Below are 288,358 nucleotides of genomic sequence, written 5' to 3'. Positions count from 1 at the left end.
AATAAAAACTCTACTCATGAAACATCACATGGCTTAGATAGCTTCACTACTTTTCATTCATGCAACATCTTCAACAGTTTGCACATATTATACAAGCTACAATATTGATATCACTTCTCTAGCAAAAGAATGTACATCATAAAAGAAAGGTTTATACTGGATTTAAGTTTGAAATGTCAGAAGAGCTTTCACAAGTAATGAGAAAACAAATTGGAATTACTTGGGTGCTGCTAGATTCATATGCTGGTCTTAAATCAAAACAGAATGCGAAGGTAAAGAACAAAAATAGCACAACAATTATATACTGCAGTCATATGTTCACTAATGGTGCAAGTAACAACAGCAATAGAAAAATGATACTAAGCTATTGGTCTAGCAATATGTTAATGGAGAATGTTTTACTATTGACCAGGATGGATGCACTATGAAAATAGGGCAGGTGTGAAAGGTCAAACAATATACAACTTTTTAGATGAAGACGAGAAAGAAGAATTAAATGCACAGAAGCTTAGTACTTCATCTCAATTTGATACATTTGGATTCATAACTGCAGAGATGGCTCAAAAAATAGTTGAAAAGGAATACTAGACAAGACCCTCTACTATCCCTGGTCCCATTCCAGATGAATTAATTGTTCCTGCTGCAGAATCTATTGGTATGAAATTCCATGGTCAGCTTGGTTATGGAAAATGCATTTATAGAGACAATATATGAATATGGTAAGCCCAATGTATGAAATCAAAGACATCAGAGATAGACAAAGACATTGATAATCATTTGAGTGTGACAGGCTCTCCTAATCATTTCTACAGGAGATTACTACATTTGAACTGCCTCTCCTCAAGACTACAGTAGTCATTGATGCAACCAAATGTGAGAAGGATAATTTCAATGGATTGCAAGAGGAACTGAATCAACAGATTTTGCAGGGCCAGTCAGATATAGAGGATTTGAAACAACAAGTAGAAGAAATTAAAATTGAAAGACAACATAAAGAAGAGTGCGAGGCAATCGGGAGATTAATTCCAGCTCAAGCCCCTCATCATGAAACCAGAAAATAGTATCTGAACATGAGAGAGAAATTGTTGTCCAAGAGGGAGAGAATACTGCTGCATCAAGGACATTGGAGCTTCAAAAGAAGTAGTTCTCTCTGCTATTACATGTGGTTGATGAATTGCAAAAAATACAATGGATGAAGAAGAAAGGAATATAGTAGTAAAGCATGAAATAGATTTAGAGGAAGTATTTGCTATTGCTAAAGTATTTACCCGATTCTTGATGATAGATTTCATGCACAGTTTTATGCAAAGGAAATAATCAAATACTTTTGTGATTACCTTGAACAAGATACCGAAAGATTTTATATACAGCAGCATGTATGGTGCACACACATTAAAAACCAATCAATAAGAAACCCCTATAGCCGCAAGTATTCAAGTTGGAAAGCAGTGAAAGCAACAAACATCTTTAGCAAGCTTAGTAACAATGGCATCTTTCAAATATGCAAACAGCAATGAGTTTTAATGTGCCACGAGGAAACTATGAATACCTTCAACATGTATCTCATGGCATATTTGTAGAATAACCTTCAAGATGACAAAAGTTTCCTACAACAGATCTAATGGAAGCTCCAATATGTTTTAATGGCACGAGAGTATATGTAAAACCCCAACACAAGTTCAACAAGACCCTCATACGAGAATCGTATAGAAAGTAAGGACCTAGCAAACATTCAATGTGCAAGTAAAAACCCTTACTTAGCATATCAATGGCGAGTGACGTAAAAGAAAAATAACAATATACTTTTTTGGCAGTGGCAAGTCAACCCATGTTCACGACAAACGGTAAAAGGTACCAACAAAACCCAGATGGAAGAAACAAATAACTTGTCATGCCCAAACTATGAGGGCAAAAACACAATTTTTTTTTTTTTTTTTTTTATTAAATTGCTCTAAGTTTGGAAAAGATTGATTACAGTTTAAGAAAAGTTTTCTCTACATCATCCTTGGTTTAAAACTTTTGTGGAGGAATACATCGTCAGGATTTTGAAGTACCTCGTTATTAGGTTGATATCAAAGTTTACTTGGTTTGTTATCACATTGCTTAAAAAATCATGCAAAAATTATTTTAATAACAACCTTCAAGAAAAAATGGGTTTAGATTTTTCGTAAAATCCAATCAAATAAACTCGAGTTTAAACCTATATAAATCAGCCAATTAACCTTTCATACTTATCTACCTAGAACGATCTTAAAACAAAACAGTAATCCCATAACTTAAATTAAAGGTTATTAATGTGAAATTTACACTAGTCTTAGATTTAATTTACTAACAACTAACTAATTCTAGAATTGATCTAACCGTGCACAAACTAAATGTCTAAACTTTAAGTAGCACTTATCTTTACAATTTAAATAAAATTAAAACTATCTAATTAAAACATGAAATTAATCTAATATTACTAAAGAAATATATGTAAAATCTAAACATCATAACTTTAACAAATTTACAATTTAAACTAATTAAAACTAAAACAAATATACAAATTTCTAAACACTACTACAATATTTATTGCTAATTACATTTAACATTCCTAACCTTAGTACTATTAATAACAATAATAATATACCATTTATAACAATTATAACAAACTAATTAATTTACAATAACTAACCCACTTAAAACTTAACTAAAATAAACTTATTTTTAACTTTACATTAAACACAACTTAAAAATTAATAAACTAATTAAAAAAACCACTAACCCAAACCACCCTACACTACCCTAAGACCCCACCTACACCCTAGCCCCCCTACGCACGCACTGCCCGAGGTCTGCACCTGGCAGGTCGCCCCCCACCCCCCCCCCCCCCCCCCCCTTTTATCCCATGTGGGTGGCGGTTGCGTAGTCCAAAGAGGATGCGTGAGGTGGCGTCCAGCGCAAGGATAGAGACCAAGACCCAAGCAAAAGAAAATTTTTGGTACTTTGCTTATCTGCCAAACATTAATGACCTTCCCCAAGTTGATTGAGTGCTCAACACAAAAAGGAGAAGAGGATGGGACATGCGCTGGCAGGAGAAAAGTTATCGTAACAAATTTGCATAAGCCTTACCAAAATTTCAAAAAAAAGTGATGCGCAAAACAAGGAGATGGATTTGGGGATGGGAGGTGGAGATAGGTGACGTCACCCTCCCATCCAGACCTTTTTGACTTGCCATATTTTTTAATAAAACTATTATTTTATAAGCATTTCAAATCTGACGCCCAAGGAAGGTGGTTAGAAAATTTAAGAGATAAAGTTTTATAGGTAAGAAAAGATATTTAGTTTATATTAATTTTTAAATTATGCCATACACAATTTCTATAATCATTATAATTTTAATTTAATTTTACAAGATTTAACATATGATTTAAAAGAGGATATTTGAAAGAATATTCTCTGTAATGAAAGGGGCATTTATGTTGTTTTCCCATACAAATTCCAGAGACTATATGGCTCTTGGATACAACTTTCTTTCTTTTTTGAAATTTATCTAAGTATAGATTTGAAGTCATGTATTTTTTTTTTTTTAAGATGTTTATATATTTCTTTTTGACAAGCTTTAAACATTGATACAATAGCTTATGTCTAAAAAAAATACATGATTAAGTTTGATCTCCTTACATCCTGAATAGAGCTATTAACTATAATCCTCTTTTCTTTCTTTAACATAAATGTCATTTTAATCATATAATGAACATATAAAGAACTTAAAAAAATTTCTCAAATCAACTGAATCTACTTCCATGGTATAATTTTTTCATTTTCAACATAAAGGAAAACCTTGAAATTTTTACCAATTTATACATCATCAATTCCATCCAAATTTTAAAATTCATCCATCTAAGTTTAAAATTTACAACTACATCACATGACAAGCAAATATACTCAACACAAATTTTATTGACCAACCTGATTCAAAGGCTCAGCCGGGAAAGAATCAGGAAGAAAACCCGGCTTCGTTGCCAACCCAACAAAGTTTGAAATACAACTTACATAGGATTTCAATCCTAAATTAAAATAGTTTTAATTGGAGTTTCTTCATGACCCTCATCAAGGGATTCACATCAATTTCTACATCATAGTACCTTGGAGGGAACAAAATCTGATCAAGTGACCAAAAGAATGACCAAGAACAAATCAAAACATGCATATTTATACGAGGTTTTCACAACAGAATCTACAATGAATCAACACTAGGGAAAGGTGGATTCTTCCAACTAGGAGAAGTCAAGCACAACACCAAATCAGATGCCCAATCGGGGCTATTAACCAAGAACTTACATTCTGTCATTTAAACATGCCATACTCATACTAGGTTTGTGCTGACGGGTAGGGGCCCATAACACCCTACCCTTTCTCCCTCTTCTCATCCTGAGAAGAGACTCTACACTGATTGGAGTCCAACTAAATAGACCTTTCCCAAAATTGGTCACTTCTACTCTCTCCAAGGGTGAGTAATACCAAAACACCCATGCAAGGAAAAACTCAAAATTGCAAACATAAACATGAAAGGAAAACAACCAAAATAACATGGTTTTCAAATCTTCCCAACATACCCACAAACATACAACCATAGAAACAACAACAAGGTAGCATGAGCATGAAACAACCATGAATACTGAAAAAGGGAGATGAGAATTCCAACCTTGACAAAGAGGTAATGGCAATGAACAAGTTTGAGTAGAGCTTCCCTTTCCTTACTTCAATCTTCAAGAACTCCTCTCTAAATGTAGAGATTGGGTAACCACCTCCACAAGTCTAAGAAGGGCCTCTAAATAGGCCTCAAACTCAACCACCAAAAGGGGCAATAACTATTTCCACCCACTAACAATTTTAGAAACTCCTAACTCAACCTACAATATGGTTAAACCCCAAGTGGAGATGAGGTGAGGTAACACAAGATAACCATGGTCAATTTTCGCAATAAGGCAAAAAGAGACTTTTTGAGTGACCTCAAAAGTCAATAAAATGGGCTTAGGGGTTAGAAAAGACCCCTAACCCATACCCTTACCCTTTGGGTATAAAAATTTCATGTTTTAAGCTTTAGGAAAAAGGTTTTAGAGCCAAACAAAATCTAGAAATAAAATAGGACCTTCTAACTACTTTAACATGAAAATTAAGCACTAATCCGGATTAGGGATGACTAACCTCAATTAAGAACCTAATTAGCAAACTGACACCAACTAAGCCAACTTGGGTCCAAAGGTTAAACAATTAACCCTAAGCGGCATGCTGAAGAACATAACTAGTTTACGAGTGTCAAGCGACACTAAAAGAACATAATTATGAACATTAACATTCACTAAACAAAGAAGATACATACATATATCTCACAATACAACACGTGAATTACGAATAACAAGGTTTCCAAAATTAGCACAAAGAGATCAGTTCTGTTCCTCTGTAGGGTTTCTCAGCTAAATATCTACACACTCATTGCATACATCAGTAGTACCGTAAAATCACATGTACATAAATGTATACATATCAGAAATTCACATAAATTAAAACACACATCAATAAGAATTTCTTCATCCTGCTAAATTCTTAACCATTTAAATCTCTTAAATCAAAGTCTCAATCCTACATTTACTAATTTCATCAACATACATATACATGAAATATTAAATGACAATCATCAAATATATCTGAAAGTAGCATCACACAACATGAAATAATAAAGTATGTTCTAAGAATCAGATAATGTCTCGACATCTTGAGTCATGAATATCAAAATAATAGTAATGTATCACTATCCTACGATAGGTCGGGGCGAGGCCTCACATCCTCCCCCACTAGGCATGAACTTCCTCCTAGAGTTCATCAAAAAGATACGAGTACTGAGATCGCATCTGCGCTGCATCCTCCCATGAAGTCGTGACCTCATCGTAACAATCCCATTGGACCCTGACCTGGTCTAGCTCTCGGCCTCGAAGTGCTAGGGTCTGTCGAGCAATAATGCAGATAGGCTCCAGTGCTAGCTGTCCGTCCGACTCCACCTATAAAGCATCCCAATCTATAATATGAGACTCATCATAAATGTATCCTCTAAGTACTGAAATATAAAACACATCGTGGATCTGTGACAGGCTAGGTGGCAAAGCTAAATGGTATGCAATAGGTCCTATCCTCTCAAGGATCTCGAACAGCCCAACAAATCGGGGTGCCAGCTTAGAGCCCTTTCCAAAATGAATCAGACTCTTGTGTGGTCGCACCCTCAAGAACACTCTATCACCAACCTGATACTCTCGATCTGTCCTCTTCGCATCAGCATACTTCTTCTGCCTATCCTGTGTCTCTCTCAGGCGTTGTCTAATCAGGGTCACCTACTGCTCCATCTCCTTTACTAACTGGCGACCAATAGATACTCGATCCTCGATCATGTCCCAACTCAAGGGTGTCTTTCACGGTCTCCCGTATAAGGCCTCATAAGGCAGCATACCTATGGAAGAATGATGTCCATTGTTATAGGAAAACTCTACAAGATGTAGGTATTCCTCCCATTTGACCTGATGATCCATCACGTACATATGTAGCATGTCCTCCAAAACTTGATTCACTCGCTCGGTCTAGCCATCGGTCTGAGGATGGTACGCTGTGCTAAAATTGAGCCTAGTGCCCAAAGTTGACTGTAACTCTCTCCAAAATGAAGAAGTGAACAAAGAGTCTCTATCAGAGATGATTTTATGGGGAATACCATGAAGTCTAACAATGTCCCGCAAGAACACCTAAGCTATGTCTCATGCTGTGAATGTAGTACACACGGGTGAGAAATGGGCAACCTTGGTCAATGTGTCAACTATCACCAAAATGGCATCATGGTGACGAGATGACATAGGAAGACCAACAATAAAATCCATAGATATAGTGTCCCATTTCCACACTGCAATCTCATGTGGTTGGAGAAGCTAGCCAGGATGACGGTGCTCCGCCTTCACCCTCTAGCACTCAAGGCATCTCGCAACTAAGCTAGCAATCTGCACTCTCATGCCTGGCCAATGATACAACTGCCTCAAATCTACATGTAACTTCTTAACACCGGGGTGCGCTGCATAAGGTGCTCTGTGAGCCTCAAGTACAATGAGCTCCCACAAACCCCCAATGGAAGGTACATACATATGTCCCCTATGATGCAAAATTCCATTGAACTCCAAAGAATACTTTGCAAACTTCCCTTCCAAGGGTCTCTAAGAATGTACTAACTAACTAACTTCTGCATAAAGCTCATCAGCTAGTAAGTGCTGTAAGATCCGCTCTCTCAAGTCAATGCAAGTAGTCATAGATGAAAGCTCATGGCGCCTTTTACTTAAGGCATATGCAACCATATTCTCCTTTTCCTTGATGTAATGTATATCAAAATCATACTCACACAGGAACTCCATCCACCTTCTTTGCCTAGCATTAAGGTTTGGCTGTGAAAATATGTACTGCAAGCTCTAGTGATCAGAATGAAGCTCAAATCTATGACCCAGAAGGAAATGTCGCCATCTCATCAAGGCATGAACCACTACCGCTAGTTCTAGGTCGTGAGTAGGATAATTGAGTTCATGAGTCTTCAACTTCCTAGACTCAAAGGAAATAGGTCATCCTTCCTACATAAGGACTGCCCCTAAACCATCTAAAGATGCATCGGTGCACACCACAAAATCTGCAACAAGATCTGGTACTGCAAGAATTGGTGCACTCGTGAGGGCTCTCTTGAGCTCTTCAAAAGCTCTACCACACTTCTCTGTCCACTCATACTTCTTTCCCTTTTTTTGAAGAGATGTGATGGGGTGTGCTAATCTAGAGAATCCTGAAATGAAGCGTCGGTAATATCCTACTAGCCCCATAAAGCTCCTCACTTCAGTAACACTGGTGGGTGCTAGCCAATCCATGATAGCCCTAATATTTGATGGGTCTACTGAGACACCATCACCTGATATGACATGACCCAAATAATGTATCTCGGGTCTGAAGAATGCACACTTTGACAAGCTGCCAAACAACTGATTCTCTCTCAGCTTCTGCAATACCTGTCTCAGGTGCTCTTCATGCTCTCTCTCATCATGAGAATAAATCATAATGTCATCAAGAAACACAACCACAAACTTATCCAAAAATGTAAAAAATACTCCATTCATGAGGCTCATGAATATAGCTGGAGCATTCGTAAGGCCAAAAGGTACCACGGTGAACTCGTAGTGACCATACCTATTACGAAAAGCTATCTTGGGGATATCACCATCCACAATCCTCAACTGATGGTAACCTGACTTAAGGTCAATCTTTGAAAATACTCGAGCACCCTGCAACTAATCAAAGAGGTCATCGATTCTGGGAAGAGGATATCAGTTCTTGATGGTCACTTTGTTCAATTGTCGATAATCGATACACAACCTAAGTGACCCATCCTTCTTCTTGACGAAGATCACTGGTGCACCCCAAGGTGACACACTAGGTCGAATATGCCCCTTCTCTAAGAGTTCCTCCAACTGAGCCTTTAGCTCACTAAGCTCATGAGTAGTCATCCTGTATGGTGCTCTCGAAACTGGCTCAGCTCCTGGCACTAGGTCTATGTGAAAATCCACTGCTCGAGGTGGAGGCATACCAGGAAGCTCTAAAGGAAACAAATTTGCAAACTCCTGAAGGATTGGAAAATCATCAAGGGATGGCTCCCTCTCTAAATCTTCCTCTCTGTCACTAATAGTGATAGCAAACAACTGACAACCCTTTCGCATGCACCATCTAAGCTACATAGCAGAAATCATACGAAGGGACACTGGCCTCTTCACTTCGAAGATCTCCCTAGAGATACCATCACCATCCACACATTCCACCCTCTTTTGTCGACAATCCATCTGGGTGATGTGGGCATAAAGTCAATCCATGCCAAGAACAACATCATAAGAGCCTAGAGGGGTAATGCGTAGATCAGTCCTAGTGGACATGTCTCCAATTTGCATCTGAAAACTCCAGACCAAGGAATTAACTGACACTTTGGCTCTTGAGGCTAACTCTACTTCCCAACTAACACCCTATCTAACTGCCACTAGCCCACAACACTCCACCACAAATGGAGATATAAAAGAGTCAGTAGCCCCGGAATCAAATTAAACACTCAACCATACGGCCCTGTATAATACCTATAGCATTGATAACTGTGGCCTGATGCTTAGCCTAGCGGTTGTCAACCACTGCAAAAACTCTATGGGATCTACCCATGTCACCAACTATCGACTCTGAAAAAGCCCTGCTCTGACCACTAGATGCCTGTCCCTGCGGACACTCCTTAGCTATATGACCCATGCCACCACAAGTGTAGCATGGTCCATGAGTATAAGATCGTACACCTTGTGACCCATACTGTTGTGGGCCTCCTGACCTGCTAGATCCGTTGAATCCACCCCTAGAAGACTGCTAAGTCTTCACTGACTATGACTGTGGGGCCTGCACTTTCTGATCCTGCCTAGGTCCCTGTGACTGCCACTGCTTGGGCCTAGAGCCCTAATAACCCTGAGAAGGTTTCTTCTGCTACTGGGGTTTTGGCTGCTAAGACTACTGGCCCTTGGAGGACCCTGCTACATAGTTCTGATTCCCTTTCCAAGGGGGTTTCTGCTGGGAGGAGTTTCAGTTTTGAGACCGATCCCGTGACTCTTGCCTACCTCGAGTATCCTCAGCAACTAGTGCTATCTCCACTACCTATCTAAAGGTGGTAGGGAAGGCCATCTAAACTGGTCCTTGAAGAGAGAAATTTAGCCCCATGATAAAGCGATGCACCCGTAGTTTCTCATCCTTCATATATTCCACATAAGGAAGGAGCTCGAGAAATCTGCTCTCATACTGAGCCACTGAAAGGCCTCTCTGATAAAGAGAATGGAACTCCTCTATCTATTTCTACCAAAAATGCTTTGACAAGTACCTCTCCCAAAATCTTTCTAAGAAATATTCCCATGTGAGGGTGTCCATCCTCACTCCACCTATGATCTCCTCCTGATGCCACCAGTTGGAGGCATCCCCTCTCAACTGATGAACTGCTAGGCATGCTTTTAGATTACTCCCATAAGGGCATAACCCAAAGCACCGTTGTAGGCTCTGCAATCATGCCTCCGCTACTGAACCCTTAGTGGTACCGGTAAACAATGGTGGTCCGAGTCGAATCAATTCCCTAATCTCATCTCCTACATGTCTAGGAGGTCTGTCAAAAGGGGGTCCTCTCTGGTGTATGGACTCTTCCTTGTGTTCACCCTAACCCTCTAACTGCCTTGGTGGGGGACTCCTAGTCCTCTCTCTGACTCTGGGCTCGGCTCCTTCGAGTCCCGCTGCTTCCACTACTGGAATCTGCTGAACTGGCTGAACTACAGGTACTACTCTTTGTTGAACTACACCGATCAAAGTCTGAAGTGCATCTATAATGTCTTGGTTCAGATTCGATGGTGGTAGAGGTGGAGGTGGAGGTGGTGGAGGTGGTCCATCCTCCTGTCCTGCTCTACCACCCCTAGCCCTACGACCTCTGCCTCGCCGGCTACGAGTAACAGGCGGCATCTACACAATTAAAAGTGGAGTTAAGTTTAGGAAGCACAATGGTTTAAGGTTCCTAGTGTTGAAACTAGGCTCTAATACCAAAATGTCATGCCCAAACTACGAGGGCAAAAAAACACAATTTTTTTTTTTTTTTTTTTATTAAATTGCTCTAAGTTTGGAAAAGATTGATTAAAATTTAAGAAAAATTTTCTCTACATCATCCTTGGTTTAAAACTTTTGTGGAGGAATACATCGTCAAGATTTTGAGGTACCTCGTTATTAGGTTGATATCAAAGTTTACTTGGTTTTTTATCACATTGCTTAAACAATCATGTGAAAAATATTTTAATAACAACCTTCAAGAAAAAATGGGTTTGGATTTTTTGTAAAATCCAATCAAATAAACTCGAGTTTAAACCTATATAAATCAGCCAATTAACCTTTCATACTTATCTACCTAGAACGATCTTAAAACAAAACATTAATCCCATAACTTAAATTAAAGGTTATTAATGTGAAATTTACACTAGTCTTAGATTTAATTTACTAACAACTAACTAATTCTAGAATTGATCTAACCGTGCACAAACTAAATGTCTAAACTTTAAGTAGCACTTATCTTTACAATTTAAATAAAATTAAAACTATCTAATTAAAACATGAAATTAATCTAATATTACTAAAGAAATATATGTAAAATCTAAACATCATAACTTTAACAAATTTACAATTTAAACTAATTAAAACTAAAACAAATATACAAATTTCTAAACACTACTACAATATTTATTGCTAATTACATTTAACATTCCTAACCTTAGTACTATTAATAACAATAATAATATACCATTTATAACAATTATAATAAACTAATTAATTTACAATAACTAACCCACTTAAAACTTAACTAAAATAAACTTATTTTTAACTTTACATTAAACACAACTTAAAAATTAATAAACTAATTAAAAAAACCACTAACCCAAACCACCCTACACTACCCTAAGACCCCACCTACACCCTAACCCCCCCTACGCATGCACTGCCCGAGGTCTGCACCTGGCAGGTTGCCCCCCCCCCCCCCCCCCCCTTTATCCCGCGTGGGCGACGGTTGCGTAGTCCAAAGAGGATGCGTGAGGTGGCGTCCAGTGCAAGGATAGAGACCAGGACCCAAGCAAAAGCAAAATTTAGGTACTTTTCTTATCTACCAAACATTAATGACCTTCCCCAAGTTGATTGAGCACTCAGCACAAAAAGGAGAAGAGGATGGGACATGCGCTGGCAGGAGAAAAGTTATCATAACAAATTTGCATAAGCCTTACCAAAATTTCAAAAAAAAAGTGATGCGCAAAACAAGGAGATGGATTTGGGGATGGGAGGTGGAGACAGGTGACATCACCCTCCCATCCAGACCTTTTTGACTTGCCATATTTTTTAATAAAACTATTTTTTTATAAGCATTTCAAATCTAACGCCCAAGGAAGGTGGTTAGAAAATTTAAGAGATAAAGTTTTATAGGTAAGAAAAGATATTTAGTTTATATTAATTTTTAAGTTATGCCATACACAATTTCTATAATCATTATAATTTTAATTTAATTTTACAAGATTTAACATATGATTTAAAAGAGGATATTTGAAAGAATATTCTCTGTAATGAAAGGGGCATTTAAGTTGTTTTCCCATACAAATTCCAGAGACTATATGGCTCTTGGATACAACTTTGGTTTTTTTTTTGAAATTTATCTAAGTATAGATTTAAAGTCATGTATTTTTTTTTTTTAAGGTGTTTATATATTTCTTTTTGACAAGCTTTAAACATTGATACAATAGTTTATGTCTTAAAAAAATACATGATTAAGTTTGATCTCCTTACATCCTGAATAGAACTATTAACTATAATCCTCTTTTCTTTCTTTAACATAAATTTCATTTTAATCATATAATGAACATATAAAGAACTTGAAAATTTTGCTCAAATCAACTGAATCTACTTCCATGGTATAATTTTTTCGTTTTCAACATAAAGGAAAACCTTGAAATTGTCATGCCCAAACTTACGAGGGCAAAAACACACACACAATTTTTTTTTAAAGATAAATAACACCACTAAGTTGATAAGTTAATTTGCACCCGTTAAAGTATAGGTCTAATGAAAAACAGATATGAGATCTCCTAACAATGTCCTAACATCCTATTTTAAGTTTAAAGTCAATGAGTATAAATAAGTCGTTAAATTTGCACATTCATTATTAAATTGATTTCGACATTTGTTTCATTTTACATCAATATTAAACATTATATTATTTTTGATTTACCTTTCAATAACTCATACATAGACCAACAATCTATTAGATCTACGAGAATAACACAATTTACATCTAATGTAAAATCTTATTAACATTAACCATTATAGCGTCATTAAAGCAAAATATTTAACGAAAAATATATTTAGATTATTCGAATAACGATCTAAAAGAATTATAAGTCCAATTATTTCATAGCATAAAAGCAAAGAAAAATTAACTATTATAACCTGTAAAATAATTATCTAAACTATATTTACACTTCATTCTAAAAACTAATTACAGTTAAAACTATGATCTATTCTAAAATAATAATAATAGTAATAACCAAAACTAACATCTAATCATTAATCATAAATATTTTTTTTTTAATTTATTAAAATGAAATAATACTAAATTTTACTTACTCTACCAACTAACTTACTAATACAAAATTAATAAAACAAAATAAAATATCTAACATTCTAACTTAACCTCCCTAATATTTTACCCACCCTAGGCCACTTGGCCAGTAGCCTTTCCCTTCCCCAAAATTTTGGTGCGCTTTCCCAAGTCTACCCTCTCTTCCCAAGGCTTGGAAAATGCAGCAACAACCTCCAAAAGCTGAACACACCAAGGGGAGACCAAGTAAAAAAAAAAAAAGCTAAAAGGAAATAAGTTTAAAACTGTAAAAAAAAAATCTGCATTCTCACAAATATGATTTGCTTTGCAATTAATAGGAAAATATGCCAAGGAGCCCACGTGATTCAAGGCAAGTCAACCACTTGCTACAGGGAGAAATATGATGGGAGAGGTTTAAATATTAAACTCAAATCTGCCCTCTTTAACATTTACATGGTGGGTGAAGACCTAGGATAAAGGGGAAGAGTAATAACTTCTTCTTTTTTTCCCTTCCCCCAAACTTTACTACAACCTTAATGTTGACATGACTAGCATGGAAAAGAAGTGAGCTTTCTCAAGGGTGACATCATCCTTCATGAGATGGGATGTTTGTTTTTTTTTTTTTTTTAAAGAAAGAGTTAATGATATAAAGTTTTATTGTTGAATCTATGAGATTTAGGAGCATTTTTAGGATATTAGAATTAGCATAATATTACTATAGTTATTTATATTCATTTTATTGATTATTAATTTAGAAATTAAATTTGAAATAAGGAATCAAAAGGGAATATTCTCTGTTCCACAAAACCATTTAATTCTTTCTTCCATGCAAAATCTAGAGAGCATTTTGCTCTTGGGGAAAAAATTTTGAAGCTTTGCTTTTTCTAAGTATGAATTTTTTTAGCAATGTATATGATTTGTTCAAAAAAGGGTATTATTATTTTATTTTCTTAATGGCTTTAAAACATAGATTCAATAGTTTGCTCACAACAATACAATATTTATTTGATCTTCTAATAGGTACATAATTGTATTGAAATATTAATCATATCCATATTCCTTTCTTAACATACTTAAACTCAAAATTGCATAATTGAATGCCATCATATTCATCCTATTTTGATGTGCATCTATCGAAATTAAAATTTGCAATTAAATCACATGACAAGCAGTTATACTCAAACACCAATTTTATTGGTAAACCTGATTCAAGGGCTCAGCCGGGAAAGAATCAGGAAGAAAACTCGGCTTCGTTGCCAATCCAACAAAGTTTGAAAATACAATTACAGAGGATATCAATCCCAAATTTCAACAATTTACTTGAATTTTCTTCATGATCTTCATCAAGGGAATCATGACGATTTCTATAACACATTTCAAGAACCATGGGTGGAACAAAATTCTGATCAGGTGACAACAAGCAGGACCAAGAGACAATCAAACATACATATTCATACATTGTTTACACAATAGGATTCACAATGAATCAAAACTAGGGAAAGGTGGATTCTTCCAACCAGGAGAAGTCAAGCACAACACCAACAGATGCCCAATCGGGGCTATAAACCAAGAACTTCTGTTCTTCCATTTCAACATACCAAAATCATACAAGGTTTGTGCTGACAGGTAGGGGCCCATAACACCCTACCCTTTTCTCCCTCTTCTCGTCCTGAGAAGAGACTCTACACTGGTTGAAGTCTGACTAAACAGACCTTTCCCAAAATTGGTCACTTCTGCCCTCTCCAAGGGTGAGTAATACCAAAACACCCATGCAAGAAAAATCTAAAAATTGCAAACATAAACATGAAAGGAAATCATCAAAAAAATAACATGGTTTTCAAAGCTTCCCAACATACCCACAAACACACAAACATTGAAACAACAACAAGGTAGCATAAGCATGAAACAAGAATAAAATCTAAACAAGGGAGAAGAGAAATCCAACCTTCACAAAGAGGTAATGGCAATGAACAAGTTTGAGTAACGTTTCCTTCTCCTTGCTTCAATCTTCAAGAACTCCTCTCTAAATGTAGAGATTGGGTAACAACCTCCACAAGTCTAAGAAGGGCCTCTAAATAAGCCTCAAACTCAACCACCAAAAGGAGCAATAACTATTTCCACCCACTAAAAATTTTAGAAACTCCTAACTCCACCTACACTATGGTTAAACCCTAAGTGGAGATGAGGTGAGGTAACTCAAGATAGCCATGGTCAATTTTCGCACAAAGGAAAAAAGAGACTTTTTGAGTGACCTCAAAAGTCAATAAAAGGGGCTTAGGGGTTGGAAAAGACCCCTAACCCATACCCATACCCTTTGGGTATAATAATTTCATGATTTAAGCCTTAGGAAAAAGGTTTAGAGCCAAACAAAATCTAGGAATAAAATAGGACCTACTAACTACTCCAACATGCAAATTAAGCGCTAATCTAGATTAGGGATGACTAAACTCAATTAACAATCAAATTAGCAAACTGACACTCATTTAAACCAACTAAGGTCCAAAGGGTACATAGCTAACCCTAATTAGCACGCTGAAGAGCACGACCAATTCACGAGTGTCAAGCAACACTAAAGAACATAGTTACGAGCATTAACATTTACTGAACATAGAAATAAAATATATACATCTCACAGTACAATACTTTGAATTACGAACAACAAGGTTTCCAAAAAAAACACATAGAGATCAGTTCTGTTCCTCCGTAGGGTTTCTCGGCTAAATATCTGCACACTCATTGCACACATCAGTAGTCCCGTAAAATCACATGTACATAAATGTATACGTATCAAAAATTCACATAAATTAAAACATACATCTATAAGGGTTTCTTCATCCTACTTAATTCTTAATCATTTAAAATCTCTTAAATCAAAGTCTCAATCCTACATTTATTGATTTCATCAACATACATATACCTGAAACATTAAATGACAATCATCAAATATATCTAAAAGTAACATCACACAACATGAAATAATAAAGTATGTTCTAAGCATCAGATAATGTCTCAACATCTCGAGTCATGAGTATCAAAAAGATAAAGTAACAACTAAGGCCATGAGGGGTTGGGGTGAGGCCTCACAGAAATTTTTACCAATTTATACATCATCAATTCCATCCAAATTTTAAAATTCATCCATCTAAATTTAAAATTTACAACTACATCACATGACAAGCAAATATACTCAACACAAATTTTATTGACCAACCTGATTCAAAGGCTCAGCCGGGAAAGAATCAGGAAGAAAACCCGGCTTCGTTGCCAACCCAACAAAGTTTGAAATACAACTTACATAGGATTTCAATCCTAAATTACAATAGTTTTAATTGGAGTTTCTTCATGACCCTCATCAAGGGATTCACATCAATTTCTGCATCATATTTCTAGTACCTTGGAGGGGACAAAATCTGATCAAGTGACCAAAAGCATGACCAAGAACAAATCAAAACATGCATATTTATACAAGGTTTTCACAACAAAATCTACAATGAATCAACACTAGGGAAAGGTGGATTCTTTCAAGTAGGAGAAGTCAAGCACAACACCAAATCAGATGCCCAATCAGGGCTATTAACCAAGAACTTGTGTTCTGTCATTTAAACATGCCATACTCATACCAGGTTTGTGCTGACGGGTAGGGGCCCATAACACCCTACCCTTTCTCCCTCTTCTCATCTTGAGAAGAGACTCTACACTGGTTGGAGTCCAACTAAACAGACCTTTCCAAAAATTGGTCACTTCTGCCCTCTCCAAGGGTGAGTAATACCAAAACACCATGCAAGGAAAAACTCAAAATTGCAAACATAAACATGAAAGGAAAACAACCAAAATAACATGGTTTTCAAATCTTCCCAACATACCCACAAACATACAACCATAGAAACAACAACAAGGTAGCATGAGCATGAAATAACCATGAATACTGAAAAAGGGAGATGAGAATTCCAACCTTGACAAAGAGGTAATGGCAATGAACAAGTTTGAGTAGAGCTTCCCTTTCCTTACTTCAATCTTCAAGAACTCCTCTCTAAATGTAGAGATTGGGTAACCACCTCCACAAGTCTAAGAAGGGCCTCTAAATAGGCCTCAAAATCAACCACCAAAAGGGGCAATAACTATTTCCACCCACTAACAATTCTAGAAACTCCTAACTCAACCTACACTATGGTTAAACCCCAAGTGGAGATGAGGTGAGGTAACACAAGATAACCATGGTCAATTTTCGCACAAAGGCAAAAAGAGACTTTTTGAGTGACCTCAAAAGTCAATAAAAGGGGTTTAGGGGTTGGAAAAGACCCCTAACCCATACCCATACCCTTTGGGTATAAAAATTTCATGTTTTAAGCCTTAGGAAAAAGGTTTTAGAGCCAAACAAAATCTAGAAATAAAATAGGACCTTCTAACTACTTTAACATGCAAATTAAGCACTAATCCAGATTAGGGATGACTAACCTCAATTAAGAACCTAATTAGCAAACTGACACCAACTAAGCCAACTTGGGTCCAAAGGTTAAACAATTAACCCTAAGCGGCATGCTGAAGAACATAACCAGTTTACGAGTGTCAAGCGACACTAAAAGAACATAATTACAAACATTAACATTCACTGAACAAAGAAGATACATACATATATCTCACAATACAACACATGAATTACCAACAACAAGGTTTCCAAAATTAGCACAAAGAGATCAGTTCTATTCCTCTGTAGGGTTTCTCGGCTAAATATCTGCACACTCATTGCACACATCAGTAGTCCTGTAAAATCACATGTACATAAATGTATATGTATCAAAAATTCACATAAATTAAAACACACATCAATAAGCATTTCTTCATCCTGCTAAATTCTTAACCATTTAAATCTCTTAAATCAAAGTCTCAATCCTACATTTACTAATTGCATCAACATACATATACATGAAATATTAAATGAAAATCATCAAATATATCTGAAAGTAGCATCACACAACATGAAATAACAAAGTATGTTCTAAGCATCAGATAATGTCTAAACATCTCGAGTCATGAATATCAAAATAATAGTAATGTATCACTATGCTATGATGGGTCGGGACTAGGCCTCACATAACTAGCCAAAATACCTCCAAACTTTCATGGCGACTTTGCAAAATCATCATGCTTCTAATGATGGCATGCGAGAAACCTGCAAATCCTTCAACAATGGCAGCTTCAATCTCCAAAAATACTTTGAAAATGCATTCATAGCAATCATTGAAACCCTCGACATTTTCTCTCAGCCTCTTGAAGCTTCACAGATTCTCAATACGGTAAAATGAAAAAAATTAGGGTTATGAAAGGATAATATGCCTTTGTTTCTTTTAATTTTCCTTTGGAATCCACAGCCTTTACATGGTTTTTATTGTTTTTGTTTTATAAAAGCTTGGTTCATTTTTTGGAAAGGGGGGAAAATTGTTTTAAGTTGGGTGTTTGGTTTTATTTTCTTTTTTGCATATATTTACTATTTTAAAGGAAATATTTCAATGATATATTTATAAATCATTTAAAGATTTTCCTATTTTATTTTATTTTAAATGTAAAAAAGGAAAAATGAGTCATTGTATGCTCATGTCATGGACTTAAGTAAGGGAATTAGTTGGAAACATTAAGAGTTTTTCTTGTAGAGAATATAGGACTGGTGGGTCGCATTTTACTTTGCCAGGTTAGTTTATGGGTATTTATAACTTGTTACAGCATTTTTGGGGTAGTTTGGATGAGTCATGAGGGCAATTATTAGTTAGTGGAGTCAAAAGAGTTATGAGACTTCATTTTTGGCAATTTCTAGGCCCTAATTTTATGGCTTTTATTCTGCATTTGATCCAGAGGTAGATGATTGTACTTATTGAGTTTTGTAACTCATTTTTTGGAGAGTTCTAATTTTATGATAGAGTTTTTGAGACTTCTTTTCTCAGTCCTAAGCCTTATTATAGGGTCTGTAATTCATCATTTTGGAGAGATAATACTAGTAATAGCAATGTGATCATGCTTTGTGAAGTTCATTGTTTTTTATTAAGGAAAACAGGTTTTACATGGACTTGAAACCCGAAAGTTTTACAGCATAAAAGATAAGGCAATAAAGTCTAGCAAAATATGAAACAACAACCAATAGCCAAAAAGAAACAAAATGCCAGAGGCCAAGAGGCAAAATCTAACCGCCAGACTAACAAGGAAAACCAAACCTAATGGTTCTCCTTATCCAAATCCTACAGAGTTTTTGCAGCTTCATTATCCTTCTGGTTGTCTACTCCTTCCTAGTTGATGTTTTGGGCTTCCTCCTAGTCCAAATGATTGACCTGGTCCCTGCTTGCATTCAGATCGGCCTCTTCCTTACCAATGTTCTGGCTAGTCAGCTTCAACATGTTCCCCCCAACACCAATTCTCATGAGAGTATCCCCCAAGTTGACAATGTTCTCGTTCAAAGTGTGTAGAGTGTCCACAATTTGATTAGTTAGAATCTGGATGATGTTGTCTAACCTCTAGACTTTCTGTTCAACTCAGGAAAATCTATCCTCCTACTCATTTTTGGAGTCCTGGCCATTGCAATGCTTCTAGCTATCTTCCTGGTTGTTCATCCTTCTAATTTTCTCCTGGACTCTACGAGGGCTCTAGCTACTATCCTGGATAATCTTTTTCTTTACAGCCTCGATTTCCTGAAACAACCATTTGATAGATCGAAAGTTATCTATCAAGCCATTCTTCACGTTGTTCAAAAGGTTGAAGCTAGATTCCCATGTGTTATCAGACAAGACTAGAAGAGCAGAGTCGATGAGCTCATCATAATGGGTTGTGCTATCGAGGTCCTGCATCACTTGGATGTTCATTGGCTCTCTGACAATTCCCAACCGAGCAGAATCCATGTTAAAATTCCTCTAAGACCTCCTCCTTTCCTTTGTTATCACCTCCCCATTTTTTACCACAGTCTTCACCTTAGGCAAGGAAGAGGGCGAGACAAGACCAAGGGTCTCAGAGGTCAGGGCAATGGGGTCTTCCTAAAGTAGGGCTTGTTTTGCTTTTCTTTTTCTGGGGCTATCGGGGGGAGCAATGAGGGTATCGAGGGCCTCCCTGTCTCTCCCCCACCCCTTTTCCTCATCTTTCACAATGTCCTTCCCCTTCACCTTGTCCTTATCTCGTGACTCAGTCTCAGTCTCCTCTTCTTCTTCACTATCATCTTTCACCTCGTGGGGCTCAGGCTTGGGAAGAATGGGGGGGAGAACTCTAGGGCTCTTTCTGCTAGGAAAGCGGGGGTAAAGGGCAGCAAAGATGGCTTTAGTGGAAAAATCCCCATCCTTCAATTTAACAACTTGAACATCCTCAAAGCTTGAACTGGTAGTGTCCTTCAAAGCATTCCCAGGGTCACCAAGGGTTTTTCCCTTGGTTTGAGCTTTCAGAAACTCATAAACCAAGAGGAGAAGGCCTTCATCAGGGCAAGATTAGTGATGGGTTTTCTCTTGAAACCCTCAATATTCTTAGACATGGAGGTGAAAAGAAAGAAAGAAAAAGAAATTTTAACAGCATTCCTAAAGTGGTTAAGCAACACAAAATGTTGCATTCTTATCCTATCAAACTTGGAGTCAAGAGTGATATACTCAATCAGAATCCTAAGAACATACCTCCATAATTTTTTGATGGATTCCATCTCATAGTAAGTGTCTATCTTGATAAGTTTGTTCCTCTTAGCATTGTCCTTGACAAATTTGCTAACAACATTGGCTAACATCTTTTTACCCCTGAAGAAGTTTATGCCAACCTGGGGGATTTCTGTCACCTCTGCTATTAATCCCTCAGTGATTTGGTGGGTGACACCATCAATTTTAACTTTCTTGTTATTCCATGTTTCCACCATTCCCTTGGTAACCCCAGTGTCGAAGCCATGAAGCTTCTCCATGAATCTGGTTATACCCCCTTTTTCAAGCTTGTGCCAAACCTTCCCCTTCCCCTTCCACTTCTCCATTTCCCCCCAAGGCTCTCTTCTGATCCTTTCCCCAACCATGGCAGACTTTGGCTCTATAAACCCTATTCCTCTAGCAGAAATGTTGAGCTCGATTTTCCTTGAGATGCTGAAAACAAAAATCTAATTACGATTTTTGGTGGTTTTGGTCATGCCAGTCCTCAAAGCGTGCCATCCATACGCGTTATTATGACTTGAAAAGAGCTCTGCATGACTTGTAATTACTCCCCTTCTGACGTGTGATTTGGCATATCTTTCCATAGTTAAAAAGGGGTGATATTATTACCCTGGATTTGATCCTACTAGAGTAACTCAATCACCACTGTCGAGATTTCATCTCTGTTCATCCATGTCATCACCGAGTTTCTGGTAACAGCATCATTGGCAAACCAGTCAGCAATCGAGTTGGCTTCACGGTAAGTGTGGCTGATGAAAGTCCTTTTGAACTTTCCCAAGTCAGATCTACAGTCCTCAATGATGTTAGCAATCATCCCAGAGGGTGGGGCATGTCCTTTGATACAATTGATAATGTTCAGGGAGTTGCCCTCAAGCCATAGGCTATTGATCCCTCATGCTAGGGCCAGCTTAACAATCTGTCTGGCTACACTAGCTTCAACAAAGTGATTGGTCTAGTGACCAAGAGGGAAAGAAATAGCCAGAATTCCTCCTCCTAAACAATTTCTGATGATGCCACCACTATCAGCCGGTCCAGGATTCCCCTTAGCCGCCCCATCAAAGTTGGCTTTGTGCCAATCCTCAGGGGGGAAGGACCATCTTGCTTCATGTCTTCTCTTGTCCCTATCTTTCTTCCTAGCTTTACTATTCCCTCCTTCCTTGATGTTTCATCCCTTTGTGACGGAAAAGTTCTCCATAGTTAGACCTTCAATTTCCTCAACAATTATGAACTCAGGAGCCTCTCTATCTTTGAAGATTCATTTGTTCCACTCTTTCCAGATTCCCCAGAAAAAGTGTGGGAGAATCCAAGAGCTCAAAAGATGAGTATCCAAAATAGAGTGGTGGCTTCTCCATGGGTAGAAGAAGTCCTAGATGTTGTCAGGGGGACACCACCTGAAGCCAAGATCCCTGGTCAAAAGATTCCACACCTTAGAGGAATAGGGGCAGAGGATGAATAAGTGATTTATTGATTCCAGGTTAAGCTTGCAAAGGTTGCACCTATTGGGGATGAATTGACCTTTCTTGGCTAAATTGTCCAGGGTAAGAATTTTGTCTTGTAGTAGCAGCCATAAAAAGATATTAATTTTGGGAGTCAGGCTAGAAATCCAGGCACTGGCCCACAATGGCTTCTTCATTTTGGCCCATAAGGAGAAGTAGCCAGAGGCTACAAAGAAAAGCCCATCTGAGTTATCACCCCAAATGACAGTCCCTATTGTTGTTGATGGGGGTGGCATTCAGCAAAATCATCAGAGGAATAAGGTCTGGGGATAGCTCAATGAGGTCCTGCCAACCTTGACCAGTTCTATAATCACTGACTTGCCTACCATAACTTTCAATGCACCGTTCGGCCCATCTTCCATAAATGGGGTGGTTGATAAGAGGTCCTTGACTAGTCCAGTTGTCTTGCCAGAATAAGATATTATCCCCTTTGCCAACTTTCCATTCGGCCTTTGACTTGGTCAGGGGTCTAGCCTTTGAGATCCCATTCCAGATATAGGACCCCTAGGGAATCTTGGTCTCTTTTATCAAGAAGTTAAAGGGTTGACTTCTCAAATATTTCTCGGTCAGGATATCCCTCCAAACACCTATGCTTTGAAAGATACGCCATAACTATTTGGCCAAAAGGGCATTGTTGAGGTGTTTAATATTTTTGATGCCTAGACCTCTATAGCATTTTGGGAGATAGATGAGATCCCAGGTGACAAGGTGATATCTCTTATGGTCATCAACCCCTGACCAGAAGAAGTCCCTTTGAATCTTCTCCATTCTATCTACATGTTTGGCAGGGATTCCAAAGAGGCTTAAAGCATAAGTGGGGAAGTTCTGAAAAATGAATTTCACCAGGGTACACTTGCCAACTTGGCTAAGGGTAGCCCCTTTCCATCCAGCAAGTATCTTATTGAATCTATCAATGATGTTGTTCTAGAAGGAGTCTGGGGGTTTGGAGCCCAAGGGCAGGCCAAGATAATTGGTGGGCAGGGATCCAATGCCGCTTCCCAAAATTTGAGCAATTTTCCTTTGTCTTTCCAAAGGGGTGTTGATGAAGAAAATCAAGCTCTTCTCCCAATTAATAGCTTGGCCTAAACCCCTAGTGTAGGTGTTTAGAATGCCCTTGAATGCTCTGGCTTTACGGATAGTAGCTTCTCCCCCCAAGATGGTGTCATCCATGAATTGTTGGTGAGAGAAGGTAGAGGGGCCTGAAGAGGGCTTGAGACCCTACAGACTCCTATCATAATGTTTCCTCTGGATGAGTCTTCTCAAGCATTTAGCCAGAATGATAAAGAGAACACGTGAGATGGGGTCACCTTTCCTCAATCCTCTTGAAGGGAAGAAAAAAAGAGAGGGGGGGCCATTAACCAAAACAGATAAAGATGGACAGGAGACAAGTTGAGTGATAATCTTGCATACTTGAGCATTAAAACCAAATGCCTAAAGAACCGCCAAGAGAAAATTCCAATCCACCCTATCATAGGCTTTAGACATATCCAACTTTAGCAAAAAGCCTTCCTTCTTTCCATCTTCCAAAGAGTGGATGACCTCGTAAACCGTGACAATAGAGTCAAGAATCTGCCTGCCAGGGACAAAACCAGTCTGCTGGGGAGAGATAAGTAGGGGGAGAATGTTGAGTCTAGTGGTAAGAACTTTAGAGATGATTTTGTAAAAAGAATTGCAAAGACTAATAGGCTTGAACTTGTCCAACGTATCAGCCCCCAGAATCTTAGGAATGAGAACTAGGAAAGTGGCATTGAGCTCTTTCAAAAGGTTTTTGGCCCCAAAGAATTCTTGGACAGCCTTAGTAACGTCCCTTTTGACCACCTCCCAGTAGGTATGAAAAAAGAAAGTCGGGAAACCGTCTGGGCCAGGAGCTTTGTCCTCCAGAAGAGAGTTGAGAGCCTTGAAGATTTCCTCCTGGGAGGGGATAGCTTTCAGCATAGAATTGTGGTGTGGTTGCAACAATGAAGGGATTGCTGACATAATGTGAGCTTAATCAATCATCGATAGAGAGGGGTCCTTGGAAAGGAGGGATGAGAAGAACTGAACAACTTCATCTGCTATCTCATCTTCCTTGGAAAGAAGGTCCTGGCCTTTCTTAATGCTTACAATCCTGTTGTTTGTGTGATGTTTGAGCATGGTCAAATGAAAGAAACGAGAGTTCTAGTCACCTTCTTTCAGCCAGCTGACTCTAGATCTTTGTTTCCAATAATATTCTTCCTTAGATATTATGTTGTGGAGGTCAGAGAGGATGGCCTGTTCTTGTCATTATATCCATTGTGCTGAATTTCTTCCTAAATGATAAAGAGTTGGTCTATCTTTTCATCTTTATCCTAGAAAATGTGACCAAAGTCAGACTTGTTCCAAACTTTAATGTTTCTTTTCACATTCTTCAGTTTCTGGGCAACCCTGAACATTGTGGTGCCTTCAACCTCAATATCCCACCAGGAAGATATCTTAGATTCTAGATCTGGGTGGGAAATCCACATTTTCTCAAAACAGAAGGGGAAAGACCTTTTGACAGCCAGGGGGCTAACAAAGAGAGAAATAGGAGAGTGGTTGGAGCCAACTCTGAAGTTCATTGTTAAGCCCTTTGCTTTTTGCAAATTCTGTGTGTGCCTTTTGGATGATTTGATGGGTTAACTTGTGAATTTTTTACTATTCCTTGTCTTTTTGTCTCATTCCAGCACCTGTTTGTAGAAAAGTAAGTTTGCTTGCAAGTTATGATATGTGTTTATAAGTGAAATTAATCAAAGTGAGGTGTTAGTTTGTCCTCCTTTTGTTGTTTCAGTACTTGAACTTTATCGTAAACTATTTATGCAAGTCTTTATAAGAAGTTGTGCTTTATTTGCATTTCATACAGCTATATAATCCTCTCTATTACATGTTTGTTACATCTTCATAATCACTTTTGGTGTATTACCTCCTCTTCTTAATTTAAACTTTAGGTTTTAGGTTTACTTTCAGCAATTTCTTACCTTTTCCCTACAAGTTTTCATTGAGTTTTTTAGAGATTTTCACTGAAGGATCCAATAGGAGTCGGCCTAAAACCCAGAGGTTTCATTTAATTAGCTAGTCTCACATAGTGAAATGACTCCCATGTTAAGTAGGGGTTACTGAACGTTTTTAGTTCAGTTAAGGGTGCAAATCCTGAAACTTAATAGGTACATAAGCTTTAGTTTTGTTTCTCTATTCAATTTTCTCAGCTAAAATATCCTGCACACATCAATAGCTCAAGATAATCACATACATATATTCAAAACTTATCTAGATAGTTACATAAATCAAAACATGAATCTTTCATAAAATTAACTATTTAATTCATTTCTACTCACATTTAATCATCAGCAAACACATAATCAATATAACATAACTTATTAATTCAGATTAAAATACTAGAATAATCATCGTTAGGCATGCATATACCTAGACATCATAACATCACCAATAGGCATATTGAACCATCTGAATTGCATATAACCTATTCATCGAGGTGCCATAATCAACGTCATCATCATTGAGTGAAAACATCTTGTATTATCATTAGTAAAATTTTAAAGTTTAAACAGTTGAGCTAATGTAGTAGTTCTTGAATCACAAAGTATTAAAACACAGATGTATCAACTGGTCTTAATTTTCATTAGGACCTTCTCAACATAAAACATTACTTCACAAATTTCCTAAAACAGATTTAATAGAGAAAATCATATTTAATAAGTACATGCGAGGAGAGACCTTACATATTAGCTGATTTTTATTTTTTTTGTGCATTCATTGATTTATAGATTTGTGTTTTGTGTTTGTTTACTGTTTTAGAAATGTGTGTGTTCATTTATTTATATATGTGTGTGAGTGATATGATTTGTATAGTTGTATGTGTGTGTGTGTGTTGATTTATATATTTATGTTTGTTGATTGATAGATTTTTGTGTTAGCTAATTTTTATATTTCTATGTGTTCACTAGCTTATGAATTTATCTTTATGACAATTTTTAATTTATTAATATTTTATGTGTTTGTTGATTTATGCATGTTAGCTGATTTATATATTTGTGTGCATTCATTGATTTGTTAAATTTGTGTTTGTGTGTGTTCACAGTTTTATGAATATATGTTCATTAATTTATAGATCTGTGTAAGTGAGATGCTTTGTATATTTGTGTTAGTTGATTAATAAATTTTGGTGTTAGTTAATTTATATATTTGTGTGTGTTCACTAATTTATGAATTTATCTTTGTGACTATTTGTTAATTTATTTATATTTTTTGTGTGTTTGTTGATGTGTGTGTGTGTGTGTGTGTGTGTGTGTGTGTGTTACTTAATTTATATATTTTTGTGCATTCGTTGGTTTATAAATTTGTGTTTTGTGTCTTTATTATTTTAAGAATGTGTGTGTTCATTGATTAATGTGTGTTCACAAGTGAGATGATTTGTATATTTGTTAGTTGATTTATATATTCTTGTGCATTCCTTGGTTTAAATAAATTTGTGTTTTGTGTGTTTATTGATTTATATATAAATGTGAGTGAGATGATTTGTATATTTGTTTGTGTGCATAGTGAATTATATATTTGTGTTAGTTGATTAATAAATTTTTGTTTTAGCTAATTTATATATTCAATAATTTATGAATTTATCTTGAAAATGATTTTTTAATTTATTTTTATTTTTTATTTGTTTGTTGATTTATGTATGTTAGCTAATTTATATATTTTTGTGAATTTTTTAGTTTATACATTTGTGTTCGTCTGTGTCCATTAATTTATATATAAATGTGAGTGAGATGATTTGTGTATTTGTTTTTATTTTAGTTATTTGATTAATCAATTTTGGTGCTAGCTAATTTATATATTTTTGCATGGTCACTAACTTATAAATTTATCTTTGACAAATTTTTTATTTATTTTTATTTTTTATGTGTTTGTTAATCTATGTTTGTTAGCTAATTTATATATTTATTTATTTTTTCATTTGTTGGTATATAAATTTGTGTTGTGTGTTCATTTATTTATATATGTGTGTGAGTGAGATGATTTTTATATTTTTTTATGTGTGTTGATTAATATGTTTATGTTAATTGATTAATAAATTTTAGTGTTAGCTAATTTATATATTTGTGTGTGTTCATCAACTTATGAATTTATCTTCGTGACAATTTTTAAATTTATTTATATTTTTGTGTGTTTGTTGATCTATATTTGTTAATTGATTTATATATTTTGGTGCATTCATTGGTTTAAAAAATTGTGTTTGTGTGTTCACTATTTAATGCAGAGCTTTTCTAGTGGCTTTTTGATGCTTGATCTTTTAGTAGTTTTTCTTAAGCTTTCAATGCTTTTCTTAGTTTTTAGAAAGTTGTTTTGTATCAATCACCTTAAAACATTGATTCTAATTTTGAATGTTAGTTGGCAATTCATCTTATCTTAGTTTTAGGAAGCTTTGCAAAAAAAATCAGTTTTTTTGAGTTATTTTTAATAATTATCAAAAATGGCAAAAAATAGTTTTATGAAAAATTGTCAAAAAAAGGTAATTTTGGATTTGTATTTAAATTTGCATTTCCTCTCATTGTAGGGGAGAGAGAATTGGAAAGATGAATAAAGAATAATTTGGAGTTCTATTTTTTTTTTTGTTCTTTCTCTATTATGTTTCTGTTAATTATTTGAGAAATTTTGCTGATATCATAACTCAAAAAGTGTGGGAAAGTAATATTTTTATATTTGTGTGGTTATGAGTTTTATGTTTATGCAGGGTGAGAAAAGGAATTAGTTTCCAAAAATCAAGGTAGGAAAGAGAAAAGATCCATTTGTGGCAAAGGATGGACTCGTTTGAAGAGTTGGATTTATTGATGAAGTATTTGCAAAAGAGGAAAGAAGAAAATAAAATAAAAGAGAGAGAGGAAGAGGAAGGAGGAGGAGATGAGACAATTAGAGTTGAAAGAAATGCTAATAGAATTACAACAAAGTTTTCAACAGTTAAAAAAGTTAATGGAATTAAAAATGGAAAAATGGTACCTACCAATCAAGAAAAAGATCACATGGCCTATTTAAAAGATTATTCAAAAGAAGAAAAGGAAAGAAGAGACACAAAAATAAATGAAGATCAAAAAAATGAAATGGTGAGTATACCAATGACTATTTTGACATCAAGAATTGAAGAAGCCAAGATAAACATAGCCGTGAAAGAGTCTTTTTGTCATTTTCAGTCTTATGTTGAGAAAGAGCAAACAAAAACAGTTGTTTATAATGAGATTTCTAATAAAGATGTTTCTGATTTTTTTAATGAGGTATATGAATGTTTCCAAAGCTATTTTGTTAATTGTGGCAATGGTGGATATGTTGATATATTATATGTTGAAGATATAAATGATTATGGTACAAAGGTTAATATAGAAGAAATGAAATTTTGGATTTTAAAGGCTAAGAAGATATTGAGTAGAATATGGATTAAGAAAAATAAAAGGAAGAGAGATCTAGTGACAGATGCAAAGATGAATGATAAAATGTCAAAAGTTTGGAAGACCAAAAAGAAGGAATAAACTTTCATTCCTCTGAGTCAATAAAATCAATGTTTGATATCATGGAAGGAAAAGTTCTAGAAAATGAACTATACACATTCAAAAAAATCACTTGTAGGAGTTACGTTCTTTCAACCAAAGGAGAATTATGCAAGAGCTTTTAGTGGCTTTCTGATGCATGATCTTTTAGTAGTTATTTTAAAGCTTTCAATGCTTTTCTTAGTTTTTAGAAAGTTGACTTTTATTAATAACCTCGAAATATTACTTTCGATTTCAAATGTTAATTGAAAGTTCATCTTATCTCAATTTTAGGAAGCTTCACAACATTTCAGCTTTTTTTTGAGTTGTTTTATAAAATTACCAAAAAAAGAAAAGAAAAATTATGGAAAAACTCCCAAAAAAGGTAATTTTGGATTTGTATTTAAATTTGTATTTCCTCTCATTGTAAGGAGAAGAGAATTGGGAAGATGAATAAAGAATAATTTGGAGTTCTAATATTTATTTTTGTGTTCTTTCTTTCTTATGTTTTGGTTAATTATTTGAGAAATTTTGGCTACATTATTGTTTTATGAATGTGTGTGTTCATTGATTTATATATGTGTGAGTGAGATGATTTGTATATCTGTATGTGTGTGCATTGATTTATATATTTGAGTTTGTTGATTAACATTTTTTTGTGTTAGCTTTTTTTTTATTTGTGTGTATTCACTAACTTATTTAAATTTATTTTTGTGATAAGTTTTTTATTTTTAAATTTTTTTTATGTGTTTCTTGATTTATGTATGTTGGTTGATTTATATATTTGTTGTGCATTCATTAGTTTATAAATTTGTCTTTGTGTTTGTTCACTGATTTATATTTATATGTATGTGAGTGAGATAATTTATATATTTGTTTGTGTGTACATTCATTTATATATTTGTGTTAGTTGATTAATAATTTTGGATGTTTATTAATTTTTATAATTTTTTTGCATTTCTTGGTTTATAAATTTGTGCTTGTGCGTGTTCATTGTTTTATGAATGTGCATGTTCATTGATTTATGTGTGTGTGTGAGAAATAATTTATTATTTGTATGTAAGTGCATTGATTTATATATTTGTGTTATTTGATTAATAATTTTTTGTGTTAACTAATTTATATATTTGTACGTGTTCATGAAGTTCTGAATTTATCATTATATATTTGTATATTTCTATGTGCATGGGTTGATTTCTATATTTCAGTTTGTTGATTAATAAAAAATTTTGTTAACTAATTTATATATTTGCATGTATTCACTAACTTATTCTATATTTCTGACCATTTTTTAATCTACTAATTTTGTATGTGTATTTATTGATTTACGTATGTTAGCTGATTTATTTTTATGTATTCATTAGTTTATAAATTTGTGTTGTGTGTGTTCATTGATTTGTATATCTCTGTGAGTGAGATTATTTGTATATTTGTATTTGTCTACGTTGATTTATATATTTGAGTTTGTTGATTAATAATTTTTTGTGTTAACTAATTTATATATTTATGTGTATTCACTAACTTATGACTTTATATTTGTGACAATTTTTTAATATATTTTTTGTGTATTTGCTAATTTATATATGTTAACTAATTTGTATATTTTTATGTATTTGTTAGTTTATAAATTTGTGTTGTGTATTTTAATTGATTTATATATGTGTGTGAGTGAGATTATTTGTATTTGTGTTTGTTGATTTATATATTTGTATTACTTTATTAATAAGTTTTGGTGTTAAATAATTTAATTTATATATTTCTGTGTGTCTATTGACTTATAAATTTATCTTTGTGACAAATTTTTAATATATATATATATATATATATATAAAGCAACTAAGGATATATATATATATATATTTGCACTCATTGGTTTATAAATCTGTGTTTGTGCATGTTCACTATTTTATGAATGTGTGTGAGTGGGATGTATGCATGCATTTTGCTTTATATATTTGTGCTAGTTGATTAATATATTTTTTTGTTAGCTAATTTATATATTTGTGCGTGTTCACTAACATATGAATTTATTGTTGTGATAGTTTTTTTAATATATTTATATTTTGTGTGTGTTTGTTTATATATATATATATATATATATATATATATATATATATATATATATATATATATATATATATATATATATATATATATATATATATATATATATATATATATATAGGTTTATAAGTTTGTGTTTGTGCGTGTTCATTGTTTTATGAATGTGTGTGTTCATTGATTTATATAGTGGTGTGAGTGAGATGGTTTGTATATTTATATGTGTGCATCTTGATTTATTTATTTGTGTTTTAATTATTAATAAATTGTTATGTTAGCTAATTTATATATTTTTGTGTATTCACTAACTTATTAATATTTTTGTAACAATTTTTTAATTTATTAATTTTTTTTGTGTTTGTTAATTTATGTACTTTAACTAATTTATATATTTTGTACATTTATTGGCTTATAAATTTGTGTTGTGTGTGTTCTTTGATTTATATATGTGTGTGAGTGAGATTATTTGTATATTTACTTGTGAACGTGTTGATTTATAAGTACATGTTAGTTGATTAATAAATTTTGATTTTAGCTAATTTATATATTTGCATGTGTTTATTAACTTACGAATCTATCTTTGTGATTATTTTTAAGTTTATATTTTTTGTGTTTGTTGATCTATGTATGTTAGCTAATTTATATAAAATAATTATATTCATTGGTATATAAATTTGTGTTGTGTGTATTCACTAATTTATACATGTGTTAGTGAGATTATTTGTATATTTGTTTGTGTGTGCCTTGATTTATATATTTGTGTTAGTTAATTAATAAATTTTGGTGAGATGATTTATATATTTGTGTGTGTTTACAACTTATGAATATATATTTGCAATTTTTTTTAATTTATTTATATTTTTTTGTATTTGTTGATCTATGTATGTTAGCTGATTTATATATTTTGGTGCATTTGTTGGTTTATAAATTTGTGTTTATGTGTATTCACTATTTTGTGAATCTATGTTCATTGATTTACATATGTGTGTGAGTGAGATGGATTATATGTTTGTATTTGTGCACATTGATTTATATATTTGAGCTTCTTGATTAATAGATTTTTGTGTTAGCTAAGTTATATATTTGTGTGTATTCACTAACTTATGGATTTAATTTTGTTACTTTTTTAATTTATTAAATTTTCTATGTTTGTTGATCTATTTATTTATAAATATGTATAAAATTTTACAAATGTGTATAAATATTTATAATTGTGTATAAATATGTGTAAATATTAACATATATGTATTAATATTTAAAGCTATAGTATTCTCCCTTCAATTATTTTTCCCACCATTGATTTGAATTCACTACATGTGTATGGCCCATGAGGGCTTTTCAACATTTGATTATGCCTTGCCTATTTGTCTAGACCTACTACTAGTGCTTACCTCTAGTTTGGGGGCCTAGGGTGAGGTGGTTATCAATGTCTTCAGGCCTAACGTATTGGTTAGCAGAGTTGACTCTAAGTGGGTTGACTCTTCTAGTGATATTCTAAATGATGATTTGGCTTTATTAGGACTGTCCTCAAGGAGCCCTACTAGGTTGACAAAGGGGAATTCAGAAAATAATATTGATTGGAAAGGGATCCTTGTTTGGAAAACCACTTACTCTTCTCCCATTGAGGATCCCAAGATTTTTCATGGTGTGGATGGCCCAAAAATCTTCATCCTTGATAGTGTGGTTGAAAATATCTCTACTTCCTTGCAATTTTTCTTAGTGGGTCGATTTATTGCTTTTAGACCTCAATTCAGATGGTTGAAAGTGGGTCTCGTAAATGGAAATTGAAGGGAAGTCTTAGTGTTCGGATATGCCCAATGGTCTATTTCTCTTTAAATTTACTAATATGGTGGACATGTATATGATTCTCTCTAGGATCTAGTACTATGGAAAGTATAACTTTATAGACACTAAATGACACCCAGGTTCTGACCCTTCCTTGGAGCTAAGCAGGTTAGCTTTGATTTGGGTAAGGTTACTTGATTTTCCTTTGGAATTGTGGACATGGAACTCCTTTGGTCATTATGGCTTGACTAAAATTCTCACTTTACAAAAATTGAGACTAGTGTATGCTTGTTTCTTTGTTAATGTAGCAATTAACAAAGCTCTTCCTAATTTTGTTACACAAAATAGGGGAATAAGTAGTAATCCATAGTGTACAAAAATGTTGGACTATATTGTCAAAACTATTCTAAGTTTGGTCATGTTGTTGTTGATTGTAAGGTTTTTTAACATAAGGAGAAAGAAAAAGTGAGCTCTCTAAACTGGTAGAAAGAATGTGGCATGGGGCCATATCTAGTTACAATGAAGTTGATATTTTTTAGAACATTTTGAAAAAGGATACAAATTTTATTCCTAACTTTAACAATTTTGTAGCAATATTAACTAGTGCATATTAAATATTTATGATCCAAATATGAGAGTTGCAAGAAATGTCACTTGGGAAGAAATATCTAATTTTATGATTAATAATAGGGGTAAGAAGTTCTTGTGCATGGGTGATTTTAACTCCCCATTTTTTCCTTCAAAGAAGCTAGGAGGTGTAAATGGTTTCACAAAAAGCATGCAGAATTTGCCAGATTTTTTAAATCAAAATGATCTCATAGATGTGGATATGTAGGGGACCCCCTTTATCTTGTCAAGTAATAGAAGAGGATAGGATCAAGTATACAAGTCAAACTAGATAAATTCCTTGTTTTTTTGGACTGGCAACATCTACTTGCTTCTACTTTGACAACTCTTCCAAGGACTATTTTAGATCACTCACCAATATGGTTTAATCAGTTTAATGATATTTTTAATTGTTCAAAGTCATTCTTGATGTAGGGAGCTACAAATATTTATGAACAACATGTAGGATAAACTCAACTTACAATAGTCAGCACTCCCCATTCAAAGATGCACACAGAAGCTACACATGAATCAATGAAACCATGGAGGAAATAAGGCTAGATGCATAATATTTGTAGGTGTAATTATTTCACTTCACATATAAGGAAACCACATTATGCCCAGTTGTGGGGTCTTCTAGGTTGCGGCCTTGTACAAATAAGAAAATTTAAAATCTCAAATCCTTAGATCACATCTTCTATCCGCTATCTTTACTCTTCTACCTTTTATGCTACCCTCCTACATCTAACCAATCTTATTTTATAGCCAACTAAGCCACAAGTCATCTAGTCAAGCATTTACAATATAGGTCCATACTTGAAAGAGTAAACCAAGATCCATACAAAAAACATTATGAAACAAAGTGTCCTTAAAGGTAGGTCACATGTGTGTTAGGAGCCAACTCCTAACTATGAAAGATGCCACATAATCCACAGAAACCATGTTAATTTGAGCAACACGCTTCATTGGAAGAAAATGACAAGGAAACAAGACCACAAAGAATGAAACAAAACTCGAGAAATAAAGAACATAAGAACTTGCACTCTTAAGACAATGATCTAGGATAGATTCTCAACATGATGACAATTGTGCATAACATGAAAACAAAATCTACAAAGACTACTTCAAGAACAATAGACTAGTCCGAAAAATAAGAAATATTTTTTGGTTGATGCAAGATTTCTCAAAGACCCAAGATGCTCCTACATCAGACACCTAAGGTTAATAAAGAATTGATGTCCACATTGGGCATGACTAATATTCTAGCCTGAATCATAAAGTTCCAACTCATCTTGTGTAATCCACAAACTATCTTCAACTAGTTTGTCTTTCCACTGAACTAGGTATTCCATGTAATAATTTCCTCTGGTGCTTTTACTTATTCAACTACTCAAGATCTTCTCAATGCTATCTATTTCTTTCTTAGGATAATCCAAGTTATTTTTCAACTCATCATCTGATTCAAAATACTTGAAGATATCTACAATGTTGAATATAGGTGAAATATCCATTTCTTTTGGCAATTTAACTACAAGGGAAATTCCACTATTGAAATACCCTTAGAATCTTACAAGGACCAAGCTTCTTCATCTTTAGCTTACTGTAGGTTCTAGCTAGAAATCTATTTTTCTTCAAGTGAATCATAACCTCATCACCAACTTCAAAATATTTATGTCTCCTCTTTGTTAGTCCTCTATTTATGTTCCAGATTATTGTCTTCTAAGTTTATCTTTACTTCCTCATGTAAAACCTTCATGAAATCTACAAATTCCTTAGCTTTGACACATCTTTTTGTGTCAAGGTTCAGATCTCTCAATTCACTAGTTCCTTTAGGATTCATTCCAGTAACAATCTCAAAATGCATCTTCTTAGTTCTTTTGTTCATAGAATTATTGTATGCAAATTGTGCTTGTGCCAAAATCAAATACCAATTAGTAGGCTTATCTCCAACCAAACATCTCAACAAGATACCCAAACTTATGTTCACAACTTTAGTTTTTCCATCTATTTGCGGATAGAGTGTAGAACTAAAATTCAATTCTATATCTAGTATCTTCCAAACTACCCTCCAAAAATCACCAGTAAACTTAACATCCCTATCTAAAACATTAGTTTCAAACAATCCATGCAATCTTACCACTTCCTTAAAGAATAATTCAGCCACGTGTACAACATCAAATATCTTCTAACAAGGTATGAAATGACCCATATTTAAAAATTCTTCAATTATTACCAAAATAGAATCATTACCTCTCTAAGTTCTAGGCAAACCAAGAAAAAAATCCATATTGATATCTTCCCAAGGCTTATCAGGTATAGGCAATGGTGAATATAATCCCAAGTTTTGATTGGGTCCTTACAAGTTTTCCAAGGTTTTGTAAAATTAGGATCATTTTCATACTAATACTTAAAATCATTAAAAATAAGTACCTCAACTCTCATTTCTTTTAGCAAATTTCTTCTTTTGCTCAAAGCATCAACAACCTTGTTTGACTATCCACTCTTATGTTTCAAAGAAAATAAAAAGTTTAGCAAAAACTCAACCCACTTCATGTGTCTCTGATTCAACTGATTCTGACATGCCAAATACTTTAAAGCTTTACGTTCAGTATATGACACAAAATCCTTAGGCATCAAATATTATCTCCATTTCTTCAAAGCTTGAACATAGCATAGAACTCTTGATCATAAATTGAATAATTTCTCTTAGCATCATTCAATTTCTCACTAAATAAAGATATATGTCTTCTTTCTTGACTCAAATAAACTCTAATATCACTTCCCCTAGCATCACATTCAACTTGAAAAACTTTACTAAAATCAAACAAAGAAAGTGTAGGCAATTTCACAATCTTTTGTTTCAATGTTTCAAAACTCTTTTGTGCTCCATGTGTCCACTTGAAATTCTTCTTTATTTCCTCTCATAGTCTTAGTAACAACATTACAAATAGAACTAAAATTTCTGATGAACTTCCTATAAAAACTTGCCAATCCATGAAATGATCTTACCTTGCCAACATTCTTAGGTATAGGCCAATCAAGATTAACTTTCACCTTCCCAAGATCCATCTTCAAACCATCAAGTAAAATAGAAAACCCAAGATATACAATTCATTTCTTCGTGTTAATCAATAATTTATCTTCTTTCAATATTTTTAATACTTGTTTGACATGCTCAAGATGCTCTTCTTTAGTCTTATTGAATATCCAAATATCATCTAGATATATAATCACAAATTTGCCCAAGAATCTTTTCAAAACTTCATTCATCGATCTCATAAATGTATACAGTGTAGTAGTTATACCAATAGGCATAACCAACCACTCATATAAACCTACATTAGTCTTAAAAGTAGTTTTTCATTCATCTCCTTCCCTAATTATGATTTGATGATATCTAATTTTCAAATTAATCTTTGTAAAATAATTTGCTCCACTCAAACCATCCATTATGTCATCCATCCTAAGAAAAGGAAATCTATATTTCATTGTTATCTTGTTTTATAGCTATAGAGTCAGTGCACATTCTCCATTCTTTTTAGGTTCTAATACATCAGGTACAACACAAGGACTCAAAATTTCTCTAATTAAACCCTTCTTAAGAAATTCTTTCACTTGTCTATTCAATTCAGCCTTTTCATTAGGAGTTAATCTATCTAGTGCTTTATTAAGCAAACTAGATTCAAGTATCAAATCCATACAATGAATTAAGCTTCTCATAGGTGGTAAACCATTAGGTGCATTATCAAAAATAATGTCTTGAGACTTTGCTAACAAGGATTCAATTTTAGGTGCATGCTCTAACTCATCTCGTTTCTCAATCTCTCTAGGAATCAAAGCAAAGCAGATATTTTTTTCCTTCATATCATTAGCAATTTGGTTACCCTCAACCAATCATACTCTAACTGTGGCATAATGATTCTCCTCAATTTCTCTATTAAAGGAAGCATTATTTGTTTCTTTCCATCTACCCTAATAGTATGTTGATTCAAGCTACCATCATGCAAATCTTGTCTATCATACTGCCAAGGTCTACCCAAAAGAATATGGAAACAATCCATAAGAATTATATTACACAAGACTTCATCATAATAGTTCCCAATTTTAGATTTAAAAAGACATTGCTCACTTACAAGTAATTTATGCTCCTTCTAGATCCAACCAACATGATAAGTCTTAGAATGTCTCAATCTCTGCAATTGCAATTTGTTAACCAACTCCCCAAATACCAAATTATCAGAAATTCTATTATCAATAATTACCTTGTAGCATTTTCTGGCTAATACATCTGGTTTTGAATAAACTTCTTCTCAAAACATATTCTCCATCAATTTCCTCATTCCACAAGGTATCTCTTAACACCAAGTTCTCACCATTATCAAGTTCATTAGATGTTTCAACAACTTCCTCACAAGCTAGAGTGCTTCTATTATTACCTTTAATCTTCCTTCTAGAGTTAGTACATTCAAAATCTCTATGTCCTTCTCCACATTTATAATCAATACCTTAAACCAAGATCTTTCTACTCTTTTTCCACCATTAGTATTCCTAGTGTAACCAATATAGCTATCCCTAGTGTAATAACCTCTTCTACCAAAAGGTTCTTCCTTCCATTTTGATTTTCCTTTATCTTGTATTGCATTAGCCCATATACTTCCTTCTCCATATGTTCTACTTCTATATTTCTAAAATATTCCACCTCTTCTTCTCTTTCTCTGATCATGTTTTTTTGCCAATCTTTCTTCAACCTTCAAAATGTATTGATATGCTTCTTCTACACTACCCATTTTCACATAGTTGATCTCATCTTGAATTGATATCCTCAAACCATTTAGGTATCTATCTACTTTCTCAACTTCATCATCCACATGTCTATATCTAATATCCAATTTATAGAATTCCTCATTATATTCCTTCATGCTCATGTCCTTTTGCCTCAAATTTTGCATTTTCCTCAACAAGTTAAAGTGGCAATTTGTAGGAAGAAGCTTATTTTTAATCTTTCCAATCATCTTCATCTATGTCTTGATCTTTTCTTTTCCTCTTTTCTATCTCTTAATTTGCAAATGATCCCACCAAAGTGAAGCATGACCCTTCAACTTTGTGACTGCTACCTTAACCTCCTTATTATCAGGAGTACCTTCATATTCAAAGTATTTATCCATCTTTCTGATCCAATCCAATAAAACGTTAATCTCAATTCTTCCATCATAGAAAGAAACTTTAACAATAGGTCTAGCATTCACCCTAGACAAAACTCTCAAAAAACCTTTCTTCATCTTGCTCAATCTTAGGTTCAGGGTTAGGGTTTAGTATTATTTCTTCATCATCACTGACATCTTCAAGATGTACTCCTTTTCTCTGTATTGTCCCCACAGTTTCAAGTCTCACTATGATCTACCTCAACATGTCCACAAATAGCATTATCAACATTTTGTCTACCAAGAACCATCTTGACAATAGTTCCTTTAAGATCATAACCTTACACGAGTTATAGGTCAAATTCAGATCTGCCACCCTACAACCAAATTCAATAAGATTCTCCATGATCCAAACCTCAAGAAAGAACTTGTGTTGATATCACATGACATAGGGAGCTACAATGATTTATGAACAATATGTGTGATAAACTCAAGTTACAATAATAAACTCTCCACACTCAGAGATGCACACAAAAGCTACACATGAATTAATGGAACCACAAAGGACACAAGGCTAGATGTAGCATATTTGTAGGTGTTATTAATTCACTTCATATATAAAGAAACCACACCATGCCTATCTGTAAGGCCTTCCATGTTACTACCTTATACAAACAAGAAAATTTACAATCGCAAAGCCTTTTCTCTCATCTTTTATCTTCTATCTTCAGTATTCTACCTTTTATTCTACCCTCCTACATAGCCAACTAAGCCACGAGTCAGCTAGTCAAGAATTTAATTACAATCTAGGTACATACTTGGAAGAGTAAATCAAGATCCATGCAAACCACAATATGAAATGATGCACACTTAAATGTAGGTCCACGCATGTGTTAGGAGTCATCTCCTAACTACACAAGATGCCACATAATCCATGGAAGCTATGCCAATTGGAACAATACACTTCACTAGAAGAAAACATCAGGGAAACAAGACTACAAAGAATGACACTAAACTTGAGAAATATAGAACATAAGAAATTGCACTCTTGAGGACAAGGTTCTAGGATAGGTCTTCATCATGATGACAACTACACATAACATGAAATAAAAAGTAGCAATGACTACTTTGCAAACAACAGACTAGTACAAAAAATAACAAATATTTTCTTGGTTGATGCAAGATTGCTCAAAGACCAAAGATGCTCCTACATCAATTCAATTATGTGATAATGTGACAAGAGCACCCAAGCATTACACAATGTGTTGAAGAGTGATGTGACATTATCATAGAAAGAACTGTTGTGTATAGGTTGGCTACAAAATTGGAGAATGTAAAGAGGAATGCAATGAGACTGAGTAAAACCTCTTTTATAGATATTTTTAAAAAGAAGGGGGAAATTGAGGTGAAATAGATGATCTCCAAAATGCTATGGAAGGGGGGATAATCCATTTTAAATACTAGAGGAATATAATAGGTCCCAATGGAAAGGAATCACAATAAAAGAGATGTATTGGATGCAAATATCTTTGGCTAGATAACCTTGGATAACCGTGTTGTTTTAATGGACTGCAATGATGCTTTTGGATGGGACTCTTGTTATCCACTTGTGGAAGGATAATTTCCTTACTAGGTTATTCTTTGTTCCTCCCCTTTTACCTATTTACCTCTTTCTTCCTATATATGTCCTTGTTGAGGTATTTCCACTATTGAGATAGATGGAATTTGGGGTACTTGGGTATATGTTGTTCTCCTACTATAACATTCATTTCTACGTCCTCCTCCATCTAAGAAGGTGGTCGAATAATTTCTTATTCTTCCGGTGGAGGGGGCAAGGAGTAGATAGTTCCTAAGAAGGTTAAGTCTATGGTCTTGATTGGCAATTAATTCACTTAGGCTCCTCCATTTCTTGTTTATCCTTCCTTATTTCTCCTTCCTTTAAGGTATTCTCTCTTTTTTGTTCTTGAGCTCCTCTTCCACACCTCTATATGTTTTTTCATATATCTCTTCAATAATACTTAGAGGGTTGATTATCCCAAGGATCTACACCTATGCTACTGATATCTCCATGATCTGTTCAATTGTAGGTATTTGGGATGCAGTTGCCTCTTGTTACTTTGTTGTCTTATTCAGACTATAGTCCAAAAAATGAATGTCAAATCCATTTGATCCTTATTCTTCCCTTGTGTATCTCTCTAGATCAATTAATTCTTCAGTATAGATTGGCTTTATTCAGGACTGAGGAGGAATCTGTGTTTGACTCTTCCTTCTCGCTTCCTCTGTAGTTTCTATACTCTTTTGAGTCCTTCTAAAAAGGGAAGTGTTGTCCTTGGGGTCATCTCCTTCTTTTTTAGTAGGCTTCATGATTTTTATTGGTGTAGAACTAGCCTTCTTTATGTGGTAGACATGACTTTCTCCTAAGGTAGTAAAGGAAAATTTGAAGTAGGGGTTCTCTTCTTCTTCGAGGATGGTTGTCTAGGAGCCTCCTCTTTTAGCAACATCTCTTATTTCTAAGTAGTCTCTTTTCTCTTCTTACCCTCCCCCTTTGATTGAATAAATTCATATGCCACCTCGATCAATTTTTTGTCAACCATTTCTAGCCTAAATGAAGGTGTAGGTGTCCATGTGAGGATGATCACTTTTTTTTTCCTTTTCCCTTATCTGACTTTAGTAGGGATGTAGCCTATGGACTCAAGTGTATTGTATATATCCTAAAATGCTTGGTGATTTTCCTTAATGTGAGGTAGGTTACATGCCTAGCCCTATATTGAATATCCTCATTTCTTGTCTTGTCCAAATTTGCATTGAGCATTGAACACTTAATATAAGTCTTATCCATGTTGTCAATAGGTCTAGAAAATTCTTAGAATCCTTTTCCCATACCCTTGCGGGGATGTCCATCTTCAAAGCCAATTCTGCTAATTTTAAGTTCATTTGCAATAGTTCCTTATTTGAACTTTTTAATCATCCATAAAGTTAATCCATTTATTCTTAATGTGAGGTTCATGGATTTACTCTTTCCACTTCACCTTGTTGAAGTGTCCAAGAAGGTTGGGCATTAGCTAGAAATATGGACATTCTTCAAGAGATACAAATCCAAGACCCCAACAAAGAACATGTGGAGGGCTTTCGTCTTTATAATGCTACATGCACCAATGGAGATCGGGAAGTTCCAATAATGTTTATGCTTTCCTTCACCTACTTGTAGGTGTTCTCAGTTTTCCAACCTATGTCCAACAAGACAAACTTATTTGAAGGGTGTTGTGGAAGCTTCTTTGGGTAAATAGTGCTCCCAAAGAGTCTGATACAAGTGAAATTCCTATACTAAATATACATTTTCCTCAACTGATTGACTCGAGTGGTTTCCTTAATTGGTAACCTCTTTGTATAGTCACCCTTAATACAAAAATTTGACTACAAATACAAAATCATCATTCACTATCCTAACCTCAAGACTCTCATCCTATAACTTCTTTCAAACTAGTTATTGGTAGACAATTTGAGACCAAACCATTACATCATTCCTGAACACGCACTTTGATAACCCTGGATACTCGATCCTTATGGAAAGAAGATACACCATATATGAGGTCATGTAAAAGTTGAGGCCATTCTTGAATCCCACCAACTAATCATGTATGTTATCACTAATCAAGGTAGCCTAGTAATCATATTCCTCTACGTCCTTACTTTCTCAATGAAGTGAACTATATATGGATCAAGTTATCTTGTAGTTGTCCAACCAATCACCCTTCTCAAAAAAAAATGGCATAACTAATGTTACTAATCATGTCGTCTTAGATCATGTCAAATTTGTGTATCTTCCCTTTGGGGGGGAGGCATGATCAAGTACTTCCCCATTATCAACTTATTGGTTGATGCCACATTGTCTTGGTACCATCTTCCATCACTTACTAGAATGACTCTATAGAAGGTTTCATCCCTTGAAATGTGTAAAATTTGTTCAATCATGTCTAGCCTCAAGTCTAAGATGACCCCTCCAGATGTATTTTCACCACCTTCTCATCTGGCACTTCTCAGTGTGCAAGTGACATTATTATATCTAAATATGATAGAGCAATTGGTTGGGCTACAATAGATACTAAGCTAGCCAAAACCATTGTAGTATACATATCTAACTTTCGTAGTGGCCTCTTGCATTTTTCCAAAAAGTACTTATTTTCTAGGTTCTTAAGCTCAATATCTTTGATCTCTAAGTATCAATCAATGAAATTCTACTAAGGTGAGTTCCCTTGATACTTGTACTTCATAGGTTGAGGAGAAGCCACCTTTGTCTTAAAAGATGATTTCATTGTTTAATCTATAGAAAAGGTACTTGTCAACAAATTTGTTGAGCTAAATGAATGCAAAACTAATAAAAGTAAAGAGTCTAAGCTAAGGATACATTAATGACTCTACGATGCTATGACACAACTAATTGGCTAGAGAAAAGACTAAAACATATGGACATGTCAAAATTTTGGAGCTTCGAAGCTATTAGGATTATCGATGTGCAAAAAGTGCAAAGGTTGGAGCATTACTATTGAATAACTTTCTTTTGAAAATGAAATTTTGGACTTTCAAGGTTTCAAAGGTGTTAGACTATGAAACTCTAACATCTCTAATAGCTTTATGGAGATAGTGTATTGTGGAGATGAACAATCAAACTTTAGAGGTTTCAAACACTTTGAGGTTGTAAAACTTCTAAAGGTCCTCTTATAATTTCACATTATAAGGAGTTCAAATCTCTCAGGGATGCCCAAGTTGCAAACTTTTATAATCCACAAAGCTCTGAAAGAAACATGGATTTACATAGTTTCAAGTGTATAGACTAAGGATGTAGAGATGTCAAGGTTGTTAGAGGTGTGAACCTTTGAAAACTCTGATACTTTGATACTTTTCCTTCCATATAAGAAATAATATTTCAAAAATTAGGTTTTTTTAGAGGTGCAAACTTGGGACAATTCTTATATTGTGATGATGGCTACAACTTAGATGCAACATGACACTCAACTCAAAACCCTAGAAATACATAAACACTAAGATCTTTGAAGAACATGAGAATAATGACCATACTAGCAAGATGTAGAGGGAAAATGAACTAACCTAAACAAGGCATGAAACCATGACTAGCCAAGAAAAAGATAAACTAAACCAATAGACTACTAGGGCACAAAATGGCAGTTGGATGCCAAAAAATAGAAGACAAGTGTAGAGGAAATGGTAAGGGAAATGGAAGAGGAGGTGAAACCCCACCTCCAAAAGTTGGAAAACATACACAAGAATTTTGCACACAAAGATCACACCCATAAACACTTAAAGTTGCTCAATGTGAAAACCTCACAAACTAGAGCTCCAAAATATCAAAAATCAAAAGTGAAGAATGAGGAAAATGATAATAAAAATTTGATAACACCCAAACCTACTTATGTCACACTCAATAATTATGCCTCCTCACTCTAAGTTGTTAGAGACTGACAAGTATGAAGGTCCAATAGGATCAAGTGAATTGGGCATTGAAAGGATTGAGGTCCAAAAAGGATTTCAACGGACAAAAGATTTTGACATTTTGGAGGTGTCAAATGTTGGACCCATGACATTTTCAATATGTCCAAAAGAAAAAAAAAAAAAAACAAAAAAAGATCCTTAAACATCATAGTTTTGGAGGTTTTATAGGTGTGAATATTTAACATCTTTGAAAAACAAAATGATTTAAGAAAAAAATAGAAGATAAAATAGGAAACTAATAGAAAGAAAAAAAAATGGAGAGGCTAAAATGTCCTTAACGAGTAACTTGAGACTTGACCTGGCTATCACAAATACTTGGAACTAGACACCATCTAATGTTCTATGAGATGAAAGGCCACTAGACAAGAAGACTAAAGAAACAAGCCAAAAAGGAGGCCCCCTTGTCTTTAAGTGCTCAAAATAGGGCATGATTCATGAAACTACAAGTCCAAAATCATGGGATGAGAGATATCATTTAGGGAACAAACAAAAAAAGTGTGTGATTAACTCTTGCAGTAAGATTTTTGTCTTTCATTGTGAATCACACCAAAGGCATGCTACAGCAAAGGATGGAATAAATATCATAGAAATTGTATGTGGCATGCCAGTCAACCATTCAAGGATGTTCTCTTAGATATTTGCATCACAAAAATGGAGATCCAAGAGGTGATCCAGGCACAAGGATGTGTGTATCCTTATGGGTCTAGAAAATGCATGCATGTGGATCATGTTAGAAAGTAAAGTCCACCATGATAGCTGAGAGGGGAGGTGGAGGGGTGAGGGGGAGGGAATGAGTCTTTTATTCAATCAAAACAACTTTTATTAACATTATTAAATCTAAAACATGTTATCAACAAATGTCCAATAACCAAAAGAAGATAATCATACACAATAACATTGAATTTGTTAAATATGGAAACCATTGTACAGAGCTAAAATCCTAGTGGGGATGGTTCCCACAAAAGGATGTACTAATAAATAAGTTCCTTGCAAAAGAATAGACATTGTTAGGAGCCAATGAAATACATTCAGTACATATGAGTCCCCGTTAGAAGACTTAGATTCACTATGAGGACATTCCAAACCTATTAGGAGTTGTGGAAGGCATAAGGACCCACTATCCTAATAACTTTGTGGGCAAGACCACCGAGCTTATTTTCCTATTGACCTCTGTATTATTCCTTTCTAAAAATTACCAAAAGATCAACTATCTACTAGCCCATAATTCCAAATTCAATTACTTTACTCTTTCTATGTGCCTCTACTGCACCCAACACTTCTTAGATCTCAATACTAGATTCACGAATTCACATCACACAAATCCTTTAGATTGCTTACTTGCATGTAATTCACACTACAATTCGCTTACTTTGTTTCTTACATCACATACTACACCTTTATACGATTGATCACAAGGAAAACACCTTTATTTATACCAATTCCACAAATTAATTTGTTAAGTCGATCTTGAGGCTTTCTCAACTTATGATTACAATAGGACCTCACTAAGATAAAATAATACATGCTATACTGCATCTTTTTACAATTACATAACATTGTTGGCTCACAGTCTTAACAAATGTTCACACATGTAACCTCTAACTTTGCACACTCAACCATATTGTCAACGAGATCTCTTCTACCTCTGTATAACTACTCTTAACTAGATTCTATCTCGGTTAGGAGATATAATCCAATTACGAGAAACCACTTCTTAGGAACTTTGCATGTATATTGTCTTCTGTAAATCTCAAAAAATTGTCACCTATCTTCAACTTTATGCATGTTCTCTTAACCATGATATCATAAAACTCTATAGAACATGTCCTCAACTACTCTTGATGTCCTCTTCAATCTTCAAGCCTCACAATCTCAAACATTTTCTATTGCTCTATTAGTCTTCAATAAGTAGACATAATGAAAAAAAACTGCCATGACTGCAAAATATGATCATACTAACAACCTCCCAAATCCTCCAACAGTTATAGTATACTCCCCAATAGAGATAACATCAGCATTCATGCTCTCAATATCCCCCTTTGGCATTGATGAAAACATAGAAGTTCTGAGAATACCAAATATAGCACTATGCTACAACTACTCCACTTTTGTATTCATTTTCTTTGTAAATCCTCTTCACCGATCAAATCTTAATCTTAGGGACAACTTGCCATCAATGCTTCCCCATTTATATACTTCCTCATTAACATCAATATTTTCTTCATTTTATGTATAACTCTCCCCAAATGTACTTCTCATCCTATAACCAGAAGATGTTTTTAATGTACTTCTCTACTCCATTGACATCAATGACAAAGGCATCATTATATCAAGTATGTTGTAAAAATATCTTCATCAAGCTCAAGAGTCCAAAGAAACTATTAAATAGTACTTACCAATAGTCCTTCATGACTCAACTCAAACACAGATAGTCCCCTATAGAGGAAGAATAAACATTTAGTCTAGATAAATAATAGTGCTATGTACCACTAGAATGATGCAATCTCTTCATCATCTACTCAAAAGTAGACAGGGGTGTAACCCCAAGTATACCTCTCAAATACTCAAATGTATCCTTCAATAAAGGCTTTGTAAATATATCTTCTATCTTCTTCTTTGTATTGATATACTCTAGCCTAATTTTTGTCTCTGCAACCTTCTCTCTCAAAGCATGACAATATATATGTTCTTTATCTTAGAATGTAACATAGGCTTCTTAGAAATACTCATTGTATTTGTGTTATCACAATGTGAAACTCCAATATCCTTCAACATCCTCTTCATCCACATGATCTCATTGCAATTATTTGTTGTTGCTACATACTTTGCTCCTGTTGTTCTCTATGAATTGCAATCTTATTTCTTGTTTATCCAAGAAACTAATCTTTCTCCTAATAAAAATGCTCTACCACTTATACTATTTCTGTCATCCATACGGCTTGCCCAATTTGTGTCAGTATATGCACATAAGATAAAGTCATTTGATCTATCATACCATAACCCAAAATTATGTGTACCCTTCAAATATATGAATATCCTCTTAACTATTGCATAATGTGATTCTTTAGGACCATCTTGAAATGTCACAACAATGCCACCTACATTAGCTATATATGATCTTGTATGAGTCAACTATTGCAAACCTCTAAACGTAGATCTATACTTATGCTCAAAAATAGTTGTCTCATATCTGCTAGATAACTTATGACCAATTACCATAGTTGTACCAACAAGTTTACAACTTTCTAAACCAAATCTCTTCAATAAGTCTTTCAAGTACCTAGTTTTTGATAAGAAGACACCTACACCATTCTGCACAATCTACAAACCCAAGAAATATTTTATTTCACCAATCATACTCATCTCAAATGCCTTCTTCATTTCACTAGAAAAATTCTCACTTTCTTCATCATCACCTCCAAAGATTATGTCATCCATAAAAACTTCAATAATCAATAAACCATTCTCAATTTCTTTTAAATATAAGTTATTATCTACAACACCTTTAACAAATCCTTTTTTTTTCCAAATACTTGTCCAACCTTGCATATCAAGACCTAGGTGCTTGTTTCAATCCATAAATTCTTTCTTTAGCTTGTAGACCATATCTCCTACGTTTGTCAAAGAAAAACCTTCAACAAATCCTATTTTTTCCAGAGACTTGTCCAACCTCACAAACCAAGCTCTAGGTACTTGTTTCAATCCATACAATGTTTTCTTCAACTTGCAGAACATAGCTCCTTATTTTGTCAAAGGAAAACCTTCAGGATGCTCAATGTAATCTTCTTCTTCAAGTTCTCCATTTAGAAATGTCAACTTCACATCCATTAGATACACTTTGATTTTCTTGTTAGTCACATGTGCCAAAAACATTCTAACTACCTCTATTCTACCAAAAAGTTCAAATATTTCCTCATAATCAATACCTTCTTTCTTTGAATATCCTTTACATGCTAGACTTTCTTTATTTCTCACAACCTCACCTTGTTTTTTCATCTTATTTATGAAAACCCACTTATTTCCTAAAACATTTTTGTCCTTAGGTCTAGGAACCAATTCCCATTTATCATTCTTCTCAATCTGAACTAGCTCTTCTTTTATAGATTGAATCCAAAAATCATATTTACTAGCTTCATTTGTACTTTTAGGTTCTACTTGAGAAATCAAACATAGTTCTTCTCTTGGTACCTTGTTTCTTTTCACTACTCCTCTGTCATTTTTACTAATAATCTAATTAGTAGGATGGTTGTTTATCAAGTTCATATTTGGTGTCACTATCTCAACTCTTACTTGAACTCTAGGTTCACTCCTTAGTTCTTCTCTTTGTTCCACAATCTATATATTATTCTGTAATTTTGTATCAATATCATAAAAGTTCTCAATAGTCTCTTGGTTAGCCTCTGGTTTAGTCTCTTCATCAAAATCATAATCAAGTATTCTTTCTTAAATTCCAAACTTCTCATCAACTCTATCATTTATTCTCTCAACAATAGTCTTAGTTTTTTGATCAAAATATTTGTATACTTTACTCTTTAATAATTAACCAAGAAACATACCTTCATCACTTCTTTCATCAAACTTACTGATGTCATGTTCTCTCTTAATGTAACACTTACTTTCAAAATTTCTAAAATACTTAACTGAGGGCGCATATCCAAACCAAAGCTCATAGGGGGTCTTACCAATACCTTGTCTAATCTAAACTATGTTCATTGAATATACTATTATGTTAACAACTTATCTCCAAAATTTATTTGAGATATTATTCTCAAAAATCATATCTCTTATTGCCTTTTTTATTGATTTGTTTTTCCTTTCTACTATACCATTTTGCTCAGGTGTCTTAGGTGCTAAAAGATGTTTGTTAATACCATTTACTTGATAAAAACTATTAAAATCATTTGAAGTAAACTCTCCATCTCTATTAGATCCTAAACACTTACTCTTTAATCTATATTCATTCTCAACCTTGTTCTTAAAGGCTTCAAACTTCTCAAATGCTTCAGATTTCTCTCTAAGAAATGTTACCCACACCATCCTAGTAAAATCATCAACAAGAATCATGGAGTACCTTTCACCATAGGATGCTCTTGTCTTTGTAGGACCACTCAAGTCTTTATTTACTATCTCCAATTTTGTTGATGTAGTAAACTTCTTGCTCGAAAAATAACTTTTATTTTTCTTTTCTATAACACATTCCTTGCATACCATGTTAGTAGACTTCACTATTTTCAGAAAATCTCTAATAGCAAGTGTATTGTTCACTTTCATAATGTTATCAAAATTAATATGAAAAAAACTCTTATGCCATAAAAATTGCTATCAACTTTTGCAACTAAGCACGCCATCTCTATAGGTTGATTGTGTACCTATACCAACTTACCCTCTTTATCCTTAATGGTACATGTTCTTTTTGTGAGTTGTAATGGATATCCCTTGTCAACTAACTATCAAAGACTTAGAATATTATTCTTTAGACCATCAACAAAATAAATATCATAAGTGTTAGTTTTACCATCAAGAGTAATATATCCTATTCCCTTTATATGACAAGCTGCATTGTTTCCAACTATGACAACTCCTCCATCACAACTATTGAACTCAACAAAAAATTTCATATCACCAATCATATGATGTGAACAACCAATGTCTATGATCCAATTAGAATTTTTTTTTTCAACTTGTGACACTAATTTCCTTTCTTGTCTAACTTCTTTTTCAGGACTTTCTTCTTTAATTGCAACAAATCCTAGTTCATCACTTTCATTATCACTTTCAATCAAGAATCTTTCCACACTAGCTTCTAGATCTTAATCACTTGTATAAAGAAACTCACTAGGCCTTCTAGGCTTGAAAGTCCTCTTATACATCTTTACTCTTTTAGAGAATCTAGAATCAAAATGACCATATTCATTAGAAGTCCAACATTTAAAGATTTTCTTACCTTCAAGTTCTCTCTTCACAAGTAAGGTAATTCATTCTTCAATATTTCTATCTTCATTTCTTCCTCTACTGTTGCTAGCATAATCTCCACTAGTGTTCGTGCTCCTTGTCAATGTAGGTCTAACATTCAATGTGATGAATTTTGTCTCAATTCTCTACAAATCTCCACTCTGTCTCAAACTTATCTCTTGTACTTCCAATCTTTCAAGAAGAGTTTCTCTTGTGAAATTCTTTATGCAAGGTATAACGTGTTTAATCATATGAGTTATCTTCTTATATGTAGGTGTCAACATCTTCAAGATCTTCCATACAATTTCATCTTCATCCTTCTTCCCATCACATACTTTAATTCCTACAACAATTTCCAATATTCAACCAAAATAACTTCTTACAGATTCATCTTCCATCATTTTAGCTTCTTGAAACAAACATATCCAATTTTACAATCTAACCTTCTTAGCATGCTTATCACCTTCGTAAGCAGATTCTAAAGCTTTCCAAATTTCATTTGCTAATCTTAAAGATTTTATCAAACTGTATTCATTTTCAGGAAGAGGTGACAAGAGTGCTTCTCTGGCAAGCATGTTACACATGGACAACTCTCTCTTTCTTTTAGCACAATCTTCAAGTTTGTCTTCTTCGTCAATCACATCTTTTTCATTCTCAATGATCAACCAATATCCTGGGCCCATGCATAGAAAATGTCTCTTCATCTTCTCTTTCCAACTATCATAATTGGTTCTATTGTCCTGCATTTTGTCACCACAAAATGTAGGTAACAGTACGAAACTTTTTCAAATTAGTTTCGCATTTCTCTAAGTTTATTTTATTATTTAATTGGTTAGTATTGATCAACCAATCGATACCAATTGATACAATGAATCTTTTTATTGAAGGCCTTTGTCAAGTCTTTTTTGTTTTGCTTTTTATCGAGCCTTTGCTTGATTTTTGAAGCCTTCAAAGTCCATTTTTTGCTTTTGAGTTTGTGTTTGTTTGTTTTTAGTCCTTTAATTTTTTTCATGTCATGCCTTTCGTTTTCCCTTTCGATTTGGTCTAACCTAGAGGTCAATCAGAGTTGTCAGTCAAGAGATATGGTCATTTTAGTGCCTCAAAAGTGAACATTTTAGGTGCAACAACACGAATTTAAAAAATGATGTTATATTTTCATTTTAACATTCATTTTTTGAAAATATAACATTTTACTCACTTTTTGTTATGTTTTGAAATTACTTTTCATTTAAATTTATAACTTAAAGTGACTATAGTGCACTTTATGTTATAATTTTAAGTTGAGTTACTTTTTAATTTTTCACTTAAAGTGACTATAGAACTATATAGTTACTTTTTAAATTTTTTATTTTTAAATCAAATACTTATATAAATGTCACTTTAATATAATGTTTATGTATTATATTGATTAATATGATGCATAAATGTTATTTTTGACCCATATTGTTGATATTTTTATAAAAATAAGTGAAATGCATAACTTAAAAGCCTAAAAGTGGACATTTTATGTACATATGCATGTTAAAAACTATGAAAAGTGAAAACTTTTCATACTAATACATATAAAAACTCATTTTGAAGAACTTTTTTATGCCATTACATCAAATGCTTGTAAAAGTAGTCTTTTTTGATGCAATGACATGAAAAATTGAGTTTTCATGCTTGTACATGAAAAAGGTGAGATATGTTTATAAAATATGTAAGTGACTTCAAAAAGTGAGATTTTGGAGACTTGCACATTTTAAAATATGTAATGGGATTCAAAAAGTGAGATTATGATCAAAAACATATTTCAAAACATGCATTGGACTCAAAAAGGTCCTCTTTTGCCTTTCAACATATTTTAAAATATGTAATGAACATAAAAATGTCCTATTATGTGAAAAAAGCATGTTTTTGCTTCAAAAACTTTCGATTTTGCTCATAACTTTTGATTTTCTCCATGGATTTGAATGAAATCAGTTGCATTCATCATGTTTTGGAGAGGTGATCATTGTGCCCTCATCAAAAATCAAGTTATTGCATCCAAAAATGTGTTCAAAACTCCCAAGTTAGGGCACAATTTTGCCAAAAACTCCATAAATCTTCAAATTTGGAACATGTTTTTGTTTGGAATCAAATCGTTTTGACCTTATTTGCTGATTCCATTACATTGTGATTATTATTTTGGTGTTAAAACACCAAATCGTTTTTGTTTAGAGAAACACGTTTTTGCTTAGAATGCTCAGAAAATTGGGGTTTTAATCCACTTTTATGTGTTTTAAAGTGATTTTTTTGCATTTGGATCCATGTATATCCATTTGGGGAAGTTGTTTTTGCATTCACGAGTCAAAAATGACTTAAAAACACACATTTTTTTGGTCACGTTTTTGCAAAAACGGCCTAAATTTTTGAATAAAAAAGCCATGTTTTTGTTCAAAAAAATTTTTAAAATGCATTTCCAGCCCATACATTTGATCAAAAGGGATTGTTTTTGAGTTTTAAGTACATGATATTGTTTTTGGAGATTATTTATTTGGCACTTTCATGTCAAATCCGATCATTGAATGTCCATTACATGCAAGTGCGGAAAAAGTTAAAAAATTGTTTGAAAATTCAGATTTAAGGGAGAATTGGTCTTAAGACTATAAAATTTGTTATTCTAACTCTTTCTCCTTCATTTTTGGCACTTAATCTTCATGTAAGTGGACCTCTTCTTTCATGCATTTTAATTCATGCTTATCTTTGCTGATTTTATGCATAAAATCGTTGAATGGATGCCATTTGTAAGAATCTTTGCCTTAGAATGTGCATTTTTCTTTTAAATATGAATTTCTCCTTCATTTTGATGTTTTTGGTTCTTCCTCAAGTTCCAAATTTGAATTTCATCTTTGAAGTGCATTGCATCTTGGCATGTTTTGAGTTGTTTTCAAAGGTATGTTGTTTTTCGTTTGTTTTGGTTTTGTGTTTGTTTGCCGGTTTTTTTCCATTTGGAGAAGTTGCAAATTTTTTTCCAAAAATTTGTTTTTCCTTCATTACATGCGAAAGCGTTATCATTTTTCACATTCCATTTTCATGTCATTACACCTCACATCTCATTCGACAAATGTGATTACATGTTTTTCACCATCATTCGCCATTCACACATGCATGTAATCCCATTTTCCACTTCTGTTTTCATCCATCTCATTTTTTGCTTTCATTTGCACGACACGATTACACAAACTATCTTATATGTAATTGCATCTAAAAGGTCCAATTTTGACTAAAAGTCACTTTTTGTAAAGTCAAGAAGATGTTATTTTCTCCTCTTCATATGCTTTCAGACCTCCATGGGCAAATACATGTTTTTGTATCTTTCAATGCTTTCCATCTTAGCCTTCATCCGCATATGCATGTAAAGTGTATCTTTCACTCACACTTGCATCTCATTTCACCCTCCACCTTTCGTTACATGTAATCCATTTTTCGTGCAGTGACATCTTGAAAGCCCAAGTCACTTTTTGAAAATTGGCAATCTCCATTTACACGCATTCTCATGCGCTAAGCACTTCAAAAAAAAAAAGGGGGAGTTAAAGGTGTTAATGGAAAGTTGTTTCGAGTGTACATCTGAACATCGTCAAGAAGGTTTTCATAGTGTCAAAGACTCCAGTTTGTGCTGATCTACAAAGGAGAATTCATGACAACTTGAGCGAGAAAAGATAGATCACGTCAAGTTTTCACATGATAATGGACAATTCATCAAAGAGAACTAGAGGTTGTCAAAAGACGCAACACTATGGTTATCAACATGAATGCAGCAGTACAAGGTATAGGAACTCCCAATCCTGTTATCATCTAGGATTGCATCGTCAAGTACAAGGCCCTTCATAATTGTTTTTTTCTCTTCCGTCTTCTTTCTTCTTCTTTCATGTTTGTAGTTGGAGAAGATGCATTACATGAAAAAGTGTAATTACATGTAATGCGAGTTACATGTATGTAAAACGATGTAATGCGAGTTGCACATGCAATTGCATGTAACCCTATATTTTCTCTTGTAGTTAGATTTGGTCAAAGTTGGTTGAGTTGCTCCCATTTTTTCCTCCCCCTTTTTCTCAACTTATTTACCTATATAAAGTAATGCCCCCTCATTGTAAAAATTATCTTTTGTTGTATGCAAGAAAGCTTTACCACATTTGTGCAAGCATAACTTTGATTGTGTAGTACGAATTTGGGAGAAAAGTGAATAAAAGAAGCAATTGAATTCGAAGCTTTGACTGAAAGCAATTGTGATAGAACAAATTAGAAGCTTTGACTATAATTTGTGCCTATTGTCTTGGTTCATGTTATTATTGTGTGTTCAATAAAAGAGCATAGAGAGTTAAGAAACAATTGAAGCTCGAGCTTTGACTAGGAGCAATTGTGAAAATCCATAGCTAGAAGCTTTGTTTGTGGCTTGTATTTTTATCTTAATTCACAAAATAGTTAGATTGTTCTTACTTTTAGGAGTCTTTGTGCCCTAATTGTAAAACTTTTACCATATAAAGTACGATCGGACTTAGAGCCAAATCGGTATGTTTTAACTAGCCTTTGAGTTAGTGAAGATTTATCGGTATCACTATTTTCAGCTCTTGATAGAAGTGTAGTTAGAGATTTACCTTGCCCATTATTCGTTCTAGGAGTAAGTGGATCCTTTCTTGAAAGTTAAGAAGAAAGGATATTAGTAACACCTTGTTTAAGATCTCTCGACTTCTTGCTTACCTTGAGTTGATCCAAGGAACGGTGAGAAGGGGGAGCCTTCCCTTTAAGGTAGGAGAGACTCTATCTCACACGTTGTGGTTGGTCATCCTATTTTGCGACTGAATTTTTACCCAAAACTGTTGGTTGCAAAATATCCACCCAACAGGTTCCATCAAACTTCAAACTATCCTTTCTAAAATGATTTTCCATAGATCTCCTTAAGGTGTTAATATTTTCCTTCAAGTGCTTGAGGCTTTGATACCAATTGTTACAAAGTAAATTCCATTAACATACCTGAGGCAAGGGGGTATTATTAACCTTATGAAATCTAAAACATGTCATACACAATAACACTAGATTTGTTAGCTAGGGAAAACCTTGATCAGAGGGAAAACATCGATGAGGATGGTACACACAAAATGATGTACTAATATATAAGTTCCTTCCTAAAAATGGACTTTATTAGGAGCTAATGAAATACATTTAGTACATATCAATCCTTATTAGGAGTTCTAGAAGGCATAAGGACCCACTGTCCAAAAAACTTTACAGGCAAGACCACCAAACTCATTGTCCAACTAGCCTTTGTATTAGTCCTTTTAAAACAATACCAAAATACCAACTGTCCACTAGCACTTTCTGCCAAATGCTATTACTTCACTCTTTCTATGTGCCTCTACTACACCAAACACTGCTTAGATTGCAATACCAAATTCCCAAATATGCATCACACAAATCCCTTAGACCACTTACTCACATGTAATTCACACCTATAGTTCACTTAATTTCTTTCTTACATTACATGCTAGACCTTTATACAATTGATCACAAGGAAAACAACTTTCCTTTATACCAAGTCCTCAAATTAATTTATTGATTCAACCTTAAGGTTTTCTCAATTTAACATTACAATAGGACCTCATTAAGATTTAAAAAAATACACATTGCATCTTTTCACAATTACATAACACTGTTGGATCATAGTCTTCACAAATATTGACACATGCAACCTCAAACTTTGCACAGTCAATTATGTCATCAATGTGATGTCTTCTACCTATGTCTAATTGTACTTAACTAGATTCTATCCCAACTAGGAGATATAATCTGATTACCAAAAACCACTTCTCAAGAGCTCTATATGTATATTGTCTTCTATAAATCTCCAATAATTGTCACCTGGCTTCAATATTTTGCATGTGCTCTTATCTACAACATCATGACACTATATAGAACATGTCCTCAACTGCACTTGATCTCCTCTTCAATCCTCAAACTTCACGATCTTAAACATTGTTTGTTTATCTGTTAGTCTTCTAGTATGTTAACATTAATGACACACACTGCCATGCTCCAGTAATGCTAGGATACTCCCCCATAGGAATATCATCAGCATTCATATTAACAGATCAAGTTTGAAGGATTGTCAGTAATCAAAAGAGAGATCCAAAATGCAATAATCAGACCTGGCGGACTGCTAATGACATAATAAGGGATTAGGGATCATGCCCTACATATAGTTAATGGTTCAATAAGGGATCTAATGCATGCAAATAATCATAGTGCATGTGTACAAAATGTGGGTGGAGAGTATGCCCTCACAATAAAGTGATTTCTAATGCCTCAATGGAAGAAATGACTTTAATGGAGTGTACATGCATCCACTAGAGATGTTTCCACTATGAAATGCCACCAAGTAAGGACACATCAAGGGAAATAGGCACATGACAAAAAGACCACACAAAAGAGATTAATATACTTTGGGGTCAGTATGATCACATGATAATGTATAAAATATTATGTCAAATATGAAATCTCATCGTTCCCCAAAAGAAGTAGAACTACAACACAACAAAGGTAAGGAACATAAGAGTTACAGAGATAAAGTCATTTTGGGAATGCATCATGGAGATAGAAAAAATTTGGTACTACCATCTCACATCTCATGCGGATTACACATGGAAAATTTATGAGTAATGGTACATGTACAATACAACATGTAACAACATATAGAAGAAAAGAGGTACAAATAGAAGAAAAATCCAAAATGCAATAATTAGACCTGGTGGACTGCTAATGACATAATAAGGAATTAGGGATCATGCCTTACATATAGTTAGTGGTTCCAATAAGGGATACAATGCATGCAAATAATCATAGTGCATATGTACAAAATGTGAGTGGAGAGTATGCCCTCACAATAAATGATTTCTAATGCCTCAACAGAAGAAATGACTTTAATGGAGTGTACATGCATCCACTAGAGATGTTTCCACTGTGAAATGCCACCAAGTAAGGACACATCGAGGGAAATAGGCACATGACAAAAAGATGACACAAAAGAGATTAATATACTTTGGGGTCAGTATGATCACATGATAATATAATAAATATTATGTCAAATATGAAATCTCATCGTTCCCCAAAAGAAGTAAAACTACAACACAACAAAGGTAAGGAACATAAGAGTTATAAAGTCATTTTGGGATTGCGTCATGGAGATAGAAAAAATTCAGTACTACCATTTCACATCTCATGTGGACTACACAAGGAAAATTTATGAATAATGGTACATGTACAATACAACATGTAACAACATATAGAAGAAGAGAGGTACAAATAGAAGAAAGATTTCAATATGTTTGATTACTTTATCTCCTAGCACCAATATAGGAAAAGGGAATTTTATAAAGCAATCTAGACAAAACATATAACAAGAAGCACATCACAAGAGAAACACATTACAATAGAAAAACACATTAAGACTATTGCACAAGAGGAGCTAATTAAGTGGATCTCTTGCCTCTCATCTTGTTCTATAACATTTAGGGATGGTGGGAAACTCACAAGCAGAGAAACATCAAGTCTGGTGTAAGTAACTTCCAAACAAGGACTATGATGTGAAGTTGGATCATTGTGTTCAATGCCAGGAAAGACTAATAGTTGATGAAAAACTGTTTTTGCTAAATTATGATCAAGATCAATAATCTCATATAAATCATCAAAACCACTTACATGCATATGATTATTAGTATAAATATCATGGTCAAGAGTATCTTCTTCATCTAGATCAATTATAATTAAATCCAAGATATAAATTTTATCCTTATTATTATCCACAGTTTCAGTCATATACATGTGAAGTACGAGGTGTGTGAGATAATAGGAAACATGAGTGTGAGCTCTAGCTTGTAATTTTCTATGATGGTCATGAGATTCAAAGATTGATAAGAACATAAAAGATGATCAAGACACGGTGCTATTGAGTTATTGATAGAAGGTTGAAGGACATCGAGGTCAGCAAAGTCAGAAGGATGATAAAGACTATAGTTAATGGTTTTTAGCTCTATGTCATGGGGAAATTTAAGACATTTATGCATAGGGGAAGATATAGCTTGCATGGAAGAAAGCCACATAATACCAAGCTTAACTTGAGATTGATCCAAAGCAAGAATGCCCACAAAAATAGTATTCACAACTTTACCACAAAATATGACAAGAAAAGATATAGTACCTTGATTATGACAAAAAAAACCATTATAAGTTTGAATACACGCATTAGATGAAACATATAGATCCTTATGCAATTGTTTACTAAATAGATTTTCCTCTATAATAACATTCACAATGCAAGAAGGGTCAACTAGGACACCATGGAAGGGGTATGAGCTATCCTAGCAATAGTGTAAAGAGGACCCTCAAGTGCTTTAATCATCTCATCTTGATTAAAAGCAATACAAAGTTTTGGTTGAAGATGAAATCTTGAGGTTTAGTTTAAGCATTAGGTGTAGGTTTGGGTTGATGATTGGCTTCTTCAACTTTATCATCATAACTAGTATGTTTTGCAAATGAAGAGAATGGGAAATAGAGTTGGTAGAGTAAGATGGTAAAGAATTGGAGTGAATTTGTAAATTATGATTAGGTGACATGAATTGTTTCTATGAGTAGTAGTAGTAGTAGCATCAACAAATATAACCTTGGAATCAATAAGATCTTGAATAGTTTCTTCAAAAATAACACCTTTCAGTGTCATGAATGAATTGATAGTGATAGTGATAATACACATTAACATCATAAGATTTAGGGAGGGGTTTGGTAGTATCCAATGGTCCAATTTTGTGAATCTTGATGATGTTAGCATTGAGTAACATCATCATCACATTGTGACAAGATTTAGATCCAAAACGTTGATGCTAAAAAAACTCACACAATCTAATCCAGAAACATTGCTCACACTTAATGGCTCACTGGTGGAGACAGGGAGGCCCTGCCTATGGCACTGCTATGTTCTCCTTCTCCAAAAAACTTCAATATGTTAAAAGGAAGCTGAAGCATTGGAACAAGAATTGCTTTGGTAATCTCTATATTATGAAAAAGAGGGCTCGGGATTATCTTGATGTTATTACTAGGCAGATTCGGGATCTGGGTTTTTTAGAAGCTCTTGGCATTGTAGAATCCCGAGCTTTTGTTGATTTAGCTAAGTGGGATCTTAGAGAAGAAATTTATTGGAAATAGAAGGCTCAAGTTGACTAGCTTCAGGAAGGGGACAAGAACACTGCATTTTTCCATCAATCTGTGTAGGCTCGACGTAACAGGAGTTACATTTCTTCTCTGGTTACTTCTAATGGGATGCGTCTAACTTCTTCTCAAGTTGTTTCCGGGGAAGCTATTTAGTTTTACTATGCTCTCTTTTCAGATGATTTACCTCCAATAGAGATTGAGGAGAATATTATCTAGTCTTGTATTCCCTCTATTGTGACCAGTGAGATGAATGATTCTCTTATGAGGCCAATTAGTATGTCTGACTTGGAAGGGGTGGTCTTCAGCTTGCGAAAGGGCAAAGCTCCGAGGCCGGATGGCTTCCCTGTTGAATTCTTTCAAGAATTTTGGAATATTATCAATCATGACCTTTTGGATGTGGCTCAGGAGTCCTTTTCCAACAAAGAAATGCTTCGGGCCTTGAATGCTACTTTCTTAGTCCTTATTCTGAAGAAGGAAGAGGCTAATCAGCTAGACTTTTTTAGGCCCATTGCTCTTTGTAATGTGGTCTATAAAATCTTCACTAAGCTCCTAGCGGAGAGGCTTAAAGTTTTCCTTCCCATGGTTATCTCTAAGGAACAAGGGGGTTTTGTTGCAGGAATTTTTTTTTTGGATGGGGTGGTTATTGCTTCTGAAGCTATTCACTCTATGTGTACTTCCAAGGAACGGGCTATGTTTATTAAGCTTGATATGGCTAAGGCTTATGACAGAGTCAATTGGGATTTCTTGCGGAAAGTTCTTCTAGCTTTTGGCTTCAGTCAAGATTGGGTTAGATGGGTTCTTAGCTGTGTTACTACTCCTTCCTTCTTGGTCCTTCTTAATGGTGAACCGACAGAGCTTTTTGGAGCTTCTAGAGGTCTTCGTCAAGGGGATCCCATCTCTCCTTATTTGTTTATCATTATGGCTGAGGGACTTGGTAGACTTATCAAGTTTCATGTTTCCCAAAATTTGATTCAAGGATGGCAATGGGGAAATGGTTTGCCTGCTCTTTCTCACCTCCAATTTTTTGATGATACTACTCTTGCTGGGAGAGCTCGGATTCGGGAAGCTAAAGCCTTTAGGCTCACCTTGGATACTTATTTGGCTGTCTCTGGGTAGAAAATTAATGACCACAAGTCCTCTATTTTTTTCTTCAACACTCCTGAGCCGATCCAACGGAGGATTGCTAATATCTTGAGATTTCAAATTGCATCTCTCCCTCTGACTTACTTGGGGGTCCCTATTGTGGTGGGTAGATAGCCTCGGCTTTTCTGGCAAAGCTTTCTTGACAAACTTCGACAAAGGGTCAATCATTGGACTCACAGGTGGCTTTCTACTGCTCATAGGGTGACACTCCTTCGATCTATTATTCAGGCTCTTCCCATATACAGAAGCATGGTTCAGGTTGCCCCGGTGTATTTTCTTAAGGAATTTGATGTCCTCTCTCATCAATTTCTTTGGAGTGGTAATTTGCAACATACCAAATGGAGCCTCATCAATTGGGATACTGTTTGCAGGCCAAAAAAGGAAGGAGGCCTTGGCCTTTGGTCTGCTATCTTGTGCAGTCAAGCTCTTGCTACCAAGCTCTATTGACATTGGAGTACTAGCCAGTCTCAGCTTTGGGCCCATATTCTATCACACAAGTATTTACCTGCTGTTGAACCTTCAGATATTTCCAGGTTTTCTCTTGAGGGAAGAGGCTCTATGTGTGGAATACCCTCAAGATTGGTGCTCACCTAGTGAAGAGAAGTTTATTTTGGATCTACAACAGAGGCACTGAGGCTTTATTTTGGAGTGATTCTTGGAATGGGCATCCTCCTCTCCTATCCTCTCATCCTCACTTGCAGGCTCTTTATGATTCTTTCCTTTTTGCTGGATGGAATAAGGTGGCTCATTATAAGGAGGCTTGTAACCTGGGCCTTGCTGTGGGTTATAGATGGAAGAATTCTTCTGATTGGCCTGTGGGTGGCTCACTGGGAGATCGGTTGGAACTATCTTAGATTTTGGCTTCTAGGGAATGCAGCTCATTGCAAGAACCTGATGTTTTAGCTTGGGGAGGTGCTTCTTCTGGCAAGTATTATGTTTCTTTTGGGTACCTTGCATTGACGAAGCAGCTTTTTGGTGAGGTGGAGGTCTCTTGGTGGAGGAAAGTTTGGAATAGTTTTTCATGGACTAAGTGTAACTTTTTCTTCTGGATTTTGGTTTACAATCATTGTCTCACTTGGGATAATCTTTGCAAGCGAGGCTTCCTGGGGCCTTCCATCTGTGTTCTCTGCCGCAACAGTGAAGAGACTGTATCTCACCTTTTTTTCCAGTGCCCCTTTGCCAAACAGATTTGGCACTTCTGGTGGAGTGTGTGGGGATGCACGTTCTGGCATGTTTGCTCTTTGTCTGAATTCTAGGACCGTTTGGGCCATTCCCCTTCCAAGACTTCTTTTCTTCAGGTTGCTTGGACTATTGGCCCTTCCCTTATTTTATGGCATTTTTGGCTTGAGAGGAATAGGAGGATCTTTCATGATTTGCAGTTTGAGATCACGCACCTGTGGTGGAAAATTGTTAATTCTCTTTAGGAAACACTCCTAGCCAAATGTGACATCGGTGGGGGTTTGGATCCTACTGATGCTGGTATTTACTCTCGCCTCTTCTTTCCTTTTCAAGATTGCTCTCCCTCGATCCCCCATACCCCTCTAGGAATAGAGCTAAGCAACACTCTCAGCGTGTTAATCGTCAAGGACATTGGTCTCCTCCTGAGGCGGGCACTCTTAAAATCAACACTGATGGTTCTTCTCGAAGAAATCCTAGTTCGACTGGTATTGGGGTAGTTGGGCGTGATAGTTCTGGTGATATTCAGTTTCTGTTTTCTATATATAAGGGTTACCATACTAATAACCTCATGGAAGCCCTGGCTATCTTGGTTGCAGTGGAACAGTGTTGTCAACATGGCTAGAAAAGAATCATCTGTGAGACTGACTCGTAGGTGGTTGTGAACTTATTGCATAATAGGAACCTTGTGCATGTAGATTGGCATTCGGCTCTGGTTATTCAGCAGATCATTCAGTTATGCAATTCTCTGGATTCTGTATCTTTTATGCATATCCCTCGTGAGTGGAACGGTGTGGCTGATTTTTTGGCTAAATGGACCTCTGAGCAGGGCTTGGCTTGGAATATTCTTGATCATAGGATGCTTCCCCTTGATTTATCTCAAATGCTAGTTCAACTTGTGGACCAAGATAAAGCTATGTAGTTCTCTTTGTTTCTTGTGTTGTTTAGCTCCCTTTGATGTAACAATACATTAAATTTTTCAAAGAAATTTTGAGGAGCAATATCATTTTGAAACTATTGACTAAAAGCAATAGCAAGTTTTTGAATATAATCAATGGGATAAGGAGGCAAAGAACAATGCTAAACAACTTAGCCATAAATCTATAGTTATGAGAAAAATCACTACACAAGGTTTAAAAAATTTCACGAGTCATGGGATCACCCTTACCATTAGGTCTCGAGATAGGGAATCTCAATGTCAGGTGGGATGATAACTCAAATAATGTTAAAAGACAAAGGATAAAGAATGGATAAAAGCACAAACTTGTGTCACCTTTTATAAAGAAACAAGATCCCAAAATTCAAACTATTCAACTTTAATGATATAAAAATGGTATTTGTGTTTACTATTTGAAGATGTGTAAACTGATGAAATGTGTACAATTGGATTAATTTTATGCCTATAAATTTTTCATTTTTTTTGATAAAGAATTTATTCATTTTTAAAAAATTTGAAGTTTTTTTTCAACTACAGAAAATATAGGGTGTAGTTCTCATCAAACAAGTATATGCAAACCATATTTTTTTGCTCTAATTTGAAAATATGTTATATATGGCATGTATAGCTAGGGTAGACAAAAAAAATGGTTTTTTATGTATATTTTTCTTTGTTATAAGCACTTGAGGCTGACCTTATCCAAAATCAACAATTTTTTCCTCCCATCAAAACTTCCCTATCAAATGTGCACCTTTTTGAAAAAAAAAATACATATTCTTGAAAATGACTCTCTCCTCTAGGGCTACATATACAAAAATATTTATTAAATTTTCTTGAACTAGTCAATTCCTGAATTTCTTCTTAATTGTAAGGTTGTGTAAGGTCTCATCATTGTCATGGGAAGAATGAGAGGAGATATGCTCTATGCTAAGATTAGGATTATGAGGAAGTATGGTGGTCTAATCCAAATTCCTAGGAAGAATGATGATTTGAAATCAAAAGAACCCATGAACCCACGACTTCTTCCAACTAAAATGCTATAGGCGTGATTCAAAGGGACAAAGTTGATGCACACATAGGAAAACTAAAAATGCAAAAGATCACAATGCATACAAAGTAGATCTAGTAATGAAAGGAAAAAATCTAACTACTAAAGACATACAATGAAATGCAAGGACAAAATTTAACTACTAAAAACATAATGAAATTCAATTATTGTGAATTTTTAATTTTATGGTGAAAATGCAAGGTAATGCTAAAGATAAAGATGAAGCTAATTATCAAATATATATTTTTTATAGTTGAAATGAATGCATGACCCATCTACCAAATCAAAAAGAAATGAATGCAAGATCTAACTACCAAATTGAACAAAATGCATACAATAGAAAGTGGATCTAGCTAACAAATGTGATCTAACACCGAACTCAAAATGGATTTGGAAGAAGACATGTTCACCAAAATGTAACATAAAAAACTATTTGTTATTTTTAGAGGATCGTAAATTGATCAATTGTCCTTTAATTTTTCTCTCACATTAGAAAAAGTGAAAGAAAGAACCATAACCTTTCAAAAGGGTTCAAACTAGATCCGCACAACCCTAGGGAGATGCAAGGGGTATCAAAGTCCAATCTAAGTACCTTATATAGATCTATACCCAAAGAACAACTTTCTAACAATGTTCTTTCCCTTAATTGCAATGGTGTAGATTGATTTGATTAAGTGTAGGTATAATGACCAATTGAGATGAAAATAAAGAATGAACTTGTATAATAGTAAAAGGAATGAAAGGATCAGATCTGAAGCATAAAGATAAGTGCTTTAAAATGATAAATGAAGCATAAGGCTCACCTTGGAAGCCAAGGAAAAGGATCAACTCAAATCTAAAAAATGTTTTCTAAAAAATTGCTAGAATCTAGAATTGTTCTTAACTTAGGACCTATGAACTAATATTTTTGGATCCTATGAATATGGGAATCTTTGGGTAGGGACAACCTAGAGTTTAGGGAAGACTTGGGTAAGGGACAAGGTTGTCCCTTGCTAACCTACACAGACTTGTGAAATATGGAGCCAAACCTAAAACTCTAGTTTTGATATCTAAGTTCACTGCTCCAAAAAACTATAGATCTAGACTTGCAAGAAGGGAAAGAGTTATTTTGTTGGGAGTGGGGGGATTTTCCTTGGTCAAGCCCCAAATAAGGAATCAACCATGAAATGCTAAAGCATGCAATAAGATAAAACGAATGCAAATATCCACCTCCTTCCATAAATGGATTCAAATCTACCATCCACAAAGATGTATCAATGTTTATATGTAGATGTAGGATGTCTTCACAAATGCAAATAGATCCACTTATACCAAATCATAGATCAATCAAATAAAAATATGTTCTTGAATGCTTGAAGGATTGAACTCTTAAAGGCTCCTTAAAAGCTTGCTTGAATGGATGGTGCCTTAGATGAACTTTGGTCTCAAATGAATGCTTATGGATGACAATTTATTTGCTTACACCTATCATAAACATGTTGGATATGGAATGGATGACCAAATGAAGAGAGAATACCTTCTTTTATATCAATTTTGGAACAAAAACCAAGAAGGGCCTATTCAACAATGTAGGGAAAAAAATGAAACTCCCAAAATGAGTTTGTAATCTGAGGCAAAATGCCTTGGGTAAGGGATGACCTCATCCCTTACCATTCAAGGACAGGGTCATCCCTTACCAATGGATCAAGGACAACCTCAGCCCTAACCTTGAGGATTCTTAACCTTGGGGTGTGCACCAAGATCTTGGGGATGGAAAAATACTAGCTAGAAATGGGCAAAAACTTGAGGACAAGGAAGAATCTGAGTATAAGTGCATTCGTGGACCTAGGAGATCACAAAAGGAAGGGCTAAATGGTATTACAAAGGAAGTACTTCTATTTTAAGATGGTACACTCATAAAATATTTATTAAAAATCAGAGACCGATTGTGTTTCTTAATATCTCTTATAAGGTTATGACAACCATACTTGCCAAGAGATTAGAGAAGATGCTACCTAAAATTATTAACTTGACTCAAACTACTTTTGTTGAAGATATACATTGGAAAAGTTGGCCACATGTTGGGAAAGCATGAGTTTGGTCAAGGATCTTGGTCAAGATGGGAAAATACTACTGATTGATTATGAGAAGCCATATGACAAGATTGAATGGGTTTTTAGTTTGATGATGATGGAGGGTTTGGGGTTTCCTATATACTTCCAACAAATGGTTCGAGTGCTAATAACAAATGTCAAGGCAAAGGTGAAGGTTAATGGATGAAAATTTGACTATATTATGTTATCTAGATCAATTAAGTATGAATGTCCTCTTTCCCCAGCCTTATTTGCAATAGCAATAGATGTACTGAACTACCAGTAGAGGATAACAATCTTTCTCCAAGAGTTAGGGGAGTTTGCCTCCCTACTAAAGAGGAATTAACAAATGTACAATTTGTTGATGATACAACAATTTTAGTGGAATGCAAGGAATGGAATATGGAATCCTTGACGACTAAATTGGATCTTTTTAGCATCTGGGAGTAAAATCTCTCTTCATAAGTCCATCATGTTAGGTTACAAGGAACACTACCAAACTTGTTTTAATAAATATGAGTTGGCTTGGGGTGGCTCTGGATCACTAGATTGGATACTTGGGGACCCCATCTGTTGTGTCTGAATCTATGGGACTAGATCAAATGTAAAATTGATAACAAATTGAATAAGTGGAATAAACATTACATTAGTTGGGAGATACCAAGTGTGCCAATAAAATGGCATTGTACAACATCTATTACACCTTTGCTTGGTTATTTACCATTATGAGTTCAACCACATTCAAAAACAGATAAGGAACTTCTTATGGTCAGATGGCAAAGGATGTAGGAAATGACATTTGGGGAGGTGACCCAATGGTGCTTCAAGAGTAAAGGTGTTGGAGGATTAGGTCTCAAGGATCTTAGAATGCAGGGCATTGCTCTCACTAGTATGTGGATTGTAATGGCACACCAAAGGAAACATACTACGTGGGGAAAAAGCTATATGGTGGAGCCTGAAATAGAGGAAAACCCTAGCATTGCTTCAAGGTTGTTCAGCGAAGAGCTGGGCAGAAAATGGTATTTTAGGAGAATGGAAGATATCGTCAAAAATGGTTTGTTAATTGGCTAGGAGGAGATAGGGCAGTGTGCCAGTATCCCATAGGTGCAATGGAGAACATATACAGTCCGAAAAGATGTTTGACTGTCATTGTCTCTCCCCAAACAATGTATTACTAATGAGAATGGGTTTCTCTCTTTTAAATGGCCTGATGGTACAACTCTTCCAAATGTCAAGGCAAATATTTCTACTCTCTCCTTGCTGATAAAAAGGACATTTTTTTAACATTTCAATTGTTGTTGGGGGGAAGGCCTAGATTCATCATCCTTGCGGAAAAAAATGAAGGCCCTATGGAATAGGATTGTGGAGCCTAAGAAAAAGTTCTTCTAATGGAACCTGATTCTCCATAGGCTTCCTCTAAAGCAGCCTAGTGGGGAATACAACTCATGACTCTATATAGAATTCTGGAAACTTTGAGACACTTGTTCTTTGACTGTATTTTGACTAAAGAGATATGGAAATTGTTTGGTTTTTATGTTAATAAGAATATCAGTATGAATGAGATGGTATTACTATTTGGTAATATCCTGAGCCTTGGGAAGGATTGCAATGTCTTTTTATCTTGTCTTTCAGTTGAAATTCTTTGGACTATTTGAAAATTTAGAAATGATAATGTGTTCAATGGCAGATTTAGAGTCTCTGAGAAGACTCATTTTTCATAACATTGAATTGCGGGTTTCGGTTACCATGAAAATTGCAAAGTAGAAGTTCCAGGATCTACTACAAGATGGTACAGCAAGAGGTTGGATGGCATGGGTTCATACAAGAGATGGCTGATACTACGCCCAGATTATACTTTTGTTCGTCCATATGTACTGCACAGCTGTACAGGACATAAGTTAATTGTTTGATCTGATGTTAGATGTAAAAGCCAGACTTCTCGATTTGATGTAAGATGTAAAAATCAGACTCTTGTTTTTTGAATACTAATTTATATCTAACACCAAAAAAATCTCGTTTTTGTTCTCTATTTATCTCTATGTAATTAAAATGCTTTTATACTTGAAAATGACAATTATTTCTCCCTTTTTGTTCTTCTTGAATATTGGATATTGTCCTGTAAGTTTAAATAACTGAAATGTTATATCCAATTGATAAGTTTAATAGCATGGAGTCTTAACTAGAATTCAGTCTGTTAAGTAGTAAAGCGCTCCATAATTTTCAGGTATAAACAGGGTGCATCCTTTGGCAGCATTGTCGATTTCAGGTTGCAGTCAAATAAGTTGGTATTCCCTTTGGCTTTGCTGCTGCAATTATTAGAAAGTGTGCATCTGCAGCATGGCATTGGCATCGGATGTTTGTTGAAACCCTGTAAACAACGGCAACTTACAGAATCCCTGACACGGCAGTTGGATTTCTCAAGCATGGGCCAGCTTGCAAATTAATTGAATTTGAATTTGTCAGTGTTGGTAGAGCAATGGTGTTCAAGCAAATCTCAGAATTCAGCCTATTGGAGAAATTTAACCTGTCTGGCGTAAATCATAAACAGTTGAGAGTAATCATTAGTTACTGTTGCAACTTAGCAAAGCTATCCACCCCCAAATAAGAATATGAGAATTTTTTGATTCTTTTCTGAACAAAATGATGCATAAGAGGGCGACCCAAGGAATCAAATTGCCCATTATAATTTCTGAAAGCAACAAGACAATGGCCAAGTTCATGCAGTTAGTACAGCCCTGATGAATGAAATGTGATTCCTTCTCTGCGAGTGATACATTGTGGTGCAAACTTAATTTGGCAGAATCACAAATCAAAGGAATTCCCTGTCTAAACTCTGTGATTGGTATTATATAACAGAACACAAATGAGTTTGAATAGTGTAATCCAAAGGCGCTCAAGAAGCAAAATCCTGATCATCTCTTTTGGGTATTTTATCAGGAGTTTTCCTCAATATTTGTATTGTGTTGAAAAGATATAATTACTAACAAATATATAAAGAAAGCTGCCAAGAATAAAGAAAATATGCTTTAAAAAGTTGCACTTGATAATAATATATATTAATTATTGTGCATTGTAGAAAAGGCCACCAAAGGAATCCTAAAATGCCTTGCCATAAAGCAGAGCAGAGCAATTTATTGCCAACAATGTGAAAAATCTAATGTTATATGTTAACTGGGGAATTCTGAACATTTTCAGACTCCAACTACAAACATTTTACATTAATGCCATAAGATTTGAACGAAAGCTGCCATATTTTATTTTAAGTGGAGTTCACAAAATATCTCAATAATAAATTTGATTTTGAGATAGAATTATGAACACTGGGATATCTGTAATAAACTAAACGCCACCTTCTCTGTTTACTTGTTCTGGTGGTCGTTCAATCAGAAATTATCCCATCTTATGTGAGAACAAAATGTGTCATATCATTGGCTGGTCTTCTGAGTAATCTTCCATCAATATCATGCACCTTTACAACTCGTCTTTAAAAGCTATATCATCAATGGATTCAGTATAGGAACTTAATATTTCAATAATTTTCTCGTATACCTTTATCCCCTTTATATACTCTGCCTCATTTAAGAACTGCAAAAAAAATGCTTAAATAAATCAAACTACTATATAAAAAAATCTAAGCAGTTCGTTGACAAATAAAAGAAAATTTGTCTGTGCACATGTACTTAATGCTTGTTTGACAAAGTACGGAAAACTCTGAACCTCATTATGGTCGTGAAGTAATATTGGTGTGTTAGACATTGGTGAGAACCCAAAAGACGGGATTCCTTTCTCCCTCATAAAGCGAGTATCAGTTGTTGATGCCAATATTTCAGGTTTCCCGAGTTTGCCTCCAGCTAATGAGATAGCTTTCTCAAGTTGTACCCACCATATATTTGAGTGGTTGGCCACTGTCAAAAGGGGACGTCCTTGAATGTCCCTTATAGGTCCTATTTGAATTAGCTGACCAAATAACATCATCCACTGAGTGAGACAAATAGAAGATCCAAACTGATATGTTTTATGTAAATAACTATCTCAATGTTACAAAACCTGGAGAAACAGCCTATATGATTTCCATACTAAAACATGCACATTTTCAAGCAAGCAAAAAAGAAATGACTATGAACAGAGCTTCCAGGAAATGAATACATAATTAAGAAAAGTTTTCCGGAATCAGGTATCTCCAATTTGTGGGCTGCTAATATTGGACTCAATAATAATGAAAAAAGAAACACGTACAACAAGTAGTTAAAAGGACAACACTTAGGTCATAACATAACTTCGGATATTCTCTGAGGGTACCAGTGGAAGATCAAACTGAGAACTAACTAAACAGTGTTGTTACATCCAATGAACTAGTAAGATAAAGGTGACATCTTCTAAACAACTAAAGTGCAGGTTTTATCATTACACTTCCATCATTGTATATAACTTGCATAACTGAACATTTCAAAAAGGAATGCTATGCATCCATGTAATGCACTTATTGCCTCGGCTTACCTTTTGAGTCAATGTTAGGTTACCAAGGTCACACACAATTGGGCCATTGGAGTTTAACCATCATCTTCCATCCCCTTCTACATGAACAAGGTGCATAGCCCAATATAAGTCTCTATCCATGAGTCCACTGAATCTTAAATGTGAGAAAGGCCTGAATACATTTGGAGATCTAAGTATATTACAGAAGATATTAATGAAGACATTTCTAGATATCTCAAACTAGTTGTGGTTGTTTACAGGTATTGTGATTGTATAATCTTTCATGGACTGTTACTTTTATACATGTGCAGCGAATATTTTGTTGCTGTGCCAATATTTCTTTCAAAATTAGATAGTAACATCTCAAGTATATTTGGTTTAACTTTTTCTCCCTAAGCACTTAAGGTAACCCATATTGGGTTTTTACTAAGTAGCTGAATCGGGTACAGGAATGGGTATGGGTACATGGGTATGAAATGCTGGTATGATAGAATTCTTTTGAGGGGGTTGGGTACATTTTGAGTACGTCCATACAAAGATATATCTATATATGCTGCTAAAACAATAACAATACCAATACATGTATATAGCATGTTATTGTAAAAAATTAAAATATGTGCTGCTAGAAAACCAAAAAATTAAAATATGTGCTGCTAGAAAACAAATTTAGAATTCACATACCAATATACATGCTAGCAGCTAGACAAAATGTTAAAACCATTACAAATTTCAGATTTTGAAACATAACTAATTTAAATTGAAATTCAGTTTTTGATGTAAAAAAGATCGAACTAGAGTCTCATAATATATAGCCTTTGTTTAACATAGAATAATACTAGTAATCATTGATCAATTCACTAATCAGAACCATATGGATCATCATCAATATCAAGACTGTCATTAACATTGACATTAGATGATTGAGCCCCACTATTAATTGTGCTAAAAGTATGTTGGCTACTTGACTCCATTGTTAAAAATTGTGCATTAATAGAAAGATTCAAGTCAGTATGCTCCAGTTCTACATCCCACAACTTTGCTGCCCCTTCTTTGTACTCATCATTTTTGTGAGTAAGGTATAAGTTTGAATGCGCGTGGACTAAATCCTCAGCTTTTCTTGATGCCAACCAATTGCGCTTCACTGAATTGATGGAGTATATACTCCAATTTCCTTCAGGTGAAGATGAAGTAGCAACTTATTGAAGCAAAGGAAGGTCTCATTAGTCTCTAAAATCTAAGTAGATTGTGTAATTTCAAAATAACAACCACATTTAGAGAGGATAAAAATTCATAAACTCATATGTGATAAAACTTTGATCTCGAAAAGTCGGAGGTGTGGTGAGTTGTGGCCATTGAGGTACCACCAAGGGTGAGCATTCTTCCTATACTTGTAATGACGAGGAGTAGGACTATGACCATGGATGCTGTAAAATCAGAAAACTCACTTGTAACTGCTTCCATTCCATTATCATGGAAGAGTTTAGAAACAACTTTCCTAAACCGTCACCTACTTCTGCATCATGGTATGGTGGCATCCTTGTTGGCATGGAAATAATCTCTTCACTACAATATTTGGGACTCAATGAGAAAGAAAGAAGATGGAGTGGGGTGGTCATTTTGCTCCATCTCTCAGCACAAATTGATTGCACCTCTTTAAAGAAGGTTTCTTTAGGATCTTGCACTTTTTCATTTATGATGGACTAATATTCTCAATCATGGAATCCATTCCATCACCTCCCCCGAGCATGACTTATCCATTTCAGTAAAGTGAATCATACCTAAGATGGGCTCTATAAAACTAAGAAGATATTCCACATGATCACACCAAGTGCCATCCAAAATCCTTGACATTTGTTGCTCTCATAGTACTAGACCACCTCCATATGTTCCATGCTTGGCTAATGACCATACCAGAAAGTGCCTCTCAACCACTAACAAGTCATCTTGAGATAATTGTATTTGATACAAGTCTAGTCTCTACAACCTATTTGAAAATAGAAAATTAAGTAATTAAAGATAAAAAATAATATGTATATATAATTTTGTTGAAATAAATTACTAAAATAACACATAAAATTAGATTGTTTGAAATTTGAATTACCTTCAACAACTCTAACCTACAAGGTGTCCAAAATATATGTGGTAATTGTGTATCAACTAATATATCAGTTGCTCTATAGTTCTTTGCATTGTCCATAACAACTTGGACAACATTTTGAGGACCTACTTCATTTATGCACTGTCAGCCGACTGGATGGTTTCGGCGGTGTTTCTATAGCCGACGGATTGACTGTCGTCGGTGTTTTGTATTTTGTAGCCGACGGGTAAATTGTTTGTAGTGGATGAAATGTTGTGGCCGACGGACTCCTTCGGGAAGGTTCGGCGGTAGTATTTATATCCCGTCTGGGATCATTGTAAATCATCTATGATCTTCTATTACGGATCTTATCAAGCATAATGTATGCTCTGGCATATGCGAATATAGTTCTGCTATTCTGTTCCATTGTTTGTATGCGTTGATTTCTTTACCCATACAGTAAACATGCACTGTATAAGAATGTCAGCAATAAATTGTGCATCCTTCCTTTGGCCCTCACAATCAACATCTTTTAGAAACATTGCCCCTTTAGGGCACATTGCAATCACATTAATTAAGGGTCTATTTTTGCATTTTTCCACACATTGGAAATAATAGACACGTGTTTCTTTCCACAAGGCATTGATGGGAGCTAATGAAGTTTCTATATTTTTTACCTTCTTTGTCAATAAAGTTGTACCCACCTTCTCATAACCTGGGACCGTGTACCCCTTTGGAGCTTTATTATTTTTCTTACCATTTCTTGCCAATGGGGTTATCGAACATTGAATGATAAACTGTTTGCATAGAGGCACCTAGCAATTGATTGGTCAGCAATATGTCTGGAATTATTACTAAATACCCTCTCCAATGGTCCTTTCATTTTCTTTGGAATATTAGCCTCATTTTCATTTCTCCTCATATATGGATGGCTTTCTATTATTGTACCAGGAGCAACACTATGAGATGCTGAAGTATGTGGCCTCTAGGAGCCCTTTCCTTTATTTAGTGGATGCTCGAATCTACTTTGAACCCTTGCATCTTCTTCCCCTTGCTCCCTAATATATGCTGCTACTTGAGAAGCTGGTATAGGTGCATTTTTTTTCCTTGGACAAAATTTTATTCCCTTTCCAAGAATTTCAGACAAATGCACGTTCACTCAACTGTAGGAACTTGTAAACTGTGTTACACTCAAGACATTTCCAAATACAAGTCCCCCCACCTGGAGCATGCTATAATATTTGTACATGCCTCAATAGTGAAGTTGGGCCACTAGTGCATCAAGAGTTCTCGGTTGAATTAAACCAGTTGCCATGATAAATTTCAATTTGTATAGCACCCTGCAATTTATACATAAAAGAGTTAAGCTATAAAAACAAATTAATAAATTAAATCCACTACAAGGTCATCCATGGTCCTACCCAAACAATGCCTGGATAGAGACAAGTCCATTACAAGGCGAACATGGACAAATCTAGGTCTGTTTTGTAGGACCCAAACAAAACCTCAGATGAACCTGTCTGCAAAGAGAGATTTTTATTTTTATTTTTTGCTATTGGATGCTAACAGAATATGGAACCCTTGGCTGGAAGTCACATTTCCATTATATCTGATTCAGCCCAATGCATCTCTTCTAGGAATGGCCAATCCACTAAACAGTTGAATAAATCATGGCATGGTGGAAGTCCTATCCGTCAGTCAACACTGCTCCAATGAATGGACACCGTAGTTCCCATGTAAGTTTTTTTCTCCACTAGCCCAGCCAATTCAAGGCCAGATGCATTTTTACTGGGAGGTTCATATCCTACTCTCTTTCATTAATTTTCTTTTTTCTTTTTCCAAGTTTTAGAAATTTGTATGGCTATGGGTGGTCTTCAGTTTTTATGGCCCGCCTTCTTACAGAAGGTCTTTGTGTATTTCTTGCTGCATTTCCAAGTCAAAAGAAATAATTGCTCGCTTCACATTAATAAAAACAGTACATGCTTACATTTCAGTGCCTCAGAAGTGTTCACTGCATTTATAATGCAATATTACATTTTTTTAAAGGTGCTAAATGTTAATTATTTGTAGCTCCTAACATTTCATATTGATAATTAGTTACAATATATTGGTAAGAATCATACTAGTATATTGGAATCACAGGACCTAGGGAACTTGGGGAAGGGTCACTCATAGGCATAGGCAATTCTAGAAGACAAAATGAGTCTGACACTGAGGTGGGCATGGTCTTTCATGTCATTAAGAGAAAGTAACAGAAGGTGAGCATTCTTACTCACTTTATTAACTAGAGTTTTTAGACTTGGATAAGCCTAGTTTCTATATAGAAGCTTTGTAATTATAAATATGTTGTTAATTTGCGTGGATAATTTTTTTCTTATAATCTTTATTAGTATAAAGTCTTGACATGCAATTGTGACCTTTAGTGCTCAACCCTATAGCCCAATGGGTATGAATCCAACAACATAGGCATATGTAGGCAAAGGATTTTAAAATGGTATGTATTTAAGTTACCATATTAATCCCTCATACTACAAATTCGAAATTCGATTTTATACGAATTTGAAGTCAGTTTGGGTTCTTTTCAAATTCGTCATTTCCATGACAAATTCCATGTGGATACGTGTTTTTGAACCCTGGTCGAATGTGGATGAATTTCGATTGATTGTTTGACTTTTTAATGTTTTAATAAAACACTTTTTGGTTTATTTTATTCGTTCGACTTCCCAACCCTAAAACAACACCCATTTTGGCTTTTATGCGGCTGTGGTCACACTTCTAACTTTTGATTTTATGCAATGGCAACGACAATTTTAATTTTTTTTCACTCATTCGACCTGTTCACACTTCAGCTTTGGAGGATTACCTTGACTTTAGCAATTTGCACATTGCAAAATAACTGAGGCAGCGGTTTGTGTATTGCAAAATAATAGAGACATTGATTACTCTTGACTTCCCAGTTTTGGGTCTACACATCTGACTCCTTAGACAACCTTTTTTCAGCAAATTTCAAAGTAACAAATAAAAAAAGAGGTAGGGACTCCTGTTATTTAATATTAAACACTTCTATTACATATTCTATTTCAAAGAATACAAGTCTATTACTATTATTATTTATTGTTAAAATTAGAGGATTGCAACAAATGAAATAATACTACTTGTGATTTCTATATTTTTCAAATGCAACAATCTCTCTCGCATTTATATTGGGAATAAGGCTATCAAGAGACATGTCCCTTCAAGGAACATGTCTATTCATTAATTACATAATTAATCTAATAAAAAATATATAAATATATGTATAATGAACACATTATATCTCATATATAATTATTCATAGGTTTATCCGACTAAAGCTACAAAACATTAACACTTTCTCTTAGCTAGGGAGGATAAACAAATGATACATATTATACCATTGGTATCATTAGGAATGGCAAATTTTAAGGATATCTTTGATCCGAAAATATCCACCATTTTGATCACATTTGATATCATGAGTATTGGCCTATCAAAATATCAACACGTGATATTCACCAATTACTCTGAGTAATGGCTGATCAAAACATCAATTAAATGATATCCACCATGTACTCAATAAGGTAATGGCCTATCACAATATCAAGGCATCATATTCACCAAATACCTATCATATATCTATACAAACAACTCAGACCATCAATTGAATGACATCTAACACTTAGTTGTTATTTTAGAAGATATGACCTTTCATGATCTATTTCAATATTTACATAAGATGTATATCATGATATAAGTTATTGTAAGGTCGTCACTTTCCAATAACTTCTACAAGTACAAGTGATAATCATTTAGAATTCATCACTTCCTCATGATGCACAGGAGGCAAGCCCATACACACATGAATTCACCACAGATACTATCATATGGTGTTGTCGTGACATCCACCATAGATCATCTCAAAGAATAAGGTTTTCACTCGAACGTATCTCTCATAGACAAGAAAGTATTACAAAGGATTGCACTTGGAAATTCTTCACAAAGAAACCAACCTTTTGACCTCCTTGTTAAGGTTACTAATAAAGTGACAAAACTCCCTCTGAGTCTAATATCAATTTTTCTAACCTCTTAGTACAAGGTTGTATTCACTGAATTGTCACTCACTCTAAATCTTTTATCATCCTTCTAACCTCCTAACAGCAAGCGGTCATGCTTCCTTAGTTCAATAGGTATCCTGATAACATAAGGCCTTCCAACCTACATACATGAGACTTTATCCCATGAATCATGGTCCTTTAACTCTTATAGTTTCTGATCACTGGAGAATCCATCTCGACATGATCTACTCTCTTTGAATTAATAGAACCAAAATCATCAAAACTTTGATTGAAGCATATCTTCTATCTGCTCCCTCTCATTGTCCAAGGTTGCCTCTAATGAACTATCAAACTCCTTAATATAGAAGGATACATCATAATCTTAATCATCAAAGACATTTGCTTCAAGAGCCTCACATTATCCAACATGATCATTAGATGACTAATGAATTCAAAATCAAAACTTCTTTGAAGTTTCTGTCAAAGATTGAGTTCTGCACAATATTTAGTAGCATGTGTAAAGTACCAATCTTCTTTTCCTACAAGAACATTTCCAAAGACAACAGAAAATTTCAAGGCAAATAGCTCTTACAGTATGTATAGAAATACAATTAAGCAAGAAAATACAGTGAGTAGATAAATGTAATACTTCAAAGCTAAAGAATACTTATCTGTGCATTCCTGATACAAGTTGCTACGATGAGGATCCATATGCAACAAATTAAAAAACATCTCTATATAAACATTTGTGAAACAATGGGAATGGAACATTGGTTATTATCCCCCCCCATAATGTAAAATTTCTACTTACTTCATTTTAGAGGGTTTTTCAGTCACTATCAAGTCCAATGAGAGACCATCGATTACTTTCACTCACAAGTCCACAATATGTACTCATAAGTCCACAATGTTCTAGATTAACATCCAATCATTATGCCCATCTATTGTATATGGTGACAAAAAAGAAAATCTAGTTGAAGGATTATGCCACCTAGATAGAATTCTTCAACATCTCACACTTGCGTTCTGTTGGATATGTGAAGAATAATCTATGGTCTTGTCTTTGAATGATTTGTAGAAGATAATCCAATCAACTTCCCAGTATTTCTTTCAACACACACACTTTCAGTGTACTACTATAGGCTCTTTCACATTCTATTATCATCTTTCCTTTGTTTAAATTATATAGACTTCAGCTTATTGTTTTTGCCTTATTTGCAAAAATGAATTTATTTCTTACCCTCAACCACACTTCCTTAATCAAAGAAGGCATATCATATTTGTGTGATTCCAATTGCTATTGGGTATGTCAACTATATAGTTAAGTAAGATATACTTGTATCTTTTGAACTTTAATTTATCTCCAATTGACCCTGCTGGAGCCCCAAAATTCTGTAAAAAATTAGGGGTCCATTTTAGTTAAATTGCCAATGGCATATCAGGTTGCAGTCAAGACTACTTAAGAAATGAAGAGATTTATTTAGAGTATATTTTGCAATGAGTAAACAAAGGGTAGGATACATGTAGCAGATAAGGAAAACACAGTCAGCAATCCATGGACATATCAAATATAAATTTGAAAGCTCTTCTGTAGTCTCTGACATTGATAGCTACTATTGACGCATTTGGCTTTTCCTTAAATAACTATGTGACTAGAAACTCGAGGGCCTGTTCCAGTTCTGGGTTGATTTTCAAATCTGTATTGACACTTGCCAATTCAGGGAATATTTACAATGAAATGAGCAACTTTAACTCATGTCAATGATTTTAATGATGAAAGTTGTTTCTAAGATGATCTCAGAACTTCAAAGGATCAAATCAAATACCACTCAATGCAAATAAACTATGATGAAGACACATATTCCTTTAATTCCATTGACTCTTAATTCATTAGTTTGCTATCTTACAAGTCGATGACATCTACAGCAATAACTGGAAATGCATAATCATAGGAAAGCTATGCATTTAATTCAGGGAAATGAGAGGAAAATGTATACTCCAGAGGTACGGCAAGTAAGTCTGATATATATATATAATGAATACTTTTATCAGACATCATGCCTTGTAGAGAAGTTAGAAATCAAGAGCTATATGGAGGATATGATGAAGACTCCACACATGAGAGCTAGTATGAAGGAGATGTGCATTAGACAGCGGCCATGGTGCAAGGAGAAGCCCTATATGGCAGTAGTGATACCAAATTCCAGTCAACAGGTAGATACAGAACGGAATTCTTGTGCCCTTGAAAGACGTAGCAATCATGAAGATTTTGGTGCCTACTTTCTCAAAGCCGCTGGAAACATTCGCTACCACAAAACGCTATTTGATAAAAAGTATCTAATGATATTTTGTTTCTACCGCAGGTCCATATGATGAGTGATTAGAAGAAGCATCACCAATATTAGGCGCCAGTTGACATAGGAGTCACCTACAATCCTAGTCTGAGTGTCCAACATGTGCTGAACGGGACTGGAAGATTCATCTTTTATAAATACTCTTTGCCATTTGCACCAGGAGCACAATATGGAAGCACATTGACTCAAAATCAAAGACACTCGAGATGCTCACGCCAATGTTTGAATGTTTATTCTATACCAAATATCATTGCCTTTGGTTCAATGGAAAATAAATCAATGTTCAGATAGAGCAAAACAATTATATGTCTAAGTTTTCTTAGAATATAATTTGGCTAGCTTGGGCGATTGGTTTTAAATTGGTTGTCGTTTGTGAAAAGGCACAATGGTTGGGTGATAACCGTATAACTATCTACACATATATAAATAGGAGATGAAAATCAAAACAAGGGACGATACATATTCAATTTTCAAAAACATACATAGTCATACTACTATTCACTTCAATATATTTTATTCTTTCATTGGTAAGGAAATGAAATTTTGAACTAAACTGGTGGATGTTGAATCATTGAGTATAAATTTTTATATGTGATCCTAGAATCGAAATGCATTGGATGGATCATCCGTAAGGAGTGTCTCTAGTGCAATTTTACTTTTCGGCATAATCTGTAAGCATATCTATTTTATTTATGTGCATTAGAGTTTAATATATTATTAAGTTGTGTCCTTTATAATTATCTTTTAAATTTCTATAAATATTTTAATGTTCAGATAAGTGGACTGAGTCTTTATTGCATTTTAAACTTAATAAACATAAATATTGTGAAATATTTAGTTGTTTCCGTATTCATGTCTACTTTGTCTCCATATCACAGGAGTTAAAATGCATTCTAGACTAGTTTAAAATTGCGTTCATATAGTTGATCCGTTGCATCTAGATTATTAATTTGTTTATAGTCCAAGTACATTAAACTTTGTAAAGTTGCACATTTCAACTTATAATATTGACTCTGTTTGCCCATTTTAATTAAGCATTGGTCTTTATAGTACTCTTAATTCATAATCCATATGTTGGCAATTGTTTCATTTCTTTCCTTTGAAGAATTAATATATTCATTTTTTGCATTAATCCATACTTCTTATTTAAGAAACATTCATATATTGATTTATCATTCTCAATTCATAATTTGCAAGTTAAAAGCTTTCTATAATTCTTCTCATTTCGGAAGCTTTCATTATATTCGCACTCTAACCAATCTGCTATAAGCATCCTGGGCTTAAGTGTTTTGTTCAGGATCAAGTACACCTGCCTTCGATTTGCAAAGCCAAAAGCACAGGGGATTTGGATCGCATCGATCAAGTCCCATCAAGTTGGTCATAACCGGTTGGATATCCCAACATCAAGTTGGCAAGACTCATAGGATTCCACTCTACAGTTTTGGGAAACAACAAACCTAATAGTCCATGTATACTAATCCACAATCTTACTCGAATACATTCAATAGAATCACCAATTAATACATCAATGCCATAAGAAAAGATACTTGATTGCCCCACACAGATAGCTCCTGACAATATACTCAAAGACAGGTATTTTTCGAGCAGCTCTCAATGCACAATCAACCAACCAGCTCTCGATACACCACACAGGCTCTGATTAGCTTTCTCTATTGTTAAACCTTCAATCAGCAAGTTTACCCTCATCTAGAGCTTTATCAATGAAGATTTTTCCTTAGCAAAAATTATTCTAATGTTGGAATCCTCAACAACACAAACTGATGTGATGAAAGTGGAAGACCGACAGCCAACAGTTACAAAGCTGTGAACTAAGCACGTAGATTAGAATGGTGATTGAATTTGCATAGTGATGAACACATTACATATGTGTAGCACTGATGCATAACATTGGATGGTGATAAGCATCTCAGTTATATAATCTCTCTTGCAGCTATACAAATATTGACATATGTCAGTCTTATATGTTGAGACAAACATAGGATAGTTGGATTTTGTCAGTTTGTGATTCCAAATCGAATCACATATTTTAGCAATTACAAAACATCGCCATTTCTTCTTGTTACAACCAGATTACTTTTATGTGCATATACTTTTACGGAATAGTTTTAGCACTGGTGATTTGGTAAGAGTTTATGTGATACTCAATAAACCTTCAGTCTCTGTCATCACACAAATTCATTTTAAATACAGATTGCATATGGAATGTCCTCTCCTCCACCTTGGAAACATCTACTTCAAGGATTATTTTTCTCCATGTAATGTGAACAGGGCTACTCATGTCATTTTGCACAATCCTTGGTATTAAGTTTCAATGATTTCAAACTTCATGAAATGACCACTTTCTATAGCAGCTCTAATTTCACAAATAACATTATACACCCATCTCATACCTTCACTATAAGTAAAATCCCTCTTCGTATTCTGAGCATCATTTTATTGCTGATGTAGCACTTCATTTTTATGGTGTTCATTCTCAATTCCTTTTAAAAATAAAAGAGATATAATATATAGCTCAACAGAAGTAGTTTATAATCAAGTTACAACTAACTTGAAACTACCTAACTTCCACAACTTTTGCCATCTGTCTCAAGAAAACTAGATACGTTAGTGATAAATGAATGTTTCTGCAGTACCCATTGATGTACACTGCTGCAACTCAAATCATATGCTAAAGAAATGAATATTTCTGCACTAGCCCAATCTTTGTAATTTGCAACTCAAATCATATACTGAAGACATGAATGTTTCCATAGTTTGGTAGTAGTCACTGCTGAAAACTGCAGTTTTCCTATATGATATCCCATTAAATTTCAAATGGAGGAAGCCAACTATAATCAATCGCTCTTGATTTTGATTCTTTTCTTATGAGTTTCTCCCGATAGTTTAAATAGTTGTTACATCAGATGTCATTTTCGTAGACTGATAGGCTAGATATTTGTACATTTATCTATCATATTATTTGTTGTAGAATAGCATTAAATGATTCCTAATAAGATAAAAATTCATGTCTCAATCGACAAGATATTGATTTCATCTATAAACTGAGAGTATAAACATTTCAGATATTTGCATATCTGACACATGCATCTGAATGCAATACTAATTTGTGGGCCAATGAACTTCAAAGGTATTCACAACTAATTGGGTATAATGAATTATGAATTTCCAATAAATGTAGCTATGGCAGATGCAAACCATCTATTTTCCCTAATCTCACGGGCCTAGTAGGGAACCTGCTCTGATACCATGTTAAAATTAGAGGATTGTTGCAAATTAAATAATACTACCCGTGATTTTTGTATTTCTCAAATGCAGCAGTCTCTCTCACATTTATATTGGGAATAAGGCTATGAAGAGGCATGTCCCTTGAAGGGACATGTCTAGTCTATTCATTAATTACATAATTAATATATTAAAAAATGTGCGTATATATATAATGAGCACATTATTTCTCATATATGATTATTCATAGGTTTGTCTGATTAAAGCTACAAAACATTTACATGTATCATTGGACAATATGTTATTTCCTACAACTTATAGACTTAGATTTTTTGTAAATCCATACAATACAGTTTGTGTACATAAATAAGATTTTTTCATTTTTTAATTTTAATTTTATTTGTTGTGTATTTTTTGTAGATTTAAGAATAGTTGCAAATGCTTCTGTTGCTAGATACTCTCACTTCAAAATGGACAAATCTTCCCCACTTTGGAAATATGTGCAAATGATTCGACCAATACTAAGTGGAGGAGGTTATGTGTGGATTTATAGGCACTGCAAAAAGGAATTTAGAAGATCTTATAGTAAACTGAAAGCACATTTGTGCTTAACTCCTCAAAAAGGCACTAAATTTGTACCGGGAAGCCAAGAGTAAATGAAGTACTACCTAAAACTTTCTTTCCGAATCACATTGTAAACAAATACATTCAAGAACAAAAGCAAGCAGAGGAAGCTACTAGAAGGGTAAAGTCTTCTCATCCATTGGAAAGTGGTAGGCCTTCAAAGAAAGAAAAAACATCATTTATGTCTTCAACTACCATTCCCAATGAACCACCAGTAGAGGACCATCCATTCTTGCATCCTCCTCAACAATAGATTGTAAATACGAGAGCAATGGGACCTATTGTCCTGCATTTTGTATAATGTCCCTAATTTTGTCGACATCAGAGTTTCAGGGATTAGCCTATTATTGTGATGCTTGTAGGCTAATTATTGTGGATAGAGGGTCTTCTGTGGCAGTGGCTTGGCTTGGGAGGGTCTTATCTTCTCCACATCTCAGTAAGCTATAGGGTGGTCTTCACTTGGCTTGCATCGGACTTTGTTTGGGCTTAGTTTTGTGTACTTACTATTTGTGGTAAGTTGGTGTTGATTGAAATCAACCCTTTCTATTTTTGGGAACTGCATTTGGTCACATGGAGAAATAATAGTATGACTCCTATTTCAGACAGCATATTTGGATGATGAGTATTTTGGAAGTTATTATATTTTTAGTGGCCAAATTATTATTAATTATTAAATGGCTTATTATAAAGTTGTAATTTAACTTTATAATTTCACTTAAGTTGAGAGTTGAGTTATCATTGGAAAGAGACATTTATTAATTAGTTAAGCCAAGTCAAGTGAGAGAATCTAGTGGAAACTTCTAATTAATGTTGTATGGTGAAGGTTCTTGAGTGAAGTTGCATTTTGGCAATAAAAGGGAATTTGGAGGTTATAAATACAAGCTCATTTCATTGGAAAAAACATGCTTGGATAATTTATTTGCTTTTGTTGTCTTTGTGGCTTTTTTTGAGTTCTAATTTTGGTGCCCTTGCTAAAGTATAAGGGTTTGAATTCTGAGTTGTTCCATTGGATCTACAATTGAAGTATGGTAGATTTGAATTTGAGAATTGGTTGAAGATTTGCTTGCAATTTGCTGTTATTGTATAGCATTTTGCATATCTCCTACTATTTTACAATGGCTAAGGAGAGCTTTTTTGTTGAAGAATTGCAAATTGTGTGATTTGGATTACATTTCTCTCCTACTGTATTTGTTGTGTCTAAAGAGATTATGTTTGCTGGAGGTAACCTGTGGATATATGGAAGAGAGATTTTGTGAACTGCTGTAGAAATTCATAGAGTTCGAGATTGGATTTGTGAGACTGGCGTTGGAATTATTGCTGCAAGTTGATTACAGCTGGGAATTTCAGGTTTCATATTACTTGTTAAAACTCTTGTGTAAGGTTATTAAAATCATATGAATAAAATTGCATTTTGAAATTCATTTCAGAACTGGCTGCTATTTACTCTATGTGCGGAATTGTCATGATATAGTTGGCAAAAATTGGTCATTTATGTATTGAGCACATTGGATCTGATTGTTAACATATTTTCAGCACTATCATTTATTTCTTATATTTATGTATGCAAAAATTCAAAGTATAAACAAGCAAAAAAATGTATGAAATCTGAAATATATCAGCATATCCAGTGGTAATAAGTTTTCTTGCCAAGTGTTTGACATAATGTCAAATGACTGAATAGCAAAGAAAATTAGAATTATTCTAGTCATAACCGGCAGGGATTGTGGTATCAGAGCAATTTTCTGCTAGCCTGTAGGAATTGGGTTCAGTTTGATCAGTGTTTTATTTTAGAGATATGGTTTTCAGCATTGTGGATGGTGACAGGAGATATGGTATCCATTATACCTGGAGAGGGCATACTTCTCCGCCTAGGGATGGAGAATCTGAGCTATGGGGTGATGTGAAACAGTTGGATGAGCTAGTGAATGAGCTGAATCAAAGTCACAAAAAGACGACCCAACTGATTTTGAATCCGAGATTTGAGCAAAGCATCATATTGTTTTTTCGAAGAGCAAAATGTAATGATACAGTTGCTGCTACAAATATGCGGGACATTTCTAATGAGACACCATGCGAGTTGGGAACAATAGAGGAGGAATGTGATGAGAATTCATGTCAAGTTGAGTCAGATGATGCGGTTGTTGTCATGAGTTCCCAGGATCATGTATATGTTGGCAATGCAGGGAAAGGAGCAGGAGCATGCGAGGATACTATCATATCAGGAGCCACTTCTGTGTCGGTTGAGCCATCCAACGAGGAGTTTAGCAGTATGCACATGGTTGTAGATGTGTGCTCTAAAGATAGTACACTTGTTATTGATGATGAGGTGAGCAATGCAGTGGCAGAGTCATGTTATACTATCGATCAACACAGTGTTGATGTTCACTTCATGGACAATCCTATGTTTGACATGGATGCAACATGGTCTTATGACAATCCACTGTTTAAGGTTGATGTTGATCACTCACCTGAGTGGAGTTGGACTCAGTTTTCACCAACTACAGATTCGGTTCAGTTTTTTGTTGTAGCAGTTGGTGATGTTCCTGCATTCATAGATTTTGGCATGGCTACACCTATTGTTGATACAGTTGGCATGAGTGCATATGGCTCTCCTGTAGCTACGTCTTTTTTAGAGATTATTGGTGGTGATCAGGATTCTAGTCCAATTTATATTATGTGGGTGCATACAGGGAAGAGGATGCATAGATATTTTATGGAGTTTCCTTCTGGTGACATCCTGCCTTCTAGTGACATCTTGACTTCTACATCAGCAACACAAGTTTTGGGTGCTATGTTGCAGGACATGTTGATGGTCCTAATGATATTGTCATGCAATCAATTCAGTGTTGACAGGGATGCCACGTACTTCTTCATTTGGGACCCAAGTGGAGGTTAGAGTTCACTTTATTGCTAAATTGCTTGAGGACAAGCAATCTCGGGGAGGGAGGACTGTAATGCTCCCAATTTTGTCGGCATCAGAGTTTCAGGGATTAGCCTATTATTGTGATCTTCGTAGCCTAATTATTGTGGATAGAGGATCTTCTATGGCAGTGGCTTGGCTTGGGAGGGTCTTATCTTCTCCACATCTTAGTAAGTTACAGGGTGGTCTTTGTTTGGCTCAGATCGGACTTCGTTTGGGCTTCGTTTTGTGTACTTAATATTCGTGGTAAGTTGGTGTTGATCGAGATGGACCCTCTCTATTTTTGGAAAGTGCATTTGGTCACATGGAGAAATAATAAGTATGACTCCTATTTCAAATGGCATATTTAAATGATGAGTATTTTGGGAGTTATTATATTTTTAATGGCCAAAGTATTATTAATTATTAAATCGCTTATTATAAAGTTATAATTTAACTTTATAATTTCACTTAAGAGTTGTGTTATCATTGAAAAGTGTCATTTATTAATTAGTTAAGCCAAGTCAAGTGAGAGAATCTAGTGGAAGCTTCTAATTAATGTTGTGTGGTGAAGCTTCTTGAGTGAAGTTGCATTTTGGCAACAAAAGGGAATCTAGAGGTTATAAATATAAGCTCATTTTATTGGAAAAAACACGCTTGGATAATTTATTTGCTTTTGTTGCCTTTGTGGCTTTTTTTGAGTTCTAATTTTGGTGCCCTTACTGAAGTATAAGGGTTTGAATTCTGAGTTGTTCCATTGGATCTACAACTGAAGTATTGTAAATTCGAATCTGAGAATTGGTTGAAGATTGGCTTGAAATTTGTTGTTGTTGTATAGCATTTTGCATATCTCCTACTATTTTACTGTGGCTAAGGAGAGCTTTGTTGTTGAAGAACTGTAAATTGTGTGATTTGGATTGCATTTGTCTCCTACTGTACTTGTTGTGTATAAGGAAATTGTGTTTGTTGGAGGTAAATTGTGGATCTATGGAAGAGGGATTTTGTGAACAGCTGTAGAAATTGATAGAGTTCAAGATTGGATCTGTGAGACTGGCATTGGAATTATTGCTGCAAGTTGATTACAGCTGGGAATTTCAGGTTTCATATTACTTGTTAAGACTCTTGTGTAAGGTTATTAAAATCATATAAATAAGATTGCACTTGAAATTCATTTCAGAACTAGCTACTATTTATTGTATGTGCAGAATTAATATAGTTGGCAAAAATTGATGAACACTTATGTATTGAGCACATTGGATCTAATTGCTAACATATTTTCAGCACTATCATTTATTTCTTATATTTATGTATGCAAAAATCCAAAGTATAAACAAGCAAAAAGATGTATGAAATCTGAAATCTATCAGCATATCCAGTGGTAATAAGTTTGCTTGCCAAGTGTTTGACATACTGTCAAATGATTGAATAGCAAAGAAAATTAGAATTATTCTGGTCATAACCGGCAAGGGTTATTGCATTTTGTTACTACAAAATGTTGGTAATAGCACGAAACTTTTTCAAGCTAGTTCCGTGTTTCTCTAAGCTTGAATTTGATATTCAATTGCTTAATGTTGATCGATCAATCCATTCTAATATGTATATCAAATCATTTTATTGAAGGCTTTCGTCAAGTCTTTTTCATTTTGTTTTTTGTTGAGCCTTTGCTTGATTTTTGAAGCATTCATCATCCGTTCTTTTCTTTTGAGTTTGCATTTGTTAGGTTTTAGTCATTTGGTTTTGCTCATGTCATGCCTTTCACTTTTCCCTTCGATTCAGTCTAACCTAGAGGTCAATCAGAGTTGTTAATCAAAAGATATGTCCATGTTAGTGCCTCAAAAGTGGACCTTTTTGGTGCAACAATGCGAATTAAAAATATGATATTATATTTTTTATTTGACTTTCACTTTTTGATAAATATAACTTATATTTACTTTTAGTTATGTTTTTTAGTTACTTTAACTTCAAATTTTTAACTTAAAGTGACTATAGTGCACTTTATGTTATTATTTTCAGTTGAGTTACTTTTTTATTTTTCACTTAAGTAACTATATAGTTTCAATTTAATTTTAGGTTTTTAAATCAAATGCTTATTTAAATGTTACTTTTCAAATGATGTTTAGATATTATATTTTTAAATAAGATAATAAATATTGTTTATGGCCCATTTTGTAACATTTTTATAATTTTAAGTGAATTAAATGACTTAAAGTCATCAAAAGTGGACATTTTATATGCAATTACATGAAAAATCCATCAAAAGTGAACATTTTACATGTCACTGCATATAAAGTTCCTTTTGGTGGACCTTTTTGATGTAATTGCATCAAAAGTCTATCATAAGTGGACCTTATTGAGACTACTGCATCAAAAGTGAAGTTTTTATGCTTTAACATCTAAAAAGTGAGATGTATTTTAAAACATGCATCCTCCCCCAAGAGGTCCAATTTTGATTATGTGCATATTTTAAAACATGCAATAGCACCCAAAAGGTGCGCTTTTGATGAGATACATATTTTAAAACATGCAAGTGACCCAAAAAGGTCTGATTTTGACCAAAAACATGTTTTAATATATGCAATGACACTCAAAAAGTCTGATTTTGAAGAACATGTTTTTGCCCTCCAAGAACCCAATTTTGATCATAAGTAGAGATTTTCTCAATGGATTTGCATGAGATTTCTATTATTGGAGGTGTTTTTTTATTGGCAATAAGTTTTTTTGCATTTAAAATGGATTCAACGAGCTAAAAAATATTTTTGGAAGCTCCCATCTAGGGCACATTTTTGGAGAAATCAGCAAATAAATCCATTTTTGCTCCTTGTTTTGAATCCAAAGCAAATCAATTTGGCTTCTTTTTGGGATTGCATTACATATTGATGCATATTTTGGTGTTTAAACACCAAAATATTTTGATCTTGCATCATGGAGAAACAAGTTTTATGCTAAAAACGTCCCAAGCATATGTTCTTCCAAACATTGGATCTTGGAGTGTTTTAGGGCACGTTTTGGTATCTTTTACCAACTTCTCCTTGATTGCTGCCTTCTCCCATTTGAATTTGTGAAAGTTTGAAAGATTCAAAAAAAATTGAAGAATTTTTCAAACATTGGAGCATCTTTTGCCTTCATTTTTGGCACATGTAAGCTGACTTCTTCTTTCTTGTTTTTTAATTTGTGCTTATTTTGCTGATTTTATGCACATAATTGTTTAATGATTGCCACTTGTTGAAATCTACGCCATGGAAAGTGCATTTCTCCTTTAAAAATGAAGAAATTGTTCATTTTCATGTTTTTGGTTCTTTCCCAAGTCCCAATTTCGAATTTGAGTGTTGAAGTGCATTGCATATTGGCATCTTTGAGTCACTTTCCAAAGGTACGTTTTTCCTTATGTTTTTGCGTTTTGTGCTTGCTTGCCGATTTTTTCCACTTGGAGAAATTGCAAGTTTTTTCTCAAGAACTTGTTCTTGCTTCATTTCATGTGAAAGCATCATCACGTTCCACTTTCCATTTCCGTGTCACAACACCTCATCTCTCACTCAACAAATGTGATTACATATTTTCCATCTCATTCATCATTTGCACATGCATGTAATCCCATTTTTCGCTTCCATTTTCACTCATCTCACTTTCCGCATCCATTCGCACAACACAATTACACGAAATGTCTTACATGTAATTGCATCTCAAAGGTTTGATTTTGATTAAAAGTCACTTTTTGAAAAGTCAAAAAGATTTCATTTTCATCTTCTATGTACTTTGACTTCACCTTTTCACCAAAGATGACTATAAAGTTCATTATCCCTCTTCCATTTTTCATTTCCATTCCTCCATATGCATGTCTCTGTGAGCAAATACATGTTTCTGCATCTTTCCATGCTTTCCATCTCATCCTCTATTCGCACCTACATATGAAGTTCATCCTCCACTTGCATTCGCATCTCATCTCACCTTCCATCTCCCATTACATGTAATCCATTTCCGTGCAATGACATCTTAAAGACCCTAAGTCACATTTTGAAAATTAGCAATCTCCATTTGTGCGGATTCCCATGCACCAAGCACTTTACTTCAAAAAAAAAAAAGTTAAAGGTGCTGATGGAAAGTCGTTCTGAGTTTACATCCGGACACCATTGAGAAGGTTTTCAAAGTATCTAAGACTCCAGTATGTACTGATCTACAAAGGAGAATTCACAATAACTTGAGCGAGAAAAGTTGCATTACATCAAGTTTTAAAATAACAACGAACAATTCATCAAAGTCAAAGGTTATCAAAAGACACAACATGATGGTTATCAAGGTGAATGCAATGGTACAAAGTACAGGAACTCCCAATCTTGTGATCATCCAGGATAGCATCACCAAGTACAAGACCTTTTCAAAACAATCCCTTGCATTGTTTTAATTCTCTTTCGTCTTTCTTCTTCTTTCATGTTTGTAATTTAAGATGATGTATTACATGAAGATGTGTGATTACATGTAATGCGAGTTACATGTGCATGTAAAGATGTAATGCGATTTGCACATGTAGTTGCATGTAACCCTATATTTTCTCTTTTAGTTAAATCAGGTCAAAGTTGGTTGAGTTGCTCACTTTTTTCTCCACCTTTTTCTCAACTCCTATGCCTATATAAAAGAGTTCCCCCTCATTGTAAAAATCATCTTTTGTTGTATGCAAAAAAGCTTTGCCACATTTGTGCAAGCATAACTTTGATTGTGCAGTACAAAGTTGAGAGAAAAGTGAATAAAAGAAGCAATTGGATTCAAAGCTTTGACTGGAAGCAATTGTGATAGAGCAAATTAGAAGCTTTGACTATAATTTGTGTCTATTGTCTTGATTCATGTTATTATTCTGTGTTTAGTAAAAAAGCACAATGATTTAAGAAGGAATCGGAGCCGAAGCTTTGACTGGGAGTGGTTGTGGAAATATATACCTAGAAGCTATGTCTATAACTTATACTTCTTTTTTAATTGGCAAAATAGTTAAGTTATTCTTACTTTAGGAGTCTTTGTGCCCTAATTGTAAAGCTTTTTTATATAAAAGTACGATCGGACTTAAAGCCAAACCGGTACATTTTCAGCTAGCCTTTGAGTTAGTGAAGGTTTATCGGTATCACTGTTTCCAACTCTTGATAGAAGTGTAGTTAGAGATTCGCTCTACCCATTACTCGCTCTATGAGTAAGTGGATTCTTTCTTGAAAGATAAGAAGAAAGCATATTGATAACACCCATTTTATAAAATCTCTTGACTTCTTGCTTACCTTGAGTTGATCAAAAGAACGATGAGAAGGAGGAGCCTTCCCTTTAAAGTAGGAGACACTTTGTCTCACACCCTGTGGCTGGTCATCCTATTTTGCGACTGGATTTTTACCCAAAACTGTCAATTGCAAAATATTCACCTCACAGGACCCTTGGAAACATCATTTCAAAATGAAGCTAGAGACATTGCCGATCAATCCATTGAAAGATGCATCCATGCAAATGGATTGTCATTTAATGTTGTTCGCTCACCGTATTGGCAATATATGGTGAGGGCAATTAATGAGACTCCAAAGGGGTTCAAGGGCTCTGGTTGAGAGAAGATACACACCACTTTTTGGATGATGAGGTGGCCCACGTAAAGGATGCCACGCTGCCCATCAAGGACTCATGGGTAGAAATAAGTGTGACAATAGTATTGGATGAATGGAAAGATGCAAGGAACCATTCGTTGGTGAATGTTATTGTGGTGTCTACAAGAGGTGCAACATTTCTAAAAGTTGTGGTTGTCAAGGAGAGGTTAAGGATGGTCCTTTCATTGCAAACATTCTCATCCAAGCTATTAAGCAAGTTGGCTCTCAAAATGTTGTTCAAGTAGTAACCAACAATGCGAAGAATTGTAAGGTTGTTGGCTTATTGGTTGAGGTGCAGTACGAACATATTTTTTGGACACCTTTTATTGTGCATTCACTCAACCTAATGCTGCAAAAAATTGGCACTAAGGTTGAGTGGATAAAAAAATGTATGAAGAGGCACAAGATATCCAAATGTTTTCCACGAACCACCATATGACGCAAGCGATATTTACACAATTGTCAATATCGGAGCTCTTAAAGGTAAGTTCAATTGTTTAAAATTTAATTATGTTTTAGAAATCTAGTCACTTAAGTTTAGTAAACTTTCTATGTTTTCAAATTTTTAAACTATTATTGTTTTTATTTTAAAATAGGTTGTTGAGACCCGCTTTGCCTCCAACACTATTTTTTTGAGATGCCTTGTCAAGGTTAAAGAGGCATTGTCTAGAATGGTAAGTAAAGCTAATTGGAGCATATGAAGGAAATCTAATAGTGCCACCATAAAGGCATTGATACTAGATGACTCTTGGTGGGATTGTGTTGAGTACCTTTTAAAGATCACTGAACCTATATTAAGTATGATTTGATACACTGACATGGATAGGCCTTGCTTCGGTGAGGCATATGATGGCATTGATTGCATGATTGAGGATATTAGAAATATCATAAATGAGAAAGAGCAAAATCCTGATGAACAATTCTTCAAGGAGCTACTAGTAATCATAGTAGAGAGATGGAATAAAATGACTATGCTTTTGCATCTACTTGCATTTGCATTGAGCCCTAGGTTCTATAGCCAATCGGTACTCAAGGAAAGTACTAGTAGAGTTGCCCCATAGGGAGATCCTGAAGTTACTCAAGGGTACAAGGAAACCCTTTGAAGACCCTTTCCCAAGCACCTACGACCTTCAGTGAGGTCTGAATTTATGAGTTTTGCAAGCACCGATGATTGTGGTCTTGACGCTCTTGAAGACAAGAACAATGGTGATGCTCATAAATAGTGGTACTTCCATAGAAAAATACCAACACTCGTAGCCCATTGCCATCAAAATTTTATCACAGGTAAGTTCTTTAATCTTAAGACTAATTTCTAGTTTCTTATTGATGAATATTCAAAACTTTTCACTCTATAATTTCAAATTTATAAGTCTTGATAGGTTGCTAGTTCATTATCATCTGAGAGGAATTGGAGCACATACTCCTTCATCCACTCCAAGAAACACAACTGAATAAACTCCAAGAAGGCAGATAACTTGGTGTTTGTGCATTCAAACTTAAGGCTCACAACTCACAGAGAGAATACCTACAAAAAAGGGGAGAAAAACATTGGGATGTTGAACCAGAGTCTGCAGAGTTGGAAGCCCACTTTGATGCACTTCCAATTGAAGATAGTGATCATGAGATACATAGTGATGATAAAGCTGATCCTGAGGCTATGACTGAGACTGCTGAAGCTAGTGGCACTAACTGTGCTTCTAATCAACAGCTGCCTACTGATGATGAATTCTTTAATGATTTTTGATGATATTTGATCACATATGACTGATTAGTTATGTTGACATTACAGTGTTAAAGTTTATGAACTGAAACATTGATATGGTGGTGTATTTTGACATTTTGTCATGCCATTCGAACTAAATTGCTAATATATGTGGTGGTGTATTTTGTTAAAATGCTTTAATATTAGCATAGTGGTGTATGAACTTACTTTTTGCAGCATATTTTATATATATATATAAACTTGTACGAATGAACCCAAAATGAACCTGAACCCAACCCAAAAAAAAATTGAGCAAATTTCAAACCCGAATCTGAACTAGCAACTTAGGTATATAGTAAGAGGCTTACCATATGTGAATATGCTTTGGGAAAACTTACTTTTGTATATACATATTGTTTTATGCTGATGTTTCTTTCTAATGTTTCACTTTGAATGTTTTACTAATATTGCTTAAAATGGTTACATTTATATATGTGTGTGTGTATATATATATATATATATATATATATATATATATATATAGAGAGAGAGAGAGAGAGAGAGAGAGAGAGAGAGAGAGAGATGCAAGACTACACTGCTTATGGTTTATATTTTTATGCAGTAAAGCTTGGGTTATAGTAGAATATCTATGCAAAGGAAGATTTTAAATTGTCCATGTAAAAACTCTAAGTTCTCTTCTACAAAACTTGGTCAATCGATGAACGAGTTTCTCTTTTTTTTCGTTACAATATATTCTTTTTTTTTTTCCAAAAATTAAGAAATACAAGGAATTTACTGTGACCAAAAACAATTCCAGAATTACTTTGAAAATTATTAGGAAGTTAAAACAAGTTTGATCAATTTTACTATCCAAATTTGTAATACTTTTATTTAAAAAACCTAACTGCTGAATATAGCCGAAGGTGTCACCAGTTTGGAGGGACGTGGAAAGAATATCAAATGTAACTTCCACATATAGCGGCTGCCTCCTTTAACTTAAATGCAAACACAAGCTTCAATGTCAAACCACCTATCTACTAGAATCGGCCCCAAATCAAAAAGGTAGCTAGTGAGATTGATGTCAATCCTTCCCCACGGGTTGCTCACATTTTTGCAGGTCATGGTCACGGCACTTTGCTAGCCGCAACTGTTGTCAAAATCACATGAGAAGCTTAACTGGTGTCTATGATGTTCCTATTATAAAATAAATCATTTATCAAACTATTGTAACGAATTGATTGATTTTTTTTTGGTCTCTCGGACCCATTCTTATTTTGTTTCCGTAGTTTGTGTCACTGTCGGCTATCTTTGTACACCCTCTTAAAGTTTTCCCCGATGGGTATTTAAGCACGACTTAGAGGTAATCTTTAGGTATGCAATCTGGATTATTTTCTATATACTGCAAATTCCTGTTGGAGTTCTTTGTTCGCCATTTCAGAAGTTAAAGACCTTCCCTATTTGGTTTGTCCGGTTTCAGTGAGATTCAACCCTCACCCTATTCCGTCGCTTGTAACACTTCGTTTAGATCTGGCAAGTCGGAGCACCATCATATTGCAAATATCCATTATGTTGGTTTGATCTACTCTCTTGTCCTGTGTATTTCCAATTGTTGTTTATCTGCATGAAATCTTGCTATTTGCGTACACAATCTATTAGTCTGCAAAGTTCTTTGTCCATCACCTATGAATTTTGACCATCTATCTCCAATCCCCACCATACATTGTATGACCTCCCATTCAGGCAATACCCTTCCCTCTTCCACACTCCGTACCTTCTTGTTTCCTCCCTCCACTTTTTGTACGACCATTCTCGGCACCTTCCACTCCCCTCCATTGTACAAACTCAACCCCAACACCGTACATCTTCCTCACCCTCCATATGGACACATAGTCCCATTGTACGGTCAACTAGGCTTACCATATGGCCCTCCCTTCCTGTCGTATGGCCTCCTCTGTACAACCATTGTGTCATCCACCACGTACGGCCTATCTTCCGTATGAACTTCACCTACATCACGCCGTACAAACTTGTCTGTCCTAGGTGTATGGTCACCTGCCATCTCCATATTATCACTCTGTCCAATCATCTGACTACAGTTTGGCCTTCAATTGGCACCCGTACATCCATACCCTCACATCGTACTGCCTTCCAAAATCGCAGAAAGAGATTATTAGAGTATTGTGTGAGTCAAAAAATTATAGTGGTGTCAGAGCGCTTCGATCCTGCCAACCTGTGAATAGTGAATGAGAGTTTATAGCCAGAAGAGAAAAAGGACACATTCCGTTGATCAAATGCCTGCCAAATTGGAACCAACAGCTGCCGAACTAGTGGCACTACTGAGGGAACTTGCCAAGAATCAAGCACAGATCACTGATACTCAACGACTCATGGAATAGACTCTCAAAAAGTTGGTGGACAATAAAATATCCGAAGAACAAAATGGTCATAACGCAGACTCGGTGTCGGGTAATTCAAACCCTCATCTAGCACGCTCTCGACCCTCCATGTCGACTTTTCCTCCACAGATGGAGGCACAACACGGAGGGAAACAACCAACCTTGGAAGAGATGCAAAAACAACTGAGAGAAGACTAGAAGAATGCAAATCTTGAGAAAGATATATCCTACAAAGATTACGCAGATCCAAGAATGAGATATTCGAGAGGCTGAAACAGAGGATATTTTAATGATGATCTCAGAAAGAAGTTGAGTAAAGTAGATCTGTCTCCATTTGACGGATCTGGTTCCATATCTGCGCAAGCATGGGTAATGAAGGTCAATACTTACTTCCAGCTAAATCCTATGCCAGAAGAAGAAGCAACCAAATTTGCGGTGCTGCACTTGGAGGGGGTTGCACATGAATGGTGGCATCATGGCATCATCACTTTAGGGCATGATCAAATAAATACTTATGCAGAATTCACAGAGAGATTAATAGAGTGATTTGATAGTAAAGATCCGGAACTCAATTTCAAAGATTTGGCACAACTTAGAAAAATTGGATCGGTCGATCAATTCATTGTGGAATTTTAGAAACTCTATATTTTTTTTGGTCATTAACATTTTTGAAAGAAGATGGGTGGTGCTCTTCATGGACGGACTGACAGAACCTCTGAAAGTTTGGGTAAAGGGGTTCAATCTTGCCACCATATCAAAGGCAATAAATAAAGCACAGAGTATGGCATCGTCATCGGCATCATCCTCTCGAAGTTACTCACATTCCAAACCACCAGCATTTCCGAGAGACAAACCTTTGCCCAAGAAGCCGTCGTTACATGAAGCTACCAAATAAGAACTCCGAAGGAAGAAACTGTGTTTCAATTGCACGGGGCCTTGGGAGCCTAGCCACAGATGCCTGAAAAAAGGGAAGATCCATTATATTGAGGTCGTGTCCAATGATGAGGATGAACAAGAAGAAATGTCGGCCGAAGACAACCAACCTCACAATGACACCAACATGGTCAATTTAAACCGTATGGAGAGAATTGCAGCTTTGGTACGACGCAGAAATAAATATTGCCTTAGCTAGTAGCCCAAGGTGCACAATTTTTTGTGTACGGGGAACTATTCAAGGACAAAGGGTTATGGTGATGCTTGACAACGAAGCCACTCTAAACTTCATTAACTCATCTTTGGTGAAGTGAAGAGGTCTACCTACGGAGAAGCACGCAAGCTTTTAAGTTAAGGTTGCTAGAGGGACTCTTCTACCCTGCACACACCTTGTCCCTCAGCTAAGTATCACAATGGCGAATCACACAGTGACTAAGGATTTCTTCATACTGAACCTTGATGACATGGAGGTTATTCTAGGCATACAGTGGATGGAGACACTTGATGAATACACTCAGAGTTTCAAACGGATGGACTTCACTTTTGTTGTTGATGGAAAGAAAGTGGTCCTCCAAGGAATGGCAAATGAAGGTCTGAAAGAAATTTTTGCACATCGGATGGAGGCAATTTTTTGGTGTGATGACGTTGCATGGCAGCACACTGTTTTATCTCGACGGAACCTATAAAAGGACTATGGACACCTCCACAAGATGATGAACTCCAGGATATCTTGAGTAAACATGATAAAGTTTTCATAGACATTCCTCCTAGCATACCACCTCATCGAGGGTTTGAACATACTATTGAGTTGGAAGCAAAGCCAACCTGGTCATAACCACACCATACCGCCATCCCAAGAAATTGAAAAATGAGCTCAAAAAGATGATTTAGGAATTGCTAAAGAAATGATGGATCCATCCCAGTTCTAGCCTTTTTGCATCATCTGTGGTATTTGTCAAAAAGAAGGATGGGACAATGCACATGTGTGTGGACTACCAGGCATTGAACAAAAAAAAATAAAGAATAGATATCCCATTTCAAGGATAGATGAGTTGCTGGATGAATTGCATGGCATGGTCTATTTTTCAAAAATAAATCTCCGTTCCGAATACCATCAGATCCGCATGAGGGAGGAAGATGTAGAGAAGACAGCTTGCCATTATCACTACAGACATCATGAGTTTTTGGTCATGCCATTCGGATTGACAAATGCACCTGCTACATTCCAATCATGCATGAATTGCATCTTCAACAAGCAATTGCGTAAGTACTTATTGGTATTTTTCAATGATCTTATTTATAGCAGGACATGGGAGGAGCACCTAAAGCATCTAAATGAAGTCCTAAGGATTATAGAGGAGTAGTCTTTGTTCACCAAGCAATCCAAGTGTGAATTTTCTATGACAAAAATACTGTACCTGAGGCATGTTGTTAGTAAATATGGAGTCCAAGTTCATTAGGAGAAGATTCAGGCTATCCTTGATTGGCCTCCCCCAAAATCACTCACGAATTTGTAAGGATTTTTCAGACTGTACAGTTATTATCGGAGGTTCATTAAAGGATTATCTCAGCTTAGCGCACTCTTAATGTATCTAACAAGAAAGGGATCTTTCCAGTGGAACAAAAAGGCAGAAATCACTTTTGATAAACTGAAAGAGGCAATGAGCACTTGTCCTGTACTTGCATTGCCCGATTTCAGTTGACTGTTCATTTTGGAGTGTGACACGTCCGGAGAAGGTATTGGCACGGTACTGATGCAGGATAGACACCCCATAGCTTATGAGAGCAGGAAGCTTACACAAGCGGAACACTTATATTCCATCTACGAGAAAGAAATGTTGGCCATCATACATGCACTAACTAAGTTTTGGCATTATCTGGTGAGTGCCAAGTTTATCGTTTGTACGGATCACAACAATTTGAAATATTTTATGGAGCAACAAGACTTGAATGAAAGGCAACAAAAACGGGTAAGCAAAGTTCAAGCTTTTGATTTTGACATTGAATATGTGAAAGGAAAGAACAATGTGGTTGCAAATGCCTTGTCCTGAAAACTTGTCATCTGCTCACTAAACTAGATTTCAGCTGACTAGAAGGCACATCTATTGGTAGAATACTCCAAAAACACATTTGGCTGTGAACTAATAGATGCAACACCCAGAATGATCGGTACAGAGTGGTGGATGACATCATCTACTGTAAGAATCGGATATTTTTGGTGCTGGAATCCAAATTGAAGCAAAAAATCTTGAAAGTACACAACTCACCCTTGGCAGGACACACGAGTTTTCTCAAAAGTTATAGAAGTCTCCGGGAGAGGTTTTCATGGAAAGGACTCAAAGGGGATGTGTTGTAGTATGTAAGAGAGTGTGCAGTCTATCAGTAGAACAAATTCGAAGATACCCTACTTGCTGGGTTATTGCAACCTCTGCCGATTCCAAAACATAAGTGGGAAAGTATCTCAATGGATTTCATAACAAGGCTTCTCAAGGTGAACAAAAAGGATTGTATTTTCATGGTGGTTGACAGATTGACAAAGTACACACACTTTTTCGCCATCCCCTCAGATTTTCAGGCTGCACAAGTTGTTGATCTATTTTTTAGAGAAGTTTTTCTTCTGCATGGGTTACCCCGAAACATTGTCAATGATCGGAATGGGCGATTCATCAATAGCTTCTAGTATTACACCCCCAGTTTACACTCTTGCCAGTCGAATTCACTATAATTGCCAATCAATGTAATCCAATAACAATCAATTTCCCTTCAAAATATCTACCTCCTTAGCCATAGTGATTACAATAGGTTCCAACAATTGTTTACCTCAGCACAATTGTCAACCAAGAACTCAGAATTTCTTCAAACCCTCAGTCAGATGATGTGAAAAAATTAAAATATATAATTCCAGTCCCTTTTCTCTTCAGGATGAAGTCATATTTATAAGATTTTGTGCAACTTGGCTTCACCTTGACACTTCTCACTTAAACATTGCTTTATAATATAAAGTCCAATTACTTTTTAAATATAAGCACCATAATTAATCACCAATGCATTAAATAATCATTAAGTCTCAATATCTTTGCAATAAATATAATTTTACCAACAAATCATCCAGAGCCCAAAAGTAAAATGACAAGTGACCAACATTGCCAGAACTACCTTGACCAAAAATAGAAACTGGCTAGAAAAGAATTACTAAAAATAGTAAGTCCAAAAATAGCAAATACAGATCCCCAAAACCAAACGTCAACTCATGAGGGTCGCACTGATGAGCTGACAAATCCAAACTCCAAGACCCTTCTAAAACGAGGACATTACAGTCCTCCCTCCCCAAGATTGTTTGTCCTCAAGCAATTGCAATCCAGGATGCTACAGAATATCCTCAGACTTCCAAGTGGCATCTTCATCTTGAAGATTCTACCACCTTATCAAAAACTCATGAATGGTCGTTCGTCGCAATTGTCTTTCTGTAGTATCAAGAATCGCTTCCGAAATCAACTCCAATCTTCCTTCATCATCCAATGGAGGCAATATAGGAGAAGGTATCACATGATGACCCAAAGCCCCCTTGAGGCGTGAAACATGAAACACATTATGAACTTTGCTATCATCAGGCAATTGTAACTCATACGCCACCTCACCAACTCACCGCACAATTCGAAAGGGACCATACTAACATGGCTTAAGTTTCTCCGAACCACTCCTTTTGATCAAAGACTGTTGATACGACTGCAATATCAAATAAACCATGTCCCCCACCTGAAATGTCTGGACTCTGAACTGTTCTCCACTAATCAACATACTGCTTTTGCTGATTTTGAGCTCTCTATATGTTCTCTCAATGATCTAACAACATCCTGGCTATTCTACAACATATCTCCTGCACTCAGCACCCTACTCTCACCACATAGTAAATCCATAAAACTAGGTAAATTTTACCTATACAAAGCCCTGAAAGGCGACATCTATGTAGTCATGTGGTGAGTAGAATTATAACAATACTCACATAAGTGAATCCACTTAACCCATGCCTTCTGCTGAGAAGAGACATAATTCCGTAGGTAACCCTCAACCCACTTGTTAACTATTTATGTTTGTCCATCCGTCTACGGATGGTAGCTGGTGCTAGGGGTCAACTCAGACCCACACAATCTAAAAATCTCCTACCAAAAATGGCTCATGAATCTACTATCACAATTACTCGCGATGGTTTTAGGTAAACCATGCAACCTGAAGATCTTTCTAAAAAATAATTCAGCCAACTGCACAGCTGAATTGGTAGTGGTAATAAGGAAGAAATGAGCATACTTCGTAAGTCTATCTACCACCACATATATACAATCCCGTCCTTGAGCTTTGAGTAAGCCCACAATGAAGTCCATGGAAATCCCCTCCCACTTCCTTTTAGGGATAAAAAGTGGCTGTAATAAACCCACAGGATATGTGTGTTCATGTTTGTTCTGCTAAAAAATCGAACACTCTCGAACATAGTGATGAACATCAACCTTCAACCCCTTCCATGTAAATCTCGCCTGAACCTGTCTATAAGTCTTGAAAAACCCAGGGTGACCAGCCATAGGAGAATCATGGAATGCCCATAGGATAATCTTATGCACATCTGACCCTGGAATCAAATATATCCTCCCTTTGTAGGTAATCAACTCTCCTGAAAGTGAATATCTATCATCTTGAATACTGCAATCTACAATACATGAGGCCCACTGATTCTTGGCATATTTAGCAAGAATTAAGTGTCTCCAATCCTCTAAAATATCAAAGACTATACAAAGATGAGGTCTCCTGGAAAGAGCATCTGCAACAACATTTTGAGTTTCCTTAATATAGGAGATATCAAAATCGTAAGACTGTAGTTTGTTGACCCACTTCTGCTGCCTCTAATTTAAATCCCTCTGCCCTAGGAAATGTCCCAGGCTATTATGATCAGCCTTAATGCAAAACTTGCTGCCCACTAAATACTACCTGAACTTGGCCAAAGCATGCATGATAGCCAACATCTCCTTATCATAAACACTGAAATATCTCTCAAGACCTCACAATTTCCTACTCTCAAAGACTATGGGATGTTGATCCTGGGATAGAACTGCACCAATACCCTCTCCAGAAGCATCACAGTGCAAATCAAAGGGCCTAGAAAAATCAGGTAAAGCCAACACCGAACATGAAGTCATGATAGTTTTAAACTTCTCAAAATATTTCTGAGCATGAACCGACCACTAGAAAGCACCCTTATGGGTCAAATCTGTAAGGGGAGTAGCATGTCGTGAGAAACCAGCCACAAACCTCCGGTAAAAAGCACAAAGTCCAATAAACCCTCTCAATTGTGTCAGGGTATCAAATGTAAATCATTCTACAATAGCACAGATCTTATCTAGGTCCATGCGGACTCCATTAGTACTAATGATATGGCCCAAGTAAAGCAACTCTATCATACCGAGAGCACATTTGGACTCCTTGGCATACAAGGTAGCCCTATCCAAAATACCCAAGACTGTATCCAAATGAACAACATGATCATCCCAAATCTTGTTGTAAATTAGAATGTTGTCAAAGAAGACTAGCACAAACCTGCGGAGCTAATTGTGGAACACCCTGTTTATAGTAGAGTGAAAGGTGGTAGGAACATTGGTAAGACCAAAAGGCATGACCAAAAACTCAAAATGTCCACAGTGACATCTGAATGTTGTCTTCTCTATATCCTGCTCTCTAACTCGAATCTAATGATAGCCGGACCTCAAATCAATCTTCAAAAATTACTTTGCCCCATGCAATTCATTAATGAGCTCATCAATCCGAGGAATGGGATAATGGTTTTCAATAGTTCTCTTATTCAATATTCGGTAATCAATGCACATCTTGAGGGTGTCATCCTTCTTCTTTAACAAAACAACTGAAGAAGCAAATGGGGACTTACTCGGCCTAATATGCCCCTGATCAAGTAGCTCTTGTATGGTTTATTCAATCTCATCTTTGAGTCTCTTCGGATGGCGATAAGGTTTAATCATAATAAGCTTAGTACCCTCCTCCAACTCAATAATACGCTCAATCCCACGATCTGGTGGCCTACCAGGGGGTAAAGCATTAAACACTTTTAGAGTGTTTGATTGTCAACCACTAGATATCTAGATGATATTCTGTCTCCTCAATATTCTTTTGAGTAGGCATAATCCTGCACTCCACTACCCAATCAATAATATCCTCATGACAAACCAAGTGTTGCATGAAACTAAGGGAGATCTACTTCAGCTCATCATTACGGATTGCTTTAAGAACCTAGGGCTGCCTATCCTTAATAAATCTCATCTCCATCTTCTCCGTACTCAAGTAAATATCCTTAAGTGTGTGTAACCAGGCCATACCAAGGACTATATCTATTCTCCCCATGTCTACCACATAAAAATCAGCAGAGAACGTATATGTATTAAGTTTCACAAGAAGATCTATAATCATCTTGTTACACTTTAAAGTGTAACCAGCAGCTACCTATACCCATAGGCCCTCAAAATCCTCAATCTGCATACCTCTCCCGGTAACCAAACGTGCATCAATAAAAATATGAGTAGCTCCAGTATCAATAAAGCAACAATACCATGTCCAGCAATGAGCCCACGCATCCTGAAAGCTCCATCCTTCCTCATACTGGATAAGTAAGCTACCTTGAGGTTGGAGTCATCCACCTCATCATCAACATCATCGCACCTATGCTGATCCTGATAATAATCCCCATACTATAATGTTCCTGCCTAGGTATCTATAGCCGAGCAATAGTAATGAGGTAAGACATAGTTGTTGGGAGTATGTACGGAAGACTAGCCACACTTATGAACCGTACGGTGTGCAGGAGTGTGTACGGTCAAACTAGGGCCGTACGGTGGGATAGGGAAAGACTATCCGTATGGGACTTCTCAAGGCCATACGATGAACAAAGGGGTGCAACCCTAAAGAAGGCAGTACGGATGATGGCCGTATGGAGGATATATGTAAGTTGTATAGTAGAGTTATGAAAGCCATATGGTGAGCTTGTAGATAGTATGGTTGGATTTGGAGATTCTATAGAGGGTAGAGTTTGCAGAACAAAAGTGCAACTGAATGTTTGTGAGATGCAGTTGGGGTGTTGTTGGAAGATTAGTTTATTCATGCACCATATACTACGAATTTCGGATTTATCAAACAAAGCCAAACAACATTAAAGATTTGAACGCAAATAACTTCTAATTTAATATTTATCAATAGATGGTGGTTCGATTTGTCAGACCCAAGCGAAGTGTTACAGACAATGGAATAAGGTGAGGATTGAATTTCACCGAAACCAGCATAGCCAAGTAGGAAAGATCTTTCACTTCCGAAATGGCGAACAACAGAGAATCTCAACTAGAATTTGCAATACAAAGAAATAATTCGAAAATGCATACCTAAAGACTACCTACAAGCCGTGCTTAAATACCCATCGAAAAAACTTTCCAAGGGTGTACAAAGATAGCCGACGACGACACAAACTAAGAAACAAAACAAAAATGAGTCCGAGATATATTAAATCAATCGACCCATTAACAATAGTTTAATAAATGATTTATTTTATAATGCGAACATTACAGCCCTCCCATCCCAAATTTTTCTTGTCCCAAAGCAAATGCAATGTCAAGTGCTGGAGAATGTGCTTGCCCTCCCACGTCGCATCGTGAAATAGCAAAGCACCAAATATTCCTTCACCATGCGGTTTCGCAAGGTCTTCACACGTACTTTGATGATCTCGATTGCTTTCAATATGAGCTTTCCTTCTTCGTTGAGTGGTGGAAGGTTTGTGGCTACCATGATGTTCTACCCCACATCCTTCAAACATGAAACATGAAACACATTATGAATACAACTTCCCTCCAAAAGTTCCAGCTCCTAAGTGACTTCACCAATGCGATGAACTACGCTATAGGGGCCATAAAATCGTGGCTTCAATTTTTCTTTTCCATTTTCCTTCAATGAGGATTGTCAATATGGTTGGAGTCTGAGATAAACCAAGTCCCCTACTTCGAAACTCCTCTCCATTCGGCATCTGTCGGTGTACATTTTTTGTTGATTATGTGTCTGTTGTAAGTTTTCTTTCAGGTATCTTAGGATGTCCTATCCCTCTTGAAGCCAGTCCCTTGCCTTTGGTGTGCAACTGTCTCCCACCACTATGTCGATGAAGGAGAAGGGTTTGTACCAATACAGAGCTTTGAATGGTGCCATCTTGATGGACATATGATATGTGGTATTGTAACAACATTCCTCTAGGTGTATCCATTTGACCCATGCCCATTGTTGTGTCGAAACATAGTTCTAAAGGTAACATTCGAGCCACTTGTTCACAATCTCTATTTGTCTGTCTGTTTGAGGGTGGTAACTAGTACTTAGTGACAATTTTGTCCCTGCCATCCGAAATAGTTATGTCCAAAAAATATAGATAAATCACCCATCCTAATCACTAACAATGTTTTGGGGTAGCTTGTGCAGACGAAAGACTTCTCTAAAAAATAGATTGGCAACTTGTGCAGCTTGAAAATCTGAGGGGATGGTGAAGAAATGTGCATACTTTGTCAATCTGTCAACCACCACTAAGATACAATCTTTTCCGTTCACCTTGGGAAGCCCAATTATGAAATCCACCGAGATACGTACCCACTTATGTTCTGGAATTGGCAGAGGTTGCAGTAACCCGGCAGGTAGAGTATGTTTGGATTTGTTCTACTGGCAGACTGCACACTCTCTTACATATTGCAATACATCTCTTTTAAGTCCTTTCCATGAAAACCTCTCCCTAAGACGTCTGTACATTTTGAGGAAGCTTGAGTGTCCTGCCAAGGGCGAGTTGTGTACCTCCTTCAAAAAATTTTACTTCAATTTGGATTCCGGCACTAAAAATATCTGATTCTTATAGTAAATGATGTCATCCACCACTTTGTACCAATCATCCTGGGTGTTGTCATCCATTAACTCACAAGCGACTGTGTTTTTTGAATATCCTACCAACAAATGTGCTTTCCAATTGGCTGAAATCTGGGTTAGTAAGCAGATGGCAGGTTTCCTAGACAAGGCATCTGCAACCACATTGTTCTTTCCTTTTACATATTCAATGTGAAAATCAAAAGCTTGAACCTTGCTTACCCATTTTTGTTGCCTCTCGTTCAAATCTCGTTCCTCTAAAAAATATCTTAAACTGTTGTGATCCGTACGAATAACAAACTTGGCACCTACCAAATACTGTCGGAACTTTTTAGTGCATGTACAATGGCCAACATCTCTTTGTCATAGATGGAATACAAGTGTTCTGTTTGTGTAAGCTTCTTGCTCTCATAAGCTATGGGGTGTCTATCTTGCATCAATACTGCGCCAATGCCTTCGCCGAATGCGTCACACTCCAAAATGAACGGTCGAGTGAAATCAAGTAATGCAAGTATGGGACAATTGCTCATTGCCTATTTCAGCTTATCAAAAGTGAGTCGCACCTTTTCATTCCACTGAAAAGACCCCCCTTCTTGTCAAATCCGTTAAGGGTGTGCTAAACTGAGAGAATCCTTTAACGAACCCCCAGTAATAACTGCACAGTCTGAAAAACCCTCGCAAATCCATGAGTGATTTTGGGGGAAGCCAATCAAGGATAGCCTAAATCTTCTCTTGATGAACTTGAACTCCATATTTACTGACAACATGCCCCAGGTACAATATTTTTGTCATACCAAATTCGCACTTGGATTGCTTATCAAACAAAGATTGCTCCTCCATGATCCTTAGGACTTTAGCCAAATGCTTCAAGTGCTCCTCCCATGTCCTATTATAAATAAGATCATCAAAGAATACTAATAAGTACTTATGCAATTGTCTGTTGCAGATGTGATTCATGCATGATTGGAATGTAGCAGGTGCATTTGTCAATCCGAACGGCATGACCAAAAACTCATAATGCCCATAGTGACAACAAAAAGCCATCTTTTCCATGCCTTCCTCATGCGGATCTGATGGTATCTGGAACAGAGATCTATTTTCAAAAATTAAACTGCGCCATGTAATTCATCCAACAACTCATCTATCCTTGGAATGGGATATCTATTCTTTATTTTTTTTTGTTCAACGCACGGTAGTCCACACACATGCGCATCGTCTCATCCTTTTTGACCAAGACCACTGATGACACGAAGAGGCTGGAACTGGGACGCATCCATCCTTTCTCTAGCAGTTCTTGAATAGTCTTTTCAATCTCATCTTTGAATTTCTTGGGATGGCAGGAGGGTGTGGTTATGACCAGCTTGGCTCCAGCTTCCAACTTGATAGTATGTTCAAACTCTCGATGAAGCGATATGTCAGGAGGAATGTCAATGAAAACTTTATCATGTTTACTCAAAATCTTCTGGAGATCATCATCCTATGGAGGCATCCATTGCCCTTTTATAGGTTCTATCGAGATAAAACAACGTGCAACCCACAGAACGTCATTGCGCTAAAAAATTGCCTCCCTTCGATGTGCAGAAGCTTCCTTCGGACCTTCATTTGCCATTCTACGAAGAACAACCTTTTTTCCATCAACCACAAAAGTGAAGTCCATCCGTTTGAAACTCTTACTGTATTCATCAAGTGTCTCCATCCACTGTATGCCTAGAATAGCCTCCATATCATTAAGGTCCACTATGAAGAAATCCTTGGTTACCATGTGATATGCCATTGTGATACTTAGCTGAGGAACAAGGTGTATGCAGGGCAGGAGAGTCCCTCTGGCAACCTTGACTTGAAATCCTAAATGCATCTCAATAGGTAGACCTCTTTGTTTCACCAGAGAAGAGTTTATGAAATTTAAAGTGGCTCCACTATCGAGCATTACCAAAACCCTTTGTCCCTGAAGGGTTCCCCGCACACAAAAAACCATGCACCTCTGGCTACCGGCTAGGGCGATATTTCCTCCACGTCATACCAATGCTGTAATTCTTTCTATACAATTCAAACTAACCTAGTTGATGTCATCATGATGTTGGTTGTCTTCGGAGGGTATTTCTTCCTATTCGTCCTCATCATCGGATACGACCTCAATGTAATGGGTCTTTCCTTTTCCGAGGCATTTGTGGCTAGGCTCCCAAGGTCCCTTGCAGTTGAAACATAGTTTCTTCCTTCGGAGCTGCTGTCTAATAGCTTCATCCAATGACTGCTTCTTGGGCAGAGGTTTATTATCTTTGTTCCTCAAAAACACCGACAGTTTGGAATGTGAGTAACTAAGTGAAGATGATGCCAATGATGTTGCCATACTCCATGCCTTCTTAATGGCCTCCTATAGGGTGGCAGGATTGAACCCCTTTACCCAACCTTTCAGTGGTTCTATCAGTCCGTCCATGAAGAGCACTATCTGTCTTCTTTCAGAAATGTCCATAACCATGACAGAGAGTTTCTGAAATTCCACAATGTCCTGGTCGACCGATCCAGTTTGTCGCAGCTGTGCCAAATCTTTGAAATTGAGTTCTAGATCTTTACCATCAAATCGATCTATCAATCTCTCAGTGAATTCCGCATAAGTATTTATTTGATCATGACCTAGTGTGATGGTGCCATGATGCCACCATTCATGCGCAACTCCTTCCAAGTGTAATGCTGCAAATTAAATTGCTTCTTCTTCTGGCATAGGGTTCAGCTGGAAGTAAGTATTGGCCTTCATTACCCATGCTTATGCAGATATGGAGTCGGATCCATCAAATGGAGACAGATTTACTTTACTCAACTTTTTTCTGAGATCATCGTTGAAATAGCCTCAGTTTTCGCCTCCTGAATATCTCATCCTCAAATCCACGTAATCTTTGTCAGATATATCTTCCTCAAAATTCACATTCTTCTAGTCTTCTGTCATTTGTTCTTACATCTCTTGAAAAGTTGGTTGTTTCCCTCTGTGTCGTGCCTCCATCCGTAAGGGAAAGGATGGCATGGAAGGTCGAGAGCGTGTCAGATGAGGGTTCGTTTTACCCGACAACAAGTCCGCGCTATGACCATTTTGTTATCTAGGTATTTTATTGTCTATCAACTTCTTGAGAGTCTCTTCCATGAGTCGCTGAGTATCATTGATCTATGCCTAATTTCTGGCAAGTTCTCTCAATAGTGCCATGAGTTCGGCAGTTGTGGGTTCCGGTTCGCCAGCCATTCTATCAAAAGAATGTATTATTTTTCTCTTCCAGCTATAAACTCTCATTCACTGTCCATAGGCTGACAAGATCAAAGCTTTGATACCACTATAATGTTCCTACCTAGGTATCTACAACCAAGCAATATTAATGAGGTAAGACAGTTGTTGGGAGTATGTATAGTAGACTAGCCACACTTATATGAGCCGTACAATGTGCAAGAGGAGGGTGTACAGTCAAACTAGGGCTATACAGTGGGACAGGGAAAGACTCTGTGCGGACTTCTCAAGGTCGTACGTTGAATAAAGGGGTGCAACTATACAGAAGGCAGTACGGATGATGGCCATACAGAGGATATATGTAAGCCATACGGTAGAGTTATGGAAGTCGTAAAATGAGCTTGCAGACAGTACAATTGGATTTGGAGATTGTACAGAGGGTAGAGTTTGCAGAATGGAAGTGTGACTGAATGTTTGTGAGATGCAGTTTGGGTATTGTTGGAAGATGAGTTCAGTCATGCACCATAACTACGAATTCTGGATTTATCAAACAAAGCCAAACAAGATTGAAGATTTAAACATGAATAACTTCTAATTTTATATTTGCCAACAGATGGTGCTCCAATTTGCCAAACTTGATGGCGTCCTCTTCAGTCATAGGACGCAAAGTAAGGTAAGTGTCGAGCTTGTGGACCCAAGCTCTAGCAGTCACTCTATCGCTCCCATCAAAATGAGCCAATGTCATCTTACCCGCTACCTACTGGAGCTCAATATACCTAGGCTACTGTCTGTCAGTAGCAGGCCTACCCTGGAATGCTTGCGCTTCTATGTCAGATATCTGTCAAAACTCAAGTTATCCTTTAATGCCTAAGGAAGAGCATCCCACTCATGAAAATGAGTTAGTACATCAACAAATGGAGCAGCGTCAGAAGTAGTGCTAACTGCATCTAATTCAGGTCTCAAGAAGGTGGGTCTCTGTGGCCTATCTTGAGCACCAATATAGCCTGTCTTGTCCACCCTGTCATCCATCCTGACATGATCCTTGATCCTATGCCTATCATCAACCTTGGGCCCCATATCCACACGTGACCTGTGGGAACCAATAGAAACATCTCAATCTCTCTCTCTATCCCGATCCCAAGGCAAAGCTAACTGCTGCAAGGTATTAGACAACTATTGGAGAACACCTGGTCATCTGTTGCTGCCCGGCTATGATATCCCTAAATGCCTGCAGACATCTCTATCGACCTGAGCATCTGTATCTCGTTGCCTGATGCCACCAAAACCACCCAGACTACCCATCAAGCCAAACTGAATCTCCGGCTCTCCCTCTCCGAGAGGTACATTTTGATCCTATTGGGTGTAGTGCATGCCTGGCACAAACCTTCGATCACCATCCATATCTCAAGATGCAGAACAACAAAAATATCCCTTGGAAAATTTTGAGCCTAATTCTTGCAAGCTGGCAGGAAACCGTTCTGATACCACTGTAAAAACTCTAAGTTCTCTTCTGCAAAACTTGGTCAACCAATGAATGACTTTCTCTTCCTTTTTTTCATTGCAATATATTCTTCTTCTTTTTTCAGAAGAAATACAAGGAATTTAAATATGACCAAAAACAATTCCAGAATTACTTTGAAAAATATTAGGAAGTTAAAACAAGTTTGATCAATTTTACTATCCAAATTTGTAATACTTTTATTTAATAAACCTGATTGCTGAATATAGTTTGGAGGGACGTGCAAAGAATATTTGTTGTAACTTCCACATATAGCGGCCGCCTCCTTTAACTTAAATGCAAACACAAGCTTCAATGTCAAACACCCTATCTGCCAGAATCGGCCCCAAATTAGAAAGGTAGCCAATGAGATTGACGTCAATCCTTCCCTAGAGGTTGCTCACGTTTTTGCAGGTAATGGTCATAGCACTTTGCTAGCTGCAGCTGTTGTCAAAATCACGAGAGAAGCTTAATTGGTGTCCAAGCCAAAACTAGAGACCTCACATGCTTCCAGTATTACACCCCCAGTTTACACTCTTGCAAGTTGAATTCACTACAATTGCCAATCAATGTAATCCAGTAACAATCAATTTCCCTTCAAAATATTTGTCTCCTTAGCCATTGTGATTATAGTAGGAGATTCCAACAATTGTTTACCTCAGCACAATTGTCAACCAAGAACTCAGAATTTCTTTAAACCCTCAGTCAGATGATGTGAGCAAATTAAAATATATAATTCCAATCCCTTTTCTCTTCAGGATGAAGTCATATTTATAAGATTTTGTGCAACCTGGCTTCACCTTGACACTTCTCACTTAAACATTGCTTTATAATATAAAGTCCAATTACTTTTTAAATATAAGCACCATAATTAATCACCAATGCATTAAATAATCATTAAGTCTCAATATCTTTGCAATAAATATAATTTCACCAACAAATCCATCGAGAGCCCAAAAGCAGAATGACAAGTGACCAACATTGCCAGAACTACCTTGACCAAAAATAGAAACTGGCTAGAAAAGACTTACTAAAAATAGTAAGTCCAAAAATAGCAAATCCAAATCCCCTAGAACCAAACGTCAACTCATGGGGGTCGCACTGATGAGCTAACAAATCCAAACTCTAGGACCCTGCTAAATCGGGGACATTACATTCCACCATCTTCCTCTCTTGTGATATCAAATGATTCCTTTTAGAATGGTTGGACTTTGATTCTCTAAGTCTGTGTTTTATTTCATTAAAGAGCAGGAACATTACCTCTTTAAATGAATTCATAAGTATATAGAGAATGCATTATTTAGTTTGGGTTAGTTATCATTCAATGCTTAGTAGCTTACTCTTATTGATTATATTATGTTTGGGATCACTTTATCTTTAATTTCGCACATGGTATGAGCATATCTGTATATAGGTTTTATTTAGGAGTTGGAAATTGTGATGCTGTGATCACTTTATTGTTAATCACTTTAAATATATGCATACAGTAGGTTAATGTGATGGCATAATTTGATATTACATATTGCAGTTACATTATGTTGAGCTCCGATATTTATTAATGGCAGATTGGTTGAGTATATCCGATGGCCGTCTTATGAATATCATACATCTATATAAACATATATAGATATAGATATATATAGATACATATTATGACTTAATTGAATTGGTAATGAGAATCGGAATCAAATCGGAATCGGCAAGGCCGAATCAAATCGTGAATCGGCCATGAATCGCCCGTGAATCGGCGATGAATTGACAAATTTGAAAAAACCCTTTAAATTTAGAGATTTTAACAATTTAAAACTTATTTCATGCACCCTTTATTGAATATAACTTAAACACACTATAACATCATCAAATAGAAGTTAAAACTTAACATATATAAACATGGAAGTTTGGAACATAAAATCCATCACATACGTAACTATATTATGTAAAATGTAAATTGTAGACTAGCTGAAGTAAATAGAAATCAAATGATCATAATGATTCAAATCATAGAATGTATGTAAGATGAAGATCCATAAGACATCAAATCATAAATGTATGCAAGAATCTAAGATGAAGATCCATGAAAGTTTGAAACGTATGCCTATCAGTGATTCAATATCAATATCTATAAAAAAAATATAACAACAAGGCTCCAGCTCAAGCCTCATAGTCATTATCATCCTCAACATCATCCTCAAACTTAGCTGCAGCCTCAGCCTCAACCTCTGAGTATCTAGTCTGCTTACTAGAAAGGTGTCTAATGTAGTTCCTAGAGGACCGCCGAGCCATATCCCCCGCATGTAAGATGGGCTCACGAACAATGTCGCTATGGCCTATGTCTGTGCGTGCACGTGTGCGTCTACCAGTTCCTGAACGTGCTCTAGCTGCTTCAGCCACTATATCCACCTGGTCAACCCACACACAGTCTTCCTCAGTGAAGACTAGATCCCCAATCTCTGTGAGCCACTCTGATTCTGGATCAATCTCCTCTAGAATGATCGGAAAGGAGTCAGCGCCCAAAATCTGTCTGATCCTAAGACAAAGGTTCTAATGAACAAAGACAAGATCATTCAACCTCTGCACTGTCAACCTATTTCTCCTTTTCGAGTGGATGTGTTCAAACATGGACCAACTGCGCTCACATCCAGAAGCGCTGCTTGGCTGACTCAGAATACGGATGGCAATTTTTTGAAGTTTTGGAGTTGTGGCCCCAAACATTTGCCACCATCTATTTGAAATAAGGAAAAATAAAAACAATTAGTCTCATTTACAAATTACAACTCTAAAATTACATAATCAACAATTAAAATTTAAAATGCACAACTTATAAGTCTATAAGTCATAAGCTTTAAGTTTAGAATCTAGACTCATGAACATTGAATATATTATTTAATTTTTACCTGGCTGTATTGTTGCCCGAGTATCTATGGCCATCCTACCAGAGAAAAGTGGCCCTTTTTTATTATTGAACTTGTCGAGCTCAATAATTGTAGCAACGCTCTCCTCATCACTACTCAACCTCTGGAATACTGTATATAAGCCAGTGAGAACCTCCTCATCTGCCTTGAAGTCAAGATGAAAATGAAATGCCAGATTCAAAAAGTAAGTTGCTGCATGGATGGGTCTATGGAGCTGATTCTGCAATCTCCTATCAATGATATCCCAAATAGGGGTATATTTCTCCTGCACTCTTGCATACTGGGCTCTAATGGCCTCCTTGGCCCTATCCATGCCCTCATATATGTAGCCCATAGAGGGCTTCTCCCCTTCAGCAGTTCATACAAGAGATACAAGGGGCTCAGTGACCTACATATAAAATAAAACAAAAATTTGAGTCAAAACTTAAATATAAAATAATATAACTTAAAGTAAAACTAAATCATTAAACAATTAGCATAGTAAACTGTAAAATACTAAATGTTAAATTACAATAAATTTACCTTAAGGATTTCTCTAGCAGGTTTCCAAAAACCATCATCATCAAATATGCAATCCACCACATCTACCCCTGCAACGGTCACAGCATAGGAAGATGAAATCCACTCCTGCCCAACAAACATACTCAAATCGTCCCTTGATGTCAACAAGGACTGCAGGGTGATGAAATTCGAGGCAAACCTCGTGATGCTTGGATGAGCTAACTCCTTACCTCCTATGTACTTCCTCATTGTGCTAAGGACAAATGAATGATTATAAATAAACTTGCATATTTTTTTGCCCTTTCCACACATGACTTGACCCACTCAAGTTTGCCAATTTCCTCCAACATGACGTCAATGCAGTGTGTCGCACAAGGGGACCAAAATATGGTGGGGTGCCTCTCCATCAAAACTTTACCTACAACAATTTTAAGTTAATTAGAAATTCAAATTTCAAACATGTTAGAACCTAGGAAATTTAGAATTAGAAAAAGTTCAAAATTCAAATAAATTTATTTTCAAAACTTGAAAAGTTAAAAGTTTACCTGCAGCAACATAATTTGCTACATTATCCGTCACCACTTGCACCACATGTTGTTCCCCTACCTCTACTATGACTTCCTTGATAACCTCACATAAGTATGTGGCATTTTTACATAAGCGGAAGCATCAATGGATTTGAGGAACATGGTATATCCTACAAGTAACAAAACTACGAATTATAATGTTAAATGGATCATCAAAAAATTAGCAATCAACAAATCAAAATTTGAAATAGTCAATCACGATTCAAAATTATGTATGCAGGAAAGTAGATTGATCAATCACCTCCACAGGATACAAGAAAATTGAGGAGTGTTCTTCCCCTCCTATCTGTCCAACCATCAGTCATGATGATGCAACCCTTTTCAATCCACTCCTTTTGGTTCTCCTCAAGCTCAACCCTCATATCCTCTGCCATTTCATCCAAGAGGTATCCACTCAACTCAGCCTCAGTTGGGGCTTTAAACCCCGGACCACAAATAGCAACTGCATCTATTATGTTCTGTCAATAAGGAGCCCTATCACAAATAGATAATGATATTGATTAGAAATTTAGATGTCAAAAACTCAAATCATAAAACAAGTAGATATAATTAAAATTTTACTTTTACTTTTAATTTTAACTTTAAAGAAAACAAAGAAAAAAAAATCAATTACCTAGCTGCAATAAATGGAATGTTGCAAAAGTGCCAAAATTTGCAAATCTCTTTTCTGGCAGCATCATGAATCTCCTTGTTCAAACCCATGCCCTCAAGCATGGGTTGGGAGCCAAGAGTAGTGCAGGGCACAAAATAACTATCCATTTTGTTTTTCCACACTGTAGGCCGCAATAGGTTGGTGTTGGACTCTGTCTCAATATAAGACTAACTAGCACTAGCACTCGCATGAGCACTAGAACTAGGACGAAAAGGAGGCCTAGAAGAACCCTCTCCAACATAACCCATGGATGCGGAAGCTGATGCAGATGCAGATGCAGATGTAGATGCAGCTGCAGATGTGGGAACATGGGAGCCAATACTCCTTAACCTTCAAGTTGCATTTTCTTATTCAATTTGTCTTGTTCATTTTTTTTTAATGCCACTAAACAAGTGCATTTTGCCTCAGCAGTTTGTTGAGTGCAAATTGTAACATCATGTCCAGGTATAGCAACAATGTGGTATTTCAATCTATAAATACCTCTAGAATTTATTTTTTATTTACAAAATATACATTTTGTTTGAAAATTGGTTCTTCCAAGAAACTCTTCATTATATTTCCAACATTCATCTTTTTTACCCATTGCGGAAAATGAAAGCAAAGAGTTGCTGCAATAAAAAAATTCATGTAAAATATCAAAGTTTGAAACTAATAAACAAAAGCTACAAAACAACAAACCCTAGTTTGCAATTTAGTAAAAATTAAAAACATTCAAGATTTGCAAATGAAAACTAAAAAAATTTAACAAAAACTGCATAATACACTTACATGCAAAAAAAAATCAGCACTTACCTCTTGCAAATGAGTTGAGGAGTGTTGATATTGACTCCTTAATGCTCCCAATGCAATTTATGGCCTCCCCAGATGGACTTCTTATCTCTTTGGTGCTCTTCCTTCTTGCCGATTAGAAACCTATGGTTTTTCTTCTCTTCTTCTCTCTCACTTTTCCTCTCTTCAACTCATGCTTAACAATTAGAAGGCCCTTTAGGGTTATAAGAAAGAGGAAAGGCAAAAAAGAAATGAAATAAAACATTTTTTTTTTAAAAAAAAATCAATGCAACCTTTTGGCTGCCGCAGCTGATGCACGACAGCAATTCATGCGAATTTTTTGTGACAAAAAATCACTGTCAGCGATTCAAGATTCCAAAAAACTTGGCATTGATGAATCTTATCACGATTCACACGATTTTGGCGATTTTTGGAACTATGGTCTTAAGTATTTATGGTTCCGAACAGTTTCAGCTTAAAGAGATAGAATTGTTATCTTTCTATCTTTCTTTAGAGGATAGGTAATGTAACTAATTGAATGAGTGCAAAGCAGAGGTAAATCTATAGTGTCCCTCTTTTGCATCTTACAACTTGGCATATATTTCTTGTGAAAATTTGATAAATGCTGCAGACAAACAACTTGTTTTCTTATGGTTTAGTGCTATTTAACAACTGTTACTGGCTCATCAAGATAGGTAGGAAGACCAAAGGAAGGAAAAAGGAGGCTTTTGCATATGAATACAACATCTAGATGGGGTACATTAGAAGAGATTGAGAATGGCAAATATTAGAAGATATTTATAAAAGGATAAAATACTTTCAATGTATTCTGGTAAACTTATGTATTGTAAACCAATTGGTTCATGTTTGTAAATGAGGGTTGAGCCCTCATCAATAACCTGGAAATCTCAGCAAAGTGAATGTATTAACAAGAAATAGTGATGATATCATCACTATCTTGTCAACTTCTAGAGACAGGAAATTGTAAAGTTAAGATAAGATGGACTTCTAATTAAAGTTATGGGCAATATGGGAGGTTTTCTCGACTCGGTTCTTTCCTCACAGTGCCCACACTGAACCATGTTGTAGAATTTCACAATAATTTAATATACTTAAAAATCAGCTCGGGTTTGTTATCTATCGAACAAAGACATACATAGATTTATTTTATCTTCTTTTCAGGACAGCTATATATTTTGGGGGTTATTTGAAGTTAATTATGTACATAGGATCTTATGTAATTGTATAATTTATATGGTAACTCACATTATAAATATATTATATAGACTTAATCTAGTATTCTAAACCTGATTTCTATTTATTAATTTTTAACCTGATTTCTATTTATTTACTTTTTTTTATATAATCCTAGGTGCAGTAATTGTCGTCAGTAAAATTGTATATCAGCCGACAGGGGCCTTCGAGAAGGTTCTTGTTATGAAGCCGACAGGGCCCTTCGGTAAATGAATTAATGCACACAGACAATAGATAAGAACAACGGAACTCCTTTTATTATTCGCATATGCCAATTACATTATGTTTCTGATCATCATTACAATGACCCAAAAGGGTGTATATATACTTTCCGAAGAACCTTCCTGAAGGCCCCCGTCGGCTGATATACAATTTTACCGACAACAGTAATAAATACATGGAATAATAGAATTTTTTACTATTATCACTCAGCTGTAGGTGAAGCCAAACAGTAATCTTAAAGCTGAGCTGAAGAGTCATTTGAAGATTGATAATAATGTCTTTGTGACAATTGAAAGTTAATACAATTTTGGGTTCGCATTAACATAATTTTCCAATTCATTTTTCAGTTTAAATTACCAGCCTGACAACCTTATTCTAATTTCAAGATATTCTAATTTGTCAAGAAAAAAAGCATGTTAATTTGAATATCATGTGAACTTTTAAGCCACAGAATTTGAACTGGTACATGACAAATTTATTTAGAAAGGAATGTAACATATAGCATTATGCTTTTGAGAGAAAAGACAAATTTTGATCGACCATATAATTATGATTCCCATGCTATAACCTGATAAGTCATATTGCGTGCAGCAGGTGCCCATTCCTCTGAAATCCGCTTTCTAACCAGCTGGGGATCTGCTGTAGGTGGAAGCCGAATGTCAAATCCTGCCTCTGCCTCTGATGGCTGCACATTCATAACAAATCCCTGCAAAAAGAAAAACATTAGGTCTGAGCCTTGTATGGTAACTGAATTTCAGATTTTTTTCAATGACAACAGCATAGGAGCCAGATATATTTTTACACCACCTGCCCTTAAAAGAGCATGGAATATTTCCTAGACAGAAATTTCAAAATAAGTTTGAAAAAAAATTGGACTCACATGTATCAGTTCGAGAAAATGGAGGAAATGGCTTCTCTTGAGCTAAAACACAACTAAAATTCAGGCTGTGAGCATCATTCCAAGAAGGTTTCATAGGGACACAAGGTGTCTCTTAATATCAAAATTTTGGCTCTTAAAGGACTTAAGCATATCAATTTGATAACAATAATAACAGTAATTTTATGAAAATAATATACAAAGTAAAATGGTGTTTTTATCATATGAGATTACATTCAAAAACAGATGTGGTCTATTGAGGCTATCAAAGTGATACAGATTCCAGATATTTCAGTCCATATATCTGAGAGAAGAGGAATGACCATACGATATAACATTATCATAGATATATTTTCAAACTCCTGATATTCAAGGATGGATTCCTGAGCACCAGCTAGATGAAACAGATTCTACTTAAGCTAGAGAGAAGACACTTAGATATCTATGATAAGATGTGGTTTTGGTATATTCTAAGACTATTTGCTCCTCTTTTGCAGGGAACTTCACAAACTAATAAATTTAGGTAGGGAAGAGATAATATATTTAGGGAAGAATAATTCAACTATAATGGAGGAAACTTTAGCAAAATAATAGCAAAAAGTTTAATAGAGAATAACATCAGTGTCACTCAATGGTTTGAATATGCAGAGCAATATATGAACAAGGGTCAGAGTTAGAGGTCCCTACCACAATCAAGGTTGATGAAGGTGTTAACAAGACAAAGACAAGAAAGACTTTCTGAGGTATAAGTATAATACTCAAAATAGGAGATGAAAATCCCACCATTCACATTTAAAAATATTCAACAAAATTCTTCAAAAAAGGTTTCTACTAGATTAGACAACCAGCATAGTGATAAGAGTGGAGAAATAAACAATCCTTCCAATTCCTTTCATCACAAAGAAAAAAAAAAAAAAATTTGCAAGTCTGGGGTAGCACAAAATCAGCAAGTAGATAAAGAAATAAAGATGAAGAGGGAAACTAAGAAAGCGGGTTTCAAAACAAAACATTTTGATCATGGCATTGAAACATCACTGAAAAGAATGGAATGAAGAAAAATTTATATTACCTAGGAAAGGAATGGTGAGGGATAGGGGGGCGTATTTTGGGGATGGGGACAAGACAGAGGCCATTTTTTGGGGGATGACAAGGTAGAGCTATTAAAAAAAATAGGGAAAATCGTAATGTTCCCAACCTAGACGGCTAGCAAGCACCCCAAATCTCTATGTATGAATGTGAACTAAGGATTTTGTCCAGAGTGTATGATTCGAAAGTAATGTAGGTATAATGTTCCGTTCCGAGTGTACGCCAAAATAACGGTAGCTGCTAGTAGCCGTATGGTTGTTTCTGGAGGCTGTACAATTGCTTCTTGGAGGTCATATCATTGCTTCTGAAGGTTGTACAATTTCTACTTGGAGACCACATGGTTGCTTCTAGAGGTCGTATCATTGCTTTTGGAGGTCGTACAGTTTCTGCTTGGAGGTCATACGGTTGCTTCTGGAGACCGTGCGGTTGCTTCTGAAGGCCGTACAGTTGCTTCTTGGAGGTAGTACAGTATGTTCTGTTATGCCACGAGGTATGTGAAAACCACATGGTGAATGCAGAATGAGTTACAACAAGATACCAGAACATGTATTTGCCAAACAATTAATGCCAAAGCAATGGAACCCAAAGATATATAACTATATATATAAATGAATCTATAACAAAGATGGTGCATGGATTTGCCAGATCCGAGCAAGTAATGTAGAACAAAATAGGGTGAGGGTTGAAGCCCACCAAAACCGGAAAGCAAAATAGGGAAGGTCATTTCACGACTCCAATAGGAATTCGCAGTACAGATAAAATAATCCAAAATTGCATACCTACGACTACCTACAAGCTGTGCTTAAATACCCGTCAGGAAAACTTTCCAAGGGTGTATAAAGATAGTCAATGGCTACACTTACCTACGGAAACAAAACTAAAATGGGTCCGATATATTCTACATCAATCAGCCCATTAACAAAGATTTGATTAATAATCTATTTTATGACGGGGATATTGCAGTAGGTTGTACTACGTATAAGACTAGTATGTGCAGAAATGAAGGCAATCACAACCTGCATTTCACCATATGAACCAAACTATACACATCATATGGAATCCTTAGCTCACATGATTTGAGGTGTTCACCAAACATATAGGTTGGGAACATTACAGTGGTATTAGAGTTGGTGATTATGCTAGCTTGTCGGATAGTTGATGTAGGTGTACACCAGAAGGAGACACCATTTTGTTAATAGAATAGGGGAACCTCGACATCTTGCAACGGAAGTCATGGCAATGTTAAGAGAGCTAAGAAGAAGCCAAGTCCAACTCAACAATACCATCTTATGGAGGAGATGTTGCAGAGGTTGGTGTTAGGGAAGACAAATGGTGAACAAAATGGGCAAGTAGATAATTCTGCCGTAGGGAGAGAAAAACCTCAACATTCTCTCTCTTGACCATTGATGCTGACATTTTCATCAAGAAACAAAGCACCTTGCAGAGATTGAGGGTCCACATTCCACGAATGTAAGAGCAACTAAGGTAAGATAGGAGGAATGCAGATCTCGAAGGAGACATCCTTCAAGTATTGTGTTGATCTGCAAATGAGATATTCGAGTGGCAGTAGTCGTGGCCACTACAATGATGACCTCAAATGGAAGATAGGCAAGGTAAATTTGTCGTCCTTTGATGGATCTAGATCAATCTCTACACGAGCGTGGATACAGAAGGAAGACACATATTCCCATCTAAACTTGATGTGAGAGGATGAGACAGTAAAATTTGCAGCACTTTACTTGGAAGGCATCGCTCATGAATGGTAGCATCATGGAATGGTTACACTCAGCCACAATCAAATAACCTCCTATGTTGGATACACAGAGAGGCTAATAGATCGCTTTTAATGGAAAGATCCAGAACTTAATTTTAAGGAGTTGGTGTAGCTGAACCAATCTAGATTAGTCAACAATTATATTACAGAATTCCAAAGATTGTTTGTGTCGGTAACAGATACTTCAAAGAGGCGATTGGTTGTGTTGTTCATGGATGGTTTGATGGAACCTTTAAAAGGTTAGGTGAAAGGATTCAACCCCATCATTCTCACCAAAGCAATTAAGAAGGCACGTAACGTGGCAACATCCTATTATTTTTCCTCTAGGAGCAAACCACTCCTTTCTTTAAAGGAGAAAGACAACAAACCCTATTCAAAGAGGCATTATTGGAACCAGAGCAACGATGCTTAGGAAAAGGAAAATCCATTACATTGAGGTGATGTTTGATGAAGAGGAGCATGAGGAAACTAAGCTTAAAGGAGATGGTCAACAAGCTTCCAAGGTAGTTGACATAAATTGTGCAAAGAGGATTACCACGCTAGTACTGGCGAGGAGGCATCATCACAACACTTGTCGATACTCTAAGGTGCAGTATATTTTGGGTGTGTGGTACACTCCGGGGGTAGTAGGTCATGGTCATGCTTGAGACTGGGGCCACATTAAACTTCATCAACTCATCACTCATGAACCAAAGGGGTTTGCGTACAGAGACACACAAAGGGTTCCAAGTCAAGGAGGCAAGAGGAAACATCTTATCATGTACCCATTTGTTTTTGCAGCTAAGCAATACCATGGGGAGCAACACAATTACAACTGACATCTTTGTTGTAGATCTGGATGACATGGAGGTTATATTGGGCATCTAGTGGATGGTGACTCTCGATGAGTACACACAAAGTTTCAAGAGGATGGAGTTCTTCAAAGTGGATGACAATAAGGCAATACTAGGGGGATGTTGAATGGTGGCCCAAAGGAAATCTCCGTAAGACGGATAGAGGAAATCTTCAAACATGATGATGTATTATAGGTGGCACATTGTTTGGTCTCAACAGAACCTATACAAGGACAACACACTACCAGGATGAGGAACTTCAGGCAGTGTTAGATATACATAGCATGGTCTTTTCTGATATCCTGCCTAGCCTATCTCTACGACCTAACTTTGACCACACCATTGAGGTAGAGGAAGGAGCCAAGTCTGTCATCACCACACCCTACCGCCATCCTAAGTTCAAAGATGAGTAGAGAAGAGGATCTTGGAAATCCTCGACAAATGATGGATCAAGCCCAACTCTAGCCCATTTGCATTATCGATAGTGCTAGTAAAGAAGGATGGGACCCTCCAGATGTGTGTGGACTATCGTGCGTCAACTAAACAAACTTTAAAAAATAGATACCCCAACCCCAAGATCAACAAGTTATTGAACAAATTATATAGTCCAATCTATTTTTTCCAAGATCGACCTCCGCTTTGACTACCATCTGATCGGCATGAGGAAGCAAGACTTGAAAAAGACAACCTATTGTTGCCATTATGGACAACATGAGCACTTGGCCATCCTATTTGGGTTGACCTATGCTCCGACTACCTTCTAATCCTACATGAATCACATCTTCAATAAGAAGTTGTGTAAGTTCTTGTTGGTATTCTTCAAGGACATACTCATCTACAGTAAGACATGGGAGGAACATTTGAGGCATTTGGATAAGGTACTTAGATTCATAGAGTCCTAATCATTGTTTGCCAAAAGATCTAAATGTAAGTTTGGAATGACGAATATATTGTACTTGGGACACACCATTAGCGTCTGAGGGGTTCAAGTACATTACAAGAAGATCCAAGCCATTCTAGACTAGCTGCCTCCCAAGACTCTCTTGGAGTTGTGTGGATTCTTTTCAGAATGTGCAATTATTATAGAAGGTTTATGAAGGGGTTTTCATGACTTGCACCACTGATAGATCTAACAAAGAAGGGATTTTTCCATTGAAATGAGCAAGTGCAACACACCTTCTACAAGTTAAAGGAAACCATGAGTTCTTGCCCGGTTCTAGTGCTACCAGACTTCACCCACCCTTTCATCTTGGAGTGCGGTGCAATAGAAGAGGGCATCAGGGCAGTGTTAATGCAAGATTGTCAACCCATTGCATTCGAGATTTGGAAGCTTTTAGAAGAGGAGCAGTTGTACTTCATTTATTACGAGGAGATGATTGTCATAATGCATGTAATAACAAAGTTTCAGCAGTACCTTATTGGAGCAAAATTTGTTGCACAAATAGACCACAATAGCCTGTGATATTTCTTGCAACTGAAGGATTTGAAAAAATGGCAAAAGAAGCAAGAGAGAAAAATCCAAACATTTGATTTTGACAATGAATATGTGATGAGAAAGAATAATATGGTGGTCAATGCCTTCTCAAGAAGACCTGCCATATGCTCTCTATCTTAGATTTCGGCTGATTGGAAGGCACATTTGTTGGTTGAAAACTCCCAAAATGCATTCACATGCCATCTGATGGATGGTCAAATGCAAGACAAATAGATACGAGGTGGTTGATGAAATCACTTACTAGAAGGGCAAAATTTATTTGGTACCTGAGTCCAAGATAAGGGAAAAAATTCTAAAAGAAATGTACAACTCTCCTTTGGTCAAACACCCGAGATACCTGAAGACTAGTTGGTATTGGGCCCATGTCCCTCAGTAAACTAACTACATGGTTTAACAACTTCCAGTGTCTTCTATAACTCTAGTGGTTGTATCGAGCATTAGTAGGTCAATCTTTTAGTATGACAACCCTAGCAGTTAACAAGTGGCATTAGTCATAGATTCAAATCATTGCAAGTCATGGTGACTAATGATAGGAGGCAAATTGTTAGCAATAGGCTAGTATCCCTTGCTAGATTCATGAAATAGTTTAATAGCCTCCTACTTCTTCTATAAGTCTAGTGGTCATATTGATCATTAATAGGTTGATCTTTTGGTGCAACGATGACCCTAGCAATCAACAAGACCTAAGACAAATCCAAGAAAGGTTCTCTTGGAAGGGCCTCCAGAATGACGTAGTGCAGCACGTGCGAGAATGCTCCACTTGCTGGCAGAACAAATCTGAGTACAGTTTACCTCTGAGACTACTTCAGCCATTGTGAATCCCAACCAGAAGTGGGATAGCATCTCAATGGATTTCATTATTGCACTCCCCAAAGTGTGAGGGAGGGATTGTATTTTTGTCATGGTCAATCATTTGACCAAATCTGCCCATTTTTTCGCCATCTCCATTAGATGCCAAGCAACTCAAGTGGTCGAGTTGTACTTCTATGAGGTATTTTGCGTGCATCATCTTCCGCAAAACATAGTCAATGACAAGGATAGCCTCTTTTTGAGCACCTTTTGGATGGAGTCATTTCAATTAGAAGGAATAGAGTTGTTGCTAAGCATGAGCTACCACCCACAAACAAATGGACAGATGGAGATTATAAACAAATGGTTGGAGGGTTATCTATGGAACTACGTTTCAACATAGCAGAAGGTGTGGATCCATTGATCATATTTGGGAGAATACCACATTTTGATAGGTATGACACCTTTCAAAGCGTTGTATAGCTATGAACCTTCGCCATTTGGGGATTTGGCATTGGGTGGTAGTCATGCACCAAGGGCCACAGACTAGTTATAAGATATTCTAGATATCCTAAGTGTTGTCCTGCATTTTGTCACCGCAAAATGTAGGTAACAATAGGAAACTTTTTCAAGCTTAGTTTTGCATTTCTCTGAGTTTAGTTCATTATTTAATTGGTTAGTATTGATCAACCAATCAGTGACAATTGATATATGAGTCCTACTGAAGGCCTTCGTCAAGTCTTTTTCATTTTGCTTTTTATCAAGCCTTTGCTTGATTTTTTAAGCCTTCACAGTCCATTCTTTGATTTTGAGTTTGTGTTTGTTTGTTTTTAGTCCTTTGGTTTTGCTCATGTCGTGTCTTTCGTTTTTCCCTTCGATTCGGTCTAACCTAGAGGTCAATCGGAGTTGTCAATTAAGAGTTATGCCCGTTTTAGTACCTCAAAAGTGGACATTTTAGGTGCAATAGCACGAATTAAAAAAAGGATGTTATATTTTCATTTTGACATTCACTTTTTGAAAATATAACATTTTACTCACTTTTTGTTACGTTTTTAAGTTACTTTATCTTTTAATTTATAACTTAAAGTGACTATAGTGCACTTTATGTTATAATTTTAAGTTGAGTTACTTTTTAATTTTTCACTTAAAGTGACTATAGAACTATATAGTTACTTTTTAAATTTTTTATTTTTAAATCAAATACTTATATAAATGTCACTTTAACTTAATGTTTATGAATTATATTGATTAATATGATGCATAAATGTTATTTTTTACCCATATTGATGACATTTTTATAAAATAAAGTGAAATGCATAACTTAAAAGCCTTAAAGTGGACTTTTATGTGCATATGTATGTAAAAAACTATGAAAAGTGGAAACTTTTCATGTTATTGCATATAAAAACTCACTTTGAGGACATTTTCCATGCCATTACATCAAAAGCTTGTAAAAGTGGACCTTTTTGATGCAATGACATGAAAAATTGAGTTTTTGTGCTTGTGCATCAAAAAGGTGAGACACGTTTTTAAAACATGTAAGTGACTCCAAAAGGTCCAATTTTAGAGTCTTACACATTTTAAAATATGCAATGAGCTTCAAAAAGTGAGATTATGCATGAAAACATATTTTAAAACATGCAATGGACTCTAAAAGGTCTGATTTTGCCTTTCAACATGTTTTAAAATATGTAGTGAACATCAAAATGTCCTATTTTGTGAAGAAAACATGCATTTGCTCCCCAAAAATCTGATTTTGATCATAACTTGAGATTTACTTGATGGTTTTGCATGAAATCTTTTCCATTAGGGTCGTTTTTGCTTAGCCATGGATTTTCTAGCATCAAAAATGGATTTATCTTACTAAAAAACAATTTTTCAAACTTCTTCCAAGGGCATGTTTTTGAAAAAATCTTCAAATAAATCCATTTTGAGTTATTTAAATCACATTTTTGCAAGGAAACGAGGGGTTTTGACATCTTCAACCATTTGCAATACATCTTGGCTCACATTTTTGCACTTAAAAGCCAAACACGAATTCATTTCATGTTTTTTTATGAATCACGTTTTTGCTTAAAATGCCCGAAAAATTGGGATTTTTATCCACTTTTTTGCATTTTGGAGTCACTTTTTTGCATTTGGATCCATGTGTATCCATTTGGAGAAGTTGTTTTTGCATTTACAAGTCAAAAATGACTCAAAAACATGCATTGTTTGGCCACGTTTTGCAAAAACGGTTCAGATTTTTGCATTAAAAAGTCTTGTTTTTGTTCAAAAAACTCAAAAAATGGCATTTCAGCCCATACATTTGGATCAAGAGGAGTTGTTTTTGAGTTTTAATGTGTACTCTTGTCTTTGGAGACCACATTTTTGGCCTTCTCATATCAAATTCGACCATTAAATATCCATTACATTCAAGTGCAGAAAAAGTCAAAAGGTTGTTTGAAAATCCGGATTTAAGGGAGAATTTGTCTTAAGTCTATAAAACTTGCTATTTTGGCTCTTTCTCCTTCATTTTTGGCACTTAATCTTCATGTAAGTGGAATCTTTCTAACTTGCTCATCAATTCATGCTTATCTTGCTATTTCCATGCATATTATTGCTTGATGATTGCCATTTGTCCATATAAATGCCATGAAAAGTGCATTTTGCCTTTCAAAATAATGAAAACTCTAATTTTCACACTTTTGGAATTTCCCCAAACTCCAAATTCGAATTTGCATCTTGAAGTGGCTTCCTTGTTGACATGTTTGAGTTTTTTGCCAAGGGCATGTGCTTGTTTTTGTGTCTTACTTGTTTACATTTCGGTTTTTTGTCCATTTTGGAAGAAATTGCAAGTTCTTTTCCAAGAACTTGAGCACATTTCACTTCACTCCACTTTCTATTTCCATGTCACAACACTTCATCTCTCACTCAATGAAATGCAATTACATCTTTTTCATCCCATTCGTCATTCGCATATGCATATAATCCCATTTTCCATTTCCATTTTCAGCCATCTCAACTTTCACTTCCATTCACATGATGAGATTACATGAAATGTCTTACGTGTAACTGCATCTAAAAGGTCCAATTTTGACTTAAAGTCACTTTCTGAAAAGTCAAAAAGATGTCATTTTCGCTTCTCCATATGCATTTGCACCTCCATGAGCAAATACATGTTTCTGCATCTTTTCATGCTTTCCATCTTAGCCTTCATCCGCATATATACGTAAAGTGTATCTTTCACTTGCACTTGCATCTCATTTCACCCTCCACCTTTCGTTACATGTTGCATTTACATGTAATCCATTTTTCGTGCAAGGACATCTTGAAAGCCCAAGTCACATTTTGAAAATCAACAATCTCCATTTGCACACATTCCCATGCGCCAAGCACTTTATAGCAAAAAAAAAAAGGTTAAAGATGCTGATGGAAAGTTATTCCGAGTTTACATCTGGACATCGTCAAAAGTTTTCAAAGTGTCAAAGAATTCGGAATGTGCCAATCTACAAAGGAGAATTCACGACAACTTGAAAGAGAAAAGTTGGATCACATCAAGTTTCCATATGACAACGGACAATTCATCACAGTTAGAGGTTATCAAAAGATGCAAGACCATGGTTATCAATGTGAATGCAATAGTACAAGGTACAGGAACTCCCAATCCTGTTATCATCTAGCATTGCATCGTCAAGTATAAGGCCCTTTAGGATTGCTTCCTTCTCTTCCGTCTTGTTTCTTCTTCTTTCATGTTTGTAGTTGGAGAGGATGCATTGCATGAAGATGTGTAATTACATGTAATGCGAGTTACATGTGTATGTAAAAGATGTAATGCAAGTTGCATGTGCAGGTGCATGTAACCCTATTTTTTCTCCTGAAGTTAGACTAGGTCAAAGTTGGTTGAGTTACTCCCACTTTTTCCTCTACCTTTTTCTCAATTCCCGTGCATATATATAAAGGAGTGCCTCCTCATTGTAAAAATCATCTTTTGTTGTATGCAAAAAAGCTCTGCCACATTTGTGCAAGCATAACTTTGATTGTGTAGTATGAATTTGGGAGAAAAGTGAATAAAAGAAGCAATTGGATTTGAAGCTTTGACTAGAAGCAATTGTGATACAACAAATTAGAAGCTTTGACTGTAATTTGTGCCTATTGTCTTGATTCATGTTATTATTTTGTGTTCAATAAAAGAGCATAGTGATTTAAGAAGCAATTAGAGCCGAAGCTTTGACTGGGAGCAGTTGTGGAAATATATAGCTAGAAGCTTTGTCTGTAGCTTATACTTCTTTCTTAAATTTGCAAACTAGTTCATTATTCTTACTTTTAGGAGTTTTTGTGCCCTAATTGTAAAAAAAATTCCATATAGAAGTACGACCAGACTTAAAGCCAAACTAGTACATTTTAGCTAGCATTTGAGTTAGTAAAAGTTTATCAGTATCACTGTTTCCAGCTCTTGATAGAAGTGTAGTTAGAGATTCACCTCGCCCATTATTCGCTCTAAGAGTAAGTGGATCCTTTCTTGAAAGTTAAGAAGAAAGGATATTAGTAACACCTTGTTTATAAAATCTCTCAACTTCTTGCTTACCTTGAATTGATCCAAGAAACGGTGAGAAGGGGGAGCCTTCCTTTTAAGGTAGGAGAGACTCTGTCTCATATGTTGTGGCTGGTCATCCTATTTTACGACTGGATTTTTACCCAAAACTGTCGGTTGCAAAATATCCACCCAACACTAAGATCTCTCAAGGATAACCTACAAAGGCCAGAATCAATAGAGGATGTATTCTGACCAACACCAGACTGAGTTGTAATGTCCCTTTGTTGCCCAATCCAAAAAAATCAGGACAATTACCAATTTCTTATTTCTTATTTCAATTAAAACCCAGTCAATAGGTTATATAAAGGTGCCAATTGTAATTTCTCAAATATGTATATAGATTTTGATATAAAAGGTGGCAATATCTGATGTTTACAGATGCTATGGTGTTATTGTTTATGAATTAATATACTAATTAGACTATGATGTCTGAAAATAAAGAATATGTAGATAATACTTAACAAACAGCCAGCTAGATACTTCTTTATGGGGTAGATCTCCAAAATGGCTCGATATATGGATTCCCTATTCATTATTCCTATCATATCCTTTTATTTTATTAAATTGACTCCTTATTTTATTCTTTATTATTAAATTCTAAGGGGTAAAATAGGGGACATGATGGTCCGCCCTTCCTCACATTGCTTGTCCTCAAGCAATTCAATATTTACTCCTTGTGATTGAGTCGATGCAACTCACTATAGTCTTGCAAAAACAATTTCAACTTTGTGATTAAATTGTTATAAACATATAAATCTAAAGATTGCAAGATTCAATATAAATTACTAGGATCGATTTGAAGAGAACTTATCTTGATGTACTGGAGCTCCATGATGATTCTTGACAACTGTATCCCGAGAGAGACTTTGTCTTGCCTCAGGCCTCTAATTTAATCCTTAGGAGAGACTTTATCTCTTCCTAGAGCCTTTTTTTTGGATATCCCTTTAGGATAATCCCTTAGGAGAGACTTTGTCCCATCCTAAACCCCTATGGATATCCCTTTAGGAGTATCCATTTCCATTTAATCCTTAGGAGAGACTTTATCTCGTCCTAGGCCCTTGTGGATATTCCTTTAGAATTATCCCTCTTTATGATCCTTAAGAGAGACTTTATCTCATCCTAAGCCCTTATGGATATCCCTTTAGGAGTATCCATCTCTATTTAATCCTTAGGAGAGACTTTATCTCGTACTAAGCCTTTATGAGTATCCCTTTAGGATGTACCCACCTCTGTGGACAACGGGGAGACTTTATCTCATCCTGAGTCACTAAGGATATCCCTTTAGGAGTATCCCTCTCTATTTAATCCATAGGAGAGACTTTATCTCATCCTAAGGCTTTTCAGGGTATCCCCTTTAAGGTTACCCATTTCTATAAATCTTGGGAGAGACTTTTATCCCTTCCCAAGTCTTTAGAAGTGTATGATCTTTGTAGTTTTTTACAAGGAAGATTTGAGTATAAATACAATTGAAGAGTTGTATTAATATAATTGTTACAAATTCTCATAATTAATTACTAGGTATAGCTACTACTGAAGTTGGATAATCCCTTCCATTCTTCTCTATTATTGGTTACTAATTCCCTTCTCGAATTCATGCATCAAGTGGAATCTCTTCAAAAGACCATTGGTTCTCTCCTTCATTTTGTGCTTGGATATTGTTCAAATCTCCCTGATCATGTCTTGCTTTCTTATGCGATTCGTCTATTTCTCTCTCGGATGTTGCTTCTATTCTATTAATTTGATTCCTTTTTCTACACTTATGACCTGAAGCCCATGATTCTCTACACCTAAAGCATAAGTCTTTCTCATTATGTCCTTTTTTTGCTTGAGAGCATCCTTCCCTTGGCATTAGTACCCAATAGTCCACGATCCTTTGCAAAAATAACATTCTTTTTGTTTATGATCATTTCTTGAGTTGTCTCTATGTTCTATCCTTGCTGATGAATTCTTAGATCTTTCCTTTGAATGATTGGATTCTACCATTTTTGCTTTTCGAATGGCTTCTTCCAAGTTTGTCGGTTCATGTGGTTTAATAGAGTGTGTAGTGGAGTCCTTTAATCCTTCTGTAAATATATGAATGAGTCTCTTTTGGGAAAGGCCTGGAACCATAACTGATAACTCTTGAAATTTACGAGTATAGTCTTCTACTATTCCAATTTGTCTAAGTTGAGTTAGTTCTTGAAAATACCATTCGGTGTCCTTATCATCAAATCTGCTCATGAGCTTTTGGGAAAATTCTTCGTAGGATTTTACATCTTTATGTCCCAATGAGATTCGCCCATGAGTCCACCAATCATGTGCTGCTCCCTCTAGATGCACTATAGCGAATTGCAAGGCATCTTCTTCTGTCATGGGATTTACAATGAAAAATGTGTTTAGTTTCTCCAACCATTGGCATGGTGTAATCTTTCCTGAACCATCAAAATGCGGAAGCTTTATTTTGTTAATTTTATGTCTGAGTTCTTCATTTACCGTCCTTCTAGACGTCTCCCTTCATTTATCATCACAAAATTCTCTAAACGATATCACTTCTCTGATGTTAGGTTCTAGGGCAGCATATGCCCTCGCAATATCTTCCGTACTATTTAGGGGTTGCTCAACCCCTTCCTCCTCTCTTAGATTTACTCTTCTAGGTAGTGAAATGGTCCAAGGCAAGTTAAGTCCCGAACTGGATGGAAAATTTTCCTACAGAAAATTCGTACAGAGTTTGGAGTGTGTTCGTACAGGAGCAAGAAAGACCATACAATGTGACTCAACAAACATAAAAGGTGGGCCGTACGGTAACAAGCATGAAGGGAGCTGTACAAACTAGCTTGACCGTATGGTGTTGAGGATTGCCTTGGAAAGGTTGTACGGTGCTTAGAATAGCCGTACAGCTAGAATGAGTGTCCCGAACTGCACAGGGGGCTCCTGCAAATGATCATAAACCAAACAATGCTACTTTAATTGCAATAAATACATATGCAATTAGCCGATACCAAACCAAGAGCAATCACCAACGAAGATATTTGTATAATTAAGTCTTCGAATTTCCGAATACAAATCAAGGCGAACACCAACGGAGTAGGGTAAGGGTTGAATCCCACCGAAACCGCGCAGGCCAAATAGAGAAGGTCTTTCACTCCCAGAATCGCGAATAATTGCCGAACTCCAACAAGAATCCATAGTACAGATAATTGAAATCCAAAAGCCTACCTATCGACTACTACGAGCCATGCTTAAATACCCATTGGGAAAAGCTTTCCAAGGGTGTACAAAGATTAGCCGACGGTGACACAAACTACTATGACAAAAATTAAATTTGGGTCCGAGTTAAATTAAAACAATCGGCCTGTTACAAAAAATAATTAATTACATTTATTTTTCGTCGGGGACATCACAGTCCTCCCGCCCCGAAATTTGCTTTTCCTCAAGCAAATGTAGTGTCGGATGCTGTAGGGTGTGTTCGCCCTCCCACGTTGCAACGTCTAGTGGTAGATGTCACCAACGTACCAAATATTCTCTCACAGTTCGGTTACGCAAGACCTTTTTGCGCACTTTGAGAATCTCAACAGGTTCCAGGATGAGTTTCCCCTCCTCATTAAGTGGTGGAAGATCTCTAGTGACGGTGATGTTTTGCCCGATAGCCTTCTTCAGACAGGAAACATGGAAGACATTATGAATGCGGCTACCTTCGAGAAGCTCCAGTTCATATGCTACCTCACTAATGCGCCGGATCACGCCGTAGGGGCCATAAAACCGGGGCTTCAGTTTCTCCTTCCTTGTTCCTTTCAATGATGACTGTCGATAAGGTTGTAACCGGAGATAGACCAAATCTCCCACTTTGAAACTCCTCTCTAACCAATGTCTGTCGGCGTATACCTTCTGTCGGTTTTGTGCCTATTGCAGGTTTTCTTTCAAGCTCCTCAAAATGTCATGTCCTTCCTGAAGCCAATCCTTGGCCCTTGGAGCGCGGTTGTCGCCCAGCACTGTATCGATGGAGAGTGGAGAGTGCCCGTATAGAACCTTGAACGGCGTCATCTGATTGACATGTGATAAGTGGTATTGTAGCAGTACTCCCCGAGGTGGATCCATTTCACCCATGCGCGTTGTTGTGCCGAGACGTAGTTTTGTAGATAACCTTCAAGCCATTTGTTCACAATTTCAGTTTGGCCATCTGTCTGTGGGTGGTAACTTGTGCTCGGTGATAGTTTAGTTCCTACCATCCGAAACAGTTCTGTCCAGAAGATACTGACGAAGTGTCCATCCCGGTCACTAACGATGTTTCGGGGTAATCCGTGTAGGCGAAAGACTTCTCTGAAAAATAGATTGGCAACCTATGCAGCTCGAAGGTCCGAGGGGATGGCGAACAAGTGAACGTACTTTGTCAATCTGTCAACTACCACGAAGATGCAATCCCTTCCGTTCACTCGGGGAAGACCTGTTATGAAATCCATTGATATACTTTCCCACTTATGTTCGGGAATCGGCAGAGGCTGTAGCTGTCCGGCAGGAAGAGTATGTTCGGATTTGTTCTGTTGACAAATAGTACATTCTCTGACATGCTGCAACACGTCCCCTTTCAATCCCTTCCATGAGAACCTTTCTCGCATACTTCTGTAAGTCTTTAGGAAGCCAGGATGACTAGCCAGGGGGGAGTTGTGCATATGTTTTAGGATCTTCTTCTTAAGCTTGGATTCTGGCACTAGGTAGATCCGATCCTTATAATAGATCATATCATTCACCACCTTATAACGATCATCATGGATGCAACCATCCATTATCTCACAAGCAAAAGTATTTTTGGAATATTCCACCACCAGCTGTGCCCTCCAGTCAGCTAAGATCTGCTCTAGTGAGCAGATGGTGGGTTTTCGGGACAGGGCATCTACAACAACATTGTTTTTTCCCTTTACATATTCAATGTCAAAATCAAAAGATTGAACCTTGCTTACCCATTTTTGTTTCCATTCGTTCAAGTCCCTCTGCTCCAAGAAATATCTCAGGCTATTGTGATTTGTACGGACAACAAACTTGGCACCAACTAGGTACTGCCGAAACTTGGTCAATGCGTCAACAATGGCCAACGTTTCTTTATCATAAATGGAATACAAGTGCTCGGCTAGTGTAAGCTTCCTGCTCTCATAGGCGATGGGGTGTCTGTCCTATATCAAAATCTCTCGAATACCTTCCCCTAATGCGTCGCATTCCAAAATGAATGGTCGGGTGAAGTCAGGCAGTGCCAACACCGGACAAAGCTCATGGCCTCTTTTAGCTTATCGAATGTGAGTTGTGCTTCTTCATTCCACTAGAAAGCCCCTTTCTTCGTCAGATCTGTTAAAGGCACACTAAGCTGAGAAAAACCCTTAACAAATCTCCTGTAGTAGCTACACAATTCGAAGAACCCTTGCAGATCGGTGAGTGATTTCGGGGGAGGCCAATCGAGGATAGCCTGGATCTTCTCCTGATGCACTTGAACCCCATATTGATTGACAACATGCCCCAAGTACAATATCTTCGTCATTCCGAACTCACATTTGGATTGTTTGGTGAACAAGGACTGTTCTTCCATGATACTTAGAACCTCGTTCAAATGTTTCAGGTGCTCCTCCCATGTCCTGCTATAAATGAGAAGATCATCAAAGAACACCAACAAATACTTACACAACTGCTTGTTAAAGATGCAGTTCATGCATGACTGGAATGTAGCAGGTGCGTTGGTCAGACCGAACGGCATGACCAAGAACTCATAGTGTCGTAATGGCAACGGAAGGCCGTTTTCTCCACATCCTCTTCCCTCATTCGAATCTGATGGTATCCGGAACGGAGATCTATTTTTGAGAAATAGACTGCACCATGTAGTTCATCCAGCAATTCATCTATCCTCGAAATGGGGTACCTGTTCTTTATTGTCCTCTTGTTCAGTGCACAATAGTCCACACACATACGCAACGTTCCGTCCTTCTTCTTGACCAACACCACTGATGATGCGAATGGGCTAGAACTAGGACGGATCCATCCCTTATCAAGTAACTCGTGGATCGTCCATTCGATTTCATCTTTGAACTTCTTCAGGTGGCCGTACAGTGTGGTTATAACAGAATTCGCTCCTGGTTCTAACTCTATTGTATGTTCAAATCCTCGATGCGACAGTATGCCAGGAGGAATATCCATGAAAACCTTTTCATGCTTACTTAAAACACCCTGAAGCTCTTTATCCTATGGAGGTGTTCGGTGCCCCTTAATAGGTTCAGCCAAGATGAAACATTGTGCAGCCCACGCAACATCATCATGCCGTAGGATTACCTCCATTCGATGCGTAGACACTTCCTTCGATCCTTCATTTGCCATCCCTCGGAGGACCACTTTCTTCCTGTCAGCCACGAAAGTGAAGTCCATTCGCTTGAAACTCTGAGTGTATTCATCAAGCGTCTCCATCCACTGTATGCCGAGGATGACCTCCATGTCGGCTAGATCCACTATGAAAAAGTACTCTGTCATCGTGTGATTTGCCATCATGATGCTTAGCTGAGGAACTAGGTGCGTGCAGGGCAGGAAAGTCCCTCCGGCAACTTTGACCTGAAAGCCCACGTGTGCTTCCGTCAAAAGATTTCTTCGCTGTACTAAAGATGAATTTATGAAATTCAATGTAGCTCCACTATCCAAAATCACTATGACCCTTTGTCCCTGAAGGGTACCTTGCACATAGAAAACTGTGCACCTCGGATTGCCAGCCAAGGCAATGGATCCTCCACGTTTTATTAAAGCAACAATCCTCTCCGTATGGTTGAAGTTAGCCATGTCAATGTAACCGCTAGGTTGGATGTCTTCCACTGGCGTTTCCTCTCAATCCTACTCATCTTCTTCATCGGACATCACTTCAATGTAATGAATTTTCCCTTTCCTGAGGCATCGGTGGCCAGGTTCCCAAGGCCCCTTGCAATTAAAACATAACTTCTTTCTTCGGAGTTCTTGTCGGGATGCTTCATCCAGTGATGGCTTCTTGGGCAGAGGTTTGTCCCTCGAGAACGTCGACGGTTTCGGATGTGAATGAATCTGAGAGGATGAGGATGATGCTGACGACGATGCCATGCTTCGTGCCTTACTGATTGCTTCCATCAAGGTTGACGGGTTGAATCCTTTCACCCAACCTATCAGTGGTTCTGCCAGTCCATCCATAAAGAGAATGACCCACCTTCGTCCAGAGATGTCTATCACCAACACAGAAAGTCTCTGAAACTCCGCGATGAACTGATCTACTGATCCTGTTTGCCTCAGCTGTGCTAGATCTTGGAAATTGAGCTCGACGTCTTTTCCATCAAATCGTTCAATTAGTCTCTCTGTGAACTCAGCATAAGTCTTTATTTGATCATGCCCAAGAGTGATAGTGCCATGGTGCCATCATTCGTACGCAACGCCCTCCAAGTGTAATGCGGCGAATTTGATTGCTTCTTCTTCGGGCATAGGATTTAGCTGGAAGTAGGGTCGGCTTTCATTACCCATGCATGCGCTGAAATAGAGCCTGAACCGTCAAATGGAGACAGGTTCACCTTACTCAATTTTCTCCTTAGGTCATCGTTAAAAAATCCTCCTCTATTTCCACCTCCTACGTATCTCATTCTTAGATCTGCGTAATCCTTGTAGATGTCTTCTTCAAGATTTGCATTCCGCCAATCCTCCCGTATTTCCTCGAAGGTTGGAAGTCTCTCCGTGATGTGTCTCAGTCCGTGGTGGGAAAGTCGGCATGGATGGTCGAGAGTGTGCAATGAGGGTGTGATCTGCCTGCCACCGAATCTGGGCTGTCCATTCGGTTCTCCAGAAATTTTGTTTTCCGCCAACTTTTTCAGAGTTTCTTCCATAAGCCGCTGAGTATCAGTGATCTGTGCCTGGTTTCGTGCAAGATCCCTCAGAAGTGCAATGAGTTCGGCACCTATCGGTTCCCGTTCCCGTTCCTGTTCTTCAGCCATTCGATCAACTAAATATGTCCTTCTCTTCCGGCTATAAACTCGCATTCACCGATCATAGGCTGGCAGGATCGATTGCTCTAATACCACTAAAATGTTCCAAGGCAAGTTAAGTCTCGAACTGGATGGAAAATTTTCCTACAGAAAATTCGTACAGAGTTTGGAGTGTGTTCGTACGGGAGCAAGAAAGACCGTACAGTGTGACTCAACAAACATAAAAGGTGGGCCGTACGGTAACAAGCATGAAGGGAGCCGTACAAACTAGCTTGACCGTACGGTGTTGAGGATTGCCTTGGAAAGGCCGCACGATGCTTAGAATAGCCGTAAAGCTAGAATGAGTGTCCCAAACTGCATAGGGGGCTCCTGTAAATGATTATAAACCAAACAATGCCACTTTAATTGCAATATGAATAAATACATATACAATTAGTCGATACCAAACCAAGAGCAATCACCAACGAAGATATTTGTATAATTAAGTCTTCGAATTGCCGAATACAGATCGAGGCGGACACCAACGGAATAGGGTGAGGGTTGAATCCCACCGAAACCGCGCAAGCCAAATAGGTAAGGTCTTTCACTTCCGAAATGGCGAACAATTGCTGAACTCCAACAGGAATCCACAGTACAGATAATTGAAATCCAAAAGCCTACCTATCGACTACTACGAGCCGTGCTTAAATACCCATCGGGAAAAGCTTTTCGAGGGTGTACAAAGATTAGCCGACGGTGACACAAACTACTATGACAAAAATTAAATTTGGGTCCGAGTTAAATTAAAACAATCGGCCCGTTACACAAAATAATTAATTACATTTATTTTTCGTCGAGGACATCACAGGTAGGAATGTAGGTTGGGGTAGATTGGAATTTGAAGTTACATTGTTATTTTCAGAATGGACTGAATTAGTTTCTCTTCCTATGTTAGGTTGACTTCTCAGATTATTGATTGAATTTCCCATGTTCTATAATGCTTGCAAGAAGGCCTGATTTGATTTTTCCATGAGGTTTAACACGTTTTGGTTGGTTTGGTGGGTTTGCTCCACATAAGATCTTACTTCGTTTGCCAAATCATTCATTGTGGTTTTTGTTCTTCTTTTGTAGGTCTACATAAACCTTTATCCACAGGGTGGTAGGATTAAGCTCTGATACCACTGTGATGTCCCTTTGTTGCCCAATCCAGAAAAATCAGGACAATTACCAATTTCTTATTTCTTATTTCAACTAAAACCGGGTCAATAGGTTATATAAAGGTGCCAATTGTAATTTCTCAAATATGTATATAGATTTTGATACAAAAGGTGGCAATATCTGATGTTTATAGATGCTATGGTGTTATTGCTTATGAATTAATATACTAATTAGACTATGATGTCTGAAAATAAAGAATATGTAGATAATACTTAACAAACAGCCAGCTAGATACTTCTTTATGGGGTAGATCTCCAAAATGGCTCAATATCTGGATTCCGTATTCGTTATTCCTATCATATCCTTTTATTTTATTAAATTGACTCCTTATTTTATTCTTTATTATCAAATTCTAAGGGGTAAAATAGGGGACATGACATGAGTGGAGTTCTGAGACAGTAGATTTGTTGTACCTTTGGTCTCAATAGTACAAACAATCCTCCTTGAAGACGTGGTGAGAAGAAGTTCTTTGAACCCTACAGAGTTGTTTGGAGTGTAGGCAAAGTTGCCTATGAGTTGGAACTGCCTATGAGATGGAACTTCCTGAGGGGAGTCAAATTCACAATGTTTTTCATGCATGGTGCCTCAAAGAGGTCATCTAGCAGCGTACTACAGTGTTGAAGGAATTCCCACCCATTAACGACGAGGGGAAACTAATTCTAGAACCGAGTGAGATCATCAATGTCAGAGAGAAAAAGTTGAGGTTGCAAACAATTAAGGGTTCTTAATGTGATGGAAGGGCCTTCCAATCAAGCATGGACCTTGAGAAGGTGAAAAGATTCTAAAGCATCCAAGTCTGCAATTTCTTAAGGGAAAACGATTCTTGGGTCGGGAGGACTATAATGTCCTAATATTATTAAATAATTTAATTTAGTAATTTTGTGTATATGGCCCCAAAATTAAAATCATTATCTCTCGGGACCTTTTTCTTTTATTGTCGATAACATTTTGGCTGTGTCAACACATTTTTTAGTCCTTCGCGAAGCTTCTCTAAAGCCCTATATAAGGTCGAGTTAGTTGTTGCAGGATGTGAAACTAACACTTTTTTTGTATGTGCGAATTCCAACTGGAGTTCAATTATCTATCATTTTAGAGGTAAAAGATCCTCCCTACTTGGTATTCACATTTCAGTGGGAGTAACTCCTCACCCTATTCTACTCTACTCTTGATCTAAGATAGTTATATTGAAGATCTATGTGATATTACCCGAATTATTTCTCTTGCATTTAAATCTATGCATAATACCATATATCATAATTGCTTACCTATGGTGATATCGTGGTATCAAAGTATGGAGGCAAAGTCGGCAATACCATACAAAGCAATGAGTAGCCAAACATACAAAATGTTAAGAGGGGCAAAAGTGGTTAGAAGATGATTGTCCAATCACCATTGTACATAAGTACCAATCATCACCCAAAGTCCATCACTGTATGACATTCCCCATTTCCATATGGCTTGATACCCCATACACCCCAAAACACCATCCCTGTATGGTATTACTCAGACATCACCATTTTATACACTTGTTGGTTGTCATACATACACAGAGTAACGAGCTGCTAAAGGCATTGCCAAAAAGCTAGCTCCATTTCTGCCATACAATAATGTCCCTTATTAATTAATTTATCTCATATTTCTTGATTAGGGTTTGGATTGTAATGTTCCCTAATAGCATTAATTGTTCATCTTATTAAATTCAAATTCCTTTTAACACTCATAGCCAACCTTCTTAATAATTCAGCTCAAAGACATAAGGAGTAGATGTTATCCAAGTTGCCTAGACACCAACTTGAAACGGATTCCCTCAAAGTTTATAAATTAAACTCTTAATCCTTTCTTGGTACAATGCCCTCAAGGCACTCGGAGTCTCTGATCACCACCTTATCTTGAGATAAAGATCCATTGCTTGGAATTCATACAAGCCCGTTCTCGATAACGTTAGAGCTTCTCTTCTGTAAGTCAAATAGTAATAGTTTCTAAATATATCTGTTCTCATAAATTATTACAATATATATTATTAATATAAGATTCATTCCTTCTTGATCTCTTCCTTGTGAAGAGTAAATAAAATAAATTTATAATTATATTATTGTTGTGTCTGATCTAAATTTATACATATTTTTTATGCTAGTTGTGTTTGATATATAATTTCTATATTAGATAGCATTGATTTTCCATTAGTCAATCACCTCCATAAAAGGAGATCCAATGTTGGATAATATAAATGATATGATAACCTACCTGATGCCTCCTAAATGAGTGACTTCAATGTTCTTATACATGAAATCTTGAGTGAAAAACCATGTTGTAAAGGGCATGCCCTTATGTCCTTTGATAATCCTTCATACTAATCTTCAATCTCTTAAACGTCCTTTTACATTGTAAAGGACATGCCCTTATGTCCTTTATGTTGAAGGCTACACTGAAGGAAAGAGCATTTGATGCAAGCATTTCAGATCTGGCTTGGATCCACTTGAAGTTAGATCCAAATGTCCAAACTCATGGTTGAATCAATCTTCCTGCAAGGAAGGAAGCTAGCTGCCCACATCAAATCAAGAAAAAATGTCTTAACTAGTTTTGTAAATGTGTAAATCTCAATCTACAAGTACATGCAAATCCAATTAGGCGGGATAGTGTTTGTTCACAACAATATTGACACTAAAGTAGATCGTGGCATGTGCATCATTGATAGGCACCCCACGTTTGTTTGATTCTTAAATTCAATGCGAGGTATTTCCCAATACAACACCAGACTTCCATGGACATGGTAGATACTTCGAGAATTTACAAATCCTGAGATTCAAACTTCTGACTTGATCAAGTTTTTTGTAAGGATTGAAAAGTAAGGGAGAAAGTAACAAGATAGGGATATTAAACTTTGATTTGCAAATACGGGAGTGTAGTGTTTAGCTCAATGCAGTAGCAACACTAGTGGGACACGAACTACGGACATAGCAATAGTAGAAATATGGATAAATCAACAAGCAAGTTGACATTCTCCACGATTTTTTGTTATGGTGCTTGCTATATCTTGTTCAATATTCCATGCTCGTCCCCAACGGATCTAAGCTAACTATGCCTCAAATCCCTCTGCTACCCCAGTAGAGGACCTTGATAAAGGCTCTTAACACTGCTAATAATAAGGTATGTTTATGGGCATGATTTACCTCCTAGGCTTAATGAAGAAAAGCTTAGAGAATGCAAACGACTGAGCTTGTGGACTAACATGTGCAAATTCACTACAAATGTCGGGCTTGATCCTCCATTGGAGAATACTGAAGGAGAATTTTCCAATACCTAGAGGTATGAGTTGGGTGGATATTTTGCAACCAATAGTTTTGGGTAAAATTCCAATAGCAAAATAGGATGACCACCACTACATGTAAGACAGAGTCTCTCCTACCTTAAAGGGAAGGCTCCCCCTTCTCACCATTCCTTGGATCAACTTAAGGTAACCAAGAAGTCGAGAGATTTTGTAAAATCGGTGTTACTAATATCCTTTCTTCTTATCTTTCAAGAAAGAATTTACTTACTCATGGAGCTAGTAATGGACAAGGTGAATCTCTAACTACACTTCTATCAAGAGTTGAAAACAGTGATACCGATAAACCTTTATTAACTCAAAGGCTAGCTGAAAATGTACTGATTTAGCTCTAAGTCCGGTCGTACTTCTATATGAAAAAGTTTTACAATTAGGGCACAAAGACTCCTAAAAGTAAGAAAATCTTAACTATTTTGTGAATTAAGAAGAAAATATAAGCTACAGACAAAGCTCCTAGCTTTATATTTCCACAATTACTCCTAGTCAAAGCTTTAGCTCCAATTGCTTCTTAACTCTTTTCTATTCAATTCACGAGATACAATTATCAAGAACACAAAATAACATGAATCAAAGATAAGTTAAATGAATTATAGATAAAGCTTATAACTCATGCAAGTAACAATCTCACTTAATCAAAGTTAAGTCTCAAATGCTCTTTTGTATTCACTTTCTCTCAAAATAGTGCTTACACAAACAAAGTTCTACTGGCACAATTTCTCCAGAGCTCTCTTGCATAAAGATAATGATGATTTTACAATGAGAGAGCACTCCTTTATATAGGCATAGGAGTTGAGAAAAAGGTGGAGGAAAAAGTGGGAGCAACTCAACCAACTTTGACCTAGTCTAACCACAGGAGAAAATAAAGGGTTACATGCAACTCACATTACATCCTTTTACATAGATGTAACTCGCATTACATATAATTACACTTTTTCATATAATGCATCCTTTACAACTACTAACATGAAATAAAAACAAAACAACAATCTTAGAGATTGTTTCTCAGAGCCTTGAATTTGACAATGATGTCACGCATTGTGGGAAGATCAGCAATTTTCATGGTCTTTGATATGGCTTCTACTCTCATTGCAGTTGCATATGCTGATTGCACAACTTTGGAATTTACTATTGTAGTATTTAACAAGTGTTTTGTCAAGAATTTATACAAGACAAACTTGTTCATCGTGTGTGAACCATAGTCTTCAGAATCTACATCAGCATTGATCCTGATTGTATATTCTGAGTTTACTCTCTGTGTTGCAATAAGATTACTAGAGTCATCAGTAACATGGCATCCCATCTGTTCCAAATCACAAGTAGCACTTATTTCAGCTGCTTGACAATTTCCAAAGGCCACTTGCAACTTTCTGATCAACTTCCTCAATGTCTCCTCTTTATAACCAATGAGCCATTGAAATCTGAAGAACATTTCACATGACTGAAGAATGTCACATTAGACCAAGACATCTAGATTGAATTTCACCATTTCATCCCAATCATCAAGGATTTCTTTCAAGTTATCTACTTCTTGAGTTAAAGAAGAGATTAAGTTTCATTCCATTTCATTCATCTCTTTGATGTGCCTAAGGACTACAAATGTCTCTGTGATGGCTCAAACTCCTTCAGAAATGATTTTCTGTATCCAAGACTTGGTGACTTCAACCAGCTTTCTCTCTTTAGACGTTTGAGACATAACAACAACACTCTAAGAAGATTGTTTCTGAATGACCTCGTTCAAATGAGAGACCTCCCGTTTCAGTTGAATTTTTTTCCCATAGCTCATGATTGCTCTTTGATACATTAGCCAATGCATCTTGAGCATCTTGCAAACAACTTAGACATGATTGCTTTTCGATTTCAACCTTGGTAAACTTGTAATTAGAACGAGTAAGTTCCTCAACAGATTTGTCCACCAGGGGTTCAACAACTTCAACAAATTTGGTTTTATCGGAATCAACCAAAATCCTGGAAATAATCTTATCTTTCAAAGATTTGGATTTGGTATTCTTAACAGGAAGATTGTCCAAAGGAACAACCACTTTTCTCCTCTTCATTGTTATTTTGCTCAACCATGCAAGTAGGCTGAAACCTTCATCCGTAGAAGCAATTACAGTGGAGACCATTGGCATTGATCCTGATTGTATTTCTGTTGTAATAGAGCACGATTCAATTTGCACAGCTAAAGGCATAGGAACATGCTGAGAAGACTCTGTCATGAAAACCTCAAACCCTGTTAAAGATGTATCAAGTTGGGAAACTTGACCACTGGTAAGAGTTGGAAAATCCTAAACACATTTGCAGAATGTTCATATTGATCATTTGCAGGGATGCGAGGAGTAGCAGAGGAGATAGGAAGAGCCATGGTATTAACCTCCAAGACTAGAATGGAAGGAGTGAAAACAATGGAGAATGAATCCACATCGTCATCTACTTCATGCAAAAAAGGCTCTTTATGTATAGAAGATGTACAAGCTTGTGCAAGCTTTGGAGGAGATATGATCATGATTTCCCCTTCTTCATATGAATCTCCTTTATCAGATTTTGTTTCCAATTCCTCTTCTGATTCTTCCACTAATTCTTGAATTGGTTTAGGAATTTGAGATGAATTAGCTCTTTTTCTGTCCTTCAATTTGAATTTGAGGGAATCCTTAGCATCAGAAGGTGAGGCACCATCTTTTCCTATGATTTCCCTAAAATGGGCATATCTCTTAACTGACAACTCCGATTGAGCTCTAGGTTAGACCAAATTGAAGGGAAAAGTAAAAGGCATAACATGAGCAAAACCAAAGGACAAAAAATCAACAAATGCAAACTCAAAAAAAAAGAATAGACGATGAAGGCTTCAAAAATCAACCAAAGGCTCAACAAAAAGCAAAACGAAAAAGACTTAACGAAGGCCTTCAATAAAAACATGTGATATACGTATTGGAATGGATTGATTGATCAACATTAAGCAATTGAATATCAAATTGAAGCATAACGAAAAGAGAAACTAGCTTGAAAAAATGTCATGCTATTACCAACATTTTGTGGTGACAAAATGCAAGACAACAGTATGCTACAAACCAATTTTCCATGGACATTATTTTCTGCACTAGGATGAAACAATTTGAATGCTTGACGAATGACTTGTCTCTAGCAGTCGTTGTGTATGTTTCATTCTATGCGGGATCTAACATCTCGAGGCATCTCTAGGGATATAATATTTCTGCAAGTGATTTTGCTCCACTAGCTGTAATGTCCCCTTTTTGGGACATTAGAAATATTAAAGTCTTATTTTATATAATGTTAAAATTGACTATGAGACATAGACTCAAAATATTAAAAGGTCAATTTAATGTTATAAAAATGACAAAAGGTCAAGGAGGAATAAGATGAATTATCAGAGAGAAGTTGAAGAGTCACAAGGGAATAGGACAAAAGCCTGAGGGGAGTCCAAGAGTCTTAGTTTGTATATTAAAAAGGGGAAAGAGGCTCAATCCTGGGTATGCATGATTTATGATTCAATTCAGTTTTCTCTCTTGTGAGAGTTTTCAAAAAGCTTCAGCTTTCAGCTAGTTGGAGGATGTAGCCCCTCGTACTGATAGACAGTGGACACAAACCCATTGTCCGGTGAGACATCAGTTCAGGTGTTATTCTAGTATTCTAATCTGACTGTTAAATTTGTATTAAGGATTGGATTCGTAGTGTTGGTTATTGTATTGTAGTTGTATAACGCAATAACGTATTGTAAAAAGTTATAAGAGTTTGCTGGCTTTATCTTACTAGTTTGTAATTCATGGTTATATGCTCGACATCTTGGATGTTATTTAGAAATAAGGGTTATATTCTTGTGGAGTGTTTTCTGGTTTTATTATAGTATTGTATTCCATTGCCTATATCTGAGTTTGAATGTTATAACTACGAAGAAGTTGACTAAATCTCTATTGGGATTTCTACTGGTTTTCAATTGTGCTAGAAACTATCTACAATGTTTTATTTCTAAATATATTGCTGAATGGAAAGTTTAGTAAATATCTGGTGTCAGGATAATATAGTGGTATCATAGCCTCGAACCTGCCATCCTGTTGGGTATAAGCAGAGGGTTAAAAGGATTTTATCAGAGATGATTTTCTTGGAAGCTTTTGGAAATTTCAAGTGTGACAAAGGTTTTGTTCAGGCAATAAGTGTGAAATCTGAACAAGTTTGAAGAAGACAAATTCCTTCAATTCTGGAACTTAAATACTAGATATTTGCATTTTATTTGAGTTTTGAAAAGAACAAATATTTTGATATCATCCCCAATCATTACCTTGATTACCACCAGTATTTTGGAAAAGACCTTAACCTGAAAGAATCTTATTGGAGGGCCCATTTTAAGGACTGTAGAAATTGTTGATGGTGGGAGAAATATTTATAGGCTAGAGTTTATATTATAATGATAAGTGAAGAATTATTAGTTTACTGAATACACTAAAGGAGAAACATCAGAAGAAGGAACCAAAACCCAAAACAGTTACTCCGAGAATTTTCCTTGCAATTATGAAGGCTACGGGAAGACTTTCCCAAGGGCAGAGCCTTGTGGAAACATTCCCATGTACAAAGCAAGGAACAACATGTTGGTCATTATGAAGGAAACGACGAGAAATTTATGGGTAGTTCTAAGCTGAAGAGACTTCTTATTTACACAGGAGAAAAACATTTTATATGTCCTCACAAAGGTTGTGGTAAGGCGTTCTCTTCGAGTTTTAACGTGTGAAAACTTGTGCGCATCAACTCACAAGAGAACTATCTTATTTGTTCATTTAAGGAACATGGAAAAGAGATCTACCATGTTGTTTGTTCAACATATATAGTCACGGTGAACAAGGTACTCAGTGCCCATCTTCTTGCATTCATACAATCACTAGAGGTTGCAGATGGATTCAAGTTAAAAAAAAAATTTAAAAGGTGGGAGACCTGTACACTTGTAGAGATTATTATCCTTGAACTATCATACAGAGCCTAGTTCAAACTGCTATGTATAAGAAGGTTGTTCGATCTAGTAAAGAAGAATGTTGCCACAACTCCACATTCAAGTCGAATTGAATTAAGCCGAATCCATTGCTAACTGCCAGTGTTTTAATGTGTGTCATCGGTTGTCTCGAGCGTTTCTCTATTTGGGACGACTCGTTATTTTAGTATATCGTAAGTCAGCGGTGCTACATGGAAGGAACTATAAACATCCAAGCTGAAGTTTGAGTAACGTAATGGCATCTCCTCTGCATTACATAACGTATGAGTTGTGCAATGATGCATTCCGACTACAATTGGCAAAATGGTTCTAGTGCACGTCAGAAGTAAAGAGCAAGACCTATCTTATCTAGTCCTCAATACAGAAAGGAGGTGTCTTACAGTGGTTTTGCATCGGTTTGGGAGTTGTAATGCCAGGGAAGACGTGTCGACAAGAAGTCAGACAAATATGTGGAGATCATGAGCAAAGAACATTACAGGGGGGGATGTCTAACATAAACAATTGCATGTGTATTTTACGGGTCAGTAATTGGGTGAAAAAATAATAAAAAATTTGGAACACTAACAATCAAAGGACGCTAGCAGACATGGTGTTCACGGGACGAGGTCACATAGATTGCTACTCCCCAATGCAACTAGTGACGAGTTCATTTCAGTATGTTGTATTCTTGGCAGCACACCAGTCCACGTGTTCAGTGAGAAGGTTAAATTTTCTGTTGAGGAGCTGATAGAAATTAGACAGGTGAGCAATGTCCCTTTACATCTTTTAGGCTTTACACTATTTAAAGGATTACCATAATCTATTGCTGGCGACTTTTTCTATCCTAGAGATAAGTGGAAGCATTTGTGCCTTTATTACTCTATGCAGGGCTATGTTGCACTTTAAAAGAAGAAATACATGTTGAGAAGATTAAGATTGATTAATATTATTCCATTTTGTCATCCAGGTTTTGACACACTAATCAGGATTGATGCGTTACTTCAGTTTGTAAGGAATGCATTGAATGTGTGGAAATGGAATCAAAGGTTTGATTGGAGACAACTTTGAAAGCGTATGAAGTATCAGACATATGAAGCAAACATCTACGACTTAATAATCTGCCAAATTATATCATGGAAGGATGGTGATTTTTTTTTTATGGAAAAAAGACATCAAAGTAGCCAACACATCTGCAAAGAAGGCAAGAATAATTTTTCTTGTCCAGCAACCATTCTATGCAGAATAAGGCAAGGATTGTGACCTGTCTATACTTGACGAGTTTCTGGTTGTTTTAGCGGCAGAAGCTTTGAAGAAGGGTGGGGTAGCTACAGGAAGGGCATACATAACAGAGAGAAGTGGGTGTCACAAGTTTGGAAAGTCATGTAACTAGCAAAAAGTCTAAGATGACACAGTTGGCAAGTTATTTACATTTGAGGATTGAAGACATCGAATGAACTATTCAGAAATCAACTAAACGGTATAACTGGTCCAAAAGGCAAAACATGGGCAAGAGAGTTTTCTTTCAAATATTTTGACTGGAACCATTACATCCATACAGGGAAAAGAAAAGCCATAGAAAGAAAATCCGTGGGATTTTAAAGACCTTCAAGTGAACCTTTTATCAGAAATCAAATATAGTGAAAATGCAGAACTATGAAGCAAAACTAGAAAAGAGAGAAACTTCCTTGAACTTGGAGAATATTTGGAAAAAGATTGAAGATGCTTCATCAGTCATTCAGCAAAACGAAAACCAAAAATGGTATTTCAAAACAAAGGTACTTGACATGTATGATGAGTACAAAAACTTCCTCCGAAGATTCAAAAAGAATTAGCCTTCAGTGATTTCATAGAGTTCCATCCAAAACTCCAAAACAAGACCGATTTGGCAAAAATGAAGTACCTTGAATTAGCTCATGATCTCCTTGCAAAAGACCAGTGCAAAACTATGTATGATGAATTTCCAATAGACCAAAATCATCTAATCGGGGACCTTGAAAAAGAAGAGCAGTCAACCCCCATTGATTTACAACTTTCTAATGAACACGCAAAAGAGGTGACACAAGGTGCAAGTTTCTACGTTGGTGATTGGGAGATTAGCTTTGACAAGTAGGTTGGTGAGATTGGCTGCACACGAGGTAATAGTAGGTTAGGGTTTTTGTGTGATGAACCATATATTTCCTACATCCATGATAGGAATTCAGAGGAACAATCTAAGATGACACTGCAAAACGATGAATCGCTTCAACAAACAATAATGAAGTGCATGCCTTTAAGAATCAATTGAAGGTTAATAATGATATGGTTGTGGCACTGTTGGTACATTATGACAACACTCACAAGTTGGTGGAAGATCTCTACAAAAAAGCTCAAAAGGGAGTGGAAGGAGATTGGCTCGTTGCTGATTTGTAAGTGATCATAACAACTCTTGAGACTATGAAATCAGATTATTTGTATTTGCTTTCCGACAGGGATAATATTCTTAAGGTTGTTGAAATTCATGTTGATCAGATGGATAAAGAAAGGAATGAGATTATGAAGCTCAAAAGGAAGCTTAAGGATACTCATGAGGCATTAGATGATGCTCGATTTTCTCTTTAAGGGGCAGAAAATCAGATTAGGATCATGAATCACTCTCAAGAGCAAAAGGATAAAGAGAGGCAGGAATTTTTCCTAAAGGTAATTGATGAACTTGATAGCATTCAACAAACGTATGCCTTGGATAGTTGTCCCAAGCGATCAAGTACCCAAGTTTCATATCACTTTCAGCTTATTGATAACCCCGTGTTTGAAGTTGACGCTGATTGGATTTCCGATAATCCCCTATTTGAGGTAAAAGAGGACTTTTCTTTTGATTATCATGAAAAGGATGATTCTGATTTCAGGATATGGAATTCTGGTACAATTCCTAGCAATGAATATGGGTCACAAGATGGAAAAGGTGAATTGACTACGGTTGTTCGTCATTGGATCAGTCCTAGTAGGATTCCTGATTTCACACCATGCAGGAGTTGGTTGGATTGCACACATCAACCTTTGGGTAGTTTTTGGTGTAGTGTAGTGTTGATCGTAGGGAATGCTCCTTTAGCTTCATTCTTATTCAAAGTACCTATGTTCTCAGAGATTCTCTAGATTGAAGGTGACAATTTGGTATTTGTTGCGCCCAGGGTGTTACACTCAATTTTTGAGCGACTTGTTTGTTAGATCATCTATTTAGGTCAAGTTGTCATCATCTTTTAGGTTATGCATAGTTCACTAATACATTTCTATCTTATCATATCGGCTGGTTATGATAGCAGGGTTTGGGATTCATGTGTTGATCATATGTATTTTTGGCTTGTTGAGGACCTTGTGATTCTATTCAGTTTGAGGTTGGTTTCAGTGGTATTAGTGATGATCAAAGTTATTCAGTTTATAGGTGCAGAGTTTTTTTAGAGAGTTATGTGGGATCCAGGGATCTGGTTGAGAGATAGATTGCAGAGTGACATCTTGCTTTGTAGTATGGCCAGAATTCTTTTCAGTTTGGACTACAGGGCTACCTACAGACTTGTATGGGATCCTAGTACTAATTGCTTGAGGAAAAGAAATTTTAAGGAGGGGAGATTTGTAATGTCCCCTTTTTGGGAAATTAGAAATATTGAAGTCTTATTTTATATAATGTTAAAATTGAATCTGAGACATAGACTCAAAATATTAAAAGGTCAATTTAATGTTATAAAAATGACAAAAGGACAAGGAGGAATAAGACGAATCATCAAAGAGAAATTGAAGAGTCATAAGGGAATAGGATGAAAGCCTAAGGAGAGTCGAAGAGTCTTAGTTTGTGTATTAAATAGGGGAAAGAGGCTCATTCCTGGGTATGCTTGATTTATTATTTCAATTTCAGTTTCTCTCTTGCGAGAGTGTTTGGAAAGCTTCAACTTTGAGCTAGTATGAGGACGTAGCCCCTCATGCCAGTAGACAATGTACGCAAACCCATTGTTCGAGGAGACATCAACTTAGGAGTTTCACATGTGCTTACCAAGTTCTTTTCTTAAGTTTTTCTAATTTGACTATTAAGTTGTATTTAGGATTGGATGTTGAAAGTTGGTTATTGTATTACTGTTGTATAATGCAATAACGTGTTCTAAGGAGTTGTATAAGAGTTTGCTAGTCTTTTATATTACTGGTTTGTAATGCATTTTATATGCTTGGATCTTGAATACTATTATGAGAAGAACGGGTTAATATCTTATAGTAAATCTTCTGATTTTCTATTGTGTTTCGTAATGCATCTGCCTGTATTCAAGTGTTGAATATCAGTTTGAGGAAACAACCAAATATCTATCAGTTGGATTATTTCCTATGGTTTACATTGTTGGTTTTATATTACTGATTTGTGACGTACTTTCATATGTTCAAATCCTGAATAATATCTTGGAAAGACAGTTATTTTCTTGTGGAGAATCTGTTGGTTTTATTGTTACATCATATTATATCTATCTATGTTGAGTTGGATATTATATTTAAGAAGAATTTGATTAAATTTCTACTGGGTATGATTGTGCCGGAAAAGATCTGCAATGCTTTATTTCTAAATATATTGCTGAATAGAAAGTTTAGTAAATATCCAGTGTCACGATAATACACTAGCGCTCATGGATTGGTTGGTGAGTAGTTCAAAGTAGAATGTCATCAAAGATCATGATCACTTTGTTGTAGGAGGCAGAATTATATTGATCTCAAGAGGCTGACTGACGAGGAGACTGATTGGGGTAATAAATTGTTAATTGTGCCTGCTATGAAAAACATGACTACGCTTGTGGTGGAGGCAAGTCAATGGAATAAGAATGATATGACTATACCTTATCCAACTTACTTTCATCCTGCTAAGAACTCTAACATTGTGGATTGGCACAATACGATGTGAAGCCTAGATCACCCCTCTTTGTCTTCATTTGCTAGTGCGCCCAAGCCAAACACTGTAACATTCATCAAAGAGTAGATCATGGATCAATGCAAGAATTTGAAGATGGGTATGTTGTTGACGAGTGATCTGGGTGAGGGCAAGTGCCACTCTCTAAGTGCAATCATGAAAATTCTAGCAGATATACTTCAACGTATTACAACTTAGTTGCCCAAGATTATCCTTGTGGCACTTGAATGTAAAAAAAATTAGGGACGATTGAGCACAAACTATCGTTTGATCCAATTAACATCCTTAGTGATGGTGTTTTGATTAGTTCTTTAAGAACATGAGACACCTTCCTCTGTTGATTCATTACTACACTATTGAATTCCTCGGATTGCAAAGGAAGTGGTGAATGAGAGATTGATAGTTTGTTGGGAGCATGTTGCTAGAGTTTAGTGTGTAGAAATGCATAACTAATGTGAGTGCATAAGTTAAGGTTCAATTTCAATCAGCTGCCTGTTTCTTGTGCAGTAATGGTTGTCACTATGCCTTTGCATAACAATCTAAATCGATCTCAAAATTGATGAAGTTTGTGGCACCTAGCTTGATTAGCATGATTCTTTTCTTTCTCAAATTGGAGCTACTAACATGTGTCATGTTGAGTATATATTATGTTCGTATAATCATATGATCGTTTGGTGTTTTTAACAAATATCAAGATTCAACTCTAGAGGATTTTTGACCTCTGATTTGCGTTTAGTGTGTTGTGCATATTGATCTTGTTATGTTGTAAATGGATGACGGTTTATAGTAACAAATGCAGCATCAGGTAGTATTAATGAAGATATTGAAGGTTCTCCAAGCAAGCCTACTATAGTCTTAATAATCATGATGTTTGTAACATTAAAAAAAGCAAGATCCAAGAGGATGCAACAAGAATCAATGAAGGTGAGAGGAAGATTACATATATGAATTGATTTTTATACAAGTGGAATTCCATTTTGAGCAAATAGGGAGATTGGTTGTGTGCATATTATAGTCCACCATGGTTGATATGAACCAACATTTCGTACAATGGGAGGAGGCGATAATACCCATGGGTAAAGATATAAAGGCTCAGGAATTTGTCTGGGAAATTGAAGAGTCTCGGACCAGCATACATTAAGCTCATTTTACCTATTAGATTGAAGGTTAAAAGTCATCACGCACACACTTGTCCATATGGGCTATATGGATGACTAAAATATTGTTTTGTTTTGGCAAATCTTGGGATTTGATTTTGTGGTGATTTGCCCTTATTTGGGTTTGTGCTCTCACCATCAGCAGCCCCTGTTCATGCAAATGTTGGATAATTTGGGTTGACTTCATATCTGATCTCCTTATTGGCAAAGTTTGTTCATTGGCAACAGCTTGCACAGTGCATTTAATTGGAAATGATGTTATGAGTCTGCAGCTCGTGTATTTTAACTGGGCCTTCCCTAAGGAAAGTGAAATGACTAGTGTGTGTAAACAAGTCTGACTTCTATGCTGCTGAATGCTTATATCTATTGACTAAGGATAGACCAAGAAGTATAAGAGATAAATATTATTTATGTTTGAATAATGTCCTTCAATCTTTCATGTTGTCGTTAATTCACGCTATATTCTTTGGATAGGGAATCACGTATCATTCAAGCATTGATAATTCTCTTCGAGATAGCTTTGGACTATTATTATTCTTTGTGAAATACTTTCAGGATGGAACTAAGGTTAGTGTACCAGATGTGTCTATGATTCCTCTTACCAGAAGAAATTTCCTTTTGTAAGAGATAAGTATCCCATGTTCATGAATTTTTGATAGTGTATGCTTTTGCATTGAACTTTGTAATGGTTTGACTTCTAATCTCTCTTGGTTGCAGGATGCAATGGGAAAGATGAGAGATCATGCAATCTACTTTCTTGATACATTCAATTGTATCTTCCACCTTTTGTGGGTAATGCAAGGTGGGACCAGCCTCTGCAAGTAATGCAAGGTGGTAGTGCTTTCTTCAAATTTGAGGTGTAAGACCTCTTACACCCTCTGTGAGCAATGCAAGGTGGTCTTGTGCTCGTCTCTCAAAGAAGATTTGAAGTGTAAGACCTCTTCCAGGTAGTGTTGTAGTCGTCTTTGGGATAAGATTTGAGGTGCAAGATCTCTCCTACCCTCTGTAGGAAATGCAAGGTAGATTCATCCTCTCCAGTGTAAGGCTTAACGAGATGGAGAAAATAATTACATGCAAATATAACCGATATCAGAAAAATAATAAATCGCACAGAAGAGAACACAAGACACAAAGATTTAACATGGTTCACCCAATCTCTGGGCTACATCAACCAAACAATGAGTCCAATATTCTTATTATCCAGTGATTAAAACCTTATTACAATCTGTAATCTCTAACAGCTCAATACTACCGCAAGAATTTATAATCTCATCATACATTATGAAATCCCTAACTCTAAGCCATTTTAATATTTTATACAATCTTTTTTCCATCTACAAATTAGGGCTAGAATATGCCAACCAATAGAAGAATATAACTTCCAATGCCTTTTACAATTATATTTTCAATTCTGGCTTCAAGGCACTGTCCCTCGCCCCTACTCTATATCGAGAAAAGGAATGTGTCGAGGGTTGCTGACCCCAGGACTCCGCAAGGGGCACTGACACTTGACCCTAGGGCATTGTGCCAAGACCTTGCAAGGGGCATTGCCCCTTGACCCCTAGAGCATGGGGGCACTGCCCTCAAACCCCCATAGTAAAATCCTAGGGAAAACTGTGCCAAATAAAGTGGGGAAAAATTAACCTTCGAGTCTAATTAGGCTCTACATCATAACAATCTCCCACTTGGAAACTGATCAGACTTCACAACAATAACATGCAAGTATGCAAGATCATATCATAGAAATAACCTACGATGTGCACAATCGCTCTCTAAGAGTGTCATGGTGATGATGTGAATATTTTGAATCCTCCCTAGCTAAGGAGTGTTGAAATTAGCTAGATCGAACTCTAGCAGATTAAATTATAATGTTGTGCAAATGTTGTCCCTGTTGAGAGGGAGACACCATTTATAGGGAGTTTTTCTATTCAACATTGGATGAGGAGGTCAGAAGCTTGATATCAAATTGAGAGGGAGGCTCGACTAAGAGGGAGTCTTAGCATTTAGGTAATCTTTAGGTACTTTATGAATTCTTCTTCAAGAGGGAGGAGTTTGAGGTGCAAGATCTCTTTGAGTAGGTATGGTGGATACATGGTTGTGCTTGTTCACCCTTTGGGAGTAACTATGGTGATCATCATATTGAGATGCCATTAAGCTCTTGTGGTGGTAGTAAGCCATGATCAATCGACAACTGTGATGATTGACACCATGTGTCTTGGTGTTCAGAAGAAATCCTCCGTAGCTAAGAGAGTGTTAATTTTGATCCTTTCTTAGCTAACTCAGATATAATTAAGGTTGTGATACAATAATCATATTGATTATTGTGATTGATAATATAATAAGTATATTAGTAATATAAATATTATATTGCAAGATAATGTAATTATATTATGATTATAATTATTATTATTCATCACATGTAATAATTATATTGATAATATAACTATTATATTATTGCGAGATGATGTAATTATATTCTGTGATAATTACTTTATAATATAATTATTATTATCATATAATAATTATGGTATATGTTTTGGGCAAACCCAACTTTATTCTATTATTGTGGGTTGGTGTTATTATATTATATTATAATTATTATTATAATATTATATTAATTAGGGGCCAAACTTTGGAAGAGGTGCATCGCTTCTTGGATCTCATTTGTTTGGTATTGTTATCACCTAAAACTGCACCCTTGATAAGTTTGATAAAACTCAACGTTTCAAGGAAACATTGAAACACTCCTAAGCTGTGGATCACTTGAAAATAGAGTGAATATCCCTATAAGGCCTGCTCCTAGCTTCTACACTACTAAATTTCAAGGAAAAGGGATAAAGAAACTTGGAATTAAATAACTGTAAACTTAAGAAACATGAAAACCTTTGAAAAATCCATGCATGAACCTATAGTGAAACAACTTTATGGAAATGAACACTTTTAGAATGACGCTAATCCATTTGCAAACAAGAATCCCATAATTACAACTACTTATGAATCTCTTATACATCAATATTTCACCAATTGGTTAAAATGACAAAAAACTAAAAAGGAAAATGACTCCCACAAGAGACAATTTCTTAATCATTAAAACAACATGGTTAACCTTCACAATGATTACTTACAAAAAAATACAAATACATGAGATAGATTGAATGAGAAGGTTTCACAACGCTTCAAAATTCTACCTTATGCCTTCAAATATGTTCACTTCAAAACTGAGTTACAGAAAAGTGATGCCAAAAGACAAAGGATCAGAATAATCACTAAGTTGTCTCTCAATAATTAGAACTCCCTACAATAATGAGTGAAAACTCAATAAGTACACATGCTAAACAACCTTGGGTCGGATCCATGAAAATAGCTAGCAAAAGAGGAGTTAGAAACTTCCAAAATGAAATCTAAACCCTAAAAAAACTCCACGTAGTCATTGTTAGAGTAAATAATTATTATTTACCCTTTTACTTAAGTTTACTTAAGTTAAGTTAATGCATTTAGTTATTAGTTGTAGTCTAGGAGTTGTTGACAACAAGGGAGTTTGTTCCTACCCAGTCATACTTATCTTCCCACCTACATGGAGGATAATCCACCTTTTGTGGACGTATACTTAGTTGTCAACCTTATCTCCTAGCGCTTTCTAGCTTTTTCTAGAAGCTTCTTAGAGGCCTTTATAAACAGGCTCTCCCTTTGCATTTTTGAACAGCAATAAATTTTTCATTGTTGCAATATCTTTTCTCTCAGTCCATTTAGTTTCTCCAGGCTCCACCCTTCCTTCTTCGGTTTCTCTTCAGCAGGTTATTTGCATGCAAGTGATCTTGGCGAGTTGTGAAGCATCCAAGATGGTATATTCAATGATGTATTGTATGTTCCATCTCTGTCTACAAACCTTCTCTCAATTTCTTAGATTACAAGCAGTGGATCAGGGAAGATAGTTGAGTTCACTGCAGATTCAATCTTCATTCGGGATCGTGCAACGGGAGGTCTTATTGCTACAGGGGCAGTTGATCCTTCCACTCGTCTCTACAACTTCTCACACGTTGGCCCACCATCTCCATTGTCGGAGCACACTTCTTCTCTTTCACAAGAGCATCATGTGGTACAGTCAGGACACTTGAACATTTGTATTGTTCCTGAGATCCCTATTTTGACTTCCACACCACATCCAGTTGAGGTCTTTTTTCTTCAGCAGGATTCTTCTTCTACTCTACCTGATCCTCCATCTCCATTCACCGAGCCTCCAGGTGCACCTATTACGGATTCTACAGTGGACATTCATGACAGTGTCATCACACCTGCCTTAGGGATTCCCTTTTAGGATCCTCATATTTTCTCCTTTGAGCATCAGCTAGGTCTTCCAGTTTTCCCTCTCATTCAGGGGTTCCCTTGTTTTGTTCCCTTGTTTCCTACACATTGGAGTTTCATTGATTCGATTCTTTCTCCAAGGGCTCCATTATTTTGGGGGGGGGCTTTGATGTCTTTTCTATCTCTCATGGGGGGGCTGGTTGTACTTATGGTTTTGAGAGAGTCTCTTGAGCCATTTCTAGTGGAAGTTGTCCTTGGGGGGTCTTGTTGAGGCATCCCTTTCTTGTTTTTTTAGCATGTTTGTTCTTACCTCTTTTTGGGGGAAGGCTTTTCCCATAAGGTTTTCCCTCTTTCCCCGTTTTCAGAGGTTGCATTTCTTTGCTTTGTCCATGGGTACCTAACATGGCTTAGTTGTCGGGACCTCTTTTGCATTTCATCTTATCTTTTTGTAAGCTTAAGTGCATTCCCCTAAGTTGCACTTAAGGGGGGGTGTTAGAGAAAATAATTATTATTTACCCTTTTACTTAAGTTTACTTAAGTTAATGCATTTAGTTATTAGTTGTAGTCTAGGAGTTGTTGACAACACGAAAATTTGTTCCTACCCAGTCATACTTATCTTCTCACCTACATGGAGGATAATCCACCTTTTGTGGACGTATGTTTGGTTGTCAACCTTATCCCCTAGCACTTTTTAGCTTTTTCTAGAAGCTTCCCAGAGGCCTTTATAAATAGGCTCTCCTAGTGTATTTGCATATCATATTGTACAGCAATTTACTTTTTATCTGAGAATACAATTTTCTTATTTCCAGGCCAAACCCTTGCCTCTTCTTGTCTTTTTCTTCTCTATGACAGGTTTTCTACGTGCAGGTGATTCGAGGGCTTGTGGATTTGATTTGCGTATTTGCTCAAATCCAACAGTCATAAACACCCCTATGACTCACTCAAAACTATCCATAAAATGCTCAAACTGGTCATAAAGACCGCCCAACTACCATTACAAAGTCAAATTCGACCTCTCCAATCCTATATTCCCTCCACATGTTTCCAAACTGATTCAAGTGCTAAGTCTTCATAATCATAACTGAACTCCAAAAATTGAACACATGGCAAATGTGATGTCCCCTTCTAGCTAGAGACATCACTTTAGCTTGTGATTAGCCTATCAGAGACCCTCGTAGGCTAATAGGATTGGATAGAGGGTCACCTTGGTGTGGAGATCTTCCAAGGACCAGAGTAGAGTACTCTTTTGGGTTGCCAGAGTTTGTTTATGATGAGTTTTGCTTTGAGTTTGGCTTGGTCAGGCTATTTTTAGCAATTTTGGAGTTATAAAGATAGACCCCTGCTATTTTTAGAAAAGGGGTATGGTCATATGCAGTTCTATCAGTTAGCTCCCAGTTCAGACGACATTCAAAAATGTTGAGTAATAATGGAGATATTAATGTTTATTTAGTTAAAATAAATATTATTGGTTTTGAGCCTATATTGTTAAGTTATAATATATAACTTAAGTGAGGGTCATAATATCATAAAAGGGGCCATTATTTCAATTAATTGTGGGTCCAAGCTTATGGAAAAAATTAAAAGAGATTTTCTAAGTTTTAATGTAATAACATTTTTAATGTTATTATTATATCTTTTATCCCACATTAAGCGTGGAGACTCATTCTAGAGTTGAGGAGTCCTTATAAACAAACCTTGTCTTCCTTCAAGAGCAGGTTATGAGAATTACTTAAAACTTTGCCTTGAGAAATTTCTTGAAGTTGTGGCAACAAGGGTTTCTACAAGTTTGATGAGAATTCAGACTGTGGAGGACGTAGTATCTTCAGAGTTGATGCAATTTGAGGATGTGAAATATCACTTGAATTTTGCCTGTGAGTTGGCTTCATTCTGGAGTAAATATTGTGTTTCAGTAGGAGAGAATTGGATGAATCTGTTTATAGGTTGGAAGGGATTATAACATCAGCTACAATGCCGTGAACAGTGCGCTACAGTGCCGTGAACAGTACAGCACTACAGTGAATTAAAAATCAGAGATTTAATATTGCAGTTTTTGATAGGCGCTGCCCAAGGAGGAAGCAATCAGCATCGTGGTTACATATTGGAGACAAAAATCAGGTTTTTCAACTATTAATGATGATGTTTTTAATGTATTCTTCCAGCAATAAGTATTGTACAAACATTAGGAGCCATCTGAATAAATGAATTTGATCAACATTATAATCAGATTTGAGTTATAATTTTAGGTAGATTAGTTTCAATATTTGTCTTTTCTTTTCGTCAACTCAAAAACCCAAAAACAGCATAAAACATTAAAAAAACAAACCAAAAACAATCATTACACTCAAGGAAACAAACAATGATCAGCATAGAGCCTATTTGGGGTTCCTACAGCAAATTTTGACTTTGTAATCAAAATATCCCACTTCCAAAGTAATTCAATTATGAAGACAAAGTCCAAGTTAACACATTTGTACTATTTGATAATATTAACATAAAATGTCTTATAGAAATATCATTTTAGCCAATATTATTTACAATGATAAAGTACAAATTTAAAGACTTAATACCAAGATATTTAAAGTGTTAGGAAAACACAATTCCAAGATATTTAAAACACACCCCCACAGCCCATTATTATGCAACAAGAAAAACAATTAAAAAATCTCATCAAAACTCTCGGACCCCAAAGCATAATGCATTTTAATTATGAAAGGCATACATATGCATTCCAACCCAAGTATTTCCCATTTCATTTTACTATGAGGGGTTTCTAGAAACATAGAAAGAGAGAAAATTTGTTGCTAGGGTTTGAGCGCATTATGCAACATGTGTATGATTTCTAAGCATATCTTTGTATTTTAGCCACATCTCTGAAGGAAAACCTACCATTTTCCATCTACAGTCATCTTTCTCTATTTCATTCTTCAGTCTTTGCCCCTATTGGGGCAAGATTTGAGCAATCTTATATTTGGGCCATCGTTTTGAAGACTTTAAACCAGCATTTGTTTCACTTGCCATTTTAGGATTTCTGGAAAATGTCGTCATTACTTGATATATGTAAGGTAAAATCCCTTCAATTCTGTTCCTCTAGAAATATTGTAAGACTTTCTAGGTGTATTTTGAGTAAAGAGGAAAAATAGTGTTGATTTTCATTCCATTCTTTGTTGTTGTGTATGGTCATGATTCATGAAGATTTTTTAGCATTTTTCCTTTTCAAAACAGGGGTTTCAGGCACAGTTTTTTCCCTTGAATCAGCCAACTTGTGGCTTTCCTTTTCATTCATAGCCTGAACTGGGTTTACATCTTTTGTTGTGAAATCCTTCCTGAAGCAAGATTTGTTAAATTTTTTGATGGCCATGGCTAAGGATATCTTAATATTTTATTTGGAAGCACGCTATGACTAGAGACGTCTTTGTTTTGTTAAATGCTTGTCCCTTCTACTTTGATCATTAAAAATTGAAATGCTACACTTTAGAAACTTTGCTTGCTTGAAGGAGAAATGCTTAGATCCATGGTTACCAGGAGACCCGTCTCCCCCCTAAAAGTGGCGTCTCGGAGACCGAGACGCGTCTCGGAGACTTTTCGCGTCTCCGGAGACCTCAAAAAAGGTTGGAGACTTCATGACGAAGTCTCCTGAAGTCTCCCCGTCTCCTAATCCAAAAAGTGAAGTCTCCCCGAAGTCTCCTGATAAAATATAAATGTAAAATATAATATTAAATAATTTTATATATTTTAGCCCTCATTTAAATGTTTTTAATGCAAAAATCTAAGGTACTATATGAATTCCGTAACAATTGCTTGGTGATGTACGTCACCTACAGGAACACGATACAAGTCTAAGACAACATATTGGAAGCTGTACAGGATTGCAGTAAAGATCCCAAATCACATAAATTTATGCGGCTGAGGAATTAGGGTGCAAAAACTGTTGTTAGTGCATTAGAAGATAGTATTACGTATGTTACAGAAATCTGATATGCAAATGCTTGATAATAGTATTATTCCTCATGAAAACCAAGCATCTATTTGCTAATAAAGACTCAGTGATAACAGTGATAGACTAGAGGTTTTATGTATGTTAACATGAATGTATTTGGTCCCATATTTCTGTTTTTTCAAGAGGATATCATGTTTTAGTTTGATGTATAAGTCGTATTTATTATTCGTACCTGTTTATCTGCTGTTGGCAATATCCTAGTACCAATATAGGAATCTTTGTTAGTTGAATCTGTGTAACTGGAAAAAAAACACTATTACAAAATGATTTACTCCCTTTTAAACTAAGCAATCCTAACTCTTAGTTAGAAAATAGAAATCCTAAGTGTGTCTCTATGCATGCATCAATGTTGAATAATTCAATAATTTTCACAAATTTTTTGTAGCAATGCCAATTTGTCAGGTTTTAAAATCTATTTCAGTAGTGTACTTCTGTATCTAACCGCTTATTATTATTATATCTTTGACAGTTTGACTCTATGAATCTATTTTAATTTTTAATGTGACAACACTAGTATTATTAATTTATTATTTACTTTAGTCTTTTAGTCTTACGGTATTACTATTTTGAAATTTTGAAATTTTGTATTTACTTTTAGTATTAGACTCTTTAAGTTTAAACTATTAAAAATTTATTTTAAAAAAAAAAAAAAAAAAAAAATTGCCGTCTCCAAGTACCCCCGTCTCCTATTTGAAAAATTGCCGTACCAGTACCAGTACCAGTACCGGAGACCTCAAAGTCTCCCCGTCTCCCGGTGACCTTGCTTAGATCACTTATCTATCACTAAGATTTTTTCTTTGCCTTTATGGATATTTCTTTGACTTTCGTTTGATGTTGTTGAGAATAGATACTTCCATGCACCAAACCTCACAATTTTTCGGGCTTTTCCCTTTGGCTGGTTATGATATTGTGGTCTTTACTGGTTGTAAAGCCTCTCCTTGAGCTTGGCATGATAAAAATCTTACTGAAATTTTGGCTAAGTTCCATGCCTGTTTAGTGGTCGTTGCTTGTAGGGGGTTTTTGCAATTTTTATACATGTTGATTCACTACTGAACTTGCATATAGGTTTTGCCAAAAGGGCATTATGGAAACGATACTTAAATTGGATATAAAAGACATGATGAATTTACTGTTATAAGTTTATTTTCAGTTTGCTTGATATGAAGAAATTATTGAATTGGGTACTTAAGAATAAGAAATAAACTCCATAGGATCATAGCACCCTTTTCCCTGTTCTTGCATGAAAACTTTCTAGAAATTGCGAGCTGTTGTAGCTCTTATCACCTTTGGTTTGAACTTCTCTTTTCCAAGATTCTCAGCCTTAATCATTTCACCTTAGTGAACTCAAACAACCCAATTGATTTGCATTCATTATGTCATCAACTAAGGAACAATACTTGAGCCCTGTTTGGTATAGATAATTATCGTGCACCTTTGATTAGCACCATTTGATAGCACTACTTTCTCTTGCTGATTGCAATTATATGGCTGTATTTGTTTTCATTCATTGTAATATATCCAGCTCTGCTCATACCTCTTTTTTTTTTTTTTTTGATTGGTAAGAGGCCGAAGCCAAGTTTAATTATTATGTGTTGTAATTAATAATTATTATTATTTATTAAGCGTGATTGCAAGTAGATTCGAACCCAAGACCTCTTTGATAAGAGGCTCACAATTTACCATTGTGTTGTAGGCTTTTGCCTAGCTCTGCTCATACCTTAATGAGAATACTGCTTTCTTATTGTTTTTCCTTTTCTCATTCTGTATTGATCAGCACACTTGTTACAAACTGCTTGTGGACTGGAAAAATGATGCTTTTGTTTTATTTGTTCCCCCCAAGCCTCAGTTGTAAACATGGAAAATTCTTTTTTCTTTGTTTTGACTGTAGAAATTCTTACTTTGCAAATGAATTTATGAATAAGAATATAAATCATTTAACATGTACTGTATTCATCATTCCTTTTCCTTTGTTGGAAGGATTTTTGTCTTTTGCTAGCAAATAACATTTGAAATCTGTTGCTTCGAAACATGTCAAATGTATGGAAAACCATTTCATGAAACCTACTGCTGCAATTTTCTGGAAATCATGATATTTATCGTCTTTCTTATGCTCCTTGTTGTTATGAATTTTCTGATTGCTTTCATCTCTCTTGTTGATTACCCCTACATTACTGCATCCTTGATTATATCTAACTGTAAGTTTCAAATTACTGATAACTTGTCCCTTAAACAATTAGGCTCTTTTAATCTACATATCTGATATAATAGAAGATTTCAAATCAAAGAATGATATTTCCCTTTGATATTATACTCTTTCTTTATATAACTGATATAGAACTTGCTATAGCTTTCTTTGTTTTAAGAGTAAAAGGTTTCATAAATGAATATATCCCTTTCAAAACTCCTATTGTACTTTTAATCTGCTTCAATGATCCTATCTCTTATGAGTATGCCGGGCTCAATAACCCTCGTGGGAGCCTACAGTTATATCTGTGTACCTATCAGAGATAGGATGCTACATAGGAAACAAACATGTTAGAAAAATAAAATAGGGTCTTGGGATTTGGATGTAGATGCATACAGTTGGGATTTTTTTTGCACTTGAAGGAGTTGGAGCGGAAGCATGGAAAGAGGGACAATAAAAGAAAGTGTGTGGATAACCGGCAACATGGCTAGTCATTATAGGCAATGGCTGGCACCCATGACCCTTCTTACTTTCATATTTTCTTTTTAGCATTTGTACTTATGTTCATAATCAGGCTTTCATTTTTTTTTCTAGTACTGGTCAGTTTCACAGCCTGTGTGGAACACTATGGACATTTGATGAATAAAACTACATTTTTTAAAAAGTTTATGGTACTTTTTGCTTTATGTGATGACTTTTTCTTTTCGTCATAAAATGTAACTTGTATACAGGAAATGATAAGAGTTTCACATAATATTATTCTTTGAACATAAACACTTAGATAATCAGTCCTTTTCAGCAGCATGGCTTTTTCTATTTGGGTTGGTAGGTCAAATAGATAACAAATTGGCGACCTCTATAGGGTGTCTCCTTGCTAGACATAGAAAAACCAATAGCCTTAACACTTCCATTCGGCTCAAAGTCATTTAAAGCATGTGAGCATGTGTGATTGCGTCTCTCAACATGATGGTATATGCATGATTAGTAATAATGAGATAAGCTCCCTCCCATCATTAGGAGTTGTGTTTATAGCAATAGATTGATAGGACCAATGGCGCATGCTGGTATGTAGGATTTTTCCATTTCAATTAGGAATGTGATGACTCATGAACTTGGTAAGTCATAAAACAGCAAGGATTATACAACAAGTTAGTTAGAGATGTGGGCAAGTAGTCTAAGTAGCCAAACATGTTTGTATGCATGCTTCAAGGGGCAGTTGGCTTTACTTGAAGATTGTTTCATGGGTCATATGTATAAGCATGTGTAACTGGTTAGGGTAATTGCATGCAGGTATGACTTGCTTACTCTATTATCAACAACATAGGGCAGTTTTGATAGACATAAATATGTTAACTAGTCAGCTATATTGGTATATATGGGTTATTAGGATAGCAAATTGTTGTTCATTACACTTTCATGAATCGCCTGTATGAATGTATCTAGCTGATTCAGATACTTATGTGGATTCATGACTGTTCTCATCTCTCAGTTCTTCAGTAAAGTTCTGAAAACCCTTATTGAAAACAGGAAACACTAGGAAAACCTAGGACAACTTGCACACAACAGCACTTAGGGAAAAAACAACACACAAAACATAGTGTAGCAACACCTTATTGAAAACTGAAAAAACAATTTGACAAGAAGCTCAAACCTCAAAGCAACCCTTGAGGTGTATTCCATAAACTGGAGTAGGTAGTACGTCACCCTCCATGTTAGATAGCTGAAAGGCATTATGCTCTTCGCATTGGGTGATTATGAATGGGCTGCTCCAAAAGTTATCAAACTTCATGTGCCTTCCTGGTCTACTCTTCAATACATCCCACTTAAGCACAACATCTCCTTCATTGAAACTTCTAGGAGTAGTTTTACTATCAAAAACCCTCTTGGTCTAGAGCTGATGATACTCCATCGTTTCCATAGCCTTTCTTCTAGATTCCTCTACTTCCATCAGTTCTACATACCTCACAGCCATAGGGTCTTCCTCAAACATTTGTAGCTATTGTACAATATCCAAAGCTAGAAGTTCAATAGATAAAGAAAACCAAGCTTTTTCCCATAAACTAGCATATTGGGAGAGTTGCCTATAGGCATTTTAGGAGTTATGCAGTATGCCCATAATGCAGCCTTAAGGCAAGAATGCCAAACTCTTAGATTCTCCTCCATTGTCCACCTGATTATTTTGATCAAGTTCTTATTACTGCTTTCAGCTAAGCCATTTCCCTGAGGGTAGTAATTTGAAAATGTACTTAAGTAAATACCATTTTTAACAGCCCATTCTATTATCTTCAAACCAACAAATGCCTATGCATTATTAGATATTATTGATTCTAGAATACCAAACCTGGTAATTATGTCTTCATAAAAACTCAAAACAATTGATTTGGTTGCATCTTTTAAGGCAACAACCTCGGTCCACCTAGTAAAATGATTTGTTGTTGTAAGTACCTCATCTATGGCCAGCACTAGAAGACGGGTTGATTGGCCCTATGAAATCTAATCCCCATCTCATGTAAGGATGATCAACTTGAATTGGTTGTAAGGGCATGCCGGGAAGCTTCTCCTTACCAACAAATAGTGCACACTTGACACTTTTTAGACCACGCATAACAACCTTTAAACAAATATGGCCAATAGTAACCTTCTCGCATCACTTTTCATGTTGTAGTTCTAGAGACAAAATGACCTCCCAAATCCCTGTCACGAGATTCTTTCAACACCCTTTTAACTTAATCAGAGTTGATATAGCGCAACAACATACCATTAATGTCCTTAAATAGTGCACCATTCAGCAAGACATAGGGGATAGACTGTAAACAATAGTATCTTCGCTTAGCTTTGTCCAAGTTAGGTGGGCATTCACCAGTCCTTAGGAAATGAGTCATGTCATGGACCCATCCATCACTTTTTACTACTTCAATCGACTGAATATTATCGTCGTTAACTAAAACAACTGTAACCTCATCATTTTTAGCATCTGGGCTTGTTACCATCTCTTCACACAATCCTTTCCCCCTTATCAACTTTGTCACATTGATATCCATGTCAAACTCCATAACCCTAGTAATCCACCCAGCCCGTTTATTGTTCAAATCTTTACTCAATAGAAATTCTTTTACACTAGGGTGAGCTACTAGAATGTGTACCTTGTTAGCAGCAATCAAGGGCTTAGATTTTTTCAAACTATGCACTACTGCAAGTACGTGTTTCTCAACAAAAGTGCACCTAGTTTCATAGTCAGCCAAAGACTGACTGAAGAAAGCTATGGGTTGCTTGTAATTATCACTGTTCTTATGTACCAACATTGCAAAAATGTTATCAATACTACCAAAAGCATACAAAATGAAATCTTTGGTATAATCTAGACTAACAAGGGTTGGTGTAGTTGACAATGCCTCCTTGATAGCTTGAAACCTATCCTTTCCCTTCTTAGTCCATTTGAATTATGTATTCTTCTTAAGCATCGTCGTTAATGGTTGCTACGGTCTTGTCATATCAGATATGAATCTTTTGACGAAGTTTATCCTACCCAAGAAGCTTTGCAAACCTTTTTTGTAGTTGGGTAGCAATAGTTCTAGAATAGCTTGCACCCTTTCATTATCAATGGTGCCTCATTCCTTGGACAAAATGTGTCCCAACAACTTACCCTCATGCACTATGAATATGTTCTTCTTCGAATTGAGGGAAATACCAAACTCCTTGCATCTTTCAAACACTTGCCTTAAGTGCTGCAAATGTTCAGCAATAGTTTTACTATAAACTGTCACATCATCAAGGTAAACCAATAGAAACTTTTAAATCAGACCCCAAAATGTGTGCTCTATGGCTTTCTGAAATGTTGCACAAGCGTTAGACAACCCAAAAGGCATTCATTTGTAGGCCATGGTGCCCCATTTTATTGTGAAGGCTATCTTGAACTAATCAGCTTCACTAACACACACTTTGTAACATATGAATTTTCTAGCCTTGAAAAGAAGAACTACATTCTAAAATAAAGCAATTAAGAATGCAATAATAATAACTATATTACCGATCTGAACATCTTTAATTCCATTTCACATGAAAATAACTAATTTAACTGATTTTTGTACCAATTTCATCAGATGCCAATAGTAATAACTAACTGATTTCCATATCAATATAAAAGAATTTCAACAATCCATCCATTCCAGATCATTTAACTAATACGAGGAAATAAAAATGCATGAAAAGATCTGAAGAGGAACATACGTAGTCTGGCAGGATGTCTTGTATGTTGAACAAGCCTCGGCCTTCGGGTAAGAGGAGAAGCATTAGCTTACGCTTAACCTCCCAACCACGGACCTTTTTAATCCCCACACAAGAAAGGCCCTCCCTATCCTGGGGTTAGGCTTGGAGCATTATCAGTCCAGCCATCCAAGCAATACCAGTGTTTAGAATGTCAGCTCAATGCCCGATTAACTAGCGCCACCGAATCATGTGATTTATAGAAGGCAAGCATGCCTTTAACAACCTTGGCCAAGGAATTAGATGAGTTTAGGTTGCCCGATCACCACTGCTCAACTTGACAATAGGGTATATGAATTGGATAATACATGAGCTTACTTGATAGTTCATAAAGTTTATGCGTAGAAGTTAGCATGATAGTTATGATTCTATTCTTTCCCTTGCAAGAACCTTCTTCACCTTTTCACCCCTTTCATGGACATCCAGCCGAGGTGAGTCCTAGGCATTTGATCATTTATGGAAATCTTCCATTTGTAGTTCATGGATGTCACCTAACAGATACAGAGATGAAAATCAATTACTGGCACTGAGCCGTCTTGAGACTCAGAACAGAGATTTGTACCTTCAGATTAAAGGAAACAATTACTCTTCAAATATGAGACATACTTCTCTTGATCGATTTATATTAGTTTGCTATAGACATTGGTTAAAGAAAATAAAGAAACTCGGCAGACATGCTCTATCATTATAAATCAGTTTGCTTCACAAATATGCTTGAGGAAAAACAATGGCATATTTTAGGAAACCAATACTTGCATCGTGGTTCCGCTATCTAAATGACAAGAGCAGAAGTTTCAAAAATTGAGTAGTCCCAACTGGCAAGCTTCTACGGTCTAAATTGTGATCTCTATATAATCGCAATGCTTGGTGTAAGACTTTGTGATGGGAGCTGAACGAAAAGAGGTGCCGAATGGAAAGAACAAAGATGTATGGAGGGGACAATTCATAGGGAAAGGAAAAGAAAAGATGAGTCCCGACTTGGCGAAATAGACATATAAAGCTTGAAGCTGTGGCCCAAGGTGGCAGTTTAGAACAAGAACTTTGGTTTCTTGGTTCACCGATTCGGAGTTTCAAGGAGCACCATGTGCATTCGACGTTCACATAAAGAGTTATAAATTTGAAATATTAAAGAGCTCTTTTGAAAAATTAAAAGTCTATTCGTGTGTGTGTGTGTGTTGTATATATATAATGTAACAATGATGCCATCATGCTAATATTTTGTCCAAGGTCATACCTATTAGATACATATATCTATATACGTTCATAATTCAGGAAATTGTGATTTATTTTAGTCTTATATCCTCCCGATATACATATATATGCATGTATATGCTAATAGAGATGATCTAGTGATGGTGGTATCATTTCTTTATATATATATATATGAAAAGGAGAAAAGAATGGAGATGTCGTCATCAAATTAGAAAGGTAATGGCATTGAACATGAAATTTGATTATGAATAAAATATAAATGTTTTTATATGTTTTCCATGTAAGCTCATGTGTGTCCAATGTATGTACCCTATTATGAAGTCGCTATGTCCTTACCAAGATAGTTAGAGGCCATACTTGACAAATTGGATCAATGGACTAGAGTAGTGCCCCATTCCTTTAAATCTCGTTTGGCAATGCTTTCTCTACTTCATCTACTTCTGGAACCATCCGTGCAACATTTCCACAATAATAACCAGTTCTTCCAATTTATTCAATATTAGAATATAACACAGATAACTGAAACAACAGTTAACTACCATCATGAAGCAAACATATCAAGCAACGGTTAACTACCATTTTCATTAAGCACTTATACATAATAATTGTTAACGACCAAGTTCACAGGAAATAAATGGTTAATTATAACTTTCCTTTTCACATAATCAAAAGAAATGATAATTTTAACTAATCATCTCAATGGTTATAAATTATTTTAATTAGGTCAAAATTTTGGGATGTAACACACTCGATTGTAACTAGAATAGCTGTCTAGAAAAAAAAATCTTCAAAACTAGCAACCAACTTCAAAATTTGCTCCATAGAGGGCAGTGGATGATGATCCTTTAGTGATGCCCTCTTGAGATCATGAAAATCTACACAGCCTTATCTTCACCATTCTTTTTCCTCATTGGTTTTAGAATTGATACCCAAGACATGTGCTTGATAGAGAAAATGATTCAATCTTCAATCAACTTAGTTAATTCCTTGATCATTAATGGTTCCAATCTTGGATTTATAGGCCTCTACTTCTGTCTCACAGGTTTGGAATTTGGGTCCAAATCAACAATATGCTTTGCTATACTTGGGTCAAAACCCTTCAAATCAAAATACTCCCAAGAAAACACTTCATGAAATTCTTGACATAATTCCTTAAATTGTTTTTCTTCAATTGAACAGATTTTCCCAACTTTTGGAAATTTACCTTTTGTTATTTCAGCTCTTCAAATTATCTTCTTTGACTTGTACTTCAGCTTTACCTTTCCTTAGCTGATCACCACTGTTAAAGGTAGACTCTAACGCAACCAGGCCCTTGGAAACCTTATTGTTTTTCAGCTGAATAATCTGGTCATCATATTGTTGCTTAATCTTATTTTGATTTTTTACAGAAAAATGCTCCTACAACAAAAAAGTCAAAATTTGCTCATTGTTATCAAAAATCTGCCTGTTGACATCATTGTCAAGAATAGAGGGCCGGGTAACTAGCTTTACATGTTGTTGTACCTTTTCTCTTGTAATGTCTTCCATCAGATCAAACTGAGCTCCTATTGCAGCTCGTCAATCTACATGTTTATTCTAGCTTCTAGGGATTAAAACAATATTAAGGCATTAAAATCTTCAATCAAGTTCCACACCTTATTCCTGTAGCATTTCAAAGCATGGCTTTTTGCAATATTCAGGCCTCTAACCTGATTTACACTAATTCACTATCCCCACAAACTTTTACATAGTAGACCCCATGCTTCCTTGCCCATTCGAGACCATCTATTAATCCCTCATACTCTGCAATATTATTTGTGAGAGAAAAAACAAAATGGAAAGCCGAGTAATACTTCTCTCCTAAAGGTGATACAAGCATAGCCCCTCTGCCAGAACCATTTTTAGTACGAGACCTATCGAAGTACATCTCCCTCAACTCATTTTTCTGATAAGACAGCTCTTCATTGCTTTTTCCAAATCTGGAATCACTACATCAAACTCGTGAATGACATAATTCCCCATGTTGGTCTCAACAATCATATTAGGAGGGTTGTCAATAACATTTTCTTCTACCAATTCACGTAACAATATCTTAGGAACACAATCATCTTCGTGACTAACATCAGTAACAACAACTGGATTGTTTATGATAGCGGGGTTCACTACTGCTATGTCTGAAATTACATTAAATGTACTAGGAGAATAAGGTTCTATATGATCTTTGGCTCATTTCTTTGATTTAATGGTGACTTTTGTCCAATATCAAGTCCTAAACAACATGTGAGACTAATCAGCAAATAGATAACCAACTATTTTGGTTGTGAAGTCTCTTGAAAGACACATGGTCAAGTACGGAGCTAAATCAATCACACAAATATCTTGCAGAACAGCAAAAATAGGATAAGCATAAGTGTAAGGTCTAAACCCTTAATGATTCCTAAGGTATTAGCTGTTATTCCAACTAATTGGACAACCCCTTTCTCTAATGGTTGATACTTGAGACCTAACTTATCAGCCATTTCTTTAGGCATAACAGATCTGCTAGCACCATATCTACCATGCAGTTATGAATCAATTTATCTCCTATAATAAGCAATAAATAAAACATAGGAGGCTTAGGATCTTTAGATACCTCAATGCTTGGCACATTGTTGTTGTCTTGTGGATGATTTGTAAGCATGTTGCTCCTTACTACTACTGTAGACTTATCTTTGCCTTTCAATTCCTACAAAGCAACTTGCAAAATATCTTTCTGCCCTAGAATTGACATAGTGTCCCATACCAACATATTCACATTCAACTTCTTTATGTTGTCCACAATGTTAAATGGTACAGCAAGATTCATCTTCTGATGAATTTTTCCCACAGCACGATCAGCTTGTACATGAGGCTGTCCTTTTTAGATACAATGGGTGGATTCCTTTGTAGCACATGTATTTGCGGAGTGGATAATTGTGCAATTGGTTTACCTCTATCATTTGCTTTATTTTTTGTTAGTGTTCTATCAATTGCTTTATCAGCTGCAGTATTGAGCTCAAAAGCTCTCTTTTTGGTTCTGGTATAAACAGTAGTTGTGGGATTATCCATGTTTACCCCACAAAATTCCTCCCCTTGCCAATTAAGAAGGCCAGTCTCATTTGGAGGTTGGTTCTGCTTGGGTGTAGTCTCATCATTAAGTGCATGTTGTTGTGTCATTGGCGTACTTTGAACCATTAATATCTGGTTAATCACTCCATTTGAACATGTACTTTGATTATGTGGCTGATTGCATGAAAAACACCACTTATAGTCAGTAAAAGGTTATTTTGAGCAGGTACTAGAACTTCAAAAGTACTAGTTGTGGCAGGATTGTATGGTCGAAATGGCCTTAAATTTACATTATGCCTATTACCTTGGTAACCACCTTGATAATTTTGTCTATAATTTTGGTATCCACCTTGATTTGGTTGCTGGAAATTATTATTTGACTGGTAAGGCCTTGCATTTTGAAATTGTTCCTTCTTGATATTTGTCAACTCATTACCAAACGTTTGTAAAATACCTTTGATTTCTTGTCAATCATTTGGTTGGGCTGACACACTTTCGAAGCTACTATCTGTTGTGAATTTGGAGCTGGTAGTGTTGGTGATGGCCGTATTACTGCCAATGAAACTTCTTGTAATGGCACAACGGGCTGTTTAACTGGTGCTACAGGAAAGATAGGCATCGGTAGCCTTGGAGCTATTCGACCAGCTTGTATCAAGTTATTTTCTGCTCCAATGGCTAGCTGGTAGGTTGCAGGGAATGTATTGGCACCCAATGTTTGAATCATAACAACAATACTATTGTTAAATGATTTTAAGTAGTATAAACATGCATGTTAATCTATAGGGCTCACCATTGCAGGAATCCTTTCCTAAGTCTTCTGAAATCTGAAATTAAAATCAGAAACATGTTCATGTGATACTCTCTAAATAGTAGCTAGTTGCTGAACCAATGACAGATGATCAGATTTGTCCTTGACAAAGTCACAAAAAGCTCCACCAAGCTGGTCCCAATCTACCATTGATCTTGCAGCCAATCTTCTATACCATTCTAAGGCCTTTCCTTTGAAAGACACCGCCAACAACCTCACAGTGACATTATCTTGCATAATGTGATGCAAGGCACACAGATTTGCTACATCTTGAATTTGCTCAATGGGGGTAATTTGGTCTTCTCTTGAGAACTAAGGCAAGCTTTTGAGGGCTGCCACAGGTATATCATCATGTTGAGTCGAATTCAAAGGGTTGCCTTGATTGAATGTAGCAAAAGCTCTAGCCATTTGAGCTGGTAGAGTCCTCTTTCTTCTTGAAATTCAGAATTGAGCAGATGAACTACATGCTACTACGCTAACTCTTGTAGTAGGAGGTGTTGACCTTTCTCTTCTTGTCTAAACAAGAGTTTCTTGGACCTTCTTAGTTGTCCTTTTTCCTCTTATGTGAGGAGAAAAATCTTTGTACTGAAAGTTCTCCAATTTTCTTGTATGTCTTCTCATAAAAGCTTATCAACACTAATTCTTGTAATTCTTCACCAATGGAGTCACCAACTGTGCTGTAGAAAACCTCTAAAAGGCCAGAGTTTTGCAGGTTTGCAAAATAAAAACCAGCAAATATGAAAATTTTGGAAAAGTTCCTATTCAACAGTCCCATCGGGTATGCCAAAAATTGTTATAACCTAAAACTGCACCCTTGTTATGTTTGATAAAACTCAATGTTTCAAGAAAACGTTGAAGCACTTCTAAGTTGTGGGTCACTTGAAAATGGAGTGAATCTTTAGATAATATCGGCTCCTAGCTTCTAAACTACTAAATTTCCATGGAAAGAGATAGAGAAACTTACAATTAAATAACTGAAAACTTAAGAAACGTGAAAACCTTTGACAAATCCACAAATGAACCTATAGTGAAACAACTTTATGGAAATGAACACTTTCATAATGACACTAATCCCTTTGCATACAAGAATCCCATAATCACAACTACTTATGAATCTCTTATACATAATATTTCACTATCTGATTAAAAATAGCTAAAAATTAAAAAGGAAAATGACTCCCACAAGATAGTTTCTTAATCATTTAAACAACACAGTTAATAACCTGCACAATGATTACTTACAACAAGAAACAAATACATGAGATAGACTAAATGATAAGGTTTGACAACATTTCAAAATTCTGCCTTATCAATCACTTTATGCAACTAGACTACAACAAATAGGACAAAACTTAAATTTCTGCAAATGATAGGCCTTCAAATATATTCACTTCAAAACTGATTTACAAAGAAGTGATGCCAAAAGATTGATTTAGAAAAATCACTAAGTCCTCTCTCAATAATCAAAACTCCCTACAATAATGGGTGAAAACTCACAAAGTACACACCCCAAACAACCTTGGGTTGGATCCATGAAAATAGCCAGAAAGCGAGGAGTTAGAAACTTCCAAAATGAAGTCTAAACCCTAAAAAAGCTCCACTAAGTCATAAACACTACTAGGACTCACTCAAAATTGTCCATAAAATGCTCAAACTGGTTATAAAGACCCCCCAACTACCATAAATAAGTCAAATTCGAACTTTCCAATCCTGTATTCCCTCCACATGTTTCCAAACTGATTCAAGTGCTAAGTCTTCATAATCATAAGTGAACTCTAAAAATTGAATACATGGCAAATTTTTACTTTGCAATCAAAATATCGCACTTCCAAAGTAATTCAATTATGAAGACAAAGTCCAAGTTAACACATTTGTACTATTTGATAATATTAACATAAAATGACTTTAAAAAATATCATTTTAGCCAATATTATTTACAATGATAAAGTACAAATTTAAAGACTTAATACCTAAGTGTTAGGAAAACACAATTCCAAGATATTTAAAAGACCCCCTGATGGAGCCCAAATTGTGCCAAATTGGGGCTTCCATTTAAGCTTTCTCTCCTATTACTTTTATAGAAGTGGTGATACACTTATTCAACTATATCACAACTTTATTACAAAGGTTTATTCAGCTATATCACAACTTTATTACAAAGATAAACCTGAGAAAGGCTACACAATTATATAAAATGGATGTCAATAACACTAAGAATATCATTTCCATTGGTAATAGTTGATGATGAACTTACAGCCTTATAAAGATTCAAAATAAGAGTTGTATATCTACAAGGTGAAAATTATGAAGCTGCTATTAGTAGCATGGCTTGAGCATTCCTGATGAATAAATGCAATGACTAATGTGACCAATGCATCAACTAATGAAGATGAATAAAAAGATAGAAATATATTACTACATAGCAGCACTTTCTCAAGGAAGTATATGCTCTTCAATAAGTTATAAAAGGAAGGATGAATTAGATGTGATCTATGTATGCTCCAGGCAAATGAACATTACTTCTTGAAGATCAATCAAACAGGGGCATAATATTTTCATAAATTTATTGAGAAGTTTGTACAGTTTGAGACTAATGTAAAGAGACAGACATTCTTGTTGTTGAAGATTATTGTCCTAAGGACAGCAGTCAGACATTTCATTGTCTCTAGTTCTACCAATCCCTGGAGAACATAGCCACAGGAGCCGGCAATAGCAAGAGATGTTTAATCAGAAAACTGGTGCTTGGGATGGTTGACGACAAAGTAGAAGTGGTTCCAATCATTAAAAATCACAAGTCTGTAGCGCTGCAATTACCATGAACCTCCAGATTCAAAATGGATATAAACGCACATGGCCAATACGTTTGACTTACGATTGATGGCAGAAGACAAATAATGTTTAAATAGGGCACTCACACAATAAATAATAAATGATATGTGTCAAACAGAATGAACGAAATATTTGTATACAGTAACCACTCATGTAGTGAATCATATGAGTGTGACACAAATGTATTAATATTCAAATAAGTAGCAATCATCTACAAGAAATGCACTCAGGAATCCCTGTGAATGTTATTGGAGATTCGTGTTTCATTTGAAAAGGGTTATAGAAGGTCCTCAAATGTGCAATCGATGTATCCGTCAACATCTAAACAACTTGGATAACACAGTGAAGACGGAGGCTTATCGTAGATCAACAAGAAAGATAGAAGTTTCAAAGCTTCCAAGAAGTGCAAACACGGAGATACATTTATATTCAAAAGCTTATCAAGATGAGCTCAAAAGGTTTGAAGATAAGCGTAACGCGTATAGGAATCATCAAGCATGAGACTAACTGAAGAGGCCACCTCTCAAATCATGTCAGAAATTAATCAATTCCCTATACACATCAACACAAAAGGTGTCGCCTCAAATAATACTTGTCAAATTTAAAATATGAAACTACATAAATGGAAGCCTTTTGTCCTGCATTTTGTCACCACAAAATGTTGACAATAGCACAAAACTTTTTCAAACTAGTTTCATATATCTCTAAGTTTAATTTGGTATTCAATTGCTTAATGTTGATTGATCAATCAACTTCAATTCGTATATCAAATTGTTTTATTGAAGGCTTTCATCAAGTCTCTTTCGTTTTGCTTTCTGTCGAGCCTTTGCTTATTTTTGAGGTCTTCATCGTCCTTTTCTTTGCTTCTGAGTTCGCATTTGTTAGTTTTTAGTCCTTTGGTTTTGTTCATGTCATGGCTTTCGATTTTCCCTTCTTTTTGGTCTAACCTAGAGCCTAATCGGAGTTGTCAGTCAAAAGTTATGATCAAAAGTGGACATTTTTGATGCAACAACATGAATTATAGATATCATATTATATTTTTATTTTGGCATTCACTTTTTGAAAAATATAACTCAAATTCACTTTATGTTATGTTTTTAAGTTACTTTATCTTTAAATTTTTCACTCGAAGTAACTATAGTGCACTTTATGTTATAATTTTAAGTTGAGTTGCTTTTTGATTTTTCACTTAAAGTGACTATATAAACTATATAGTTTCAATTTTATTTTTATTTTTAAATCAAACGCTTATTTAAATGATATTTACGTGTTATATTTTTAAAACGATATATAAATATTGTTTATGTCCCATTAAGGTAACATTTTTATGAAATTAAGTTGATATATGACTTTTAAGTTATCAAAAGTGGACATTTTATATGCTATTACATGTAAAATCCATCAAAAGTGGACATTTTACATGTCACTGCATATAAAGTTCAACTGGAAAACACAAGACTATCAAAAGTGGACCTTTTTGATGTCATCACATCATTAATTTTATGTGTCATTGCATCGAAAATGTGAGATCAACTTAAAATGTGCATTCCACACCAAAAGGTGCGATTTTGACCAATTGCATATTTTAAAATGTGTCATGCACTCTAAAAGGTTTGATTTACCTTGTTGCAAGTTTTTATAATATGTATGTCACCCCAAAAGGTGCGATTTCAACTAAAAGCATATTTTAAAACATGTCGTGCCCTCTACAAAGTCCGATTTTACCAAGAACACATGCATTTGCTCTCCACGAACCCGATTTTGCTCATTGTGAGAGATTTATTTGAGACTTTTACATGAGATCTTCTCCATCAAGGTCGTTTTTGCTTGACAATGGATTTTCTAGCATCAAAAATGGATTCATCTTGCTGAAAATAATTTTCTTAAGCTCTATTCTAGGGCACGTTTTTGAGAAAAACTTCAAATAAATCCATTTTTTATCAATGTTTTTGCTCCAAGAAGAATCGATTTCATCTTATCTAGTGATTACATTGCATATTGGTGCATGTTTTGGTGTTTAAACACAAATCAATTTGATCATGCTCCTTGGTGAAACACGTTTTTCACTAAAAACATTCCATAAGCATGTGCATGCAAAACGTTGGATTTTGGAGCATTGATAGGACACGTTTTGGCATCTTCCACCAAATACTCCCTGTTTGATGCCTCCTCCCATTCAAATTTGCAAGAGTTTGAAAGATTCAAAAAAAATTTGAAGACATTTTCAACATTGGAGCATCTTTTTCCTTCATTTTTGGCACTTAATCTTCATGTAAGTGGACTTATTCTTTCTTGCTATTTAATTTGTGCTTATCTTGCTGATTTTATGCACATTATTGCTTGATGATTGCCATTTCTTGAAAAATGCCATGGAAAGTGCATTTTTACTTTAAAAATGAAGAAATTGTTCATTTTCTTGTTTTTTGTTTTTCCCCAATTTACAAATTCGAATTTGTGTTTTGAAGTGCATTGCATCTTGACATGTTTGAGTCACTTTCCAAAGGTATGTTTTTCTTTTGAGTTTTTGTGCTTTGTGCTTGCTTTCCAGTTTTCTCCACTTTGGAGAAATTACAAGTTCTTTCCCAAGAACTTCTTGTTGTTTCACTTTATGCGAAAGCATCATCACGTTTCACTTCCATCTTCCATGTCACAACACTTCACATCTCATGCGACAAATGCGGTTACATGTTTTCCATCTCATTCACCATCTGCATATGCATGTAATCTCATTTTCTGCTTCCATTCACTCATCTCACTTTTTGCATTCACTCGCACAACACGATTACACAAAAAGCCTTACATGTAATAGCATCTCAAAACCTCGATTTTGATCAAAAAATCACTTTTTGAAAAGTCGAAAAGATAGTCATTTTCATTTGTACTTTGACTTCACCTTTTCACCAAAGATGACTATAAAGTTCATTGTCCCTCTTCCATTTTCCACTTCCATCTCTCCATATGCATTTGTGGCTTTATGAACAAATACATGTTTCTGCATCTTTCCATGCTCCGCACCTCATCCTCCATTCGCACTTACATGTAAAGTGCATCCTCCACCCGCATTCACATCTCATCTCACCTTTCATCTTGCATTGCATGTTGCACTTACATATACTCATTTTTCATGCAATAAACATCTTGAAGACTATAAGTCACGTTTGAATTCAGCAATCTTCATTCACATGCATTCCCATGCGTTCCACCTTCACACATTTTCATTTCATTCCATCTTCCATTTTCCACCTTCATAACACTTCATTCTGCATTCTGTTCATTTCATCTTCATTCACTGCATATGTATGATGATTTCTTTTTTAGATCATTTCATCGAATCTACAAAGTCTCTAATCCGTTTCTAAACCTTTCTTGCTGATCGCAAATCACCTTGTATGGCGATTCCTTCTGATGATGCGTTTATGTTTTGGGATTTTTTGTGTTGCAGCACAAATGCAAGAGATGTCCTCCTCATCAAAATCCAAAGGAAAAATGAAATACCAATACGATAAAGAGTTGGCACATGCAACTCCATCAGTTGCATCTGTTCTTGATAATGTAATGGACACAATGACTGGTCATGTAGACATGGCTGATTTTTTGCGAAGAGTTGAAAATCATGTTGGTCATGAGATGAAGCACATCAAAAGAAGTAGCATTCACTTGCTGTCTACGTTTCCTATGTCAGCCATGGAACTTGATTTTGTTCTTGAATGTGCACGGCATTTTACTCCAAAATCAAAGACTATCAAAGATGCTAACGGCAAGGTAATCATTGGCCTTGATCCAGAAGTCATTGAGCAGATCTTAAATGTACTTCATAAAGCAAAATGTGTAGATCTAACCAAGGAATCATCTTTGATATACTAGAATGAGAAGAAAGGTGATTATCAAAAATATGTCAAGAATACTGGTTAGACAATAAAAGAAACAACTTCTCAAGATGGCCAAAGACCGTTCATCAATTTAACTTCAAACAAGAGTACAAGGATCTCATCATTCTTCTCAATAGAGTTTGCGGTCTCAAAGATTCTATTGATTTTGAGCCATGGATGTACAAGTTCATCTTTCAAATCACAGAGAACACATCTTTTGGGGAGAGTTGATTAGCACTGCATTTTTCCACTAGATACTCAACGTTGGAACTTCAGCATCCTTCTACATGAACTCTATTTATCGTACTGGGGTAAAGAAATTAATGCACATAGACAATAGATAAGAACAGCAGAACTCCTTGTTTTATTCGCATATGCCAAAGATATTACAATATGCTTCTTATGATGATTTACAATGACCCAATAGGGTGTATAAATACTTTTCGAAGAACCTTCTCGAAGGGGTCCGTCGGCTACATGACAATTACCGAAGGGCCTGTCGGCTACATAAAAAGAACCTACCCGAAGGCACTTGTCGGCTACATAACAAGAACCTTCCCAAAGGGACCCATCGGCTACACAATATCTACCGACGACATACATCCTGTCGGCTACACAATATTTACCTATGACAAACTCCTATCTTGTCTACATTGTTGCTGCCATAGGATCTTTCTCTGGTCTCACAACCAAGGGAGATCGTCTTCAAATTCCTGTTCGAGATTACTATGACCAAATCACTCTAGCAAATAGTAAATCTCATTACAGAAGAGTCCAAGATACCTTCTTTGGGTATTTCCGGTGCTTGTTTGATAGATAGTTATCCATCAAGAGGGTACCTGATGCAGCATGGGAGAAGGTGAATCAATATGGCTATATTTTCATACAGTTTCCAACTTTCACATACTTAAGAGTTGGGTATTTCAAAGGTGAGTTGTATACCTTACCTAGGTATGTTACAGATCAAATCATCTTCATGGAGCTAGCTAGATAGCTCATGGACATGCAAAGTGATCAGCATGCTATGCATAGGCCTGGTTTCGGTATAACTTCAGTCAAACCCTTGGTGATTGGCAACTATTCAATCAATTCTGTGCCCAAAGCAAAGAACATGGAAGAAGAGTTGCAATTAAGCACCTTGAAGAAGTTCAAAGCCAGATTTGACTTTGATTACCGAGAGATGAATTCTCAAATGAAAAGAGCTTACATGCATGTTCATCGCGTTCAGGATATTTGGATTGATATGAGAACAGAGCTTGACATAATGAAGATGGACTACTGTAGATTAACCCTACAATTGATAATCGATCTTAACATGTTGGAGATTCCTTCAGATTTCCAAGTTGAAGATGACGGCAACATTCTTGATCTGGAGTTTCATCAAGTCAGTTTTGATAAGAAGTGCCCTTTTCCTATTCATTAGCATCAAAAAGAAGGTACATCTAACATGGATAGATTTCAATCCATCTTAGTAAACACTAACAAATGGCTGAAAAATAAAGGCCTAAAAAGAGTAAATCCTAAGATGGGTTTGGATTGTGGAAGTTTTGGCCCTCCTGGCACGAAGTTGCGGCTAGAGATTACAGGGAAAGATGGTGCCTCATCTTCTAATGCTAAGGGTTCCCTCAAATTCAAATTGAAGGATGGAAAAGGCCCTAAGTCACCTCAAATCTCTGAACAAGTTCAAGAGTCAGAGGAAGAATCAGAAGAGGAACTGGAGACAGAATCGGATAAAGAAGATACAGATGAAGAAGGGGATGTCATGATCATATTTCCCCCAAAACCTGCACAAACCCGTGCACCATCTATATATGAAGCACCTTTTTAGGATGAAGTAGATAATGATGTGGATTCATTCTCCATTGTTTTCACTCCTTCAATTCCAGTCTTGGAAGTCAATACAATGGCTCTTCCTATTTCTTCTGTTGCTCCTCTCATTCCCACAAATGAACAATATGAGCATTTGGCAAATGTGTTTGAGGATTTTCCAACTCTTACAAGTGGTCAAGTTTCCCAACTTGATACATCTTTGACAGGTTTTGAGCTTTTCATGACAGAATCTTCTCAACATGTTCCTATGCCTTCAGCTGTGCAGATTGAATCTTGCTCTATTATAACAGAAATACAATCTGGATCAATGCCAATGGTCTCCACTATATATGCTTCTAAGGATGAAGGTTTGAATTTCCCTTCGTGGTTGAGCAGAATAACAACAAAAAGAAGAAAAGTGGTCGCACCCCTGGATAATCTCCATGTTAAGAAGACCAAGTCCAAATCTTTAAAAGATAAGATTATTTCAAGGATTTTGGTTGATTCAAATAAAACCAAATTTGTTGAGGTTGTTGAGCCTTTGGTGGACAAACCTATGAAAGAACTTACTCGTTCTGATTACAATTTTAATAAGGTTGACATGGTGAAGAAGCAATCGGATCTAAGTTGTTTACAGGATGCTCAAGATACATTGGCCAATATATCAAAAAGTAATCATATGCTATGGGAGAAGAAAAATCAATTGAAACAAGAGGTTTCTCGCCTGAACGAGGTCGTTTGACAACAATCTTCTTAAAGTGTTGTTGCTATGTCTCAGACATCCAAGGCGAGAAAACCGATTGAAGCCACCAAGTCTTGGATAGGAAAAATCATCTCTAAAGGAGTTTGAGCCATCACGTAGACATTTGCAGTTCTTAGGCATGTCAAAGAGATAAATGGAATAGAGCAAAATTTGATCTCTTCTTTGACTCGAGAAGCTAATGACTTGAAGGAAATCCTTAACGATTGGGATGAAATGACAAGATTTGATCTAGATGCTTTGGTTTCATGTGATATTCTTTCATCATGTGAAATGTTCTTCAAATTTCAAAGATTTATTGGCTATAAAGAGGAAACATTGAGGAAGTTGATCACAAAGTTGCATGTAGCACTTGGGGATTGTCACGCAATTGAAACAAGTGTTACTTGTGATTTGGAACAAATGGGATGCCAGGTTGTTGATGAATCTCGTAATCTCATTGCAGTTGAAATGGTAAGCTTGGAATATACAATCAGGATCAATGCTGATGCTGATTCTGAGAACTTTGGTTCGCACACAATAAACAAGTTTGTCTTGTATAAATCCTTGACAAAATGCTTGTTAGATTCTATGGCAGCAAATTTCAAAGTTGTGCAATCAACGTATGTAGATGCAGTAAGGATCAAAGCCATATCAAAGACCATGGAAATTCTTGATCTTCCCATAGTGCATGATATCATCGTCAAATTCAAGGCACTGAGAAACAATCTTTAAGATTGTTGTTTTTGTTTTTGTTTTTGTTTGTAGGTCCAAGAGAATGCATTGCATGAAAATGTGTAATTACACGTAATACGAGTTATATGTGTATGTAAAAGATGTAACGTGAGTTGCATATGCAGTTGCATGTAACCCTATAATTTCTCTTCTAGTTAGACTAAGTCAAAGTTGGTTGAGTTGCTCCTACCTTTTCCTCCACCTTTTTCTCAACTCCTATGCCTATATAAAGGAGTGCCCCCTCATTGTAAAAATCATCTTTATCTTTATAAAGAGAGCTTTGGAGAAATTGTGACAGTAGAACTTTGTTTGTGTAGCACTAATTTGCGAGAAAGTGAATACAAAGGAGCATTTGAGACTTAACTTTGATTAAGTGATATTTTTACTTGTATGAGTAATAAGCTTCGTCTATAATTCATCTATGTTATCTTTGATTCATGTTATCTTGTGCTCTTGGTAATTGTATCATAAATTGAATATAAAAGAGTTAAGAAGCAATTGGAGCTAGAGCTTTGACCAAGAGCAATTTTGGAAGTGTATAGCTAGAAGCTTTGTCTATAGCTTATACTTCTTTCTTAATTTGCAAAATAGTTAAGTTATTTTTATTTTTAGGAGTCTTTGTGCCCTAATTGAAAAGCCTTTTCATATAGAAGTACAACCGGACTTAGAGCCAAACCGGTACATTTTCAGCTAACCTTTGAGTTAGTGAAAGTTTATCGGTATCACTATTTTCAGCTCTTAATAGAAGTGTAGTTAGAGATTGACCCTGCCCATTACTCGCTCCACGAGTAAGTGGATTCTTTCTTGAAAGATAGGAAGAAAGGATATTGGTAACACCCATTTTATAAAATCTCTCGACTTCTTGCTTACCTTGAGTTGATCTAAGGAACGGTGAGAAGGGAGAACCTTTCTTTTAAGGTAGGAGAGACTCTGTCTAACACACTATAGCTGGTCATCCTATTTTGCCACTGAATTTTTACCCAAAACTGTCGATTGCAAAATATCCACCCAACAAAGCCCAAATGCGATTAAGTTTGCAACGAATTTGACACAAAGGGATATGCGATAGTAATTCTCATAAAAGGCCATAACATGGAAGTTTATTAAAATTTGTCGGAAAAACACCATATAGCCCAATAAAACAAAAGGGATTAAATAAAATGAAGTGATGTGATTATAATGTGTTTTATTTTAAAAGAAATGTCTTTTTACTTTGAAGAGTTACAACCTCAACTAAGTGAGGTATAAATAAGGATTATTTTATTTTCAAAAATAAAACAAGACATATTCGACATCTTCTATAGGAGCAAGAAATCTTTTTACATTTATCGTAAGGAGGAATAAGGAGCTTAATATGACTTTATAATGTAAATTCAGTTATTTTATTTTAATAATAAAATAAAGTCTTTTGTTTTTATTTAAATGGCATGGAGATTTAAACTACAGATGATTCGTCCTTTATAATCATTTTTAAAAAATTGTAACCAATTTTAATGTCAGACAAGTGGATATGGCCATTTAACATTTTAAATTTGATCTCATAGATATCGTGAAATATAAAATTGTTTCCATATCTATGTCCAGTTTGTCTCCATATCAAAGGAGTTAAAATTCAATTTGGACTAATTTAAGATTGCATAATAGTTGGTCTATCACATCTTGATTATTAAATTGTTGACAGTTCAACTGCATAAGAACTTTTTAAGTTGTACATGAAAATTCAGTGAAGTTGACTCTATTGCTCGAATGAGCAGAGGCACTAGTCTTTCTATTATTGAAGTCAGAAAATCTATATATTCCTTCCTACAAGTATCAAATTCATTATCGACAAACTTTATACAAAGCATTCAATTGTTTCAAATATTCAGTTAGCCCTATTTTGATCAAGTTCAAGGACTTTGCCAACTAGAGAACTCCAAAGCTTAAATTCACTTTAGAAAAGCTCTGAACCAAGTAATCATGTTCAAGGGGAAGGTCTACCCGCCTAGGTGTAGCGGAGCCTAAAGTGCACGGGAATCAACGTAATTCCCGTTTGTTAGCCAAAATTGATTACGGAATCCTGTAGAAGAAGTGGCAAGCTTTTGGATATCCAATCTGCAATTTAGGGAACCAACAGCCCCCACGATACATTATTATGGAACAATAAAAAAAATCCCACCAAAACTCTCGAACCCCAAAGATAATGCATTTTAATTATGAAAGGCATACATATGCGTTCCAACCAAAGTATTTCCCATTCCATTTTACTGTGAGGGTTTTCTAGAAACGTAGAAAGATAGAAGATTTGTTGCTCAGGTTTGAACGCATTATGCAACTTGTATATAATTTCTAAGCATATCTTTCTGTTTTTGCCACAATTTCTAAAGGAAAACCTGTTGTTTTTCCATCTACAAACAGCTTTCTCAATTTCATTCTTTAGCCTCTACCCCTTTTGTGGCAAGATTTTGAGCAATCTGATATCTGGGTTGTTGTTTTGAAGACATCGAACCAGCATTTCTTTCACTTGCTATTTTGGAATTTCTTGAAAATGTTGTCATTACTTGATATATGCAAGGTAAAACCCCTTCAATTTTGTTCCTATATTTATTGTAAGACTTTCTGGGCTTATTTTGAGTAAAGAAGAAAAATTATTGTGTTGATTTTCATTCCATTCTTTGTTGTTGTGTATGGTCCTGATTCATGAAGATTTTTAGCATTTTCCCTTTTCAAAACAGGGGTTTTATGCACAAATTTTTCCCTTGAATCACCCAACTCGTGGCCTTCCTTTTCTATCATAACCCGAACTAGGTTTACATCTTTTGCTGTAAAACCTGTGCTGAAGCAAGATTTGTTAAATTTTTTGATGGCCATGGCTGAGGATATATGCTTATTTTATTTGGAACCCACACTATGACTGGAAATGTCTTTTTTTTTTTATCGCTTGTCCCTTCTACTCTGATCATTAAACCCCGAAATGCTATATCCTAGAAACATTGCTTGTTTGAAGGAGAAATTGTAAAAACCCTTACTTGCCTTTCACGAATTTGCTGGTTTGAAAAAGAGAAATGTTTTTCTTGTTTCCAATTTCGTCAGAATATATACTTTTGTATATTTGTTTTACGCAAATAGATACATAAGGGAAACAAGGAATAACTTTGCCAAGAAAAAAACACTACTTTCTGAACTTCCAAAATTACGTATGCTAATTAGACTAATCTGAATATTAAATTGCTTCCACTAATTAAATACAATTCACTAAATGAGAACCTGTTGTATTTGCCAACATTAACCTCCACATTGGCTAGTATTATCGAATTAACCTTGTGTTGAAAGTATGTTGCAAAGTCTGATGTCTAGCTCACATCCAAAGCCCAAACACCAAATTAGAAAGCCTCAATGATGCTGCGGCCAGTCAAGAAGTTTCAAAATATTGCTAGTGTGCCAAGCGACACTCTAGGGAAATTGCAGTTGATTTGTAAGGAATGTTTTGGTCATTTCAAACCCAATGCAAACCCTACCTAGCATCAGCAAACTTGAACGCGGGCCCTTAATTCTGCTCCCAGGATAGGGGTGAAGTATCCATACGGCTAGCAACTAAAACACAGCTCCAATGCTAATGCCATCTAACTCCTTGGCTATTGAATTCGACACAGGACTCGGTTCAAACCATTGCTATGTAAAACATTGCCTCCAGATGCAATTTAGCAGTCCTCTATTATCAAATACGTCTTTCCTTAGCTTACAGTCACCAAAAGTAAGGCAATTCGATTCACTTCACTAATCTAGTCAATAACCAAACACCAATCTCCAAGACCAGTAAGAAACATGTAGGAGAATTTGCAATCTACTATACCTCGGCAACAAATTGCAACACTAGTCAGAGAAATTCTCCAAAAAGCTTCATAGAAACCCTCAGCCAGTCAATATAAAATATTCCAAATTATTCTCCTTAGCTATAGAATTCATAGTAGGAGATGTTGGCCAATTGTATACTTCAGCACAATTGCCAAAAACTTGTCAGACTAGGCCTCTACTTCAGCAAGGGCTCACAAGTCAGAAATCAGGAAAAGCCACAACGGCACAAAAAGCAATTATATTTTCAAATGTTCTTTTCCCAATGAAATGAGCTCTCATTTAGCCTTTAGTTGGCTAAAGTTTCTTAAAAACTCCACTTCAGAAATTGTGGAAGTTTCCCAAAAGAACTCAACACTAGAAACTTTTGAACACGCTTTTTAGAAATATCTCTTGAAGTCATTATTATAATAATGCAACTCAATGATTAATAAATAAATAAGAGCTTCTGCAATTATTACTTTATTAACTGCAAGTGACGACCAACTATTGAAGCCACCCACTGCACTGCCAAAAATAGCAACTACCAGAAATAGACTTATTAAAAAAAGTAAGTTCACAATTGAGACCCCCAAAACACCCTATTAGCTCATGAGGGTCACTATGATGAGCTAACTCCATCCACTGCGCAGACTGGCCAAAAACAAGGACATTACAGTCCTCCCTCCCCGAAATTGCTTGTCCTTAAGAAATTCGGCATCATACAAAAACCTCCACCAAGATCCCACAAGAAGCGACTGATGTCCCCATCCTCACTGAACCAATTGAATGCCAATGTCAACATCATGACCAATAATATAACCTGCAACACGACATCGAATATTTGTGTTGACGATGTAAAAGTTGGAGCATCACTAACTGACAAATCCATAGGAAACTTCAACACACTCTCCTTCATTATACCTACCTAATCATCCTATAGACAATCCAGCTTAAGCTCAGACCAACTCTGTACCCAGTGCAAATCTTAATCATGTGAGTTGAATACCAAACTACAAATACTCATCACAATATAAACTTTATCATCAGTATGATTATCTCCATCGGCATCCTCATGTTGCTATGATGACTCCTCAATCACGTCAGTGTAAACCTACATACCACAATTCGCTGCTCCCTTCGGCTTCAACGCATAAGTATGACCCTTAGAGAAAGGCCCCTTGCACCAAAAGAAAAGTTGATGCCTCCTCAAATCCTCTCTAGAAATATCATTAGACCTCCCCACTGACTTACCCTTGTCTGGTGGAGGCTCATCATCGGCTGGAAGAGCAAAAGATTTCGAAGCAACCTAGGTTGCTTCGAGAAGAGGACTCCAAGTCACATGCCTTCCTCATCGCTACTTGGAGAGAAGATGGGTCCAAGGACTTCACCCATCCATGGAGTGGCTCAGTTAATCCCACCATAAATAACATAACTCGTCAACGCTCCGAAATATCGTAAACAATGACTAAAAGCCTTTGGAACTCACTGATGTAACTCTCCAATCCTCCAAACTGCTTCAACTGAGCCAACTCACGGAAGTACACTTTCGGATCCTTCCTATCAAATCTCTTGATCAAGCAATCCACGAACTCCTAATAAGAAGTAATCTAATCATGTTGCAAAGAAACTAACCCATGGTACCACCAATCATGGGCAGCTCCATCCAAATGCAGCACTCCAAATCTAATAGCATCCACCTCTAACATAGGACGCAAAGCCAAATAGGTGTTGAGCTTATGAATCCAAGCTCAAGCTGTAACTCTCCCAATACCATCAAAGTGCTCCAACGTCATCTTGTAGGCAACTTGTTGTAACTCAATCTGTCGAGGTCGTTGTCTCTCAGGTGCCAACCTCGCTCTAGAATGCTCCCGCTTCTAAGTCAAAAATCTATCAAAATTTAGTTGATATTTAACAACCTGTGTTAAAGCATCCTACTCCGTAAAGTGTGCCAACATGCCATCAGCAAAAGGAGTGGCCTCAGACTCAATACTGACCGCATCCATCTCAAGTCTCAAAAACGCGAGCCTCTACAGCCTAACATGAGTGTCAGCATGTATGTCAACTCTGTCAGCTAATCCACCACGATCGTCAACTCTAACCCGACCTATATCTTTATACCTAACATCATCTCGAGTTCTATCCTCAACTCAAGATCTATGAGAACCAAAAAAAACATCTCAAGCTCTCTCCCTACTCTGTCCTCGAGGAAGTGTTATCTGCTGCAAAGTATTAGACAACTATTGCAGTACATCTGTCATCTTCTGTTGGTTGGTTGCAATATTCCTAAATGCCTACAGGGCATCTCTATCAACCTCAGCATCTGTGGGTCGTAGTCTAATGCCACCAGAACCACCCAGACTACCAACTGAGCCAAACTAAATCTCAGGTTCACCTTCCCTGGGAGGCGAATTATGTCCCCTTCAAGTATACTGCATACCCGGCACAAACCTCCTATCATTAGCCATGATATAGAACATATCAAATCAAATACTGACTGCACTTCGAACCAAGAACTGACCAAACTAAGCCCAATTCCTACACACTAGCAGGAAATCGCTCTAATACTATTAATGCAAATTTTTTATTTCCTAGTGGGTTATTTATTTTTACCTACATTACTAATTTTTTCCTACACTTTTATTAATCTCACTTAGGTTAATAAAGCATGTCTTATTAGGTGAATGGTTGTGAGGTGTCACCTTTCTACATGTGAGCATCCATTAGCTATCTTGGGAAGATACTTTGCTATTTTTAGTCCGATAGATGGTTGCTCCTCATTGGTCATGTTGCCACCTCCTCCCTCTTCCTAGCCTATATAAGCATGCTACCTGGCTTGTATTTGCATCTCTTGTTTTTGCATCCTTTTAATGCTATTTTGCTTCTAGCATTTGCATTACTCTCTTGGAGACTAACTCTGTGTTGCTATTTTGATTTTGTATCATTTGCATTCATAGTTTAGATATCTATTATTTGCACTAGTTTTCTGGGTTATTAATCCTTTCAGATTCTAACATGTTATGAGAGTTTTTTTATGTGCAAGAGTAGATTTTAGTTTCCTTATTTGAGAGATTCGAGGGGGGGCGAGGTGGCTAATAAATCTTATTGTAGTTTTTTGAAAAATCCAGTATGCTCTTCTCTTGCATCTTCGAATGATCTTGAGAATCAGAAAAGTTTGACAAAAACATTTTTAATTCTCGAAGTTTCAATCTTAAATTTAACAACCAACTTGCATATTTGGAGTTTTCAATCAATAGTGTAGGTTTCAACATGCCATAGATTGACTTAGGTAGCTGATTCAACCTTTGCATGTTGTCTTTTGGTTGTTGGGGTCATTTCTTGGTTGTTGGGGCCATTTTTTATTGTTAAAGGCGTTTGATTTACACTACTGCTACATCTTCTGTACATCAGCAAGAAAAATGCTTTCTGGGTTTTGTTCGCATCATTGAAAAACTATTTGGGTATCTTTTAGTTTTTGCATGCAATTTGTATATTTTGCAAAATCGAGCACGAAAAGCTACAGCTGTACCCCTCTCCATTGGCAGTTGCAGATTTGAACGCAATTTCAAATGCCTCGTTCTTGCTCATACGGACTCTGATTTCGATGATTCTTGTTATGATCTTGGCTTTTTTTTTGTACTCTATCCAGTAGTGTAGTCATTTTTTGATTTTCATGCATAAATTTTTCAGAAATTGCAGATTCTCGATCGTGACTTTGCATTGTTCTCATTTTGGAAACTTCGGAGGATCATAACTTTCTCATACGATCTTGTTTCGAGGCAATTCTTTTTTGAAAGTGCATGATTTTTTTAGTAGATCGCAACGGTGCTATTTGTTTCTTTGAATATTGTGCCCAAGTTTCACTTTTAGCATATGATCTTCGTGAGGGTTTTGTAATGCATTGAAATCAAGAACACTTAGTATTTCTTGTTAGTGGTAATTGTAAATGCACTAAAATAAAGTATCAAATCATATTTTTTGGGGGGGTTCTTTGATTGAGTAAAACAGGGGGGGCATTGTCGTGGTTGGGTTCTCTTCTTTTTAGCATTTTTTATTTGCATTTCTTCATAATGGATCAAACAAATATGCCCATCCTAACTCCATACAATTACTTTGAGCGAAAATCATGTATGACAATTCACTTAAGGAAAGCTGGATTAAATAGGATAACTATGGGACTTGAAATTGAACCTAATAAAGATGAAGATAAGCCTAAGTGGTTTAACAAATGTGCTGAGGCATATGGAACATTGTGTTTGTCTGTTTCTCCTGACTTGCTATTTCACATTGAGTCTTTGGATACACGAAATGAAATATGGACAGAGTTAGAAACACTATTTGGCACACAAGATTCAATGAGGGGTCATATGTTGGAAAATGAACTAATTAGTTTAATTCCAGGCAATTTCAACACAATCCAATATTTCTTCACTAAATTGAAATCCCTAAAGCTACAGTTAAAACAATTTGGAATTGAAAAGAACAATGAATAACTGATTCTTAGTATTCTCCCTAAGCTAAGTTCAGAATATTCTGTGCTTGTCTCTACCTTCTATGCTACTAAGGGTGCACTTGGTACTCAATTCACCGTGGCATTTTTAGATGATTTTGCTGTCAATCTCACTTGAGAACAGGACAATCTTAAGTCCTCTAAGTCACATGCCTTGGCTGCCAACCAAGGTACAAAAGAACAAAAAGGACAAAGTAGTAACAACAATAGTAAGGATGAGAAACAAAATAATAGCAAAGAGAAGAAGGATAAGATAGCAGTTGCTTCAAAAGCAACTATTGATACCCCATCTTCCAAGGGCAACAAGCCTAAGAAAGAAAAATTCCAATGTGCCTATTGTAAAAGACCCGGTCATGATGAATATAAATGTTTGAAGAAACAAATTGATCACTTGACACACATTCTTGAGAAGAATAATATTAGTGTTCCTGAGTCTATCAAACAAAGTTCTGATGAAGGCTCTAACAAAGCTAAAGAAAACAGCAAGGGGAAAGGAAAGCGCAAGGCCCTTGTTGCCATTGCTTCCTCACCATCCACTTGGGTTCTTGATTCAGGTGCTTCGCACCACATGGTTTCATTTAAGGAAGAACTTGCATCTTTGGAGCCGTGTACTATGCCTTCTATTTTGATGGGTGATGGCACTCCTATTGAAGTGTGTGGGAGAGGGTCTGTTGATGTGGGGGATGGCACATTCCATGATATTCTTTGTGTACCCTCATTATCAACTAATCTCCTATCGATATACCAGATCACTCACACAGGTTCAGGAAAGCGGGTTGAGTTCACTCCTGATTCAATGGAGTTACGTAAGTTGCACAGTGATTCTACAGTCGCAGTTGGGAGAGCAGATCGTCAATCGCAACTCTATCTGTTTTCTCACTTTGTTCCTGATCCTCCTTCAACTGTTTTGCTCACTCACTCTAATGATGTGAGTAATTTATGGCATGAGTGGTTTGGCCATCTTAACTTCCACTACTTGCATCAGCTCAACCAACAGAGCATGGTCACAGGGTTGCCTTCAATTCAGTTCTCAGGCGATGTTTGGCCAAGGTTGCATTCTTGGTAAGCATCATAAGGAAAAGTTTGACAAAGGTAAGGCATGGAGAGCTTCCCAAATACTAGAGTTAGTTCACAGTGATTTGGTGGTCCATTTTAGCATCCTTCTTTCAGCAGGGCCCGATATGTCCTCACATTCATTGATGGCTTTTCACAATATACTTGGGTGTACTTTCTCAAACAGAAGTCAGAGGTATTTGATCATTTTCATGACTTCAAAACTTCTATAGAGAAGTAATCCGAGAAAGCCATCAAAGTTTTGCGCACAAACAATGGTGGTGAGTATGTCAACCATCGATTTGAAAGATTTTGCACTTCAAAGGGGATTGATTTACAGCATTCAGTTCCATACAATCCTCAGCAGAACGATGTTGCAGAACAAAAGAATAGATCCTTGAAGGAAATGGCAAACTATATGATTCACTCTAGATCTCTTGCACCACAATATTGGGCAGAGGCCATTAATTGTGCTTGTTATATCCAGAACCATGTTCCTTACCGAGCCTTGAAGGGAGTTACTCCTTTTGAAGCTTGGAGAGGTCTGAAACCATCAGTTAAGCACTTTCGAGTTTTTGGCTCTCTTGCATGGGCCCACATTCCGACAAAGAAACGTAAGGCCTTGGATCCGCAGAGCGGACCTTGCATAGTTGTAGGTTATCCTAATGGTGTGAAGGGTTATCGGTTGCTCCACCCTACTACACATGAGTTGTTCATTGAGAGGAGTGTCCAGTTTGAGGAGGGATCTTCAAGCTCACTTTCTATCACTTCTCCAACTCCTTCTACTTTGACATTGGAGTCACTTGGAATACATGATAATCTTCTGATGAGTCAGATTCACCTGAGCAGTATTCTACCTCCACTTCCGATGCAGAGAGTGATTTAGAGAACTCACCTCCTTCCTCTCCTAGTCATCATCCAGAGGTTAATGATTCCCCTCCAAATTCTCCATCTTCCGGTCCACTTTGGGCTAGACAGACCTTACAATCTGCAGATGATTGGGTTGGGGATCCATCAGACACCAGGTGAACTTGTTCACAATTCCAAGATGCTCCACATGTCTTCATTGCTACTGCCTCAGATCCACAATCCTTTCATGAGGCTTCCAGTATTCCTAAGTGGGATACAACTATGCAAGAAGAGTATAGTACCTTGATGAGGAACTACACTTGGCATCTTGTCTCTCTTCCTAAGGGAAGTTAACTTGTTCAATGTAAGTGGATCTATCGAACAAAATTTGCAGCAAATGGATCAATTGACAAGCATAAGGCTCACTTGGTCACCAAAGGATTCTTCCAGGTTCCTGGGATTGACTACACTGAGACTTTTGCACCAGTTGCCCGAATGAATTCCATTCGACTTGTTCTTGCCATTGTTGCAGCTAATCGTTGGGAAGTACATTAGATGGATGTGAAGAGTGCTTTTCTTCATGGTGACCTTCATGAGGAGATCTACATGGAGCAGCCACAGGGTTTTCTTTAAGATTCTTCACTTGTGTGCCGTCTTCGAAAGTCTCTATGGCCTCAAACAGGCTCCTTGGGCCTGGTATGCCAAGAGGACTCCTTCCTTCTATCAGTTGGGTTCACTTGGTACCACTTTGATCCTAATGTCTACATTCTGCAACAGGGTGATTCACTCCTATTTTTGGTTTTGTATGTTGATGACTTGCTGACTACAGGAAGTTCTTCACCCACCATTAAGGCTCTCAAAGTTGCCCTTCAGGACAGTTTTTTGATGACTGACTTGGGCTTGTTGCATTACTTTCTCAGGATTGAAATTTTTCAGTCTCCTTCCGAGATCACCATCACATAGTCCAAGTATGCTCTAGATTTACTCTCGAGGTTTCATATGGCTAACTGTAAGCCTGCTCCAACTCCCTTCCTTTCTAGAGTCAAACTTGAGGCTTAGTGTTTTTCTCCACTTGTTGATGGCACCTTGTATCGCCAACTTCTTGGAAGTCTCATTTATCTGACTCATACGAGACTTGACATCTCATATGCTGTAGGCATGGTCTCTTGATTCATGCAGGTGCCTCATGAGCTGCACTAGAAAGCAACCAAGTGGATCCTTCGCTATATTCAGGGTTCTCATAGTTATGGGATTCACTATGCAGCAAGTATTGAGCTTGATTTGGTGGGAGACACAGATTCAAATTGGGCAGGTGATTCTCAGGATCGCAAGTCTACTTTAGGTTACAGCTTCTCACATGGTTCAGGTCTTGTTTGTTGGTCAAGCAAAAAGCAGTTTGCTATTGCTCTATCTTCTACCAAGGCTAAGTATCAAGGGGCTGTGAATGCCACCACTGAGGCCATTTGGCTTCAACATCTTCTCACTGAGTTTGGCATCTAGATTAGACGGCCATCAGTCCTATTTTGTAACAACCAAAGTGCCATTCAGATCTCACAGAATCTGGTCCATCATCAACGAACCAAACACATAGAGATCCACATGCACTACATCCGGGAGCTCATCCATGGTCATGTCATCAACCTTCACTATTTTCCAACTTTCGAGCAAGTTGCTGATATCTTCACCAAACCCTTCACTGAGAGCAAGTTCCTTCATTTGCAAGCTTTGTTGGGGGTGCAGGATGTGTTTCATCTTTTGGGGGGGTCTCTTCCTCTCACTTAGAGTCATGATTTTTTTTGGGGGTCTTTTTTCTCTCTTTTTGGGGAATTTTATGTACATGGGTAGCTCATCAAGCCTGACTTGTCGGGACCCATTACTGCATCCACCTAAGCTTCACTTATGGGGGAGTGTTAGTGTATTTTTTTATTTCCTAGTGGATTGATTATTTTTTCGTACACTTTTATTAATCTCACTTAAGTTAATAAAGCATTTCTTATTAAGTGAATGATTGCGAGGTGTCACCTTCCTACATGTGAGCATCCATTAGCTATATTGGGAAGATACTTTGCTATCTTTAGTTCGATAGATGGTTGCTCCTTATTGGTCGTGTTGCCACCTCCTCCCTCTTCCTAGCCTATATAAGCATGCTACCTGGCTTGTATTTGCATCTCTTGTTTTTGCATCCTCTTAATGCTATTTTGCTTCTAGCATTTGCATTACTCTCTTGGAGACTAACTCTGTGTTGCTATTTTGATTTTGTATCATTTGCATTTATAGTTTAGAATCTATTATTTGCACTAGTTTACTGGGTTATTAATCTTTTCAGATTCTAACAAATACCACTGTAATAACCCCAACTGATTATAACTTAGACAAGCACCAAATTCTTTTATAATTCAGTTGTTTGACATTTTGTCAAACACTTTGTAGTCAAGCTCTGATACCATTGTAAAAACCCTTGCCTTTCACGAATTTGCTAGTGTGAAAATGAGAAATGTTTTTCTTATTTCCATTTTTGTCAGAATATATACTTTTGCATATTTGTTTTATGCAAATAGATACATAAGGGAAACAAGAAATAACTTTGCCAAGAAAAAAACACTACTTTTAGAACTTCCAAAATTATGTATGCTAATTAGACAAGTCCGAATATTAAATTGCTTCCACTAATTAAATACGATTTCACAAAATGAGAAACTGTTGTATTTGCCAACGTCAACCTCCAAATTGGCTAGTATTGTCAAATTAACCTTGTGTCGAAAGCATGTTACAAAGTTTGATGTCTAGCTCACGTCCAAGCCCAAACGCCAAATCAGAAAGCCTCAATGATGTTGCGGCCAATCGGGAAGTCTCAAAATATTGCTATTGTGCCAAACGGCACTCTAGGGAAATCGTAGTTGATTTGTATGCAAAGCCAGCCCTTTCAAACCCAACGCAAACCCCACCTGGCATCAGCAAACTTGAACGCGGGCCCTTAATTATGCTCTCGGGATGGGGGGTGAAGTATCCATATGGCTGGCAACTAAAACACAACTCCAATGCTAATGTCGTCTGACTCCTTGGTTCTTGAATTCGACACAGGACTCAGTTCAAGTCATTGCTATGTAAAACGCTACCTCCAGATGCAATTCAGTAGTCCTCTATTATCAAATATGTCTTTCCACAGCTTGCAGTCACCAAAAGTAAGGCAGTTCGATCCACTTCACTAATCTAGTCAATAACCAAACACCAATCTCCGTGACTAGTACGAAACATGTAGGAGAATTCGCAATCCGCTATACTTCAGCAACAAATTGCAACACTAGTCAGAGCAATTCTCTGAAAAGCTTCATAGAAATCCTCAGCCAATCGATATAAAATATCTCATATTATTCTCCTTAGCCACAGAATTCATAGTAGGAGATGTTGGCCAATTGTATACTTCAACACAATTGCCAAGAACTTCTTAGATGAGACCCTTATACTTCAACAAGGGCTCACAAGTCAAAAATCAGGAAAAGCCACAAAGGCACAAAAAGAAAATATATTTTCAAGCATGTTTTTCCCAATGAAATGAGCTCTCATTTATAACCTTTCGTTGGCCAAAGTTTCCTAAAAACTTCTACTTTAGAAATTGTGGAAGTTTCCCAAAAGAACTCAACACTAGAAGCTTTCCAACACACTTTTTAGAAATATCTCTTAAATTTATTATTATAATAATACAAACATTATTATAATAATGCAACTCAATGATTAATAAATAATTAAATAAGAGCTCCTGCAATTATTACTTTATTAACTGCAGGTGACAACCAACTACTGAAGCCACCCACTGCACTGCAAAAAATAGACTTACTAAAAATAGTAAGTTCACAACTGAGACCCCCAAAACACCCTAGCAGCTCACGAGGGTCGCTATGATGAGCTAACTCCATCAACTGCGCAAACTGGCCAAAAACGGGGACATTACTTAAATGCTTAAATCACTTATCTATTACTAAGTGTTTTTCTTTACCTTTTTAGATATTTATTTGGTGTTTGTTTGGTGTTGTTGAGAATAGATACTTGCATGCACCAAAACTCACAATTTATCGGGCTTTTCCCTTTGTCCGTTTATGACATTATGGTCTTTACTGGTTCTAAAAGCTCTCCTTAAGCTTGGCAGGATAAAAATCTTACTGAAATTTTGGCTAAATTCCCTACCTGTTTAGTGGTCGTTGCTTGTAGGATTTTATTGCAATTCTGATACATGTTGATTCACTGCTGAGCTTGCACATCGGTTTTGCCAAAAGGGCATTCTGGAAACCATACTTGGATTGGATATAAAAGACATGATAAAGTTATTGTTATATCTTTATTTTCAGTTTGCTTGATATGAAGAAATTATGGACTTGGGTACTTACCAATAGGAAATAAACTCCATAGGATCATAGCACCCTTTTCTCTGTTCTTGCATGAAAACTTTCTAAAAATTGCGAGCTGTTGTAGCTCTTATCACATTTGGTTTGAACTTCTCTTTTGCAAGATTCTGAGCCTTAATCATTTCACCTTGCTAAACTCAAACAACCCCATTGATTTACATTCATTATGTCATTAACTAAGGAACAATACTTGAGTCATGTTTGTTATAGATAATTACCATGCACCTTTGATTAGCACCATTTGATAGCACTACTTTCTCTTGCTGATTATGCATTTACATGGTTGTATTTGTTTTCATTCTTTGTAATATATCCAGCTCTGCTCATACCTTAATGAGAATACTCCTTTCTTATTATATTTCCTTTTCTCATTCTATATTGATCAGCATACTTGTTACAAATTGCTTGTGGACTAGAAAAATGATGCTTTTGTCCTGTTTGTTCCCACAAGCCTTAGTTGTAAACATGCAAAATTATTTTTTCTTTGTTTTAATTATAGAATTCTTACTTTGGAAATGAATGTACGAATCCGAATTGTGACCATTTTGTTCTCTGGATATATTATTGTCTGCCAACTTCTTGAGAGTCTCTTCCATGAGTCGTTGAGTATCAGTGATCTATGCCTGATTCCTGGCAAGTTCTCTCAGTAGTGCCACGAGTTCGGCAGCTGTTGATTCCGATTCGGCGGCCATTCTATCAATGGAATGTGTCCTCTTCCGGCTATAAACCCTCATTCACTGTCCACAGGTTGGCAGGATCGAAGCACTCTGATACCACTGTAATGTTCTTGGCCTTTGAATGCTAGTTGGATGCAACTCAAACAATACTATGCAGTATGCATACATGCATGACAATGGATGTAGGGTAGAAGAGTGAAACTGGCACTATACGGTGAATACAAATAGGTGTTACCCAAGCCGTGCAGTATACTTGATGGTTGTACGGTGAGAGTGAAGGGAGATGCCGTACATGAAAGCAAGGCCCTACAGTATACTTAGTATGTTGTACAGTAAGATGAATGGAAGAAGCCGTACGGACTCCACCTGATGGTTGTATGGTGTAAGGAAGGCAAACTACAGGGTTGAGGGTGTAGACGGCTCACGGAAGGGCAATGGAAGGCCATACAGATGGGATGTACGATATGAAGTTGGAGGCCGTACAACAAATGTATGACAAGCCATACAATCTGTAAATGAATGTCGTATATGGGATGGAGGGCAATTTGACTGAGTTATGTGACCGTATGGGTAGGTGATGTGGAAGTGGCACTGAAGGTTGCAAGTTGTAGATGGAGTATGGAGGGAAGATGAGTCTTGTTATACACCATAAACCACTAATTCCCGAGATTATTAATCAATGCCCGACAACAATGGAGATTTGAACACGAATAACTTTCAATTAATATTTACTAAAAGATGGTGCTCTGAATTGCTAGATCCGAAGGAAATATTACATGCAACAACGGAATAGGGTGAGGGTTGAATCCCATCGAAACCGCATGAACCAAATAGGGAAGATCTTTCACTTCTGAAATGGCGAAAAATCCAAAACTCCAACAAGAATTCGCTAATACATAGAAATAATCCAAAGCATACCTAAAGACTACCTACAAGCCATGCTTAAATACCCATCGAGAAACTTTTCGAGGGTCTACAAAGATAGCCAACGGTGACACGAACTACGGAAACAAAAATAAAAATGGGTCCAAGATATATTAAATTAATCGGCCCAATAACAATAGTTTGATAAATGATTTATTTTATAACAGGAACATTACAGTGAGTATATTGTGAGGTTTTTTTGTGCTTTAATAATCTCATTTGGAATGTTGGGTCAAGTCAAGGGTGGCAAGAAAACTTACATACCTTACAGCATATGCATATAAATGGTGCAAGTTAAAAACAATAAAACCAAGCTTCTCAAACAAAATGAAAAAATCGTCTTATCCTTTAGTTTGAAAGGATTATTCAAAATAATAAGATTAACTGTTCAATTTCCCTTCATCTTCCATAGTCATATAGCTGTACTACAAGTCTTCTTTCAAAGAATCAATAGGTTGACATGAAATAGTAGTGGATAGACAACTTTTTAGCACTATCATGATGTTTGGTTTTGTATTCTACTATAGTTGAGAGCTATGGTTTGCAGTTCATAAATAAAATAAAGCTACATATGAAGTCTCATATTCCAAAGTTTCAGAGGTTGAGTTTTTACTGATAAAAAGTTATAAGTAATAGTGTTCGCTGTGCTACCCATCCGACTATGCTGATATTCCAGTTTGATGCACCAGAGGACTGTAATAAGTAGCATATAGATATTTTGTAGTGTCCCCATTTTTGCCAACATCGGAGTTTGAGAGATTAGTCTTTTATTGTGATCTTTGTAAGCTAATTATTGTGGATAGAGGGACTTCTAAGGCAGTGGTTTGGTTTGGGGCGGTCTTGGCTTCTCCACAATTTACTAAGCTACAAATTGTTGTTCGTTTGGCTCAAATTGGACTTCATTTGGGCTTAGTTTTGTGTACTTACTATTTATGGATAGTCGAGTGTTGATTAAGATGGACCCCTTGTACTTTTAAAAAGTGCATTTGGTCACATAGAGAAATAATAGGTGTGACTCTTATTTCAGATGGCATATTTATATAATGAGTATTTTGGGAGTTATTATATTTTTAGGGGCCAAATTATTATTAAATCTTTAAATGGCTTGTTGTATAGTTATAATTGAACTTTATAATTTCACTTAAGTTGAGGGTTGAGTAATCATAGGAAGGTGTCATTTATTTAATTAATTATATGCCTAAGCCAAGTATTAAATGTTAAGAAGTTATGATATGTTGAAGAAGCTTCGTAAGTGAAGTTACATTTTGAAAACAAAAGGGCATTTGGAGATTATTAATATGAGCTCTTTGTGAGGGAAAAAGGCATTCGATAATTTAATTATCTTATTTTTGTTGTTGGTAAAATCCATATTCTAGCCAACGGGTAGAGTTGTATCCGAAAGGGCACGTAACGGTTGAGTCGCCGCTTTGGGAAAGTATATGTACATTGTCTAAATGGATTGTTGAATCATCATTGTAATCATTGTACTTGGAATTGCATATTGCTTATATGAATAAAGTCTTTGTTCTGAGTTACATTATAATCTATTGATATGATAGTATCCATTTACCTTGTACGGTAAACATTTGGCGTCGTTGCCAATCGAATTTAGTATACAAGGGATGTTATGAAGATTAATGCCAAATCTGCTTAATAAAGATAGGAATAAAATAAAAGACAAGGATGAATATACATACAGCATGGGAAACATTAATTTTAACACAACAAGTGAAGCATAGACCGAAGTTGCAGCAGATTACCGACGGACACGGACAAGGTGAAGGAGAACTAACGGAGGGAGTGCATTCACCTAGCAAACATAAGAGCACCAAGGACTTGCTTGAAGAAACACGCCAAAGATTAAATTTGGTAGAGGAGACAAGGGAGGAGTTTCTAAACTTGTACACACCAAGGGTAGAGAATCTGAACGGAAGAGAAGGAACCTGCACGGCTCGAAGTGCCGAAGGAGCATGAGCATGGGGTGAGCTCTTCGTTCCCAATACACCTAATGAGCAGGTACAAGTAGAGAATTGAACAACTTTACTTGAAGAAGATCTCTTTACACCAAACAACGTGGTTGTCCACAGTACAGTTGTCAGAAGTAGCATGGTTGTGCAAAACAACTTGGGTACTCAAAACAACGTAGGTACTCAGAACAACATAGGTGTGCAGCAAGCACCACAGACTCAAAAGAAATTAACAATGGTAGGACCAAAGGAAAAACTACCAAAGTTTTCGGATGTCGATCCACAAAAATTAACTTTATGGCCAAACGTCAAGAAAGAATTCAAAGCAGAATTCCGACTACTAAGGGATGATAACGAGATAGTAGCGGAAATATACAGTATGAAACAGGGAAAGAACAAAACAATCCGTGTATATGCAAGAAGGCTGAAAGAGCTGGTAGGAAAAATAGAAAGCCAACCCTGATGGGTTAAAGAAAAGGTGGTTTGTTGAAGGGCTACGACCAACATTGAAGAAAAGGATGAAAATTGTACCTACAATGTCATACATAGATGCATATAACCGGCCGATGGATTTGAAGAGTGAGCAAAAAACAAGCAAAAAGAAGAAAAACAAATCATCGGACTCAAACTATTCATCTCTCAAAAGCAGTAGCAGCGACGAAGAATCAAGTAAGAAGGTTTGAGCACTACAAAAGCACATGTTACGAATGATGGAGTTCAAAAATCTGAAAAAGAATCCTAACCCAGTGAAAGGAGGGGAACTATGTACAAATTGTAAGGAGGGTCATACAAAGGGGTCCTATTTGAAGAAACAATTTTGCGATATCTACCAAATTGCAAGACATTCCAAAAAGGAATGCTTGTTCAATATGAAAACAAAGGGACATTAGCAAGTGTTATTGACATAGGAAGTGTCCACCCTAGGAACAGGAACAAGTACGGACAATGATGCAGCAACCTCAAGAGGATACTGTAACAACAACCGGGGAAGACAGGGCGGTAACAATAATAATAATAATAACAATAATGGGGGCCAAAGCCAGATTCAATACGATCCAAGTGGACGGCCGATGATACAATATCATGCGTGCAACCTCTAGGGACACCTCGCTAGAGATTGTACAATGAAGGGAACACTATAGCTACTGTGTAGATGGTGTGGCCCTGGAGACCACAAGGATTCAACATGTCCGAAGCCCGAGGTGAACCTATTAAGTATAGAAACATGTGATGATGAGGAGACATTAGCCATCACTCGAGAGCAAGCAAAGAAGGCAACATATCCAAATGCAGAAGAGGAAAAGGAAAGGTTACAACAAGCGCGAACGGAATTAGAAAAACAAATGGAAGCCAAAAAATCACAAACAAAAGACACTACCGGCACCTCAAGGAGGAACCTAGCAGAACAAAATATTATACGTCAGGTAATGCAAACAGAAGTTCCAATGAAACTAAATGACCTTACAATGCCTCAGCTATGGACTGCAATATTGAACATGCCACCACTCTCGAAAGCAACGGACGAGAGGAAAAGATGGCAGCAGAACAACTGCGGCAAAATCAATGCTACTTGCACTCACTACAGGAAGACATCCTGTAGTAGTAGAGATAGGTATCCTTGGAACCATCCTCATAGACACAATCATAGATGGAGGATCAGGAGTGAATGTGCTACTGGAGGATATATGGAAGAAGTTGGGGCGACCTACATTTCAACTACTTACTGTCGATCAGCTTGGGATCAAGCCTTTAAGGACTCTGATGGCGCAATCTATAACCATCGGGAGACAACCATTCTTACTAGATTTTGCAGTTATACCATTAAAAAGAAAAGGGTACGATGCCATCCTCAGACAAGTTTGGCTAGTACAGGCAAAAGTAAAACATAATTAGAAACGAAATACTTTGTCTATGGTAAGCGGAGGTTGGAGATTTATAATTGACCCACATACACAGATGTAGGAGAGGCGGCAGCATCGTTGGATTCCAAAGGCGAAGGTGAAGGAGACGACGAAGGGAAGAAACGGATGGAGCCTAATGGAGAAGGAATACTGAGATTGGAAGGAGAGTCTAACGATGAGGACCCAGACTCTGTAAATGACCTACTCCATTAGCAGATGGAGGACTATGAGCTCTTTTTGTGCTGTAACATGTTAGGGGTCGAGGATGGAAAAGAAGAAAATTAATTTCCGAAGGAGTATAGAGAAGTGAAGGAAGGAGAAGCATAGATAGAGGAAACAATGATGCATACATTTAGTGAAGACAAACCTATTAAATACGAAGAACCTACAGTAAAAACAATATACTTAGGGGACAAAGCTAACCCAAAGAATATATTTGGAGGAGATGACTGGAATCGAGTCCTGAAGGTAGCAGCATTTAAAATATTTATGGAATATAAGGACATGTTTGCATAGACATATAAGGACTTGAAAGGGGTACCGCCAGAACTATGTGTCCATCATATACCACTGATGGGAGCAGTACCCGTACGAAAGCAGCCATATCGGATGAACAAAAATTATGCTACATGGATCACTAATGAGATCAATCGAATGCTTGAAGCAGGCATTATTTGTAGGGTGCAAACAAGTGAGTGGGTATCACCGATTGTGATATCTCTGAAGGACATCACTCAGATAAAAGTGTGTGGACTTTCGATGCCTAAATGCAATAACAATCAAGGACTTGTTCCCGATACCATTCACCAACAGTATTTTTGGAAGAAGTTGCAGGGCATGAAATCTATACATTCATGGATGGATTTTCTAGATACAACCAAATATCCATCGCCGAGGAAGATTAACTTAAAACAACCTTCATAGTTGAAGATGGAGTGTATACCTACAATAGAATGTCGTTCGGACTACGTAATGCCCCGGCAACATTTCAAAGAATTATCTTGCACATATTCGATAAGATGTTAGTCAGGAATCTCAAAGCATTATTGGACGATTGGTCAATTTTTAGTGTAGAGAACAAGCATTTGACCACACTCAAAGAATGCATGGAAAGATCCAAACGGGCGAGACTGGCACTAAATCCGAAGAAATGCAGATTCATGGTACTGCAAGGGAAGTTATTGGGACATAGTATGCAAAGAAAGATTAAAAACGGATCCTGACAAAGTGACAAAGTCAGGGTAATCTTAAAAATGCCACCTTCAATGGATGTGACAGAGGTAAAATCATTCTTGGGGCACATAGGATACTACCGAAGGTTCATTAAGAGCTTTGCAAAAATATCCTACCCGCTTGACAAACTAACTTGCAAGGGAGAACCCTACAAATGGGATACAAAGCAGAATGAAGCCTTAGAAGGATTGAAAACAAGATTAGCTACAACACCTATCCTGGCTTATCCAAATTGGGAGAAGGAGTTTCATGTTCATGTCAACGTGTCGAACTATGCAATTGGAGCAACATTGGCACATACAAGTGACACAAATTGGATCATCCGGTGTACTTTGCGAGTAGGCTACTATCTAAAGTGGAAAAAAATTATAGTACAACAAAGCGGGAGGCTCTCAGGATGGTGTACGTCGTACAGAATGTTAGACATTATCTACTAGCAACTCCATTCGTATTTTATGTAGATCATCAAGCACTCTTATATCTCGTAAACAAGCCAATAATCCAGCGACGGATAAGTAGATGGCTATTACTATTACAGGAGTTTATATTCAAAAGTGTGGTACAGCCTGGAAAAAGCCATGTGAGCACGGACCATTCATCAAGGATCAAACTAGGAGAACCACCAAAAGGAGTCAACGACGATTTTCCTAACGTGCAACTATTCCAGAGTGTCGTACTACCATCTTAGTATGCGACTATCGAGGAATATCTTTTGATAGTACAGTTTCCTAGGGAAATGTCGTCGAACAAGAGGAGGAAATTGGTGCTGAGGAGTCAAACATTTCAGTTAATCAATGGGCTAATATACAAGATGGGACCTGACCAGATTTTATGACAGTGCATTCTAGAGTGTTGAAGGAAGCACATAAAGGACCTGCAGGAGGACATATGGGGCCGGATACAACTGTGCGGAAGATACTTCTAGTGGGTTTATGGTGGCCAACCATGCACAACAACACCAGGGAGTGGGTCATTGTGTGCAATACATGTCAGAGGGCTGGAAAACCACTGAAGACGGATTTCATGCCTTTGAACCCTTCACATGCACAGGAATTAATTGAACATTGGGGGTTGAACCTTGTCAAACCCCTCAAGGTAAGTAAAACCCAGAGATGCAAGTACATTGTGGTAGCTACGGAGTACCTTACCAAGTGGGTAGAGGTGCGGGCCCTACCAAACAACTTGGCAATAAGCACAACAAGATTCATTTATGAACAGATCATCACAAGGTACAAAATCCTGCTGCAGTTGACAAGCGACCATGGGGGACATTTCATCAATCATGTCATCCGACTACTGACCATAGAGTTCAAGATATACCATTCTCTATCGATCCCGTACTATCCAAGAGAAAATGAACAAGCGGAAGCCACCAACAAAATCTTAGTTGTAGTAATCTGCAAGTCCTACGTAGTTGAAGGCAAGGATTAGGAGGAAAAGCTACCATCAATGTTATGGGTGTACCGTACCTCATACAAGGTAACCACGGGACACACTTTGTTTCAGTTAATGTATGGACAGGAGACCATGGTACTGATGGAATTCATGGTACCAAGTTTAAGAATCGCGATTGGAAACAAACTAGGAAATATAGAAAGTTTGAAGGAAAAATTGTATAATTTAAATAAACTTGATGAATGACAACTTCAGGCACAATGGGCCACGAAAGTTACACAATATAAGCATAAGGCATGGCATGACAAGCACTTGAAGTTGAACAAGTTTCAACTGGGCCAACTAGTGTTGAAGTATAATGGGCGCAACGAGATCAAACCAAGCAAATTCTAGTTGAAATTGAAATGGCTAGGAACATATAAAATTCGCGAAGTTAGCGATAATAGAGCAATAAAACTATGGACGCTCGATGGGAAGGAAGTGCCCGATGCAGTGAATGGGTCAAAGCTGAAAGTCTATCATGAAAGAAATAGCGTGCCTCTATGGATGAGCAACTCAGAGACAATATAAAAATAATAATAAGCAATGATGTATATATGTAAATGTAAATAATAAATAATAATAAAGTAAGAGCACATTAAAACGAGCACCATATCAAAAGGTCGTACAACCAAGGAAAAGGACATAAGACCAATCTTAGATACCGTACCATATAGTCAAGAAGGATGTGTCTGAAGGAGATGAACGTACAATCGTACAATAACAAGGAAAGCAATAATAAGGAAAACATAAAGAGAAGTTGATCGTACAACTTTGAGGAAATTACAGTGAAGCATGTGTGTTGGGTTATAACCACCATACAACCTAGATGAGTAATCAAAACACCCCTTCACCATATGAACACAAGCTGAAGGAACCGTACAAACACCAACCATACGGCCAGGAGGAGAAAGGTTAAATACTATACGGTTATGAGAGGGTTATACATTGGATTGTTGTACGGCTGAGAAGCTTAAGAACCGAGGAGACCGTAAAGCAACAAGATAACACAAATTGAGATTACCGTATGGACTTGCTACTTCAAAGGGGCAAATATCATACGACCGAGGAGCCATTGAACACAATCTAAAGTACCATACGACAATGGAGAAAAGGAAGGAGTTTCTCAGTGTTTCAAACACATGCAGAGGGCAAAGAACAAACTGTATGGTTGTACGGTCACGGCTTCAAGGGAATGACGACAGATTGCCAAAGCAATGAAGAAGAATAAATGAGGAAGCCCGTACGGCCAACCAGAAGCAGATGGCTTAGGAGGGTAATCGGCAGAAAGGTAGTGAGCTGAGAGAAAGAGGCTCAAAGTATTAAAGACTATATGGCCATACACGCAATTGAGGTATTGAAATTGCACTTTTGATCCTCTTTCTTCTGGACACTCTTTCCTCATTGACCAGCTCGGTATTTCTGATATCACTTTAGATAAGTGTTGGTTTGGTCCAGCAAATGCTCTTTTCATCAAGTTTTTCTCTTTTTCTGGCAGGCTTCATGCTCTTAGAGCGAAGAGAAAGTTGTTCTCTGTCTCCTCTAAAATTTATCTTGATGAAGATCTCACAAAGGCACAAGTTACAGAGCTGAAACATGCTCGAGGAATTGTGGTAGATGCTAGGCGGGCTAGAAAATGGGTTGTTATTAGGAATCTTAGAGCAGTTGTCCGTGATTCTCCTCCTAGTGGATGGGAGGCGAGGTAGTCCTCCAAAACTACATGACGATTTCGAAAGCAATCTAATAAGAGGAAGCCCTCCGCTCCATCTCTTCTTGTCAATTGTTGGAATGGTAATGGCTCTTTATGGTCATTACCTTGTCTCTTTCACAATGCGTGGGGTTCGCCGATATTTTGGCTATTACAGAAACCCACGAGAGTCCCGTGCACCCTCTTTCAAGTTATCTTGGATACTAGTGGTTGTCAATTTGCAAAGAGGATGTTTGTACTTCTGGTGGGTCCGTGGGTCTGGGGGTGTTACTTGTTTGATTAGGGATAATATTATCAACTACACATCAATTGTTACTTTCCACCGACCTCTTCTCCATATGCCATTCATGAGGCCAAGGATGGGGATCCATTTTGCAATCTTGACGAGAGTATCTTGCAGTTTGCAGCTTTGGGCGACATTAGTATTCTTGGAGACTTCAACACACAAACCAAGAATCTCCAAACCCCTATACATACCAAGGCTCTAATTCAATCTGCACTTCTAAGATAGATCTACCTAGTCTAGGACTTCAGCATACCTCGAATGATGCCCTTGGGCCTCTCTCTTGTTACAGTCACCACCTCCTCCAGCTCTGCGAGTCTTCTGGTTTGTTGATTCTGAACAATTTATCATCCTTTCTTGATTCTAACCTCTTTACCTGCTGGCCCCATTGTGGCAGTGTGAGTGTTGTGGACTATGTCATCACCTCTTCTTCCTTCATTCCCTCCATTCACAGTTTCACCATTTCTCGTCTCCCCTTTGCTGACCATGCTCTTCTTTGCATTACTATCTGTGTCTCTCTCTGTTCGTCGCCTTCTCCCCAGCCCCCCCGCATCCCGTCTGACACTGCCTACACCCCTACTCGCTTCCACTACCCCAAGGGAGATGGTGAGCTCTTTTCTGCCATCTTAAGAGACTTTTGATACCTACTAGTTTTAGTGATTCGTATGCGGCCTCCACAATGTTTGATTTACTTGCTTCTACTATTTGGAAGTTCGTTCTCCTCCTTCTCTCAGGTCTAAGCATTGGAATACATGTCCTATGAACCAATGGTTCAATGTTGATTGTAAAGCTTTCCATCGCTCTGTTCACTTCTCTTTTGAGACTCAGTCTCCTTCTTTCATCCACCTACATTCCTCTTACCTCTGTTTTCTTCACCACAAGAAACATTCTTTTGCCTCTTCTTAGTGCAGATTCCTTTGCTCCACGCTTATTTAGAATCTCTAGATCTTTTGGTGTACCTTTTTCCCTCGCTGTCCCCCCTACCCTCCATCCTTGACATTCACTCTCTAACCTCCTGCACCATTACGCTTTATGACATTCCAAGGCAACCACCTCTTCATTCCACTCCACCTCCTTATTATCATCTGTTCACCCCCTCCAATATTTATAAGGCCGTTAGATCCATGAGATGCAGTAGAGCAGCGGATGAGGAAGGTTTCCAGGTAGAACTTTTCAAACTTGGTGCTTCGGTCCTTGGATCCTACTTTACTACACTCTTTAATAGAGTGGTTTGTACTGGATTTCCTGAGTCCTGGTCATGACATATGATTTACCCTACTCATAAATTTGGGCCTACTTCCGACCCTGGTAACTACAAGACCATCATGATCGGGCATACTTTTGCCAAACTTTATGCCACTGCTCTGAACACTATGCTATCTAGAGAGCTTGACAAGAAAGGGTGTGGAGCAAGAGGTCAGGCCAGTATCAGGAGAACTATAATTATGGATCATGTCTTCACGTTGCAGTCTATTATTGAGGAGGCTAGGCACCGCTCTGAGAAAGTCTACTACTGTTTTGTGAACTTCCGCAAGGCTTTTGATTATGTTCCTAGGATGGCCTTATTTCAGAAACTTAGTGAGATTGGGATCTTAGATAGACTGGACGAGAAGGTGATTGGTCGATTCAGGACTCCAGAGGGCTTTTCTATTTCGATTCAAAGCACCGTTGGGGTGAAGCAGGGTTGCCCCCTTTCTTCTAATCTTTTTGGGTTATATATTGATGAGCTCGAGGATTTCCTTGTGAACTCCTCACAACCTGGTGACGAGTGCTATTTGCATCAAGTTTTGATATCCATTCTCCTTTTTGTTGATGATGTTGTTCTCTTGGCCTCTTCTCCTGACAGTTGTTAGAGACTCCTTGATGGTTTGGCTTCTTTTTGTGATCAACGTCATCTCATGGTCAATTTGACCAAGACTCGAGTTATGATCTTTAACTATTTAAAGATCTCTTATCTTCATTTCTTCTTTCAGGGGCAGGAGGTTGAGATTACTTCTTCTTACATGTATCTCGAGGTGAAGTTCTCAAGACCCCGCTTCAGCTTGAGACCAGCTATTCAGTCCAGAGTTAGTAAGGGCATGGGTTCTCTAACCATGCTCGAGAGATAGTGCTTCAAATATCATTTTTAGGACATTTCGTCCAAGTTGTCCCTCTTGGACTCCTTGGTTTGACTGATTGTTCTCTATGGCTCGGTGGTTTGTGGACCTTCTCTTCTTACTTCCGATTGGGCCTCTATAGAGCGTGTTCAAACGTTGGTTTTACGGTGTATCATTAGATGTCACAGACTCACCCCCCACAGCATTGTTTTGGCCGAGTTTGGAGCTCATCCTTTCAAACTTGCAGCCATTTTTGACTTGATCTGGTTTCTCCATTGGCTTCAAGGCTTTACGGATTCGGCTATCAACTGACATAAATATTCTCATTTGGCATACTGTTCTTCTATTATGGTTATGAGATCAAACACTAGCACTAGATCTCGTTGTTGGTACACCGAGGCCACCTCTCTGTTGAGTTCGATCAGGATTGAGATTGATCATCCTCCTCCTTACCAGTTCTCGTTGGATGCTCTTGCTCACCTCCTCCCTCACGTCAAGAAATGAATGAGCATGTCAGAAAGGATATCTATAGACAGTACATTATCACTACCTAGCGCAATCCTCCTGGTGGATTACATCCAAAGATGGCCTTTTAAGCTAAGCATTTTCTTGAGATTCAGAATGGTATTATTGTCCGCCTTGCTTATCTTTATCGGTGCTAAAGTCACACTCTAAGATTCTCTTTGGGCTCCTTCAAAGTTGACTCCCACCGTCTTTGGGTCCAGACTGATCACCATATGGATAGAGAGGACCGTATCTATCGACCTTGTACTTTGGCAGAGGTGGAGACTAAGACTCACTTTATATTTCACTGTCCTACCTACTATGAGATCAAAGGGAGATTTTACTGCTTATTCAAAGATTGCTTTTCTCTTTCAATGTTCTTTAGCTATATTGACCAGCGATGCCTTGCACTTTACCTACAGGAGGCCACCTAGCTCCGTGAACATACCCTGTAGTCATTCATACCTCAAGGCATCACCGCCTTTTTCTCCCCCTGTCTCCACCACAGCGCGCAAAAAGGTCATCCAGTACCACTCACTCCAGATCAATCCGACATTGCACCAGTCTTTCCAGTCAGCGACACTCTTCCAGTGGTTCTCGGAGAGGATCTTAGACTCTGGATTGTTCACAGTTCTACACTTTCGTGACTGATTTCTTTGTACCAAGTAAGGATCCTTAGTCCTTACCTTGGTTTTTCTGGTTTTGTGTCTTGTTTTATTTCTTCTCAGACACCGTTTGGTGCTCCTGCTATGGTCGGCTCTTTTGTTTGTATGCTCAGTCCCATAAACCCTTGTAGTTTTTTGTTGGACATTAATATTATTATCTTATCTTATCTAGACGGCCAGGAAAGAGAAATAGTGAAGGACATACGGTTGAATTCACGCAAGGGATTGGTAGTTGTAAAATCGGTTCACCAGCTGAATTGTTTCTGACAAGCAAAAGGATAAAAGAGGTGACAGTATGCATTCAACCAGAAAGAGAGCATGGAAGAAGAAACTAGAAGAAGATTCATCAAGCAACACAATGAACAGGAATGTGTAGTCTTTACCATTGGGTGTACGTATTGCAAGCAATACAGGAAAAACGAAGGCAAGGGCACAATCGGCTGCAACTATGCATCTCAGACCTCAAAATGTGACTTTTGAGGGTTTGAACAGGCTAGAGTGTAGAAAGTGGTGGCAAAAGAGTCCAAATGATCACTTTGCAAAGGATAGCATACGAAGGGCACAAGTGGAATAGGCACTGCAGATGCTAGTATTTTGTATTCACGACTTTGAGGATTTTCTCCACACCATGCTGGAAACCTATAATAGATTCTCGCAAACAAGCTCATTTCCTTATCTGGGATAGAATTCAGTAATATCTTTTAGAGTCGCAGACTTCACTAGGGTATTCGGCATACCAAGTCATGCGCAGGGAGGAAGGAAAATCAATAACAAGCCAAAGAAACTCGAACGGAGAGTCAAGGAGCAGCTAATAGAATTGGTATGTGAGAAATGACTAAAGGCAAAAAGCGAAGCCTTCATTGATCCTTCAAAGGGAAGGGAATTGAAGAAATCTAATGTTCTGAAAGGACATTGACATTGTCTGATGAACTTAGTAACGAGTAGACTCACCGGTTCAAGTAGGGTACTAGACATCTCATTTCTACAGGCGACCATGATGAACGGTATCATGAATGGCATAGTATATGACTCGACATCCTTACTAGCTGAGCGCATGCAGCAGTTCATGACGTTGTAGCACAAGACGTTTTATATGCCGCACTATGCCATCGGCCTATTCCTTGATGCTATTGCACGGATAATACCCAATGATAGGTTGGAGATCAAGCCACGTCTGACAGAACCAGGGGAGCCTCCGATCATGCAATGGAAACATCTTAATATTCCCAGAGGGCAGAAAGCCATTGGGCAGAACAGGATGCGACAAGAAGTGGAGAGCTCTAAGCATGAGAACATGGAAAGTGGGAGACATAACACATCCTCCGAGTATACTAATGACTTAGAGGAAGAAGTGGAGGATGATGAGGAAGTCAAAGTTATCATAGCACCACCACTACTATTTCCGAGGTCCCTCACAGCTACCTCTCACTTGCACTTAGTCCCCGCAGGTGTGGACACTCCTGGTTTCGGGCAATTTAAGTTTAGGCAGTTAGTAGTCATGACTCTGCTCACTATAGCAGCCAAACCAGTAGCACAGCCACCACCCCAGCCATCAGGCTAGCCAACAGCATTAGCACCTTCAAGGGGTATCGAGCCTTTAGTCGATATAGCAGTACTAGATACAGTTGTATTGGAGGTAGCAATGGGGTTACCTGAAGGGGTTGTCTAAGAGACTTTTCCAACTGCACCAAAGGTGGGGGCTGAGATACTTATACCCGATCATGAGATAGACACTCGGGAAGGAGTGATGGAGATGGGAATGGGTGAGGGTTTGAGGACACCTAGTGTTCACTTGGATGTAGTAGGTTCAGACACGGTGGTTATGATGGATGCAGCATTGTTAGCAACGCTAGTAGAGGAGCCAAACAGAGAAAGTAAATCTCAGAGGTTGAGCACGTACTTGATTACGAGGTTTAACCGCACACCAGCACCTCGAGCAACAGACATTATCACACCTATGCGAGAAGTAGCCCCAGAAGGAGATCCTGTAGGCACGTAGGTGGACAAGAGTCACCTAACGCAAATCGATGGGATGCCACACTTCTCCATGGAGAGCACTGTTAAGCGGATGGTAGAGGCAATGAAGATGGCTATGGGCACTAAGTAGCTTACAGGGGGGCTAAATGCATCGATGGGAGAGGGTGTGAAGGCATTTATCGGTGATATGGCGACTCAGGCTCGCCAAGCGGTGGCCTCTGCACAGACACAGGCCTTGGATTTAGTGGTAGAGAAGCTGAGCACGTCATATCTCATGAGAGTAGGGTGCCCAAATACCTTTTCAATCTACTTTGACGAGTGCGGGCAGCCCAAAGTTGAGACTTTAAAGATGTGCAAGGATTGGGCCAATACGAAAGAGTTGGTTGGGGAGAGCTACATAGAGGCTTTGACTTAGGAGATAGTCCAGATATACAAGGATGCTTACTATGCCTTTCAGAGGAGCCAGGTAGACCAGGTAGAGGTAGAGAGGACTCAGGAAGAGTCAGCTACCAAGTTAGCAGCAATGAAGGCAAAACTAGCTACAGAGAAGGCAGCTTGAGAGTCGGAGAGAGCAGCTGGAACTCCAAGAGGACAACATTTTTGGCTCAACAGAGTCAGCTACAGTAGGTGGCAGCGGAGAATGAGAAGGAACTTGGAGAGATTGTTGAGATGATGCAAATAGCCTTGGAGATTCAGATGGAGGTTGACGCAGATTTAAAGGTACGGATCAGGAAAATGCATGAGCCACAAGCGGAGCTGAACAAGCTTAGAGCACGGACGTCTACCACACCAGGGACGCATCCCTCTTCCTAGTTGTCTAAATCTTGATGTAATTAGTGTTTGGGTTATGTTTTGAGTTTTTAATTTTTTCATTCGGAGACGACTTTACTTTTGGGGGGGGATGATGTTGTCAGTAAAATCCATATTGTAGCCGATGGGTAGAATTGTATCCGAAAGGGTGCGTGACAGTTGAGCCACCCCTTTGAGAAAATATATGTACATCGTCTGAATGGACTATTGGATCATCATTGTAATCTTTGTACTCGGAATTGCATATTTCTTATATAAATAAAGTCTTTGCTCTAAGTTACATTCTAATCTATTGATGCAATAGTATCCGTTTACCCTATACGGTAAACAATTTTTCTCTTGTCATCTTTGTGACGTTTTGTGCCCTTGCCGAGTATAAGGATCTGGAGTTTCGAGTTGTGCATTGATCCCACAGCTGAAGTATTGTGGATCAATTTCTGAGATAGTGAGTCTTCCATTTCTGTTTTCTACTGTTACTTGGAAGACCGAATTATTGTGAATTTAATTGCTGTAAGGAGAGTCAAAATTCTGCATATGAATCTCCTTATAGGGATACCAACATATCAATATTTTGGGCATCTAGGAAGGCCCAGATCAGCATTTGATTAATCTGCATTTTCTGATTTTCTGGGCACACGTGTGTCTCTATTAGAAGACATTGAACACCTTGTATATGGACGTTGTTTGCATTTCAATCTTGGCGGCCTGATTGCTTGTAGGGGAATGGCAAGACCAGGTGGCTGCAAGCATTTCTCACCTGCTGTTTGGAGGTTGCAGGCCCTAGCGGGCTGTTCTATTTACACGCTCAGATTGGATACCAATAACAAGCCCATCACCTTGTATATTTGACCTGTGATAAAGCCAGTGCAGCGACTACAGTTACAGATCTTAAATGCTACCTGGTGGGGTTTATATTGTAAGAAAACAACAGTCTCAGGCCCATGAGAATGCTATAACCAGACCTGCTGCACATTAATTCGAAGCTGGAGTTTAACAGGTTCTTTGCCATTGTAATTTGTTGTGAAATGTTTATTGGTTTCATAATAAAATTGCAATGGAATCTTTCATTCCTGAACCAGTTGGTTCGTACTTTGCCAATATCCAGCACTGTCATTTCTTTCTTATATTTATATATGCAAAATCCAAAGTATGAACACAGGCAAAAGAGATGTATGAAATCTGAAATCTATCAGCATAGTCAGTGGGATCAGTTAAGGGTCATTACAGTGGTAATAAGTTTGCTTGCCAAGTGTTTGATGAAATGTCAAACAACTACTTGGTATAGAGAATTGGTGTGAACTGAGCTATAACCAGTTGGGGTCATTTCATATTCATTTGACCTAATAGAGTGTGTGAAGGGTAATGCATAGCATATAGCTTCTCCAAGAGTAACATGTGAGCTTTTAGAACTGTCCTGTTACACATTTGGTGTAAGGATTATTCTTGTAGCTGACTTACAAAGGCAATATTCCTTCTAGGGGGACACGTGAATGTAATCATCATTGTAAAATATATATATACACCATAGTTACACCACCCTGGGGGACGGGGGGACGGCGAAACGGGGGGACAAGTTTCCGGGACGGGGGGACAGAGGGGCCTTAATTTGGGGACGGCGGGGGGACGGTGGGCAGACGGCGGCAGGGGACAAGAGGGGTGTATATATCTATGCATATGGTATTTAAAAATGTTAGTTATGAAAATATGTATTGCAATATAGGATGTAAAGATGTAAAAGAGTGAATACTTGAAACATTGCATTGAATTGGAGCATCGAACATTAAACATAAATAGTTGAATTTGCAAATAGTGAATAGCAGGATGTCTCCCATCCTCGGTGGAGGTGGTGGAATCTAGTGGCACCGCTGGGGACGGGGAGACGGAGTCCCCAAGTCTCCAGTGCGTTGAAGTCTCCGAGACGTCGAGCAAAAAGGGGGGGGACGCGTCCCCGTGTTACTATGATATACACACACATATATACTTACATATGTGTGTGTATGATCTAGGTTCAATCCTAGTGGGTTTAGTGTGTGTATGTTTGAAAGGCGTGGATGACATGTGAGTATGCAATTGATGGTATGCAAGTAGCATCTCGATCATTGTGTGAAATTTTTGTTGAAGATCATTTTCTCTGTGTTATGATGGCCCAAAGATGATCAGATCAGGAATAAGCTAAGCATTCAGCTTGGGGGTTTGCATTTCATATCTTTTGTATTCTACCCAATTCATGGTTTATTTTCAAAGAGAAACTTCTGAAGAATGACATATGCATGGTTCAAGGTGTTCTTAGCTTGTTATGTTTTCAGAAAAGTAAGCCTTAAGGGGAAATTACAATAAATATTACATTATGAAAAGATAACGCTTCCAATTGTAATAAAGCCACCCCAGTGGCATGTCCTTTTTTTTTCTTTTTCATTTTTTTCCTTTTTTTTATTGAGTCATGTAATATTTGTCTATTTAAATGGTTTTTTCTCCAATCTCTATATAAAAATATGAAGCTTTTTGAAATAATCAATCCTCTAATAGAGTTTTAAAATATTGTGTTGTAATAATTTTTGCAATACTTGTAAGTGGAACTCCAAAGAAATGAAAAGCAGCAGTTTTGGACCCCAAAAAAGGTAAGTCCTAGGAAAAACAAAAAAAAGAAAGGATGAAGTGGTAATCAATAAGTTATTAAGACCTGACATGAGAATGGCTTGGTCTAAATGAAGGAACACAGCAATGAGAAATCACCTAATTTGGTAAACCTTCACAGTTATATCTAGATTGGTTGACTATAGAAAAGTAAAATTTGCCACATGATGCTTTTCTTCCATTATAAATTATGACAAATGTTCCATAAAAAAAAGAGGAAACTCTAAAAGTTGCTGTCGAATCATTAGAATTTCAATAATATTTTATATTTATACAAGAAAATATTAGATAGTATCATTAAATCGTCCACCCAGCCATGACTAATTTGTATCATGTTGAATCCTTATAATGCTTTAGCAAGCTTAATGGATAAAATGCGACGAGTCACGCTCTAGTTTAATTCTATTTGTTGACCACCCCCTATAGCAGCTCGCCAATCCAAACTCCAGCTAGTAATTTGTCTATCATGTATGATGTATCTATGTTCATTGTTTTCATTTTGACATCTCCTGTCAATGAGCTATTTATACAAATTCTAGTAGATGGAATTATGTCACTCATTACTCTGGTGCAAAAATTAGCTTATACACAGAAATTTGTACGCAGACAGGGTCCAGGACGAAAATAAGCAAATGTGCAAAAATTCAATAGGACTTTCCTTTGTGTCCTACATGTCCACAGAAAATCATGTTGCAGAGGATGTTAATACTATAAAGCGTAGCTACAGATTGGCTTCTTTAAAGCTATCTTCAGATTGAACTCTTCTGGGACACATTTTATGGTGGACTTTACATTAGAGAAGATTTTTAACAACTAGGTTCTTTCAGGACAAAACTCGTAAATATTGCCCTCTTTTTTGGAATGTATGTGGTTGTCTCTGGACAAGATATATCAGTTTATCTTGCTCCTAATATGTTGGTAAATCCATATAATCTCTGAAACAAAATAAAATCTGAAAAATATTCTCAACACCATTTGCCAAATATAAATCCAATACTCACAATAGGGGTGGGAGTCCCCGCTTTGACGTAAGCTGGATTCACAGATATCACCTCTCCATACTTTGCCATTCCAGACTTCACTAGATGAAATTGAGCTGATCTAAAACGATCTATAACAGCCATACTCTTAATTAGATTCTCAAGAGCACTGTTATCGTAGAGCCTAGAACCATGACCTGGAGCGCCAGTAGCCTTTATAATCAACCTCCAAGGAATCCGGTCTGCATAGAAAACCCTGTAATGTTCATTGGGGCTCGCCTGTCCTTCATCAAGCACAAAAGCCACATGCAATTTTTCAAATTCATTGGATTGAACAAAGGTCATGGATCCATCCCTGCCACCAATTTCCTCATCGGGGACATAAGATACGTACACTGTTCTTAGAGGTTGAAATCCTTGTGTTTTAAGTCTTTCAATAGCTTCAAGATACTGCATTCCAATGCATTTGTCATCTTGGGCTCCCCTGGCATAAATATTGCCTATGTTGTCCTTGGTGGCCTCAAATGGGTTATGAACCCATTTGTCTGCCTCTGCTGGAACACTGTCCATATGAGAGTTCAACAGTATAGAAGGCAATGAAGGGTTTTTGCCAGTCCAAGTGAGGAGTATAAGAGGTTTCTCTTTGATGAATTCTAGTACTTGGATATCAAGGCCTATGGATTTGGCTCTGGAGAGTATGAATTCTTTGGCTGGTTTATAGTTGGGATTGGGGTGCGCAGTTGGTATTCTTAAGTATTGCTGAAAGCGGGTTACGGCTAACTCATCCTCAGCTGAATGAAAGGAAGAGAGAGTACAAAACAGAAGAAATAATCGCAATAACAACATGAGTTGGGTTATTCCCATCTTCACCTATCTACCTGCAACAGCGCTATACCACCTTAATATACGATGATTACAGCTCAGTTGAGAAATGATAGATTAAAGAAAGATATCAGTGCCCAGTATTTGATTCGCATTGATTATATTAAACTTATGGTGTCGCCTGATAACCTGATTGATTCAAGGAGTGGAATCTTTCTTGAAACCGATTGGGCTAATAGTTCTTTTCCTAAAATATTACAGTGGTTGATGATCAGAATCTTTAGAATCATTTCAGGAGCCGTCATCAATGAATCAGCTTTACAATATATGTTATATAAATATTTGTATATTATTATTAATTAATTTTATGGACAATTTATTCATATTATTTACATTATTATATTTTATGTTTTTTTTTATGCATTGTTAATAAAAAGATTTTAAAGCCATAATATAGGGGACAAAACCTCAAAGGACGGCATAAAAAAATATGGGAATTTTTTAAGATATAAAGATAGAATTCAAATATGCATATCATAACATTGATAAACCATTCACTATAGATTTTAGAAGATCAATACATGGAAAACTATCAAATGACAATACTAAGTACTTCATTATAACAATATCACATACATATATAGCAAAAATCAAAATGTCTAAAGTTCAAGTATTATGCATGAAATCATAATGAAATAAAGAGAAGTCCAACTAAAATGGTAAGCATTAAATACTAAATGCAGTCTATTCTCATTGTCATTGTTCTTTTATATAGTTTTTCCCTTCCTCTTAGCAAATATGCCAAATCTTAAAATGAGTAGAAGAATAAGTGTTTTAGTATTTTAATGGACCAAATATGGTTTGCATATTTGTATTATGTCATTAAGACAACTAAAGGCTTGCAGAGACAACAAAAATAATTTAAAATGATTTTGGAGGGATGTTTTGCCTTTACCCAATTGGCTGGAAAAAGGGGGACGACCAACAATTTCAATGATGGATAGTACTGCTAGTTGTCCCCAAGTTTCCTGCAAAAAAGAAATTGGTCGTTTTGGGGGACGTTTTCGAATTTGACAAAAATAGAATGGCTTTGGGGATGGAAAAAATTTGTCACCACATCCCTATTTCATTCCCAGGATGAGTATGACCCCAAAATCATTGGGGACACGTTCCCTTGGAACATAATTTATTAATAATCAAGAATAATATGGCTGGGGCTTCTTGTCTAGTATCTATAATCAAGGTTCAAACTTTGTTGGAACACTCTATATCGTGTCATCAATTGAGAGTGTTTATCTTTAATTTTTGAAGAAAAAAATAGCTTCAACAAAAATAGAAATGAATATAAGTATGCTTTGAAGGCTGAAGAAAGATTGGCCAAGAGACATGATCAGAGGCAAAGAGGAAGAGGTTGTAAATTTGAAAGAAGCAAAGGTAGAACATATGGAGAGAGAGTAGTAGATCTGACAACACAGTAAAGATAAAGAAAAATCAAAATGGGAGGAAGAACCTTCCAGTAAAAGAGGTAACTACACTAAAGTTACCGATACTAGTTACTTTAAGAATAATAATGGTGGAAAAAGAGAAAAAAAGATATTGGTTTAAGGGTACTTGTTATAAATGTGGTGAAGAATGACATAGAGCTTTTGAATGCACTAACTCTGGAAAGAAGATTTGAGGTAATAGAAAAAGCACTTTGTCTTGTGGGGAAGTTGCTAAGACACCTAATGAACCTTAAAATGGTAAGAGCCTGATGTTAAGAAGGATCTTGTGGAATGAGGAGATTGATGGAGAACCTTCTTTGAGAAGATTTTTTTTCAAAACTAGATGTAGGATAGCTAGAAAATGTTGCAAGGTAATCATTGATAGTGTAAGTTCTGATAATTTGGCATCTAAGGAGTTGGGTAACAAATTGAAGTTATAAAGATTGAGACATCGTAAGCCTTATCATATTTATTGGATCTAGAAGGAGCATAAGTAACTTGTAAGTGAGCAATGACTTATTAAATTCAAAATTAGGAATTATCATGACGAAGTCTTGTGTGATATTATGCCTATGGAATGTTGTCAAATTCTTTTGGGTAGACCTTGGAAGTTTGATAGAAAAGCTCTACATGATGATAGATTAAATCAATATACTATTTGGGTAGATGTAAAGAAACATATATTGTTTCCTTTGGTAGAAAAACCTAAAGAGAATCAATATACCATAGTTAGAGTATGTTTGGTTGAAGGAAATCAATTTGCTAGAGATATGAAAGAACATAATGTTTGTTTTTCTTTGATTCCTACAAAGGTTGAGAAACAAGATGAGTTAGAGAATGCACTTAAGATTGAATCCTTATTAGTGAAGTTTCAAAACATTATTTTTGATAATGTACCTGATGGTTTACCACCTATGAGAATCATAAGTCATTGTATGGATCTAATACCTAGTGCCAATTTACCTAATAAAGCACCACATATATTAATACTTATTGACACAATTGAATTGAATAGACAAGTATAGGAATTGCATGAGAAGGCTCTGATTAGAGAAAGTTTGATTCCTTGTGTAGTACTTGCTATGTTCGCACCTAAAAATAATGTAGAATGGAGAATGTGCGCTGATTCTAGAGCTCTAAACAAGATAACAATGAAATATAGTTTTCGTTTGCCTAGGATGGAGGACATAATGGACACTTTGAGTAGAGTTAAGTATTTTACCAAGATTGATTTGAAAAGTGGCTATCTTTGTATCAAAATTAGAGGAGATAAATGTAAAAATGCTTTTAAGACTAATGAAGGTTTGTATGAGTGGTTGGTTATGCCTTTTGGTCAAACTAATGAACCTAGTACTTTTATGAGATTGTTGAATGAGGTTTTGAAGACATTTTTGGGTAAATTTTTTATGGTGTATTTGGATAACATTTTGATATTTAGCAAGACTAAAGGAGAACATCTTGAGCATTTCAAACAAGTATTGTAGAGAATGAAAGAGGATAAATTGTTGATTAAACTAAAGAAATGTTCATTTATTAAGGAAAACATTATGTACTTGGTTTTTTCATTTCAACTGATAGTTTGAAGATCCTAAAAGGTGAAAGTTATTCTTGATTGGTCCACACCTAAGAACATTGGAGTGGTAAGATCATTTCATGGGTTGGCAAGTTTTTATGGGAAGTTCATTAGAAATTTTAGTTCTATTTGTAATGCTATGACTAAGACTATGAGAGGATATAAAAAGAATTTGAAATGGATAGATATAGCACAAAAGAGTTTTGAAACATTAAAACAAAAGATTGCAAAATTGCATACACTTGCTTTTCCTTGTTTGAGTATCAAGTTAAATGTGATGCTAGTGGAAGTGCTATAGGAGCTATTCTAAGTTGAGAAGGAATATCTATAGCTCTCTTTATGAGAAATTGAATGATTCCAAGAGAAAATATTCAGTTTATGACCAATAATTATATGCTATTGTTCAAGATTTGAAGAAATGGAGACATTATTTTATACCTGAATATTTTGTGTTGTATACTAACCATAAAGCTTTGCAATATTTGGGAAGTTATAATAAGTTGAATTAGAGACATATAAAGTAGCTTGATTTTTCACACAACTTTTCCTTTTCATTAAAATATAAGAGTGGACAATCAAACAAGGTTTTTGATGCTTTGAATAGAAGAAGGAATTTGCTAACAAAAATGAGAGTTGAGGTATACTTGGTTTTAAGGATTTGAAGTATTTGTATGAAACTAATCCTGATTTTGTAGAACCTTAAAAAGCTTGTAAATAACAAATGGTGAGACATAAATGGATTGATTATTTCATTCAGGAAGATATGTTATTTAAGGGGATTCAATTGTGTATACCTAGAGGATCTATGAGAGAGAACATCATGAAGGAGAAGCATAGTGATGGACTTCTTAGATATTTTGGGATTGACAAGATAATAATGTTGGTTTTAGATAGATACTTTTGGCTATAGATATATAAGGATGTGCAAAAGATGGCGAGAAGTTGCAAAAATTTTCAAACAAAAAAAGTAGTCAAAATTTGGGATTGTATTCACCATTTCCTATACCTAATAAGCATTGGGAAGATATCAGTATGGATTTTGTTCTTGGTTTACCTAGAAATCAGAGAGGTAATGATTCTATTTTGGTAGTAGTGGATAGATTTTCAAAATTGGTCCATTTTATAGGTGGTGAGAAGGAATTTGATGTTGTACACATGGTTGAATTATTCTTTAAGGAAGTGGTAAGATTGCATGGTTTTCCTAAAACTATTATTTCAGATAGAGATACTAAGTTTACTAATTATTTTTGGAAGAGACTTTGGAAGAAGCTGAATACAAAGTTAATGTTTAGTTCTACATTTCATCTATAAATAGATGGACAATCTGAAGTTGTAAACAAAAGTTTTGGTAACTTGTTGAGATGTTTGGTTGGAGATAATCCTACTAATTGGGATTTGATTTTGGCACAAGAAAAGTTTGCATACAATAATTCTATGAACAAATGCAATGAGAAGACACATTTTGAGGTTGTTAGTAGAATGAATCCTAAAGGAACTACTGGATTGAGAGACTTGAATTTTGAGACATAGAGAAGTGTTGAAGCTGAAGAGTTTTCTGATTTCATGAAGGCCTTGAATGAGGAAGTTAAAATGAACTGAGAAGATAGTAATTTGGAATACAAATAGAGAGATGATAAAAGGAGGAAACATAAATCTTTCAAATTTGGTGATGAGGTTATGATTCACTTGAAGATCATAATTCTAGTTGGTACCTACAATAAGATGAAAATGAATAAGTTTGATCCTTGTAAGATTCTAAGAAAATTTGGCAATGAAAATGCTTTTGAATTTGAATTACTAGAAGATGTGGATATTTCACCTATATTCAACATTGTAGATATCATTGAGTATTTGAATCAAACGATGAGTTGAAAAACAACCTTGATTATCCTAAGAAGAATATAGATAGTTTTCAAAGGACTTTGAATAGAAGAATAAGTAAAAGCACCAGAGGAAAGGACTACATGGAATACCTAGTTATGTGGAAAGACAAACTAGTTGAAGAAAGTTCATGGATTACATAGGCTAAGTTTCATCTTTATGATTCATGTCAAAATACTAGTTATGCCTAATGTGGAAATTAGTTCTTTATTAACTTGATGTAGGAGCATCTTGGGTGTAAGAGAAATATTGCATCACCCAAAAATATTTTCTTTTCAATCTTTTCTATTTTAATAAGGACTAGTAGATAGGGTGGTTACTATTTATGAGAACTTGCTATTTTTAGTAAATTTATCATATGAGCTCAAAATGTTCTCATTTTCTACATGAAGGTTCATTTTAGAGTTATAAGCCTACCATAAAATCTCATTGGTCCAATTTAAGTATCAGAGAAGTTATTGCAGATTTTCGGTGGAAATACTTGCAAAAAAATCTTCAAGCTCACCGTTGGAGGCCTCAGAGTGCCCAAATGAGGTCTGAAAACTCGATAGAAGGGTGCTTGCACCATTTTAAGTCTGTAGATTAGGAACTAGCATTTCTGAAAAGTGGTTATAATAGCCAATCGGAGCAACAGTTCGTGAGTTATGGCCTTTCAAATTTGGGCTACCTAAAATATATAAAATAATTCTCAAAGATGTATTTGGCCGACTCTATATGTATTGTTAGGGTCCATCGGCCCTAGGTATTAAGTTTCAATGTCTAGAACCTTCCTGAAAGGCATAAAATTGCCTATTTAAAAAAGGCTTGAACATTGTCTAGAACAGCTTTGGGTGATAGTTCGCAACTTGTCTTACAAATTATTGTAATGAAGGCACTCATGTGGATTTGCATATTGTACTTGTGAATTCTGTAATTCTACATTTGCAGTGAAAATAAGAACTACATATTGTGTTCTCACATTTGTTGTTGCTTCTTTGTTTTCTATTATGGTTTATGGTATTAAGGGGAGCACCCTTCATGATAACCCCAAGTGTTTTATGTAGGATCATCTTGTGTCTTTGAGCAACCTTGCATCAACCAAAAATATTTCTTATTTCATATACTAGTCTGGTGTTTGTAAAGTAGCCATTGTAGCTTATATTTTCATATTGTGCATAGTTGTCATCATCTCAAGGACTTATCATAGATCCTTGTCCTAAGAGCATGATTTCTTAGGTTTTATCTGCTTTGAGTTTTGTGTCATTATTTGTGGTCCCTATTTCTTTTTGTTTTCATCCAGTGAAGCATTTTGTTCTGATTAGTGTGGTTTCCTTTGATAATGTGGTGTCTTGTACAATTAGAAGCTAACTCCTAGCACACTCGTGGACCTATCTTTAAGTGTGCATGATTGCAAATTGTCCTTTGTGTGGATTTTGGTTTACTCTTCCAAGTATGGACCTATATTGTAATTAAATGTTTGACCAATTGACATGTGGCTTAGCTAGCTATAAAAGAAGCTTGGAAAGATGTAGGAAAGCATGATTTTGATGGTTTAGGATATTATTAGAGGATAGAAGTAGGTGGATGCAAGATAAGGCTCTAAGATTGTATATTTCATATTTTGTATAAAGCTACAAACCAAAAGGCCTCACAGTCAGACATGTTGCAGTTTCTTTATTTTTGAAGTGAAATAACTACACCTACAAATATGTTGCATCTGGCTTTATATTCCATGTGATTTCATTGAGTTATGTTTAGCTTTTGTGTGCATCTCTAATAAGGAAAGTTTTGAATGGTTTAATAGCTTTATTTCTTGGTGAAAGATAAGTGTCATCTACAAGTAAGAAGAAGAATTCTATATTACAATATATGGTAGAGGTAAAGTATGTTGTTTATGCTAAAAATTGTTAATGGGTGTTATTGATAGAGAAAATTCTTGAAGGAATTCTTGAGAAGGTTTTCCCCTTTATAGGGTTTCCATGTCAAAAATCTTGGTGTCAAATGTGTGAATGTTATTATGTTGTAAGTTTTTTTACATATTATTATCATTCTACTACAACTCGGTAACAACTAAGTTAATATTTTGTAATAAATAAGTTTTATTACTATATGTTTGTTATAATAGGAGACTGAATGAATAATTTAGAGTGAATTGATTGTGTGGATCAATTGAGAAGTTGAATGAGTACATTGAGTGAAAACTAATGATGTTTATGAATTTATTTGGTACTGAAATTGTTTGAAGGGACTATAGGATAATTGACCATAACTAATTCACCTCCCTCCTCTTAGATGTCTAACAATTGGTATCAAAGAATTGTGCTTGGAGAAAGAAGTTCAAAGGAACTTGAGCCAAGGACCACAAGTTGTATAAGAGAGAGGTACCAAAGTTGAACAAGGAAAATTTCTCCTCATGAATAGATAGAATAAGGTTACACCTATCTATAATTGAAGATAATATAGCTCACTAGTTGGACCATGAATATGATGCACCTCCTTCCCCTATGACTATGGAACAAACGATTGAGAAGAGAAACCATAACAACCTAATGATTTAGATCACATCTCCTCTCAATGATGTCAAGTTTGATGATATAAAAAACTATGCAAATACTAAATAGATGTGGGACAAATTGGCACATGTACACAAAGGAGATCCAAATGTGTTGGGACCTAAAGCTAAAAGTCTGAGAGGCAAGTATGATGACATGAAAATGAAGGAAGGTGAGAATGATGCATAATATGTGAACCAAATCAAAGAAGTTGTAAGTACAATCAAAGTTTCTAGAGGAATCATTAGCGATAATGAAATTATATGTATAGTCCTTAGAACTCTTCTACCTATTTATGCTATCAGAGTTTCTACAATTCAAGAAGTGAGAGCCATGCCTAGCAATATGTTGACACTTACCAGTTTAGTTAGCCAGTTGTTTGCATTTGAGTTGATAATTTATGATAGCATTGTGCTTACAATTGGAAATGATTTTAAATCTTCACTAACCACTAGAAGTTCCAAGAAAGAAAATAAAAGTAAGGAAGAAAGTGAATCTAAATTTGAGGATTATCTTGATGAGTTTGAAGAATTTCTTTCTAGAAGATTATTAAGAGGTAAAGGTAAATACAAAGGTAAACTGCCCCTTATCTGTTTCAAGTGCAATGAAGTTGGTAATTTTATTGATAAGTGACCTAATAAAAGTAAGAGTGATAGAAATGATAAGAAAGACTATAAGTATAGGAAGAGTAGGGATTACAATGACAAAGGAAAGATATCATGCCACACTATTGAAGAAGAGCAGACTGAGTCTATTACTAATAAAGAAAAAGAAGTAGTTGAGATTGTATATGTTGCTATCAAGGAGGATCCTGATGGAGAAATGTATGAAAGTGAAACTACACTTATTTTACATGTTAGCAAGAATGAATTATGAATTATAGATAGTGGATGCTCTCATGACATGACTAGTGATCTAAGTAAGTTTGAGGAATTTGAAGAAATTGATAATGCTGGAATTGTTAAGCTCGGTAATGATATTCCATGTATAGTGAAAGGTAAAGGTCACTAATGTTGAATACTAAGATCAGATTTGATGATGCATACTAGGTAAAATTAGGAAAAAGGTATAATCTTTTGAGTATTGCTTAGTTAAATTATTTAGATCATAAGTTGGAATTTCAAAATAGAAAAGCCAACATCTTTGATGATGACCAAGATGCAAATAAGAGGTAACTTATTTTATCTTGATGCTACTATTGAGACAAGTTTATTTGATAAAGTTAAGGATGTATGGATATGGCATAAAAGGTTTTGTCATGTAAGCTTTGAGAACATGGTGGAGGTCAATAGAAAAAAAAGAGTTAGAGGCTTACCAAATCTACAAAAACCTAAGAATAGTATGTGTAAAGAATGTCAGCTAGGTAAGATAACAAAATCTAGTTTTTCAAGTAAGGAACATGCTTGAAATCATGTTTTGGAACTAGTGCATACTGACTTGTGTGGACCTATTGGCATAGAAATTTATTATGGAGACATATATTTCATATTATTTGTTGATGACTATTATATTCATGAAGGAGAAATCACATGCTTTTGATATGTTCAAATGGTATAAAGCTAGAGTTGAGAAAGAAACTAGTAAATCATTAAAATGTTTAAGATCTGATAGAGGTGGTGATTTTATATTTGTTGAATTCACTAATGTTTATGTTGAGAATGGTATTAAGTTACAATTATCTGCACTAAGGACACCACAATAGAATGGTATTGCTGAGGGAATGTATAGATCAAGTGTTGATTATGCAAGGACAATGATGATTGAAAAAAATGTTGCACAAATGTTTTGGAGAGAAGTTGTCAGCACTATTGTTTATACACACAACCAAGTTTAGTTGAAGAAAGGAACAAATAAGACACCCTATGAACTCTGGTATGGTCATACACCGAATGTAAGTCATTTAAAAATATTTTGAATTTTGCATTATATTCACAAGGATGCAAGGAATGGTAAATTTAATTTTAAAGGAGATAAAGCTACATTCTTTAGCTATTCATCTAAAAGAAAAGCTTATAAATGTTTGAAAAAATCTAGTAAAAAAATTATTAGAAGTGAAAATGTAATAATTGATGAGTTTACATAGAAGAATGATGTAGAAAGAAAAAAGGAACCCAAAGATTAAAACAAGTTTTTGTATGTGTAAGAAGAGACACTAGACACACTACCTGAGTTATAGAAGAGAAACACCAAGCACCAAAAAATATCACCCAAGTCATAGACTAGTTTACGTGACCACCAAACAATACTACCCAAGAAAGAAGTTGAGCTCCTACTAAGTGGAGAACTTATTGGCAATCAAAGAACTAAACCTGTATTGGAAAAATATGTGAGGAAGAATCATTCCCCTAAAAAAATCATTGAAGATAGAAGCATTGGAATTAAAAAAAGAAGTTGAGAGACATGTTTCCATGATTTCAATTCCCTATATTTTTCAAGCTTCTAGGACTAGGGTTGAGTCAATGTTTCATGTCTTATCTTGGTATAGGTTTCCATTAGGGTTTCCTCTCTCATTGTTCCCTTTGAGTTGCCTAGGTGGGAATACAAGACAAATACAAATATTTTTAGTCATGCTAGGTGATTAGGATGGGAAGGGTAAGTTAATACATTCCCCAGATGAGAGAGAGAAATAGTTATATTCAAAAGAAATCCTAACTCTATGATGAAGTGTTCCATTGAAAACATGATGTAGATTAGATGAAAAGATTATGGGCATACTCAGAGAAAAATGGCAGTGAAGAACACAATGAATGTGAATAAAGAACATGTTGCAAACACGTGAACAAGCTAAAGAATGATCAATTGACTTCAATGTAGAATAAAAACTAAAATATGTAAAGGTATGGAAGAACATAGTCAAAGGTGGCAAAGACCAAATGTGCTCTCAAATCAACAACACAGAACACACATAAATGCCCATGTCCAAATTTGAAAGGATCACATGATCGCACTTGGCTTTGGCTTAGAAGACTTTTAAGTTGTGAAGAAACTAAAACCTGAAGATTGCATTTTCATATGGTATTCAAATTAACTCAAGGTCAAGGACACAAAAATGTGAAAGATAGCTACTGTTAAGTACTAGAATTTGCACCTAGTACTAAACTAAAATAGTTTAGTAATTCTAGCATAACATGGGAATCACTTCTTGGTGAGACATGCAGTAAAGTGAAACCTCTAGTTTCTAGGCCAAAACCTATTAAATATTCAGTTCTAAAATTGTGGGAAAAGGGTAGAAATTACTGAAAATAAACCTAAAAACCTACAGTTTAAGCTAAGAGATGGGTGATACACCAAAAGTGATATGAAAGTTTGGGTACAAATGACAAAGAAGGATTATTCAGCTACTTGAAGTAAAAACAAAACACTTCTTTTCTATAAAGATTTGCATAAATAATTTGTAATAAGGTTTGAAGAATGAATTTGCAAAAGGAGGAATACAAATGCCTCTCTTTTATCAGTTTCACCTTTAAAAACACAGATTACAACCTACAAATAAACTACTCTTCTACAGCCAGGTGCTTTGAATGAGACAAAATAACAAGGAACTATAACAATTCACTAGTTATTTTATCAAATCACTCTAACACTACACACAGAATTGCAGAAAGAAAGAAGGTTCAAAAAATTGACACAAATAGAATAAACTCAACTGTTGTCACCTATATTAAACTTTCAAAGTGAATTACAAACTTTTGCAAAAAGTTAAGGACTCAAAAGTAGTCACCAAAAACCTTCTCTGGATAATTAGAACTCCCTAAAATGAGTTCAAAAACTCACTAAATACAATCCCAACTCTCTTGGGTCAAATGCAGAAAGATAGCCCAGAAATGAGGACTTAAAAACTTCTAAAAATGAAGTCTAATTACTCATTAGACTCCACTAACTCATAACTGCCCCCATGACTCATCAAAAACCACCCAAAACACTCCAATTGGTCATAAAGACTTTTTAACTACCAGGGTGAAGTCAAATTTGACCCCCAAACTTCCTCCTAGAAAGGCCCCTGATATTTTCAAACCAAGTCTTCTTTAAAGACCATGGCACATGGAATTAACTCAGTCACCTCCTTTTTGCATTAAGAATAGAAGAAATATTAAATGATTTATAACTACATCATTTAACATTTTCTTTACAATGATAATTATGCAAAAAGAAAATAATTAAACAAAACCCCTAAATAGAACCTAAGGCAAAACAAAGAAACCCACCCCCTTCACAACACAAATGTAAATATTTTCAAAAACGAATTAAAATCCCATGGAAAACCCATGAACTTCAAAACAATATTGAAAGAAGAAAAAAGAAGGTATGATATACCCTTTCATAACCCTAAAAGGTTTTTATTTTACATGAACACTTTGGAAGTCTCGAGAGGCTGAGAGGAAAAATGAGGGTTTCTAGATTGTTTTGTTGGTTCTTTGTGCATCACCATGAGAGGGATTTGCTCAAGAGTTTTGTTGATTATCTTTCTTTCTATTTGCCGCCACTATGAATATACTAGAATCGATGGTTTCTTGTTCTTTGAGTGCCACCATGTGAAATATTTACTAGTTTTTGAGGATGGAAAGTGACAGATTTTTGAAGTTGCCACTGTAAAAGGTATTTTGAAACATTTTTTATTTGTTGTTTGAAATATTTTGTTGTTTCTGGGCTTCAATGCTAACTGCCAATTAATTATTTACTGCCTAGAAGGGGTTTGTTGTATGTATATAACATATACATTCCTATTTTACATTTTTGTATTTTGCATTGTGAAGAAAATGAATTCTGGAAATTATGTTCCATTCTTACAAGAACCATTAGGGGGTTTCTCCTATGTAATTCTTTGGGGCATTTCCTTCAAAGCTTTTGCTAGCTTAATATTTTTCTCGCAGCTTTTGTTCTCTTCCATAGATTCAAGGCTCTCTTGTTCCTGATGTAGTTAAGCATGGAATACAAGTTCATATTTTGGCATTTGATTCTTGGTTTTCAAAGCCCTAAATAGAGCCTTCTCAACTCCAAGAATTTGGATTGTGCTTTCAGGTTACTTTACAAGATTCAACCAGCTCCCTGCGTGAGAAATAAGACGAGCACCAAAAAGTTCCCCTACAAGAACTCTTAAATTAGGGGCAATAGCATTCATTTAACTCTGTAAATAATCAAAAAGTTGCCCCTATACTCAGAGAGAGAAATCACTTGGTCACAAAGTGCTTTAATGTTAATCATGTCATTCTCACTAACTTATGTCCCATGGAGATTATTGTGGCCTCTTTTAACCCTAATTCAACTTCCTCTAGGAGTATCCCAAAAAGATTAAGATCATTGGTGCCAAGTCTTGGACACCGAGATCAGTTATAAGTTCACTCAACTGGGACTGGAGACCCCCCATTAGCTCCATAATGCCAGTATTGCAGACACATTCAATTTTCCAATTTCTACTTTATCACATTTCCAAGCTTTGAATTTTCTACTATTAATAACTTCCTCTTCACATTCATGATGAAGAAATGTGCGGAGCCCCATGCTAGATTTACTATCAACTAGCAATGTAGCAACAGTCAAAGCTTATGTTGTATTCTCAAATTTACTAAAAGCCTTTAGCTTGAAAACCTTATGAGTAGACTCTATTATTCGAAAATCCTCATCTTGTGCATGTGTTTCCCTCAACCTTTGGATTTGAGCTTGCACTTCCTCCTGGTTAAAGTTATCATCATTGACCATAAAGTCAGTATGTGCCTCTTCATCATAATCTCTTTAAAAAAATGAGATAGATTTGTAATCTCTTGCAACAAAATAATTTGTAGTTTCTTCATGACAATTGTCATTTTTATCATGTTGAAAATCTCCAGCTCCTAGCACATGAACCAACTAGTTAATAGATAGACTTTGTGCTCACACATAGCCTAAAAGAAGCAGTGTACTCTTGGATATCTTTGCACCTGACTCAAATAGTTTGTGTATATACCATGAAGATTTTGATGTAAATTGAGTTTTATGTGGCTTATTCTTTTGGAGTCGAGAGCCATCCATTGTAGACTTACTCTTTCTGGACTTGAAAATTCAAATAATATGAACTTTGGAGTGGTTTGATGATCATAGAATTTGAAAGTTTGCATATTTTCCATGGTTGACCCTACTATACCCAGGGTAAAAAATTTCTTTCATAGTTGCTTCATTTGTTGCATTGAAACTCGGGACTTCTTGATACTTGATCTCCACCTTCACTCATAAGTAAAGTTCTATTTTCCACATTAAGCCTTCCTGCAACAAGTTATGCAGACTCTTCATCATATTCTAGAGCAACTGACTAAGTGCTAAACTATCTCATTCTGTGATATTTGAAAGAATATTTCATGAGGTTCAAGCACGGACTCGTGACACTCAAAAACTATTATTTTGTGATTTGCACCTATTCCTTATGAAATCAACATGCTTGTTATTGACTATAATGAAAGGTTTCATATCATAAATAATATGGTACCTTTAACATCATACTTTATGCTTTTTTGTCATTTGAGCACTTAGAATACACTTTACAAATTTTTTTTATATATATTAAGAATAGGAAAAATATTGCATGTGTGGGTACATAGTTGTAGGTAATCAACCATTGCTTAGATCTTTCAAGATCTAACCCCACTCTTTCATATGTAGGAGGAAAAAGATCAGGAATTGTCAGATCACGAGCTGGACCAGGAGCAACATCAAAGATCATATAACCAATCAAAAGTTGAAAAGGCAATGATTGGTTACCTCTAACTCTACCTTCCTATGTTATATTTTTCTTCTTCTTAATATGTATAAAAGGCAGTAGTTACACTCATGGCTTGTGTGATATTTTTCATTTCTAGCATTTTCCATTTATTCCACACTTTGTAAAACTGAAAATTGTACCTATCAGTTGATGATTTATACAATGAACATTGTACTTCCTTTTGCTCATGATTTCTACATGATTGCAAAATTATGAAATGTGGATGAGTAGAAAATGAATGATTTGGATGATTTCTTCTGCAATGTTACTATTAAGGTAAAATTTTAGCATGTGTAGAATTTTAGTAACAGCTATAGTTAAATCAAATAGGTTATCACACCATCGTAGGTGATATAAGAGTTAAGTCCCTTCAAGTTGCAAGGATGCAATGATGGGTTCATTAGTTAAGGTTTAACCTTTCACATAGTCACATGCAGTTAAGGTTAATCATAAGCTAAGGGTACAAAACCATGAAAAGTAATATGAACTGTTAAGTTGAAAAGAGTGCAACATTGCACATAGTTAGCCAAATGATTGGAGTTCATGTTGCAAAGATGCAAGAAGCATTGCCAATTAATTTAGGTAGTCATCACAACATTGTAGGTGACACAAACAATTGAGATTTTCAAGTTGTGAGCTTGCAAATGAAGTCAAGGTCAAACTCAAGGTAGTTATTGCATCATCACAGGTCTAAATTGATAATTACTTTTAAAGTTGTGAGGCTGCAAAAATAAAGGCCAGGTTAATATCTCAGGAATCGCACCATCACAGGTAGCAATACAGTCAAGACACTTAAGGTTGTGAAACTATGAAATAAACAACAATTAATGAATCACATCATCATGCCAATTAATGACATTGCATGAAAAACAGTTGTGAAGATGTGAAAAATAAAATAGAATGATACATGTTTACATGGGCTTGTCATATTCTATAGTTGCCAAATTCTCCAACCACTGAAATTGCACCACTTGTCTGCCATAATGTACACTACCGAAAGATGGACCCACACTATAGAAGTGAACAAGAGAGTTAAGACCTTTTAATCTTAGCCATCAGATCTTAAAGATCAATACTTATTGTAATTTTGTAGGTGATTAAAGATAACCCAAAGTCAACACAAAAAAGCTACAAAATCCATTGATCACATGGTTGTAGGTGGTTAGAAGTAACCCAGAGTTAGGGCTGCAACAGAGCAAAAGCAAGGAATCACTTGATTGCAAGATTGGCTGGTAGTTTAAGGATGATAGTTGTGAAGCAATGAAAACCAATGATTGCGCGGTTGCTTGTTGAATGATGAGTTAAGATTTTAAGTTGTGACCTGATGACAATGGTAATGGTTAAGTCTAAATGGTTATCATAACATCATAGAAAATTAAAGTTACCCTAGATGTAAAGTGGTGAAGCTACCAAAAGTAACCCAGGGCATTCAAATATTAAACAGTCACATGGTCTCAAGGGTTAAAGATAAATAATGAGTTAACATTGTGAAGATGTGAAATCCATTGATTACATGATCGCGAGTTGAATGATGAGTTAATATTTTAAGTTGTGACTCGACAAAAAAGGTAACAGTTAACTTTAAATGGTTATTGCAACATCATTGGCAATTAAAGTTAACCTGGACTTAAAGTGGTGAAGCTACAAAAAATAACATAGGGCATTCAAATATTGAATAGTCGCATGGTCGCAAGGGTTAAATCATGAGTTAATGTTGTGAAGTTGTGAAAGTTAGTAATTGCATTGTTGCAAGAAGTTTAAGTTAATCATGAATCAAGGCAAAAAATGAAGATTCAATGGTTGCTGGTAGTTAAGGGTAACTTGAAGTTAAGGTTGTGATAGTGTAAGAGATGACAACGATTATGGTGAACAATTTTTTTGCAAGGTCGCCAACGAAGGAGCATTCAAGACATTTTAACTTGCAAGCTGGCAAAAGTGTGAATGATTAAACCTTAGAACAACCAATCACATTGTCATAGGTATTCATATAGTTAAATGTTTTTAGGGTGCAAAACTTCAAAGGGTACATAAAAATTATAATCTCAGGCTATCGCATTGTTGTGAGGAGTTAAAGTTAATTTTTAGTTAAAATGGTCAGGCTATGAATAGTAAACTGGGATAGTGATTGCATGGTCGCAATGGGCTAATCATAATTTGGGGTGAAGGCTATAAAGGAGCAACAATATGCATTCACATATTTGCAAGGGGTTGTATGAAACCTTGAGTTAACACAATGAAACAAGAAAAATTAGTTGATCACATTATCACAATTGAAAGAAGGTATCATATGAATGACAAAGGGATCCACAGAGGAAGTCACAAAGGAGAAATAAAGAGGATTATTATGTGTTGATCGTGATCATTGATAGGAGATCGATAGTGGAGATTTAAACTTGTAGTGACTATTGGATATGAAATACAAGTTTTGGCATCTAGATGGATGCTACAGATCATAGAGGAAATATGAACCATTTTTTAAGGTTTCTAATCACTGTTGCTTTCTTTCTCAAATGTATTGAATTGTAATCAATGACTATTCTATTTCTAAGCAATTCAAGTGCTTTGTTAATGTAAATAATGAATATGTAACTAGCCAAGAACCCTAAGAGGGGGCCTATATATGTAAATTTCTAAGTTAATAGAAAGGATCAAAAAGTTTCATGCATTTTCTCCCCCTATAGTAGAGACTATTGAGTGAGAATCGAGAGGTGTCTGGAATGAAGGATTAGATTGATGTTTATAACTAGGTAATGTGATGTTATAATTCCATTTAGAACTAGCATGCCTAGGTTTCTTTCATTAACTCCTTCAGTTGAGCTAACATGTATGTAGATTAGTCTTTTTGGAACTATAGGACAATTACTTGTGAAGCTATTAGTATTTGGGCTAATTAGAGTGTTAGTACATTATTAATAGTATGGGTAGTTAGAGTGCTATCTTTCATAGGTATTTCTGCTCTTTTCCAGAGCTGTATAACATCCTTCATTTGTGATGTGAAGTTAGGATTGAAATGTGTTGGGAGTTTTCCACTGGGTAACCTTGACTAGTCAAAGACCCACTTAGGGTCGTGGATTTTCTTCTTCCATTACATCTCCTTGCATCTTGTAGTCTTAGATGCATTTAGGAGTAGAGTTAGTGTTAGACTTAAAACCTTTCCTAGGTTGCTTATGTCTATGAGTAATTTGGTTATCCTCTTCTACTCTCAGGTTAAGAGCATACCTATAGTCACCCTTTTGATCACATAAAAACATCATTCCAAGTATATCTTGCATATAAGGGAGTTGCACCTTATAATTCAAAGGGCAGTGATATAACACATACACTAACCCATTTGTTGGTGGCATTCTTTTCTTTTCTCACATTCTGGGCATCCAGATTCAAGGTAAAGCCAAGTTAGAAAGGTGAAAATTGTTAAACAACAAGAAAATACCTATTTAATTGCTAATTTTAAACCATGAACTATGAAGGATGCATTGGATAAATGCTATGAATAAAGATATTGATAGAATTGAGAGTAATAATGTGTGGACATTAGTACCGAGACCTGCAGACAAGAATGTGATAGGAACCAAATGGATTTTTAGGAATAAGATGAATGATAATGGAGAAGTAGTAAGAAGCAAGGAAAGATTAGTTTGTGAAGGTTATGCTTAGGAAGAAGGAATAGATTATGGAGAGATTTTGGCACCTATGGCAAGATTGAAAGGAGTAAGAATATTGTTAGCCTATGCTAACTACAAGAATTTTAAAGGTTATCAAATAGATGTCAAATATGCATTCTGATTGGAATACTTAAAGAGGAAGTCTACATTGAACAACCAAAAGGATTCATTGAGCCTAATAAGAGGAACATTTTTTGCATGTTGAACAAGGTATTATATGGACTAAAACAAGCACCAAGAGCACGATATGAAAGGTTATATTCCTATTTGATTAAGATTGGATTTTCTAGAACATGTAAAAATAGTAATCTATATTTGAAATGTGAATCTGAAAATATGGTTTTGATTGCTGAAATATTTGTGAATGATATTATATTTTGAGGAAATGACATGTTGTGTAAGACATTTTTTGATCAAATGAGTACCGAATTTGAGATGTCAATGTTTGGTGAGATCAAAATTTTTATTGGATTACAAGTTCATCAAATAAGGAAAGGTATATATGTTACTCAATCTAAATATGTCAAAGAAATATTGAAGACTTTTGGGATGGAAGAGTCTAGGCTAGTCGGTACACCTACGGTGAGTGGAGTGAAATTATCAAAGGAAGATACTACTAGAGAGGTAAATAAAACACAATAAAGATCTATAATAGGTAAATTATAGTATGTTGTACATAGTAGACCAGATATTGGACATGATGTTGGTATAGTTGAAAGGTTTTCATCAAATCCTAAAGAGTCACACATGACTGTTATAATATTTAGAATAACTTAGAGGGGGGATGAATTTGTTATCCTCAGGTATAGATGTACCAATTCAACTTTTATTAACTCCAAATAGCTTATAAAATTCATAAAGTCACTCAGTCCATACAACATATCATTAGCAACTTAACATATTCATTCATCACTTAGCTCTTTATTCAATATATTGTGACTAATAGAAAATAAAACAACAGTAAATAGCATGCATCACACATATAATATCCATACATGTTTGACACTAGGATTTAATGTGGAAACCCAATTTGGAAAAAACCACTAGGTAATATGCTACCACTTTTCACTTTTCTAAAGTGAGCTCAGATAAGAGCCAACTTTGTTAAAGATTACAAAAAACATTGTTAGGTTTTACCCTTTTAAAGGATTTAATCATCCTATTAGGAGTGACATGGTTAGAGCACTTTAGAACATTCCATTAGAATGTAACCTTGATTAAAGGATTTAGAAAATGACTATTAGGCCAAACTTGATTAAAGGATTTTTATTGCCACAATGGTTAGAAAGTAACAATAGGTTTGATGTGTAAAGATAGAATTCACTATGCAAATTCAGATCTCCATTTGGCTTATTTATGGTTCATTGAGTGGAATCAATTAACATCTCCATATTTTATCTTTTTGGAAACCCTTCAAGAAATCACATTTCACCAATCTTCTCACCTTTCCTAAGGTGATTACTAAACCCAAACATAAAAAGGAAACATAGCTAACAACTTATAAATCTTTAATTTTGCATATATCACCACTATTATGGTCACTCTACTAATTATTGTCAATTATTACATTGAAAGATTCAACAAATAATTGATAATCAGATTATTCACATTTCTCCTTATAGTGAGATCCACTTCAATCCTTATTTCTTTAAATAATATCTAATTCATTATTTTGTTTTTCAACTCCATGTAACATTGTTGGCCTACCTTTGGGGGCTCATTGACATACATGGTCCTCTTTGTGAGTAGCATAATACATCCTCTTTTCCCCTTGATCCTATGATTGGGTTGCAAGGGAATAATATCCATATTTATCATTCTCATGAGGATCCATGATACTTTTGGTTGTGTATTAGTTGGTTATCATGTCAAATCTGACCCTACATGAGCATTTGTAATTGTGTACCCATGATAGATAAATCACTTACCTTTGAGCCTCATAATAGTGTGTTATTCTTCATAAGGATTCCTTGTTTACTTCTTGCATGGTATCTCATTGAATTCTTCCCTTCTATGGCCTCATAGGAGTTGTAACCTCTTTGGCTTGGACTATGTGTATCTTGTGGAAACTATTTTTATGTTTGAATTGCTTTATCCTTATTCATCACTTCCTCAAGATTCCAAAATAACCACTTATGTTTCCATCTTAAGGGTGGGAGGGGGCATACATGGTACCCTTTTATATATTTCTTGTTCATTTTAAGTATAGCATATAGAGTACACTAGTATATCACAAATTGTTAGGGCCGATTACTCTTCTTCTTTTTACATAGCTTGGATTGGTTGACTAGCATGATGTACACACTTTCTAGACTACTTTACCTATCCTAGCATACATAAAAAGAATTCTCATGGTATAGTGGTACTATAACATGGGGATTTAAAGCCACCAAAAGGTATAAAGTTTGTAGGATTGACTATCGAGCACACAAACTTACTATACCATTTGATCCTACCCATTTTTCTTTTGGGGATCGAATACTAGGAACACAAAACCACTAGACAATTTATTCCTACCCCTTTAGTGTCGTTTACAAGAAGGAATACAAACTAATTGGCTAGTTGATTAGACTCTCTCTCTCTCTCTCTCTTCCTCCCTCTCCCTCTCTCCCTCTCCCTCTCCCTCCTTCCCTCTCTCCCTATCTCTCTCCCTCTCTCTCTTTCCATATCTCTCTCTATCATTTTTGAATTGATAAAGACTCAATTCTATTGGGGGATTAGTAGATTCTTTATTTCCTTAGTTGTGATAAGATCATCTTGTAAGGAAAATTGCAACAAAGAATATAACCATTTCCACAAAGCCCATAAGAGATCTGAAATAAACATGCAATTGAAATCCAAATGCAAGAGAATAAACAACATACCCACACAAAAAACTATGACACAAGATATACCCTAAGAAGCCCTCATTGCAATACAACCATGGAAACCTTCAAAGCCATAGCCACAACCAAGAAATCCATGTGAAGAAGCATGAATCCACACATCCCATTCCATGCTTCTAACCTTCATAAATGCTCCCTTGGCTAACCTATCAAGCCTTGTCCCGCTCGACTCTTACCTTTTTTGTCTTCTTTCTTCTCACTCCAACAACTACCCTAGTGGCTACTTATATAGTAGCAAGTCCCACAAACCTAATAAGTGGTATTACATAAACCATGTGCTACCTAACCCCTTGACCCCATATTTAATATTGAAAATTTAATTATTTTCCCTAATATTAAATAATTACATGAAATATTATCATAATGTTACAATACAACTCATCAAGTATATCCCATGGGAATCTTTACATGTTGCACATCCATCAAGATGAAACATTACGTAATAAAATAAAATAATACAATATAACAATATTATGAAATGTGTGCAACACCCATTATCTCAACAATCTCCCACTTCTTGTATACATTGCATAGGGTCAATCTATAGCCACATAAATGAACAAGGGAATAATCCCTCCTAACACATTCACCATCTTGGTACCCATAACAAAATCAATGTATCGAGTATCTCAAACATGAATTATGCAACCTCCTATTATGTCACTGCCACTGAACATATACAAAAGCTATCCAAAGAGAAAGCCACCCAACTTGTCACATTAGAAGATCATAAAATCCTGTACCAACTAAAATGTCAAGAACAAAAACATGATCCAAAGGTAATCACATTTATCTATAGTTGTCAAAATATCCATAGGTGAAATAATCCAACTATCCATACCTCCAAAGGTATACCAAGTGAATCTCATATCATCAACATATCCAATCTTTAACCTAAAAGCACAAGCCTCAAGAGGAATACCTACCACATACATACTAAGAAGCTCCCATTGCAAAAGATAATTTCAAATCTATAACCAATAAACTCACATCATCTCAAAGAAGTGAATCCATGTAGTCTCAAGGACATCCACAATACATTAACCAATAACCTACAAGAAGAACTCTCATAAAAAAATGTCCAACAATCTCCTAAGCTCTCCACAACCAATAGAGGAAGAGATAAAGGAATAACCATGTCATTTCTCACATGACATACATGAGCACAAACTAGTGATCACAATCTCTATCCAATGTAAGAAAAAATTGAACATCCAGAAAGATGACCAAGACCAAAGAGAAACCATGCAAATCATAACCTGTATCATGTCCTTCTACAGACACCTCTAGATGTAAACTATGCAATTATGATCTCCTCCATAAAACCCAAACCAAGAAGCCCAAACCATACCATATAACTAATCATGGATGTAAGCCTCTCATAAGAAGATCAAACTCATGAGCCTTTCCTAAACCAAGGGATATTCCCAATATAAAACTACATCCCAAAATGGACCAACATAACAACATATGCCAATGGAGATAACCAATGCAAAACCATCTCACAAATGAACCCTCCAAAACTAACTCATGTATCGTAGCTCAAGATCCATATCCATGAAAGACAAGCATAAACATAATGGACTTGAGAGAAACAATGGGCTATACCTCTGAAGTAGCAAACCACTGAGTAGACTAAGAGTGGGGAATGAGAACAATCATCAAGATATCCAAGTCTCCAACTAAGACTCATCTAAGAACAATCTCCTCTCATTTCCATATCAGGTGACTGCCCCTTGGACTTCCTGCTAAAACCATCAACTATCCCAACAAACACTTTTCTAATCCAAGAGAAATCAACATCACCACCATCTCTAAGTATCCATAAGCATCTATAACCAATCCATCCCAAATCCAAATGCAACATAGAAATATCATAAAGTATCAAGCTTATGATCAATGTACTTAATGCAAAGAAACTAAACCAAGATCATGGTCAAAGTTCCAACCATGGCCTTAGGAACATAAACATGAAAACATGATCTAAACATCTCAACCAAAGAGATAATACACTCCATATGAACATACTAAAACATGCCAAAACTCTAAACGTGTATCAAGGGTATACCATGACATAATAATAAAACCATCCTCACACCAAGGATAACATGTCAAATGAAAGCATAAACCACACCTTTACTCAGAGCCCCATTAGTCCTCAAGATGAAACCATCTCCACCCACCATGAAGAAAACCATCTCCACATATCATGAAGAACCATTTCCACACACCATGAAGATAACCAAGAACCCCATGAGTCTTCAAGATCTAACCATCTTCACACACCATGAAGATAACAAGTGCACCATGCGAATGTCAAAGATGCTTCTAAAGTAATAGGATCTAAGACAAACCTCCAACATTTGCAAATACTCAATAAATATATCAATGCCAAAAACTTCCACTCAACCATGGTACCAAGTCACCCATGACATCATAAAACCCATCTCCTACATGAAGATCCTCTAGGTCTGCACTTACACAACCAAAGTGTCAGTACCAAGTGAAACCAAGATCTCTAAACTAAGAAGATACAAACCAAACCAGGAACTAATCCTGCACTATCACCCCATCACTATCACAAGCTCCCACTAAACTATGTAACCAAGCTATCCATGACATCATGATGAAAAAACCTTCCTCTAACCATGAGAATCAACCAAGACATCAAATCATCAAAGAACTCAAAGTGCACATCATGAGCTCCTCAAAAGAAACCAAATAACCATGACCCTTAACCAAGAAGATATACCACCACAACCAAATCAGGAATCCAAACCAATGAACATCAAGGATGTATCTATATATCCAATGATGGCATGCCAAAACTCATAGCACCATGATCAAATCCATGAACCAAGCATCTTACTCTATATATGTCCAACCTAACAACATAAAATAGTCAACCACAATTCTCCACCATGACTGTACGTAGTAACAACATCTCAACCCTTCTATATGTAGAGAAATCAGAAAATCATGTGACTTATGGCATAGACAACCCAAATTCAAGCCACTAATCTGAATATGCACTAATAATGAAAGATCAATGAGTAAAGGCAACCCATATCCAAGCCATATATGCAACCTATAAGTATAGACTACTTACAACATTGCACAACTTGTAGACCCAAAAAGTCATCATACATATCCAAACCAAACACTAATAACCATATCATTATGAGATGAATCTCAAATATGAATTGAGTATACAATAACATTAAATTTTAAATCTCCAAAATATACAATGTCATAAACTCGCAATGCTACCATAGTCAATATATACCATAAACTGTTCAGATAAATATATCACCAAATAAACCATACCAAAACTACACCAAATTTTAACCAATGTTTAGAGCTCTCTAAGAGCTCTCCGTTGACTACTCGAAGTCCAAAGTCTAACTCTGTATGCCCAAGTTATGCCCTAATTTATGCTCAAAATAAACAACATTTAACTTTTAGGCTCTTAAACTTGACAAAATGTCAGAATCACATAACCAAACCTATACCAAGTTGTAGTGCTCTAAATTAGATTTCCAACACCTATAAGAAGTCTAAAATCTAATATCCTGAGAGAAAGTTATGGTTGTTTTACTAAAATAGTCTTTTTACCATTTTTACTGCAATTTTTTCTTTTGTAATAAAAATTTTGACAGGATTAATTTTGACGGCCATCATGGGCTAAAACTAAAAAACTCTTTCATTTCCTTTGAACATGGCCAAACTAGGGCATATTATATATCAAAATTTATGGAAATGTTGACCCAAATCCAATGGTGAGGTCTTCTTTTACCTAGGAGGTTATTTTTGCAAGCTCCCACTAAAACACTCATTTAAATGAAACATCCAAAAAATTGTTTTGTGCAACAATTTCACATGCTCAAAATCTACCAATATCCCATCATAATCGCAAACCCAAAAACTCTGAGATCTGCAATAAACAACTCATATATCTTTCCCTTTCTTTTATCTTCTCATGCATTCTCATGGATTTAATCTAGGGTTACAATAAAAAAACCATAGCTCTGATACCACTTGTAAGGAAACTTGCAAAAATGATTATAACAATTTCCACATAACCCATAATAGATCTGAAATAAACATGCAATTGAAATCCAATGCAAAAAATAGACAACATACCCACACAAAAATTGTGACACTAGACATACCCTCGAAAACCCTCATTGAGGGAAAAAACTCAGCCTCCAAAAGTATCCATCACCATGTATTATTTAGGAAAAAACACCATTATAATATAACCATGGAATCCTTCAAAGCCATAGCCATAACCAAGCAATCCATGTGAACACTCATGAATCCACACATTGCATGTCATGCTTCTAACCTTCACAAATGCTTCCTTGGCTAACCTATCAAGCCTTGTCCCACTTGAATCTTTCCCTTTTTGCCTTCTTTCTTCTCTGATGCAGCGGCTAGAGTAGTGAGCTTCTTGACAAAATGGTGGGATCAAACATATAAGGATAATACAAGGTTCAAAGATACCCTTCCCAAATAACTCAAAAGGAGATTTCAACCCAACACCTTGACTCAAAAGTTTCTAAAGCCACAAGGGACTAAATTCAAACAAATTCAAAAGGAAATAAATTTCTATGGAGTCAAATTCTATGGGCTATGCACAAAAGACTTGAATACTGCTAAGAGGCCTAATTTGTATTGCATTAGGATAGTAACGACCTTCCAAAACCCATAACTCCAAAACTTTCTAAATAACTTGGAAAATAAATTAGGTTTTTGGATCCCTTTATCAAGTTTTACAACATATATAAAACAATAGGTAGGTTGTTTTGGACCATACCCTGCTGTTACAACATTGGGACCCCAAAAATGCATTAAAATGGGCACTTTTACAAAGGAACTATATCATAAACTTAACCAAAAGACTCCTACTCTTGGAAAATTCTTAATTATGTCCTAAAACACTTAAATCTAAAAGGAATTAGTCCTAGACCCTTTGGAACACTAAAAGCCCCAAATTAGGCTTCCCAAATCCTCCAAAACTAGGGCTCCTTCAATCTAGACTCTCCAAGTGAAATCTCAACCAACCAAAAGTTTATTCTCCATCCTTTAAACATAAATAAGTGCTTCCCAACATGAAATATACCCCTCATAAGTCCCAATATGCTGCTGCTATAGCATTCCAAGCATTTTCATGCTCTTTAACCTTGCAACAAACAACAAATGAAGATCTCCAGCAACATTTGAAGGGTTTTATTTCATATTTAGTGTTATATATCTATGATAAAAATGTGTGATTCATCCCCAAGTTGCAGTGATTACAAAAAGGGGATGAATCTCATTCCATGTCTCTAAAACAATGCAAAACTATGCTCTATCAAAGCACAATCTAAGACTTTCAATGAAAAGCTAATTTAAATGGATTGAAAACAAATTTAGAGAGATTTTAAAATACTCATTGATGTCTATTCAATGAATTAAAATCATTAAAACTTTTAGGAATCAAGAAAATTGCAAAAATTGCCACTTTATTGCTTCAAACTTGTGAAATCCATACAATCTTTGTTTTAAGTCGTACTGTCCATTTTTCCAGCCATATGTAAATCATATATTATGCATAATAACTATATCAACCAACTCAATTAATTTTTCATTTAGTCATTAAAACTTCATTTCCCTCCTAAACTAAGTAACTGTTAAGATTCAAATATTTGAATTCTTAACTTATAAATTATTGGAATAAAAGTATTCTAACTTATTTAATTTCACTCCTAGGGTCTATTTGAATCCCTTAGAAACTTTATAAATCCTAATTAGACCATTTGGGTACTATTGACCCAACTTATAATATTTTAGTGTCCTAGTCCTCTACCTGGACAAGCAGGACTTGACAACATTTCATTACATTATTTATTACAAATTGTCATTATTAATTCCAATACACCCCAATCCACATTTAGGGATGATTTTATTCCTTTATCTTTGACTAGATTCATGGTGACCTTAGGTGACTTCATAGGTGCTCCTACACCGTACACCCCTCCTCCAAAATGACTATTGTCCTAAGAGCAAAGGAAACGCGTCTTTTTGCCACACATTATCCTAGATGGATGTCTACAACTCTTCATCTACAACCTAGCACCCTTCATATGAGTAGTGCCTACATTCAAAGCATTAGAGAAAAAAGTAAAATCCTTGTTCTTGTCACCACCCAAGGTAACTTTGTTTATTGCTGATTAAGGATAGTCAACTTGTGGCTACAGAAACTGCTTCTTTATCTTTATCTTAGGATCAATTAGACCCCTGCTATTGTTCTCATTGGTAATGGCACTATCATCCTTCCTTGGTGATGCCATAGGACACCACATGGTCCCCACCATAACTCCTTTATTATTCTATATTTGTTGCTTAACAGTCAATGCATTGTGATTGTCACAAATTTTTGATTTCATGACTAGCAAAGTGGTACTTGTCGTATGATCTGATGCTACAGTTCCCTACACTTCTTTCCTTTGTAAATCAACATAAGTCTTAGAACCAATCACAATTGTGTTCCTACTCTCATTAGCAACACGATTGGGTAGGGGTGTGAGAGTACATGTCTTTCCATCCTTGTACACAACATAAATATTTTCCAATCCATAATGAATGGTTTGCCTTGAGGCTTGCCATGGTCTTCCCAAAATGACATGACGACAAGTCATAGGGACCACTTCACACAAGACTCTATCATTATATATCCCAATAGAGAAATCAACATATGCTTGTTCCTTTATAACAATGTTTTAATCATTACTGACCCATGATGTTCTATATGGTCTATCAAGGAAATGTGTGCAAATTCAGTTTATTCACCATCTCATAAGACACAAAATTATCAAAGAACCATAATCAACTATCATCTTGCAAATTTTACCATAACTTTGGCAATAGGTTCTGAAAATTGATACCTCTAATTTCTTTTGTTGTTGCATGTAGGCTCCTTTCCTCACCATGAGAAAATCTCCCTCTATATAAGGTTCTAGAACAACATTTTCTTCTCTGTCTTTGGTATATTCCTCTTCTTGAGCTATATTGACTCTCCTTTCATTCTTCCTAGCCTCTCTTTCAGGACATTTGTAGAATGGATGCCCTTGTTCACCACACTTATAGTACTTCCCAGGAAAATTCTTTCCTCTACCATCCTTTTGTTCTCCTCTCTAATTTGAGACTTCCTCTTTTCCTTTCTCATTCTGCCCTTGGCTTGGATTCACTCCCTTGCCCTTACTCATTTGTCCTCTTGGATTACCTTGCCTCTCTTGTCTTCTCCTAAGATTATCCTCAACTTTCATAGCCAATTTGAAGCACTCCAAGGTTCGAGGTGTAGCCATGCTCATCTCATCCTGGATATTGTATTTCAATCCTCCAAGATATCTAGCCACCTTGTCATGTCCCCTTTTCAAATAATTTAAAAAAAAGAAAATCTTTGCTAAGGCAGGCAGGCCCAAGAAAGTGAAGTTTCGGAAAAAGGGAGTTAATCTTTGAAAACCGTTGGACTAATAAATGATAATTATTATTAAAATATGTTTCATTAACCTCTCTTGGACGTGAGTTACAGTTATGCCCTTTTTAAAGAGGTTTGGAGGCATTTTGGGGGGATTCCAGACTTGATTTTCGCTCATTCTTTGTTATTCTTCAGAGGCTGCCAAACCTATGGAGAAGGAGACCCAAGAACGGGAGTTTGCAGGTTTCCAGGGAGACCCAAGAACGGGAGTTTGCAGGTTTCCAGGAAGGCTAAGGACGGGAGTTTGAAGCCATTCCATGTGCATGCTCATACAGAGTTTGCCTTTGTGCTAAACAGTGCAGATTTGTGAGTTTCCGGGTGTATTTTTGTAAGAGTTTGGTGTTTCCGGTTGAGTATTTCATATCAGTTTTGGTTGCTATTGTATTTTAGACTTTAAGCTATTAAAATAGATCTGAATATATATATTGGGACGTGATTAAACTTCTGAGATAGATTATTAGTGTTCTTGTGGTGTTTCCGGGCATATTTTGTGCTATTTTGAGAGCCCGATGAGCATAGTTTTGGTCCTACATTTTTGAGCTGTTGTGTAAAGGCTATACGGATCTGGAAATGTCAATTTGTAGGCTGTTATGCTGCTGAAAGTTCTGTAAAAATTTCCATTTTCAGATTTATTAGTAATTGGTGAAGCTGTGAAGCTTTTGGCACAATTTCTCGCATACCCGATTTGGGGTTTCTTGAGAAATTTGGAGGATCTTTGTGATATCAGTTGTTTGATTTTAAAAATCTGATTAGAGGTGTGAAATACCATATCAAATCAGAAAAGGGGACATTTCAGTGGTATCAGAGCCATGATCTTGCCAGCCTGAGGGTTTGTAGAAGTTGCAGGTCAGTTTTGACAACTACCCAGATCTTGCATTTCAGTTTTGAGAACTACCCAAATCTTGCATGTCATAATTTATGATTGCATGTTGCTTCTAATCAGTTGCATGTCCAAATCTATAGTTTCATGCTACTTATAATCATTTGCATGTTAGTTCTTGGTGAATTTGGTGGTTGTAGAAGTTTGCATTTCAGTTTTGACAACTACCCAGATCTTGCATGTCATAATTTGGTGGTTGCATGTTGCTTCTAATCAGTTGCATGTCCGAATCTATGGTTGCATGCTACTTCTAATCATTTGCATGTTAGTTCTTGGTGTTTGAAGAAGTTATATCCTATTGGGGTTACACTCTACTTTATCCAGAATGGACAGGTATAGTACAGAGTCTCAGAGGGAACAATCTTGGACAATTGATAGCCAGAGTCAAAATAATAGAAAGGATGGTTATTTAGACATTCGAGATAAACTTATGAAAATAAGCCATGACATGTCTAAACAGTTGGTTGAGCACCACCGTATAAATGACATGTTATCTGACCCAGCTAAGGTGGATAAGTTGACTGGATTTCTATTTGGCAGATTTTCTCACAGGACAGATGACACAATTTCCAAGAACTTGCATGAGGAGTTTGAGAAACTAGCTGATAGCCAGGTAGAGGTCTCAGATTCTACTCTGCCACAGGAGGTGGTGGGAAAGGATATTACACAGATTGATAGTAACGGTCAACTTGATACTCAAATTGAGACAATTGTTTACAGGTTGTCAAAGGGTGATGCCACAGGTATTCAGGATGGTATAGTTACAACAGGCAGTGACAACAGTGTAGTGGGTTCAGATGATGATTATGAGGATGTTGTTGTGCAGGATGGTGAGATACCTGGTAGAGATGAGCAGACATTGAGCATTCATGACTTTGCTGAGAAAGAGTACCAGGCACAGTTAGATGCTTCATCACATGAGGTTGAGGCTGGTAGTACTTCACATGATTTGTCCAGCCAGCTGAAGGTGAACCAAGATAGTATTGTGACTTCATTATCTCATCATGACAGGTATGTGGAGTTAGTTGGTATTGGTCATATTACTCAGGTGAGGAGTTTGCTTGAGTTACCAGTTGATTCTAGTTTACGGATATGGACTAGAGATTGTTATATTGGCATTTGGGATTCAGTTGACTGGATATCTTTAACACTTTTTGGTAGCAGTGTTTGTTTGGGTGCTATCATGGATTTGATTAGCAGATTACATGGTGTTGTCTTTTCTTGTGCCAGTATCTTGTCTGATGTTGGTATTAGTTTTTATACACCAATTTTGGGCCTTGTTCATATATCCAGTCGGCCTTACTTGTTGGAATGTGTTGATGATATTTCATATTTGGCAGTGTGTATAGATGAGTCCCAGGATCATATTGGCATTGATGACATCCAGAAGGATGCAATGGGCAATTTTGAAGACTTAGTTTCCTTGGGTATAGAGGAGTTGGACAGAAATGCTAATGTTTTTGATACTCTGTATGTTGATATGAGTTTTAGATTTGATTCACAGGATATGGATGGTAATACTCTAGAGACTAGTAACTTTGAGGATACTCCTTTAGATAGTGCATCAGAGGAGGTTTGTAGGAGACAGTCAAGCCAGTGCCATCATGTGTCTAATCAGTTGAGAGTTAGTGACCAAGACATTGCTATCACTTGCCAGCATTTCGATGCTGCTCGTCAGTTGTTAGCAGTTTATGGATGGGGTTCTCCTACTAGTGATGAGCAGGGAGGCAGTTATCTTTCCTTGACAGAGTTCCACTCATTATGGGAGGCTATCCAGATTCTGAGACAGGATTATATGCAGTTGGTAGCCGACAGAGATTATCTTATGAAGTGGGGCAGTACAGCATATGATGCATTGTTGGCCAAGGAAGATGAGGTGAGTGAGATTACTGAGCAGCTTGTGGTGACTTCTGAGATTCTTGAGAGTACACAGTTGGCTTTCAAGGTGTCACAGTTTCATTTGGCTAAGGTGACCATGGAGTTAGAGCGACTACAGTCTTCACCTGATTCTATACAGTCACAAGCAGTGGTGTTTGGTGATCCGAGGATGTCCATGGCCGAGATTGTCAGAGACAGTGGAGATGGGGATGCATCCATTCTTGATACTAACATTGGAATATCAGGTTCATTCCCACTAGAGTTAGGTTCAATTGAGTTGGGTGTTGTAGCAGATTGTTGTATGCCTGACATGGTGGTGACCTCTAGTACTAATGGCACGAAGACTAGAGATGTTGTATCAAAGACCATGTGTGACATTGGTGAGCTGATAGTTGGCATGGTTCCTACTAGTAATACTACTCCCTTCGCAATGTCTTCAGAGGTAGTAGTCAGTTCCAATTTGGTTAATGATCGATTGCAGTTAGTTACATCTGGATTGCAGTCTGAGCCACTGACTGAGATTGGTGCATTCTATCGGCATTACACTGTGAGGTATGCTCATCTATCTACCTTTGATGACCATGTTGATGAGATGATGATACAGAGATGTACTTTGGTTCCTAGTGCTTATCATCAGTTATGGGACAATTTGATGCCTCAAGATGAGAGTTGTGATGGGCATGACATGGCGATAGGTTCTACAGTTGACAGCTTGATAATACATGACTTAGAGCAGGAGTTTCAGAGTGATGCTTCAGCAGGTGTTGTTATTGATTCTACTCCTTTGGCTATGACATCTCTTGACTTAGCTGGTGATCAGTCACAGTGGGTTGTATCACTTCTTCATGGTGAGCTGTTGACTGAGGTTGGTTTTTTTTATCAACATTATATTGCAGGTTATGTACATCAGTTAGCATTTGATCCTTGTGCTGAGGAGTTGATGGTAGAAAAATTTGGTTTGGATTCCATTTCTTACTCTTTATCTTGTAATGTCTTTTCACCATCAGCAGTGTATGGGAGTTATGGTTATGAGATAGTGGCCGATGATTTGCAGAGTTGTGTTGACTGCAGGAGTTGTACAGTGTGTGGATTCTCCATACTTGGTACAGTTTCATTCAAGAGGGTTCACCATTGTTTCAGAGTTGGATTGTACATTCCATATAGGCCAGTGGGATGCGTTGATGGTATTTACTGTGTTGGTAGTTTGATTTGTCCACTTTACTTGGGTTCTGATGTTCTAAGAGTTTGTGCCTCATGGGTTTTTGTTTGTGGTAGTTGTGATTTCGGAGTTTGGTTGAGCTATAATTGTCAATTTGATTATGGATTCCTCTTGGTCATATTGCAAAGGATATTGCAGGAGCCTATGTTAATTGGTAGTAGTATAGTTCATGACTACATTTGGGATCCAGGTGGATTGATTGGTTTATTGTTCAGCCATTGCTTGAGGACAAGCAATGATTGGGAGGGGAGGACTTGTCATGTCCCCTTTTCAAATAATTTAAAAAAAAGAAAATCTTTGCTAAGGCAGGCAGGCCCAAGAAAGTGAAGTTTCGGAAAAAGGGAGTTAATCTTTGGAAACCGTTGGACTAATAAATGATAATTATTATTAAAATATGTTTCATTAACCTCTCTTGGATGTGAGTTACAGTTATGCCCTTTTTAAAGAGGTTTGGAGGCATTTTGGGGGGATTCCAGACTTGATTTTCGCTCATTCTTTGTTATTCTTCAGAGGCTGCCAAACCTATGGAGAAGGAGACCCAAGAATGGGAGTTTGCAGGTTTTCAGGGAGACCCAAGAACGGGAGTTTGCAGGTTTCCAGGAAGGCTAAGGACGGGAGTTTGAAGCCATTCCATGTGCATGCTCATACAGAGTTTGCCTTTGTGCTAAACAGTGCAGATTTGTGAGTTTCCGGGTGTATTTTTGTAAGAGTTTGGTGTTTCCGGTTGAGTATTTCATATCAGTTTTGGTTGCTGTTGTATTTTAGACTTTAAGCTATTAAAATAGATCTGAATATATATATTGGGACGTGATTAAACTTCTGAGATAGATTATTAGTGTTCTTGTGGTGTTTCCGGGCATATTTTGTGCTATTTTGAGAGCCCGATGAGCATAGTTTTGGTCCTACATTTTTGAGCTGTTGTGTAAAGGCTATACGGATCTGGAAATGTCAATTTGTAGGCTGTTATGCTGCTGAAAGTTCTGTAAAAATTTCCATTTTCAGATTTATTAGTAATTGGTGAAGCTGTGAAGCTTTTGGCACAATTTCTGGCATACCCGATTTGGGGTTTCTTGAGAAATTTGGAGGATCTTTGTGATATCAGTTGTTTGATTTTAAAAATCTGATTAGAGGTGTGAAATACCATATCAAATCAGAAAAGGGGACATTTCAGTGGAATGACTTGTCATGTCCCCTTTTCAAATAATTTAAAAAAAAGAAAATCTTTGCTAAGGCAGGCAGGCCCAAGAAAGTGAAGTTTCGGAAAAAGGGAGTTAATCTTTGGAAACCGTTGGACTAATAAATGATAATTATTATTAAAATATGTTTCATTAACCTCTCTTGGATGTGAGTTACAGTTATGCCCTTTTTAAAGAGGTTTGGAGGCATTTTGGGGGGATTCCAGACTTGATTTTCGCTCATTCTTTGTTATTCTTCAGAGGCTGCCAAACCTATGGAGAAGGAGACCCAAGAACGGGAGTTTGCAGGTTTCCAGGGAGACCCAAGAACGGGAGTTTGCAGGTTTCCAGGAAGGCTAAGGACGGGAGTTTGAAGCCATTCCATGTGCATGCTCATACAGAGTTTGCCTTTGTGCTAAACAGTGCAGATTTGTGAGTTTCCGGGTGTATTTTTGTAAGAGTTTGGTGTTTCCGGTTGAGTATTTCATATCAGTTTTGGTTGCTGTTGTATTTTAGACTTTAAGCTATTAAAATAGATCTGAATATATATATTGGGACGTGATTAAACTTCTGAGATAGATTATTAGTGTTCTTGTGGTGTTTCCGGGCATATTTTGTGCTATTTTGAGAGCCCGATGAGCATAGTTTTGGTCCTACATTTTTGAGCTGTTGTGTAAAGGCTATACGGATCTGGAAATGTCAATTTGTAGGCTGTTATGCTGCTGAAAGTTCTGTAAAAATTTCCATTTTCAGATTTATTAGTAATTGGTGAAGCTGTGAAGCTTTTGGCACAATTTCTGGCATACCCGATTTGGGGTTTCTTGAGAAATTTGGAGGATCTTTGTGATATCAGTTGTTTGATTTTAAAAATCTGATTAGAGGTGTGAAATACCATATCAAATCAGAAAAGGGGACATTTCACACCTTCTCTTCCACATCTTGATCATGAGATGCCCTAATGTCAAGTTTGTGGAATTGCTCTGTATACTTTGAGACATCCATGTCCTTTTGTATAAGTGCTTGCATCCTCTTATATAATTGAACTTTGTAGTCTTTAGGAAGGAACTTTTCCTTCATCTTCTTCATCATTCCTGGCCATGATAAGATCTTAGACCAACCCTTTTTCATCCTATTAGCCTGCAAGTTATCCCACCATAATAATGCATATCCTTTCATTCTAGACTTAGCAATCTTAATTTCCATTCTATATTTAACATCATCACAATCAAATCAATTTTCAAGAGCACTAAACCAATCCAATAAAAGTTCATCATCTACCCTTCCATCATACATGGGAAGTTCAACTTTTACCTTTGAGTCTCCAAGCTTTATTGCTTTGAAGATTCTTTCCAATCTTGCATCCTCAGGATCAACAAGTTCCTCTCTTGCTGTTGCAAATCTTTCCTCATCTTCGTGGTCTTCTTCATTTCCTTATTTTTCCACAAGGTTTGTCAATCTCTTGACTTCTTCTCTTAACATTCTATTGTCTACCATCTACTCTCTTACCAACTTAGCAAGTTTAGCATTAGTGACCCTCTATGGGATCTCCTCTCCTTCTCCTTTTGACATCTCTGAAGAAAAGATCTCAAAAGAAACTCCTCAAACCTTCACCTAGGATGCTCCTAGGCTCTTATACCAATTGATGCAGAGGCTAGAGTAGTGGGCTTCTTGAAAAAATGGTGGGATTGAACATATAAGGGAAATACAAGGTTCAAAGACACCCCTCCCAAATAACTCAAAATGAGATTTCAACCTTTCAACCCAACACCTTGACTCAAAGTTTCTAAAGCCACAAGGGACGAAATTAAAACAAATTTAGAAGGAAACAAATTTCTATGGAATCAAATTCTATGGGCTATGCACAAAAGACTTGAATTCTGCCTAGAGGCCTAATTTGTATTGCATTAGAATAGCAACGACCTTCCAAAGCTCATAACTCCAAAACTTTTTGAATAACTTAGAAAATAAATTAGGTTTTTGGATACCCTTTATCAATTTTTACAACATATATAAAACAATAGGTAGGTTTTTTTGGACCATACCCTGTTGTTACAACATTGGGACCCTAAAAATGCATAAAGATGGGCACTTTTACAAAGGAACTATATCATAAACTTAACCAAAAGACTCCTACTCTTGTACAGTACTTAATTATGTCCTAAAACACTTAAATATGAAAGAAATTAGTCCTAGACCCTTTGGAACACTAAAAGCCCCAAGTTAGGCTTCCCAAATCCTCCAAAACTAGGGCTCCTTCAATCTGGACTCTCCAAGTGAAATCTCAACCAACCAAAGGTTGATTCACCATCCTTTCAATGTAACTAAGTGCTTCCCAACATAAAATATACCCCTCATGAGGCCCAATATGCTGCTGCTATAGCATTCCAAGCATTTTCATGCTCTTTAACCCTGCAACAAACACCAAATTAAGATCTGCAGAAACATTTGAATGGTTTTATTTCATATTTAGTGTTATATATCTATGATACAAAATTTTTATTCATCCTCAAGTTGTAGTTATTTCAAAAAGGGGATGAATCTCATTCCATGCCTCTAAAACAATGCAAAACTATACTCTATCAAAGCAAAATTTGAGACTTTCAATGAAAAGTTAATTTAAATGGATTGAAAATGAATTTATAGAGATTCTACAATACTCATTTATTTCTATTCAATGAATTAGACTCATTACAACTTTCAGGAATCAAGAAAATTGCAAAAACTGCCACTTTATTGCTTCAAACTTGTGAAATCCGTGCAATCTTTGTTCCAGGTTGTACTGTCTATTTTTCCAGCCATATGCAAATCATATATGATCCCTAGTTACCATATTAACCAACTCAATTCATTTTGGTTTGGTTACAATTACATTTAGTCATTAAAACTTCATTTCCCTCCTAAACTAAGTAACCTTTAAAATTCAAATATTTGATTTCTTAATTTACAAATTATTGAAATAAAAGTATTCTAACTTATTTAATTTCACTCCTAAGGTCTATTTGAATCCCTTAGACACTTTATAAATCGTAATTAGACCTTTTGAGTACTATTGACTCAACTTACAATATTTTGGTGTCCTAGTCCTCTACCAGGACAAATAGGACTTGATAACATTTCATTACATTAATAATTACAAATTGTCATTATTAATTCCAATACACCCCAATCCACATTTAGGGATGATTTTTTTCCTTTGTCCTTGACTAGATTCATGGTGACCTTAGGTGACTTCATAGGTGCTCCTGCACCATTCTCACTCCAAAAACTACCCTTGTGGCTACTTATATAGTAGCTAAGTCCCACAAAACCACTAAGTGGTATTACATAAACTATGTGCTACCTAAACTCTTGACCCCACATTTAATATTAGAAATTTAATTCTTTTCCCCAATATTAAATAATTACATGAAATATTATCACAATGTTACAATATACCTCATCAAGTATATCCCATGGGAATCTTTACATGTTGCACATCCATCTAGGTGCAACATTACATAATAAAATAAAATAAAATAATATAAAAATATTATGCAATGTGTACAACACCCATTATCTCAACACATCTCTTGCTAAATTGATCTAATTTACTGCAAGATCATACTTCTTCTAAAGTGGGGGATAAATTTATTATCTTAAAATGGAAAAACCCATTATTTAAGACCTTTTACCTCCCTTCCTTTAGTGACCTTATGGACCGTGGAAGGACTTGTGCTCAATAAATTCTTTCTCCCATTTAATTTCCTTTTTTCTAGTTCTTTCAACACACTTTCTAAGACTCCCAAGTCATCCTTCTTCATTGACCTACTCCCCATAAATTGACGTGTTCTTCAAGGATTTTTGGCTTGAGGCCAGTTTTGTCTCAAGGAGTTAGTTTTCAAAATTGGGTGATCCTATCGGCTTGCTTTGTTTTTGAGCCTGTAAAATAGTATAAAAGGATACTAGGCACCCCATTTCTACCCCTTTAGTGTGTGTCACAAGAAAGAATACAAATAAATTGGGCCAATTGATTAGACTCTCTCTCTTTCTCTCTATTATTTTTGAATTGATAAAGATGCAAGTCTATTGGGGGATTGGTAATTTTTTTATTTTCTTGGTTGTGATAAGATCATATCTTGCTAAATTGATCTAATTTACTACAAGATCATACTTCTTCTAAATTGGGGGATGAATGTATTGTCTTAAAATGGAAGAACCCATTACTTAATACCTTTTTATCTCCCTTCCTTTAGTGATCTTATGGACCATGGATGGACTTGTGCTCAATCAACTCTTTCTCCCATTCAATTTCCTCTTTTCTAGTTCTTTCAACATACTTTCTAAGACTCCCAAATCATCCTTCTTCAATGACCTACTCCCCATAAATTGACCTGTTCTCGAAGGATTTTGGGTCCTAAGGCCAATTTTGTCTCAAGGAGTTAGTTTTCAAAATTGGGTGACCCTATCGGCTTTCTTTTTTTTTCGAGCCTAGAAAATAGTATAAAAAGGATACTAAGCACCCCATTTTCACACCATGAGTCATAATTACACATGCAAGGAAACTCAAGATATTGAGTTTCCTAAGGCATTTCAAGCATTCATTAAGAATTTATAATTAATAATGATTTTTTGATTAAAAAATTCACAAATTGATTATCCAAAAATTAATATTAAAAAATCATGTTCTTATCCAATCATAAGGATTTCAAAAAATTTAAATTCTTCATATACTGTAATATTAAAATGAGTGTTGTCTTGATTTTAGAATCTTTTCATCAAAATAAATCAATGGCCCATCGATATACAATATTATGAATGGAATTTTTTAGTAGGCGGTGGTTCGAAGTTGAACACTTGATTAGAATTTGGTAATATTGAAAAAAAAAATAGCCACCATGGACATGGAAAATAATGCACCAACTAAATGCTTTCTCAAACACATTCTAGACATGGAATTAGAAGTGGCCACTACAATAGGAGAAAGCTTTAGGCAAATCTTTGGTAGGCACTAGAGGATCATCTATTATTTTCTTAACTACATTATGCATGTAGGATTTTGCATTGGGCTCAGATTGAACATGTACTTCTTTAATAATGGCAACCCTAATCTCCAAATTACTAGGAACATATTTTTTGTCATTAATTCTGTGATCCCAAAACATTTTAAATTTATAAAATTCCAATATAAATTTCTTTTTATTGCTGTTGATTTTTTTAATTCTTAGTGCAATAAAGTCAAGGCAAAGACTCTGTTTTTGTGATTACTATTTTCTAATCTGCATTTCCTTGGTTACCCAAAATATTTTCATTAGTTGCTAAGAGATAGGTATGTATCCAATATATGGACCCATGACTAAGCAATTTCTTTGTATAGTGGTACTTATGTTTTTTTAAGATCTTCATTTACATAGTTAATTTTTCTAATATTTTGGCTTCATAATATTCTTTAAAGGGAATAAGATTTCTAATTTCTAGATCCATCCTTGTGTACATTTGTGCAATTTCTTCCCCAATATTTTTGGTTGGTTCTCATTCTTCTACAATTGGTTCTTCACTTGGAAGGAATGAAGGAAGGTTATCTTAGGAAATAAATCTTTTGTTGAATGTTTATTTTTAAAATGGACATCCCTCCCTGTATTTGGATTGGCTCTTTAATTATGACTAATATTGCTCAAGTTTTGAATGGCTCCAAGTATCATTTTATTGGTGTTTTCAAAACTTTCATTGGTTTCTTCCATAAAATTTATTAACTCTTGCGATAGTTGTTTTGTCATTATTCCCTTGGATAGTTTTATGTGGGACAATCTTGACATGATGATAAGATTATGCTTTGATGCCATTGTAATTTCCCTACTATTAGGGTTATCTTAGGACAAGTAACACCTAAAAATTAAATGTTAGAATTTAAGAAATAATAAGTCTATCTATACTAGTCTACCCTCTATCTAAGCCCCAACCTTAAAGACATATCTAGATTTGGATAACTAACCCTCTTGAGGATCTTCGGGTCTAAAGAATAGATATCATTGATTCTACTACCATCTTTGGATACTTCTCAGTCTTCTCTAGAATGCTCTCTCTAAGCTTCTTCTTGGAAGGGATGTCCCATATATAAGGCCCTTTTTATGTATGCATATGTGTATCCATCATAATATATCTATCATAGTCATTCTAGTCAAATGGACATTCAAATTATATCAACCTTCTTGGATACAATTGATTAATTATGTATTGTCTTTGATGTTACACAAATGTCATATCATTATCAGTCAGTGTATGTCAAGCTCACTTGGGAAGTGCAAATAGTTTTTTGTGTCTATCGAGTATTCTTGTGGTTGCCTAGTTCAGAAGAAAATCTCTATCGAGTTTAGTTGGGCATCGAAGGAAAGTCTGCAGAAGATGAGTGTTAACCAAGCTCACTCGATTAATGAAGAAAAGTTGGATGGAACTAGTGTTAACTAAGCACACTCAGTTGCCAAAGGATCTTTGCAAGTTTGTAGTGTTAACCAAGCTTCTATTGGTTAACACAAGAAATTCTTTCTGAATTAGTGTCTACCAAGTTGGGTCGGCCAATGAAGGATTTTCTTGTTTGACATATTAAGCTTAATTGATTTGTCTATTGATTCTAGCTAGCTATGATAATGAATATTAGTTATTCTATGTTGTATATGATCCGACTTGACAATATGAATGATATAAGTATAAAGTCAAGTTATGAATGTATTGAAGATTTAATGATGAAAAAAGGAAGCGAATTTGAAGGATATGTAGAATATCCTTGTGGAGCAGAAATCCTATTTTCGATCAGAAAGGATCAAGTACAAGCCAGAACAAATATCTATAATCAACAACTCAATTGCATTCAAATTAGGTCATCTCATTGTTACTCTCTAACCATTATAGCAGTGATCTAAATCTCTTAATAGTTGGCTTATAGCTATTTGTAAATCCTCTAACAAGGTGGCAATTCTATTGAATTGTCTTAAGACCTCTAATAAGGCCACTCCTAATACATTGATTAAATCCTTTAACAGGGTCACACCTAACAATGTGTTTTGTAACCTTTAATAGGGTTGGCTCCTAACAGGGCTCACTTCAAAAGAGTGAAAACAATAACTACTTGCAATTGGTGGTTTTCCCCAAATTAGATTTCCACATTAAATCCTAGTGTCAAATGTGTTCATGCTATTTTCTTTTATGTGTTTGCAACTAAGTTAAAGGTAATCAATGATAAAATTTAAAGATTTTTATAATCATTAATTACCAAATTACAACATTTTATGTGTGTCTACCAAGCATCAACAATACTCAGTTTTTAGACTTTATTTTGTACTAACATCTAAGGGATATGGGATTTATTTTAGTAGTAATCAATTCACCCCTCCCCTCTCAGTTACTCCTCTTATATTTCCAATAATTGGTATCAAAGCCTTTGGTGCTTGCAGAGAAGGTTTCAAGGACCTAAGCTAAAGATTAGGATGTCTTACAGAAGAGAGATTTCCAAGCTAAACAAAGATAATTTTGCAACATGGCAAGGACTTATGAGGTTACATTTGGCTATTATCGATGCTTCAAGGTGAAAATATCTTGATACTGAATATAAGACTCCCACTGGAATATTATCTATTGAAAATATTTCTAAAAATAAGAATCATAACATCATGATGATTGATATTGCATCTGCTCTTAGTTATGCTGAATTTGATGAAGTCAAAGATTGCAAAACAACTCATGAGATGTGGACCAAACTAAAAGACATATATGGAGGAGATGACAATGTAAGAAGAGATTAGGCTAAAAGTATTAGAGGTCATTTTGATTAGATGAACATGAGAGAAGATGAGAACATTGCAAAATATGTGGAAAGAATCAAAGCAAGTGTAAGTGCAATCAAAGCTTCTAGAGGAGTCATTTAAGAGATAACAGTTCTAAGCAAGATACTTAGAACTCTTTTTTATATTTATGCAATTGGAGTGTCTATTATTCAAGAGATGAGATGTGATCCAAATAATAAAATATCTTTGGATGCTCTAGTTGGAAGATTGATAGCTTTTGAGTTAGATAACTTTTATAACTATGTTCCTAGTTCAAAGGTTATTGAGTTTGCTTTTAAAGTTAAACTCTCACTCAAAGAAAAGGCTAAGAAATCAAAGTACAATCAATCAAGAAGTGAAGAAGAAGAAATAGAAGAAAGTTCTAATAGTGATCTTGAAGTTGTCGAAGCCCTACTTGCAAGAAAGTATCCCAAAGGCAGAGGAAAGTACAAAGGTAAAGTTCCTCTGATCTACATTTCCTATGAAGAATTTGGTCACATTGTTGCAAGGTGTCCAAAAAAAGAAATCAAAGATGAAAAGAAAAATAATAAGCACAAAGGAAAGAAGGATTCCAAGAACTACAAGAACTGCAAGGGAAAAGGCAAGAAATCTTATTTTATAGCTAAAGATTCTGATAATAGTGAAGATGAAATGGTATATATTGCTGTAAGAGATGAATCTGATGATGAAGGAGATAAGATGGCACTTATCTCTCATGTTAGGAAAAATGATATATGGATTATTTCTAGTAGCTTTTCACACTATATGACTAGAGATAAAACAAAGTTTGAGCACATCGAATATTATAATAGAGACAGTGTGAGATTTGGAAACAATGAACCATGTAACATAAAAGGAAAATGATGTATTTCATTGACTAAAGAAATTATATGTGACAATGCTTATTGGGTTGAAGGACTAAAGCATAATCTATTGAGTGTGGCATAGTTGAATAACATTGGATTCAAGGTAGAATTCATGAATGGACAGGCCATACTACTGGATGGAAAAGGAAATCTAGTTAGATCTGGCAAGAAAACAAAAGGTAATCTGTTTTATCTTCATCTCAGTGAATGTTCATGTTTTATTGCCCAAGTAGAAGAAAGTTGGTTATGGCACAAAATACTATGTCACGTAAACTTTGATTATCTAGTTAAGATAAAAAAACATAGAAGAGTAAGAAGTATTCCTAGTTTGAAGAAACATGATATGGGTTTATGCAAGAATTGCCAAATTGGTAAGATGGGAAAGACTAGTTTCAAAAGAAAAAACTACCAGTCAAAAGAAGTCCTAGAAATTGTTCATACAAACTTAGGTGGACCTATTGGAATAAAAAGTTACAGTGGAGAAAATATTTTCATTCTTTTTGTTGATGACTATTCTAGAATGATGACTGTAATGTATCTAAAAGAAAAATTAGAAGCCTTTTAAAAATTCAAGTGGTATCTAAAAAGAGTATAAAAAGAAACTGGAAAGAGGTTGAAATGTTTAAGATCAGATAGAGGTGGCGAATTCATCTCCAATGAATTCAATAATTTCTGCATTGAAAGAGGAATTAAAAGACAAGTATCAGCCCCTGGTACACCACAACTGAATGGTGTAGCTGAAAGAAGAAATAGATCTATCATGGATTGTGTAAGAACCTCGATGATTGAAAAGAATGTTGCTATCAAATACTAGAAGGAAGCTATCAACACTAAAATTCATACTTTGAATAGAGTATAGTTGAAAAAAGATTCAAACAAAACTCCTTATCAACTATGATATGGCTACAAACCTAATGTAAGTTACTTAAAAGTATTTGACAACAAATGTTATATCCTGAAAGAATCTAAAAAAGGAAAATTTGATGTGAAAGGTGATGAAGGCATATTTCTAGGATACTCCTGCAAAAGTAAAGTATACAAATGTTTGAATTTGTCTACTCATAAAATAATAGAAATTGCACATGTTAGAATTGATGAGTTTGTAGAAAAGAGTGAAGAAGAAAGCAACAAGGAGCCAATGGATTACAGAAGATTTGTTTACTATGAACCTAATACCCTGCCATACCTATCTGAAAGAAAGGAGGCTTCATCTCTTGAGTCCCCAAAATCTCCAATAGTTAGTGCAACCCGAGTCACAGTCTGAAGGACCTAAGTCAAAGTCAGAGGCTACCAAGCTAGTTCAAATTGAGTCTGACGGACCCAAGTCACAGACAAAAGGACCCAAGCTTGATACTGAAGTTCATGATGAAGATAGTGGAACTCATTCAAAACCCAAAGAACCTATGTTAGCAAAATATGTTAGAAGGCATTATGCACCTAATTAGACCATTGGAGACAAACTTGATAGAACAATGACAAGAAGAAAATTAAAAGGCACATGTTTACTTGTTGAATTTGAACCTAGAAATATTAAAGATGCTCTAGAAAATTAAAGTTGGATCAAAGTAGTGAATGAAGAGATAGAACAGATAGAAAAGAACAAAACCTAGACTCTTGTCCCTAGACCTAAGGATAAAAATATAATTGGCACAAAGTGGGTGTTCAAAAATAAGTTGAATGAAGATGGAAAAGTTTCGAGCAACAAGGAAAGATTGGTGTGTAAAGATTACTCTCAAGAAGAAGGTATTGATTATGGTGAGAATTTTGCTCTTGTTGCAAGATTAGAAGGTTTTAGAACTTTACTAGCATATGCATCACATAGAGGATTTAAAGTATACCAAATGGATGTTAAATCTACATTGTTGAATGGAATTCTTGATGAGGAAGTCTACATTGAACAACTAGAAGGTTTTGTAGATCCTAGAAAAAGAGACATAGTTTGCAAGTTACACAAGGCATTATATGGTCTCAAGCAAGCTCCTAGAGCTTGGTATGAAATACTTCACAATTTCTTGGTACAAAATTGCTTTCAAAGAACAAATGATAATAGTTGTCTGTATATCAAAGAAGGACCAGACAAGAAGATTGTGTTGGTAGAAATATTTGTTGATGATACTTTATTCACAGGAAATGATGACTTGTGTAAAGCTTTTTCAAAAGAAATGAGTAGAGAATTTGAAATGTCCATGTTTGGTGAGATAAAATTCTTTGTTGAGTTGCAGATACAATAGAACAAAAATGGTATTTACATCACTCAATCTAAGTATATCAAGGAGATACTGAAGAAATTTGGAATGGAAGATTCAAGACCAGTTGGAACACCTATGTCTACTAGACATAAGCTTTCCAGAATGATGATTCCAAAGAATTAGATCATACCACATACATATCAATGATTGGAAAATTATAGTATGTAGTACATACAACACCTAATATTGCACTAGCAATTGGAATGGTGGCAAGATTCTTAGAAAATCCTAGAGAAAATCACATGATGGAAATCAAGAGAATCATGAGATATCTGAAAGGTACTAAAGACTATGGCTTATGGTACAAACTTGGAGGTAGTTTGGACCTAAAGGTGTTTACTAATGCTGATTGGGCAAGAAGTCTTGATGATAGAAAAAGCTCTAGTGGTGGAGCATTCTTTCTTGGAAAAAGACTAGTGTCTTGGACAAGCAAGAAACAAAATTGCATCTCTCAATCCACAACAGAAGAAGAATATGTGGTAACAGTAGTTAATTGCTCTGACATTGTTTAGTTCAAACAATTGTTGGAAGGAATAAAGATAGAGATCAATGATCCAATAGTCATTTATTGTGATAACACCATTGCAATCAATATATCAAAGAATCCAGTGATGCATACCAAAACAAAGAACATTGCATAAAATATCTCTTCTTAAGAGAGTTGCTGCAGGATAAAGAAGTCAGATTGGAATATTTAAATACAAAAGAACAGATTGTAGACATATTCAAGAAGCCATTACCTAAGGATGCAGTTCTATATCTAAGAAGTAAGCTAGGGGTCATTCCCCTATCTAAAGCTCACTAAATAAAGCTTAGTGATGCATCAACAAGAGCAAGTCGAAGATCAATCAGTTGGTGCAGAATTGACAAGGACATATTGTAAATGAATCAGTACTTAAGGTACATTGATATTAACAGAATTGTTGTCTTTGGCATATGTTTTCAAAGAGGGAGAAGTTTACTATCATATCTCTGAGAATTTTTTATTTTTTATCATTCCAAAGAAGGAGAAGTTTTTTGTAAGAGGGAGAAAGTTCTATGAATGAACTTGGCAGAAGTTGTTGCAAATAAAGGGAGAAACTAGTGAAGGAAGAGCTCATACTAATAGAGGGAAATCTCATGAATAAAACTAAGGATATGTTGCTTACTTTATTCCTATTTAAAAATTTCATTGTGTGATGAGATGTTGTGTTACCATCAATGCCAAAGAGGGAGATTGTTGGATACAATTGATTAATTGTGTATTATCTTTGATGTTACACAAATGTCATATCATTATCAGTCAGTGTATGCTAAGCTCACTTGGACAGTGAAGATAGTTTTCTATGTTTACCAAGAATTCCTATGGTTTCCTAGTTTAGAAGGCAGTGTCTACCAAGTTCACTCGGGCATCAAAGGAAAGTCTACAAAAGATGAGTATTAACCGAGATCACTTAGTTAATGAAGAAAAGTTGGATTGAACCAGTGTTAACCAATCTTAGTCAATTGCCAAAGGATCTTTGTAAGTTTGCAGTGTAAACTGAGCTTTTGTTGGTTAACACGGGAAATTGTTTCTAAGTTAGTGTCTACCGAGTTAGGTCGACCAATGAAGAATTTTCTTGTTTTGGCATATTAAGCTTAATTGATTTGTCTATTGGTTCTAGCCGACTGTGATAATGTATATTAGTTATTCTAAGTTGTATATGAGCCAACTTGACAATATGAATGATATAAGTATAAGGTTAAGTTGGAAATTCAAAGTGTGTAAGAAAAGTTGTGAATGTATTGGAGATTTAATGATGAAAAGAAGAAGCGAATTTGAAGGATAAGTAGAATATCCTTGTGGAGTAGAAAAGCTATATTCAATTAGGAAGGATCAAGTACAAGCTAGAACAAATATCTGTAATCAGCAATTCAATTACATTCAAATTAGTTCATCTCATTGTTACTCTCTAACCATTGTAGAAATGATTAAATCTCTTAACAGAGTTGGCTTAATAGCTATTTTTAAATCCTCTAACAAGGTGGTAGTTCTATTGAATTGTCTTAAGACCTCTAACAAGGCCACTCCTAATAGGGTGATAAATCCTTTATCAGGGTCACACCTAGCAATGTGTTTTGTAACCTTTAACAAGGTTGGCTTCTAACAAGGCTCACTCTAGAAGAGCAAAAGCAATAGCTAGTTGCAATTGGTGGTTTTTCCCAAATTGGGTTTCCACATTAAATCCTGGTGTCAAATGTGTTCATGTTATTTTCTTTTATGTGTTTTTGAATAAGTTAAAGATAATCAAAGATAACATTTAAAGATTTCATAATCAGTAATTACCGAGTTATATCATTTTATGTGTGTTTATTGAGCATCAACAGTATTCAGTTTTCAAACTTTATTTTGTACTGACATCTGAGGGATCTTGGATTTATTTTAGTAGTAATTGATTCACCCCTTACCTCTTAGTTACTCTTATATTTCTAGCAAACCTCTCATACTAGAAATATTGAGATTCTATCATCTCAGTCATGTCGATGAAGACTATATCAATTTTTAAATTCAACACTAAGGAGATAATATCAATCTCAAAAATGCTAGTAAGATGGAGACTATATGAATCTCCTTATCACTTAGAAATTATATCAATCCTTTGTCAAAAAATCATATCAATATCTTATAATATTAATCTCATTTCAACAAGAGATTATAATAATTTCATTCAAATTAATCAATATGATAAATGATAATATTATATTATTCCAAAGAGAAATTTTTAATTCTAATTTTAATTTTGTTACATAATAACATCTCTATAAATATACAAATACAATGTCCCCCCCCCCTTCTCTCTCTCTCTCTCTCTCTCTCTATATATATATATATATATATATATATATATATATATATATATATATATATAAAGGAAAGTTTAATTACATATGTTTGAGGCCATAATAATGGTTCCCACTTTTTATCACCAAGAAATCGAATGAGAAGTAAGAATTTCATTTTTAAGGGGCTTCAAATGAAGCTAGAACTTTGAACGAAGGCCCCTTAGGGATTCATTCAAAGCCTTGAGACCAAGGGCTTTGAATGAATCCCCCTAGGAACTTTCTGGAAACAATAGGGGGCAATAAGGGCTTCAATGAAGCCCTCCCTAGGAACTTTGTGGAAACAATAAAAAGAAATAAGGGCTTTGAATGAAGCCCCTTAGGCACTTTCTAGCAGCAATAGGGATCAATAAGGGCTTCAAATAAATCCCTAAGCTTCATTTGAAGCCCCTATTGCCCTCTATTGCTACCAAAAAGTGCCTAGAGGGCTTCACTCAAAGCCCCCTAGGGCCACCCATGTAACCTCAGGAGGATTCGAAGCCTTTAAAAGGGTTGCATTAATGTTATACATAAAAAGAAAGAAAAATTTAATGACATATATTATATCTCATACATATTCCTTTGTCAATGGATGATGTACTACTTCATCCTTAATTTATTTTCCTCTATTCTCTTCCCCATCGCCCATGGAAATAAGTATTTATTGCACTAGTGATTTACCTCTGATTCTATGTTGACATGTATCTATTCCTTGTGTCTACCTTTAAAGATGTTGCATATGTTGAGTGTATTACCATGTAGTCAATGTGCACTCTCTTAGACCAAAATTTTTCCTTGTTTATGGAATGTAATGCCCACCAAGGAACCCAAGTGAAATTAACTTATTATGTCACTAAGCTTTCTAAACATTTTTTTTTTAAAGATTAAAACAATCAAGAGTTAACATAGCAAAATAAATAAATCATACACATGCATGAGTAGTACAATAACAATTACATCTCTCAAGGGTTCCATAGTGTTGAATCAAACACATAAGTTTTAATAAGATTAAATATAATAAGTTAACCAAGTCAATGTCATAGAATAACCATAAGAATTAAATCACATCAAATAATATACAAGTACATAATATGCCACAAGGCATAACTAGAATGCATAATCATCCTCTGTACAAGTCATAGTGTATGAAATCCTAAAATAATATACATCATGGTAAGATATAACATATCATAGGATCTCAAATAATCAAAGTACAATATACCAGAATATGACCATAAAACATAATCAAAATATCAAAAAGATAGAACAACTGCACAAGGTACATCTAGCATCAACATCTAGCTATCAGATCTTAATGGTATAAGAAACACTACCATCGAAACTCATGAAACCTAAATGGCTCACTCCCATCATGATGAGGAGATAATCCCAAGTCCCAAACAAATAATAATCCAAAATTCATAACATGAATCTAGGCCAAGGAATCCTGATAGCAATCTATCTCAAAGGTACCAAGTACACAAGTAACATCTAATCCCAGAGACAACAAGGACATGTAGGAAACCTAATATGCATGTATGTCATCACATCAATCAACTCTAAGGTTGCCCTAGCAGCCTCTCTGGATCCCAACCCCTAAGTGACTCTATGTGGCATCAATATCCTTTATTATAGACAAGGCATACTAACTAGGCAAGGTCACAACCAAGCATCCTCTATACTCCCATCCTATCTTGTACTAGCACTCAAGGTATGAGTGAGGTAGTACACTAACTCTTGTTAATTCATTTTAATCCTATTAATGAAATATTATCACTTTTTAATACAACTTACAATGGGCTACCTAGGTAGCCTCTTTAGGGTTCCAGAATCCATTTCAAGACACTTCCCAACATACACATAGATAACCTAGCCTAAAACCATAACAAAATATCTCATAAAATCACAATAACTACATCAATCATATACAAGCAACTAGAAGCACCAATAGATAACTAATCAACCCTCAAAGGTTATATCATGAAAATCACAACACATGAGATTATATATTAGAATTGGTTCTCACACATCTAAGAGAAATCTTGGGTTGGCTTAGTGTGGGGGGTGATTAGAGATTCTTTTGGTCATTGCTAGGTGGGATTGGCATTCCCTTTGGGTGTTCAGACTAACCATGTTGTTGAAGCCATGGCTACCCTCCAAACCAAAAAAATGGGTAAAGAGAGGGGTGTTTCAAAACTTTGGCTAGAAGGAGATTCACTCAAAATTGTCAAATGCCTTAAAGGCCAATCTAATCCCTCTTGGACCATTGAAAATATTATAAAAGAAATTATTTCTATTCTCAATAACTTTAAGGACTACTTTATAAGACATAATTACCAAGAAGCAAATGGGGTTGTTGATGCCACGGTCAATTGGGTTGGGGCATGTCAAAGAATGCAAAAATGAAATGAAAACCTTCCCGATCCAATCATTTCAAAAATCAATCATGATGTGATGGTAGGAGTTGAAGGGGCCATTATCAATGACAGTGATGTATGCTAAGAAGGATATGTTTTTTATTATGAGGCATGGGAGAGTTGGCGGTGATACTCATCATTACTCTACTACTATTTCACATGAATTCTAGGTCTTTTTATTGTTATCTAACACTCTTCCCTTCACCTCTTGCATTAGCTCTACAAATATTGTGAAGAGAATGGGAGACATCAGGAGCTACCTAGTTGTGACAAATGGAAGAAGAGAAAATGAATTTGGGAAGTGTTAAGCAAAGGGGGTATTGCTAACTTCCTGGAGGAATTGCATGGGGCAATCCCAAGTTACCCAATTCTTTCTACAAAATTGGAATGAGAGTTTCTTGACTATGAATGGAAGAAAGTACTCTATCACTAAGGAGTATATCTCTAAGAATAGGCATCTTGATTGTTGGCAAGAAGTTTTATAGAGATAGGAAGATCTCTATCTCTCTAATAGAAACCTTCTCAAAGATGCCAAAGGAGAAGAAGGAAATGGTGAAGAAAAAAGGTATTACCTACTTTAAGCTGAAGTCTCTAAAGAAATTTTGGAGGTTTATTCTTAGGGCTATTGTTTCCTATATTACCCTTGATGACAAGTTCTTTAGATTTTATACATATCATTTTGTTATGTTAAATTTCTTTAGGCATAATGTCAAGATTTCACTTCCTTTTTATCTATACTCCTTGCTAAAGAATAACATCGATGAGGTTAGAGATCAGAGTATTGCCAATTCCCCTCTTCATGATGGCCTCATGCTTCTCATTTATGAGGACATTAAAGCTAAAAATTTAGTTCACTAAGATCAAGATTGTAGAGGGTGATGGTGATGATTCTGATGAGTATGAATATTCCTTGGATGAGGAGGATAGTAACAACCTTGACACTGAGGAGGATTTTGATACAAATAAGAGCAAGAAGAAAAATGCCAAAAGGAAAGCTTCTTGAGATCAATTATAAAAAAGGTTACCAAAGCTTTGGGCAACCCTATTGAGTCTAAAGATTATCTTAGTTCTAGTGAGGATGATATGGACATGGATACGGAGGCTCTGCACTCTACTAGGAAGAAAATCTTGGCTAAGAGACAAAGGAACGATAAAAATCTCAAGAAATCTTGGAAGAAGAAAAGAAGGGAGTCATCATCTAAGAATGAAGAGGAGGAAGGTGAGGAGATGGAAATGGAAGGGGAGGAAGAGGCTATGAGAAAGACCCCCAAAGAAAAGAAAAAGTGACCAATTCAAGAGGAGACCATAGGACATGCAGATGACAGGGTGCACAACCCTGTCCACAATCTAGACCTGGGAGATTAGGAGGGGTTTGAGACTCCCACCAACCCCATGGAAGAAAAAATGAAAGATAAATCTATGATGATTATTGCCTCTTCTAAAGGGAGGGTGACAACTTGGAAAAACATGAACATGGATAACATTTTCCTGGGGATAGCCAAAGAAACTCTCAATCTACAAATTCATGAGTGTTGGCCTCTAAGCCTATGTTGTTGATTAGTGACCAAACACTTAGTCATTTGAATTTTTTTAAATAGGAAAGGTTACAAGGTCATTGCTATGACTGAGTTATCTAATAAAGGCTGAGGAAGTAATATTAAGACCGAACAAAACAATGATTTCTGAGCATTCAGTTAAGACTGAGAAAATATGCAAGCAAAGGAATATAGTATGAGTTGAGTAGCTCAATGAAAATTGAGCAAATTGAGAAGTTATCAAGTTTTGAGCACACAAACTTATAGATGTCGAGCAACAACATACATGATCAAGTGTTAGAGCACTTAAGTGCTAAGCAATACAATTTTGATATGTGAGTTTGTAATGACAGAAACTCATATGTGAATGGTTTTGGCTAACATTTCTATGGGATTTAATATCTGTAGAGCTAGATCAGATTCTAATTACATGTCATTAGTAAAAGGTTATGATCCCTAGACAAATAATTCAGCCAATTAGAAAAAGGGATAGAAACGGTAAAAGATGAAGAAGTTTTGACCATTTATCAAGATCTACAAACTTCACATGAAATCTACTTAAGGAGGATTTTAACCCTAGAATCAATAAGTATGAGAGAGATTTCAAAGAGGAAGAAAGAGAGTGAAAATGATTACAAGAATAAGAAGTATGCACATCTGAAGGAGTAATAGTAGATTTATACAGACAGATCCAGTAGAGAGAGCAATTAGAGAAGTGAAGAACTAGATATATCTATCAGATTAGGAGAATCATATTAGAGATTGAGGAATGACAAGACCCAAGACCAACTTATAGAGCATATTAAGAGTCAAGTACTAAATTAGTTATTTTATAACTAAGACAAAGAAAATATCTTAATAGAGTGGTCCTAACAGGCCTATGTAAATCTCCTAACAGAATCCTTACTTTATTGTAAGTGTCGAGCCCTCTAACAAGGAAAGGCCTAACAACATTTTAGTCTTTAACATGACATACCTCTCACTAGGTAGATCATATCTTATGGTCAAACATTATAACCTTAACATGTCAACATTATTGTTGCAATAGTAAAGATGTGTGCGTTTCATCCCCATCCTAGTTTTACCTTCATCTTGAAGTATTTATGGGTAACCAAATCATTGTGTTATGTCATTAACTATTATAGATTTATTTTATGTGTCAACGTTATAGTTTTAATGATGAATTAGGTATATGATTGAATGAATTTTATTTGAGGTCAAAAGTTTGAGATCCTAATTCATACCCTACCCACCCCCCCCCACCTCTAAATATCTTGTTTCCTATAAATATTCCAACAATTGGTATCAAAGCCTAGTTCTCTTGTTAGAAATCTTAACATCTTAAGATTTCAAGATCATGGAAATGGAAGTATACAAGCTGGGAAAGATCATTGAAAATTATATAATTGAAATCCAGATGAAGTTGCAACAATAAGAGACAACAAAAGAAGAATTTATAAAATCCCTTAAAAGGAGAAGAGAGATGGCTATACAACTTAATGAAAATCAATACACAAAAATTGATATAGAAGAATATTTGGACAATGGAAAGACTGGTAACAGAGATGAAGCTTGATGACATAATTAATAGAGAAGAACAATGCCCTAGTGAAGGAACCAAAAGATCTTAAAATAGAACAATAAATTCAATCAATCACACTATGTGAAGCTATTGAATAAAAGAAGAAAGAAATGGAAGATAAGATCATGGTTGAAGAAGACAAAGATAGATAGTTATCAGACTTGAAGAAAAAACATTTGAAGTTTAGAAGCTTACCTATACTCAGCTTGATATGATAAACCAAATAGTAATTGTAAATCAGGAAGCAAACATAAAAGATTTGGAGATCATAAATCTAAAGTTACAAAATGAGCAATTGAAGAATGAGTTAAGGCATGAAAAGGAACTCATGGAAAGGATGAACAAAAAAAATGAAGCAATTAAAATTGTTGAAGACATGATGAAGTCACCAAGAGTTAAAAACACCTTTGGACTTGGATAAAAGCAATATTCAACTACTAAAGAAGGATAATAATCTAAAAGTGGAGAAAAAATCGATGCAAAATCAAAATGTAAACCTACATGTCATTACTATGGGAAGATTGGAAATACAAAAAACATTTGCAGAAGTAGAAATGGCAAGAAAACTCCTAAACCATAGCCAAGGGATAATTGTTCCAAATGCAAGAAAGAAGGACATCAAGATCATGAATGCAGAAAGAAGAACAAGGATTCAACTAGAAAGGTGTTTAAATTCCAAGGTCACTTCTACAACTGTCAAAAGTATGCACATAAGGCTTATGAGTGTAGAATTAAGAAGAAATCAAACTGGTCACCTGAGAAATAGACTCAAAGGAAATTACAAGAAATGGCTTAATGGTGAGATAGTAATTTTTTGTTGTCTTATAGTGGTACACATCAGTAAGAATTACAAAACTAGGACACCTACAACAACACCAAGGAATTATGTTGACAAATTATAAAAGAAGAAGAGATTGATAGAAGTAGTAAGAGCTAGAACTAGTAGAGTAGAAGACATTGTAGTCACCCACTCTAATAGATCATCTCACTAAAATAGAGAGGTAAGTAGGAATTGTATAGTTGAAGGCTATATGTTACATCACTTCCTAACATTAAAAGTGATGAAAAGATATATCTACATAATGAGAGGTGTATTGAGAAATGTTAGAAATGAAAATTTAGTGTTGAGCATCAGTAGGTATAGTCCATATTGACTGAGTCTTGTAGTATAGGCCGAGTGATCAAAAAGGATTATACACTAACCAAATAAGTTGGTTATGACTGAGTGCATAATGTTGATTGAACTAAAGATAAGGCTGCACCCAAGTTTCATACACTATCTGAGTACAAGGACATTTATTAAAGACCTAAATTGAAAGATCGAAGGTATATATCAAATTTAAATGATTATTCTTCTTACAAAATGATCAAGGAGCTCATGAAAAGATTAAAAAGAAATCTCAATGACCAGAGAAAGGAATCACAACAAGGAATTATCAAATTTGTGAAGAGAAGTAAGTATTACTCTCATTGTCCAGTAAGGTATTTTGTGAAAAGATTTTACTAAAAACCCTAGTTCTAGTACCTGGAAGTGAAATGTCAAAGGATAACAATGCACAACTTATAAAGAATGATCATCAACCTCCACCAAATTTTTGAAACATATTTAATATTAAAAACCTTGTTGATGATGTTGGAGCATTATCTTCTATTCCACCTAGAGTCTTGCATGCACAAGACATCAGATCATGTTATCATTTCAAGATTGGAGAAATCAAAGATTTGGAAATCATGACAGCTTATGATAAGTTATCTACAAATGGAATTTTGAAAGATGAATTAAAAATTGTTGTAGACAAAGGGCTAACTCATGCCCTAGATTTTCCTAAAGTTCTCAAGAATGAATGGATAAGGATTTTCCTAAGATGAGTTCACAACATGGAAGTATAGTTGGAAGTCAGACCAATCAAGATCAACAAGGCTATCATTCAAAGAGTAACTGGATATCCTACATTGGATTAACCTAAAAGCATAATGAGTGACACACATAAAAAAAATTGAAAACCTAACCAAGGCAAATTGCAATGGCCATGGAATGTCAATAGACAACATTGAGGATGTTAGAAAAAGGGATTACTGAGAGAGGGGGGGGGGGGTGTGGGGGGTGTGAATTAGTAATCTACAAACTTTAGTCACCAACTAGATATTATTTCTTACTTTAAACCATACATAACAAAGTAATAAGGTAATGCTAAACGGTAATAATAACCATGCACAAAGATAACTCATAACACCATATTTTATTAACTAGGGAAACCCTAGCAAAGGGAAAACCCTAGTGGGGATTATACCCACTAGATAATATACCAATATATAAGTTCCTTGTTAGAGTATGGACCTTGTTAAGAGTCAATGAGAAAATTTAGTATAAGGAGTCCCTGTTAGGAGGCTTTGAATCCCTGTTAGGAGATTCCAACCCTCTTAGGAGTTGTTCCAACCCTATTAGGAGTTTTAGTACAATAGATGCAAGATGAGCCCACTACCCAAACATGCACTTCCAATTACAAGAAGAGCTCACTACCCAAACAAGTAATCAAAATTTTGGAATATAGGTACTGTAACTTCTTTCTAGATTGATCTCAGATCTTCAACTTGATCTTGGATCACAAAATAACTTTCGCAAAACTTTGCATATATGGCTTTCACAAAATTTTGCATACAATTGCTCAACATCACAATCACATGATAGCATGCTTGAATCACACTTCTCATCACAAGATATCCTTTGCATAAATACCATGCTTTTACACAAATTATTGCTAGGTTGGCTAAGACCATAATACACTTTTCCAACTTAGAGTAAACATCTAGGATGTCAGCCCTAATTGGACAAGTAATTATTTTGTAAACAAAATAATCCTTTCCTTCAATTCTGCTATTTTGTTTCACTTAAAACACAAATATCTATTTTTAGTACAGTCTGTACTAACTTCTAAAGTTATAAAAATCATCATCAACATGTATACTATCTCCATCTAACTTTGCTAGTCATAACATGATGTCAGCAACATGTTATAAACAAAACAATACACTACTGTATACCAAATTCCATACTTAGACAATTTTTCGATTACCAAAAGTTAAGTATCTTTATTTTCTGATTACCAAAAGCTAAGTATCTTTATTTCCAAGGTTTTTTGGAAGCATTTACATCATGTGTTTCCATAAATGACAACAATTAAATATCTCTTTTAGCCAATTTTCAACAATCTCCCCCTTTGCCATAATAGGAAAAATTGGCTAACTAACAAAAACTACATCTATTATTTATGTTAAGTTTTTACATATGCTCCCTCTTACAATATACTTTACACTTTTTTCTTCTCTTTACCCAATTTACAATTTTCACATTGTATCTCTCCCCCTTTGACATCAATGAGAAAGGTCAAAATGTCAAGATCTGTCCAAAAACTATCCATCTACTATCAAAAAAAATGTTGTTCTTCTGCCTTAAGCTATTAGAATCTTCATGCAATCATCAAAATTCTCTTTCAAACTATCCATACCTTTAGCCTATGTCTCTTTGGTGGATTCAATAGAGGTGAGAATTGCACATAAGGCATATGATGCAATCTTAACTACATTAAGGTCTGAGTACATAAAGTTATAATAAGTGTCCTTGGCCTTAACACATTCCTCCAACCGTTTCTCAATAAAAGATATTTTCAGAGCAATAGACTCTCTAAAATTCAATGTCCTCTTCAAAATCTGTTCCTTTTGAAGTTCTAGTTTCCTGATATCATTGAGAATAATGGCCACTTTTCCTTCAAAATCATCAGCTTTACAAGATGGATGTTGAATTTGGCTAGATAGAGCCTCTAGCTCACTCATCTTTCCTTCAATCTAATTGTCAATCTCTTTATAAGATAGAGTACACTTAATGTATAGTATCTTCCCATCTTGTTGACACTTTCAAAATTCCTTGAGACAAGTATCAAGACTTCTCAAATCATTCTTCATATTTTGATAGATGGTGCTAAACAAGTTAGCATCATGTGACATCTATGCCTTTGCTTCTGCAACACTTAAAAAATTAGTAAATTCTTCATCAAATGCCTTTAGCACTACTTGTGCCCTCTATTTTGGATTCGTTTCTATGTGTTGTACTACCAGAGTACTATGTAGTCTATCAGTAACCTCCATCAAGGTTTTTTGCAGGCTCTTTACTATTTTGTTCTTTTGAATCAGTTTTGATAGGTATGAGATCAAATTAGTTTGATCATCATCACTAGTTTCTAGGCTAGTAAGTGAAAGCAAAGTAGATGAACTAGAAGTTTTAGCGTCATCCTCCCTTTGCTTCTTGGCTACCTCTTTGATTCTTCTCTCTTCTTCTTCTTTATTTTATTTTTCCTTCCTTTCATTTTCTCTCTTCTCTTCCTCTTCTAATTTCTTCTTCTTTTCTTCCTTTGTTTTCTTTCTTATTTCTTCTTTTTCTATTCTTTTCTTTTCCTCTTCTTCTTTTCTTTTATCCTCAAGCAATTTCTATTTGGCCTCTTCTACTTTCCTCTTCTCTTCTTCAAGTAGTCTCTTTTCTTCTTTAATTTTCCTCAGTTTGTCTTCAATATCCTCGATATTAGGTTCATTAAGTTTGGAACCTTCAAATGAATTAGCATCATCAATGTTAATGGTAACATTGGTCTGATCTATCTGCATAGTGTCATCATTCACTGACACTTCTGAGGTTCTGGGTGCTGGTGAAGATGTTGCCTTAGTCTTTGTTATCATCTAACTTATTTCTACTATAGTCTCACTTCTTAATTTATCTTTCTCACCCACCATAAACAAAAATGGTCTCACTTTATTTCTTAGATAAGGTGCAAGATTATTCAATAATCTCTTAATCTATTCTTCATCATTAGTATTGCAAATAGTTCTTAGCATAGACTTCAGAAGTTCTAAGTCTTCTTCTCTTGTTGGTGCCTTCTTGTTAATAAGTCTATCATAGAATTTCTAATTTACTATGCCCTCAATATCCTTCAATTTTAGATTATTAGCTATAATATATCTCATAGTAGAGATATCAATCTGATTTTTCTCAAAATTGTTATACAAGTCATAAAATTTGTTCATCTGAACAAATTTACCCTCGATAGAAATAGCTAAGTTTATCTTTTCTATCTTCAGCTTCTAGGGTTGCCAAGTTTTCCCTGCTGATTGCTTAGATGTTGTCACCTTCTTTGCTTGCTTGACTTCTTCTTCTTCTTCTTCTTTTTCATCGCTAGATTCAAGAATTATCAACAATATCTTTTTCCTCTTGCCTAGTCTTGTGACTTGTTTCTTGATCCTTTTTGTCTTTGTGGTCATGGCTTCCACTAATCTCTTAGATTTTTCCTTTAGCTGACTAGGTTGCACATCAGACACTGCTGCATACGGAATGGTCTATCCTAAAGATGTCTCTGCAATAGATACTGACAAAGGTTGCACATTCAATATACCTTATTTCATGGTTTTCTTGACTGCCTTATAATCACTCTCAGTCATACCGGCCTCTAATAAAGCTTTCTTCATAATAGACTCTATCTTCTTGTGCGATGCCTTCTCCAAGGATGCCTCACGAGCTGATTGGGTAATCTCATCATATATTCTGCTTTTTCCTTCTCTAATTTCAACAAAAAATCAATACAACCTATTGCTATATCATCATTCAATTCATAACCCAAGGGATCAAGAAATGTTTCCTGAGGTTCTATTGCTTGAATATAAGTATAATCTCTATCAACCATAATACAAATGTCTTCCTTAAATCTATCTACAATTGCAAGTGTAATTCTAAATCTCTATCTCATTTCATTATAAAATGTCCTCATTATTAGGTTTCCACTATCCAATATCTTATCTGCAGGATGTCTTCTACATACTTCAATGATCTTCTCCATTGTACATCTATCATTGCTCATTATCTCTGTGATCAATAAATATGGAAATATTTTAAGGACATGAAAGAATATGTGATTGGTTAGTGACTAAAATCTAAACACACTATTCTTAGTCCTCTTGATCATTTCTAGGTTCTCAAGTAATTGCATTCTCAGATTTCAGTGAGGTTTACTTGTTCCTTTTGAATACATATCTTATATGTTTCATAGATGAATCTAGCTAATAATTCATCAATCTTTGAGCTTACACATTTAGAATAGGCAATGATTCTACTCATGAATCTTACATCATCTTGCTTAATGGTGTTGATCACCATGGCCTTTCCATTATACACTACTTTGGTATAGCTCTCAACTTTCTTCTTGACCATTTTCTCTCCTATAGGTACATTGCCTTGCTTACTAAGACCAGTTACCTCATCAATAAGGGTGGCAAAAATATGAATTACAATATCTTGCATCCATAGTTTCCCATCATGTATCCTACTTAATAGGATCTTTGTCCATTCATTTGTGTCCAATTCTCAATAGAAATGATATTTTAATAGATCTAATTCCTTCATAACTTTTTTAGATAAGCTCCAAATTAAATGCGAGCTTAGGTACCATCTAAACTTAACTCGATACACCTTTTCCCAACTTTGCTTCCTCTAATTCAATCTCTGAATCAGGTTCTCAAATTCTAGTGTTGTAAACAAGCTTAATTCAACTTAATTGAATCAAACTCGATAACTAGCTTTGATCTTCTTGTCTCATCATCTAACTTATCTTTTGAGATGTCTAATCCTCTTACAAATTCCTTATTGAGTTCTCAAAGTTCACTAACTACATTCCTTTGTTCCTCATTGTCTTTTTTAGTTTCAGAGTTCCTCTCATGGTTCCTTCTATAATTCTTGATTTTCTTTCCATCATTTCTTATGTTTCCAAAGTTTCTTCCATTGTTCCTTCTATTTGCATAGTTTTTGTCCATTCTGCAATACTTTATTGTATGTCTGAAGTTGTTACATAACTCACATATTGGTGTTTTGTTTCTAGGATTCTACTAATCATCATGTGCACGACAATTCTGAGCAATGTGTCATAAGTTGTTACACTTAAACACACAATTTTTCTTTTGTCTTCATAAGGTCTTTCTTCTTCTTATGTCCTTTCATTAGATCTTCTTCTACCTATAGGGTTAGTATTTCTAGACATTCTATTATTCCTTATATTATTATCATACTTAGGTTTCCTACAATCAATTGCTTTATGCCCGATACCATGACAATTATGATAATAAAAGTCCTTAACATGATTAAATGACTTATTTGTACAATCTCTTTTCATATGACCTATTTCATTTCATGAAAAACACTTACCTCTAAATTCAAACCTGGTTTCCTTAGGAGATTCAACTTGCTTTGGTTCATCCAAAATTTCAACTTCCTTGTCATGTCCAACTTCTTTGGGTTTATCAGAAGATTGACTAGATTCAATCCTATCATTAGATTTATCTTTTTCTTTTGGATCCAGGATCTATTTTTAGGTTTCTTCCTAGACATGTTAACTAGATAACCGAGACTAGTCTTATCATAATTAGGTCTCTCTATTGACATTGAATCATCAAGATTTTCTATGTTATAATAAAGCTTCTCAAGTTGTTGCTTGCACTAAGTTAATTCACCTTTCACAATAGTATTGCACTTATGAAGTTCTTAATGATCTTCTTTCAATGTTTCAAATTCAAATGTTTTCTTTACTAGACTTTCTCTAAGATCTGCATTCTCAATCTTCAAATCAGATTCAACTTTGCTAGGATCATTTCTTAACATCAACTTCAAATTTGTAATCTTCAATTCATGATTCAAGATCTTGTACTATGTCTTTAGCTTTGAATAATCATCATCACTAGTTTCAGATTGAGTAAATTCAAGCTTGGATTTCAGATGTTCAATCTTTCGTTCAATTGTCCAATGTATACTTTAGAGTCCTCATATTTGTCTTTCAACTTATATCTTTCTTCAGTAAGAAGATTAATTTGTTTAAGAACCTCTTCAATGTTCTTCATCAAATTTTCCATATCCATGGGGATCTTACTCAAGTTTTTAAGCCTCTTAGAAGTAACTGTGTATTGATACCAATTGTTAGAAATAGGGATTACTAAGAGGGGGGGTGAATTAGTAATCTATAAACTTTAGTCACCAACTGAATATTATTTATTACTTTAAAAGATACATAACAAATTAATTAAGTAATGTTGATTAGTAATAGTAACCATGCACAAAAATAATGCATAACACCATATTTTGTTAACTAGGGAAACCCTAGCCAAAGAAAAACCTCGATAAGGATGATACCCACTAGATAACATACTAATATATAAGTTCCTTATTAGAGGATGTAACCTATTAGGAGTCAATGAGAAAATTTTGTATAAGGAGTCTCTATTAGGACACTTTGAATCCTTGTTAGGAGATTCCAACCCTATTAGGAGTTGTGCCAACCTTGTTAGGAGTTGTAGTATAGTAGATGAAAGATGAGCCCACTACCCAAACATGCACTTCCAATTACAAGAAGAGATCACTGCCTAAACAAGTAATCAAACCTCTGGAATATAGGTACTATAACTTCTTTCTCAATTGATCTCTAATCTTCAACTCAATCTCAGATCACAAAATAGCTTTCACAAAACTTTGTATATATCGCTTTCACAAAAGCTCGCATACAATTTCTCAACATCACAATTACATGATAGCACACTTGAATAAAACTTCTCAATGCAAGATGTCCTTTGCATAAATACCATGCCTTTACACAAATCATTGCTAGGTTGGCTAAGACCATAATACACTTTTCCAACTTAGAGTAAACATCTAAGATGTTTGCCCTAATTGGACAAGTAATTATTTTGTAAACAAAATAATCCTTTCCTTTAATTTTGATATTTTGTTTTGCTTAAAACATGAATATCTCTTTTTTGTACAACCTGTACTAACTTTTGAGGTTATACAAGTCATCATCAACATGTATAATATCTCCATATAACTTCACTATTCATAACATGATGTTAGCAACAAGTTATGAATAAAACAATACATAGTTGTATACCAAATTCCATACTTAGACAATTTTCTGATTACCAAAAGCTAAGTATCTTTATTTCTGAGATTTTCTGTAAGCATGTACATCATGTGTTGCCATAAATGACAAAAATTACATATCTCTATTAGCTAATTGTCAATAGAGGATCCACTAATTGAATTCGTTGTTTGTGTAATTTCACACAAGTTTTGTAAATCTATAAAAATGAGTAGCGTGTCATGCATTGCAGTAGATTTAGGATAAAAAATTGTAAAGAAAGATCATGAATATGATCTTGCTGAGATACAATTACAACTTACAGATAATTAGGAAGCAGTAAGAAAAGCCAAGAGTTTGGTTCCCTATTAGTTTGTATATTTTTCTATTTATAGAACTATTTCCCTATTATTGGAAGGATTACATGGGGCAAAAATAGAATTGTTGTACATCAGCTTAATGAACTAATACAAATATTGGAGATAATTTTGAAGTAGTCATGGGCAACTATTTTGATGAATTCAAAACTAAAAATGAAGAACAGGATGAGGATTCCAAAATTAATTCTAGATAATTATTATGATGAAGTATGATTCATTTTGGACACAGATTTTGTGAATGCATAAGAAGTAATACCTAGGGTAGCATGGTTAAGACCTATGCCCTATGAGGTATATACCGATGACATAACAATAACTATCACTAAACTATTGGCAGAAGATATATATGCTAGTGCTGAGTAGTTTGGCACATATGAGATAGTTATTGTTGAGTTCACTGTTGAAGCTGGCACACCTAAGGCAAGAAAGAAAAAGAAAAAGAAAAATTTGCTAGTCAAATGAAACAAGGAGAAGGGTCAAGGAAATTCTTAGAGTGCAAGGAAGACAAGGGAAAAGAGCTTGTAGTTGTGTACCAGAAGGTGACAAAGAAATGGAAGGTTGTGATAATTTCACCAAAGGTTAAGGAAGACCTTCAGAAAGATGTGCAAGAAATGGTGACCCCACCAAACCAAAAGGAAAAGTTTTTATCACCAAAAGAAGAGTAGCACAACCAACTACTGAGCTAGGAAATCCATCAAAGAAGAGAAAGTAGGCAGGCGAGAAAGAAAAAACAAAGAGGAAGCTGGTCGTTGCATAAGAGGAGGAAGAAGATAAAAGGACAAAGTCTGATGAGAACAGAAAACTACAAGTTGCAAAGGTACTCCCTCCAATGACTATAGATCAGGTATGTGAACAATTGATAGAATGAGAAAATATTTTGGCTCTTAGTATGATTCTTTGAGAAATGAAGACCAAAATAAAATTGAAGAAGCTTTAATTGATATGATAATCAAGTTTGCATGTACACCAATGGAAATGGAAACTAGAATTCCTGTGAGATTGTATAACAGAGTATATGTAAAATGGAAATAGGCATTGACCATAGACAAGAAAATAAGAGAACAAATGTTGACACAAGTTATGTCATATTTGGGTAGGACAGGAATGTCTACAACACTTAATGAATCTATCAAGAAATTTATGCCAAGGGATAGGGCATACGAGGTTTTAGATAAAAAATTTCTTGAAGTCAAGGAGGCTAGTATTAAATTCTGGAAGGAAGAATATGGAATACTTACTCCAACTGTAGAGGTGAGGGAAGGTCAGGATGCAATAGGACTGGAAAATGATGGCAAGAAGGAAGTAGTGAAGCTAGCAATAGAAATGGAAGAACTTATTGGTGGTATCAAATTTAATGATACTGTCACAATTGAAGATGACACTGACTTCCCTCCACCTAATCAAAATGTACTCATAGAAGAGGAAATTCAATGATTGATGGACTCAAGAAAACTATCAATTTTGGTACAAGCAATTGGATGTCCAAAGCTTGAAGAGATGAACACTGATGATGATAAATTCACACCAATTATAGAGGCTACAAGTATTGAAAAACTTGGCAAGGCATTGATTGTATATTCGCCACTAATGACTTGTATGCAAATTTTGAAAAAGGAAGATAATTTTGAGAAAGTTTCAAGCACAAAGTCCGTAGATGAAGGAATTTCATAAAAAGAGAAAGAGGCAACTCAAGCTTTCATTTAAATGTCGAGTGTAAAGGTTGAAAAACCAACACAAATGACATCTATAAAATAGGTGATATCTATACCAGTGCAGCAACCAAAGTAGAGATCAAGTGAGAAAAAGAAGCAATTACGACTATCACTACGGAGTGATACACCCTCAAGATCTCAGGCTATGACTTATAGAGAAGAGGATGATGATGAGTCAATTGACCTTAATGAGGTAATTACATTACTTTCATACAATTTGAATAATCTTACATTAGAGAAGATGCAAGAACTAAAAATCTACTGCAAATCTTATTGAATGGAAAGGCCAAACAAGAACAACTGATGAAAGAACAAAAGAGAAGATATATATTGCATACTATCAAAGATATTTTTATAGATACTTTTGGTATTACAAATGTAAATCATCAACATACAATTATGGATCAAATAGAATATATTGTTGATAAAGTTTAGATAGAAGACATAAAAACAAATGATAAATTTCTACAATGGACTAAGAGAAGAATGGAGCATAAAGTATTGTAGAAATTCTTGCATGAACTTGTACAAAGACAAGCCAAGATTTCAATAGCTATTACACAATTGGAAACAGTTTTGAAAACAACAAATTCTTTATATCTCAAATTGTGTTATATAGATTTCTTTACAATAGATACACAAATATCATTAAACTACTACATGCAAGTGAGAAGACTAATGTTCACTCATTAAGAAAGAACAAAAGTTCAAGTTCATCTTCATTCGGTGACCTCATATTTAATCAGACAAGGTTAGTTGAACTCATAGCTAAAGATGTAGAAATACAAACTAAGTTGGCATTAATTCAACTTCAATTATTGTCACACATAGATATAATTCATACAGTTATTTCTATTTCCAAGGAAATTTTGAAGAAAGACACACATTTTGCACATATTGCAAGATTTATTGACCTAGCTACCAAGCTAGAAATTCAATTTCAAATTTTGGATAAGGTACAAGACAGATGGAACTAAGGCTATGCCAATATTGTGGCAAGTCATCAGATTCTTTTTGAGAAATTCCAACTCACCCCAATACCAACTACCTCTAGTGACAAAAACAAGGGGGATAAGTGAAAAGGGATAAGATAAGTGATAACAAGGAAGAAGAAAGGAAGAAGTAATAAGTAAGGGGACTTTAGAGTTAGAGAAGAAGATATTTGTAATTATTTGGTCTTATGAAGAGAATACATTTTTTAAAGCAATAATTTCATGACAAAGTATTTTTGCCACTAATGTCAAAGGGGGGGATTATTGATCTCTAAGCCTATGTTGCCGATTAGTGACCAAACACTTAGTCATTTGCAAGTTATTTAATAGAAAAGGTTACAAGGTCATCATTGTAACCAAGTTATCTAGTAAAGGGCAAGAAAGTAATACTAAGAATGAGCTGAACAACAATTGTTAAGCATTTGATTAAGATTGAGCAGATATTCGAGCTAAGGAATATAGTATGAGCTGAGTAACTCAATGATGATCAAGCATATATAGAAGTTATCAAGTGTCGAGCACAGTGACTTGTAGATGCTGAGCAATAATGTACATGACTGAGCATCAGAGCCCTTAAGTGCCAAGCAATAGAATTTTGATATGTGAGTTTGTAATGGCACAAACTCATATGTGAATCATTTTGGCTAACATTTCTATGAGATTTAAAATCTGTAGAGCTAGATCAAATTCTAATTATGCGTCATTAGTAGAAGGTAATGATCCCTAGACAAATAATTCAACCAATCATAAAAATGGATAGAAACGACAAAAGATGATGAAATTTTAACCACTGATCAAGATGTATAAGATTGACATGAAATCTATTTAAGGGGGATTCTGACCCTAGAATTAGTAAGTATTAGAGAGAGTGAAAAGAGGAAGATAAAGAGAGTGAAAATGATTACTTAAAGCATAAGAAGTATGCACACGTGAATGAGTAACAATGGAGTTATAGAGACAAATCCAGTAGAGAGAGAAATCAGAGCAGTGAAGGACTGAATAGATCTATCTAATTAGGAGAATCATATCAGAGATTGAGGAAAGAGGAGACCCAAGATCAAATTTTAGAGCATATCAAGGTTTAAGTACTAAATCAATTATTTTGTAATTGAGACATGGAAAATCTCTTAACAGATTGGTCCTAATAGGCCTATGTAAATCTCCTAACAGAGTCCTTACTTTATTGTAAGTGTCAGGCCATCTAACAAGGCAAGAACTAATAGTCTTTTAGTCTTTACCATGATATACCTCTCACTAGGTAGATCATATCTTATGGTCAAACATTGTAACCTTAACAAGTTCACATTATTGTTGCAACAGTGAAGACTTGTGGGTTTCATCCCCACCCCAGTTTTACCTTCATTTTGAAGTGCTTTTGGGTAACCAAATCATTTTTTTTTGTGTTCAACTATTATGATTTATATTATGTTTCAGCATTACAATTTAATGATAAATTAGGTATGATTGAATGAATTTGATTTGAAGTCAAAAGTTTAAGATCTTGATTCATCCCCCTCTGCACCCCTTCCCCCCCCCCCCCCCCCCCCCCCCCTCCCCCCACCCCCCCAATATCGTGTTTCCCATATATATTCTAACAATGAGGACCTAACAAGGAAAGTAGAACCCTGGAAGCTCATTAACCCCACAATGTTGATCATAAGTGACTTTACTAAGGAAGATAACATCAATTTTCTCAATAATTATAAGAACAACATGATGGACAACTTTATGTCTATTAAATGGTTGTCCCACCAGATTGTTGAAATTATGGAAAGAATGAGTTTTCTAGAAGGAAATAAGATCGCTGTGGAAGGGGAGAGAGCTGACTCCAACCAGTATGTGGACATTTTTGCCTTCTATGGTCTGGAAGCTAAAGTGTTTGTAACCAGTTAACTACAAAACAATAATCTTTTGTCAATTTCCAAACCCTACCCATAAATCCAATTCTTTTTAAAATCAAGCTTTTGATTAATGGTTTTCAAATTCATTTTCACATATGCCTCATCATTGAAGAACAATCAATTTTCCAATAAGAGTTTCAATTCTAGATACATTTTCCATAAACACAAATCCATATAATAGGCACAAAGGAGACAGAGGTATATTAAAAAAATTTACTATGATGAATTCTACAAAATTCTTACCTCAAGCTAATGCTACAATTCAACAAAAGCTCAATGATTGCAAAAATTCTTGTCTCTTAGATCGTTCAGAAATATCTCATCTTTCAATCTCCAAATAGCTCCTCCAAAATTAGTGTGTAGAAATGAGCTTCAATCTCTTAATAAAGAGTTTAACTCATCCTAGGGTTTTCAATTTTCAAACATGCAAAGGTCTTCCATTAAAAAACTTTTATTATTTTAATTTATTAAATTCCCTTCTACATGATTTTTTCTTTTAATTAAAATAATCTTTATTTAAATTATTCCCACTTCATTTTTTAATGAGAAAGACGTTTTTAGAAAATATATTTATTAATTTAACTAATAATAATATCAAAGTCCATTATTTAAATGCAACTTCTAAACTTATTATTAATAAATTAAATAAATATAATCATGTCAAATTTAGTCTTTTAATTATTTATTTTAATTTATTTCTTCTATTTAATTAATTTCTCAATTAATTAAATATAATAATAAAATTTGTTTTTTTCTTTAAATATTTTATTTTAATTAAATCATTTAATAACTTATTTGGTTGATTTAATTTTATCCAAAAATTATAGCAGGCCCACAAACTCAATAAGAAAACTCGTCTAAAAAAAAAAGTATTAATCAAAATCAAAGGTTAAAAATCTCAAATTTACATATCTTTGAAGAATTCAGAGAGGTAAATAAATTAGATACTTGTCTTATATTTTAGGACAATTTGCTCAGGTTTAGGATTTGGACTTGAAAACTATCTCCCCTCTTTTACCATTGAGATATTGTGATAGGACATGCTCATCCTAGCAATTCAAGGAAGTCAATGCTCAGTACTTGTAATCTACATAAAAGTTGAACATGTACATATGCATATATATCTAAACTAAATAGGCAATGGCAGGGAATAGTACATTGTGTAGATCTTGACTAGCAAGTGACTAGGATTCTCTCCCTCAACCATGTTAGATACTTCAAACATAACGTATAACATACATGTATACCATACACATGCAAGTATGGGGTAACTAACCATAAAACCACATATAAATCATCCATATAATTGTCATCATGAAAGCAACTGAAATCATTATATGAAGTATGCACAACATCATCATCACAAGAATAGCCATTAACACATCAAATGTATAAGTATAAGGTATCTCATCAAATATATAATCCAAACATGTAAATAGTATCAACCAAATCAAGTAACCAAGTACCACTACATCAAATCACGTAACCATGAAAACTAGCCTAAAAGAATTCAACAATATGACATAAGACCAAACTAGGGGTAGGCACTACATCCTCCCCCTAGACTTAGGCTTACTCGTGGAACCTATAAATAAGTAGGGATATAAATCCCATAATTTGGATGCATCCTCCTATGTAGCTAATGACTCATCAATAGGGTCCCATTAGACCCTTACCCACTCTATGGTTTGACCCCTGAGGATCAAATCTCATTGCTGAAGAATGTGCATTGGCTCCAAAACTAGCTGCACGTCCTCAACCTATAACATGTTCCAATCAAGAAAATGTATCACATTAGGAATATATTGTCTAAGAACAAAAATATAGAAAATATCATGTACATGAGTTAAGTTGGATGGTAATGCAAGATGGTAGGCAATGCAAGATGGTAGGCAACTAGACCTATCCTCTCAAGAATCTCAAACAAACTCACAAATTGAGGTGAGAGCTTCAAACCCTTTCCATAATAGATTGGACTCTTATGAAGACACCTTCTCAAGAATACCTTCTCTCCAACTGCAAACTACTTATCCCTCATGTGTGTATCTACATAAATCATCTACCTATCATGTGTTGTAGACACATGCTCATGGATACACACTACCTTTTGCTCCATATCTTGAAGCATCTCAGGACCCAACATGATGAGATCCTTTGAATTGTCTCAACTTAATGATGTAGAACAAGGATGACCATGCAAGGATTGAAAGTGTGTCATCCTAATCAGACTATGATAACCATTATTATATGAAAAATCTACTAGATATAGATAATCCTCCCAATGAGTATGTTGGTTCATAACATACATCCTCAACATATCCTCCAGAACTTGATTCACTCTCTTTATCTAACCATTTATCTCAAGGTGATATGTTGAGTTAATGTTAAACTGTGCTCCAAGATCATGTTCTAAAGATGTCCAAAATGCGAATGTGAATACAAGATCCCTATCAAAAATGATCTTTCAAGGAATACCATGCAATCTCACAATATCATGCATAAATACATTACCTATGGAAGCTACTATGTATGATGACCTCATCGATGAGAAGTGTGTCACCTTAGTCAATCAGTCAATGGTGACCATGATAGAATCATGTTGATGAGAATTTATAGGCAATCCCACAATGAAGTCCATAGAGATTATATCCCACTTCCATGAAGGAATGAGATTAGGTTGTAGAAGCCCTACAAGATACCATTGCTCTACCTTAACCCTTTGTGACTCAAGACACCTAGCCACAAAATTAGCAATATGACACTTCATTCTTGTCCAATAGTATTACTATCATAAGTTTGCATGCATCTTCTTGACACTTTGATATGTTGAGTAAGGTGGACAATGGGCCTCAGATAGGATCAATGTACAAAGCTCATCCAATAGTGGTACATAAATCCTCCCTATATAATGGAAGAGGTCATCTTACTCTAGGATACTGCCTAAAAATCTGCACTCTAAAGGTATGCCTAAATCTATCTCAAGGCTCACTTCCTAATACCAAGTATTAGTAGGAAGTGCTTAAAGTATACAGCTCCTCAATTCTACACTAAGAGTTAATGCTAATGTCTCATGTCTCTTGCGACTCAAAGCATCATGGTGTAGGAGTAGTTAGGTAGGCTAAGCTTCTTTGATGTTTTGGCTTGTAGTGATGCTAGGAAAATCACTAGATCAATAAGGGGACCAAATTGTTCCTAGGGTGTGGATATATAGGTTGCAAGAGCCCAAAAATGGTGAAGTTGCCATAGTTGCTAAAAAGTTGCTCATTTGGCCTAATAGTGCAATTTTGGGTTTTAAGGGCCAAATAGATAAATTAGGTGTTTGGATGACCTTATTAGGTGTTTTTTACTTATCTAAGGCCTTTTTCATGGGTTGGTAATAACTAGAGCACGTTTGAGAAGCAAATATACAAAATTGCAAAAAATTGCTCAATTCTTAAAAAAGTTGTCAGTGACAACTTTTGCACTTTTCTTGCAAATGAGAAACTTCTTTGTGGGAGCTCTTCAACCACTTAAATTAGTTGGGATTTTTTATTCCAAGCCTATATAATTCCAAAATCAACCTTCTCAATAGGTTGGAGAAGTAAGTTATTGCAGTGTACAAATTGTGCTACAACATTTGAATACAATAGTTTCTTATTTTTGTGTATTCTTTGTTCTGTACGAATTAAATTTAGTCATTTTTATGTTGGATAAGTTTCTTTGGGTTTTTTAGCATCTCCTTAAATTTTTTGTTTATCTTTTCAATCAGTTTGTGGTGTTGTAAATAAATCTTTTGCATCTCCCCAGAATGTTGGTCTGAATAGAGTAGTATGTGGAAAATGGAATTCTAGGGCCACTTCCCACCATATGAATTGTACAGCCTCTTGGGACTTGGAACTAGACTCCATTTACATAATTTAAAGCAAAGGAGAGCCCATGGGAAGCACATCAAGCATTTCTAGAGTGACACCCTAGGCAAGCCATTCCACTTTGGTTAGGGATCACAGGTCAGCAAATGAGTTGTAGAGAGGATTGAGAGTACTTAGACATCAATCAAAGCACGTGTGAGTGAGAAGGAGGTGTTGGGCTAGTTTTAAAGAAATTTTCAAGTCATCTTATTTTTTGCACATTTGGAGGGCTAATCCTTGTAGCCCTTTCCAAGCATTTGAGTGCAATTTAACTTGTAGATTGCAACTTGATTAAGGTTTTAGCATGGTTTCAAGTGTGGAACCTTGAAAGGATTCCAAAAACATATCAATATGGTTATCCATCCATTTGGATTTAAAAACAAGTATTAGGGGTTATTTGTGATAATGAGGAATAGAAGTAAGTTGTTCTACCTTATTGGTGTGTGCCAACTGAATGATTAGGAACTATTGAATAGATTCCTAGGAAGATATGGAAGTAGAAACCCTATCTAGTTCAAATACATGGCCTAAGGAGACCCTAATATAGCTTGGGGAAATAGAAAAGTTGGTTGTCACATCACATTAGCTACCATATTCTCCTTCCCCTAAATATAATTCACCTCGAAGTCATACTTACATAAAAATTTCATCTAATGCCTCTATCTGGCATTCAAATTAGGTTGCATGAATATATACTACAAATTGTGATGGTCACTATGAAGCTATAAATTATGTCCCAACAAGAAGAATCTCCATCTCACTAGATCATGAAAAACTACAACTAGCTCAAGATTATGTGTGGGATAGTTCAACTCATGATCCTTGAGCTTGTGAGGCTCATAGGAAATCACATGTTTGTCATGCATTAGGACTACTCCAATCCCTTCTAGGGAAGAATTAGTGCACACCATAAAATCACCTATTAGATTAGATATTGCTAGAATCGGTGCACTAATCAAAATCTCCCTGAGGTTCTAGAATACTTCCTCACACCTATTTGTCCAAATGAACATCTTCCCCTTTCACTGGAGAGAAGTGATGGGGTATGCAACTCTAGAGAAGTTCAAAATAAATGGTAATATATTTCCAAACCCATGAAGCTACAAATCTAAGATATAGTAATGGGTGTAGGCCAATCTACCATCGTCTAAATCTTTGTAGGATCTATTGAGATACCATCTCCGAAAATGACGTATCATAAGTATTATACTTTAGACTGAAAAAAGTCACACTTTGTTGAATTAACATATAGTTGATTGTCTCTAGGGCAATAAAGGAGTACTTGTAGGTGTTCCTCATGTTCTTCCTAAGATTTTGAATATATCAATATGTCATCCAAGAACAAAAGTACAAAATGGTCTAGGTAATAATGAAATACTACATTCATCAAGCACATGAATACTGA

At 35.9% G+C, this 288,358-nt stretch overlaps 2 protein-coding genes and 2 pseudogenes across 2 annotated transcripts; 2 read left to right on the top strand and 2 right to left on the bottom strand.

Annotated features, from left to right (window-relative positions):
• The first annotated feature begins 732 nt into the window (after nt 1-732).
• On the top strand, nt 733-1,317 carry LOC149542326 (THO complex subunit 7A pseudogene; annotated as a pseudogene).
• Nucleotides 1,318-68,573: 67,256 nt separating this feature from the next.
• Nucleotides 68,574-216,757, bottom strand: LOC149542323 (Peptidase M20/M25/M40 family protein). The gene is made up of 4 exons (XM_089797299.1): nt 215,648-216,757; nt 117,036-117,173; nt 69,269-69,508; nt 68,574-69,136 (listed from the first exon to the last, which is right to left on the bottom strand). The coding sequence occupies exons 1-4, from the start codon at nt 216,488-216,490 to the stop codon at nt 69,023-69,025; spliced, it is 1,335 nt and encodes a 444-aa protein (XP_089653425.1). The 5' UTR covers nt 216,491-216,757; the 3' UTR covers nt 68,574-69,022.
• On the bottom strand, nt 112,466-114,467 carry LOC149542325 (uncharacterized). The gene is made up of 5 exons (XM_089797300.1): nt 114,185-114,467; nt 113,813-114,045; nt 113,530-113,681; nt 113,006-113,402; nt 112,466-112,871 (listed from the first exon to the last, which is right to left on the bottom strand). The coding sequence occupies exons 4-5, from the start codon at nt 113,294-113,296 to the stop codon at nt 112,842-112,844; spliced, it is 321 nt and encodes a 106-aa protein (XP_089653426.1). The 5' UTR covers nt 113,297-113,402; nt 113,530-113,681; nt 113,813-114,045; nt 114,185-114,467; the 3' UTR covers nt 112,466-112,841.
• LOC149542324 (xyloglucan galactosyltransferase KATAMARI1 homolog) lies at nt 139,949-150,438 on the top strand (annotated as a pseudogene).
• Nucleotides 216,758-288,358: the final 71,601 nt, after the last annotated feature.

Source organism: Cupressus sempervirens, chromosome 8 (genome assembly GCF_028749045.1).
Source record: "Cupressus sempervirens isolate cs-2001-9-10 chromosome 8, ASM2874904v1, whole genome shotgun sequence".
NCBI classification, from domain to species: Eukaryota; Viridiplantae; Streptophyta; class Pinopsida; order Cupressales; family Cupressaceae; genus Cupressus; species Cupressus sempervirens.
The sequence above is the reverse complement of the archived record's forward strand: the minus strand, read 5'-3'. Positions and strand labels throughout refer to the sequence as shown.

Excerpts from the sequence above, each read along its gene's own strand:
- LOC149542323 (XM_089797299.1), bottom strand. The coding sequence starts at position 216,490 with ATGGGAATAACCCAACTCATGTTGTTATTGCGATTATTTCTTCTGTTT. Across the intron at positions 117,174-215,647 it reads CGGGGACTCCCACCCCTATT|GGATTTGTTATGAATGTGCA; the intron begins GTGAGTATTGGA and ends TTCTTTTTGCAG. Across the intron at positions 69,137-69,268 it reads TACTTCACGACCATAATGAG|TTCTTAAATGAGGCAGAGTA; the intron begins GTTCAGAGTTTT and ends TTTTTTTTGCAG.
- LOC149542325 (XM_089797300.1), bottom strand. The coding sequence starts at position 113,296 with ATGTGTGGAAAGGGCAAAAAAATATGCAAGTTTATTTATAATCATTCA. Across the intron at positions 112,872-113,005 it reads CTGCTAGAGAAATCCTTAAG|GTCACTGAGCCCCTTGTATC; the intron begins GTAAATTTATTG and ends TTTTATATGTAG.